The 288358-nt window shown below is 38.6% G+C and overlaps 2 protein-coding genes across 2 annotated transcripts; both read right to left on the reverse strand.

Annotated features, from left to right (window-relative positions):
• Nucleotides 1-2242: 2242 nt before the first annotated feature.
• On the reverse strand, nt 2243-20966 carry LOC124087140 (sulfotransferase 6B1-like). Its single transcript, XM_046435864.2, has 6 exons — nt 20725-20966; nt 17977-18161; nt 14723-14849; nt 8904-8995; nt 8557-8743; nt 2243-3806 (listed from the first exon to the last, which is right to left on the reverse strand). Exons 1-6 carry the CDS (start codon nt 20867-20869, stop codon nt 3688-3690), a joined length of 855 nt encoding a protein of 284 aa, XP_046291820.1. The 5' UTR covers nt 20870-20966; the 3' UTR covers nt 2243-3687.
• Nucleotides 20967-60900: 39934 nt separating this feature from the next.
• Nucleotides 60901-203742, reverse strand: St8sia1 (ST8 alpha-N-acetyl-neuraminide alpha-2,8-sialyltransferase 1). Its single transcript, XM_046436375.2, has 5 exons — nt 202901-203742; nt 146929-147073; nt 117214-117323; nt 111416-111508; nt 60901-67104 (listed from the first exon to the last, which is right to left on the reverse strand). Exons 1-5 carry the CDS (start codon nt 203134-203136, stop codon nt 66618-66620), a joined length of 1071 nt encoding a protein of 356 aa, XP_046292331.1. The 5' UTR covers nt 203137-203742; the 3' UTR covers nt 60901-66617.
• Nucleotides 203743-288358: the final 84616 nt, after the last annotated feature.

Consider the following 288358-nt stretch of genomic DNA (forward strand, 5'->3'; position numbering starts at 1 on the left):
GGGTACTCTTGTACATTGCTGGTGGGACTGCAAACTGGTGCGGCCAATCTGGAAAACAGTATGGAGACTCCTGGGAAAGCTGGGAATGGAACCACCATTTGACCCAGCTATTGCCCTTCTTGGACTTTTCCCTGAAGACCTTAAAAGAGCGTACTACAGGGATACTGCTACATCGATGTTCATAGCAGCACAATTCACAATTGCTAGACTGTGGAACCAACCCAGATGCCCTTCAATAGATGAATGGATAAAAAAAAATGTGGCATTTATACACCATGGAGTATTACGCAGCACTAAAAAATGACAAAATCATAGAATTTGCAGGGAAATGGATGGCACTAGAGCAGATTATGCTTAGTGAAGCTAGCCAATCCCTAAAAAACAAATACCAAATGTCTTCTTTGATATAAGGAGAGCAACTAAGAACAGAGCAGGGAGGAAGAGCAGGAAGAAAAGATTAACATTAAACAGATACATGAGGTGGGATGGAAAGGGAGAGAAAAGGGAAATTGCATGGTAATGGAGGGAGACCCTCATTGTTATACAAAATTACATATAAGAGGTTGTGAGGGGAATGGGAAAATAAACAAGGAGAGATATGAATTACAGTGGATGGGGTAGAGAGAGAAGATGGGAGGGGAGGGAGGGGGGATGGTAGAGGATAGGAAAGGTAGCAGAATACAACAGTTACTAATAGGGCATTATGTAAAAATGTGGATGTGTAACCGATGTGATTCTGCAATCTGTATTTGGGGTAAAATTGGGAGTTCATAACCAACTTGAATCTAATGTATGAAATATGATATGTCAAGAGCTTTATAATGTTTTGAACAACCAATAAAAAAAAATTTAAAAAAAAAAAAAAAAAAAAAAAAAAGAAGAAGAAAATGTAAAGGGAATGGCTAAGGCTAATTTTCATCAGATACAGTTAGGAATAGTAAAATGTTTTAAGAGAAGTAAGCCAAGCAATAATCAGCATCTACATTTTCTGTAGGCTTTGACTTTCAGGATCAGTCCACCTTGATTTATACCTGAAATTATCTCAGCTATTATCAAAGAAGTCAAAGATTCCCAGGTCATTCATTATATAGATGCTCATTTCCATATTGTTAATCTAATTCGACACAACCTCCCATATCTCCCAACATTACTGGGGATTGAATCCAGGAGCTCTCTACCATTGAGTTGTAACCCCAGGGTCTATCTTATTTTGAGACCGTCTCACTAAACTTCCAAGGCTGCCCTTGATCTTGTGATCCTCTTGCCTTAGTCTTTCAAGTCCCTGGGATTAAAGGCCTGCACCATGGCACCATGGCCTGTACCTAGCTCCTCCCTACCTTCTTAAACCTCCCTTAGACCCCAAAGAACAACACAGCAGTCCTCAGAGATAACTTCCTAGTATCTAATAGATATTTCAGTCAGCGTGGTCAAAGTAGAAATCTTTATCCACATACCTCCACTCAAGCTCTCACATCTAAATAAATGCCATTCTCAGATAGTGAATTGATTAGCCAAAAGTCTGGGTTCCTTTTAATATACTCCTTTCTGTCTCTTCCTGTTAATAGCTTCACTAGTTTGATATCCATGTTATATATCCCTAAAATGTCCATTTCCACCATCCCCACTTCTATGACCATAGTCCAAGTCTTCTCTCTCTCACCTACACCATTTGGAATAGCCATTTATCCCTGCCTCTTTGCGTGACCATTTAAATCTAGCAATCAGAATGATTTTTTCAAAATGCTTGTCAGCATGTCTCCCTCATCTATGCAAAGCCACCCACCCATCTAGAGTGAAATCTAAACCCCTATCATGCCTTCAAGTTCAGATAGCACTAGTCTTCATTCACATTGAAGGTTCACACCCCAGCTAAGGCAGCTCTGCACTTACCGTGAAATGACCTTATTTTATTTTTATAGTATATAGTGGGACCTGGCACATCTCATATGCTTGCTTTTCTAAAAATATTAATTATTATTCTATAACTTTCCCCTGTAGCAAGTAAGCATTTTGAAAGCAGAGATTCTTTCCACTCCATCATGTGTCCCTATGGTCCACCATGAACCCTGGCACATAGATGATACTCAGAAATATTTTTAATTGATAAATGAACTAGGAATTAAGATTTGTGGCTACACCTTTAAATACCAATCTTAGGAAATTTCTTATCAAAACTGGATTCTAAATTTACCTTATAGGTCTAAAATACAATCAAATACAGTCTTTCTTCAGTTCTCTTGACTTCAACAATCATTTTCATGAAATGAGAAGGGATATTGTCTCACAGGATTTGGTTCCTCCAACCCTACAGTCATTATTTTCTTGAATTTCCAGCCTCATTAGATCTCTGTGGGTGTCTTATGGCTTTGTCATTCCCTGGCCATCAATATCAGGAGGGATTTCAGCTCCACCATGAAGATGAAGCTAACGAAGAAAGATGACCCCTGATTGCTCCTGTCATTCTCTAACCTCATTCAGTTGAAGAAGGGAAGTATCTCAGTAAATCTCTAGGAATGCTAATTTTGGAGGAAAAAAATTGCATGCATGGAGTAAAAAGAAAATACATTTTATTTGTAACAAATGTGTATATAGAAGGTTTATGAAGATTTAATTTCTTACAAAATAAACTTGACACAAAAGACTCCAACAGATTTGTGACTGATGATTTATGTAGGTTTACAATACACTAAGATACAGAATCAAATGATGGTTAAATTAAGTCAACTCATTCCTTTGAGTTCAAAGCTCAATGTCATACACAATATACACTTTTATTTGCCATTAAGCTGTGAGTTAGATATTTTGACAGATATAAACAACACGATATAATTTATATGTTGTCACGTAGGTGATAAATAATCTTAAAATAAGTTCACTGAAATTCCATTATAATGTCCTCTGGACTAAACCTATAGAATAATACTCGTTATAGGATAGAGAGAATTATACAGATTGAATTAATGTTAAAAATGATTCAGAATGAAAGCATACATATTCAAAATACTACAAAGAATCCTAAACATTCAAGGAAAATTACACTTTTAAAAACTGGAAAATAAGAAATTTTGTAAACTAACTGAATCAAGATAAAGAAAATACTAAAATACTAAGCCAGTATTAATGTGAAAGTGTTATCTCTTCATTCTTTATTTTTCCCAATTTATTGGAATGTGGTCATTTGATTATGCTCAAGTATTAGGAGATTCTACCTTAGTAAGATTATGTTTGTCATGATTATGACATTGGAGAATATTTCTACACAGACACCAGAGAATGTCGAAATAAAAGTGTTGGTCATGATTGTCCAAATAGGCAGAAAATAAATTCTTCTCAGACATCTGTTATTTTAGATAATCCCTAGCCTCTTTTGTTGTACATTACTGCAGCTTGTAGAACACCACAGTAATATGCTCTCTCTGAATAGAAGCAATTCCTTGCCTTACTGAATATCCTGGAAATAGGTATATAATTCAGCCATTCAAAAATGTTATACTTCCTTTTACTAATAATTCCCTGCTATCACCGAATATAATAACAGTCTCTCACACAGGGCACTTTTGACACATTCATGAAGTATATGTTTCTCACTGAAAGAAATATTGGCTTTCTACATTGGTGAAAAATATTTACACATTCCCCAAGCTCAGCACTGCATAAAATGGAAATTGGTTTCATTTCCCATTTGTACTAAGAGTACTCCTTCAAGCATCTTGCCAGTTCACTGTGTTTCATTTTCTCTGTGAATAGTTCATCAAATACTCTCTTCTGCTTTGAAGTAAAGTAGTTTATCCAATCACCCACCACTCCTGCAAAAATTGGAAATGTATCAGACAAGAACCAATTTAAATGTATAGTATTCACAAAAGAAATCTGTTAGCTTTATAATAAAATGTGAAGATTTGGTATTCCTTGGTGATAAGATTATGTGGGATTATTTTTCTTTTGCTTATCTGTTGTTTCTAATTTATTCTTCAAAGGTTGCATTATTGATTTGTACAGTTTAAGAAGTTACTTCTTAAAAAGAAAGAGAGATTGAAAATACTTAAACATCATAAGGTTTTACTCTAGCAGGCAAATAAGTTTCTAATCTAAATGTAATAAAACTAAATCAGACAATGTGGGCATAAGAACATTTAACTTATTTCCCTACCTGGGCACCTAGTAGCAGAAGATGTGTGGGTGGGTGGGTAATTTGTCTCATTATAAGAAAACCTATTTTACAAAGTGAATAATGGATAATTAGAAACATAAACATCGAGTTCCAATATAAGATATCTGGAGATAAGGAATATACCTCACAATGTCCCTGAGCCTCTCCTGATCATACAAATTACCTTCTCAGCTTGGCCACAAGAGGGTCCCCTCAAAACTGCCTTTCTCACCTCTCTTATGCCCCCTGTGACACAACCCAAACCTGAATCTTGCACACAATGGTTTTCTGGCCTCAAGCTTCACCTCTGGGGTCTCCAGGTATTGAAGCCAATGAAATATCATTTTATCCCAACATTTCTAATTGCTTAATACCATTCTCTATTATGTTTTCTTTCCCATTAGCTTAGGTTAGGGACTGTGATGTATCATTTGTGTGTAATCCTATAGTTCCTGATTCAATGCTGAGCAGTTTCTAGTGAGTGGGTGTTCAATAAACAACCTGCAGCTTAATCGAATGCCAAATAATGTCACCTACACCTACAGCAAAGCAACATAAAACAACCTAGGAATTTCTGATGTTATGAATTATTGCCCCAAAAATTGAGTTCAAGAAGAAGCAGAGAGAAATTCTTCTATTGCCAGTAGGGTAAGGATAGGAGATGGAAAGGAGAATAGTACCAGAAGGAAGATCTCAATCAGGAAATGACACTGATGACACTGCCTCTAAGGCACACCAACTTGGACACAAGGCCAGTGTTGGGACCTCTGCTGACCATGGAAGTGCAATCGCTGGGGAAAAAGAAATCCCGTCTTGTGATTCTGGTTTTGTGATTCTCCATGTACATGACAGTAGAGCTTGAGAAATGGCTTCCATATACGTGCCTGAACGGCCCCAAGATATGGCTTCTGCAAACACAAAGAATAACTCCCCAGCAACGGGGCACACATACCTAATGGGGTATTGTTTCTGTAACTGGGGTAATGGAGCTCTGTTTCTGTAACTGGGGTGCCTAGGCTACCCCAACCTGGGGGACTCTCCGATTGGCCCTCTCTGATTGGCCCCTGCCTTTGTCCCCCCCACCTTCTCCTCTCTCTATATAAGTCCTCTCCCTCCACAATAAACTGAGTTGCTGTGCCATCTCGGCTGACTCAACTCCCGACTCGGTGTGATTTTTGCCAGGCAGGGTGGCGGGCCGGGTCGCGACACTCATCCTCTAGCTCAGCCCGGAGACACTCACTAGCTGGTCTAGTGATTCTCCTCAACCTCTGTCGGAGGGCGGTCAGACAGGCCAGCTCCATGAGGTCAGTATGCCTGGCCCATGGAAGAGCAATATTATTGTTACTGAACAATCAATATCCTTTGGTCTTTTTCTGGTTTTCCCTTCCGGCCTCAGTGTCAGCTCCTCTGAATCACTATTTTAATCTTCATTTGATATGACTTTTGTTTGCTTGTCTTGTTTCTAATTTCTGATTTGTTCTTTGGACTTCCTTTACTTCTTTTGTTAAGGAAAAAAATTCTAAAAATAATATAGTAATTATATATGTAGGTTAAGAAAATATGTATGAGCAAAGAAGGTTTAAAAAAATCAAGGAAATACACTCAGCTAACATGGTATATGCTAACCTGCATTCTCCCAGGTGTTTTTCTTTGCAAGCATAGATATTCATGTAAACTGTATTTAAGAATCACGACATGATAACCTGCTTTTAATTCACATGTTATACTTTGATCATCTTCCATGTTAGTATGCATACACACACAGTAAAATTATGGTTGCATAGAACAAGACGATCAATCAAAAACTTAAAGGGAAATTGGAAAATGTTTTGAAACAAAAAAACAAAACCACGGCACCAAAAACTTAGATAATACAGTAGAAACAAAACAAAGAGGGCAATTTATAGTGTCGAACACCTATACTGAAAAAGAATCATCTCAAATAAACAACCTAACTTTACACCTCAACCAACTAGAAAAAGAAGGGAAAAAACCAAGCTCAAAGTTAGAACAAGGGAAAAAATAATAAAGATGAAAGCAGAAATAAATGAAATAGAGAAGACCAAAAAAAAAAATCAACAAAACTAAGAGTTGGTTTTTTGAAAAGATAAGCAAAACTGATGATGGACCTTCAGTTAAGGAAAAGAAACCTCAAATAAATTTGATTGAATTCAAGTCTTGACTTTACTGTCTTTTAGTTCCATGACTTTGAAAAGTTATTCAGGTACTTGATGTCTCTGTACAAGGGTTAATATGAATATAATCCTCAAGTTTATTGTCAAGAAAGATAAACCAAGTAATGTGGTTGGCACATAGTAAGCACTCAATAAATCCTACTTTTGCCTGCATAATTTTCTGTAATTTTCATATGCCATAGTAAATTCCTATATGCATGTAACTAAATTTCTGATTAGTGTCCGTTTCAGTGCTTTCTAGATTTTCATTGTCATGGGCAATACTGCAGCCTGCCTCCTGGCCATACATCTTTCCACACTTCCATAATTCTCCTGGAACTTTGAGTATGTGCAGGTCATTGGACTTGGGACACTGGGATCACTACCTTGTCATTTCCTAGAACATCACTCTAATTTGGGATATCAAAGTAAAGACAACTGCAGGGACAAATTCTCCTCTGTAAAGTGAAGACTTTCTCTGTGTGCCAAGGAGTCTAAGTCAGTGACTTGAGCAGTTTACCTGCAGTGAGCATTTCTGAAGGATAGATCCTCAACTCCCACCTCATCTACCCAGTGGCAGGAGCCAAGTGCACTACTGCTGGGCCCTCCTTGTGTTTAATTCCTTGTGTACAAAGATCTACCAACAGGCCCTCCTGGTGACAGTATCAGTGAGGATGTTCCCACTGTTAACCTTCTGTGCTTAGAGCAACACAAGGAAACACTTTTAACACTGAATTTAAATGCTTTAGAATTAATGTTGTTAGCTACAGTGATGAGTGAACTGATTTCATACAGGATATTTGCTAAGGTTACTAGCATGGCAGGTCAGAGAATAATTCCTTTCCCATTACAGTAATATTTCACATGTTTGTAGGATAAGATGTGAGAATATTGATTACTTTGCTAATCAGAATCTTAAAGGGTAGTAATCAAACACTGTTCACCACTAAATATCAGAACTTCCTCATTTCTCACTTTCCTCTTTACCATGGTCTGTCTCCTTTTTTGTTGTTTGTTGGTTGGTTTCCCTCCTCTTTGCTTATTTTGCCTTCCTTATGTGGATCTTTTTCTAAGTTCTGCTGTTTTTCTTTCACCTCTTCTCTCAACCCTTCCTAATCTTTTACTTGTTCCTGCCTTTCTCTCAAGCCCCACATCCCCTTCCTCCTACCCTCTATTCTCAAACCTCTTGGAAAAGGGGCCCTTAGTTCCCGTACCCACCTTCCACCTCCCATCTCATCAGATATTCACCTGGTTCCCCCTATATCTGGATAAAAATCACACAGACTTCAAAATAGTTCTATATCCAGATGTACCCGTACTTGCTCCTTACTTAAACCCGAAGAACTAGTGGAGAAGATTTATTTTCTTCTCTTTGTGTTTCCAGGCAGAGGACCATCCTTGATTAACAATCCCAGCTTCTCTCCCTACTCCTTCCTTACTTCTGAAGGATGAGTTGCCTGATTGGTATCTGGGGAAGCATACCATCCACATTCATGAACTCTTTTCACTTAAGAGAAGACTGGTGTGTTTGATCACCACTATGCCCCAGCGCCTTGCCTGGGGAATGGAAAGAATGGCCCTTGATGGGCTGTAACTAAGTGCATATGTTTATATAATTCAGGGTAAATTGTCAGCAAATGCACTAGGCTGCAGACCTGAGGCATTTTCTTCAAAGAGCTTTATTATTTCCATCTGTTTAACTCCTATGTCTAGCTTTCAATTGACTCCTGAACAGGCATTGACATCTCAATTCTGGAAATAACACAATTCAACAATCTTATTTAATAAACATTCACCAAAGGGTGACAATGTGCAATGTATTACACAAGAAATGGAAAGGTAAAATGGAAGATTAAAAATGGAACTGCAGTTGTCCCTTGGTTATCCCAGGGGGGATTGGTTCCAGGACATCCCCAAAATACTCAAATCCTCACGAGATATCCCTTATATCAAATGGCATAGTGTTTGCATATAACCTATCTATGCACATCCTTACTTGCACTTTAAATCCTCTCTAGACATACCCAGTACAATGTAAGTGCTCTCTAAATAGTTGTTATACCCAGTTGTTAAGGAAATAATGACAAGTCTACACACATGCAGTATAGTTGCAATTTTTTTCAAATATTTTCATCTGCTATAGGCTCAATTCACTGATGAGGAAGATGCAAATATGGAGGGTCAACTGTACTTCCAAAGACAGATGAGTTACCACATCTCCTTCTGGCTTACCTTTTCTAAATACCAGGTTCCTCTCAGATGTGAGGGCACAGATGGTATGATTTGGATCATGGCTTTCTTTGACTGTATTATTTTTCATTTCACTGAAGGATGTTTTCCAAGCAATGTTATTAATTTCACTGTCATTCACATGCATACCAAGGAAAGTAGTTATTTTCTTTAAACTTTTAAAAAAATCCTGAGCAATAAGCAAAATTTAAAAACAAATTAAGTATAAGTCTTGTCAAAACACAAAATTCATTCCCTAAAACCTAAAAAGCAGAATTCAATTGATTGACTTCTTGTTTTAACTTAATTTGATTTAAATCTTGATTACTGAAACATTAGGGAAGACTTACTTTCTTCATTTCTTCATAGAATATAATTAGAACATTATCATTTTTGTGCTCTTCCCAGCTTAAAACATGATCAAACCAGGATCCATACACAACTGGAAAAAAAGTGAATTGTTGTGTATTATTAAAAATTATGTCTTTGCGTTCATGGGGTTTTCTCTTAGGAAGCAGTCAAAGTGAAGCATGTACTTATCAAACTCTGGAGTAAGACTTTTCCTTAGAAGAACTTGGTTTCACTATTATTTTGACAAATAGAATGCTATGATATGATGCTGGCCACATCTTTTAATAAATCTTTGGTGCTGTTTTTCCTTATTTCTAGAAAACATTTTTTTTTTTTTTTTTTTTTTTACCATCAGGGAAAGAAGGAGCAGAAATACAGATACACATTTTCTCAAGATAGTTTTTTGATCACCATTTTGGTTCTTGGGAGAAATATAGAAACAATGAGAATTTATTCCTACAAAGTGACATGTTTTCATAATTATAGGTTTTTCCAAAAATATTTACAAACTTCTTTTAAAAAAATTCTTATGATTATGTTTTTATGTATCAGTTAAAATTAATTTGAACAAAAAAATAAAATTAACTTTAAAAAAGATTCTATTCACATGTTAGTTCAAGACTGAAAAATCAGCCTTGGAGATTTATCTTTAGTTGATATGATCTCTTTGTTGTTGTTATTAACTAACAGCCTTGGAAAAAAAACTCCAAGGGTTTAAACGCAAAATATTAAGATGCATAATAACCTCTTTGACAATGGTGATTAAAAATAAAATTTATTTATTTCATTTCATGAAGTCAACTAGTTTGAAGCATAATGCATAAATCATAGTAATTTAAAATACTGCATATACATTGTTCCATGTAACCTTACCAATCAATATTCAAATTCTGGCTAATACCATAAGTATAAAAGAGCTGCTCTACTGCTTTCCTGAAGATCTGCTGACTTTTGATTCATTGAATAAACATTTATTAAGCCATTAGTGTCTGCCAGACATTTGCTAGACGTTTTGAACATTAAAGCTTTGAATAAATTGAAGTATAATTAACTCCAAACTAAGTGCAATTTTTCATGGCTTCAGCTTTTGAGGAAACAAAGAGCAGAAAATAACCATGTGTATTTTTAAAACAAGAATTTCCAGGACTACTGTGATGTCATCAAAGAGTCAGCCTGCTACCCCAGGGACCCACAGGGTTTACAGTAAGTTCCTCAGAGAGCTTCCTGGACACACCTTTTAGTTATCAGCAGTCTCTAGCAGTTTCAGTGACTTGCGAAACACCTCTTACTAAATTACTCAAAGTACCACTTCAGTGATAAGGGATACCTCTTCTAAGAAGGGTCATTCTTTTCCCAGAAGCAAACACCAGTAGGAGGAAGACTGATTTTCTCTTATGCAAATTTAGGAAGTTAACTACTGTAGTCACTGGTGCCTTAGACCACATCATGGACACAACCTGCCCTGCCAGTTCCCACACCCACATCCTCCAGGTGACATCATGCCTAGAGTTGTTGATGTCCAGGGACTCCTTTAGACTACAGGACAGGGAAGCTGAGCTCCAGCAGCTAGGAGGCTGGGCAAAGACAGACCCAGAGTTTTACTCACCATTAGGTGTAACTGACTTTGCTCATTATGGTTTTTCATAGGAAATGTATTGCAACATGCCTCAGAATACATTTAAGAGTAGATGTTGCAGCATAGCTTGATCATAATTTGAAAGCCAGTTGTTTCATTGTTGACCAATTAATTCATACCCCACCATGTTCCAAAAGGACTTTAGTCAGATAAAATTGAAAAAAGTTGGCAGCCTGCTCCTTCTTCACCAACACAGGAAAGTATGTTAGTACTATATCTGAAAAACGTTTTTGATAGGCTAAAAAACTTAAAGTTTGGATTAATTTTTTAAATCAGAATCGTTTAATTATCCAGGTCATTAATTGATCTTAGCTCTAAAAAAATTCAGCTTTCAAAACAGAGGTTTGAAATCTTTCTTTTATGGAAAACTCTTTTCTCCATGTCCTGCATTTAATTTCAGAATTATCCTACTACCTCCTGGCTTTAATATTTGCCTGCAGGGCCTGCCCTTTGCTATCTAAAATTCTTTCACCAAATGTCCCTGAGAAGACAAGTTTATTCTAACTCAACCCATGTGTCTTAGGGTCTGGGGAGTGAGCCATTTGGCCTCCTAGAAAATTCCAGAATTCCTCCTTCCTATTGAATCCATGCTTCTTTGAGACTCATTTCAATAAATCATTCCTTCCCTCCTTATCTCAATCATAAATCAACCTGTTCTCTCTCCTAAAGTCACTGAAGGCTCTTCCTAACAGGTCACAGTCTCTGGGTCCTCTCAGTTCTTGCCATCTGCTCGAGTGACTAAATGGACAGCTCCTCCCGTGCCCTACTCTGAATATTCTGTCCCTTTCTGTCTTCACTCTCTTCCTCTGTTTTCTTGCTTATCTCTTCAGTTTCCTTGTTGCCTTATTGCTTATTTAGAACAATTAGGAAAAAAAAAAAACACCCAGAATTGAATCAAAACACTTCAACTTCTTTCTTCTCTCGCATTTTTGCTGAGAGCTGCTGGAGAAATGCATACAAATCAGTATTTGCATCATTGCAAGTTCCTGTTTCCAACCTTAGGGCCCCAAGGCTCCCTAAGCAAGCCACTTGTCCTACATTAACATTCCATTCTTCCCAGCAGCCTTTTGGATCCTGCCACACTTTCTGCAAACCTTGTGCCTCTACTCCAGTTATAATGAATGTCTTAGTTTCTAGTTTCTAGGAAGATCTCAGAAGATGAAGTATTTGTGAAGAAAAACAAAACTCTCTGGGATGAAGTGGCCTAGGAAACAGAGTATCTATATAAGACCGGAGAGAAGGCTGTGAGGAGAAAAAAGAGCTGAATGCTAAGGCATTAATTTTATTGAGATTATTAATCTGCTATGGTTTTACCAGAACACAATTTCTAGTTATTGTTTAACTTGAAAAGCTAAAATTTATTTATATGCTATCTGAAAGGCATATTAGATGATTAGATACATGTCTAATATGTCTCTTTAATATCGCATTATATAACTAAAATCCATGTCTATATTTAGGGATAGATATAGGATATCATAACTCCTCGGTTATAAAATAACCTCTTTAGATAAATTCTTACTCAACAACAGCTCTGCCTTAATGTGAAACTTACTTTCATTCTTTCTTCATCATAATCTTTTTTTTTTTTTTGGTACCAGAGATTGAACCCAGCAGCGCTTAATCAGAGCCCAGAACCACATCCCCAGCCTTTATATTTTTAATTTTGAGACAAGGCCTCACTAAGTTGCTTAAGGTCTCACTAAGTTTCTGAGTCTGGCTTTGAGTTTGTTATCCTCCTGCCTCAGCATCCTGAGCCCCTGGGATTGCAGGTATGTGCCACCAGGCCTGGCAATGTGAAACTCTTTAAACACCTTCTGAAAGAATGCACGAGTAGATTTCTACAGCACATTTCACACATTATTTAAATTTGAACCTCTAAATAATCTTACAAAATGGATCATTTGATTAGCCTTCTTTTATATTAAAGTATAGACCTCAGAAAAGTTATGCTACTAATCCAAAGCCACACAGGAAATATAGTCAGAATTTGATGCCAGGTCTTCTGCCTCTGTCACCTATTCTTCCTACTATACCATGGTAAGAGAAATAATCTTCCCTTCAAAGAGTTTCTAAAGAACATCCCTGAAAAAAAATAGTCTCATACATGTAATACTACCTGCACATGAACACAAACAACCATGACTTACAAATAGTGAAAACAGAAGTTACTTGTACTCAACCCAATAGATTTTTTAAAAAACAACTTCTATGCTTCTGTTGGTGAGAGGGTTTGCCTAGGCTGAATCACCCAGTTGTATAATGTTTACAGATAAAATCCCTTTACAACTAAAAATCTGTTCATTCACTCAAGAAGGTACCAGAGAATCATCTGGAATACTTTTCCAACTATACTCTGTTCCTCCTGGATACTCCAGGGGCTCCACTAGGGCCAGATAGCCTCACTGTACTCTGGCCTGGGCTGGGATGTTTGTGGTTACATGGATAGAAAAATAACTTCTAGAATAGGAATAGTGTTAGACCTGCTCCACCCTGTCCTCACCAGATCACACCTAAAGTACACTTGCTTTCTGGAAACTGCATAATAGTAGAGTGGCCAAATTAGAGCTGATGCAGTGGAAAGGATTGGGAACCCCAGTGTGTGATAATGGCAGACAAAAACAGCATTTTTTGTCTCGAGGAAAAGCAGACTCCAAGTCTGTTCTGGGAAAAAAAAAATCATGTGTTTAAACTCTGCTTATTCCAAAAATGGAATTGAGGTGAAGTTAGGCATGCCAACTATCTTCAAATATTTAGAAGGCTATCATGTACAAGAGGAATTTATGATCAGGGGTAGTTTTTTTCTCTCCTGAACAAATGACACAATGGTTAAGGGTAAAGATTTTGGAGAAAATGCCTGAAATTAACCCGGGCTTTGTTCCTTATTAGTTATGCATCTGTGAACAAATTGCTTGGCTTCTCAAGGTTTGCTTTCTCTTCAGTTTAAAATGAGGATAATAACAGCTACCTCGTAGGGTGTCTGGTGTGGATGAAATGAGAGAATGTTTGCATAGCACTTACCTAAGTGTATCACATGGTAAGCACACAGTAAATGGTAAGAAAAGAAAAAAAAAACCGAAAACATCTGAGAAGTGCCAAGAGGAAATGGCAGAGTGTTAGGGGGTTGATGAACCTGTTGCCAGGGTTAAGATGTTTAAGCTTAACTTATACAATTCTTGTGGATGTCATAAGGGTGATTCAAAATCAGGTGGGTATTTGGACCAGATAAGTACCTGTCATTCCTGCAACATGATTCCATTAAATGTGTGCCATTAGCTAAGCAGGAAAGCAGATCAGAAAGAGGAAATACTGTGAGCAGAACATATTCTTCCATACGGTATGGAGTGAAACAAAGAAAAAAAGTACTATGTGGAGCCAGGGATTAAGGCTACAATTACCTAGCCCTCTCTGAAACTAAAGGCTGAACAATCTGCTAGCGAAATTAGCCATTAAAGAAGACCTACCCTACCTCCAGGAAGAGAGAGGGCTCTAACTCACGTCTCTTAAAGTCTACAGTGCCTTGGTCTATTATTTTGGCTTGACATGTGTTTGGGAATTCAGAATAGTTGTTCGTTTGTTTGTTTTTTAAGTGCTTCAGACACCACTAAGTCCAGGGGAGAGGAATAAATTCAAAGGTCTTGTGATGGCAGAACCAATGTGCACCGTGCAGCTCAATCATGTTTCATGGTGGTGTTTTTCAAGATAAATGGCTGTTAGTTTTCATGAAATCAGTTCTCTCACAATTTGTTTATTGGTTTATTTGGGGAAATTATGAGCATACTTTTTGTTATTTCATGTTTCTTCCCCCCTAGGCAGGTATATATAAGGTATTTCAGGCTTCCTATCTTCATAATTATTTCACCAAAAAAAAAAAAAAAAAAGAAAGACTACTGGTATATGGGGTGGGTTGGGGATGTTGCTTATATAGCATTAATCTGTTTAGAAAACATTCAAATCAGCTCAGTAAATAATCACCAATACATTACTCCCTTAGGAGATAAGAGAGACTTTAGAGAAGTAAAGTAAGTAAGAATTTGTTTAGAAGAAATGAAAGAATTATCTTTTCAGCATAGTTCTGAAAATAGGCAGTTAGGATCCATTTAAACTCTTGGAAAAATGCTTTCATTTTCAGTGAGAAAGTTCACTGTATGTTATGAATATTAAAATCATTGTTATATTTACCATCTCCTCTGAGGAACAGCTCCAAAAATGCAGCCCATGTTTCAATGTAAGGGAGATTGGGGTTATCTCTGTAGTAGTGGAAGAGTGAGACAGCTGTATCTTTTGGATTTCTAATGATGTAGATAACCTGTTTAAAAAACCAATTTATTCTTAAATAACCCAGTACAAACTATTTGCTGAAAGAAAACAGCAGCTAAACTTACCTGTGCAAATCCTGATTATTATTATTTGTTTTTTGGAGGGGGATAGCTTTTGCTAATGATTAAACACTGTCTTAGGCTAATATCTCTCAAAACTTAATGTGCAGAGGAGTCATTAGAGGATCTTGTTAAAATGCAGATTTTGATTGAGGAGGTCAAGGAGGAGGCCTGGTATATTGTACTTTTAACAAGCTCCCAGCTGATGTTGATACTGCCAGTCTACCAACCACACTTTTTACATTTATGTGCTAAATTTGGTCCTATCTTTTGGGGGAAGACATGGGAAAATATAAACTTATTCATTTGTGAGACAAAATTACCTTTTAGTTATCCACATAATATAAAACTGATTTCCTGATCCTAAGATTTCTTACAAATTGTCTGTTATTATTGAAAGAAAAAAATACTGTTTTAGAATTTCTTTTTTCTACCATTTAATCCCCCCACGAGTAGGGAATCTTGAGGGAGCCTCCCAATTTCCATGAACACTGCAAATGCAGTTTAATTCAATTCAATAAATATTTATTTAGTACCTACTGTGTACCAAGTAATGTGAGATTTCCTCAGTCCAAAGAATATAATGAGCCAGGTATGGTGGCATATGCCTGTATAATCCCAGAGGCTTGGGAGGCTAAGGTAGGATTGCAACTTCAAGGTCAGCCTCAGCAATTTAGTAAGACCCTAAGCAACTTATTGAGACTCTGTCTCAAAATAAAAAACAAACAGGGCTGGGGATGTAGCTCAGTGGTAAAGCACCTCTGGGTTAAATCTCCAGAACCAAAAAGAAAAAGAAAAAAAGAAGAAGAAGAAGAAAGAAAGAAATCCAAAGAATATAACAATAAACAAGACAGAAATGGATTCTAGCTCTCTCAAAACTTACAGTCAGGAGCGGGAAGTCTATAATTAAATACACTTGACAATACAATGTTGTAAGAGTTATAGCAGGGTGTGTAGAGTCCATAAGACTATATAAGAGGCCTCAGGACACCAGGATAGGAAGCTGGATTTACTAGGAGCATTTTCAATCATAGTCAATATTGCATGATGAGTTGAGGGTACAAGATGTTCCACTTACTTTTAAAATGACAATCAGGGTAGACACATTTTGCTCAGATTAAAAGAGTTAGCTGAGTCATTATGCATACGTAACTATCCTGTTCAATGTAACTATCCTGTTCATAGTCCAGGTATTGTGGGTCCACATGAACAGTGTCTGTTCTTCTTTAATTGAGGGGATGTATAAAGGTTGCTGTGTACAGGAATGAAGAGTCACCTTTACCCCCACCCCACCCAGTATTCTCTCTACATCCCAAGAAATGCTTTCAGAGTAACCTAACACATTAGGCCTGTCTGACTTCTCCTGAGCAGATTCATAGAACCCTAAGGCTCACAGAACAGTTATAAAAACCCACTGCCTTAACAAAAAAGGGATAAAGTGTCAGAATTTAAGCCCCAGTCATTCAGTTGGACATATTCATTTTAGTAAAAACAAAAGTTTTTAGGGTTTCTGGAGAACGCCCAAAGTTATATGTCTGCATTATCTACTGGGAAAGACAATGCAACCCATTAATTAGTACATATTTTGTCAGAGAATGTAGTCTAGAGACATTAGAATTACTGGAGGAGGTTAGGGGGGATAAAGGGAAGGCAGAATAGTACTCTGGAGGGGAATCAAATATGAAACAAAACAACATAAAATGAGCTAGAAAGCATAACTTTTATGCCAAAGAGTTTAGAAACATAAAAAGGGAAAAATGAGGATTAAGGAGAAAATAGAGAAGGCAACTAGGATTGAGCTCTAGCAGGGGGAATATGTGAGGGAGGAATTTACTGTCCCAGGACCCTGCTGGGGCAAGGAGGCTTCTCCAACTCCAAGCCCTCAGGAGCTGAACCTCAGTTCCCACAGTTGTGGGAAACCTCTCATGAGGTCAGGGAAGAGGAGGCTCAGCTCCCAATAAGGGTCACACTGAAAGGGCTGCACCTCAAGGCTTTAGTGTGGTGGTTAAGAAGCACCCAAAGTTGGGCTGGGGTGCTGGCTCAGCGGGTAGAGTGCTCACCTAGCACAGTCAAGGCCCTGGGTTCGATCCTCAGCACCACATAAAAATACATAAATAAAGATATTGAGTCCAACTATAACTAATGTGTATATATATAGTGCCCAAAGCTATCTGAGCTTCAGTGTCCTTGCTTATGAAGGGTCTGTGACCTTCACTTGTCCTTATTGTGATGTACACAAAACATATAGCTTCCTATCTGGTAGCCATTTGTTACCACATCACCCTGAGTTAAAGTTAGTGAGTTTAATCTGAATCCTTTTCTCTTCGAATCTCTCTGTCTCTCTCCTTTCCCTCCTCTCTGTCTCTATCTTTGCTTTTCTTTCTGTCTCACTCTTTCTATTTTCAGTCTGTTTCATCAGGAGAAAGAAGAATATTTGAAAAGCATTGTCTTTCTCCCTTTCTCTCCCTTTGTCTTAGCAAGAGTCTCTTTGGAAGGTCTGGTTGAGTGAAATGTAATCAAGTTAATTCACTTTCTCCTGCTCTGACAGATTGGGGAGGGAGGGTCAGTCAAGGCAAAGCTTTATGATATTTGCCCCTGGTTGACTGTGCTTCCTTTAATTTGTGCACAGAGGTATTGTGGTCATGGAATTACAGTTGTGGAAGACCTGCTCTAATGCATACACATTTGACTGGTAGGCTGCTTTTGTTTTTATGTTTAGAATATGACTGAAATTGTTTGAAAAGCTTTCGTTTCTGGAAATGTGTTATAGCTGTCACATGTGTCTTGTCTTTGCTTTTCAAACATTCTTCTTTTTTCTGATCAAAATAGACTTTTAAAATGTTCCTTACACATACATCTCTTGAAAAATTTCAATCCTAATGTCATATTACATTAGGCATTTTTCCTTTCCTATATAACACTTTGCAAAAATAATAGATAAAATAATTAAAATATAAGCAATATTGACTGTGCCACTTCTGGGCCATATGACAAAGTAGGAATCCAAACCCAGCTTTGTGAGATTCCCAAGCCTCAGCCACTAACCACAGAACTTACCTTGCATTGCTTTTGTTTAATATCCACCGGCAGCATGTCATAGCTCAAATGGGTAGGAATGACTCTTCTCTTAGAATACGTTTTTAGCTCGTCAAATTTAGAAATGTCTCCCAATTCAATAGGAGATGTTATAGTTATTTTTGCATTGGGAATGTTCTCAATGACTTCTGCAACCCAGTGAGTGCCTTTACACAGAGATAAAATGAAATCCAATTTTAATTAAATATCACTCTTGATAAAATGAATAAAGAAAATTAGGATGTGATAAAAGCAATGAAAGCATTAATTTTATTATAATAGTCACATTACACACCCATAAAACCTGTTGAAACACTGAAGATGCTAATTCATTTCACAAGTAGATTCACATTTTAAAGAGTGAAAGGGTTTGAAGACTGTACTTCTTGCTTCCTTGGCTAAAATGCACTTCTGTTACCAATCACTCCTGAAACTTTCAATTCACAAAGTCATGCACATCTTTCCATACATGATTCCCACTCATCCTGTGAGCTCATGCAGCTTCATCCTCTATAAACTACCCCTGAGTCCCCACTCGCTGGCACAGTTGCTCATCCCTTCCTGGCTCCCACACTGTATTCAGCTCCTACCTCTGTCAGAGCACAACCACAGCATAGTTGCCATTGCTCATGTTCATGTTTACCTCTCCATTTCCTCCTTGCAGGTAGCCACGAACCTTCATTTTATGTACAGATCACACAATATTTGTGTAAACAACAAAGCATTTGAACAATTAATGTATACTGTATTCAAATATCATAGCGATACAAGCTATCATGGAATCCAGAAAGAATACAACATTAGCTGTTTTATTGTTGTTGTTGCTGCTGTTGTTTTATTTTTTCCTGGTGCTGAGAATTGAACCCAGGGCCTTGCATATGCTAGCCAAGTGCTCTCCTACCAAGCTGTCCAGCCCAAGAAAACAACTGGACATTGACATAAAGCAAATGGTGGGTGCACTCTACAGACAACAGTAAATTGGAGCAGAGAAATAGAAATCTGCAGTGGGGTGGGGTTTGCTAACTTGAAAGCAATGTCCATAAAGAGTTTAAGTCGAGCCTCAACTTCATTTATCTCATTTTAATTTCCATGAGATACAGTATTTACAAGGTTACAGTTGAACAGAGTTTAAATAGGACCTTCATTTGCATTGTTTTAATATTGACTATTTCAATTTGTAATAAGTCTTAAATATTTATGATTATAGTATTCATACAAATGTGACTTAAATTGTAAGGATATTTGGATTATTTTAACAAAACATATTGATTTGTTTTGATGAAAAGAGAGGGGATATAAATGACTCTGTGCTACCAGAGGGACCTTCTGGCAGCTGATGCCTTAGATGGCAGGGGATGTCACCATGTAGGCTCCACTATGTCTAGTGGAAGTCAATATATGTTTGCTTATGGTGTAAGTTAGCCACTTACTGTGAGAACATTTAGGACCATCTTGTTTGTTTGGTGAGGTACTGGGGATTGAACCCAATGGTGCTCATCCACTGAGCTATATTCCCAAATCTTTGTTTGTCTGTTTTGGCTTTAGTTTTTTTTGTTTTGTTTTGTTTTGTTTTGTTTTTTGAGGTATTACAAAAATGAACTTGTCCTTTTGCCTCAGCATCCAGTGTCACTGGGATTATAGGTGTGCATGTCCAGTTCCAAGAACACTTAAAATATCATAGGTTACTTTCTAAACTAATATATCAACTTAAGACAATTTGCATATATTCACAGAGCAACCTATTATATTCCAACTTTACTCTGACATATTCTGGAGTCAATCATTTAATTTTTCTTTCCAGCAATGTTTTCCAAAATAAAATGATAACACTGGGAAGATCAGTAAAGTAAAGGGACCAAAGGACGGGAGGCGGGGAGTGAGTGGGGAAATGCTAGAGAATGATACTGTTAAATTATATTGTTATACTGTGTGCATGTATGACTATGTAATAACAAATCCCATCAGTATGTGCAACTATAATGCACCAATTAAAAATGTGGAAAAAGAACAGAATGATCACCCTAGGAGATCTGGTCTTAGGTGAACTCTACATCTTCCCATAAAGAGGACCTCTTGGCCTCAGATGGTGACTCTTCTGCACTCACAACTCAAGGGGAGCTCAGCTTTTAGTTGCTGAACTAGTGCTACCAGGTATATGCCATCTCTATATGGTCACTAGTCTGGAAATAGCAACAGGCAGTGGGATGTTATATACCTTTGCCAGCTGTCAAAGCAAAAATAATATAACTCATTTTTAGAATTTACAGAATGATATTATTCATAATAACCATCCCTTCAGGGATCTACAACTCCATGTGGGAATAAACTTTGAAGTGAAATCTTTTTAATGTTACAAATATTGATGGCTCTTACTAGTTTAGAAGAAAAACAATTATTTATAAAGCAATCATTAAGTGTAAATTGAACAAGTATTATTTAATTATTGCTATGCCTGGGTCAAATTATGATCAGAACTTTATAATGTTATAGATCTTATGCTTACTATAAATTTCAGCATATGTCCTCATGAATAAAATAGAAACAAGCATTTGTAAAGCTTTACTTTTTCCAACTGAATCTTTTGCATAGCACATTTAAAAAATCTCTTATGTCAAATTTTTTTCATTAAAATAAGCAGTGGAAAAATTCCAAAAAATAAATGCTGAGCAAAAATGATTATTTTATTTATTATTGCATTCCTACATTAAAAATGCATTGAAATAAACTCACCAGATTTGGGGTAGGAAACCAGAAACACATCATCTTCTCTTGCATCAAAAGAATCCAAGGAATCAAGAAGTTCTCTTGAAGATGCAGTGGAAAAGAGGATCCCCTTGAATTTATGAAGAACACTCAATTGACCCGGGGATAACATCTTTCATCAAATCTATCAAAAATTATTTACTAAACACTGACTCGACACAAGACACAGAAAAATGTGGTCCGTGATCTTATTCCTAGCTGAGTGGGAATGTAATCTTAGAATTACTAAGTTGACATTCCAAACACACACACACACACACATATATATATATACCTTTTACAATTCTTCTCAAGACTAATTTTTAAACCATAACAGAGTTAAAGTCTGTTGTAAAAATTTTGTTATCTGAATTTTTCTGATAACACATGTTACAAAATGTTTCCTCCTACTTGACTCAGGATAGTTTGCGTACAAAGCTACCAAGCTATCAGAATGCAATCATTCTAGTAAGATACTGTACTCAATCAAATCCTTTGGCCTGAACAGGAAAAGGCTTTTAGTGGCTATAATGGATTATGTCACATACAAATGATTATAAAAAACTAGATTTAGCTTTCTACTTATTAACACAGTAGAGGAAGTAGTTACTATTGTTTTTGTTTTTTTTTTTTTAATTTGAAAATGCTAGGAATTGAACCTAGAGACTTGTACATGGTACACATTCACTCTACCACTGAGACAGGCCCCCAGCTCTCATATGGCATTTTAAGAAAAGAGAAATAAACTGAGAAAAGAGAAATATAAATTTTTATAGGAATTAAAAGATATAGCTGTGACTTTGGACAAAACAGAGTTATAAAGGAGTCAATATTGGAATAAGGCCATCCATGCCAGAAAAGAGATATCTTGAGGTTTTATGAAAACAGGAAGTTATAAGTTGAAGTAAATAAACTCTTGTCTGACTCATTCCTAGTTTTTGTCAGTAATATCGAAATCCACAGTTGGATTTATGCTTGTCTAACCATTGAAAGAAATATACACCAACAACAATAACAAACAAACAAACAAAAAAAACCATGTTAGTTGAGCACCAAAAAATAAAACAAAACAAAATAGGTCTACTGTGGAGAAATAACAAAAGAAGAAAAATATCTATGACAATAACAGAAATGAAATTTAGAAGGATCACATACATAGAAAATCCCAAAGAATCTACAGACGGTAAGAATAAATATATGAATTGAGCATGGCTGCTGGATTGTTAGGTCACCACATGAAAATGGACTGTATTCTGATATTTTAACAAAAAACAATTTAAAATAATACTATTTGCAATAAGGAAAAAATCAATTCTCTTAGAAACAAGTCCAATAATAGATGTGCAAGACACTGAAAACTACAAAATATTACAGAGACTAGTTTAAAAAAACCTAAACAGGTCTGGGGCTGGGGCTCAGCAGTAACTCACTTGCCTGGTATGTGTGAGGCACTGGGTTTGATTCTCAGCACCACATATAAATAAATAAAATAAAGGTCTATCAACAACTAAAAAAATATTTTTCAAAAAGACATAAATAAATGTAGACATATACCACATCTATGGACTAGATGACTTAATTTTATTAAAATATCAAAATTATTCTTATTAATTTATAAAGTCAATAAAGTTTGGTCAAAATCCAAACAGGTATATGTGCCTATGTGTGTATGTGTGTTTATACATTGATAAGCATTTATGTGAAAATGCAAAGACCCTAGAGTAGCCAAAGAAATCTTAAAAGAAAAAAAATCCCTAGGACTTATCAGATTTCAAGGTTTACTATACAGTAATAGTAATTAAAATTATGTGACCTGAGCCTAAGACTACACACATAGACCAATGGAATAGAATGAAGAGCACAGAAAATGACACTCAGATAAAGGGCCACTTGATTCATGACAAAGGGAAAATTCAGGGAAGAAAGAATTTTTTTAATGAATGGTATGTATCCCATTGGATCCCTAGGGAGAGTTCAATGAATCCCATCTTATAAACAGAGAAAATTCAAAATGGATCATATAAAATTAAATTTTAAAAATAAAATATTTCTAGATGTAAACAAGGAGAATATCTTCTGAATCTTTGAGAAAGCAAAGATTTCTTTTAAAGGATTAAAAAAACCCACAAACCATTAAAAAATTATAATTGGACTTCATTAAATTAAGAACTTCCTGATTAAAAGTCATCATTAAGAGTAAAAAGCAAGACACAGAATGTCAGAAAATATTATAGTTTATATATTAAATGCTGTGCTTATTTCTAGACTCTAACGAACTTGTACTTACAATAACAAAAATCAAATAACAAAAAAGCAAAAGATGTGAATATGCCTTTGAAAATATATCCAATGTGATTCTTTGTTAAGAAAATGAAAATTAAATCTAACACTATAAAGCAGTCTACTTTCAGGATGACAAATGAAGAGCTCTGTGGACACAATGATGAAACAATCACAGGGACAAATCTTTTAAAAATTTATGTTAAAAAATAAACGTTTAAAGCCTCTATAAATTGTCCTTAAAAAGTCTTTTTTAAAATTTATATTAAAAAATAAATACTTAAAGACTCTACAAATTGTCCTAAAAGCAAACAGTAATTAAATATTTATTCAAGAAAATCTACTAAATCTTGATGAGAACAGTGGGAGTCTGTCACAGTTGAATCATGATCTGCTCCCTCCCTCTATGATCCCCACCAGCTCAACATGGAAGCTCCACTCCGGGAAAGCATGGTTAAAAAAATGAGGCTCCTCTCTTCCTGGCTTTCAGACAAGGAATAATGTGCTTCCTTGGGAAGAACAGGCCACAAGCATTTCTCATCTCTTCTACCTTTGTTCTGTAGAGGCTGAACTTCAGATGACTGCAGTCAAGAGATTGGAGGCTCTCTTCTTCCATTCAATACATCCTGAAGGAAAAGGTGCTCTACTTTTGGTGCAGCAGAAAGAAAATACATGAGTACCCATGGCCCAGCTCATACACAGACCAGAGGCTTTACAACAGGAGAAGACTAGAGGATACTAACACTTCCAAGAGCCCCATTTATAGAACAGTGTCACGCTGAGAGAAACAGTTCACCATCTATGTGGCTCTAAGATTTTTCCCAGGACAAGCATTAAAAATAATAATAATAATAATAATAGAAAAAGAAAAAAAAAAGTTCTTTTAAAAATCTTCAGCTGTCCCAACAGGGAGACACTGACTTTACTTAAAAGGGCAAGGGAGAGGGTGCTTTGGAGAACAGTGAGAGAAATTAAATAGATTGTAGACGCATGTTGTTTATTAGGTAGTAGGAAAGGAGATGGCTAAGAAGAGGTCTCCTGGGGTCAGAACCAAATGAAAAAAAAAAATGACTTCTGCAAAGTGTTTTACTTTCAATTGAGTCAGACTGTTGAGAAATTTATATTTCAAGGTATTGTTAAAAATACTAGAGCAACCAAGTTATAAGTAGTCAAGTCCAATAGTTAGGTGACTTGTACAAAAAGCAGACAGCTACTCAGAAGATCAGGAAAAGAGAGAGAGCCCTGCTGAAAGCACTGTTATCCAAGGGTCACTGTGCAGTTGCTCAAGGCCACACTCAGAAGTGCCCTCAGAGGCTTCAGGATGTGGGAGGAAATGAACCTTTATAAAGCAGTCAAGCCAAATAACATTTTATAAAAAAAAAAAAAAAAATCAACAAGTCCCATATAAGTAAGGATCAGTGTCCTGGGTTGTTGGAGTATATTTTCTACAATGAAAACATTTCAACAAAAATGTGAGATATGCAAAGAAAATGGAAGGTGTGACTCGCAAACAGTGGGGGGTGGGGGGGCACTGGCAGCATGTCTGTGAAAGGCCTGAATGACACACTTAACAGACACTGACCTCAAAATGGCTATTACACATATATTAATAGAACTAAAGCAAACAATGATTTAGAAAGTAAAGTTTGATGGAAATCATCATACTGCCTCATGTAGAGGGGAAAAAAATGATGAGTAATTTAAAAAAAAAAGAACTAAATTGACATCTGGCACGAAAAAATATAATTACTGACATGAAAAATTCGCTACAAGAGCTAAACCATAGATATGAACTGGCAGAAATAAAAACAACAAACTTGAAGCTAGCTCTTTGGAGAGTATGCAATCTGCAGAAAAAAAAAAGGGGAGGGGGGGACCAGAAAGTATGAGGATGAATGAAGAGAGAGACTCAGAGAAAAGGACTTCAAACACTATATTACACATCAATTAGTGTGTCATCAATAACTGCACCAACTATCACATCAGGAGAGCAACAAAAGAAGAGGGGAGAGAAAACAGAAAAAAAATGAAGAAATAATGGCTGAAAACACTATAAATTTAATGAAAAAAAATTAATTGATAATCCACAAAAAAGCATAAGGAGATCCACACAGTCTCATCACAGAAAAAATCTTCAAAGATAAACACAAAGAGAAAAATCTTAAAAGCAGTAAATGAAAATGACTTTCAAATCCAAAGGAACCTCCAATATGTCTTCGCAGCTGACTTTTTATAGGAAAGAGTGGAGAGCATAAGGCACCAGAATGGCAGATTCAAAGTACTGAAAGAATCTTATTTCCAGCAAAACTGGATTCAAAAATGAAAAAGAAATGAAAGCTGCTTTAGTCAGATTTTCGCTGCTGTGACTAAAATATTTGACTAGAACAATTTTAGGGGAGAAAATTTATTTGAGGGCTCATGGTTTCAGAGGTCTTAGTCCACAAAAGACAGGCTCCATTCCTCTGGGTTTGAGGTGAGGCTGAACATCCTGGCAGAAGAACTTGGCACAGGGAAAGCCGCTCACAAGATGATCAGAGAGCAGAGAGAGAGAGACTCCACTCTAGAGATACAAAATATATACCTCAAAGCCATGCCCCCAGTGAGCCACTTCCTCCAGGCACACCTCACCTGCCTTCAGTTACCCCTCAGTTAATCCCAGCAGGGATTAATTTACTGATTATATTAAGGCTATAACCCAATTAGTTCTCCTCCAAACCTTCTTGCATTGTCCACAAGTGAACTTTTGGGGGACACCTCACATCCACAACCATAACCAAGGCAGTTCCAGATTAACGGTAGCTAAGAGAATTAATTAGTAGTAGATGCACCTCACAAGAAATCTAAATTAAGTTCCTCAGACTTTGATATCTAGATAGAAATTCAAATCCACATAAAAACAAAATCCAAAATAAAAAAAAAACAGAGAGCGTCTTTAAAGATAATTATATAATTATAAAAGATATTATAGGTGCATATTTTACTTCATTTATCTTATATAATTTGCTTAGAAGCAATTATATAAAATAATAAATCATTCAATATGATATACATAATGTAATATATTTTACAGCAACAGACCAAAGGAAGTAGATGAAAGAAAAGAAGAACTGGAATAAGAAAATGACAGCAGATGGTACCTTGAATCTATAAGAATAGATGAAGAGAAAAAAATGGTAAATTACAAGGTTAATGTAAATGTACTCCATAAATACGTAAAAGCTCACCTTTCCTCTCTCAGCTTCTTGAAGGGTATAAGGTTGTGCAAAACATTAATATATTAAAAATATATTGCTGAATTTTTAACATATAGAAGTGTACTATGTTAAAAAGGCACTAGTTAAAAAGGTAGAATAAGTAATAGAGCTATATAGGAATGCTTCTGTATCTCATTGGAATTAACAGCATAAATCTGAAATAGATTCTCAAAAGATGAGTAAGTCATAGAGTACTAATAAGTAAATTAAAATGTAAGGTGAAAAAATAAAGAAATTTAAAAGAAATATTAAATGATAAAATATTAACTTAACACAAAGAAAACAAAAAGGAGCAGAACAGAAAAACAAACACAGGAGACATACAGAGGAATTGAATACAGTAAAACGAATTAATCTGATGTACTAAAAAGTTTTCCACAAATTAAACACCAAGACAAATGAGTTTAGTGGTAAACACTATCAAATGTTTGAAGAATTGCCAGGCATGGTGACACATGCTTGTAATCCTAGTGGCTTGGGAGCCTGAGACAGGAGGATCACAAGTTCAAACCCAGCCTCAGCGATGGCAAGGTGCAAAGCAATTTAGTGAGACCCTGTCTCTAAATAAAATACAAAAAAGGGTTGGGGATGTGGCTCAGTGGTCAACTGCCCCTTAGTTCAATCTCTGGTATCCCCCCACACCTCCCAAAAAATGTTTGAAGAATTAATGCCAATCTTTCCCAAGCTCTTCCAAATAATAGAAGAGCAAGGAGCATCTCCCAACTCATTCTATGAGATCAGATTACCCGATAACAAGAAAGGTCACAAGAAAACTACATATTAATATCCCTTAGCAAAAAAGGTTCAATGGAATACTACTGAACCAAATCCAGCAACACATATAAAGGATTATAACCCATGACTAAACAATACAATTTTAACAAGAATACTAATAAGTAAATTAAAATGTAAAGTGGAAAAATAAAGAATTTTAAAAAGAAAAGTTACATGATAAAATATTTACATAAAGTAAACAAAAAGGAACAGAAAAACAAAAACACAGGAGACATAATAGAGGAAACTGAATATAGTAAAACAAATTAATCGGTTATACTAAAAAATTAATTGATGTTAAACACTACTTAAAAATAATGACAAAAATCACATGACCATCTCAACTGATGCAGAAAACACTGAAAAATCAAACACTCCTTCAAAATAAAAACACTCAACATACTAGGAATAGAAGGAAACTTTCTCAGTCTAACAAATATCACTTCAAATTATCAATAGCCAATAGCACACATAATGGTAAAAGAATGTTTTTCCATAAAGACGAACAAGATCATTTCTATAAATATTGCCAGTGAGTTTCTTGCCACAACAATCAAGCAAGATGAAAAAAAAAAACTATCCACACTAAAAAGGTAAAAGTAAAACTATCTCCATCTATAGATGACATAATCTTTTTTTTTCTAGAAAATGAAGAAACAACTAAGAACTATTAGAATAAACTAGTTTTCAGGTTTGCAGGATAAAGATTAATACATAAAAATAATTCTATGTCTATACACTAGCAAATAAGCCTAAAACAAAGGAAAGTCTAATTACAATCTTACCAAAAGAGCAAAATAGTTAGAACCAAATTTAACAAAACTTAAGTTCTGAAAACTATAATACCTGTTGAAAGAAGCTAAAGAAGATCTAAATAAAATGAAAGACATTCCATATGTTCATGATTTGGAAGACCTAATATTATTAAAATAGCAAAACTCTCCAAAATTGATCTACAGATTAAACACAATTTCTATTAAAATTCCAACTTATTTCTGTAAAAACTGACAGTTTGACTATAATCCATATGAAAGTCAAGAAGCCTAAAATTGCCAAAAGACTCTGAATAGGAAGTTGGAGAACTTGTACTTGCCAACTTCAAAACATACTACAAAACTAGCATCATCAAGGATAGACAAATATAGAATCCAGAATTAAACTATATTTACAATCTCTTGATTTTTAAAAACTAAGGATTCCAAGAAAATTCAAGGACAAAAGAATAGTGTTTTCAACAAATGTTGCTGGGACAACAGGTTATCTACATTAAAGAATGAAGTTGGACCCTTCCTCACACTACATCCAAAAATTAATTAAAAATGCACCACAGGCTTGAATGTAAGAGCTAAAACTATGTAATTCTTTGAAGAAAACATATGAATAAATCTTCAAGATTTTAGGCTAGACCAAACCTTCTTACACATGACACCAAGAGCACTCAAAAAAGAAAACTGGTCTTCATGAAAATCAAAAACTTTTCTGCTTCAAAAGATGCCATTGAAGTGAAAATACGACCCTTAGAATGGGAGTAAATATTTACAAATCACATATATGATAGGGGATTTATTTTAGGAATGAGTAAAGAACACTTAGATAAATAAAAACCCAATTGGGCTGGGGTTGTGGCTCAGCGGCAGAGCACTTGCCTAGCACATGCAAGGCCCTGGGTTCGATCCTCAGCACCACATATAAATAAATAAATAAATAAAATAAAGGTATTGTATCCATTTACAACTAAAAAATAAAAGCACAATTGGAAAATGGTCAAAGTATGTAAGGATTTAGGACCCTCACAGGTGTAGTGACTGAGATAGTAACAGCATTTGAATGGGAGAAAGGGCATCTGTGCGTAGAACAACTAGCAATTAACCACACAGGTATGAATCAATCCCTCCCTCTCCTACCCATAACTCCCTGTGCCAGAAAGGGGCAGACTCTCCACCTTTCATCTCCTTGAGTGGGCTTCCTTATGGAAAACTATGACCTCAAAGCCAGCCTCAAGATGCTAAAAAAATAATAGAGGGAAATATTAAAAAAATTTAAAAATTACTTTCAAAATAATTTGGTTTACGAGGGTCGTATTTTGAGTGTCTTAATGCATGATTCCACTCCCAGTGTCAAAAAGGGAAAAATTACCTTTTATTTATTTTCCTTTTGTAATCTTTCTTTTCCTTGTCTCTACGAGTACTGGGATAAAATTTATGTGCTTAGAAGGACAAAAAAAAAAGATGCCAGACATGGTGGCAAATGCCTATAATCCCACCAACTGGGGTGTACGGGGGGAGCCTAGAGCAGAAAACGCCCCATTAGTGAGGCTGAAGCCCGGTGCTATAGAAGTTGAGAAGAAAGAAGTAACATTTGATAGAAAAATCAGAAATTACTCCTGGGGAAGGTGGCCTTTGACAAGGGAATTGAAGATGGAGGGGTTTTTCACAGGTAAAGTGTGGGCGGGCTTTTATTTAGGAAGACTGGGGAGGCAGGAGAAAGATTTTAGGCCTCAAGGGCAGTGCATGAGAAATTCAGCTATAGTAATTTTGGTTGAAGATTTATGAGGAGCAGCAGAAGTCAAGGTTCAAGAATCAGATTGGGCTTGTGCTGAGAAGAGTATCCCCAGGAGAGTATGAAGAGGTTTGTTCTCCGCCTAGGATCACAAAATCTCATCCCTACAGAGGCTGCATAAATAATTGCGTTAATCAACCTTTGCCAATGTGACCAAAATACTCAATAAGAACAACTTAGAGGAGGAAAAGTTAATTTTGGCTTATAATTTCAGAGATTTAGTCGTTGGTAGGCCAACTCCATTGTTCTGAGACCAACGCAAGGCAGCCAGCAAGGCAGAACATTATGGCGTAAGGGTGTGGTGGAGGTGCACTGCTTCATTCATGGTGGCCAGGAAGCAGAGAGAAAGAGGGCATGCCAGGTCACAGAGAAAAAGAACCCTTCCAAGACACACCACCAGTGACCCACATCCTTGAACCATGCCCCGCCTGTCTAGAGATACCACACGTCCATCACACTAGGATGGACTGATTAGATCCAGATCTAATCAGATCTCACAATGCAATTATCTCACCTTGGAAGATTTCCTGCATTAACACAGGAGCCTTCGAGGAACACCTCATACTCAAAACCACAACAACAATGTAACTAAGCAAAGGGTGCCCTGAGTGAAACACAGACACATTTTTTTTTCTTTTCATATTAAACACATAGAAATTGTCTTCACTTCTGTGTTGTCAGCTTTCTACCACTGTGACAGAGTCCTGAGATTAATAACTTAAAAAGGGAAAGGTTTATTTTGGCTCAGGGTTTCGGAGGTTTCATTCCATGGTTGCTTGGCCCTGTTGCTTTGAACTGTGCTGGTTCAGTACCTCATGGTGACCAGGAAGCAAAGAGAGAGAGGGAGGGACCAGCATGGGGGTGGGGATCCCTTTCAAGGACTCACCCCAGTGACCTGACTTCCTTCCAGTAGTCCCCACCTCCTCAGGACTCCACCCACCGGCTTCTGACAGCACCACAGGCAGATGACCACGCCTTCAATACATGAAACTTTGGGGGATATTTCAAATCCAAACTATGACAACTCCCATCAGCAGGCTTTCAGTTTCTTTGGTTTGAAAAAGACAACAATAAAGAAATTATTTCCCCACTCCAAGAAAAACAGTAGCACACCCATAACAACCAATAAAAGTAATAAATTACACATGGTTCCGACAGGAAGTAGTAAGGAGTGGTGGGGACAATGGAAAATTGGAGATTTTACCTCATCTATAGGGAGCAGTTAATATTCCACGGGTGAGTGCCTCATGGAAGCCTGGGCTTAGTGTTTGCAAATCTTTTAGGTTTTCATGAGAAATCAAAAATTTGGATTTGATATAAAATCCCTTGGTCATCTTACCATGGCTAAAAATTAGTTTTAAATCTGAGAAAGCCAAACAAAATATATATCCCTTCTAAATTAGAATCATAGGCTGCTCATTTGTAGTCCTTTCCCAGATCATTAGTTTTTCTATAAGAATAACACGTTAAGGATTTGCTTTGTGAACACTATCCAGGATAGAATGAAGCAGAAGGGGGAGTTGGAAGCAGGACGACCTGTTAGGGAAAGCAAGTGTTTTTTTTTTTTTTTTTTTTGCTTGAGCTGAATATGCAGCTGAGGAAACAGAATGGTGTTTTCAGGTACAGGACTGTTAAGAAAAATATACCTGGAATTTGGTAGCAGGATGTGGGTAGGGATGGGGGAGCACAACCTGAAGTACAGAGATTGTTTATAGAAATAATAAACTCCAGGAAAGAGATTATTTTCTTTCTCCCATGGTTTTGGAACCAGGGGTAAGTGTTAACCTTGACTTTGAGACCAGGATAAAACAAACCCCAGAACAGAAAATGTGAAGCATTATGAATAATCAACGGTGGAAAGATATTAGATAAGATTTCCAGAAAGTGTTACAGATGACACACACACACACACACACAAACAACAACAACAACAACAACAAAAAACAAGCCATAAGCAGAGATGGAGTGTAATATCAGTGAATGCGGTGCTCCACTATGATGTGAATTTTTTCGTGAATTGTTGTTTCTTTTAGAACTCATTCTGTTGGAGCAACAGTTGTGCTGAGGGGCAGAACTGGAAAATGCTTTCAACATATTTTCTTGAGCATTTAGTATGGGCCAGATATTCTGAGTAAAGAAAATAGAGTCTGAGGAAGCTTTCATGGAGAGAATTCTAGTTCAGGGAGACAGATAGTTTTTAAAAATAGTTAAAAAGAAAATATCAAATAGCACTAAGTACAACCCAGGAATGACACCATGATGATACAGTGTGGAATACCTACAGGAAACTGGAGAGGTCAAGGGAGGTCTCCCAAGGAACAACCGGTCTCCACTTTCTGTGTCCACAGGCTGTTCCTCCTCCAATCTAAATATGTATGTTGTTTGAAGTGAAAAATATCAGCTCAGGCCAAGGAGCACAGATGTTGAGGGTTTTGCTAAGGCGGCTTAGATACTGTGACATTGTGCTGGTGGCTGGGGCAGATTCTCAGCTCAGCAAATACTGCCAGGACTAAAACTCAGTACTGGTGAGGGAAAATTTGTTTACTTTGTGTTTTTTTTTTCTTGTGCTAAGTATTTTCTTGATGTAAGTTGAGGGAGACTCTGGCAAAGGTGGAATAACAGGGGACAGGCTTACTAATGTCCAACTAAAATACAAGGGACAAGATTGATAGAAGAGAGGAGGGGAGGGTAGAAAAAGGGAAGGGAAAGGGGAGGGAGGAATGGGGATTGAAATCAATTTCCTTGCATGCATTGTTTTGTCAAAATGAACCCAAATACTCTGCATAATTATAATGCTCTAAAAATACAAATGAAGAAAGCTAAGAAGCAATGATTTTTAAGGCACTAGACACCAGGCAGTGATAGTTCATCCTGGCAACACTACCTCATATTTCTTAGGTGACTAAAACTAAATCAATAAATTTAATTGGCTACAATTAAGAAGACCAACCCTATGGAGCTTTGATAAGAATGTGGAGGACCTAGAACTCTCCCAGCTGCTAGGTGACAGATAAAATAGTACTATCACTTTGTGAAATAGTTTGGTGTTGTTTTGAAAAGTTAAACATATTCCCATTACCCGATCCAGCTCTTCCACTCTGAGATATTTATTTTAAAAATAAACTTCCATGCCTATGAATGTGCACAGCAGACTTCCATGTAATAGCCAAACACTGGGGGGAAAATACTCACCAACAAGTAAATGAATAGACAATTTATGACTTATGCTGATATGATGGAATCTCATTCGCCAATAAAAAGAAGTAAACAGTGGATACCTTCAAAGCCAGACAACAAAGGACACATATGGAGTGGATTTATTTATATGAAATTCTAAAATTCTCTCTAATGAAAGAATGAAGATCCGTGGTTACCTGAGGGTAGGTAGGTGGTAGAGATGGGCAAAGGGAAAGAATATTAAAGGACAGGAAAAATCTTCTGGGTATGATTGACACTTGTTATGTTGACTATGGTCATGGATTCACAGGTGTGCCAATTGTGTATTTTAAATATGTACAATTTATTTGACACCAACTATTCCTGAATGAGGCTGCTAAAATATTTAAATACATGAACAACACCAATAAAAAGATGACTGCACCATTCTTTGCTACTTAATGTTGCTATTTATTGTATGTGCATCCAACATTAGGTAGGTCTTGAAAATTGTTACTGAAATTATCTGATGAATCTTTTATCTTTACAAATTGTTAGAAGCCTTTTAATTAGAAACTTGACTCATAGTTTTTTAATTAATATAAAACCTAACAGGAATACCATGTAATTATTTTGGTGCCTTTTTCTGGAGTTATTTGGTTTTTGTTTCTCCTTTCAGTGTCTATGCCTTTATTTTTCCACCCTCAGTGACTGCCATTTCCTCTTCTTCTCCCATCGTCATTTCAGTGTGTCATTTCCTTCTATCCATGACAATGCAAAAGGAAAAGTGAAAAAAAAATTCTTATTAACTTAAATATCAGGGCTTTATTTCCCCATTGGCTATGTTTCAGGAATATGTGCTATGCATATGAGGCATAGTTTTGAAAACTGTTTTATACCTGGATTACAGGTGTTTCTCTTTACCTTGGAAGATTAATTGCTTTTCTTCTTTTGAATCTCACACGTTTTGGTTCACAGCTACCAAGGAGCTTAGGCATTGAAAAGATGCATTGTAGGAACTGGTTTGGTAGGAGTTATGAGACTTGCCACTCAAATAGGTCTTGATTTATTACATCAGCTTGGTTTGTACACGGTGCTCACAGGCACCTGTGAATTATCGATTGTTGCTAAAAGCAGCACTAACACAGGGAGGAATCAGCATCAAATGAAGTATCAAAGATGCATTCTTCTCATGAAAATTCACAGAGACATATGAAAAGTGAATACTGAGCCAGGAACAGTGGCCCATGCCCCTAATCCCAGGCTACCGAGGAGGCTGAGGCAGGAAGATTGTAATTTTGAGGCAGGCCTCAGCAATTTAGCAAGTCCCTGGCTCAAAATTAAATAATTTAAAAAGGGCTTGAGACATAAATCAATGGTAGAGTGCCCCCTAAGTTCACTCCCCAGTTCTACAAAAAAAAAAAGAAAAATGAAGATGTGGAGAATTAACCATTTAATAAAATAATTGCTACAATGTACCCCTTGACACATCAAGTCCTCAAGAGAAAAAAAATTAACAAATAAAAGGAATTTATTCTGTGTGTGTCTCTCTCTCCGCATACAATGCCTTATTGTTCAGAATGCATTTATTTGGAAAAAGCACATCTAAACCTTCTCCTCAGAGTTCTTTTTTAATAAAAGAGGGGTTTTATGAGGCTGAAGTGACAAAAGACTTGAGGTTCTCAAAATGGATCATAGACCTAAATGTAATGCTAAACCTATTAATTTAATTAATTTTTGTGTATGTGGGACTGGAGACTGGGGATTAAACTCGGGGATGCTGTGCTATACCCCCTGCCCTTTTTTTATTCTCGATTTTGAGACAGGGTCTCAATAAGTTGCCCAAGTTGGCCTTGAACTTTCCATCCTCCTGCCTCAGCCTCCTGAGTATCTAGGATTATAAGTCTGTGCCACCATGCCCAGCTAAAACTATCTTTCAGAAAAATGTTCAATGTAAACTTTGCATTTTATTAATTTTTACTTTTATTAATATTACATTTTATTAATTTTATACTTATGAGGTACATCATGATGTTTTAAGATACATGTAGCACACACACACAGTGATAAAACTGTAAAAATTCAAAGAGAAAACATGTTTGAAAATCACAATGTCAGGATATATTTCCTTAGATGTCACACAAATGCACAAACCATAAAAGAAACAAAATGTTTGATTTCATCAGAATTGGAACTGCTCTTCAAAAAAATACTGTAAAGAAAATGAAAAGGCAAGGCATAAATGCATAAAATATTTGCAGTCCACATATCTGAGTGAATACTTCTTAAATTTAATAATAAAGGACAAATAATAACTGGGCCAAACATTTGAAAAGAGGCATCACTCCAAATGATATATAAATGGTACATGAACACGTGATCAAAATCATTGGTTAACAAGGACATTCAAAATACAACCACAATAATTTTTTTAAAAAAAATGACTAAAATGAGAAAACTTTACATACCCACTAATTCTAAAATTTTAAACATTGATCATACTAAGTACTGGTGGAGATGTAGAGAAATGGGATCTCTCTATTGCTGGTACGGATGAATAATGATAATAAGAACTTTGGAAACTTCTTATTGGGTTAGAAATATATCTACAATATGACCTGATAACCTGGCTCCTATGTATTTACCTAAAAGAATTAAAAAGACTTGTTCACAAATGTCCACAGAGCTTTATTCATAATAGCCACAAAGTGTAAACAAGACATCAATAAGACCGTGGATCAACAACCTGTGGTATGTTCACACAATGGGATGCTGTTCTCTAATAAAGAAATATAAGAAATAAAAAAATGACTGCTATATGCAGCAACATGAGTGAATCACAAAAAAATTATGCAGAGAAGCAGAAATCAGACACAAATGTGTACATTTCTTATTATTTCATGTGTACAAAATTCTAGGGTACATAAATACATAGTGTCAGAAAGCAGATCCGTCATTCTCAAGGTCCAGAATTTACAGGGGTTGGGGTGGGGTATGTAAAGAAGGAGAACTTTTTAGAGTGATGGACGTATTTCATATCTTATATATGTTGTCAAAATTCATACCACGGCATGCTCAAATGGATTCATTTTATTGCCTTCTAATTCTACTATTATGAAGTTAAAAAAAAAATTGGGTCAGCTGGACGCAGTGGCTCACATCTGTAATCCCAGTGGCTTGGGAGGCTGAGGCTGGAGGATCACAAGTTCAAAGCCAGCCTCAGCAATTCAGTGAGATCCTAAGCAACTCAGTGAGACCCTGTCTCTAAATAAAATATTAAAAAAGGCTGGGGATATAGTGCAGAGTTTAAGCACCCCTGAGATCAATCCCTGGTACAAACATAAACAAGAAACAACTACATCATTTTTCTTTTTTTTTAAGTTTTTTTTTTAATACTTCCTAGTTTTTCGGCGGACACAACATCTTTGTAGGTGGTGCTGAGGATCGAACCCCGGCCACACGCTTGCCAGGCGAGCACGCTGCTGCTTGAGCCACATCCCCAGCCCCAAGCCACATCCCCAGCCCCAAGCCACATCCCCAGCCCCATACATCATTTTTCGCCTGTCACATTGGCAGTAAATTCAAAACCCAGAAAACATATTCTGTTGGTGATGCTTGTAGGGAAATGGGCACTGTTATATTTAGGGAATAAAAAGTGGTTTAATTTTTAAGGAGTAGAAATCTTATGTTTCCTTCTGTGATATTCTCAGAACATGTAACTTTCTGTCAAAAAGGCCTGAACTGAATGTAATTATGTGGAGACATCAGACTAACACAAATTCAGACACTTTCAATAGACCAGAACTCCTAAAAAATGTCAATGCTAATGATGAAAAAAATAGTTACAAACCAAAGAAGGTTAAAAGAGACATAACAATTAAATGCAAAGTGTGACCCTAGATCAGATCCAGAACAGAAAAAAAAAAAGCCTGAAGAACATTAATGAGATAATTGGTAAAGTTTGAATATGAACTGCATATTAGATAATAATGTACGAGTGTTAAATTTCCAACTTTATTACTATACTAAGATTACGTAGGGAAATATCCTTATTAGGATGTCTACATTGAAGTATTTGGGAGTAAAGAATTCTGATATCTGCTTACTTTCTAATGTTTCAGCCACAATAACAACAGTATTTAGCAAAAGAAAGAAAGAAAATATTGCAGACATTAGTTAACTCTGAGTAAATGTGATAAGGGAATTGTATTTTTTCCCCACTTTTCAAGTTTGATAGTTCTTTTAAAGTTTTAAAATAAATAAATAAAATGAATCATTATATGGCTGTTTCTCAATCACCAACCCTAAGAAGGAAAGTCAAAATGAGAAAGTGGGGCATCTTTTGCCACAGTTCCTGGAACATGGACTTATAACTCCGGAAAATGAAATGCTATTAACAAAGGGTGTCGGTAGTGCGTGACTTTAGCCCAGAATGCCACTTAAAGGTTAAGGCTACATGTTTGAGTCACTGGCAGGTCATTATGGTGTGGAATAGCTCAAGAAAGAAGACAAGGGAAGGAAGAAGAACAGAGCTGAGTTGTGTGAGAAGCACTGGACTCCAGCACCACCTCAGCCACCCCTCAAGGACAAGATGCGGCTGCTTCTCTTCTTACCCCTCCCACAAATCTGTCTGGAGGATCCCCTGAGATCCCAGACCTGAATTCCAGGTCACTTCATTGAGAAAACGTTTAATTTTTTTCCCCCAAGGCTAAGAAGTTTGAACCGATGATCTAGGTAAGGACTTGCTGCTCTTTTGAGTTATCAGGATTCTTCCATCTAGTCTTTCACTGTGTGTCAGGACCCCCTTTATTTTCACTTGTCCATATGCTTCATCTCCCTTACCAAATTATAAATCCCACGAAGGCTGAGTAGAAAATACAACCATTTCTGTAGTCCTTACAGAGCTCAGTGTTATGCCTATCAGTTCATGCTCAATGAATATTTATTAAGGAAAAAAAATCTTAAAAATGGGCTATCAATATTTTCATTCGACGTGTTGTGTGTTGGAGCCCCCTAGTGTACAAAGACATCCATCCATCTGAAGGAGCCCAGGTGAAGAACAAATTGCCAAGGGAATGAGCTCTGACTCACTCCTGTCATTCAAGATCCTTTTCTTTTCTCACCACCCTGGTTTATTCTTCTGAGGTAATAGACCATGATCAGGACAATAGGACACATTCATTCTCCTTAACTGCAGCACTTAACTTGTGCTTCAGTCTCCTTCCAAAATGCCTTTTCTACTCCCCAGTCATGGAAGATAAAAGCACCTTATTGATTCTGAGGTACACTCTTTCCATGTTTTAACATTACTGAGATCAAACGGCACCTCACAATGGCAGCTGTCACTACTGTGCTCAGCTGTGCGGTAGTCACAGCATGACTGTCATTCCCTACACATGTGAGTTACAGCACTGTTCAACCTCACATCAGCTGAGCTATGGCCACTTATTTGTGTCACTTTTGTTGAATTTAGCTGCCATTTCAATATTCTTAAAAAGAGATGATACTTTAATAGTATGTAAACACATCACACACGTATAAAGACGGTCATAATTTGTCATTAAAACATAAAGATTGTACTCGCAAAAAAGGAAGGAAAAGCACGCAGTGGGATATAAACAGTATAAAATATATTATTTTTTGAAAGAAGGCACTTCCAAACTATGCTACAAAAATGACAACCAGGTTTTCTATAAGACTCAAGAAGCGAAGACACCCAGAAATACACAGAGCTGGATTATAATCAATTACTGAGATTCATTCAAAAAGATTGCTTAGGGGTTGGGGTTGTGGCTCAGTGGTAGAGTGCTCACCTGGCACGTGTGAGGCCCTGGGTTCAATCCTCAGTACCACACAGATTTAAATAAATGAAATAAAAGTGTCATGGTCCCTCTGCAACTAAAAAAGAAAAAAAATTCAAAAAAAGGTTGCCTAGCCGGGCACAGTGGCACACGCCTGTAAATCCCAGAGGCTCCGGAGGCTGAGCCAGGAGGATCGAAAGTTCAAAGCCAGCCCAGCGGCCTGCTGAGGGGCAGAGCCACCCCCCACCCCCCGCCCCTGCCAGGTGACCACCGACAGAAAAGGCCCAGTGGCCCGCGGTGGGACAGAGCTTCCAATCACTCCTGCAAGGTAGGCGGGCCTGCGACCCACCTGCAGAAGAGGAGCAGCGACCTGCTGAGAGGCAGAGCCGCCCCCTCCCCCTGCGCCGGCAAAGTAGAGGGAACTGTGACCACGCACAGAGCAGGCCCAGCGGCCTGCTGAGGGGCAGAGCCGCCCCCCACCCCCCGCGCCTGCCAGATAGGGGAACTGTGACCACGGACAGAAAAGGCCCAGTGGCCCGCGGCGGGACAGAGCTTCCAATCACTCCTGCAAGGTAGGCGGGCCTGCGACCCACCTGCAGAAGAGGAGCAGCGACCTGCTGAGAGGCAGAGCCGCCCCCTCCCCCTGCGCCGGCAAAGTAGAGGGAACTGTGACCACGCACAGAGCAGGCCCAGAGGCCTGCTGAGGGGCAGAGCCGCCCCCCACCCCCCGCGCCTGCCAGGTAGGGGAACTGTGACCACGGACAGAAAAGGCCCAGCGGCCCTTGGCGGGACAGAGCTTCCAATCACTCCTGCAAGGTAGGCGGACCTGCGACCCACCAGCAGAGGAGGAGCAGCGACCTGCTGAGAGGCAGAGCCGCCCCCTCCCCCTGCACCGGCAAGGTAGAGGGAACCGTGACCATGCACAGAGCAGGCCCAGAGGCCTGCTGAGGGGCAGAGCCGCCCCCCACCCCTCGCGCCTGCCAGGTAGGGGAACTGTGACCACGGACAGAAAAGGCCCAGTGGCCCGCGGCGGGGCAGAGCTTCCAATCACTCCTGCAAGGTAGGCGGGCCTGCGACCCACCTGCAGAATAGGAGCAGCGACCTGCTGAGAGGCAGAGCCGCCCCCTCCCCCTGCACCGGCAAGGTAGAGGGAACTGTGACCACGCACAGAGCAGGCCCAGCGGCCTGCTGAGGGGCAGAGCCACCCCCCACCCCCCGCCCCTGCCAGGTGACCACCGACAGAAAAGGCCCAGTGGCCCGCGGTGGGACAGAGCTTCCAATCACTCCTGCAAGGTAGGCGGGCCTGCGACCCACCGGCAGAAGAGGAGCAGCGACCTGCTGAGAGGCAGAGCCGCCCCCTCCCCCTGCACCGGCAAGGTAGAAGGAACTGTGACCACGCACAGAGCAGGCCCAGCGGCCTGCTGAGGGGCAGAGCCACCCCCCACCCCCCGCCCCTGCCAGGTGACCACCGACAGAAAAGGCCCAGTGGCCCGCGGTGGGACAGAGCTTCCAATCACTCCTGCAAGGTAGGCGGGCCTGCGACCCACCGGCAGAAGAGGAGCAGCGACCTGCTGAGAGGCAGAGCCGCCCCCTCCCCCTGCGCCGGCAAAGTAGAGGGAACTGTGACCACGCACAGAGCAGGCCCAGCGGCCTGCTGAGGGGCAGAGCCGCCCCCCACCCCCCGCGCCTGCCAGATAGGGGAACTGTGACCACGGACAGAAAAGGCCCAGTGGCCCGCGGCGGGACAGAGCTTCCAATCACTCCTGCAAGGTAGGCGGGCCTGCGACCCACCGGCAGAGGAGGAGCAGCGACCTGCTGAGTGGCAGAGTCGCCCCCTCCCCCTGCGCCGGCAAAGTAGAGGGAACTGTGACCACGCACAGAGCAGGCCCAGTGGCCTGCTGAGGGGCAGAGCCGCCCCCCACCCCTCGCGCCTGCCAGGTAGGGGAACTGTGACCATGGACAGAGCAGGCCCAGCGGCCTGCTGAGGGGCAGAGCCACCCCCCACCCCCCGCGCCTGCCAGGTGACCACCGACAGAAAAGGCCCAGTGGCCCGCGGTGGGACAGAGCTTCCAATCACTCCTGCAAGGTAGGCGGGCCTGCGACCCACCGGCAGAAGAGGAGCAGCGACCTGCTGAGAGGCAGAGCCGCCCCCTCCCCCTGCACCTGCAAGGTAGAAGGAACTGTGACCACGCACAGAGCAGGCCCAGCGGCCTGCTGAGGGGCAGAGCCACCCACCACCCCCCGCCCCTGCCAGGTGACCACCGACAGAAAAGGCCCAGTGGCCCGCGGCGGGACAGAGCTTCCAATCACTCCTGCAAGGTAGGCGGGCCTGCGACCCACTGGCAGAAGAGGAGCAGCGGCCTGCTGAGAGGCAGAGCCGCCCCCTCCCCCTGCACCGGCAAGGTAGAGGGAACTGTGACCACGCACAGAGCAGGCCCAGCGGCCTGCTGAGGGGCAGAGCCACCCCCCACCCCACGCGCCTGCCAGGTAGGTGGAACTGTGACCACCGACAGAAAAGGCCGAGTGGCCCGCGGCAGGACAGAGCTTCCAATCACTCCTGCAAGGTAGGCGGGCCTGTGACCCACTGGCAGAAGAGGAGCAGCGGCCTGCTGGGAGGCAGAGCCGCCCCCTCCCCCTGCACCGGCAAGGTAGAGGGAACTGTGACCACGCACAGAGCAGGCCCAGGGGCCTGCTGGGGGGCAGAGCCGCCCCCCACCCCCCGCGCCTGCCAGGTAGGTGGAACTGTGACCACCATCAGAACAGGCCAGACCTGCAACCGAGAGACAGAACAGGCCCAGTGGCCTGAGGAAGGGTAGAGCCGCCCCCCCCCCCGCACCTGCAAGGTAGGCGGACCTGCGACCCACTGGCAGTACAGCCCCAGAGGCCTGCAGAGGGGCAGTGCCGCTGCCTGCACCTGCAAAGTAGACAGAACTGTGACCACCCACAGAACAAGCCTAGCGGCCCACAGAGGGACAGAGCCGCCGCCCGCGCCTGCGAGGGAGACTTTGCAACTATACAAGACCAATATAAATATATAGGGGGAAAATTCAATAACACAACAGTTTCACTAAGTAGAAAGGAACGCAAACAGTATGAAGAGACAAGGAAAGAAAGGACCACAAGTAATGCAGGTCAACTCAACATTAGAAGAGGTAATAGCTGCAGCAGATGGAATGTCAGATAAAGAATTCAGGATATACATGCTTCAGATGATCTGGAGTCTCAAGGAAGACATCAGACAGCAAAATCAGACAATGAAAGATCACTTCAACAATGAATTACATAAACAAATCCAAGAAGCAAAAGATCAACTACACAGGGAAATAGAGGTTATAAAAAACAAACAAACAGAAATCCTAGAAATGCAGGAAGCAATAAGCCAACTTAAAAACTCAATTGAGAATACTACCAGCAGAGTAGAACACTTAGAAGACAGAACATCAGACAATGAAGATAAAGTATTTCAACTTGAAAAGAACATAGACAGCTCAGCAAGACTGTTAAGAAACCATGAGCAGAACATCCAAGAAATATGGGATAACATCAAGAGACCAAATTTAAGAGTCATTGGGATACAGGAAGGGACAGAGTTTCAAACCAAAGGATTGAGCAATCTATTCAATGAAATAATACGAGAAAACTTCCCAGACTTGAAGAATGAGACAGAACCCCAAATCCTAGAAGCCTACAGGACGCCGAATGTGCAAAATCATAAGAGACCCACACCTAGACACATTATAATGAAGATGCCCAACATACAGAATAAGGAGAGAATTTTAAAAGCTACAAGAGAAAGGAAGCAGATCACATTTAGGGGTAAGCCAATCAGGATAACAGCTGATCTTTCAACACAGACTCTGAACGCTAGAAGATCCTGGAATAACATATTTCAAACACTGAAAGAAAATGGGTTCCAACCAAGAATTGTGTTTCCAGCGAAATTAAGCTTCAGGATGGAAGATGAAATTAAAACCTTCCACGATAAACAAAAGTTAAAAGAATTTGCAGCTAGAAAACCATCTCTTCAAAACATCCTTGGCAAAACATTACAGGAAGAGGAAATGGAAAATAACAATGAAAACCAACAGTGGGAGGTAGGACACTAAAGGGGGGAAAATAATCAAAGAGGAAAACAAACCATGTTTAGTAACATAAATAAACAAATATGGCTGGAAGAACAACCCATATCTCAATAATAACCCTAAATGTTAATGGCTTAAACTCACCAATCAAGAGACACAGGCTAGTAGAATGGGTCACAAAACAAGACCCAACAATATGCTGCCTACAGGAGACGCATTTGATAGGAAAAGACATACATAGGCTGAAGGTGAAAGGTTGGGAAAAATCATATCACTCATATGGACTTCGGAAACAAGCAGGAGTATCCATACTCATATCAAATAAAATAGATTTCAAGCCAAAGTTAATCAAAAGGGATAAAGAGGGATACTACATACTGCTCAAGGGAACCATACACCAACAAGACATAACAATCATAAATATATATGCCCCAAACAATGGTGCAGCTATGTTCATCAAACAAACTCTTCTCAAGTTCAAGAGTCTAATAGACCACCATACAATAATCATGGGAGACTTCAACACACCTCTATCACCACTGGACAGATCTTCCAAACAAAAGTTGAATAAGGAAACTATAGAACTCAATAACACAATTAATAACCTAGACTTAATTGACATATATAGAGTATACCACCCAACATCAAGCAGTTACACTTTTTTCTCAGCAGCACATGGATCCTTCTCAAAAATAGATCATATATTATGTCACAGGGAAACTCTTAGACAATATAAAGGAGTAGAGATAATACCATGCATCCTATCTGATCATAATGGAATGGAACTGAAAATCAACGATAAAAGAAGGAAGGGAAAAGAATACATCACTTGGAGAATGAACAATAGGTTACTGAATGATCAATGGGTTATAGAAGACATCAAGGAAGAAATTAAAAAATTCTTAGAGATTAATGAAAACACAGACACAACATATCGGAATCTATGGGACACATTGAAAGCAGTTCTAAGAGGAAAATTCATTGCTTGGAGTTCATTCCTTAAAAAAAGAAAAAACCAACAAATAAATGATCTCATACTTCATCTCAAAATCCTAGAAAAAGAAGAGCAAAACAACAGCAAAAGAAGTAGAAGGCAAGAAATAATTAAAATCAGAGCTGAAATTAATGAAATCGAAACAAAAGAAACAATTGAAAAAATTGACAAAACTAAAAGTTGGTTCTTTGAAAAAATAAACAAAATCGACAGACCCTTAGCCATGCTAGCGAAGAGAAGAAGAGAGAGAACTCAAATTACTAACATACGGGATGATAGAGGCAATATCACAACAGACACTTCAGAAATACAGAAGATAATCAAAAATTATTTTGAATCCTTATACTCCAATAAATTAGAAGATAGTGAAGGCATAGATAAATTTCTTAAGTCATATGATCTGCCCAGATTGAGTCAGGAGGATATAGACAACCTAAACAGACCAATATCAATTGAGGAAATACAAGAAACCATCAAAAGACTACCAACTAAGAAAAGCCCAGGACCAGATGGGTATACAGCAGAGTTTTACAAAACCTTTAAAGAGGAACTAATACCAATACTTTTCAAGCTACTTCGGGAAATAGAAAAAGAGGGAGAACTTCCAAATTCATTCTACGAGGCCAACATCACCCTGATACCTAAACCAGACAAAGACACTTCAAAGAAAGAAAACTACAGACCAATATCTCTAATGAACCTAGATGCAAAAATCCTCAATAAAATTCTGGCCACTCGGATACAAAAACTTATCAAAAAAATTGTGCACCATGATCAAGTAGGATTCATCCCTGGGATGCAAGGCTGGTTCAATATACGGAAATCAATAAATGTTATTCATCACATCAATAGACTTAAAAATAAGAATCATATGATCATCTCGATAGATGCGGAAAAAGCATTTGACAAAGTACAGCATCCCTTTATGTTCAAAACTCTAGAAAAACTAGGGATAACAGGAACATACCTCAATATTGTAAAAGCAATCTATGCTAAGCCTCAGGCTAGCATCATTCTGAATGGAGAAAAATTGAAGGCATTCCCTCTAAAATCTGGAACAAGACAGGGATGCCCTCTCTCTCCACTTCTGTTCAACATAGTTCTCGAAACACTGGCCAGAGCAATTAGACAGACGAAAGAAATTAAAGGCATCAAAATAGGAAAAGAAGAACTTAAATTATCACTATTTGCAGATGACATGATTCTATACCTAGCAGACCCAAAAGGGTCTACAAAGAAACTATTAGAGCTAATAAATGAATTCAGCAAAGTGGCAGGATATAAAATCAACACGCATAAATCAAAGGCATTCCTGTATATCAGCGACAAATCCTCTGAAATGGAAATGAGGACAACCACTCCATTCACAATATCTTCAAAAAAAATAAAATACTTGGGAATCAACCTAACAAAAGAGGTGAAAGACTTATACAATGAAAACTACAGAACCCTAAAGAGAGAAATAGAAGAAGATCTTAGAAGATGGAAAAATATACCCTGTTCATGGATAGGCAGAACTAACATCATCAAAATGGCGATATTACCAAAAGTTCTCTACAGGTTTAATGCAATGCCAATCAAAATCCCAACGGCATTTCTTGTAGAAATAGAGAAAGCAATCATGAAATTCATATGGAAAAACAAAAGACCCAGAATAGCAAAAACAATGCTAAGCAGGAAGGGTGAATCAGGCGGTATAGCGATACCAGACTTCAAACTATACTACAGAGCAATAGTAACAAAAACAGCATGGTACTGGTACCAAAACAGGCGGGTGGACCAATGGTACAGAATAGAGGACACAGAAACCAATCCACAAAACTACAACTACCTTATATTTGATAAAGGGGCTAAAAGCATGCAATGGAGGAAGGATAGCATCTTCAACAAATGGTGCTGGGAAAACTGGAAATCCATATGCAACAAAATGAAACTGAATCCCTTTCTCTCGCCATGCACAAAAGTAAATTCAAAATGGATCAAGGAGCTTGATATCAAATCAGAGACACGCCGTCTGATAGAAGAAAAAGTTGGCTACGATCTACATACTGTGGGGTCGGGCTCCAAATTCCTCAATAGGACACCCATAGCACAAAAGTTAATAACTAGAATCAACAAATGGGACTTACTCAAACTAAAAAGTTTTTTCTCAGCAAAAGAAACAATAAGAGAGGTAAATAGAGAGCCTACATCCTGGGAACAAATCTTTACTCCTCACACTTCAGATAGAGCCCTAATATCCAGAGTATACAAAGAACTCAAAAAATTAGACAATAAGAGAACAAACAACCCAATCAACAAATGGGCCAAGGACCTGAACAGACACTTCTCAGAGGAGGACATACAATCAATCAACAAGTACATGAAAAAATGCTCACCATCTCTAGCTGTCAGAGAAATGCAAATCAAAACCACCCTAAGATACCATCTCACTCCAGTTAGATTGGCAGCCATTATGAAGTCAAACAACAACAAGTGCTGGCGAGGATGTGGGGAAAAGGGTACACTTGTACATTGCTGGTGGGACTGTAAATTGGTGCAGCCAATTTGGAAAGCAGTATGGAGATTTCTTGGAAAGCTGGGAATGGAGCCACCATTTGACCCAGCTATTCCCCTTCTCGGTCTATTCCCTAAAGACCTAAAAAGAGCATGCTACAGGGACACTGCTACATCTATGTTCATAGCAGCACAATTCACAATAGCAAGACTGTGGAACCAACCTAGATGCCCTTCAATGGATGAATGGATAAAAAAAATGTGGCATTTATACACAATGGAGTATTACTCTGCATTAAAAAATGACAAAATCATAGAATTTACAGGGAAATGGATGGCATTAGAGCAGATTATGCTAAGTGAAGCTAGCCAATCCCTAAAAAACAAATGCCAAATGTCTTCTTTGATATAAGGAGAGTAACTAAGAACAGAGTAGGGTCGAGGAGCAGGAGAAGAAGATTAACATTAAACAGGGATGAGAGGTGGGAGGGAAAGGGAGAGAGAAGGGAAAATGCATGGAAATGGAAGGAGACCCTCAGAGTTATACAAAAGTACATACAAGAGGAAGTGAGGGGAAGGGGAAAAATAATATAAGGGGGACAAACGAATGTCAGTAGAGGGAGCAGAGAGAGAAGAGGGGAGGGGAGGGGAGGGGAGGGGAGGGGAGGGGAGGGGAGGGGGGATAGTAGAGGATAGGAAAGGCAGCAGAATACAACAGACACTAGTATGGCAATATGTAAATCAATGGATGTGTAACTGATGTGATTCTGCAATCTGTATATGGGGTAAAAATGGGAGCTCATAACCCACTTGAATCAAATTGTGAAATATGATATATCAAGAACTATGTAATGTTTTGAACAGCCAACAATAAAAAATTAAAAAAAAAAAAAAAAAAAAAAAAAAAAAAAGAAAGTTCAAAGCCAGTCTCAGCAACACCAAAGCACTAAGAAACTCAGAGAGACCCTGTCTCTAAATAAAATACAAAATAAGGCTGGGAATATGATTCAGTGGGTGAGTACACCTAAATTCAATCCCTGGTACCTTCCCGCTCCCCCCGCAAAATACGATTGCTTATCACATGCCAAACCATGCAACTAGAGGCAGGAGCATTTGTAAGGGTCCTTCTGAATAGATTTTTTTTAAAACTTTAAGTAGTGAGTCTCTGATGTGATCTGTTCCTTCATTGTGCAAGATTATTAAGATGTCAATTTGTAAGTGCTTTCCTGATAATTTTGCATAGAACCTTTTATTTTAGTGATACATGATTCATTTGAGGAATAAAATGGAAATGGTAAAATCCAGGTAGAAACAATCCTCAAAGTCATGTTGACAACGTTGAAGCAAAAGTTACAAAAATCAGCATGTCACTGTGATAATATTCAAAATTACTGATGATTGAAAATTGTCTCCCTATATTTAATTTTAAGCTGCAACATAACATCTAAGAATAAGATCTTTTCTGAAAATTATTTGAAACTTTTATCCAAGAACTTTGTATAAGCCACACAAGAGTTTGATTTTCTGTGTATTTCTTATCTATGTATATTAGCATTTAAAGGAAATGCTCCTGGAAAATTCTGGCAAATTGGAGATTCTTGGCAATTCTTGATCCTTTGTTTCCATATAAATATAAATTATGTTACACAACAAACCCTATAGGTCTAGAACAATTTAAGCAACAATAATATCTTTCAGATACTGAATCTCTGTCTCAATTAATTTATATCTTCTTTACTGAATATCAATTAATGTTACACCATAAAGGCTTGTACATTTTTTATGTTTATTATGGACTGATTTTTTTTGCTATAGTAGTTTCAATTTAAATTTCATTTCTTGATGTTTATTACTACTGATATAAAAATGAAATTAGCTTTCACATGTTAATTTTGTATCTGGTAATCTTGCTGAATTTGTACATTAGTATACAATTTTGTCAACTTTGCTAGGTGAATAACAGAAAAGTTTGGGTTTCTTATCTTCAAAAAGAAACATTTTTTTTTATTTTCTCCTTTCAAATCCTTATGTTTTAATTTTTAAAAAATGCTTTAAAATTTTTTTATTGTATCATTTGGGTCCCTGGGTACAATGCTGAATGACACATTCAACGCTATGGTCTGAATGCGTCACCAAAAAGCATGTGTTGAAAACTTAATGTGCAATGCAGCAGTCTCGGAAGGCAGGGCCCAGTGGGAGGGCTCCACCCTCTGAATAAATCAATACCAATTATAACAGGGTTTGGGGTTTTGAGCTAGGACTCTTTTCTCTCTATTCCCTTCCACTATGAGATGATCCAGCAAGAAGGTGATGGCTAGATTCTGGCCTCTTGATCTTGGATTTCCCAGCTTTCAGAACCATGATCCAAGAAATTTCTATTTATTATAAATTACCTAGTCTCTGATGTTCTTTCATAGCAGAACAGGAAGGACTAAGACAGCTTATCCGTTACTTTTAAAGGCAAGCTATAACATTTTACAACTAAGAATGATGTTTGCTATGTAGTTACAGTTATAAAATTATCATTGTAAAGTAAAGGTTATCTTCTATGATTGTATTAGTCAATTTTCTGTTTTTATAACAAAATATCTGAGAAAAGAGGTTCATTGGGCTCATGCCTTTGGAGTTTGAAATTCTAAGATCAGGTGGTGCCATTGGCTCAGTCTCTGACAGGCCTTCCAGCTACATCACACTGCAGGGGTTGGAATCCTGTTGGACTTCCCTGTGTTTCTCCTTTGCTAGCAAAGCAATAGACCTTCTTTTTCCTTTTTCTCAAAACCATTATTGGATTAGCACTGGGGACAAGGACTGAGCTCTTGGCAACAAATTTGGCACCCCAGATGGAACCCGAGAGCAGCCCCTGCTCCAGCTCTCTTGGGCAGACCTGGCTCTCCAAGGAAACCAATTGTATGCTGAGGATTCATGGTGCTGGTGAACTTGTTGGGAGCCAACTGCAGGAAAGATAGGAGATGGCACAGGTTGCTCCATCATGGTCCACTCTGAGAAAAAGGAAACTGAACTCAGGAAAGTCGCAACAATTTTGGCCATTTGCATGATTCCTGTCCTATGTATGCCTTGTCCACTCAACTGCCATCTGCCACTGTGGATCTCTGGACTACTCTGATGCTGAATGTCCTTTACTGTCCACGCCCCACCTGATAGAGAGCAAGGATTGGGGGCTACTTCTGCCACTTCTCCCCTTTTCATCAGGAAGCAGTTTGGAGATGTCATTACCCACATGGCATATATACACAATGGAATTTTATCAGCACTAAAAAAGAACAAAACCATGGCATTTGTAGATAAATGGATGGTGTTGGAGAAGATAATGCTAAGTGAAGTCAGCCAATCCCAAAAAAACAAATGCCGAATGTTTTTTCTGATATAAGGAGGTTGACTCACAGTGGGGCAGGGAGGGAGAGCATGGGAGGGTTAGATGAATTCTAGATAGGGAAGAGGGGTGGGAGGGAAAAAGAGGGGGCAGGGGATTAGCAAGGATGGTGGAATGTGATGGGCATCATTATACAAAGTACATGTATGAAGACTTGAATTATGTGTCAACATACTTTATATACAGAGATACAAAAATTGTGGTATATATGTGTATTAAGAATTGTAATGCGACACACTTCTTTTTTTTTCCCCCTCACATCATCATACATGCATTTTGAATAACGATGAGGGTCTCCTTCCATCTTCCGTGCAATTTCCCTTCTCCCTCCTTTTCCCTCCCACCTCTCTTCCCTATTTAGTGATAATCTTCTTCTCATGCTCTTCCTCTCTACCCCATTTTGAGTCACCTCCCCCCTCTCCTTATATCAGAGAAGACATTCGGCATTTGTTTTTTAGGGATTGGCTGACTTCACTTAGCAGTTTGGAGATGTCATTACATTAGATTGGGTAGAGAGAAGTGAGGGAGGGGAGGGGAGGGGAAGTGGGGAAAGGAAGGACAGCAGAATGAAATAGACATTATTATTGCTGTGTGTATATACGTGACTGCATGACGAATGCGAGTCTGCAACCTGTACACTCAGAAAAATGAGAAATTATACCCCATCTGCTTCAAATGTATGATATGTCAAGATCATTGTACTGTCATGTGTAACTAATTAAAACAAATTTTAAAAAGAATTGTAATGCAAAACAACAACAACAACAAAGTACATGTATAAAGGCAAAAAAAAAAAAAAAGAATAGTGTTACCTTAGATTAGGTAGAGGGAAGTGAAAGGAGGGGAAGGCAGGGGATGTGGGGTAAGAAAGATAGTAGAGTGAAACAGACATTATTACTTTATGTATATATGTGACTGTATGACCAATATGATTCTACAATATGTACACTCAGAAAAATGAGAAATTATATCCCATCTATGTATGATATATCAAAGTATATAATTGCATTCTACTGTCATGTATAACTAATTAAATAAAAATAAATTTAAAAAAAGAGATGTCATTACCCATTTTTCCATAGACATGGAATGTAGAAATTGACAGTGGGGAAACGTAACAGTGGTCCACTTTATGCTTTAAATATAGCCCTTGCTGCTCTGCCACTACAACTTATTTTCAAAATGGACATGTTTCTTTCTCTACCTCTTTCCCTGCTCCTCTCAAATCTCACCCCTTCCCTAATCTCAGGGGAAACAGGAACTCCCCCATTTCAGGTGATTTATCAGTCCTTCAGTACATGCCCACCACAGGAATGAAGTAATCCAGGCTTTGGGGATGGTACCATAAGATCTCAGAAATGACTATCTCCCAAATTAACAAGTGAACGACAACTCAAACCAAGAACACATGAAATGTAGCCTTTGAGTCAACTCTTTAAAAGCCTCCTATTCCTGCTGATGAGCAGAATCACAGCCTTTGTGACAGGAGTCCCCTGGGTTTCTCCTTTGCTAGCAGAGCAATAAAGCTTCTTTTTCTTTTTTCTAGAAGAAGAAGAAGAAGAAGAAGAAGAAGAAGAAGAAGAAGAAGAAGAAGAAGAAGAAGAAGAAGAAGAAGTTGTTTGTAGGCTGTTTTGGAAGGAATAATAATAAATCTTTAGCAAGACTGATCATGAATGAAGTAGAAAGACATAAAATACAAACTCAGAAATAAAACAGAAGTCATTGTGGACCTTAGAGAAATGAAAAGTATAATAATAAAATATTATTAACAATTTATGTCAAGAAATTAGAGAAATCACATAAAACAATACTAATTTATGGAAAATATAAATGGATATATAACCAGGGAAAATATTTCAATTTGTAATTAAAATTATTCCAATAAAGGAAAGCCAAGGCCCAGCTAATTCTATTAATGAATAGATTAATTATAGCAACAATATACTAAAGAATCAATAAAAATTCACACAGACTCTTTCAGAAAGCAGAAGAGGAAACACTTCTCAATCTATTCTATGAAGTTGGTTTTATACTGATACCAAAGTTAAAGATATCACAAGGAGAAATATACAGTGATATATCTCATAAGTATAGGCAAAATGAAATCATGAAAAGCTAGCAAATAAGATCCTGCAAAACACAAAATATCATATACTATGAGAAGAAAGTGGAGTTTCTCGCATGAATGCAAAATTAATTTAATATCTTCCTTCCTATCAACTTATTTAATGACAAATCATTCAAAATAACAATTCTCAACAAACTAGGAAAAAAACCCAAATCCTTCATTCTGATAAAGGGCATCTACAAAACAAAACAAGACTCTACAGCTAGCATTCTGTTCATCTTGAAAGATGTAAAGGTTTCACCGAAGGCCAGAAATAAGGCAAAGATATCCCTTTTCAACATTTTAACATTTCTATTTAATATGGTGCTTGTATTTCTAGCCAGTTCAATAAAGCAAGAACAATAAACTCAAGGCATTCATAATGAAAAGAAAGAAATGTGTCTTTATTTGCAGATGACACCGAAGGCACCATTTTTATGAAAAAAATATAGAATGGACTTAATCAAAATGAAAAACTTTTGATTTCTGGGACCACAACATTCAGGAAATGAAGGAACAATTCATAAACAAGGAAAAATATTGGCAAATATTATATTTGAAGAAGCACTTGCATATAGAATATGTTTTTATAATTTTAGAACCCCCTCCAAATGTGCAGTGTGAAAAGATTTTTGATATATATTTCACCACAGCTGTATAAATGCCTAATAAGCACCAAAACCATGCTCAACATCATTAGTCATAAAGGGAAGGAAAATGAAAACCACAGGAGATAGCATTACATAGTATCCAAGAATGGAATTTGCGGGAAGGGGTTCGGTATCAGTGTTGGGAATTGAGCTGAAGGCCTTGTGCATACTTTAGGCAAGTATTCAACCAGGACATTAAAAAAAATAACAATACCAAGTTTTGTTAAGAATGTGAAGAAACTGAAGCAAACATTCACTGATGTTGAATACTTTACAATTGTATAGATACTGTGTAAAAAGGTTTAGAAATTTCTTAGAATGAAAAGTTTACCAGGTGAACCAGCAATCTGCACACAAATATTTATGGCATCATTATTCAAAACAGTTCGGAGGTAGAAATAATCTAAATGCACACCAGCCGGTGAATGGAAAAACAAAATGTGTAAATGTGTACAAATGGAATGCTACTCAGCAATCAAAAGGAATAAGCCACTGTGCATAGATTAATATAGATGAACCTCAAAAACATGCTAAGTGAAAGAAGCAAGAGACAATTGACTGCATATTTTATTATTCAATTTATATGAAGTTTCCAGAAAAGCCATAACTATAGAGACCAAAAACTGAACTCTGGTTATCTGGGGTTAGCGCTGACCATTGGAATTGACAACAAACTGAAACTACAGTACCTTTTGGCACCGTAGAAGTGTTATCACATCAAACTTTGGTAACGATTGTACAACTATTATCTTTTACTAAAAATTCCAAACTGTACATTTACAATGGATAGATTCTATGGCATATAAACTATCCTTAAAGTCATTAAAGATGTATTAGTAACCCAACTCAGTTTTTTTAAATTAAAGTACAATGTTCCTCTCTCACACAGATCCTGGGTAACTTCTCTGCTTAATTGATAAGCCCATCAGACTAGGCTATTTAGAGCAGAGGATTGCCTGGAGTCTGGACAAATCTGCAGGTGCAGTAACAGCTTCCTTGACCTGACATCTCCCCCACTACTAAACCAACAGCACCTACCATTTTAATGGGAACAAGTTAGTTAAATTAGGCTTAAGAAGCACAAAGAATTGTTTCCAGCCCAGTGTGTGAGAAGGCTGGAAGCTACCCCTCCCTCCTCACTACAGAAAAAGCTGAGCAAAGGGAAAATTTAGATCCATGGTGAGGTCACAGTTTGCTGCCCAAACTGAAGAATCAAAAAGGCATAAACCGAGAATTGCAACTTACCTGGGCAGCAATCTGTCCACACCAGTGGCTATGGGAACTGGTATCTGGGCAGGAAAACCTACATGTTAACTGATGAACTGCTGGAGGCTATAATTCTGAGAGTTAAAAACTGTAGGAGCACCTAGACATAGGGGAGTCCCAAAACTCTTGTGTGTTTTATTTCTCTTCTGGGTCAGGAGGGTGAATATTGGGGGCAGGGATCCCCTCCTATTTAAAGGCGGGGAGCGAGGGATGGAAATTTTGAAATATACCAGGGCATTCTGCTCTTCTTAAGGAAGAAAACAAACAAACCTATAGGGACTTTCTCAAAGTCTAAATGCATAAAATGGGAGAAGGGAAATACCAACTCTAGCCTACTGTAGCCTTCCACGTGGCAGAAAGGAAGTACCTTCTGCCCCTCCCTCTGCTAAAGGCTGACTTACAGAGGTTCCTTTTATCCAGTATATCACAGTCACCTATCAAGGAAAAATTACAAGGTATACTTAAAAAAACAAGAAAGAAAGAAAAAAAATATAGGTTGAAAAGACAAAGCAAGCTTCTGAATCAGACTCAGATTTGGCAGAGATATTGGAATTATTTGACCAGGAATTTAAAACAACTATAATTAATAGGTTAAAGTCAACATGAATAAAAGATAGAGAGGCTAAGGTAGGAAGATCCCTGGAGCCCAAGAAGTCAGAGACAGGGCAACATAGCGAGGCTCTGTCTCTTAAACATACAAAATAAAATAAAAATAAACACACACACAAAATAAATAAACACAACAATGAGTGAGAGTAAGAATAATGGAGAAGACACACTGTGTAAATATTAACCATAAGAAATCTCATAAGTTTCACTAATGTCAAAGAAGAAATAATACCAGAAGAAGAAAATTTTGTTTACTATTTATTTATTTATTTGTTGTAGTTGGACACAACACCTTTGTTTTATTTATTTATTTTTATGTGGTGCTGAGAATCAAACACAGGGCCTCACATGTGCTAGGCGAGCACTCTACCGCTGAGCCCAACCCCAGTCCAAAATTTTGTATACTTATTTTTTTTAAATATTTTTTAGTTGTAGATGGACACAATACCTTTATTTTATTTATTTATGTTTCTGTTAGTGCTGAGGATCGAACCCAGTGCCTCATACATGCTAGGTAAGTGCTCTACCACTGAGCTAAAACTCCAGCCTGTATGCTTGTTTTTATTATATTTATATTATTATAAAAGTTAATAATAGAAGAGTTGACTCATGAAGAAAATATCGTAATCAAGCATTGAGGTCAATTAGGGCAATGAGCCAAACTGAAAGTGACAGTTAAGGACACACTTATTATATGGCAAGACAGGCAGAAGCAGCACCAGTTCCCTGGGGTTTCATTGTTCCCTTGCAATGGTCCCAGGTGAGAGTTAAGGTGCATGCAGAGTAGGTGGGAAAATGCTGCACTGCCAAGGAGCCCCAAAGAAAAGGCTTCTGCATCTTAATGGATCTGTGGGCCACGGGGCAGGACAAGAGGACTAGGAGGAAAAAGGTAATGAGTCTCCATGTGTCAGTAGAGTCCCCTGATAAAGAAGCTTCCCCAAGGAGTACTCGGGTTAAGAATGCAGATATGCCCATGAGGGTGGCTGTCCTGGAGTGCTGCATCCTTGATGCAACCATTCCAGGTAAATAGGATGGATTTGCTGTGCTCCAGGGTTGGTGTGAGGACAACTTCTCCCCAAGGACCTGCCACGCAAAGACATGTGCTTGTCTATGGTCAGACATGAGGGGGTCACACGTAAGACTTTGGCCTGGTGTGAGACTTTCCAGTGTATACAATTTACAACAAAAGTGCATGAAACAAAAATGTATCAAACTAAAGGGAGAAATGGTCATATCATTCTTAGAAATTTTTACGTTTCCTTTTTTTTGTAATTAATAGAACAAATAGAAAAAATATCAGTAAGGATATATATACTAGTCAGTTTTCTGTTACTATAGCAAACACTTGAGATAAGTCAACTTATAAAGAGAAAAGGTTTATTCTGGCTCACAGTTTTGGAGGTTTTAATCCATAGTCAGTTGGCCCCCTTGCCAACTGACTTTGGGCCTGTGGTGAGGCAGCATATCATGGCAGGGAGCGCATGGTAGAGCAGAGTCATTTACCTCAGGCCAGGAAGGTAAAAAACAAAAAGAGAAATGGTCCAGGATCCCACCATCCTGTTCAAGGATATGCACCAATACCTAAAACCTTCCATTAGGCTCCTCTTCTTAAAGTTTCCACTATTTCCTTAGTACAAGCTGAGTCCCAGCCCCTAACATGGGCCTCTGGAGAATGTTCCTGATTCACACTATGCAGTACACTTGATCTAATAAGTGTTTTTAGAACATTACTGCAACAATTGCAAAATGAATGTCCTGTTAAAGACATAAAATCTGGGCTATAAAACAAGTTTAATTAATAAATTTCAGAAAAGAATTAAAATCATGCATAGAAATTCCCCCATACTAAAAAATTTTTAAATATACCTAATAGCACACAGATAAAAGAAGGATCTTAAGGGAATTAAAAAGTAGTTTGAATTAAAGAAGGATAAAATCACAATTGCTGAGAGCCATAGCCGAGTAGGAATGATGCATGGCATTTTTGGTTGAAAGGGCACAAAATCACAAGCCACTCAAGCAGGAACACACTTTATTTCCAAAAACTCCCGCGAAAGCCACCCACGTGGCCTTCTCCCAGGACACACCACACCAACAGGAAATCCCTCCTCCGGAAATCCCTCCTACTGCATTTCCCCAACCAATGGGAACTCTCCGGGAGTCCCCATGAGAGCTCCAAAGTAGCAGGCCGAGGCGGACAGCAGGGGTCTAATCTCCAATTGAATACACATCTTAACATAACCATTATCATCTCAATGGCTTGCTGGGGTCACCTTTCAACCAAAAATGCCATGCGTCATTCCTACTCGGGCTATGGCTCTCAGCATCATATATCACAATTTGTGGAGCTACTTCTACTTCCATCCCTTGGTTCCCAGATCCAAATATTCTAAATATTATACAATTATGAAACTGGTCACTGTTCAAAATATACATCACATCCTGTAAGATGGTAGCCCAGTCTGAAAAGACACTGTCTTTCAGATGGTCCATTGAGTCTCTATTAGCCCACGTCAACATTGTGAAAGACAGCTGCTTCCAGATCAGTGATCCTCAAACTTCTTTTGTTATTCTTTACCCCAACACTCAAGGAAATCTTTAATATATTTTCCCCATATCCTGGTAATATTTAATATTTTGCCCCCAACCCAGGACCAATTTTAGCCTCTTTGGGGGACAATAGCACTCCTGTTGAGAATGTATCTTCTAAATGACATGGTGAAAAGTAATAGTAGCTAATTCCTTTAGCATAAGCTATATTTCTTTTGTTGTAAGATATGTGTCCCTTGGTCAAAGGACAGTGCATGTCTTTTTCAGTTGGACAAACTGCTGCATGTTCCATGATGGAAAGCATCGATAACTACACCATACGGCTCCAGAGATTAACCTATGCAAGTTCCATACAAAACCAACGTGGAGTGGATTTCATGTAGTCCCTTTTCTTAATTAGCTCACTGTTTTCTCCATGAGCTTTCATAAAAATTGGTTTTGGAAGTTTGGGTAGCAAGTATGGAGATGTATGGCACCAATAACAGGGACCAAGGATAGTGCAGTTTCCACCACAGCCAAGTGCCCAACCAACAATACCAAGGTCAGCATTGAAATCCCAGCAGAGAAACATTCTCCAGGGAATTAGTAATCCACTTGGTAGGAGGTTGATTATAATGGTCCCACCCAACCTACAACCATACCCCATTCTTACTTATTTCCCTGTCCCCAGCAGGACTCAGTACAATTTAGAATTTTTGATTTAATGATAGTTGGTGAAAACAAGTTAAATCTGTTTTCCTTGTATAGTTAGGGTAACCCACATTTATACTAAAGCTCTGGACCTTTTTCCACAAACACTGGAATCTTCTTGACCAATATCTACCTACCCTGAGACCAATAAACTCTTGATGGCCTTTTATTCTGAATTTTGATTGCACTGTTTATTATGAGAAAGTTCCCAAACATTTTGAGGATGTTTTTAAATTCATGTCCAGAAATTATGACTCTTATGGAGGAAAAAATGTTTCACTCTATCTACTTAAAAGAAATGACCAAGGGCTTACTTTGCCATATATTCAAAAGCCCTGAAAACTTTAATATGAATTGTAAATGGATTCAATCATCCTACAACTTTAATTCTTTATATCATCAAGAATATCATTGCATGTCCAAAATAATAAGTTTTCAAGCAAAAATATAGTCTATGATTATAATTATGCCCTTTTTTAGGTCTGGGGGAATTCTTGAGTATATGCCTTTAGATCCTTAATATCTGTTTTTGAGTGCTTAAGTCAAAACAAAGTGGAACAGCAGGACTCAGTATAATCTAGAATTTTAGATTTAATGATAGTTGGTGAAAACAAGTTAAATCTGTTTTCCTTGTATAGTTAGGATAACCCATATTTATACTAAAGCTCTGGACTTTTTTTCCACAAAGAAATGATTCAGCTAAACAACATGGAGATTTTCCAGTAGGTAACAGAGTCCTTTCCTGAAATATCTGTAGCCTAAGAGGCTATGATATGAGAGAATGAAGTCAGAGAATTAATAAGATCTGTACAAAGTACCTTGATCAATTGCTGCCAAGAAATATATCATAAAGGAGGGACCAAGGTCACTTTTCCTGATGTCACACCCTCTGAGAAAGCGACTGGGGCAGAACTGGGCCACTAGAGCCCAAGGGAATGGGAATTTGAAGCAATTATCTCAATAATTTGGACAGGAAGGCACACTTGGGCTTCTCAAAGTCACCTATATGGGCAGAAGGGGAATTAAAATGTTTTGCATCTTGTTAGGAATTTATTAAAGTATCTTTAGGATGCACATACTAACTCATCGCACAAAAAGGAAAAATTCTATTGCTTAACAAAGTAAACAAATCAGCATTAATCATATAAATGTTTGATTTTCTTTCTATTTTCCCTGATAGTGCCTTTTTTATGCATCAGAAATACCAACAGTATATTATATTTATAGCAATTGCAAATCTCTGTTTCTAAAAAAAAAATCTTCACTAAGTAACATGACTTTTCATCTATAAGAGGAAACGGGAAAAAAGGTAGTTGGTATGGATATGAAATAAAGCAGAAATAGAAAAGGAAACAGTCTTATCCATATACTTCAGGGAAATGAAAAGATTTCACACAGTATTTTTTTAAAATGAAAAGATTTCACACAGTATTTTTTTAAAAAGTCATTTTATTCACAGGGTACATTTCCAAATTTTCTCCAAGTTAGGGAGGTAGAGAAACTGAGACTCACTGAACCTTCTCACTGCCAGCCATAATTACAATGAACGCACTAAAGAAAAGGAGATGTTTTTACAGCAAACCTTCTCTTTTGACATTACATTTAGTTTCTGTGGAAAGAAACAACTCAGCAGAGCCAACAGAGATAGATACTATTTTTTTTTCAAGTCACACTATAAAAAGTACCAATTAAAATCTTTTTCTTACCTGCTACATTGTATGTGAAACTCTAAAAAAAAAAAAAAAAGAACAACAACACTGGTTTTCCCCACACTTCCTGCCAATGGAGTTTGGTTTTAATAGGAAGATGTTCATTTCAAAGGTGACTTCAATTTTACAGTTTAATCTAAAATGTTTTCCAGAATCATTACATCCATGACTGCATTATATGAAAAAAAGAATATATGAGCTTTTATTTTCTTCTAACTTCTAATCTCTGAAATTTTGGTCTCAAGAAACAGTTTGCACACATGTGCAATACTGGACTTAAGGAGACCAAAGAAAAACTCCACCCTGCCAATATTTTTAGACCAACTATGCTGTCTGGTAACTAGAGTTCTAGAAATATTCCAGACGTTTTAAAGATGAAGCAGGCTTTTCTATGGAGCTACAGTTGCCTATTCTCTTTTTCTCATGTCTCTATGATATACCCTAGCGGCCATCGGTCCTCCTGATTTGTGAATCCTGTATATTATGGGAGGACTTCTATAGTGATCGACCAATGAGAAAGTCCTTGGGATTCGTGCTTGAGACTGAATGAGAGACAGCAACAAATGGATCCCTTGCTTCCTTGAATACTGGAATTCTCTGGAGAAACAAACATTCTTATTCTATGAGCTGACAGCCCCAACTCTGTAGCTATCAATTCTATGAGCTGACAGCCCTAATCCTGTAGCTATCACCTAAGGACCTTCCTACCAGAAGGTTCTATGACTTCAACAAAAGATATTTACATACCATTATCAGACTTCTCCAAGGCCTATATACTATTGTGCATTTCTATAAAATAGTCACATTTGCTACATTTATAAGAGTTCTTGCTGATGATAAAGGTACAACTTAGAAAAGACATGGTTACATTTGTAATGTGGCAACATACATGGAAATACATAAGGAAGTGGGAGCCAAGCCAAGGTTAAGGCACACTCTGCCACTCCCCACCCCAATCCAATCAGTCTTCTCCTTTTTTTCCATGGGCATATTCAATGTGAGGTACGGGGGTGTGTGGGGGAACATGTATGTGTAAACACAAATGTATGTATGTTTTCTTGTACTCTAGAACATAGGAGGAAAATGTATACAAGTCTGCTTATGTAACCATACAAGAGCCTCTCGTGGAAGTGCTTGTGAGAGCAGGAGAGTAAAGAGAACTCTAACCATGCAGGCCACGTGGTGACTGTGTTCCAAAGGGTCAGGTTCAAAGTGTCACTTCTGCCTATCACTGTGTCATCCTGACGGGAGATCTAAATGATAATCCTCCTTTGGGAGTAGGTGCCAAAGTGCAGATGACAGAGGGCTATGAAAATGAGAGTGCTTGCTTCACGTGGCCCAGACACCAAGGAAAGTACCACAGGAGGTGTCAGGCATGGGAGGGTTGCAAGCCTGCCAAGGTCCAGTGGGTGGACAGGAGCTGCTCCTCTGTCCTTGTCCCAGTGCCTTGCAATCTGGCCCATACACTGATTTCCTCTAATATCTTTTCATTCTTACGCCTAATAGCTGGATGACAATATATTTCCTGTAAAATATTTTGAAAAGGTTCTATTCTTGAGACTGCATGCAAGGTCCAGACCTTCTTCCTTGCATCCTTGTGCTCTGTTTAGCTGCCTTCTAAGACCCCACCCAAAGGTACTTTCAAATTAAAACCATGAAATTTCCCTTATGTTTTTCCATTTCAGTTAAATCATTTTGGTTAAATCATTGAAAATTATTAGCATAATTTTTTGTTTCTCTTACTGTTCAGAGAAAAAACAGGCATTATCTAATTCCTGATTTTTTTCTGCCCTGGATTAAATGACATCTCTTTGATGTTTATTGGTATTGTGTGAAATACACATTTTAAAATGACAAATATCTGCAAAAAGTCTAATTACATAGAAGCAGGAAGAGACAGAATCAATATATTTGGATATTATTCTATAAAACTTCCAGACAGCTTTGTATCATTGATTAGATCCCACAGTTTCAACTGAAAGGCAGAATCAGTAAAAATTTTAGCACAATGTAGGGATAAGTAGGAACACAGAGATAGGTACATGAGTGACCATAAAATATAATTCCTCTTTTGTGCTTTAAGAAGTTATAGTCATGGGCTTTGTATATTACTCAATTTCTCACAGATATTATAAATCCATCTTTAACATGTTATTTTATTCCTTAGGTATGAGAGATAAAAGAAATCACAAATGCTGTCACCAGAAAGAAGAAAACCAAAAGAAGGAAAGAGAAGTATTTTTCCTTATTGAAGACAAGCTGGGCTTGTATTGTTTGGAGGTTTCTATTCATGCACATATTTCCATGTCTCATCTCTTGAATGCACATGAAAATGTCAAATGACAAGCCAAGGATGAGGGTAAAGGCAGAGCATATCCATTTTCTTATAATGGGAAGAAAAAAATCTTAAAAGTTCAAGTCTCCTTCCACTTCAAAAATGATGATTTTATAGTGCTTAACCTAAATATTGTGGCCTCATATTTGGAAGTTAATAGCCAGATATTCTGAGCTTCAGAATTCTAGTGAGTTATTTTCTAGGTTTGTCAAAGAGGCTAATAGGAAGAAGTGGAATATTTGATATCTCCCTCGCTTTACAGACTCCAAGTCCATCTAAACAGAAAAAAAAAAGTTCTATTTTTCATAATCATTGGCAGGGCTATAAGTAGGTCAGGGTGTCCAGACTCTGCCACAGGGTACCCAAATTTAGAGAGCACAAGTGAAGCAAAAACAAAGCAAAACGGTTTAAGGCAGTGCAAAATTTTAAGCTTCTCAGCAAATTTCCACACCGCCTCTCTAGTCTCATGCTACTAGCTTAACCCCAGAGTTGAGCCAGCATTTCTGGCAGGAGAGAGACACATGGTACTGGAGAGCCAAGGGCAGCGGGGAGATTTCTCTGACCCCTTGTATGCTGAGAGCTTTGGAGGAAGGTCACCTCTTCCTTTCTACTAGCCTCACCCTTTCCCTAAAACATGATGGAATGAAGTCACCAAACTTACTAGGTCTGTTTACTGCTGACTTTATTAGACACATTGATCTAGGTAGCAGGTACCTTGAAATTGTTAATTCACTTGCATCCCTAATGTATGCACCCCAAAAGTCATGTAATCTGAGAGGCAACATTTGCATTGGGAAGATAAAGAAATAAAAAGCACAGTATTACTTCCAGTCCTTCTTTCCCCACATACTTGTCCTCAAGTACATGCAAAAATCCCTACAGCTCTTGATCTCTGGAATTCTACAAATTAAAAGTTGATATTATCTGGTGCTTGATGGGAAAGTATTTATGCAACACCACAGCACTTCCAGAAGCTCTCAGTGGGTTGGTGACACTTTTCCCCTCCATCAGTTAAAATTTTCACGAAGTCAGTATTTCAAACATAGGAATTAAAATTACAGGGGTGGGGGAAGTGAGTTTTTAAACAAAGAAATGAGGTTATATAAAATAAAGTTATAAAACTGTCATAATTCCTGAAAAGAAGAATGTTACTGATATTGTCTCCATTTTGGATCATCTATACCACTCCTGTAAAGACGTGGACTAATCTAAGAATATTTGTGGCACATTGAAGATTCCCAGGATGTCTTCAGTTATTTTCCATTTAAACCACACGATCCAGACTGCTTTGGGTACAAGTTATATTTAGCCTAATCAAATGTTTAGTTCCCTAAAGTGCATGAGATATCACAAAGCCAAACAAAGGATATTGTCTAAACATCTGCCATTTTGGATCATTTATTTTCTACCTTTGCTAAAATAACTAAATTTATACAGAAACAAAATCTGATGAGCACTTCCCTAACTTCTTGTGTAAGAATTACACAGTTTAGATGCACAATTTTGTATAACCTTGTGATAAAATGATCTCTATGCTGGGCACAGTGGCACACACCTATAATCCCAGCGGCTCTGGAGAGGCTGAGGCAGGAGAATTGCAAGTTCAAAGCCAACCTCAGCCAAAGCGAGGTGCTAAGCAACTCAGTGAGACCCTGTCTCTAAATAAAATACAAAATAGGGCTGAGAATGTGGCTCAGTGGTCGAGAGCCCCTGAGTTCAATCCCTGGTACCAAAAAAAAAAAATGTTCTCTATAAAGCAAAAATGTCCAGAAGTCCTCTTCCACAAACAATCTTTCATATAAAACATTACTACTCTTTCCTATGGAATGACTTAATCTTTCATCTATCTTAATTATACTGAAGTGTGGTTAAAATTAAACAGAGACAACTCTTATTCACGATCTTCAGAATCAATTCTCAAATTGGGGCTAATAAAAATGAGGGTACTCATTTGTCATCTCTCCCTCCTTCCCTTTGCCCCCATGAAGCAATCTAATTTTTGTCAACTTAAATTTTGAAAAAAGAAGTTAAAATATTAATCTAATGGTATAAAGGAATACCCTCTTTTGGCAGATACATTGAATGTGATTAAACTTTCTTTCTGGATGTGTTTAAAATAGCCTAAATGTCTTCTAAGCTGAATCTTAAGTGTCAGAAATATTAAAATTGACCAAATTCGGTAAACTACCAGGCCCAATTTTGAAAAACTTATTATCAGATAAACAAAATTAAATCATGAGACTTTAGAATTCAACTTCTTAGTAGTAATAGAGTATTACTACACAACTCTCCAGGACAATCCTAGAGAAATCCTTACTTAGAAATACATATATTTCAGTAAAGACAGAGATGAATGACTTCATGCTACACACACTTACACATGTTTCTTGTTTAGAAATATTCATCTACACAAGTTAAAAAAAAAACAGGTATATGTGTGGCATACCTATGAACTATCACCTTTACAAAAGAACACTTAACCATAATCTACCCTAAGAAAACATTATCATTAAATTGTAGTCATACTTTAGTATGAGCATGTAAATGAAGAGAACGTAGAACAATCAAATTTTAATTTTGCTCTAATCTAGGGTTTCTCAACCTTGGCACTACTGACATTTTAGACTGGGTAATGACGTGTTGAGAGGCTGACCTATGTACCTTAGGACATTTAGCAGGATTTGTGGCTGCTACACACTACATGTTAGTAGCATCCTTGAGTCATGACAATGAAAAACGTCTCCAGACATTGCCGATGACACCAGAAGGAAGAGGAATCACCACCGTTGAGAAGCATAGGTCTAATCAAACATTGCCAGTCCTGGCCACTTCTGTTTTGCGTTTCAGAAGTTACATATAATAGTTTAAAAAATGTGTAGACTAAAATTATATGGTTATTTTTTGTGCACGAACAAATAAGTAACAATAAATCCTACTATTACATATAATTGCAATGCACCAAAAATTTTAAAAAATTATAGACTAAATATTGTACAAATCTATACATAAATCTATTTCAGGAATCATAACAAAAAGTAAAACTTCTAGATGGCTTTTCAACAGAACTGTGAGGTATGGGCATTATGAACTCATTAATTTCATTTTAACAATTAATGTGCTAATTTGAATGACACATTTAGTTAATTTTTATGTGTGTTCTTCATTGGCCCTTTTATATTTTTAATGAAGTATATTGTTAAAAATGTATTCCTTTTTCAATCAATTATTAAATAATAACAATAGTTCAAAAAGAGGAAATATATTCAGGAGTGCATATCAGTGAATATTGAGCACAGCTCACTCATAGTAACTTCCCATTACGTTCTGCTGCCACACAAGATCAAAAGAGTAAATTAGTTCTGCATAGAATTGACATTCTCAAACACTTAACTTTCTAAGTATCAATTTAATCTGTGTAATGCCAATCATATTTAAAATGTTAATTTCTGTAATAATTTCAATATTCAACCCCAATTAGAAATTTCCTACTCCAATGACGTAGGATTTTTCCAAGGTCTTTGTTAATGTTGGTATCTTGTAAATTAACTCACTAAAAAAAAATGCCACTTGTTTTAGTCTATATGGTATGCCAAGTTTCTACCATTAAAACCGTGGTAGAACTTTTTGGTACAGTTTACCTACATTTTGATGACATTTGAAAGAATAAAGATAATGAGTTCATGTCCCCTTTTAACATAAGACATCTCAAAGCACAAAGGCAGTGAGAGATTTCCTTTTCCTTATATGGAAACATATTTGGCAGCTTACAATAACAGCAGGTTTTTCTTTCTGTATGTCAAAAGCTGCTGTAATCCTCCCTGTTATTAAGGAAATAAGTAGCTACTAATTCATATCAATTTGCTTGTATGAAACATGCCTTGAGGGACCATGCTTAACATAGGGCCCATTCATGAGATTTTGGTGGGAATCAACGAATAAAACAATTCTGCTCTTTCTGGAATAAGTGTTTGGGGGTTACACTTGCCTTTTGTGCTGGTATGACAAGCAGCAACCAATAAACTCGCATGTCTTATATCTGCAAGTTGTGTTACCAAACAGTTTATAGGTGGCTCTCTAAAACTGTTTACAGATTTTTGCCATACCAAGTCATGTGGGTATAGCATTCATAGTTACACAAGAATGAGCTTTAACTCTGTCTAGTGGGTGTGAGGGCGTACATGTCTATATGCATGAATGCATACATATGATGTATCTTGGAGTGAATATATTATGTTAGATAGGGAAGGGATCTGCCTTCTGGTCCATCTTCCACAGATGCTCACCTTATGTCACTGTGCTTTACTTCATCTCTGAACATTACATTATGGAGGCATTTATGCCATTTACAAATGAGTATTCCATATGTACTCTTTTTTGCACTAAAATAATAATAACAATGCAAACAGGTTTACATAATGCAGACCTAAAATCGAATTCACATCCTAAATTCTGAGGCAGGAAAGTGGCTCATGTTATCCAGACTATGAATCAACACAGTCTAAATTCAACAATGCTTCACATTGTCTAAGTGACTTGACAAAAGGGGAAGAAACAAATCTTATTTAAAGTTTTAGAAATGGAGGAGAACTATAGTTAATGTAGACTTGGTTCAACAAATCACAATAATCAGTTACAGCATTTTGTATCCTTATTACTCAATAAGGGATTTTTTAAAATCTACCCCATCACCTACCCACTGCCCTTAAACAGGGCAAAAAAATAAATAATAATTTTTAAAAACCTATAGTCCTAATGCTAGTCTTAATAAGACAGGTCTTTTAAAATTATTATGAGCCAGCAACACTTTTGCCCTGGCATTTCCTTTATTCCTCCTTGATTAGTTCCGTAGCCTCAACAACTAGCATTCATCTTATTTTTGAATTGCATCTTCTAGATATGAACCACGTATATGTGCTTTACCAATGTCATTTCATCGGCATTTTATGAGTTGTAAATTCACCATGTGCTGTAGAACATTTCACAGGATGTTTCATTTCTTCTTTGTCCTCCAAGCTGTCATTAAAAGTAGAGTTTTGCTTGGATTTTTGTTGTTCTTCTCTTCTTTTTCCAAGTGGCCCATGCAAATCCATGAAAAACTTGACCATTCTCCTTTGGAGTCACATAGAAAACCTAACAAAAAGACCCTGGCTCAGTCCTCTCTCTCTCCTTCCACCGTCCCTAGGAAGTGGGCTGGAGCGAGGGCTCCTCACATGGGTCCAGCTGCATTCGCAGTGCACCGATTTTATGAAGATACCAGAGTTGAAGAAATTCCTCAGGCATGGCATGGAAGCCAGAGAAGGGCAAGACGTTGTCATAGTAGTGGTGGCTGATGGGCTGCTCATGCATATTCACAGAGAAGGGCCAGAAGCCATAGATGGCCACCTCTTCACAGAGACCCAGGGCTGCACTCACCAGGAAGAGTCCTGTGGACAGGCGCTTGGCATGGATTCCCCTACTTTTCCAGAACTTTCCAATGCTACGAAGAAAGTTGGGGTTGGCAAAAAGCACTGTTTGATTGGCACCAACATCTGACAGTGTATAATAAACCCGGAGAGATGGCTCTGTTCCCGTCTTCATAGAAAAGGCAGGCATGTAGATGTAACTGTGGTTATAGATTTTCATGTTGTCCACAAATGTCTTTCTGGACCATAGCAGGTTCTGAAACCTATTAGAGAGAAGAGGCTCAATTAAACCTCAAGAAAAAGAAACATTAAAATCCACTCTTCTGTCTTCTGATGGCTCAAATCATCTCAGCAAAACACATGAAAAATACTTCACTTGTATTTAAAATCCCTCCTTGAACTTACCAATTATCTCTTACAAGAAGCCTGGCTTTCTCCCACCCAATGCCTTAAATTCAACTTAACATTCCCCAGTGGAGTTCTTCTGAACTAAAATGCTTTGTACATTTTGCTCTTTTTCAAAATGTATTTACCTGGAATGTAAAAGGATTTAATTCTCATGAATTCCTAAAATTTGTTGGTTGGGGGTCTGATAAAAGCTACATGCATGGTCTAATATCAGAATAGGAGTGGTTTCCTCATCGCAAATCAAAAGAATCTCTTCCAAGACACTTCTTCCCATTCAAACTCCATGATTCTATAAGCATTTAGTTAATCAATGTTATAACTAGGGTCTCACAACTTTGGATATAGTTCACACAAGGGCAGCTGCCCATCTTTAGTGCAGGTTATATAATATTATCCACGTATAATAGTACATGGAAAAAGAAGGACTTCTAAAATGGTGCAGAGTTGCCCATATTGCTTGCTCCAAAGAACTCGACTTTGCTGTGCTCTTTCAGTTTTGATTACATAAAGAGGCCCTCAGTTTCAAATGTATTCAACTAAAATTGAAGGTATACTTCCTATGAGTCAGTGGGGAAATGAAAAATTAATGAACCAATTTTGGGTCTCAGGAAATTCAACTCCCGCTGTGATAACAAAAATATTAATGAACACAATATGATACTCCAAATGTAGTGGTTGATATTTGTATAAAGTAGAACAGAGATGGGAAAAATATTCTGCCTGTAAGACAGAGCTGGGTCCAAGTTAGCTACAGAAAGGGGCAGCGCTGGAAGACACCTCCTCAGGAAAACAATAGAAAGAGTGGCAGCTAATCCAGAAAGGAGGGTGTGGTCATGGGCAGGTATACTGCAACAATGACAGAGGTCACTGTCCCTGGACTTTGGGAGATAGGGATGGTGGGGACAGTGGTTGAAGACATGAAGGTAAGACATGCTGCAAAAACCCTTATATGTCTCTCCAATTTGTCTAGATATCACTCTGTGGCGATGGGGAACCTTCCCAGCAGTGGCTACTTACTACAGTTGTCATACTGCATCAAAAAAAATATATAATGTATAGAAGATGATCTTGGCAAGGAAGAGGTTGGCAGCTTGGAGATGGGGCAAGAAGCTGCCAATGTAGCTCAAGAAGAGAAGGAAAGAAAAAGGAAAAGAAAAAAAGACAATCCAGGAGACTAGGTCTTGCAACTTTGGATTTCTTCACAAATCCAAACTGCTCATCACCAGTTACATGCAGGTGAAGCAACAGCATCTATGACAAGAACTGAGCCACAACTCACAGGGGGAAGTCCCTGACATGCTGAGAGGCTCATTATAAATATGTGAAATTAAAACTCTGAATATACAAATCCATAGGATTTTATGTAGTAATCAGTGTTATTTATTCTGCCTGCCAAGAAACAAAGGTGTGTTTCTCAAGCCCAGAAGGAAGGAAGATCTCTCTGTTTTTTTTTTTTTTTTTTTTTTTCATGTCCTTGATCTAGCAGCTGCCTTTGGTAATTTTCCCTGTGCACAGACAAATAAAGAAGTAGTAACAGGGTCTTTCAGAAGTACCACTTTACCCTAGCAGAACCATGGAAGCACAGTCAACCATGTTCTGTAGCTGAGTCAACCCCGCTAACAAGGCAATGGATTCTTGCTTCCCAACTTTGACATGGGATCTGCTCAGCAATTCTTTTATTTCTTCCATATCCACCCATATCTTCTGCTCTCTTCCTTAAAACATTAATGCTTTCCAACCATGTAGATAACCTCCTACTTCACTGAAGAATGGTTCTCAAGCTCTAGTTAGAATAACCTAGTGAGTTCACTAAAATCAACTTCCTGAGTTCTGATAAGAATGATCCAAGGGTGGAATTTTTATCCAGTAGTCTCCGGTGATTCTGATAGAGATGTCTATGAAATAAACTTATTTAGAAGATCAAAACATTAATGTGAGATGCCTAGCTTTTTGCATCTGTCCCTCAATATCTCTTTCTTTAAATCTTCTAATTTTATCTCTGCTACCATCCTAAGAGGAAGAAACACTCTCTCTTCCCCTTTGTATCTTGGGACAAGTTTTTTTTTTCACACTTCCTAAAGAACTCATGTTCTAAAGTAGGTTCCCCTCTTTGAACATTTAACTGTTCCACCTCTACTAAACCATTTTCCCCTGTCTTCTAAACATGTTTAGAACTCCCCCCTGAGAGCTTTATTGAAATATATTTTACAATTTTAAAATGTGTACATTTAGGGTGTGCAATGTGATGCTTACCACACCATGTTAGAACTTACTAAGAGAAAGCTCTTGATATGCCCACACAGTTCCCTGAGCTACATTTTGATTCTCTCATGTCACCATCAACATTCAAGAACAGTTAGTATACTTCTATTGCCTTTCATTCTTACAATAGTATTCTCCCTCCTTATTACTGTCCAGTTACTCCCATTCCCCAGGGCTTTGCTGGCTGATGGAACTGATAACTTTTATCTCTGCAGTGGACTATACATTAGTAGAGAATTACTGAGGGGATTCAATAAAATCATGACAATTGATTTTGTTTCCTATGGTATAAGCTGACTGGTTATTCTTGAAAGGGATGGTCTTTCGTCTTAGGAAAATGAGCTCCATCTTTAATTTACTATATTCTCAATTTTATGGACATTGTCAAAAAACCAGTTTATTCATTGTATTTCAAAGTGTTTTTATCTGCCCCATTCTTCAACAAATGACTTTAAGGACTCAATTCTATAATTATTTATGGCCTACCCCATGTAATTAATATTTTTCCTGGTCAAGAGTTTAATAGAATTGGTTATGAATTTTACTAAATTATAATAAAATTCCTCTGGAGTGTAAAAGACTGACACTCAGCTGTCTCCATGTCCTTCCCCTGTGACCCAGCTATACCTGTGTGCACACCTGTGCATAGATTCCGTTCTGTTCATTCATTCATTTCCCTGGTGAAGTTCTGCCTATAAATCAACACTCAACTTCATCTTTTCCTTTTTAAGGCATCTTTCTTTCTTATACTTTAAGCATTTGTAAATTCTTTAGAAGAACTAATCATATATATCCTTTAAGACTATGAACTCATTGAGACAAAGGACATGTCTCATTCATCTTTTAATTTTTATATTCTAGCTCAGATGACTTGTGTGCTGAATAAATGGAAAGTAATTGAATAATAATTGAAAAGAATAAAAATGAAATTTAATTGGCTTATGAATTATTAAAATAGAAATTATTAATATATAATGAATATGGGCATGAAGGAAAAACCCATCCAAAGAGTAGAGTGAAAACACAGAAATACAGCATATCTTAAAAATGAATTTAAGATGATATAATGGGGATAAAATCAACGATTTTAAAAATTATTCGATAAAAGGTATTAACACAGCTAGTATCCGTTTGGAATTTTGAGGCGGAATAGATTCAAGCTTCACAAGAAAATCACAAAATAGTTTCAAGATATGTAAGAGAAATATTTTAATCTACAATATAAGAAAACAACTGCAGATTTAGACATTTGCAAAATATCTTTCAACAAAGGAAAATATTGACAAAATTGATATGTTAAGGTGTGAAATTTCATTACCATGAAAAATAAAATAGCTAAAATAAAAATAAGTTAGTCTGAAAAATATTTATAGCAAATTTGATAAACAGAAGGCTTATATTTCAAATACTATAGTCTAAATATATTGATATTGACATATTGATATGAAAAAAAAATTTTTTAAAGGATCTTTTAATTGCAACATATTTCAATTTTACTCTGTGGATAGCATTGGAGGACTCAGACTTCTATTCTGGAGCTACTAATCTGAAACAAGTCATTTCCCATTTCTTTTTTAAAGAGAGAGAGAGGGAGAGAGAGAGAGGGAGAGAGAGAGAGAGAGAGAGAATTTTAATATTTATTTTTTTAGTTATCGGCGGACACAAAATCTTTGTTTGTATGTGGTGCTGAGGATCGAACCCGGGCCGCACACATGCCAGGCGAGCGCGCTACCACTTGAGCCACATCCCCAGCCCTTGATATGAAAATTTAAAAAACAAACAAGCTAAGAGTCTCAATTAGCAAAAATATTAAATCATTTTGGTTATGAATTGCTAATTAGGATGTAAAATTGAACAGAATAGAGAAATGATGAGGGTTCATTTCTCCCTTCCTACAATAAATCTCCGCAACTAAGAGAAAAGATGTTTTTGAAAATATGTACTCATAAAAAAGAAAAGAAAGCAAACCCTCAGTGGATCTCAATCTGGGTTACCTCTGAAAAACAAAGTCTACCTTAAGAAAACAGATCATGAACTAACTAGCCAAGTTCTGCTCTGAAAGGTGGCAGTGCCCAATGCCTGGAGCAGGAGATATCAGGAAAGGTGGGTGTCTTGGAACAACTGGCCAGGGTATTGTTCAGATTATGGGGTAGCTGGGACATCCAGATGGGTAAAACCCTAAAATCTTTCATTGGTCAATTATCACTGTATGTGTGGGAGAGGGTGTCAGTCTTCGGGCAGGGACACTGGGTGCATGCCGAGATATGGATCAGCCAAGGGTTAACTGGGAACTCTCAACTCACACAATATCCACAGACAGGCTGAGACTCCCAAGTGGAAGAATGACACTCCACCAAGAGAAAAGACTTACAGATAACAACATTTAGGAGCCACCCAAAAGAAAGCAACCTTGCCACTTTCTCAACTCAAAGTAAAGTTTACCTTTCAGCAAGTGCAGGGTCTGCATAGAGCTTCTAGATCTAAAGAACCAGGATCAGAAGACAATGAAGGATAGCCTCTGACCCAAGAGTCCGACAACAAATTGGAAAAACAAACGCAAAGAAAACCAAGATCATTCAATAGGCAGAAAAAAAAAAAAACCTCTTAAAAATCTATAATTAGTTTGTTTAGAAATATTAATTGCCATTGCATTCGGACTAGGATGCTATAAAAAGAAAAAGAACATTTAGGTAATAAGAAAGAGCTGCTGTCAATTAAAAAAAAAATAGAGCAACAGATGAATTCCGGTAAAGAAAAGCTTCAGGAAAACAGCTACACAGCAGGCCTAGAAAGCCATCCATCAGATTCTGGTGAGCAAAAAGGACAGCTCCAGGATGGATGTCTCAACAACAACAAAAAGTGCCCCTGACAGACTAATGTGTTTGGCAATCAAAAAGAAGAGCTGCGGCTCCAAAGGGAGACAAACCATGAATTACTGCTGCATGAAGAGGCTTTATTAGATCTGGGGGAAAATTAAAAGTTGAACAGGAATGTAAGATACTTGTAATAAGCTTTCTGTCTCAGATGGGAACTACACCTAAGACACTAAAACCTTACCACTGAGAAACTGATTTGATTGTGATATGACTGGAATGGGAGGCCAGGAAACCACAGTGTGTAGGAGGAGGGGTGCTCTGTGGACATGTTAAGGGAGCTCCGGCTTTATTTTTCCACAAGAAGCCAACAGACATGTTGGAAACATAAAAATTATAATTAAGCATGCTGCTTTCTCATAAAAATGTTTAAAAGGGCCTTTTGACAAGCTGAAAGGAATTGATTTATAGATTGCTGCTTTTCATTTTAAACTTTTTTGTACTATTTGAGTTTTTACAACTATGTACTGTGTTATTTTTATAAAAATACATTTTAGAATCATGAAAAAGATAAACATTCTGTGTTCAATCAAATGCACAAGGCCACCAAGAAAATACAATGGTTGAGAAATTTTCTGTACTTTAAGTTTAAACAAAAATGTATATATGTAGACAGAGCAAAATCTGGTAAATGCAACAGATAGAAAGTCACAAATCCATAATCATAGTGAGTCTTAATTTTAAAATAATGCATATCTTTACAATGAAATAGAAAATTTCTGAAAGTGACTGTACTTCATATTACAAAAGAGAAATCAACATATTAAAACAATCATTACACAGCTACATTGTCATAAAAATGTAATAAAATGAGAAGACAACATAAAGATACACACACTGAAACAACATTTTTAAAAAGCATTTCACCTGTGTAACTATACATATACCAATAAAAACATTAAAAATTTTTCAAATATATTTATAAAGGAAAGTCTGTTAGTAATTACCTATCTAGTGTATACAACAAAACTAACCAAAAAATGATCTGTTGGAGCCAATAGAGAGTTACACAAGATCTTTTTAGCTTTCCTACATAGCAGAATTAATATTTTTGAAAAGTATAATAATACAAAGATTTTATTTATACTAGCAACACAGCCCCAAAAACACATTGAAATAAATTTGTAAATAAATATTTAATATTTATTGAAAGACATCTCCCCATAACATTTGCAGGTTTAATGTAATCTCAACCAAAACTCCAAAAGTTGATAAGATGATAGGATGATTCTAAACTTCACATGGGAGGTATAAATCGGTATGCATACTCAAGACAATATTGGACAAAAGAATAAGAAGGAGGACTTAACTCTTCAATATCAAAATTATACAAGTATCATAATAAAAATGCTAATCAAATTATAGGTAGAGATTCACAAATCCACAATCATAGTGAGTTTTTGTGCGAGAACAGTAAATATACACTAAAATAGGACAAAGAGTTTCTAAATGGATCTTTGCACATCTGAGAATCTCCTACATGATAAGTGATATTTCAAACCAGTTCAGAAGAAACTGAATATTTCAAATTGTACTGGGACCACTAGTTAATTAATAAGAACTAAGATAAATTTATTTCTCATACTGTTCAAAAAGTTCCAGATGGAATAATGATACTTTATAAAAGAAGAATAAACAAATGAGAAATATCTGTAAGATCTTGGGATACAAAAACCATTGCAAAATAATGCATGGGATGCAAAAAAAATGCATAGAGCAAAGGATTTGATAAAAATGACTGCTTTGGAATTAAAGATTTCTATAAGGCAAATGTTATATAGATTAAACTCATTGTGTCCCATTTTCCTATACATAGGACACCTATAGAATTAAACTGAGTAATTGAGTAATGTTATAAGTGTCCTATAAAGTTTTGTAGGTTTTTATAAGTGTCCTATGTATACATAGGACGATGAGACATTAAAATTTAATGTTACTCAGAAGGCTGAGGGAGGAGAAGCTCAAGTTCACCGCCAGCCTGGCCAACTTAATAAGACTCTGTCTCCAAAGAAAAAATAGAAAGGGGCTGGGGATATAGTTCTGTTGTAGTGTATCCCTGGGTTCAATCCCCAATACCAAGAAAGAAAGAAAAAGAGAGAAAGTGGTGGGGTGGGGAGGGGGCGTGAGTGAGCAGACTGGAAGAAAATGTTTACAACATATGCAACAAAAGATTAGTACCCAGAATATAAACAACAAGAATTAATTACAAATATGCCAATAACAAATATAACAAAGAATCAGTATCCAGAATAAAAACAATAAAAATCGATAACATATAAATAGCACAATAGAAAAATGGACAGTGATATAGAACTGTTGAGCTTGAGGTTAGACAGTTCAAAGGAACAATACCCTTATTAAAATATGCATAACCTCGCTAGCATTAAAGTTGAACTTGCTAGCCTTTAATAGTAACTAGTAAAATCATAGCAAAGTAATTTTTTCACACATCTGATTGGTAAAAATTATAATACCTTATAATAAGATGGCTAGGAAGAGTGTGAGAAAAAGTTAGTTTAAGTATCTCATATTTTAAATGCTTGAGACCGGAAGTGTTTCAGATTTTGGAATATCTGCATATACACAATAAGCTATCTTGGGGATTAAACTCAAACCTAAACAAAAAATTCATTTATGTTTCACCTACATCTTATACACATAGCCTGAAGTAATTTTACACAGAATTTTTAGTGTGTCTGCATTTTGACTGTGACCCACCACATGAGGTCAGGTATGGAATTTTCCACATACAGTGTCAGGTTGGTGCTCAAAAAATATTTCAGATTTTGGAGCATTTTAAATTTCTGATTTTCATAGTAGGTATGCTCAACTGTACTTTTATGCTTCAAATGACCATATGAATTGTTACAGTTTGAAAAGATGATTCAGCATTTCTAATATGCACACTTACTTCCACCAGCTCGAGCAGTATTCTGGGCCCTCTTAGACCATAGCTGCAGTGGCCTCTGAGTGCCTAGGCACCTAAGCCTAGTGAAACAAATCCTGGGAAAACAACTTCCTATGCACCCCTGTGTGGATAGTATGTTCCCATTATATCTTAAACAAATTTTCACTTTTACATCCTTAAACCTGCCATGTGTGTGGTCTTGTTGATTTCTGAGATGCCTTCAAGGCATCTTTCATATTGTCTTTGTACAAAGTACAAAGCTTTATTACTCTTTATTACCCTTCTACATCTTCCTTAGCCCCAATATTACCTGTGTTTTTCTGGCCAAACTAAGTTTTTCAAATAGTTCCTCTCTGTTTTCTGCTCCCAATTCTCACAGTAAACCTACCTAAAGTTGGGCCACCCTGAAATTTCCACCATCAGATTAATTAGTCCATCACCTTTGAATTTGGCCTCACAGAAAGTATCAAGATATGGACCAAGAAATTGTAGACAAGTTCTTTGCCAGAATGTAACACAAATGGACTCTAATCCAATTTCCAATAGAGTTCTCATTCCCATCTGAAACCTCATGAGCACATTCTTTACTGTCTGCATTCCTATCAGCATTCTGGTCTTCTGAGCTCCCACCAGAATCATCAACTAAGATCTGCATACAACATTCAAATGATTTTACAGCATGCATCTCCAAACTTTTTCAAATTACTCCTGCAAACCAGTTCTAAAGGCTTATAAACTACATTATCAGATATAATCACAGGAATGACTCCACTCACTGTACCAATTTCTGTATGGCTCAGTATTTTGTGGTTGTAACCAAAATACCTAATAAGGACAACTTACGGGAGGAGAACTATATTTGGCTCACAGTTTCAAAAGTTCAATCAATGGTTGGCTGATTCCATTGCCACAGCTCAAGGTGAGGCAGAAATCATGGTGGAAGGGTGTGAAAGAGGAAAGCTGTCTCAGCTCATGGCAGCCAGGTAGCAGGGGATGAGGGGCAGGGAGGAGCCAGGGACAAGACAGAGTTCCCAAGCGCACACCTGCAGTGACCTATTTTCTCTAGTCATTCCTCACCTGCATACAGTTACTTCCCAGTAGTACATTCAAATGGTTAATCCACTAAATAGATGACTCTACCAATGAGATAACATCTCTCATAGTCTAATCATTTCACCTCTGAATAATTTTTCATTAACACATGAGTTTTGGGGGGACATCAAAGATCCAAATCATAACAGATCCCAATATCCCCTTCAAGGACATGCCTCAAATTATCTTTTTTTCATTTGGTCCCACCTCCTAAAGGTTTTCCCTCTCCCTAAAGCACAGTGGGCTGAGGCCCAAACCTTTAATACATGGGCCTTTGGGGGACACTCCAAATCTGAACTGCAGCAGTATCTATGATGTTTTCTTAAATATACAGAAAATTAGAAACTATCTAAATGTCTATCAATAAGATACCATAAGATCCATGCTATGGATACATGGTAGTTTTTGTTTGTTTTGTACCAGGGATGAATGCAGGGATGCTTAACCACTGAGCTACATCCCCAGCCCTTTAAAAAAAAAAAATATTTGATCTAGAAATAAGGTCTCACTGAGTTTCTTAGATCCTCACTAAATTGCTGAAGCTGACTTTGAACTCACGATTCTCCTCCCTCTGCCTCCGCAGCTGTTGGGATTATGGGTGTGTGCCACCATGTCCAGCCATGGAAGTTCTTTTAATGACACAGCTCTATTTTTATTGAAATGGAATTATTTCCAAAACAAATGTTACCTAGAAAAATGAAGTTGAGAATTATTACTCCATTTTATATAGTTGTTTATCATATATAAATGTATATTATATGAGATAAAGATAGATATTTTCTATGGCTACAAGTATGGATGTAAATGCATGGGAAAATGTTGAAAGGATACATTAAGCTGAAAATAATGGCTAACTCAGGGGAGAGGAGTGGTAGGGCGGGAAGACTGGGGAGGTAAAAAAAAACTCAAGTTTTGTAATACTTTCATTTGTTTGAAGATTAATAAATTTATATGTGTTGTCTGTATTATTAAATATTTCCTTCTAACAGTTTGGGCTCCTTAGTGATCACACAAATGCAATATAAAACAACTGGGTTTCTAGTTTACTTTTTTCTGTGCAATAATAAATTAGGGTTATAGTGTACTTCTAAATTTTTTAGACATTATATAACTTTGATTTTGCAGTTTAAAACAGTTTTTTAAAAGATCAAGTTAAGGGCTGACTCAGAGGTAGAGCGCTCGCCAGCATATGTGAGGCACTGGGTTCTATCTCAGCACCACATTAAAAAATATATATATATTGTGATCACCTATAACTAAAAAATAAGTATTTAAAAAAGAAAGACCAAGTTAATTTATCTCCAGAGTTTATTTCATTTTAAACATCCATTTGTTTTACATAAAATATTTGTCCTAATCTTTTTCACTCTTACCAACTTTAATATGAACATTTTCATTATTATTTACTTCCTGTTGAAACGCTTCAGCTACTTTTCCAGTGAGCTAACTCATTTCCTCACATTATTTGCTTGCTTTTCTGACGTCTTTAGACCATTCGCCATTTTGAGGCTACTCACTGTCATTTTCCTGTCTCTTTGAGCAGCTGCTTGTTTACCCAGCTGTTGCTTCCTTTCTTTCTGTCAATAAGGGTTAATTCTGTGTTGATCCACAATACTTTCCTCCTTTGTACCTTCTCATCCTCTGAGTGTATTTCTTCTACAGGAAAATATTTTATCAGATTGCAAAGAATACTCCTTACCAAGCTGTGCCACTAACAGATAAAGCACAGTAAATATGCCCTAAGAATGCAAACTTTAAAAATATTTGCAGACTATGGGCTGGGTTGTGGCTCAGTGGTAGAGCACCCGTCTTGCAAGTGAGAGGTCCTAGGTTTGATCCACAGCACCACATAAAAAATAAATAAAATAAAAAATACTGTGTCCAACTACAACTAAATAAATATTAAAAATGTTGCTAAGAGGGAAGAAATTTAGGACAGACCTTTCACATATGAATATGTCTGAAATGAATTTGGAGGGATGAGGAGAAGTTAGCTACACCAGCAGACTTGATGGAGAAGAGCATTCTCAGCCAAAGGAGCAGTGCTGGCCAAGGTGAGAGAGGGTGGCATCCAGGGAAATGGAAACAACTGAACATGAGTCTTGGGAGTGGCTAGAGATGAGGCTAGCTTGAAGCATTGGACATGATAAAAGAAGGTTCTGTAGCCTTCTTTTATCAAGGAAGAGATTTTACTTACAAGGAAAAATGGAAACTAATTAATATGTTGTTAGTCCAGAGAAATGGCAAGGGTCTTACCACAGCCGCAAGAGGAGAGGAAGAAGCTGACGTTGGTGACTGTGTGGAGCAGGGCTGATCTTCAACTGGGGAGCAATGGTAAGGTGCCTGGGACCGGCAGGGCCAGGTCTGATTTAGTGCCTCTCCTGTTCAAGTTGTTAAATATTCTCATTCCTAGAAGTGACCGTGGCTGCAGTTTGGAGGATAGGGAAAATTGGATTTGTGGTGACTCCTTTCATAATGTTGTGTAACACAAAGAAGAAGGTGGTTTGAAGAGAAGACTATTATTTAATTTTGAATATGCAGAGTCATGGAACATGAGCCACCCAGAAGAAAAGTGGGTTACAAGACTGAGAAATCACAGCATTGAAACAGTGGGCAACAGAGGTAGAGCATTAGCAAAAGACAGATGAAATGAGAGACCAGAGGGAAGCAGGAGTGCATGTAACAGAAGGAGAAAGGGTTTCAGGAGAGGTTCATTGCTAATGGCTACAGAGAGATCAAGTGAAATAAAGACCGAAAATGCTCTGTACAGATTTAGCAGCATGAACATTATTAACATAGAGCTATTTCAGTAGAAATCAATCTAGATCATTAATTGAACACTCAATGGTCTCTAGGTACCAAACAAGTTAAGAAAATATGTGAAGGGGCCAGACATAAGACAAGAGGGAGCTGATCTAGAAATGGAATGTGCATTTCCTATGTAAAGGATCTCAAATTTAAAAGAAGCAAAAGAATGGAAAATAAATCTGCTAACTGTCTGGGTCTGATCTGTTGGATACAAGTTTGATGTCAACAGTCAAAGTTTATTCAAAATTCCAGGTGACAATTAAGACCACAGAACCACAGGTCCTTTTGAAGGGAGGGAGGGAAACGTAGCAGATATAGTAGACATGGTCTCTCATTTATTCATTACATTATTAGCAATCTGGGATAAAAATGGAAAAACATAAAATTACAGAAATAATCCGCAAACTCTATTATAAGATTTGTGAAGAGCGCATTATCCCTTCTCTTCTGTTGAGAAAACCGAGAAGCAGATGGTTAAGTTCTACAATGAAGTCGCATACCAGGAATGTAGTAGACCTTGGCTCCACTCTGCCCCAGAGTCCATGCTTTCAGCTACGTTGTACAGCTTTTCCCTGAGTGAAAGATGTGTCCCTCCTGTCCTCAATTCGTTCCTTCACCTATAGTCTGGGTTCTCTTCTTTTCACCTTTTCGAGAACCAGCCCACATTATCCTCTTCATTGCCTCTACCCTCGACTACTTCCCTTCATTGGCCCTTGTCCCTCACGGGAACATTACAGGTGGAACATTCTCAGTAACAGGGCAGTCAAAATACTTTTAAGAAAAGAGACTTCTAATGTTAGAGTTTTAAGTTCTTTGTTTGATGGTTTTTCAGTGCTTCCTCTCCCTCACCTCAAAATATCTATACAGTCTACTAGATATACATAATGCCTTTGGGAATGGTATCAGAAGAATTAAGGGCAGGAATCTTTCAAATAAACAAACACCATATAAATGTAAGTTTATGGGAATTCCCAGAATATTGGAGAAAGCGTTGAATATATGGGCAGATATGGTGTAGGAATTCCAAATCTATCTGAAAGAACCTCAAGATTCAGGGTGATCTCTACTCACATCTGAATTGATTCTGATGACTTCCTAATCTCTGCCTCCAGTCTTGCTCCAGAAAGCTCCGAAATCATACATTAAAATAGCTGAAGGCCTAAGACTGTGAATTCCAAAGCACCAACACCTACATGTAAGTCCCATCTCTTATTAACATTGTGAATTTGGTCAGGTTTCTTAAGTTGTATGTACTTCAATTTCTTCATCCATACAATAGGGATATGGTTGTATCTAGCTCATAGAGATTCATTATCATATGAATTGATACCTTTGAAGTCTCTTGAACAGTACTGTCCCATAGTAAGCACTCAATAAATATTAGCACTTATTATTACTACAGCCAATACACCACTGTTGGGACCTTTTACCTCCCTTGGGACCGCGGCCATTACTGGGTGTTGGCTGAGGTGGCCTCATGGGTTCTTCCAGAGCATTTCCGTATACGTGACCTGGCTGGATTGGTGTTCACGGGCTTTTAGCCCGCGCGGGCTTTTGACCTTAGTCCCGCCTAATGGTTTAATCTGAAATCTGCCTAGGCCCCTAAGTGATAGTGGCATAACTGCTCCTTATTTGTTCTTGCTACTGTCTCTTCTTAGTCCCTCCTATCACTATATAACCTTGTCCCTGACACAATAAAGTTGAGATTATTGCACCTTCATGGTTGACTCATCTCCCGAATAGGTGTGATTGTGGGCCAGGTTGGATGGTGGATTGGTCGAGACACTTAAACCTCTCGCTCAGCCCCAGAGACACTAGCTGGTCTAGTGCGCTTCACTACCTCTGTCGGAGGGCAGTTCCGACAGCTGGTGCCTCTACAGGCTGGTCTTCCACGTACCCTTGTCGGGGCGACACACCACTGGTCATTTCCATTTGGATTCATTCATACACAAATTATTTTCTGAGAACACATTAGGTGCTAGGCCCTGCTCTGTGCACTAAGGGATGTAGCAATGGACAATACAGACCAAGTCTTTACCTTCATGGATCATTTATTGGAGTGAGAAAAGACAGCCAACAAACAATATGTGGGGAAGGCAGTGGGGTAAGAGAAGAGACTGAGGGTGTTGTAATTTTATTTAGGATGAAACTTTAGCAGAGGTTTGAATAAAGTAAGGAGGGCAGTCCTGTGGAGATCTGTGGGAAGCATCTCAAATGCAACATTCTCTTTCCAAAACCTAGTGCAATAACCATACTCCTTATGCAAATATTCTGTACAACCATCTCCAGTGACTTGAATAAAGTCTTCCCTTTTCTGCAGATTCTGTGTCCACTTGGGCCACTCTTATGGTTTGGATCTGGAATGTTCCCCAAAAGTTCATGTTTTGAAAGGTTGGTCCCCAATGCACTAAGGTTCAGAGGTTGGGCTTTTAAGCGATGATTGGAATCATGGGGCTCTGACCTCATCAGTGTATCAGTCCACTGAATGCATTGATAGCTCAATGGATTCCTGGAAGGTGGGATCTAACTGGAGGAAATAGGCCACTGGGGGCTTGTCCTGGAAGATTTTATCTTCCCTGTCTGGCCCCGCTTCCCTGCTTCCTGGCTTCCATGAACTTCAGCTTTCCTCCACCACTGCCTTCCACCATGATGTTTCTGCCTTTAAGCTAGCTGACCATGAACTGACACCTCTGAAACCATAAACCCAAAATAAACTTTAACTTCTCTAATTTGTTCTTGTCCAATATTTTGGTCATAAGCAACAAAAAGTGGGCTAACACAGTTACTAATTTCCACTTTTGTGATCTTTTGAGCTTATCTTTCTATCATTCTCCAATTATTACTTAGAGATTACATGATGGGAAATGGCCCTTCTTGAGGTCAAAACATTTGCCTCCTGTTGGTAATAAGAGAATAAAGAGGAGGATCCAGTTAAGGACTCTATGGCCCCAGGGGAACAGAACTAGTGGGTGAAAGAAGTTTGGTTCCACAAATGACAATGTGGAGCAAAACCCTTCCCAATCCCTTTACATCCTCAAATAGCATGTGGGTGAGAAGAATATTTTATTGTATTCAGCCAGAGAGGTGTGGGGTGATTTGCTACAGCAGTTAGTCCACTCTAAGTGATGCATAACCTCAGTGCCACAGTTTCAATTTCAGGTTTCAATCTATTCTCCTTGGTATCATTGCAACAGAATCCAAATGGATCTCTCTTCTCAGTATTCCCCAAGAAAATTTCCTAAGCTCCAATATGACCATGGCACTTCCTGACAAGGGGAAGTTCTAACAGTGGCTTTTCCGCATCTTCAGAGAGAGCCCAAGCAACCTGGATATTCAAAACCCTTGGTCATGTAATCCTGCCCGACTTCTCTAGTCTCCTCTTGCCACTGATCATCATCGTCACTCTATTCTGGTCCCTTCCAGTTACAGTACTTGATGTTCAAATAAATCCTGACACTCATGCCTCTAAGCCATTGTACACACTACTCCTTCTGTCTGAAGTGAATGTCCTCTGTGCACTGCTAATTCCCACTATCTTCCAGGACTTAATCCACAGCATCTACAACAGAAAGTTTTGTATGATTCTGACTTGGATTAGGTATTTAACTATTTTACTTTGTGTTCTCTCTCCTCTCTTTCTCTCTTTCTTACAGATTGAACTTAGGGGTGCTCTACCACTGAGCTACATCCCTAGTCCCTTTTATTTTTATTTGGAGACTGTCTCACTAAATTGCTTAGGCTGGCTTCAAACTTGAATCCCCCTGCCTCAGCCTCTGGAGTCACTGGGATTGCAGGTATGCACCACCATGCTTGGCTACCTTTGTGTTCTCTTAGTACTTGATTTTAATCAAGGTTCTTATCATCTAGTCAGGTAGTTATCTCTAATTTTTATACCACTTACTGAATTCTTTCAGAAAAAGTCAATGTCCTTTACCTTTGTGTCCTCTAAGCTTAATACTATGGCAGACACAGGGGAGGCATCTAATAAGTGGTTGTCAAATGAATAAATACTACAGGATCAAGTTAATTAACTAAATGTTTTTTCACCTTTCTCACAAAATGCATTTAATTGCTTCTTTCCAATATATGCTACAGGAAAATGAAAAAAAATCGCCCCCCAGGAATATTAAGATAATATAAGAGATACTTTTGATTTCTTTCCCATTTGTCAAGCATTATTTTCTATCTCTGACTTTTATGCAAACTACTTCCCTGCCTGAAACTAAAAAGTGGATAATTAGGACCTGAATAGCACTCTTAAATACAATCCCTCATTAGATGCTAGTTCATTTCTTGTAAACAGAATATGGTAATTTCTGGCAAACATCAAACCTTCCAAGAATCGTACAACCATTTTTAATTTCAGGAACTATTTAGAAAAATCTCATTCTTTTTCAGGATGGATAAAATGGTGCTTGCTATTTCTCTGACCATTAAGTAGCCTTGTTTTCTGTTTCCTTTCTTTTGTAGTTCTTTGAATAGCAATTATATTTATTTCTCTAGGTTTTTCCATATGAAAGTCAAGCCATACTAAACTTTCAAAAACAGATATTGACTCATTTCAAGACATATAAAATTATATGAGGCGTATTCTAATCTATGGAGTGTCATTGTTTACGTAAGAAAATTACGGCATTGTTGACATAAAGCAATAGTTTTGTATTTTAAAAGATACATTACATTTTTGGAAGGCCACTGATTTTTCCATATTTGCATCTATGTTTCTAATATAGATGATGATCTCTAATGTGGGTTACAATTACAAAAGAAGATACTTCATTGAGAAGACTGTAGTGTTCAGTGTCTTCTAGAACCAAACTGTAGCATTAAGTCAATTACTTCATCTCTTTATGCCTCACTTTTCTCATCTAAAAAAAATGGAGATCATAACAGCATTTTATGTCTAGGACTACTAGAAGGACTCAACGAATTTCTATGTATGATGTACTTAGAATAGTGCCTGGCATATAAGTCTTGTAATTTCTAGATATCATCATCATCATCATCATCATCATCATCATCATCAATCATGTTTCTTTCTTTGCAAGATCAAGTGATGAAATCTGAATCTTAAGGAACTCCTCTAGACGGTTGGTGTTGTGACTCAGCAGTAAAGTGCTCGCCTAGCATGTGTGAGGCCCTGGTTCAATCCTCAGCACTACATAAAAATAAATAAAATAAAATAGAGGTATTGTGTCCAACTAAAAAGAACTCCTCTAGAGAAATAAATACCTCCTTTGAGGAAGTAAGTTACAACTTAAATGAAAAACCAGGGCACAGCTGGCTCACATGTTTATACAGGCATTACTGGAATGCCAAGATGCACGTAAATAAATTTTCACATCTTGTTTTTCATTATTCTGTGAAACAAAATTAAAACATGTAACCAATATTGCAAATGTCCAGCGAGTGCTTGAAAATGACGAGGAAGAATAAGGGCAGGAGAGATTGGAATTTGGGGATTCAGAGAGGGAAAAATATACTGAGTCTCAAAAGAGAAGCACCCATTAGCCACTAGAATACAGGAAACGCCCACAAACCTTTGAAATATAAGGCAGGCATTCTTGAACAACCCAGTTATGTCCTTAGTCCTAGCCCTTGACACAGGCCATTATCTGAAAAAAAGTAACTCAAGGGCAATGTCTAAGAGCTAGAAAAATAAACATAAAATTGTATTACTCTGGCTCCACCTCAAGTTCAGCCATTGGCAACTCTCCCATGTCTTGAGATGATCCACTTTCTCTCTTGAATCAAGGAATATTCCTTGATTTGCCCCCAAAGCTTCTCACTCTCAAGATGGCCAGCATTCTCCCTTGAACGTGTATTTCTAACCTTACTCCAAAAGACATTCCTTCCTGAGACAGCCTGAATTCTCTCTTGAATGTACATCTTCTTTCCTAAATAAATGTGTCTGGGTCTCTGGCTGGCACAGGCTGAAATTCTTTTCCCTCACATATGACACGGACCCCACTTGTTCTGAGTCAAAGTCCCCCTCCACAGGCACTTCTCTGGTGACACAGGGATCGGTGACAATAGTGAACTGCATATAATTTGTCAGAAATTCATTTAGAGCACAAATATCAAGGCAGCTCTCTTTTCTTTATTAAAAAAGAAAAAAAGAAACTAAATAGAAACAAAGTTTTATAAGAAAATGGATTCTTTCCAAAACATCATAAATGAACCATCTTTATTTTATCACAAAAAAAATACACACTCTACTTTAAGGTAATTAATGGAACTATTTGCATTTGCAATGAAATTTTTTCATATTCTGCACATTATTTGAGTATTGCATTTATTTAATGCATTTCATTATTCGAGTGTTATTTAAGTTTTTACCATCAAAATATCTCAAATCTAAATTATGCAGTGTTTTATTATATTTCTATAATCTTATTACTTTTCAATTGAAATGTTAGAAAATAAATCAAATTTCTCTTTTGTGATATGAACTCAAATTGAAAATCTAAGAAGGGTACAAAGGCAGGGATCCTTTTCCCCTGGGAATTGGAGCAGGAAGGGTGGTATCAGCTACATTTAAGACTGAGATTCAAGTTGAGAGTGAGGGAATTTCATACCACTGTCCAGTTTTCTGACTAAATCTGAAGAAATGAGAGAGAATTTAATGCTGTGCACACCCTGCCTTTGGTTAGGTGGTTTGGCTGGTTGAACACTGGCTATGGAAAGCCATAAAATAACAAATTTGTGGAACCTTCTTGATTAGAATCTTTAAAAATGATTTTATCATGAACTTATCATTTATAAGACTCCTAAGGCCACTGAAGAGCATTTTTGCCACTTGTGGGAAAGCAGATAGAAATATCTCAATGTATGAAGATGTGAGAAAAAAAAAGAATAGCGTTACTCAATCTAGATTAAGTAGAGAGAAGTGATGGGAGGGGCGGAGAGGGGTTGGGGAGATAGGAAGGATAGTAGAATGAAACAGACATTATTGTTACTGTGTGTATATATGTGACTGCATGACCAATGTGATTCTACAACCTGTATACTCAGAAAAATTAGAAATTATATCCCATCTGATTCAAATGTATGATATGTCAAGATTATTGTACTCTCATGTGTAAGAAAGTAAAACAAATTTTAAAAAAAAGAAAAAAAGAAGAAATATCTCACGAGTGTGTCTCACCTACACTGCTAATCCTACTTTGGGACACTTTCACAAGTCCTGTTAGGGTGTGTGTCCTTGACACATTTGTAAAGAATTTCTATTGTATTTGGGGTGATAAAAACTTTTCCCACATTGAAAGAGAAATCAACATTTTAGAAACATAGTCAACTACCAGACTTGACTTTGGCTTTCACATGAACCTTTATAATCTACTCTGGGTCTGATTATTTAAGTACTAGAGTATTGTGCCCCTCTGCAAACTTGCTTTTTACTTCTGAAGATCAAAACAGAATGCTGGTTTGTGTACAGTTATGAACATAGTAAGTCTAAAATTGTGAATGAAAACGTAAAATAATTCATAGGAATTAAGCTCTATTTATAAGCTCTACAAAAGAATTTTTGAAAAGCTTGAAATATATATTTAACTAACCCACAAAGCATATAGCCAAGAACAAAAGAGTCAATTCCAAGACCCAGTTTACAGCTCAGAAGGTGGGACACACATCATCACAATGAGTGAATTGGATAGATTTGTTTTAAAATAACTTTTACTTGTTTCTTCCTTTTACAAAAGTGAAACATAGTAAATAATTGTGGAAAATTAGAAATAAACACAAAGACGTGTGTTTGGAATATAGTAAATGTTTAATAAAAACATGTTGAATGATAGATGGATAGGCAGATGGATATACATAAAGATAGACAGATGGAGGGGAAAATAAAAATAACTACCCAACAAATCCACCATTCAGAGTTGAACTCTATTAACATACTGATTCTATCTTCATACACACATCCTGTGCAGAAATGATTATTTTTACACAATTCACATTCGAAGAAGTCTATCTTTCTTCTCCCCTACAATTGCCTTTAATTTGCTCTGATGTTTCCATTCTCACAATAGTAGGGGGAAAAAAAAGCACCTTAAATTTGACAGTTAAAAGCAATTCAGTGTCTTTCAAAGTAAAATAGTTTTGGGGAATAAATATTTCATCCATTTAAAATGCAAAACTCCTCTCAAAGTTGTTCTCTCCTCCTTTCCCTAGGGGACCCTCAGAGAAAAGATGGATCCTTACACTGTCTCCAGTGTGGTGAGGTTGATCTAGTACTTGTCCTTGTAGCCAGCACTGTCTGCTGGACTGTGACTGCTACCTCTGGCTCTTTTGAGTACTAGGCTGGCAACCATGCTCAAGACTGTGGCCTCTTCTGTTGGCCCACTGATCCTTGGGTCCCTTTTGTTCCAGCAGTATTTGGAGCGTGTCTGTATTTTCCTATTAGAAACGTGCAAATGTCACCACTCCTAAAATATCACACACAGGGTGAAGAACTAGAGGTGTCGTCATCACAAGCCCATCCCTGGGCTTCTCCTTCAGCTTTTAACTCTTCTCCCAGGAGAGACCAGCAGCTCTTCAGACACCCATGGGACTCATCAGTTACTACCCTAACTCTCCAATTTATACCTTCATCTGGAAACAAGGAGATAAAGAGTGAGGACAGATGGAGAAAAAAAGAAAGAGGAAACCAAAGCACAGGAAACAAAATGACAAGAGGAAAAGGAGCTAAATAAAGTATATTTTTAAAACTGGGAAGATACAATTGGGCAACTAAAAACTTGTGTGATGCAGTGTTTGAGACTCTATCTGCTGCATTGAACAAAGATGGAGAAATGTGTTGGTCAGCATTTCATTGTTGTGACAAATACCTGAGAAAACCAACTTGGAGGAGGAAAGATTTATCTTGGCACATGGTTTCAATGGATAGTTGCTGGCTCATTGTTTTGAGCCTCAGGTGAGGCAGAACATTGTGGTGTAAGTGTCTGGGGATTGAAACTTTTTCAGCTCAAAGCAGTCAGGAAGCAGAGAGAGTGAAAGGTGTAAGAACAACATATACCCTTCAAGGACATGCCCCCAGTGACCTACTTCCTACAGTTTGCACCACTTTCTCGTAATGCTATCAAATTATTAATCATCAATAGGTTAATCCACTGATGAGGTCAGAGCCTTAATGATCCAATCACTCCCAAAGTCCCACCTCTAACTATTGCTGTCTATATAAGCCTTTGGGAGATATTCCAGATCCAACCCTTACAATAAGTGGGAAATAAAGTGATGGAAATAACAAAGAAGAGGATGTGAGAAGGTATGTCTCACTGGCTCTCTCCAGCTGCAAGGACTAACTGTACATCCATTTCGTCTCACCTCTGTTTCTTTCAAATCATGTGCTGCAAACAGCCCCAAGCAAACCTCAGTGGATTGCAATACCGTTGACTCAGTGGTAAGGTGAAAGTCCAAGAGTTAATTATATTACAGTTGTTGAAAACGGTACATCTATTTTCATTTCATGTTGTGATTCAAGTGTTAGTGAATGACATCAGCTTTTAAAGTAAACCTTCCCAGCTTACACCCATAATAGATGTAGGGTAAATAGCAACTTCTTCCATTTCTGCCTAGGCTAAGCAGTAATTTGAATAACTAACAGCTATTCTTCTATTCCTCTAAAATATGGTGAATACCAGCATTCTTCATCTACGTTTCAAAAATGGCAGAAAATGTTTTTAAAAAGAAACAGTACAAAGCGTAACACTGCAGTCTCCTTAATAGCATGACCTATAATTGCAATGTGCTAAGACCACAAACATTTAGAATTTGGAAACCATAAGTTTGATACCTTATGTTTATTAGTGAAAATTTTTAGAATATTAGTCTATATCGTGTAATGAGTTGGGACAAATAAATTGTCAATCAGAATTTCTGAGGGAATTCTGTGCCACATCATATGCTAAGTTGGGAAGCTTAGTACAGGCAGATGTTCAACGAGAGAAGCTGCCTCCCAGGGGAAAATCATAAAAAACCTTTTTGCTCTACTTGAGTAGTTTTATTTTGGGAATTGACTTACATTACAAAAATCTCTAATTTTCCATAAAATAAAATTTTCTAAAATTTAAAGTAGAGAGAAAAGTCACTGGAGGACTTGAGATTTTTGTCACAGTTGACAAACAGCAAAAATCCATTCATTCAAAACACGAACTGAATTTTAATTAAATGTAGCACTCGGTGAAAGAAAACTAAGTGATCTTATTACTAGTTAAATAAGAAAAGGCCTTATACATATCATATTTCTGGGTTTTATTTTTCTTTTCAAGCAATCACTATATTTATTGATTTACAAATGGTTGATAAATAAAATTGGTTTCTTTACATATTAGTTTTAAATAAAATTCTATTAGCATATAATTTAACATATATATTATATATATGCACATATACTTATATATTACCTGAGACAAACACATAAATGTATTCCTGCCCCTAAATGCCAACCTAAATGGTTATCCTGTGCTTACACCATCCCATCAGCAGCCACAACTCATGTCTGCTGTGGAAAAGCCAAGTTTAGAGGGAAATAAATGAGCCCTTTTCAAGTATCTTGTCAAACCCTAAAACAGTCAAAGCAATAGCCATGAACATATTCCTCTTCTTTTCTCTTTTTTCATTTTTTTTTTTGTCAGCTTTCATATTGCTGTGACCAAAATACCTAATAAGAACAGTCTAGAGGAGGGAAATTTTATCTGGAGCCTGTGGTTTCAGAGGTCTCAGTCCATAGATGGCCACAGCCCATCATGGGGGAAGGGCCTAGAGGAAGAATCTTCTCAGATCACGGCTGGTCAGGAAGCAGAGAGAGAGTAAGGGGCCACAGAAGAACAACCCTTCCAGCCACGCCCCACCTGCCGACAGTTGCCACCTAGTTAGTCCATTCAATCTAGGATGGAATGATTAGGCTACAGTTCCCAGGATCTAATCGTTTCACCTCTGAATATGCTTGCATTTAACACAGGAGCTTTTTGGGGACACATTATACCCAAACTATAACACTTATCTTCATTAATTCCTATTTTTACTTAACAAACATATGTTTGTTTTGATAGGAAATGAGGCTAACAAAATTAATATATGCTAAGGTAAAAGGTACAGTTAAGAAAAATATTTCATGGTTTCAGGCCAATGTTTAAGACGTTGGTATATGTCTCAAGAGCATTTTGTTCCCTACTAATATTTTACATAGATGAGAACATACATTATGTGTGCTTCTATTTTTGCTTTTTAAAAATTAAGTCAGAATTGTTCCATCATTTACAGACATGGAATACTTTTCTTTTAATTGGGGGTATTTTGCATGTGGTAGATACATGGACTGGATCACACATCAGTCCACCCTCTTTCCGTGTCTTCCTATACTCCAAAGTGAGAAAGCTAAGGGTTGTCCTTTCCTTATTGGGGCTCCCGCTGTGATGCAGGCTCAGCCAACGCTATGCAACTGTGTGAGGCTTGAATTCTGAACTGAATTACAGAAGAGAGAAGGGGACTCATGGCTTCCCTCCTGATGGGTTCATCTATTAACAGCCAGAGAAGATCTGTAGCGTGGCTTGGAGTTACTCTGAAGTCCTTCAGTGAAGACTCTGCTTTTCACTCTCCTAACATGCAAATCCCTTTAAACAGAGCCCTTGTGCTCAGGCTGGTAGGTTACATTCTCCTCAATCACAGATGCTTCCAACTCCACATAATACTTGATTCAGTGATAGCTTCTTTGGCTTTCTGCTCCTTCCCAGATTACTTGAGGATTGACATCCTTAGAAGTGTTTTTATGGATTCAAAGGGCATGAACATTTTAAAAGAATTGTTGATAGTGTCAATTCTTTTGTTGTTCTAGAAGGTCACAGTAATTTATACTCCCATTAGCAGCACATGAGAAAATACAGCAGGCATTGTTATCTTTTCTCTTTATTTTTGCTTCTTGGTAGTTAAAAATAGATGTCTTGCTCCTATTTTAATGTGAACATACTTAAGTATTAATACTTACTAATCTTATGAGCTATCTATATTTATTCCTTTGTGATTTACCACTCTATGCCCAAGTTTCTCCTCATACTGAGATATTTCTCATACCTATTTCCATACCAGGGTTGACCTCAGGGGCACTCAACCACTGAGCCACATCCCCAGCCCCAATTGTATTTTATTTAGAGACAGGGTCTCACTGAGTTGCTTAGCATTTCGCCAGTGCTGAAGCTGGCTTTGAACTTGCGACTCACTTATCTCAGCCTCCATACTATCTTTATACAGGAAAGATATTTACCCCTTTTCTTTTCTTTTTCTTTTTTTTTTTTTTTTTTGGATGTTAGAGATTGAACTCAGAGGAGCTTTACCACTGAGTTGCATTCCCAGATCCTTTTTTTTTTTTGAGACAGGACCTCTCTAACTTGCTTAGGACCTTGCTAAATTACTGAGGCTGACCTTGAACTTGTGATCCTCCTGCCTCAGCCTCCTGAGTCTCAGGAATTACAGGTCTGCACCACCAAGCCTGACTTACCCTTTTTCTTTTTATAACTGATGTAATTTTTTTTCCCTAATGGTTGTTGGTTTTGAAATTTTGTTCATGTTTTTAACAAGAACATATTTAAAAATTTTGGAGTCAAATGTGTAATTCGGTTTTTCTGCAGCAGATGCCAGTTAAAATTTCTCTATACATAAAACAAATAAGCATCCACATTAATGCTTTTAACTTTACTTTTGATTGTATTAACTCTTTGTACTGGATTGAATCCTATACTGGTCCTCTCAGAGTTCATATCCTACTAGAACCTCAAAATGTGACCTTTTAAAGTAATAGAGTCTTTGTAAATGTAATAGTTAAGTTAAAATGAAGCCACAGCAGATTAAGATGGGTCACAATCCAATGTCTGGGGTTCCTATGAGAAAAATAGAGACAAAGACGCAGGAAGAATGCCATGATAACAGTGGAGACAGAGATTGGAGGTTGGAATGCCAAGTCTAGGAGCCAAGGAAAGCTGAGGACTAATCTTTAGCCACCACTAGAGGCTAGGAAAAGTCAAGGAAGTCTCCTCCCCTAGAGCCCTGGAGACTTCAGAGAAAACTTTGCTGAAACCTTGAGTTTAGACTTTTGGCCTTCCAAACTGTGAGAGAATAAATTTATTTTGCTTTAAGCCATTTAGTTTTAATAATCTGTCATAGCAGCCTTAAGATACTAATAAAATTATTACACTGTTAATTTTGGCATATGGTCTGAGTCGGGGATTTAATTTTTTTTTTCCCTCAAAGACCGAACTAATTGGTCCTGCTGAGGGTGGACCCCAAGGCATGTGGGGGCCAACTGCACACATTTCTCCTATTAAAGAAAAGCAAAACAAAGACTGGGCCTGAGGATCCCCTGAGCAGATAACCAGTTAGGCCTCATAAGTCACCTTAAAAGTTGCTCGATTTGCAAACATAAACGAAATTTAACTTGAGTCATTTCTCATAAATGCCTATATTAAGGGAAAATGAAACTTAAGCTTAACCAATTAGAAGCCATCAACTAACTTATAAAACTAGAGACTTTCCAGATGGATAGAAAAAAGAAAGCAACCGTATAACTGAACAAGTCAAATATTTCCTTTCTTTTACTTCAATGTTCATCTTATAACCTGAAATCGCCTTTGGTTTGGTGCTTCCTGATTCAAGAATGGCTGTTTACTTAAATAAACTCTTTAACATGTTTGCTGTGTCTCACCTTACCATTTATCTATCACTCCTCAGCTGCACACTGGCCCCAGGGGCAACACTTACATCATGGAAGGACAAACACTACAAACCAAGGCTTCCCTCCCTGTTCCCACAGCTGGTTTTTAAACATTTATCAGCACACCACCGTTTCAGTCTTCATATTTTAATTGCTTTTGAATTTTGCTACTAGTACCTTATGCTGTAAATTTCTTATTCTTGAGCATTTGGCTCACAGGTTAGTACCTATTCCATATATATAATTTAAATAGTTCAAGGATGGTATTTGAGGAATATACTTTCTGAGTCTTTGTATTTATTATACATATATGACAACCTGGACAGATGAAGCACCACGGCTTGCCTAATCTCTGTACCTCCCATGACATCTGTCCTGAACTTCAGTGATAGGGAGAAGTCTGAGGCCACCTTGATTCCTCCTCCTTGATAGGTAAATCATGTTTTCCTGACTGGATGCATGTAGAATTTTCCACTTTACCTTTTGCAGTGTAAAATCTGTCACAATATTTCTAACTGTGGGTCTTTTCTCATGCATTTGACCTGGATTATTATAAGGACTGTGTACCAGGTCTTATTTCAGTTCTGATAAGGTTCCTAGTTCTTAAAACATTTTTTTTCTCATTGGATGGGATTATTGATTATTTTAAAAAATTCTTCTTGCACTTATTTAACATGTGCAAGGCCCACCTGGGTTCCATTCCCAGCACCACACACATACACACACACACACACACACAAAAACTTTAATCTTCCTTCACCTTATTTCTCATCAAATTTATCTCTTTTTAAAAATTTGTTGTTTTTAGATATACATGATAGTAGAATGTATTTTGACATATTATACATACATGGAGTATAACCCATTCCAGTTAGGATTCCATTTTGTGGTTGTACATAATGTGAAGTTACACTAGTTGTATATTCATTTATGAGCAAAGGAAATTTATGTCTAATTGATTCTACTGTCTTTCCTATTCCCTTCCCCCCTTCCTTCCCTTCATTCCCCTTTATCTAATTCAATGAACTTCTATCTTCCCTTCCCTACCCTCCCTTGTTGTGGTTTAGCATCCACATATCAGAGAGAACATTCAGCCTTCGGTTTTTTGAGGGACTCACTTATTTCACTCAGCATATTTTCCAGTTCCATCCATTTACCAGCAAATGCCATAATTTCATTCTTATTTATGGCTGAGTAATATTCCATTGTGTACATATGCCACACATTTTCTTTATCCATTCATCTGTTGAACAGTGCTTAGGTTGGTTCCACGGCTTGGCTATTGTGAACTAAAGCAACTACAAACATTAATGTGGCTGTGTCACTGTAGTATGCTGATTTTAAGTCTTTGGGTATAAACAGTTGGAGTGGGATAACTGGGTCAAATGGTGATTCACTCCAAGTTCATTCCAAGGAATCTCCATACTGCTTTACATCATGGTTGCACCAGCTGCAGTCCCATCAGCAATGTATGAGTGTGCCTTTCTCCCCACATCCTCACTAACATTTATAGTTACTTGTGTTCTTGATGACTGCCAATCCCAGAGGTTTGGGAGGCTGAGGTAGGAGGATCGTGAGTTCAAGACAGACTCAGCAACTTGGCGAGGACCTAAGGTTTTCAATGAGACCCTGTCTCTAAATAAAATACAAAAAACAAAGGGTTGGGGATGTGGCTCAGTAGTTAAATGCCCTTGAGTTCAATCCCTGGTACCAAAAAAAAAAACAGTGTTTACATTTTTTGTTGTTGTTGTTGTTGTTGTTGATGAAGGACCGGTGCTGATGCTGAGAATCAAACCCAGTGTCTCACACATGCTAGTCAAGCGCTCTACCATTGAGCTACAGCCCCAACTCCCTGTAACTTTATTGCAGCATCCAATAACTTAATTGCTTCCCAGGGAATCCTGCCTAGACTCAGCCTGCTCCCTTTTCATCTCTACTCTTAGCTCATCCTCTGTTCCCCTAAGCCCTCTTTGCACCCAGGGGCTCAATTCTTACTAAATGCATAAAACAGAGGCTTTGAATATTTTCTTCTACTCCTTCTGGAAAAGCATTTTTATTTATGTGTTTTTCCTCTGAGTTTTCAAGTCACTTTGTTCTATACAATGCTTTCTGTTAATCATTTTTTCCCCATTAGTTTTCTTAAGTAGTAGAAAAAGAAAGCAAAGCAAAACAAAACAAAACAAAAACCCACCAAACCAAAAAAATCTTATGCTAGAACCGTATTTGGCTTCCAAATGGTATGGTTATCCTTTTATCTGCAATTAAAAAATAATTCAAGTATATGTATGTTTTCTTTCTTAGATGTTAACTTACAGAGAATGATAAAGTGCCCAGTACTGATTCTGGTGTTTCATGCCCAGCAAATATTCATCTAAAATTCATCTGCTAAACCAAGAGAATATCTGGCAGGTTGTCTCATGGCTAAGAAGTCATGTACAGAATTCAATCCTTCATTCAGTGATAGAGATAAAAAACTGCACCTCCAGCTGCACTACACTATGAGCTCTTCTTCTCTTCCCTCCTTGAATGTTTTCGTAAAGTTTCCACCTATCTCCTGCAAAATGCTCCTGCCTCTCCATCTGGCTCTCTGCCCAGGGTAGTTTATGTTTTGTGAAGTATGGTTTACAAGTTGATGAGGAAAGAGAAGAACCACTGAAGAGCAGGAAGGGAATTCCCATGGCTTTGGGATTTTCTGGTTTTAGCCAGAGCAGAGGGTGGAGTTGAGTCACAGCCTGTCCCATCAATTCCCAGGTTTCTGTGCTAATCTGGCTCAGCCAGCTTTGTTCAGGATAATGACTCTCAACCGGATCCCTTCTTTGCTTCAGTTAGTGGAAATTCCTTGCAGATTCTGGCATTTTGTTTCTCTTATCCTTATTGTTCAGTTGTCTTGTAGATTTTTTTTGTCCACTTATTCATGGTGATTTAGTTTAAATGATGGAATAGAGCATTTCACTGAAAGGGTACCTAGGAACCCAGTGTCAAACACACTGCTGGGAACTGAGACTAATGAGATGAAAAAGACAGACTCGCACCCTTTGAAAAGCCAAGCTTCTTGAAGGACAAGACAGTGAAGAACACTCTAGGCAAAGGGTGTACATGTGCTCAGCAGTTCCAGCTAGGAGTTCCTTGAAGAGGGACAAATGACGCTGGACACTGAGACAAATATGAGAAAGCGGCGTAGGAGGATGAGCTGAGATTCCATTTAGAAGGTAACAGGGAGCCCGAGGAGAATACTAATTTTGGATTTTATCAGAAAAATCTATACTGAAGAAAAAAATGATTGAAGGAAGCTCTTAGGACACTACTTGAGTTTTGACAAGGAATTGTTAGAGCCTGCACATGGGCAATGGCAGCGGAAATAATGAGACAGTGGCAGAGTTCATGGATGATGTGAATGTAATAGTAACAGGGTTTTGTAGCTGGGTAGATATGGATGATGACAGCAAGGAGATATGAGATCCACTTGATGGAAAACCAACCAGTGACTAATAACTCTGACAGGGACTACAGAAGCAGGGAAAGCTTGAAGGAAAGATGACTATTCACGATGGGAACATACTGAGTGGGAGGTGCCAGGGGATGTTAAAAGGAATCAGCCAGCAGACACACTGTCTGAAGCACAGAGGAGAGTGGAGGCGTGGGCTAGATCTGCACCAGTGGCAGTTCTGGCTGAAGGTGAAGGTCACGGATGATCTCCCTAAGGGTAGATAAATGCAGCAAGGAAAAAAGAGAGCTGAGAGACAACCCCACGGAGCACCAACATTAAGGTGGCAGATGAAAGAAAAAATCAGCAAAGGAAACTAATGAGAAACAGGAAAGAGAGGTCAGTATTCTAGGGAAAAAAAGGATTTCTAGGATGCAGAGAGCAACTGTGTAAGTGCGGCAGACGTTGTCTTCTAAGCACTGATAACCACAAGTTTCAATTTTCCAGACCTTTAAACCTCTATTTCCAAATATTTACTTAATAATAACAGTTTGAACAAATAATAACTGGAAGCTCCTACACAATAACACAAATGCTCTCATTGGAAAACTTTTCCATCTAATGAGAATCTGTGTTATGAAACCTCTCCCTTTAGGGATGTCAGTGATGGGCACAGTTATCATCTAGCAATATGTGAGAAATGCAGTCTCTTTGTTTTAAAAGAGTTGTTGGAGTGAGATGTAACCCAAGAAAAAGACAAGCCTGTAAGAACCTCTATTCTTGGAGGACAGTGGCAGACTCAATCCTGCCCTCTATGGGGCTCCTTAAACCAAAGAGTAGTGTCTGTTTCCCATTAGTTCTCTGAAGTCATCGTTAATCTTGAGGTAGCAGGGTCAGCCCTGAGAAAAACTAGCCATAAGAATGGTGTGATATAAAGATCACTAAAGATGCCAATCCTTTGCCCAAAATATCCCGCCCCCCCAATTCCTAGCAGCAGATAGTCAAAGCGTCTGAAATTCCTCCAGATAAAACATTACTCTATTTTGTTAAAACACTTTCCCCAGGTGGCTCCAGTTGTAAAAACACTGAGAGGAGTAAAATATTAACCCATTATCAACCAGATTAATCCTTCCACAGGGCTGGGATTGTAGCTCAGTGGTAGAGTGCTTGCCTAGCATATATGAAGCACTGGGTTTGATAATCAGCACCATATATAAATAATAAATAAGATAAAGTTATTGTGTCCATCAGCAACTAAAAAAAATTAAACAAAAATACTTTCAAAAAGATTTACTGATCAACTGAGTTGCTGTCATCTTAGAAGAGTAGAGTAGGCAGTCAGCTGAGATGCTCTGAATCTCAGACACTGCCTGGGGGAAGACTCCCATAACCAAGGAAGGCCATGTCACTGGGACTGACAGGATGGATACTAAACAGGCATGCAGCCAATGCAGAGCAGAGTTTCTCATTTTTTCTCTTTAACACAAATTCATCTTTACTAAGCATTAAGATCTCTTGGGCCCACTGACTCTCCAGAGTCAAATGCACTTCCCAAGGAAGGTCTGACGACTCCCAAGAATCATGAAACTGCATACCCCCAACAACCGGAAGTATGTTGTTGAGCTTGTATTTCTATAATTTGAGTTATGAAAATAATAGAGAAATTTCTAAAATTTTCAAATATGAGTATTTCCATATATAATTGTGTTATAAAATATTGTACATGTTCTTCCCAAAACCCATGCCTTGCCAGAGACCCTGACTTGATGTTCTAATTTCTCCAATATCACTGCCCTCTCACCTTCATTCCAAAATAGGGAAGAGGCAAAGAATTTTATAAATCCACTTATCAAACCTTTTGTTATTTTCCTGAGATGAGGAGCATCACAGAAAATATAGTCTGAGACAAAAATTTAAATCAGAAAAAACAAAACAGCCATGTTAGAAGAAAATGTCTGGAAAGTTTAAGCAAGTGTAAGAGTTTAAAATGACCAAGTATGGACTAATTCTTCTACTTTGTGCTAAAGGAATAACTTCTACTAATGGAATGCTGGGTTGTTCTGGTTTTACAAAACAAATGCCAAATTATTAAAAGACAAGACTCTTGTCTGCATGTTGACTTGGTTATAAGTATTGGGAAAAAATTGCCAATTGGAATTAGCTACTGCTGTGGAAAGGAACTGTTGCTAATGGGATGCCCACAAGAGCCACCAGGAGACAGGAAACCACAGGATGCCAACAGGAAGGAGGGAGTCCCTTCTCTTGCCATCAGCCTCCACAGCCTCCTTCCAGTGCCCTCAACTGGGAGGCCACACAGGGAACTGGCTGGCAAAAAAAATGGGGCTTGTAGGATTCTGGATCCAGCAACACAAATCAGAGTCTTCGAACAGGGTTTTGTAGCAGGAATACAATCACCTGCCAAACGCACAAGTGGAAAGGATAGAGGCATCAAAGCTTGTTGGAGACCATAATAACTCAGGAGACACATGATCCTGGCTTAGACCAAGGCAGTGACAGCAGAGAAGGTGAAAAATGGTCATAACACTTGAAGGTAGGTTCACCAGAATGGATTTAGTCAATAAGCCAAAGATTTAGTCAATAAACCAAAGAGGACTTTTTTGTTTGTCTGTTTTGTTTTGTTTTAGTTCTGGGCATTGAATCCAGGGGCACTCAACCACTGAGCCACATCCACAGCCTTTTTTTTTTTTTTGTATTTTATTTAGAGATAGGTCTCAATTGCTCAGTTCCGAGGCTGGCTTTGAACTCATGATCCTCTTGCCTCAGCCTCCCAAGCCACTGGGATTATAGAAATGAACCACCACACCTGGCAAGGATTCTAAGGGTTTTCAACTGAATTAAGAAAATGAATTTTTTCATCCTTTGAGATGGGGAAGAATGTGGAATATACAGGTTTGGGGGATGAAGGAGATTAGGAATACTGGTTATTTTAATATTGCTATTCCTACGAGACACCCAGATAGATTGGCCAAGTTGGGAGTTGGGTGTATGAGTCTGGAGGTAAAGGAATAGGTCACAGATGTGGTAACAATTTAGGATTATCAAAGCATATGTAGTATTTAAAGCCATGAGACTGTATAAAATAAATAGGAAATGTCTGCTTTCCAGCACAATGCATGAAAGTAGGCCAGCAACAAAGTGGGCCCTTGTCAAAATTTCAAAATGCAGGGCAGGAGTGGGAGAAGTCCAGGTTGGAATGAAGGGGTGAATAAAAATTCAGGTCATATACAAAAGGCCAGGAATGAGAACGGCATCCATTTCCTCAAAGCAGCACTAAACCTAGACAACACTGGAGGAATGTTTTAAAAAGGCTAAGGGGATTTCCAAACTGGAAATGAAATCCTAGTAAAAACATCATTCAAGAATAATTTCAGACGTGGAAGGCCTCGAAATCTTGACTTCCTCTGTATGTTTTCTCAGAAAGCTGTTTAAGAATGTTCTCTACCAAAATGACACCAAATGACACAGGTTATAGGAATTGGGAGCTTCAACACAGGTAAAAGGTGACAGAAATCCCTAGGGTGGTGGTGAAGGGAGAGTCCAGGATGGCCAGCCTTCATCCGGTGGAGATTAGAACATGTGAGATTTCAGGACTCATTCCTTTAAAATGCCAAAGTCCTGATTGTCAACACTGCTGAATGCCACTGAAATCATTTAAATAACTGGCTGAGATTTGGGAAGCTGAATTAGAATTAGGAAGGGAAGGGGGAAAAGGAGGAAGGAGGGAAGAAAGGAAAGGGAACATGTATCTCTCCAGGAAAGTCGGGCTGGGATACTGGGCTCTTGGTCATTGTAAGTACATGGTCACAAATGTAGATATTTGGTTGATGTGAAGGTGAGAGTACAGATGATTCCTTCATATTTCTATGTTCTCAAAGAAGTACAAAGCAAGATTATTGTTTGGAAGTGGGGCGATGAGAAGAAGGTACGGAAGATTTGAGAGAGGAAAAGATACGATGTAGTCATCTAAAAACTGTTGAGACCAACTCTAACCCCCTAGATGGTATCTCTCCAATCTCTTTCCAAAAAGAGTCCAATGACCTAGGTTCCATCCTTAATTCTTCCACTTCATCTGTCACTGAAGCAAATCACTTGTCTATCACAATGTTTTTACTGAAAAATCAGGTGATGCTAATAACCTGCATCTTTGCCTCCCCACAAGCTGGCTCTATTAACTGGGGGTTAAAACAACTTGAGAAATACTGTGGGGCTGCCTGTTAATTTTTAGTGGCTTATGAAAGAGCTCTCCAACCACTGTCTCTTCAGATTGTTAAACATAGTTAACGGAAGGTAATGGAAGCAATAAAGAACAGAAACTATTCCAATATTCAGGTGGGGGGTGGATTCCAAGCAGAGATTGTGGCTCATAGGCTCTGTGTGGTCGGTAGTAAGGAGAGTAGAGGTCAGCTCCAGAGTGGCTGCCAGGAGTGGTCCAGAGAAGGAGCCCAGTGGAGAGGAGCTGCCACAGAGCACTCTGGGGAAGTGTCTTGAAATAGAAGATGACTTGGCCTCATGTGAAGAAAAGTAATTTCAAGAATTTAAAGAAGGCCTCACAGTTGAAATATCAGAAGATAATTTGGCCGTGAGAATTGACTATTAAAAAAAAAAAAGTGGATAATGAGAGAAGCAGGGGTCTGGTAAGAATAATCACAATTGATCTCGGAGACTAGTAATCATTGTTTGTCCAAATGGAACAAAGTTGAGGTTTAGTTTAAAGCTACCACTACAGGCAATTACGTGGTGTTCCTGTTTGAAACAGGAACACTTGTAAACAGGAGATCTTGTCAATTATACCTTAATAAAGGTTCCTTGTATTCACTTGTTTGGGTTTTTTCCTGTGGGTTCATCTTGTTAAAGTTGTAACCTGTGACTAACTATGGAGGGTTTAGTGTCTGTTGAGCATGTAGCCCTTCACACTTCATATCTTCTGTTACTGTCAGAATACAGAGAATAAAGTCATAGCCTGTCACTAAATCCCACTTTTCCCTTATGAATTGTAAACTCTTCATTGACCTCTTGAGATTGTCTCTTCTACTTTTAAGCTGTTGAGACCAACTCTAAACACCTAGATGGTATCTCTCCAACCTCTTTCCAAAAAGAGTCCAATGACCTCGGTTCCAGCCTCAATTCTTCCACTTCATCTGTCACTGAAGCAAATCATTTAACTTGTCTATCACAATGTTTTTACTGAAAAATCAGGTGATGCTAATAACCTGCATCCTTGCCTCCTCACAAGCTGATGCACCTGATGGTTAGGCAATGTTGGTGTTTGCTTTCATGTGTCACTCTTCCTCCAAAACATTCACTCTCCTATTTCCTACCTAATCATTTTTATTTCAGAGAAACTGGCAGATATTGTTTATTCAAAAGAAATTAGATTTCATCAAATCTAAGATATTATATTATTTAGCAATAATAAAAAAAAACAATAGCACTGCCAATAAAATAATGACTCTGATTTATAATGGTGTTGTGAAGAGTCCTGAACTATCCTCTTGTTGCTTTGATGTTTCTTTCATCCATTCCAAGGAACTGAGCAATTTTTCCTGCTTGCATTTGCACTATTTGGCTATGACATGAAGACATTTTGTACACATCTTGGTAACTGCTTAAAATAAACCTCACCCAGTTGTGGGTATTTTCTTCTTTTTGTTGCTTGCTTTGCAAGAAAATAGGAAATTGCTTTCCTTGTTTCTCTGAAATAATTGCCTTATAAATCAAATTTACACCCCATTGCTCTGTTTCCATCTTTCTTTACAGACAACAGGTATTCAATCTTTTCAGAGATATTTTAAATGCCTATCAAATTCAACATGGGCAGGACTGCCAATGCATATAACTCAATTCAGGTGACAGCACAGCAACAGCTACACCCATGGTGACTGCTATAGTTTGGAAGTGGAAGATCCCCAAAAAGTTTGTGTGTTAAAGCTTGGTCCCCAGAGTGGTGCTATTGGGAGGTGGGAGCACTTTTAACAGATGGGGCCTAGTAGGAAGACATCAGGTCACTGGGGGTATGTCCTTGAAGAGGACTATGGAACCCCAGCCCCTTCCTCGACCTTTCTTTTTTTAATTTTTTTTTTAAATTTTTTTATTGTTGGTTGTTCAAAACATTACAAATTTCTTGATATATCATATTTCACACTTTGATTCGAGTGGGTTATGAACTCCCATTTTTACCCCATATACAGATTGCAGAATCACATCAGTTACACATCCATTGATTTACATATTGCCATACTAGTGTCTGTTGTGTTCTGCTGCCTTTCCTATCCTCTACTATCCCCCCCTCCCCTCCCCTCCCCTCCCCTCTTCTCTCTCTACCCCCTCTACTGTCATTCATTTCTCCCCCTTGTATTATTTTTCCCTTTCCCCTCACTTCCTCTTGTATGTACTTTTGTATAACCCTGAGGATCTCCTTCCATTTCCATGCAATTTCCCTTCTCTCTCCCTTTCCCTCCCACCTCTCATCCCAGTTTAATGTTAATCTTCTTCTCATGCTCTTTGTCCCTAATCTGTTCTTAGTTACTCTCCTTATATCAAAGAAGACATTTGGCATTTGTTTTTTAGGGATTGGCTAGCTTCACTTAGCATAATCTGCTCTAATGCCATCCATTTCCCTTCAAATTCTATGATTTTGTCATTTTTTAATGCAGAGTAATACTCCATTGTGTATAAATGCCACATTTTTTTTTATCCATTCGTCTATTGAAGGGCATCTAGGTTGGTTCCACAGTCTTGCTATTGTGAATTGTGCTGCTATGAACATCGATGTAGCAGTGTCCCTGTAGCATGCTCTTTTTAGGTCTTTAGGGAATAGACCAAGAAGGGGAATAGCTGGGTCAAATGGTGGCTCCATTCCCAGCTTTCCAAGAAATCTCCATACTGCTTTCCAAATTGGCTGCACCAATTTGCAGTCCCACCAGCAATGTACAAGTGTACCCTTTTCCCCACATCCTAGCCAGCACTTATTGTTGTTTGACTTCCTAATGGCTGCCAATCTTACTGGAGTGAGATGGTATCTTAGGGTGGTTTTGATTTGCATTTCTCTGACAGCTAGAGATGGTGAGCATTTTTTCATGTACTTGTTGATTGACTGTATGTCCTCCTCTGAGAAGTGTCTGTTCAGGTCCTTGGCCCATTTGTTGATTGGGTTGTTTGTTATCTTATTGCTGTCCTTTCTTATTGACTCACCATGAGGGGAGTCATTTCACTTTGCCACGTACTCCCACCATGATGTGCCCCCACGGGCCCAAAGCAATGGGCTGAAATGCAATGGGCTAGAACCTCAAATATTAAGTCAAAATAAATCTTTTCTCTTTCAGGTATCCGTTACAAGAAATACAAAGCTGACTAACCCAGTGACCCTTGGTCATGCAAGGTCCACTGTGCCTTAGCTCCCAATTGATCAACAGAGGCTTCATAGATACTAAAAAATGAAAAATTGGGCAGCTCACAATAAATAAAATATGATCATTTTATCTTTTGAGTATCCATTCCTTTCTTCTGCCTTTCATTAGTACTTCCAATAATACTTACCAAATGTATCTATCTCACCTGTTTATATTCTGCCCTTGTCAATAATTCACATTGTGATTCTAATTTTTAAGATGCTTCTCCTTTGTGGTTGTTTGTGTGTGCAGGTGTGTGACATACGGTGATCTAGATATGAGCTAATAGTGAAAATGTAAGTTAAAAATGTACATCACTATTTATACACCAAACACTAGAGCTCTGATTTATTAAAAAAAAAAAACAATAGCATCCTATTAAACAAATCAAAACAATTTAGTAACAGAAATTTGCAGACACGTTCTTATCATAATTCAACTTGGAAAGCAAACCTTATTCTGATAAGAATGTGATTATTTTAACCAGTATATAATCAAGTACAATTAGTAATTTCTACAACTATGTCCTATTTAATCTACATGATTCACATCCTCAAGTAAAATTAATTACAAATAGGAATTTAACAATAGAGTAATTGTGGATACGCTAGAAATATTCACATACATACTAATAAATAATTATTACTGTCTCATCCTTTTCCATGAGGATAATTAGGAAAGCTCATTAATAGCTGAACACTCTGAAATCACTGAATACATAATCAACTCCATATAATGGAACTGTTCACAGATGGACCCCTACCATCTTGTCCAAACAAGCTCTTGGCACATATGGAGTTGGTAAGATAATTGGCCAGTTTCATACTTTACACTTAAGTGTGCCTCCTACAGTTAAGCTGGGGCACAATTGCCTTGGCTGTAACAAAATAGCTTTGTGAGTCAAAGGGTGTCTCTGCCTTCCAAAGGGGACATGTAGTCAGGACAAATGTAGCTGTTCCCAGAATTTCATTCTGAAAATCCCTAGGAGAGTGTCATTTACAAGGCTGTCTCTGCCTCCTCAGCATTATTACAAACCATGGTTTATCCCAGATGAATGAGGCTCGGCATCCGTTCAAACACACACACACACACACACACACACACACACACACAGGCATGTGTACACACACTAATATCAAATGCAAAAATGCATGGATATATTAGAAATCTGATGAGCCAAAAAAACTGAGAAGATTAGGGGAAATAATCATCTCAGGACATGTACTTTCTAAAATAATTTACAGTTGATTTTAAACATTTCTGTTCTTTTCTAGCCAAACCATTTTCAGTTCCCAAAGATTTCACTCCTCTCCTTTCGCTTCTCTCCTTTCCCTGTCTCTCCTTTCTCTAGCCCTTCCTCTTCCTCATTTCCTTCCTTTTTGCGCAGCCTAACAACTCCACACTCATATCATTCAGATCCAACTTTGACACCAACACTGGGCCCTTGAGTCTCTCTCTGACCCCCAGAAGTCAATTAGAGATGTCTCCACATACAGACAACACACTTTCAAAACAGAATTCTGGTGGTGTTAAATTATTTCTTACTATGTTTCATGCAGAGAGTGGCTATGCAACTTATCTAAGATCACACAGCCAATTCTGTCCTACTGGTTTTCAGAAAACTCTCCGCTCATTTCTTTGTCCACTGAAATTGGAACTTCCTAACATTCTACAGACCTGGAACAATATACAACTGAGCAAACATTAAAAAGAGGTCTGAGGAAGGGTACATGGAAGAAAAATGGTACAAATTGGCCCAGTGGTCTCAAATATTGCATGCCAATGTAAACCCTGTTAGATACCCACCTTGGCACCCTTGCTGGGCCATACCCCAGTGTTTTTTCACTGGGATGCTGGCTCCTCTCAGAGGGCCTGCATGGGGGTACCATGAGAACTTAGGCTATTCTAATATTTACCAAGTATGTACTAATTATGCTCTTGGAGTAACATTTGATCTGCTCTGCTAATTAAGGCAGAGGGTCACAGAGGGAAGGAAAGAGGAAGGACACAAGAAGACACTTATGCAGTAACCACTCTGTGCCAAGGTACACGTGCTAGGTCTTCCATTCACTGGGGCTGCTCTCAGGACAAAGCTACAGGAAAAATGCAGAGAATCTTCTGACTGTGTTTCAGTACCAAAAAATGTGAAAAGCTACTCTCACTTAGCTCTGGAAGGGCAGGAACCCACATATGCAAAAGTGGGGCTCCACTCATATTATTTGCCGTTCTTATAGGGCTCCTGTACCCTCAGAATGAATTAATATTAGGAGAAATTCTATATTTGCAAGGTCTTCTTTTATAAAATAATTTTTTTTCCTACTACAAAGGTTTGCATAGATTTTAGAACCTTAAGTTGATGTGGAATAGGTTAGATCTTGCGGGTTTTCAGGAAGGGAATGAGTTTATTTTGAATATGCAAATGGGTGTAAATTGTCATAGCCTAAGGACAGACTATGGCAGGTTGTATTTCCCAAAGATGGTCACACTCCTGTATGTGCTCTTCTCACAGTGTGATTTTGAAACTCCTCCCCAAAGGGGCGGATCTCTTCTAGAACTCCTCCCTCTTGTACCTGGGTCAGACCTTGTGACTTCTTACAAACAATGACATTGGGTGAAAGTGAGAGTGACACTATGCTGCTCCCCACGGGAGGTTATTAAACCATCTACTGTTCTTCATGGATGCTTTGGGGGAAGCCCACTGTCATGTCAACTGCACAACTGTTCCACAGCAGTGGTGCTGCGAGGTAGCCCAAACTAGCCCAATAGGAGAGACTCCACGGAAAGTCCTGAGACTACATGAAGAAAGAGGAAGCCTGCCCCCCTGCCAGTCCCAGCTGCTCCAACCCTTGGCGGTTTCAACTGCAGTGATCAGGAGCCTGATCTGCTCAGCCTGCTGCTTCCTGAATCCCTGAACCACAAGAACAGTAAAAGATACTGCAATAAACCAAACAAAAATTTTAAAAAGAGCTTTAAAACAAAACGTCTCCAACCTCCCTCCCCCATATCATTTGCCAGTATTTTGTCTTTTCTTTTGACCATATTAATATATAAAAATAATGTATAATACTCCTTATTATTTCACATAGATCAAGTTTGTTTGGATTTATGTGTATGCTTAGCACTTTCTTTGTACCCCAGATTTTCATTCTGGAGTAACATTCTTCCTGAGATACATTGTTTAAAATTTCTCTCAGTAAAGGTCTATTGATAATAATCTGTTTTTCAGAAAGATTTCTTTATTGAAACATTTATTGAAATAATCACCGAAAAAATGGCTTGTCAAACACATTTCTAATGTTGAGAGTTTTTACTTCCAGCACTTTGGAGATATTTTCCCACTGCTTTCTGACTTCCATTTTTACTGTTAGAAGTTTGTTTTTAGTAATTTTTTTTTTCTTTTTCAGGCGATGTATTTTATTTCTGACTGCATTGAGAAGTTTCTTTAGTTGGGTTTCACTAAAAACTTTCTAGGTTTGCATCATTTAAAAATTTAATTCATCATTTAATACTCTGTGTAAAGATTACATTATTCATTATTTTTGGAAAATCCTCAACCCTTATCTCTATCGTATAGTTCCACAATTCCACTTTAAGGTAGCCCTTCTCATTTTACTCTGCTTGATTGTGGGGGGTGCTGGGGATCAAACCAAGTCATTTTGTTCTACATGTTTTTGTCTTGCTTTTGTATTTCCTACATCCTCATATCAAGAAAAGTAATTTGCATTATCTTCTAGTTCACCAATTCTTTCTTCTGTTACATCTAATATGGTATCTATCCATTTCAACAATTGTACCTTTCATTTCTAAAATATTTATTTAGTTCTTTTTCAAGTCTATCTAGTTAATTTTTATATTCCCTTATGGGCCTGGCCTGTCATCCTTATTTTTTCCCACAAAGATTTCATATTTAATTATATACTGCATCTGACAATTCAAGTAAGTTCTCAGGCTTTTATATCTTATTTTTTGTTTGGTTTTTTGTCTCTGAGGACTCTGACTATTGATGGTTTATGTACATTTGAGTGTTTGCTTATGAGCTTCTATTTGAACATAAAACATGGGAATTCTGAGACCTTTCTTATAGAAGAAAATCCTTATACTTATTTCTACTGGGAAGCTGGGTATTGCTACTGACCTGGGGCCACACAAATCTCAGGCTTAACATGGGACACAGGTTAACATGGTAAGTACAGGGCTTGGTCTCCAGTTCTAAGTTTTGGTATCTGAACTTTATAATTCACAATGCTTGGTCTGGTTTTAGTTCTTGATTTTCTGTTCTGTTATGGGATTTTTGGGGGTGGGGTATGTAAATACCCTAGGAGTTTTGCCTAAATTTGGCAAGTCCAACAATGCATTCTAGAGTATATTTTATCCAGGAACAATATGAAAGGCAATAGGAGAGTTCTTGAGTAGCAATTCCAGATGCTAACCAGGATGGCTGCTCCTGGATGCCGCTACCTTATTTCCTTTATCTCTGGACAATCCTCATGGTAAATAATTTTATTCCCAGTTGAAAGAAGATAGGGTAAGTAACTAGGGTTACATAACTGGCAAGTAGCAGTCCTCATTGGTACTAGAACTTGAAAACACAACTGTTTAAAGCTAAAATCTATGTTTCTCACTACTATGCAATACTTCCTCTAAGACACAAACTCCAGAGATTCACATCTTTTTAGGGGTGTGTCTTTTTCTTCTCCTACATGCTATCTCTCATGCCCATTTTAGCACCTGCCTTCAAATTCCTTTATATCATTGCAGATGGTGGGCTGAATGGCCATGAATGACTGCCATGCTTGGGTGCAAACATTGATGTGCTGCTCTTAGTTTGGACAGAAAAGAAAAAAGTAGATAGCAGAAGAGATGGAAGTTTTAGGAACATAATCTGAGACATATCATATTGTTTTAAAGAAAAATTTCTATAACCTTTTCAGGCCCAAGTTACTTTCCTTAAAGCTTGTATTATTTTTAAAGGCCCATAAATAAAATAAGAAAATTGCTCTCCCTGTTATTATCTCTACACTCTCAATTTCCTTTAGTAAAATTAGAGGCAATAAATGATGGCTACAATCTCTTCTACTTACACAGGAAGAGATGAATCAGATTATACTTGACACCAGAAACCTCAAGATAAACATCAGGGTCTCATAGCAAGTCTTCCTAGTAAATTTAAAATTATGCACTTAGAAATTTTAAGATGTTGACTACCCCATGATTTTTACTCTACTTATTCTAAAAGCTTTTGTTTTTCTAATTCATATCAATTTAAAAAAAGATAAAAAAGAGCAACTAAAGTTTTCCTAGGTAAGTTTTCCACTAATAGTGTTTTGAAATACTTTTTATTTAAAAAGTTCATCTCTGCAGTTCAAAAACAACTAATACCAAAAACTATTAAACTTCCTTTTTTTGTGGGCGGAGTGTGCCAGGGATTAAATTCAGGAGCACTCAACCATGGAGCCACATCCCCAGCCCTATTTTGTATTTTATTTATAGACAGGGTCTCACTGAGTTGTTTAGCACCTTGCTTTTGCTGAGGCTGGCTTTGAACTCTAGATCCTCCTGCCTCAGCCTCCCAAGCTGTTAGGATTAAGGCAAGTGCCACAGTGCCTGGCTTAAATATCCTTTTAATAGATAAATGAAAAATTCAGTTTGAGGAAGATTTGGAAATATAATTGTTTATGTATCCATCCATTCTATAAACATTTCCCATACATGTCCTTAATGCCAAGCAATGTACTGGGGTCTCAAAATACAGGAAAAAGATTCTTGGCCCCAAGATGCCCATCTCTGTTCTATTGCCTCTATTATGTCTGAGAGGAAATACATCAGACTTGCTGCCTTTTAAAAGTGGGTCCTCATTTACCAAGTTGGTTACCCCCAAAGTTCAAAAATGAATTCTTAATGTCATAGTAAGATAACCAATTAAGTTTCAGTTTTTATTTTTAATAATTTTTTCAAATACTTAGTACCTCTGAAAAATCATGAACTCCTGATTTGAGCAAAATGGCCCACTGAATTTTCAACTCTATCAAAAACTCAGAAATAAAGCTTCAAGAGCTTGAATTGACCCCAGTGAATTTTACCCCTTCTGTGAGTAATGGAGCCCTCAGAAAATATCATGAAAAGTATAGACATGCATGGACATGAAAATATTTTATAAACTTGAGGAAAGGGTCTCTGAAATTTATAAAAGCTTTACCACAGATGCAAATACCATGGTCATGTCTTTTCACTGTGAACAGCTTCATGGCTAGAGTCTCATGTCATTCCCAACCTTGCAGTCCCTGTCCCAGAGTCAACTTCAGAAAACATTTCATGAATGAGTGAATTCTGTTCTTCTGTTCTTAGGAAGTTCCCATTTTAATCTTCCCTCTCCCCATGAATTTCCAGATCCTCAACTTCATTTATACATTTTCTTTTCTTTTTGTACCCAGGATTGAACTCAGGGGCACTTAACCACTGAGCCAAATCCTCAGCCTTTTTGGTATTTTATTTAGAGAAAGGATCTCGATGAGTTGCTTAGGGCCTTGCTAAATAGCTGAGGTTGGCTTTGAACTTACTATCTTCCTAATTCAGCCTCCCAAACTGTTGGGATTATAGGCATGGTCCACCACGCCCAGCCATTTATACATTTTTCTAAAACTTATTTGCTCAAGACAAATCTGACAGGCTAAAGAATCCTCTTTCTCAAACTCTACTTTCAGAATTTTCCTCATTTCACCTCACCAAAGAAAGCTGAACCTCCTAACAAATATTACAATGATGCAGTACAGACTACCAGGCCAAGAAACAAAGAAACATTTCCAAAACAGCTTCTCAGGAAATACCACCCCCCAAAAAAAAGAAAAAAAAAGGAAGACTATCTCTAGATGAAACAGAAAGGGGCTGTGCTTTATTTCATCCAGGGAACAAACTCTGGGAGTTCCCCATACCTTACTTACATGTTGAATAATTAGAGGTCAGAAGTGAGATGATTATATTGGATCTTACTGTAACACTTATTTTAATTCATTCCTTATTGTGAGATACAAGGTCTCAGAACAGTGTCTTTCTCTTTCTTTCTCAGAGATTGACTCATTCTCTATAATGAACAGTCCTTAGAAGGAGCTGCTAACAACTTGCAGGTAGGCTTCACCAACCAGAGACCTATAGCAGCTGCTGAGATCTCTAGAATTGATGCAGAATTTTCCATTTGCTCTCCCAAATATGATATGATATCATATCATATCATCAATAGAGTATAATTGCACATTCTTGTATACTCTGACAATATTGCTATTTTAATGCATGCATATGCACGAGATGGGACATTTATTTTTATTTTGTTGTATTAAATCAGTTCACCGTTGCCAAACAATAAGTTGGAACTGAAGCCAATAAATTAGAAAGTAGTAGCAAAGAGTGTACAGAATATTGTGCTGTTTCTTTAAGCAAAACAATTGATCTTCATGTTATTTCTACTATCTCTAATGGCAAGCAATAGAATCCCAGAGGAAGCATGAAACAGTGTTTGGATTCCCATAATCCTTCCTAGTTTATTTACGATTCTCTCTTTTATCCTTCCTGCCTGCCCAGATGGTTTTACTCTTTGTTTCCCGAACTGAATTATGCTTACTTCCCTTAAGATGCTAAATACTTCAAAAGCTTCCCTCTTTAGTTCCGTACAAACTGAAGTTATAAACTCTTACCTTTGCCGAATTATGCTGGGATTAGCTGTCACTAAATGACTTTTGGATCCAACATCTTTAGTGTATTCACTTGACAAGGGAGGAAGATTGCATCTAGAGACAAAAGAACAAACACATTAGAATGATTTGCATACTTTTAAATCAAGTCAGTTAAAAATGACACAAATAGGAACTTTAATTCTAGCTCAATTCACAAATAACTGTTTTTACCACCTTTCCCTTTGAATAGACATTAGATGACTAATTAACCATCAGCATCTTCAAAATGCTGTCAAAAAACTAGTGCTGTTTTAGAAGAAAGAAAATGTCAGCTACAGAGTTAAATGATCTATGAAGGGGAGAGACAATAAGTAGAATGTATTGGTTCCATTTAAAATATCTTTGGTGTAATAAACTTGAAATTAGGGCTCAGGAGGTAGAGGACACAAGACCTACAGTGTTCTCTGCATACCCCTAAGACCCAAGAGACACAGGAATTATGTGTGCTCATGTTTTTCTTTCTTTTCTCAAAATGTAAATTATAATAGCACATTCAGGGCAATGTACTGTTCACCTAAATCAATGCATGTCTAATTTTTGTGTAGGTGGTCAATGCATAGGTTGATTATTGGTGAAGACATAATGACCTGTCATCCAAGGAAACACAGTGACTCTGCACCATTCTTGTTCAAATAGAAAGAGTACTGGTGCTATTCCTAGTGAGAAAAATAGTCACTCCCTCTCACCCGCAAAACATCACCCCATAGTCACTCCCTCCCACCAGCAAAACACCACCCCAATTTTGATTATTCTTCTTGGTCAAACATCTTAACAATGATCTTCAATGGAAAATATAGCCAATTCAAATGCAAATCTCATGGTTTTCTTCCTGTGGGACATTAGACAAGTAAACTAATTTGCTGGGCCTTAGCTCCCCCATTACATAAAATGAAGACAATGATTTCTTTCTTGTTGGGTTCTTGTAAAGACTAAAAAAAAGAAATGTATAAAAGTCCCTACCTTCATGCCTTATATAGAGTAAGAGTTCAAAAATGTCTCAATTAAGATATGCTATAGAAATATTAGTTATATATTTATGAAAATTCCAAAAGAGCCTATCTTTTCCACTAGTTTTCTTCTATGAATGTGTCCTAATTGCTCATCTCCACCCATATGCCTAAATTGACTCCTGCCACATCACAGCATCTATAACTTTCTATGACTTCAAAAAACCAAAGCTTCATTTATATATACATAAAACTATCTTACAAATATCGAGATCTCTGCCAGCTACTAAAATTTCCCTTAAAATGTGCCCCAGGAGATGGAACCATCCATGCACCCACTCAGCTGATCAGCTCAAGCTCCGTGATTTTTGTTTTTACCCTGTGACTCCTACCACATCACAGAAATACATCAGTGTTGACTTAGAATATTCCTTTCATCTGCTCTTAGATAAGGATATACTAGTTCTTCTGAACTACCCACAGATCAGTTGGTCTGCCAGTTGGTGACCTGTGGCATGCTCACTGAGGTCTAACACAGTGAGCATTGTGTCACAGAGCCCACTTCTGAGGCATCTCCAGTCTAGTGGTCACCCATACCCCATGCAGTTTCCTGAGGATGTTCCCAAGGAGTGAGCTGATGGGCTGACAAGCAGGCTGGGCAGGCATGGAACTGGCTGTGGTCTCGTGACTTAACTGTCCTTTGCAAGGATGAAGATAACTTCTGAGCTAAAACACGGACTAAAATTTGACCACTAGTCTCATAAAGCAGCTTTGATCTTGATTTCCCTCAGTAACATCTGAGAAGAAACCATTTCATACTAAAACTGTCAGCTCTGAATACTGCTGGGGAGGGCTGCTAACCTGTTTTGCCATTATTAAATAATTGGGTTTTTTTTTTGTTTAAACAAAAAACAAATAAAAAAATAAAACAAATTGGTTTTCATGAGTAAACACTTTGTTTTTCTGTGTGTTCCATGGCTCATAGGTCTGAATCCCTCCATCCCTCCTACCACAAAGTAAAAGCTCAAGAAAAACTGGAAGATATTGGTTATATCCTATAATAGAGGGAAATACTTAAAACAATAAAGATAATATTTTATAATTACATTTCTGGAAAATAATGACAATGCATTTTAGTGTAAATATCTGCCTGAAGTTCTTCTGCGCAAATATCTGACAATTTCCTCTATCTCTTTCCTTAGGCACGCACACTATAATTTTAGCTCCTCAATTGCTAAATTGATAATTACATAGATTTACATAAAAGGCACATTTAATATAGTTAAATTGTTTCTAATAAGGCATAATTGTGTAAAAGTGTTTCAAACTTTGCATTATCGTTTTTTGGCACAATTAACAGATATTAACGGCTAAAGTATCTTGGTAACAGTACTCAAATTACTAGAAAAGATCTGATCACAGAACTGGTGGGAAATAAATATTCTTTGAATTGGGGAGTGGAAGTAGGTGAAGAGCAGGCTTGGTGGAGAGGAAAACTTACATAAAAAAGCATAAAATCACTGTGAATTTTTTTATATATTTAAGTGCAAAACACGCATTTGAACATAATTCAAAATTATGTTTCCTTCATTGTCACCCTGAACCACCAGATTCTCCCCAAGATACAATCATTGTGACTTCTGTCTTGCAGATCTTCCAGATAAACTGAATTCACTAATATTCTTTTTTTTTCAAGTGCTGCTTTCAGTTTTAGTGCAAATGTGTACTTTGAATAATGGGAAATTGATTTTTAGCATTTTAGAAGATGTGTTTGAAAATATCTAAGCACAGAAAATCATACAAGAGTCATACCCTAGTCCTAAGGAATCTGGGCTGTAATCTGGTATAGCGAAGCTACAGGAAGGGTTTCTGGATTATTTGCTCACTTTATCTATCCGTGAACCCAATAGTGTAGGATCTGACAGACTACAAGCTTTCTAATCCACATTTACTCACTAAATGTTCAAATTTGAATACATGCTATTAATAATTTTCTAAATGTGCCCCTAAAATGTGCATTAAGCAAACATTTATTACAGTCAAGTAATAATTTATCAACATTTATCACTCCCATACTGTAAACCATAAATAAGACTTAAAATTTCAAATGTGTTATGAAAACAGCATGATTCTTGAAATTAAAAAAAAAAGCACGTTATGCAGAGCTTCAGTTAGATGCCACCTTTTCTGGATCCTATTCAAGCCTCACCTCCCTCATCATTCTGTGAACATGATGCTTAACGCTGTGCCAGATGCACTAATCACAGGTACTCATTAATCCTGAACTTGACTATATCGACAGAGCTTTGCATACAAGGCTAACCTAATGTGGTTTATTTGGGATAAATAGGGCACCACTAGATTATCCCCTGGTCTTCTACACCTTAAGTTGAAAATACTAATCTTCCTAAGGATAGTCACACACGCACATAGGCACGCACGTGTACACATACACACGCACACACACAAGGAGAGTAAGGAATAATAAATACATTTCTTGTTCTGCCTCTTTCTCCACTGTATTAAGACCACTTGAAGTCACTTAACTTCTCTTGAACCTGTGAGTTTAATACTATCTATTCCTCGTTTCTTACAACAGTGTTTGGAAAGAGCAAATAAGCTTATACGTGAGAGCAATTTGAAAAGTTAAACTAAACTCTATAAACTCTGTTGCAATGATATGGTGTTCATATACCCATAGATAAAATCAGAGTTGCTGCACAACTGGAAGCCTGGAGGAACTGCCACTCAGACCCCCACCCCCCGCCCCCAGATTGCAAAACTGAGCCCCAGCATAGGTAAATGACAGGTGGTAGGCCACCGACCTCGTCAAAGGAAGGACCTGTCCTCCAACCCTTTGTGTTCTTTGCTGACTCTGTGGCCTCACCTAATACCAAAGTATTGGAATGAGTACCTGCAAATATTCAGGCCTCTGTCCTTGTCCTCTCTCCATGCTCTCTAGGTGATTTTTCCACTCCTTTGGTTTAAATACCTCTCAGCCCCATCTATAACACAGTCCCTGCTTCTCGGGGCACTGCAGAAGCACTTGTTCTGCCCACAGTGGAATGAAGAGGATTCAGCCCAGAGCCACTCTTCCTCAGAGTCTCCCACTGCCCCCACTATGTGTCTGAATTCCTCTTATTACAGCAAGTACGCCTTCAGGATACAAGTCCCTGACAGAATTGATGAACATATTTCCAGATCTAGCTTGAGTTCCAATATGCAGTATGTGCTCAATGAACAGATTTTGCACTTAGTTAAGGGAACTACTTCTTTATTTTTTTTCATTTTCCTATTGTTTATATTGCAAAAAGAAAAATCACAATGAAGAGGAAAACACAATCCTACACTGGAAAAAATATGCTAGGGCACCCCATGAAGGAAAGGTAGGTGTAGAAAGACCTCCCCACTCCAGCACAGGCTTCACCAAGCGAGAGGAAACGTCTTCCAAGGAGCCCAACGCTAATTCTCTGAGGGGAAACTTGGCCGCCCCTGAGTAAATCAACCTCTTAAAATTTAATTGTCTTTACTTTGCCCTACCTCACTTAGCTCGAGCTTAGAAGCAGGTTAGGGTTCTCTTTGCTGTCTTTTGCTGCTCCTAGACAGTTACTTATTTGTCTTTGAAAACAAATACAAACAAAAAATCTCCATCCTCCCTCGCTCAGCTTCCTGGCCTCTGTGTTGTTGGTGGTCCTCAGCCTTCCTGGCCATTGGGTACTTGGTGCCTAGTCAATCTCATTTCAGTAAGACTTTAGGGTCCACCTGAAAGACTCCCCTGTGCAGTCTTAGGGTACTTTCTCTTTCTTAGTAACAAACTGTCTTTTCCTACAATGTATCAAGTCAACCCCAGATAACCTCAACTCTGAAATCTTATACCCCAGGGACCCTTCTTTGACTTCACCTCCCACTCGCTCCTGGCTCTCAATGGCCCTGGCATTTGGCCTGTTTCCCTTCTCTTCCACATCTCAGAGCCCACTCCCTATCCTGCCAGGGCTTCAGGGTGTGCTGCTTCACAGGCTCTCCAGCCAGAGCCCTCCATGTTGCCACACCCTGCCCTTCCTCCCTCTCACCAGATCATCTCAAACCTGCACCACTACATTCATTCTCCCTCTTGTCTTCACTTCTACCCCAGCTGCCAAGCATGTCTGCTCAAACTCGCACCATGGTGCAGGTTGCTGGTGCACAACAGCCTGAAGGTCTGGCTGGATGTGTCTTAGCAATTCCTTACCACATCCCTGCCTCCTGTTTTTCCACTGGAACTGATGTGCATGTCGCCACTCTGCTCAGTCCCTTTAACAAGCCCTCTCCTTGTTTGAAAGCTCCTCCCCTCCTCCTTTCTGACTTTCCTAGTCACGCACAGATCCAATCCTTCTTCAATCCCACTTGCTCCTTTCAAATGCTTTTTGTGAAAAACTAAGAAGAAAGGGTATAGAAGAAAGTGAATAAATTAAAATGTCTATTCATTCAGAGCTAGCTTTAGTGGAAGAGCAATTTTAAAAGTTTTAATTAGCCAAGTGCATAATCTAAAAGAAGATCTGAGTGTCTCTACTTGTCCCCACTGCCCTTATGAGCCACAGAGTGGGTACCTCTGCCACCTGTGAGCCTTCTTGCTTTGGATTTCCTCAGGGCAGGTTCCCTCCATCCCCTCAGCGCTCTTCTAAACTCACTTGTATATGAGCTCGAGGGGACACTAAAGAGCGTGCAACAGCTGATTAATCACAAGTGACTAGTTTTGAAAGGCCCCAGGGCTTATGGGAGGGATGGGGGGAAAGGAGAGAAGGCAGAGGCCGCGCTGTGGGTGCTCTCTCTTACCGCATGACAAAATTTGCTTCATCTATTTGACGGCCACAGCCACTCTTCTTCAGAATCCCACCATTTCCCACCACCGCACATTTCTTCAATGGCAGCTGGAATGGGGTTGCCTAGCAACAGAAAACAAGGCGGGTTTTCACTGCAAAGAACACACAACTGCTCATAAAATCATTGTTTACAGCAGACCCTTGGGAGGAATTTGTATGAAGACTGAGTGGGGCAAAAAGAACATGTGGAAAGAAAGATGCCAAGAAGTTTGTAAGGAGCAAACTAGCTGGTTCCTTTGAAATTAAGAAAGCAAAACAGAAAAACCTCCCCAAAGTGTATTTAAATATAACAACATTTTTTTTTCTTTCACATATTGGCCAAACACATAGTAGAGGGTGTTAGCTATGGAAAATACAAAAATCTAAACTAAACACAGGATTATTTTGAAAGGCATTTTAAGCTGTGAATAAACTCAAATGAATTCTATTCCATTTGACTGCAATTTCATTCATTTATACTATCAGCCATTCTCTCAACAAATGTTTCTGAGCATTTCCTATTTTAACTTTTGGGGACAGATACAAGGTACAGAAGTCTCTGTCCTCAGGCTTCTGAACAGAGGACAGGAGGTGAGGAAGAGGTGAGGAGAGTGTGAACTTTAAGTAGCAAACACCGTTGTGAGCTGGGCTATTGCAGAAGAAAAAGCACACCAACTGCCAGGGGAGGGGCCTGGAGGAGCAAGGTGGCCCTTCTGCTCAGCAGACTTGATTGGGGGAAAGCTTCTCACTTGAGAAGAATCTAAAGAATAAATTGGATTTTGCCAAGTAGAGGAAGCAGCATAAACAAAGGCATAAAAGTATTTTCTGGGAGCAAATGTTGTGTTTATAAGCCAATGAACACTGCACGGTTCTATCTAGAACTCAGGAGGCACTAAGGGGCAAGTGACTTGCATTGAGCCAGATAGCATGTGACTTTCTTTCTGCAAACATTGCACTGGACTGCAAAGAAAATTTTCAGTGTACCCAGTGTTCCCTGGGGTGCTATTTATAGTACTAGAGAATATGGAAACCCAGCTATAGCTCTGAAAACAGAATGCATCATTTGGCCTCTTCTAGCTGGGTCAGCAAGAACTGCTGGGTACAGAATTTCCTGCTTGCTGAAACAAGGCACAGCAGGTGGAGTTCTTCGGGGGAAGACCTGACATATATATGTAACTGGTACAGAAAATAACTATATTGATAGTAAGCAGGCCACTGTGGATGAATAATATGGACTATACCAAAAGAACAAGTGGAATTAATACATGAAAATACATTAAAATGGTCTTGCATAGGCATGAAGTAATTAAACCATGAAGGAAAAACAAACAAACAGGAGTCTCTGTGTCACTGATAGCTGAAGTGGGCACTTACTATAGCATAAGATTTTATTCCCCTGATTTCTGTATGTAAGAGGAACAGCATGAACTATGGAAATATTGTTGATAAAGATGCTGTTATTGTTTAGATGTGAGGTATCCCCCAAAAGCTCATGTGTGAGACAATGCAAGAAAGTTTAGAGGTGAAATGACTGGGTTATGAGAGCCTTGGCCTAATCAGTGTATTGATCTACTGATAAAGATTAACTATGTAGTAACCATTGGCAGGCAGGGTGTGGCTGAAGGAGGCGGGTCCCTGGGGCATCCCTTGGTGGTATATAGTTTGTGGTTGTTGAGTACAGCTCTCTCTCTCTCTCTCTCTCTCTCTCTCTCTCTCTCTCTCTCTCTCTCTGCTTCCTGGTGCAATGTCTTAAGCCACTTTTCTCCACCACACTTTTCTGCCATGATGTTTGGTCTCACTTTAGGCCCATAGCAATGGGGTCAACCATCTTCAGACTGAGACCTCCGAAACCATGAGCACTGAAATAAACTTCTCCACTAAACTTGCTCTTGTCAGGTCCTTTGGTCACAGCAACAATACTAACTAAAATAGATGCAGTACTTAAAGTATAATGCCTAGCATTTGCCAGCAGACAGTTAGGAACTCCCTGCATTACTATAGCAGAGATCAGTCCAGAGAGGAGGGACAGGCAAGGAACAGCATCCTATCACATCCAAAATGATACATGACATTTTTCTCAGTTACTCTTGAGAGGAGGGTTTGGAATCAACATTAGAAAAACATTTATTTAGATCTATAGTTGTTAATTGAAGATTTACATATTTATTCTCAAGTTAGCTTGTTTGTCCCACAAAATAAGTATCTACTGTGTATCAACCACTGGTGAGTGACAGGGACACAAGTGGAAATCTATGTTCCCCAGAAGCTTGTATTCTAGTGGGAAAAACAGATAAGAAATAAAGAAACATAAGTCAAATGAATAATGTGTCAGATGGTGACAAGGGCTTTGCAGAGAAATAAGCACTGGCATAAGAGGCTCAGGAGATGCGAGACAGGAAATGCAATTTGAATAGGGTGATGAGGGGAAGGTTCCCAGGAGGCCTGCAAGCGAATCCCTGCCAATGAGGAAACGCACCCAAATATGTGCAGGAAGCACTGGCACAAAGACCTTGAAGGAGGGAACATTTCTGGGATGGGACAGGGAGAACAAGAAGCCTGCTGTGTCTGGAGAGGAGTCAGCTAGGGAGCCAAGTAGGAGAGGAGGTTAGAAGGCTAACTGGTAGGCAGCTGGGGGACAGATTCTGTAGCACTTTGTAGACTCTTGTAAAAGCGTGGGTTTTTATTCTAAGATGAGAATCAAGTCTCTACAATAAGAAGTCAACGTGGGGAGGGCAACATTACAGCATATGTTGGAGCAATCGTTGTGTGTGCTGCTGTGTGAACAGGCTGTAGGTTGTCGTGGGCAGAAGGAAAGACCAGTTAGGAATTCCTTGTAATTCAAGCTTGAGACATTGGTGACCAGGATCAGGGTGACAGTAGTGGTGGTGTGAGAAGTAATCAAATTCTGGAAATACCCTGGAGAAAGAGCCAACTAGATTTGCTGAGCTGGTAGGAACAGTGTTAAGAAAAAAAGAAAGGAACCGAGGATGATGCCAAAGGTTTTGGCTTGATCCACGGTAAGGATGGACTTGTCATTTCCTGAGATTCGAAAGATCAAGGAGAAGCATTACTGAGGGAGCAATTGGAGCTCGGTCAAATACCTCAAGTGTGCAATGACATCTGAGTGTCACTGTCAAGTAAGCAATGGAGCATGTGGCCAGGGAACTGGTCTTTCCTGGAGACAGGAGGTTGACGGTGATCAGCACAGGTATTTAAAGTCAGGAGACTTAAAAGAGCGTACTACAGGGATACTGCTACATCGATGTTCATAGCAGCACAATTCACAATTGCTAGACTGTGGAACCAACCCAGATGCCCTTCAATAGATGAATGGATAAAAAAAATGTGGCATTTATACACCATGGAGTATTACGCAGCACTAAAAAATGACAAAATCATAGAATTTGCAGGGAAATGGATGGCACTAGAGCAGATTATGCTTAGTGAAGCTAGCCAATCCCTAAAAAACAAATACCAAATGTCTTCTTTGATATAATGAGAGCAACTAAGAACAGAGCAGGGAGGAAGAGCAGGAAGAAAAGATTAACATTAAACAGATACATGAGGTGGGATGGAAAGGGAGAGAAAAGGGAAATTGCATGGTAATGGAGGGAGACCCTCATTGTTATACAAAATTACATATAAGAGGTTGTGAGGGGAATGGGAAAATAAACAAGGAGAGATATGAATTACAGTGGATGGGGTAGAGAGAGAAGATGGGAGGGGAGGGAGGGGGGATGGTAGAGGATAGGAAAGGTAGCAGAATACAACAGTTACTAATAGGGCATTATGTAAAAATGTGGATGTGTAACCGATGTGATTCTGCAATCTGTATTTGGGGTAAAATTGGGAGTTCATAACCAACTTGAATCTAATGTATGAAATATGATATGTCAAGAGCTTTATAATGTTTTGAACAACCAATAAAAATAAAAAAAAAATAAAGTCAGGAGACTAGCCAATGAATGCAGACAGAAAAGAGAAGAGGTCTAAGAGAGGCTCAGACTTTTAAACTAAAAAAAAAGAAACAAACAAACAAACAAACAAAGTATCTCAAAAAGGGTTAGGGAAAAATGCCTCAAATGCTGTTGGTAGATTAAGTATGATAACAGCTAAAAACTGTCACTGGACTTAGCAACACAGAAGTCACTAGTGACCTTGACAAGGACCTTGGTTCAACAGTAAGGACAAAAGTGTGATGTGAGTTCAGTGAGTTATACATGGGTTTTTTTGCATAAATATTTAGATATAGTTTATTTGAAAAATGTGAGTTCATCTCATCCTCAACTAGTATTTAGATATATTTACATTATTAAAATCCCCTTAAACTGTTGTTAAAGAGAGGTAATCCTTAGATCTGGGTTTTCAGGCAAGAATCTGAGCCCAGATCAAGAAGAGTAGCAACACACACCTGGAGAAAAATATTGTCTCCTAACCTCCAAATGGCAGGATGATGGGATCATGGGGCAGGTTCAAGCTCCTCCACCATCTGCTGCCTATCTCTGAAAGGAGGATAATACTGCGCAGGATTTTATGAGATTATGTGAGATAAGCCATGAAGCCGCTCCTGAGTCACTGGCACAGTGGGCCACTTATCTTCCTTCCCTCTTCTCATTCCTTCCCTCCTTCTAAAGCATGGACTTGTTCATGCTAAGAAATGCCTAGATTTCACGGGCTTTGATGTAATGAAGGGAAACAGTGATTTCTCTGTCTTAACAATTAGAAATAATTTTATTAGCAAAAAATTTAACTATTATACCTGTTCACTATTAACAACACCTTCACCCCCAAAAGCCCTCCAACAAAAGTCCAGAGGTAACAAAAAAAAAAAAGGCCATTTCTTCTTTCTGATAATATTTTCTTGCTCCTTCTTTATTTCATCAATCTCTAGCCCTTGAACAAATAATTTCATTTTATTTCATTTAAGCAAATATTCTGGACACTCTTGGACATTGATAATACACCAGTGAACCATAATAGCACACCACAGCTTCCAGAGAGGAAACATTTAATTGGAAAAATGCTATGAATTTTTATCCAGCTAACTGATGTAATACTATTATGCTCTATTTTAGACATAGAATACTCAACTTGGCAATGGTCCACACTCTCCAAAATGGTACCCTTTTTGGAGATCATATTACATAGAAAAAAATTTTGGTCATCCATTGCCACATGAATATTGTGACTTTGACAATGTTTTTATTATAACATTGCATGCTTCCTCTTGAATTTATTTCCTTGTATCTATGTGATAAAATATCTACCAGATCAGAGAAGATAGTATGCCATAACATTCCTGTGAAACTTGAAACTGCTACTCTAAATGAAAGGATTGATTAGGATAGACTACATTAAGTAACTACAGTGATGAGCCAAACTTTTTTTCCAATTCTTACTCAGCCATTAACTCATCCTATGTATCTCTGTCCAAATTTTAGCACTTTTAAATGTTCTGTTAATGACCATATTATATTAATATGGTCTTCATATTATATTAATATTAGCTTCTTAATGACCATATTATATTAATCACAGGATTCAGATTCTAATTTAACAGGCCACTCAACCTCTCAGTGCTTCACTGGAAATCAGGTATGATAATAACCATCCCATTTATCTCCCAGTGTGATTATGAGAATTAAAATAGGGTAAAGACATTAAATGTCACAAGGTTGTGAAGTTGTATATAAATGAAGTTGTATATAAATATGTATTATTACTACATTATTATATGCTAATAAAATTACATTCTCTTGCAAGGAAAGTCATCTCATACTGCTTGACCACTATAATATGCAGCCTATGTGTGAAATATTCTCAATTTCAAAGATTTATATAGATTTTGAACCAAATAATATTTTTGATCACTGGCCCTTTTGTAGATTTATCTACTCCTCCTATAAACCTATGAAATAAAAAATGCATATTTTTGTAAGAATAATTATAGGTATCACATCTTTTTATTAAACACTCTATATTTAAACTAAGTACAGATCAAATGACCAACAATTTGCTCAAAAAAATAAATAATTTAATTTAATCAATGATTTTCCATCAAGTATCTGGCCTATTTTCAGCAGTTCCCAGACCTAAACTGGCATTTCTTTCTGTTGCAATAGATACATAAATTAATCTCCATAGCAGAAGAACAATCACAGGCCCCATCACTCCTAAAATATGAGCTGATTAACAAATTTCAAAGTCTTGCTTCTGAGTTGTCCCTTTTTCTAATTATCTTCCACAGTCTGTACCATATGTGCTTCTTCTTAAATAGTCCTGATACTCAAACTCCCTTCTCATTCAGTAACTATTTGTTGAGCATCTACTATAAGCCCACCATGGAAGCTGAAATGTGATGGTGAAAAACATGGACAAGCACCTTACTCATGGAGCTCACATTCTAAGAGAAAAGAGTCTTACAAATGTGACAGTAAAGTACAGAGTGCTGTACGTGACATTTAAGCTAAGATTTGAAATTTTGAGGCATGAGGAAAAAAGGCTGAGATTTCTTTATTAGACAATCTTAGGAAGGTTAAAAAAAAGCAAACAAAAATTTAAGACTTTCATGTTTTATAGCATGAATGAGAGTGAAAAGACTTGTTACAGGCTAGAAAACATTTTCAGAAACAAGCTGCAAACGCCAACTGTGAAAATATTCCTGGCTGAGGCTATGACTTCTGAGAGTATGTCTTTAAAATCTGAAGCATTTAAACCCTATTTTTTATGCCTGATATAAACAGGACCAGAGCATCCCAGAATGGTTTTATAATTAAGTGAATGAAGCACTATTTACCAGAGTCACTGGCAAAGCCATGGGCTTCACCTCCCTCCACACCCAAGCCACAGGCAACAAGAAACAAGAAACCCAGGATCTGGACCCTATCTCACCCCAAACTGGGAACTCAATTGCTAGCCCTCACTGGAACTCAATTGCTAGCACAGAGACCTTGTACCTACTTATCTTCCTCCCACAGACATAACTAGATGACCGGACTGATAATCACACTACCTTTATAAGATCCCAAGTTACCATCTTACATCAATTGCTTTAGAGTTTGAGCAGATCTTAGAGGGAGGGGGGAAGCAGTAAATGCATGGAGGAAAAGAAAAATGTCAGCCACTTATTAGAGTATTGGATGATAACTGTTTTCACAAAAACACCAAACATTTTATTAAGAGCACCTGTGATTATGAATTAAGTCATACCAGTCTTTGAGAGAGCTCACCTCTAAGGCATGCCTACAATTTAAATTTCAAAACTCAGCCTCATGCATGGATGTAAAGTCAGAATCTAAGAATTAAAAAAAAAAAATACATATTCCACAGAAGCACTTCAGAGAGAAGGGGGCAGCCATGTCCCTACATCCAAGTTATAAAAAATAACTAACCTCAAATCTAGATTTCTTGGGAACATTAGGAATCCACAAAGTTTGGAATCCTGGAAGCAACCCACAAGGATCCTGAAAATAGTGGTGCTCTGTTGTAACGGACCTACACCCTGAAGAGACGCAAGGAGGCTCTGAGGCTCCTGGAGTTTATGAGAGTTGAGTTGTAGTTGAGTCAATTAAACATTATTAATGGATGAAGAGAAGCCAAGTCAATGTCTTGAATTATTATGCAAAGTACATGTATGAGGACACGAATTGGTGTGAGTATACTATGTATACAAAACCAGAGATATGAAAAATTGAGCTCTATTTATGTAATAAGAGTTGTAATGCATTCCACTGTTATATATAAATATAAAAAATCAAAAAATCAAAAAATTACCTTAGCAGCAAATGTGTATTTTAAATGTTCTCTTGCTTTTGAAGATGGCAACAAAACCATAAACCAATTCATTCCGCTGTTTCAATTTCAAAATAAAAGGAAACTGATATTAGAAAAAAAAAAAAGATGGCAACAAAAGACCTCTTATTTTCAATGTAACACAGGATACACTGGATTATTGTGACACTCTTTTAGCCAGCAGAGTCTATGCTTATTTTCACACTTGACAATGCAAAGGAAAATGGCTGGGTTTGGTGAGGTGGTTTTTGTTGTTTTTTGGTGGGGGAGGGAGGGTGGGTTGTTTGTCTCCCTACTACTCTCCTACAGACGCTTTGCTCTTTGACAGGAAGGGGAAGCAAGTTGTCCTTATATAATTGTGTCTCTTAGCTAGAAAAATTTCCTACTCATTCAGTCATTAGAACACCATCAAGTGAGACTATCAGGAAGAATCAATGTTAGTATTAGATAAGAGCCTCAAATCACATCAGAAAAGCAGAGGTTTTTCCTTTGAAAGCCTCTAGAAAGACCCAAAAGGCTGTCACTACCATCTACCTAGCTATTAGTCACTGTGTCAAAATATATGCTTGCCCTTCTTGATGAAAAATCCCAAGTTCCTGTCTATAGGAACATCCGCACACACCTAATTGCACTCCAAACCCATTCTTTCTGTGTACCCTCACCTATGGATCCATCCACGTGGACTCCCACACATAATTATGCTTCACCCACACACATAATTTAATTTCTTGCCCATATGTTAATTATATCCTCAACTTAGGCATCTAAATACACTCCCCTGCCTCACATCTAATTATAGCCCCCCTCTTATGAACGTAATTACACCATTCAGCCACCCATCTAATTATGCCCTCCCTGACATATATAATTGCACTGCCCTGCTCAAGGACCTAATTACATTCTAACCAGCACATCAATTAAGCCCCCAACTCTCCAATAATATTCCTCAGATGCTCATCTCCTTATCTCTGTACCCACTTTATTACTTCAACTAAGGATTGGCAACTTCCCACAAGTGATCTCCTAAGAAGCGTGGCACCCAGCTAACCAGGAAAATAATAATGACAAGATACAGCTGAACCCAAAGCAGTTTTGGTTCTTTCCCATAAATCACATGTATTTGCTTTTTCAGTCATTTAACCAGCCCCTCGGAAGTCCAAATTAAATTTCAGCTGTTTTCTTACTTTGCATGCATAAGCATTTTTATGATGAAAATATCTAGTAATTAGCTCGTTTATTTCAGAGAAAAAAAAAGTTTCTCATTACAGATATTTAGTTATTGAACCCTTACAAAAACATTACCCCAAACTTTCCCTGGGGATATATATTTATAAGCACTAGTTTTAGAATATTTGCAGGACATTTAACTGTTCTTCAATTATATGAAAACAATTTCCCACAAAGTTTCTGCTACGACTTATATTCCCTACTCTACAAATAAAATTGTGATTTTAAAAAGATAAACTAGTAGTATCATGCTTTCTACCCAGGATGTATCTCTGGAAAATGAATGATGGTGAATATTTATATACTGGGTACTCTTTGTCTATTAAAATTTCTTGTTTGATCCATTATAAAAGATTACTTACACATTCCAGAGAGTGTTTTGTGTATTTCATTTACAATTTGTTAATTCTGGATACAGCACCATAGAACATCATCTTATGCAGCTATTCAGCAGATTTATTAAACACTTCATAATTGATTCTCAGTTACCTGAAATTTGTTCCTGATGCCCTCTCTGACTCATGAATGCCAAAGCAGCGACACAGGCTATGCCTACACTGTAACAGAGGTTGGCCACATTTCAAACCCCTCAAAACTGTTGGGGTTTTTTTCCATGGTAAGCAGGTAAGGAAGTATGACGGGCATGTGTATCATTCCAAAGGTAACAGCCAATCATTCTTTTTTTCTTTTTTTTCTAATTCATTCTCAATACTGCAGCGGAAAACGGAAACAGCAGCAGGAAAGAGCAGAGTCTCTTGCTGTTGCTAGACCCTGTATGTGCACCTCCCTCACTGGAATTACCACGGAAAAATTCTTTTTCCTCTAAATATAGAAAGGGCATCTTCCTGTTGATGAGCATCAGACTGGAGCCTCCCTGCCTGCATCCAAATCCTGGATTTCGTGTTTCCTCTATGACCATCAGCAAGTTACTTAACCTCAGTGTCTCAGGCTTCTTGTCTGTTTTAATGGTACCCACTTCATACAGTTGTTTTGCATAATAAAGAGTTAAGTCTGGCACCAAGTAAGTGTTCGATAATTTTTATTTTGACTTTGAATGAACCAGCGTTTTCTCAGCAACACAAGCTAGAAATCATGGAGTCATCTATGCTCAGGTCTCGAGACATCCCAACATCTACCTCTCCAGAGGCTCTTTGTATTCTTCCCTTCTTTCTACCTCCAGTGTACATCCAAAAAGAAAAACGACTTGTTACTTCCAGTTATTTATTACTTCTAGTTGGCTTCTGATTCTTACCAATCACCAATCTCTCACTCATATCCTAATTCTTCTAATAGAAAGAATCAGTCATACAAATCACTCTCCTAGTAAAAATTGTACCATGGGTCCCCCTGCTCACAGACAAAATGTTTGGAGTCTTCATTGAGTGAGTCTGGACCCACCAACACCCTGAACTTCCTGTTCATTCTTTTTTGCCCCCACTTTATCTATGCATACACTCAATATTCCCGCTTTTCCCCCCTATGCTTTTTTTTATTTACCTGTGTTTTCTTGAACACATCCTCAATTACTTGCCTCTCTATCTTTTATGAAGCTACTGCAAGGCCACCTCTCCCTATTTGCACTACTCCATCATCTATCTACCGAATTCTTTTTCACTCTTAAGATCTGCAAAATGTTGCAGGTACTGTGCCTGATAAGATCTCTTACAAGTTCATGAAATACTCGACAACTGAAGCAGATAAGAAACACATTAGAATTCATTTATGCTCAATGAGTCATGAGAATTATGTACAAAAACTGTACACAGTAGCTTGGAGATATATGTGGATTTGAATCAAATCACTTCTTCAATACTTCAGAGATTTTCAAATTTATGGTTGCTACTGTTGTTATTTTATTTTGAAATGGAAGCCTCTCTTGATATTTCTCAAATGTCAAGAAAAGCCCCATTAGAAAACAAAACATAGAAAACAAGACAAAGAATCCAGTATGTGGTAGAGATGGGTGTCCCTCCCTGACGCTTGGTCTTTTCCTTATTTCTGGAAGTAATAAATGCCCCAAGGAATTCAATGGTACAAAAGCTCTCTAATCTATTGAGACTCTTCCCACTCCCACCCCCTGAAATCAAGAACTAAACATATCAAGCAAATTTTCAATTAAGGGCATTTGGCAAGTATTTATTGAGTGTCAACCAATCACATACCAGTTACTCTATGAAGTGTCGGGTCAAAAATCCTGACTTTCACTTCAGTGTTTTCTCCATTAAAAGGCAAGTGTGAATGAAGACTATTTCAACTGTAAATAGTGTGCAATCACTCAGTGATGCAGTGGCTGCCTAAACTGTTAATGCAATTTAACTGATTGGGCACCAAAACTAGAAGGACTGGGATTGATTGCCTGCTAATTAACTGTTTGCCTTAAAAAAAAAAGAATACAAGCCCAAATAGATGGTCTCAAGTATAAATTTATTTTATTCCATTAAATGATGAAGCAATCAAGGAGAGAACAGTTCTTTTGGGGAAAAAATGTTACTGCTGCTGCTTCCATCTTTATTTCCCCAACCGTATGAAAATATCTGTCATCTATTTTTGCTGAAAAACAGGGAAAAGTTGATTTCAGAGCATCCCTTTATTCCAAGCATGGCTCCCTTAATTATCCCCGAGGGCTCCTGTAAGTGTCCAGTCAGCTGACATTTGAAGCCTCTGAACTAGGGTAGCCTCACTCTACCTGTCTGATCATCTTCTCCTCTGTTTCATAGTGTGGACCACATGTACTGGACTAAGAATATAGATTAATGATGTCCTACATACGCATGTGCGTAATTCTTATTCCCACTTCTAGCCAATCTCATCTTCTGGAATTGGAATTCACATCCTGGCTACCCCATAGAAATACCTACAGCATTACATATCAGTCACACTAACTGGTGATTCAAGACACTTAGCATCTTGTACCACTTTACTTCCTATAGGTTTGTATACCTGCTATGGTTTGGATATGGTTTAAGTGTATACCTCATACGTTCATGTGTTTGAAGTTTGGTCCTTGGTGATGATGGGAGGTGGGACCTTTAAGAGATGGAGTTTACTGGGAAGTTACTAAATTAATTGGAGACATTGACTTGGAAGAGATCATATTACCCCAGAATCTCTCTGGCATTCTCACATATGAACTCCTACCCCGATGTGCTTAGGCCAAGAGAGCCCTCAGCAGAGCTGGGCCAACAGCACCATGCCCTCAAAAATTGTGAGCTAGCCAGGCATGGTAGGACACACCTGTAACCCCAGCTACTCAGGAGGCTGAGGCAGGAGGATCACAAGTTGAGGAAGGCTTGAGCAACTTCACGCAATATAAAAAGTAAAAAAGGGATAGTGATATAGTTCTGTAGTAGAGTGCCCCTGGATTTAATTCTCAGTACTGCAATTTGTGACTAAATATACCTCTGGTTTATAAAGTTATCCTGCCTAAGGTATTTCATTATAGTAACAAAAAATAGACTAATAGAACACTCATCCTATACAAATGAAAATCCAAGCCTCTTCAGGGTTTGAACCACTGCTTATAACTCTTACTACAGTAGACACATATATGTTTTTATTGATTGATTAATTCATTGATTGATTCAACCCATCCCCAATTCACCTAGAGAAGTGCCAGTAACCTACCTAAGCAAATGGAGAATTGTTCATGCTTTTAGACAACTGGCATAAAAGTTTAAAAACTTGCTGAATGATAGCTGAGTGAACTTTTTTTTTGAGACTCTAGCACACAGGAGTTGAAAAATTAAATGCTACAGAATTCAGGAAAGTAAGAATGCGATAGGGAATGCTAGAGAATGTGGTAAATGGAGGAAATGTGATCAAACTAAAAGGATCAGGAGTTACTCAGACCTTGTTGACAGGCATGGGATCTCAGGCTGCTAGTTACTCTTACTTCTTTTGCCAAGTAATACTAAAAATTCAAATATTAATATTAATTTTCTAGTTTTAAAATGTTGGCATATATTTCAAATTATTTTTAACAACAACAAAAAAAAGCCAAACAAAATCCATTTGAAGGGCTTATATAGGCAGTTTGCACAGTCTGCTGTAGACCCAGGTGGGCCCTGGCAGACTTAGATTTATTCAAAGAGTAGGTGGTCAGAGATGAGTGTAAATCTTAAATTATTCAGAAAGTATAGGAAAATACGTATTTCAGGGACTTTTAGCCAAAGATTGGGAAATACTTTGCTCTCCTTGCCAAGCTCAAATGAATTAATAGTTTCTTCTAAAGTAACGAGTCAAAAAAAATTCAGGATTCAAAGTGACAGGAAAAAAATCAAAAGGTCTCCCTAATATCTGTTTAGAACAACATTAATATTTAGATATTATCCACAGTGATTTCTCAGACCTCTCTCCTTTGCTGAGGCCTCTCGTGTTTGTTTTGTAACCAAACTTCCCCATACTATTGCAATGTGTGTATTTGTTTCACAAGATATTGTGGATTATCTTTCCATCATAACTTTAATATAAACACAGTATGCAACTGTACAGGTGACTCACAATTTAACCAATTCCTTAATGTTAAATGTCTTAGGTTGTCCTCAAATTTTTGCTGTAATAAACAACACTGTAGTAAACATCTTTGAGTTGTGACGGGTCCAGGAAGGCAGGTATTGATGGTAGAGAGGGAAGTCACACTGTATTGTCTCCTTTGATGTGGACCACAAAGTTTGCTTAATTTTATGTAAAGAACCCGACAAAAATGTCTTCAACACCCCCTTTCAAAAGAGCTTATAATCACTAACTTATTCCAGATAGGATTTCTCTTGCTGCTACTTATCCAAAGCATCACCTTGAGCACTGATCCAATTGTTTCCTTGATATAAATCCACAGACATGGAATTAACTGGTCTGGTGATAATCACATATTTGAGGCTTTTAATTCACTCGGCTGAATTACACCAGAAAGACAGTACCAGGTGCCCTGCACCAGTGTGCCAGCAAACACCTCTGCCTCAACTTCCTAACCTGGTTTCCTTGAAAAAGCATGGGTCACAACAGTAAAAATCAGCATCTGAGTAAGTATCCATTCGCTTCCATAAGAGAAACACAATGGGAACCTGTTTACATGCGATTTCCACTATTTGGGACCATTCCAGCACAGAGATTTCATTATGGTGGAATGGTTTTTGTGGTATATTAACCTGGTTAAATTCTCAGACTTTGGATTTAACAGGTCTGAGTTCAAATTCTGGATTGGGATCACAGTGTGGAACCAGTTCATTTAAGATCTCTATGGGGGCAGGGGTTTTGGCTCAGCGGTAGAGCACTCACTTAGCACGTGCGAGGCCTTGGGTTCGATCCTCAGCAACACATAAAAATAAGGAGGCTGACTCTTAGTGGGGAAGGGAGGAGGGAACATGGGAGGAATAGATGAATTCTAGATAGGAAAGAGGGGTGGGGGGAAAGGAAGCGGGCAGGGGATTAGCAAGGATGGTGGAATGTGATGGACATCATTATCCACAGTACATGCATGAAGACATGAATTGGGTGTCAAAATACTTTATACACAAACAGAGATATGAAAAGTTGTGGTATATATGAGTAATAAGAATTGAATGCATTCCACTGACATTTATTTTTTTAAAAAATCAATAAAAATAAAATAAAATAAAGGTATTATGTCAAACTATAACTAAAAAATAAATATTTTTAAAAAAACATCTCTCAGCCTCGATCTCTCAGCCTCAGTTTTTACATGTAAAATGGAGAAAATAATTCCATTTATATGGTTTCATAATATGTAGGGATTATGAGGCAATGTGCAAAACATTTAGCAAAGAGCCTAGCACATAGTAAATTCTCAAAAAACTACAACTGTAGAGTGTATCCACAAAAGCTAACCAATTTACAAAAATATAATTAATCCACTCTTAGATGTTCTCTAATGTATTTCATTTTCATTGATATTTTCTAGACATTTTACCTAAAATGTTCCACTTTAAGAAATTGAGTTTATTTACATGAACTTATTTATTATTTCTAATTTAAAACAAAAACACTGAATTTAAATGAAAAATACACTTCACGTAGTTTCTCCTCTAAATAGATATACCAATATATTTCAATTAAGAAACTTTTGTATGAGCTGTAAGCAGTTTACATTAATTGCTTTCTTTGTATATATGCTGTCTACAGAGTCGTAATTAGTAAATGCAACATTAGAAACGTCATTAAAACATGTCTTTTCTCCTATTGATTCAGTCCCATCCACTTGATATCACTTCCCACTGCCACTTTTTTGTCATCAGTGGCGTTCAGAGACCCTTTGGCTCACCTATCCCTTCACCAACTCTATGAAGAAAAAAAAATCTGCAGAGACAGGATGATTTTTGAGGCTGGAATGATTTTCTTTCAAGCGTACTAAACAGGATGCCAAGTCCACAAAAAAAAAACAGGCAATAGCAAATTCAGGGTTGGCCAGTGTACTCCTCGGTGCTTCTCAAGCACATTTTAACTGGAGAAAACACTACAGACAGGTGGAGTATTAACCCATGTCAACTCTATATGTACCCACGTCACCTATCTAAATCATTCCTCAGGCACCTAAGTATGCAAGTCGTGGAAATGACCCCCACGTCATGGAATAGAATGGTTACCGGCACAAATTGCCTCACCAGAGGCTTCCTTCACGTGACCTTGTGATGGTTACTGAACCTCTCTCAGCCTCAGCTTCCTCATCTATAAAAAGGAAGGAATAAAAGAAAAACCCTACTCCCATAGAGTTATTAAAAGAATTAAATAAGATGATAATGATAAAAAAGTGCCAAGTCTGGCACCTGAAAATCACTCAGTAGATATTAGCTATTAATGTCTTTATGGTATGAACGTTCCCACCACCACAGTGTGCTGGTCACTTACTTGTTTACAGTGTTTTCAGATCCCCTTTCCCGCCCCCTACACTCTGCCCCTTCCATCCTCCTTACATCTTGTCTCCACCATCTGAAAAAGTAAAGGGAAGTTTCTATACATCAAAATTCTCATGGGGGCGCTGGGGTTGTGGTTCATCGGTAGAGTGCTTGCCTAGCTCATGCAATGCCCTGGGTTGGATCCTCAGCAACACATAAAAATAAATAAATAAAACAAAGATATTGTGTCCAACTACAACTAAGAAATAAAAATATTTTTAAAAAAGATCCTCACGGGGTAATATAACCCAAAGCATGAAACTGATGTTTCCTTCAGATACTCTCATTTTAAAGACATGACATAATTTACAACATTTTACTACCACTATCTTTAATATGAAAACTATTTACCTTTTCTCTCCAAGGTTTCCTAGACTTTACTTCATCTACCTCATGTCTTGTAAATCTTTACCACTAAATGTTTGTTTCCCTAGGCCCAAGTCCTCATCTTCTAAATCCTTCCTTGCTTCTATTTGTTCAAGATGCAAAAGGTCAGCAATAAAATTATAATACGCCCTAAGAAGCTAATGACTATAATTTACTAAATTCTGCCCTGCTATGGTATGACTTTTGAATACTGCAGACCTTCTTACAGGGTCATTTTCCTGAAATGTGATTACAGTCGGAGAAAGTAGTCTCAGGGGATTAATTTCTGTTCTTTACTAATTTCAGAAAAGTCACAAACTTTTCCATCAAAGGACGATTGTTCTAACTGCTCATACTGCACACTCAGTCTAAGCCTAGAATCTGGCTGAAACCGTTTTCCTCTTTAGAGTTCCAAGGGGTTAAAAAAAAATTATTGCTGCCTCTGGCAAGAGGTTGTTTGGGAGCTTTATCAACTGGCTTGTTTCCTAAACATATTGGTTCTATAGTGCTACAAAGACACCAAAGTGTTTTATTCTACCAGCTGAGGCAAGATAACTAGAAAACAAGCAGGAAGACAGTATGTTAATTTAAAAATACAAATCATTCACATTTGTTTCGTGGGAAAATTGGTGCAGGAATATCTGATGGTAAGAAAACTAAGCACCCAGGCCCCAACACGGGGGCTCACAGTCTGGGAAGCCAGGGCAAGGCAGGGAGGAGACCTGGGAGTCGCTCCTTCTTCTGTTCCTTCACGGCACACTGCCAGTGCCATCTGACTGGAGGGAGGGCAGACACTGGCCAAGCTGACTGTGATTCTAAATCTTCAGAAAGAGCAGCAATCTCTCCCTTGCAGAGTTTCATACCATTGATTTCTTTACAACACCTGAGACCCTGTATTGATATAAAACCACACAAGGGTGACAAACGGCCACTGTTCCATAAGGGGCTCATTAACCAGGCACAGTGGGGCACACCTGTAATCTCAGTGACTCTGTGGGCTAAGACAGGAAAATTGCAAGTGTGAGGCCAGCCTGGCAACCTAACGAGACGACTGGGAATGTAGTTCAGTGGTTAAGTACCCCTGGGTTCAATCCCTAGTACCAAAAAAAAAAAAAAAAAAAAAAAAAATGGCAAGCAAGCAAGCTTGCCCAGGACAGCCTCAACACAAGGGGCTCACTGTAACCCATTCCGATCATCTCCAGAGTCCCCCTAAAGGCTTCAGCGTAGGACTTTACCAAGCTGGTTGCTTCCAGTATAAGGATTTCTCCTTCCATTCTCTAATAATGCCCTCCAAGTCTCTTTATACCAAAACACAGGCTGTGCGTCTGCCAGGGTACAGGTGGTGATGCATACAGCAAAACCAAGCAGCCCAACTCAGTTATTCCTTCATTCATTCCACTAAAATGTATTAAATCTCTATTACATCCCAGGCACTATGCTAAGAACTGAGGTACTAAGTTCCCAACCTCCCCCATAGGCCCCAAATTAAACACTGCCTGGGGCCCTTCCCGAGTAAGGAGAGAAAGAAGCTTGAATCAACTACATTTGAATATGAAGTTGCAAATGAGAGGTAACTGGAACTGTGAGGAAGGCCCCCCAAGGAAAGGATAAATGTAAATTCACTAGGTAAGAGGATGTAAGACTCTTCCAGGAAAAGGGGTACTGTGTTAAAAATCTCTGTAGAAGGAGAGAGCTCCTTCTACATGAGAGGCTGACCCAAGGCCTGAGAGGCAAAGTGTGACAGGGGACAGAGGACACTGTGTAAATTGATGTGGGAGCCCCGGGAATAGCCCCGGCCTTAAGGAGTCTGGTCTATATCCTAAAATCAATGGGACGATAATCAAGAATGTTAGGCGAATGACAGCATGATCTTACCTGCATTTTACAAAGCTCATATTACTCAGGCTACATGGTGGGAAATGGATCCAAGAGGAGGCCAGATTAGACACAACATGCCCAATCAGAGATTTTTGGAGAATTGTAGGCAAGGGGCCACTGTCATTTTGAATAGGTTGGTAAAGACAACGGTGGAAAATTTTTAAATGGATAGAGAAAGAGATGGAAACTATCTTCACAAACTTGAAATTTTCCTTTACTTCTGCTGAGGTTTGAATGTCTCCTCCAAAACTAATGTTCAGTGTGGTTGCCATTGCAACAGTATCAGGAGGTGGGGCATGGAAGAGGTGATTAGGCTATGAGACTCCTCTCTCATGAATGGATTAATGATGTTATGAATGGAGTGGGTTTGTTATTACAGGAGCAGTTAGTGACCAAAAGGATGAATTTGGCCCTATTTTCCTTCTCTGTCTCACCTGCCATTTGTCACACTCTTAGACTTCCTAACCTTGAAAACCATAAGCTAAACAAACTTTGTTTATAAACTACCCAGTCTGTGGCATTCTGTTATAACAGCAGAAAATGGACTCAAAACAAGCTCTGTCAAATGACAATTTCTTAAGAAGAAAGTGTGTCTAAATGTGAATAAGAGCCAAGCATGGTAGAATACACCTGTAATCCAAGCGGCTTGGAAGACTGAGGCAGGAGGGTCACAAGTTCAAAACAAGCCTCAGCAAATTAGAGAGGCCCTAAGCAACTTTTGAGACCCAGTCTCAAAATTTAAAAAAAAAAAAAAAGACGGGGGATGTAGCTCAGTGGTGAAGTGCCCTTGGGTTCAATCCCCCAAATACTTAAAAATAAAAATGAACAAGATCTATAAAATAAAAACAAAATAATAACTGCATATCTAGTACCACTGTGATGGCTTGACTTTAAAATTGTATTATACAATCTTTTCATCTCAAGATTAGGATGAAATTCTGATCACCAAGAGGTTACTTCAACATACCATCCCAACTCCATGCATTATCATTTCCCACACCTTTCCTCCTCCATTGCTGCTGCTTACATGGGGCGCAATGCAAGTCCTTCTAGCACATGCAGCAGCTCCTTTCAAAGGAATCAGACTGATGCCAAGAGGAACAAAGGCTGTGAAAGAAGAGCCATCCATTCTATGCTCTTTCAGCACAATTTCACTTAACACCTGCCAGGCCATGACCAGGTGTTGCCTTCAAGATGCACAAAAAAAAATGTGAATAAATAATTCAACAGTACAATAAGAGAGAGATGCACAAATCTGGGAGAAGGAAAAAGAACTTTTTAATCAACATGCGGGGCAGTGAAGATTTGGAAGAGGGCTCTGGGAAGGTTTTTAAAAGATGAAGATACTTTAGCTAGATCTCATAATTCATCAGATAGGCAAGGAAAAGAAGGATTTCTGGGCTGGGGGAAGACCATGTGCAAAAGTGAAGAGAAAATGAAAAAATACAACTTGTTCTGGAAAATTCAAGTCCCTTGGGGAGAAGAAGGTGGATAGGAGTTGATAAGGTTATAGTTACATGTTCAGATCTTAAAGACTTCATGTGCTATCGTAAGAAGTGTGAGCTTTATACTATAGGGGGCAAACAGGAAGGATTAACTGGCCCAACTCTGAGCCCCTGCAAACAGGAAAAGGAAGTGGCCTTCTGTAACATTCCAAAGAAATCAGCTATGGAGGGCTGGGAATATAGCTCAGCTGGAAGAGTGCTTGCCTCAAATGCATAAGGCCCTGGGTTCAATCCCCAGCACCACAAAAACAAAAGAAAGAAATCAGCTGTGGCCCAGTCCTGGTCAGTAGAAAGACAAATCCCAGTATTCCCACGGTACTGGGGAAGGTGTTAGCTCTTGCCCAACTGTGAGCAGGTATTCTGAAACTTTTTCTAGCTAGTTATGTCATTGAACTATATCTGCAAGGCTTGTATCCCAGCTGCTAATCATGGCTACAGGGACCTTCCATCACCTCCAAATGTGGAGTTGATAAAATGAACTGAAGCCAAGTCCTGCCATTTCTCAGTACTATTATATCACAGTCTGTGAATCATACCATGGGGGGGTGTCCCAGCTGTTTCAGGGTCTTCTTCCTGCATAGGATGTCAAAGCTTTTAAAACAAAAAGGCAACAGAGTATCTGCTAGCTGCTACTTGTCCCTCTCCATGAGGCTTCTCCAATGACACTGGTCCAGCAGATTTGGTGGGTGTGAAGTCTGACAATTTGCTCAATGTTTACAAGGCAGGTGGTGAGGACTTAAGAGAAGTTCCATAAACAGTTTCACACTTCATAAAGACAATGTTGGCAGTAATGGAGCAGATGCTATAGGGAGGCAAGTTCATAATGATGAAACTTTTCCAGAAGCTCTTGAATGAGTCCAGATAACAGGTGATAAACCTTGAACTAACTCAGTGGTAGTGAGGTTTAAAGAGGGGGGCCAGGTGGAGTCAAGAGATATTTATAATAAAATTGGGTTTGGAGAGTAAAATTCAAACACAAGATGCAGGTATGCAACTCAAGTGGCAGAGTAGATGGTAGTGTCATTACCTAAGAGAGAAACAGAGGGAAAGAAGCTGGGGAGGGGTAAGATTTAAACTGGAACAGGTGGTAACCTATGGGACATCCAGGACTGTATATAGTGGGAGCAGGGACTGGGTCTACTTTTCCTCACCATTATGTTCCCAGGAACTACTATGGTGTCTAGCACACAGTAGCATTTGCTCAATAGTGACTTGGTGTATTGTTAACATTGATTTTACATAGAAGCATCAAACTCCTGGGGCAGCAGAGTTATGCTGTAATGGGGTATATTCGTTTAGTTGACACGTCCTACAAATGCAAAAGGCAGTTCGTGATGCCTCAAATCCTTATTTTAAATTTAAATTCAACTCTGATTTTCGTTTGTAGATTCTCAATTTATACCAAGTTTTATGGCTTATATACAAGTATTTTATTTTTTTCCTAAATGCATAAATATCATCTGTCTTTAAATTTTAAAAAGTCTTCCAACCATCCCCATGTCAGACATCTGGACACATCTGCGACCCATAGCTATTCAGTTCTTACTTGCCGTGGGTATTATAGTCAAAGTCAATGAAAAAAATCAGGAAGTTTATAAATTATAGCTTCAGAATTAACAGTATTTTGTGAATATGCTATCCTTCGAATAGTAGATTGTGTGATAAGATGTATGTGATAAGACTAAAGCTTAGAAATGGAAAAATTTCAAGCAAAATAATCCAATAATACATATTTTATAAGGGATTGTTAGTGCTCTAATAATAGCAGAGCAGCACCATAAAGATTGTCAAATTAATATAATTTGCAACTTCCTTTCTATAAGCACCTATTTTTTTTTCCTTACAAAAGAGTTAAAACTATAAACTCTGAGTCTGGGCACATGAGAAGACTGAAATTTAGCAAGAAAAGTAATATGCATAAGAATTTTCAATTTATAAAATGATTTGCCTGAAAAACACTTCTATTTCCTTCATAGCCAGCAGATGTTGACCCATAAACCATCTATCCTAAAATTTCTTCACCACACTTATTCATTCACCTACTTTTCTAAAAAGCTGACAATATTTCTTTTTCTTTCTTTCTCCACCCCCCCCCCCACCAATGCAAGGGTACTTCACTACTAAGCTACATTTCCAGCCCTTTTGATTTTTTTGTTTTAAAACTGGGTCTCACTAAGTTACCAAGACTGGCCTTGAACTTGAGATCCTCCCGCATCAGCCTCTGAAGTTGCTTGGATTATAGGCATGGATCACCATCACCACACCCAGTCCAGTATAATTTCTTAATTAACAATTTACTCAAATTCTCTTTCACTTTAGCTTCCTATGTACATTCAGCATCCATGGAGCTAGAAATAGCAGAGGGTAAGAACCTCATGTTTTTGTCTGAAAATTTCTACTGCTTTCTCAAACCTCATTCTTCAACCTCTATGTACAGTCTGAACCCATATCTGGCACAAATGCAGATTCAGGCTGAATCTTGGGAAGTATGGGTCAGTCAATCTTGGTCTTTAGGGAAATAATTTGGGAATGCTCACTCAGAGGTGTGGGAATCACCCTCAAGTTATCTTAGCATTCTGGCCCTGGCATTAAAGTATGGTTCTAATAATTTAGTTTATAGCCCCAGGATGTCCTTCCAGATTTCCACCTCCAGCACATACCAAGTTCCTATAACTGTGCTTCAGTCATGATTCAAAATCAGTCCCTAGATTTGACCCCAGTACTAGGGACCCTCATCTTGTTCACTTGAGTCTCTGCCTTGATACATAGTAAGTTCCCAAACCTTCTACCAGCACCTCTGGAAGCTGCCAGTTGCCAAAATTTCCAGCTTAGAGACTGAGAACTTGAAGTCAACTGCTGTAACTAGATCTCTGGGTGTAGCTCCATCTACCCCCAGGTTTGGTCTATACTCTCCGCATACAATAGGCACACCATGTTACTCCTCATTATCTTCTGGGTATTGCTAGTTTCCTATTTTGAGACTCTAAATACCCCTTTCTGGCTATGGGCTGGACTTCCCTTTAGCCCGCTTGCCTACTTCTCTATTCCTACACCCACCTCATTCCCCTCACTCCATTGGAAAAAACAAGCTTGGAATGAATCCCTCCAATCTGTACAGAAATTCAGAGCATCAGAGATAAGGGAGTATAACCAGTCAGGCCAGGAGTGAAGAGGAAACTACTGTGCTATCTCGAATGTTGTCTACAAATAATTGCCCAAGGTGCAGAAGGAAGATTATGAATCAGAACAGATACAAACACTGAGAAAATATCCTCTGGGCCTATCTGTGCCTATTTATCCTTCAACCAAATCAATTAAGCCAGAGAAAATGTAGAATCGCTATAATACCTCTCTGTGAGTTAATCAAATGTATCTCTATGCATTTAAGAAACTCCTAATAGCTAAGAATTACAAATGAGTATTTAATAGCAGAAGTGAAACAGAGGCTTCCTGGTATCCAAACAAATGCTCAAAACCAGATTTAAAAAAAAAAAAAAGGATGGAAATTCCTTTCTACACCTGGACTTTTGCCAGTAAGTAAAACTGAGATGAAGAAACTAAGCAAAGAAGATTTAAAAACAAAACAACAAAACAAAAAACACACAAAGATGCACCAGCTTTTGCTGCAGGAAAACACCCTGTCACTGAACCTACAAAGAGGATGTTATATGGACTAGAAACTCCTCCGGAGAAAAGTTATCACTCCTGTCAGACAAACCAGATGAGATCTGACTCGGTGGTAATTGATGTCATGCATCCTTTTCAATTGTTTCCAGGAAGCTGGAAGCCTGAGCCATAATCAGTCTCTGAACTAAATTTTACACACTGTCAAATACTTTATAAAGGTCTCTACCATGGCAAGACAGACTATTCCTTAAATTTATTTTTCATTTTGTTCTCAGCCATATGCAACCTACGCATTTTCATTAGAGAAAGAGCTAAACTTTTAATCATTTCTCAATTTAAAAAGCAAAGCATCTTCCGTTTTCCTTCAGTTCCTTTGCTGGGCAGCTCCACTGCATGACCTCACCTATAATCAGTCATTACCTTTCCTGATGAGGATAAGAGATACTTGGAAGTCCTGGGATGATTCTTTCTCTTCCTCGGTTACAGAGCAGTTTGAAGAATAGTGCATACTAATCCACTGTTTGCAAATGTGAACTTACTCTGCTGAAATTTAATAATTTATTTCACATTATACTTTTAGTTTATCCTAATTATTATCCAAATATAATGACACAACTTTATAATTGGCAGAGTCTGTAGCCTTCTCCATTACCACTTGGCATTTCCCTAAATCCCAGACTCAACATATTTATTTCTTTTCACTCTCCTGGAGAATTGATTTCACCCCTTCCCTAGTGGTGTTTTTATTTTCCTCCATCAGTTCCTGGCATTACCAAAATGTCAAGGAAATGCTAAAGTCCATAAATTCCTAGGCAGACAATAAGAGTAATAATATTATCATGTGCTTGTTCAGAGCATACATTACAAAGCACTATTATACTCATAATCTCATTTTAATTTTATTTCTCAAAAGAATAATGAAATATAAAGACCTGGTATTATTCATCCCAGTTTACAAATTATAAAATTTAGGAGGTAATGGTTGCATAACTAGGATCACAAACATCAGGAAAGACAAGCACAGAACTCAGATCTTTAGACTCCATTTTCTGCATACTTCTCTAATGTTGGTATTCGGCCAAAATCAACAGGGTAGATTGTCTGAATTATTCAGTGGTAATAGAATCATGTTCTGGATTCCTACAATAAAAAAAAATGTGCAAAAGACAATTTTGCTTCCCTCCAAGAAGCTGGATTTTTCCTTTAAAAAAATCAAAATAATATAGCTGCTCTTATTTCTCCTTTCAATGTGGGCTACTGGGGAGCTCACCGTCAAAGGGAGACCACAGTATTGCAAGGGATTCTATAACCTGAATATCTATAATCTGTATTCCCCTCCAAATAAATGCAAAATAAAGTAATTCATTTCTTCTAAGGTTATTCTTATAAGGGAAGTAAAATACCCACAAAATGGTTTCAAGTGACTGAGTGATAAGAATGAACAACTAAGCCCATAGAACGCACATCACTTAAAGAAATAAGTAAGACAATAATCAAAAGAACCACTGAAATCAGGTCAGGTTTCACATCCCAGCTCTTCCAGCCACCTGCTCTAGAACCTGAAATTAGGTACCTCACTCCTCTCCATCTTCATTTCATCCATGAGGAAACAATAACAATAACCTCAGAGTTGCTCTAAGACAGAGTGAGATATGACGTGAAGAAACTGAGGCAGATAGTGTAGGTTGGCAAATGCAATGCATTTCCCTAGAGTTGAAATGCTAAACTTCCTAGCCTCTCCTGCAGCTAGGAGTGCCCCTGTGACTGTCCCAACCAATGACACACAAAAAGCATTCTGTCAGGATTTGCTCTTCAGCCTTTTCCTCCTTCTTCCTGAGGAATCCTGGATCCATAGTGAACATTTCCTTGGTCACCAGCTAAGGATGGATGAGCAAAAGACAAGGGTTTAGGAGCTGATGGCACTGTGTAACCAGATCCCACCTTGAATAACCACCTGCTAATTCCTTACATCGCTTGAGATAAATAAGCACTTGTGTGGTTAAATCCCTGCGCCAGCCTCAGCCTTCTGTTAAAAGCAGCAAAAACAAGCCTAACGACATCGCTTGACACAAGCCTGACAAAGATCTCTGCCGCCCAACATTAGTCCCTTAGTTTCCTTCCAGTTGAAAAGGCATGTGTTTGGGAAAATGATTACAATAACAGTGTTATTATATAGTATGATACGAATTTCACTAGGAGAAAAAAAATTGCTGGGAGACTCAGAAATATCCAGGAGCTCAGAAAGTTCTACTAAGCACATTTGTGAAAAGAGGGAAATGTATGTTTTCATTTTAACAAGGCCACTTTGAGAAACTACTTCAAAATGTCCTGCTGGATTTCCTGTGGGCCAAGGAAGCGGCAGAGCCAGGCCAAGGGGAACATGACAGGGACCCTGTGGCCGACCTGCGTAGCTGGCAATGAGTGACTGAGGTGTGCATTAGTGGCTGTTCTGATATTCTTTATATTTGGCCCTTGGGTGAGGATTCTGAGAAGACATAACTGGTGCAGTCTATGATAGCCATCACATGACTAGGCAGCACAGTGCTGGAGAATGGTGAGCCAGCCATCTTTTTACTACACCTAAAGGAATATTTTTTTCAGATTATATCAGCACAGATGTGGTTTCTAACATTCCTTGCTCATTTCCAAGGAAACTCATGCACTTCCTGAGCAATGTATTTTAGGCCAAAATAGACTTGATTCAATAATTCCTGCAAACCCTGGACCATGTGGACTTAAAAGGGACATTCTTTGGCCACACAGGAAAAAAACTAACCCTAATCCAGGGGATGTGGTACTCTCAAAGTGAAAGCACCTCATCACAATGTCCTCTCCAAATACACACTTGCATGCACACACACACACACACACACAAAGCACATCTTTTTAAAGTTCTATGTGAAAGTTAAAAATGGCCCTTCATACTTAATAATATCCAACGAATATTTCACTGAAATATATTGGTAGAGATTTTTTGATACAGCTGCATTCAAAAACTCCAGCTTAGTCTCCTATACTCATGCAAATACACTGCAGTGTTCCAACCCAAATGGGACCTAGACAGGGAACCCTTGGCAAAGATGAGTGGATGGAAATGAATACTGCTATTAAGTGGGCAGCACTGCACTGGCCCCAAAATGAAAAACCTGTTCCTCAAAGGCTCACAAGGTGGTACTGGGATCAGCAGAGAAAGACTTCCAAAAAAAATGTAATACATACAAAAATTTAATAATGAAGCTATAGGAAGCTGCAGAGGGTCCAAACAAGAAGCAATTAACTACTTGTAATAACAGCACTTCAGTGTGACACCTCAAAGTACCCTGGAGCCTCCTGAGGATATACAGCCCTGAGCAGGACCTGTTTACATTCCACCATGTACAGAGCACCTTTCTTCTTCTATTTCATCCTGGCAATAACAACAACGACAATAATGATGGGTGAAAGTATGCTAAAGAATAACAACAATAACAATGGCTGACATGTGTTGGACACTTAATGGGGAAGCCCAAGGCACTGGTTCATAATCTCAGTTGTAGAATGAAGGACCTGGAATTATTTTGCTGAAATTTAGGAAAGGGGAGGACGCTTTGTTCACACCCACAACACTACACCTCACCCATTCACCTGATTTCTGTGGAATCTGCACACTCTCTTTTCTTCCCACAGGGAATATGAATGAAATATATCAATCAGCTGGAAACTTGGTTTATTTTTAACAAACTTAAAAGCATTCCACTAACAAATAATAATGAATGAGGGCACAGAGAAATACTTCATCATTTTTGTGATGCAATTGCTTTTCCAGAATTTCTAAAAATTGATCATTTCAAGATCTCAGCAGAAAAATACACACGTAACTTAAAAAAAAATCTATGCATTGAATTGGTTTAGCCTCTTGTAATGACTGTGCACATGCAGAATGATGTAATGACTCCTGGTTCCTAAGGATAAAAAGCATTTTCCTTTATTATTCAGGGATGGTTCTTTGGTCTTGCAACAGGCAAAGAGAGACACAGAATTCATTTGCACACACTTTGAAAAGGAAATGTTTCCTACCGTGCTGCTGCTGCTGCTGCTGCTGCAACTGACAGATAAGATTGGAGGCTACTTTCTATGTCTTTAATCATTTCTTTTCGTCAAGCCTATTTTCTAGTGTAAAGTTAAAAGTCAGTTGATATAACTGAAAGCCCTCATTTATAGAGAGCCTCTTTTGAAATTCTTTTTAACATTTTTCTCCTTGTTAAAGAAGATCGTTTTCTTATCTCTGCTTCATTCCATGGCTGGTTGCTATCCGTTTCTGTAGATGGAAGATACTGTGGATTGGCTTGCTCAGATTCTATTACATCCTCTTTCCAGCTTCCTGCTGAAGCTTGGTAGTCAAAAACTGCCTCTTTAGGACTCTATGCATCTAGTATTTTGGATGTAAATTAATCTTTACCTATTAGATGCGCTTAAAGGAGATTTGGAAGGAGGAGGAGAAGTGAAGCCCTCTGTTTTCCTTAGAGGCAGTTGTGGCCATAGTAATGGAAATGGCAGGTTAGAGCATCCTAATTCCTAGACCACAGTTATTGCAGCAAATTTTGTCTTTTTTTAAGGGGGGTCACCGGGGATTGAACTCAGGGGCACTTGGCCACTGAGCCACACCCCCAGCCATATTTTGTATTTTATTTAGAGACAGGGTCTCACTGAGTTGCTTAGTGTCTCAAAGTTGCTGAGGCTGCCTTTGAACTCACAATCTTCCTGCCTCAGCCTCCCAAGCTGCTGGGAATACAGGAGCAAATTTTTGAACTCAATTATTCTAGGAGTCACTTCTTGACTCCTACTTTTCCATTTTCTTTTTTTTTACTTTTCTCTCTCTCTCTCTCTTTTTTTTTTTACTTCTCCATTCTTCCAGTGATTTTTTTTTTTTGAGTAGCCTCATCCCTCATGTGAAATATCTTTCTGTCAAAAATACCTAGGGAGATTTCCAAACCTTGCCTAAACCCTGACAAAAATAAGCCTACTCTTCATTCCTCAGGCTCAGGATGTACCTTATGAACCAGCACAGCATCAATACCAACATTTATATAATGCTTTGTAGTTTACAAAAGTACATTGACAAGCATTATCTGAACTGGTCCCCACCACCACTCTATGAATAGACAGAATAGGTGCTGCTCTGTCTATCTTAGAGATGAAGAGAGCTGACTCTCAGAAGAGTTAGGTGATTTATCCAAGGTATTTAATTAGTAAGTGGTGCAGGCAAGATTCAATTCCACATTTTATGACTCTTAGTCATTTCCTTTGACATTAGGAAGTCTCCCAAGACTTCCTCAAGTGAGTAATGGAGAGAGAGAAAGTACACAAATACTAGCAATTAATCAAACCTTCTAATTCCTAGTTTTAAAAAGGTATCACTACACACACCCTAAAACCATTCCATTAGACTAACACACCTAAGGATGAGCTAGGAAGTTTGGGCTTTTTTATAGACTGTGACTGTTTTGTAGGAATTGTGACAAGTAGAACCTGTGCCTGAATTTACATGATTCCTCCTTCCATGACTCGTTGGCTATTTATTTATAAAGAGCCATGAAAGGTCAGTCCCATTTTCCAACCCTGACTGTTAATCCTTTTGGTGGGATCTGACCAAACCAAGAGTTACTAGAGGACTAGGGAAGGCCAAGATTGGATTCCCAATTTCTCCCTAGTGGTAATTTTCACCCTAATATCCTCTCTCCCTGAAACTACGGTTTCCTAAAATGCAGATTTACTTCCCACGGCTCCCCCCACCCACTTGCTGCCTAGACATATTCTAGTAAAGCATTTTATTTCAATGCTCAGGAAACCAAGAAGAAAAACATTAAGTAAGCAAAGCTTGATTTAAACCACTTCAAAAGTGGTCAAATTGAATTCTTTTTCTCTATACCCACCACTCCTCCACTTCATAGCAGTAATCTAACCACAGGGTTAATGTTTGAGAGTTCTGAGGAACAAACATCTCACCATATGGTCCCCATTCCCAGCAACATCAGTCCTAAGAAAACATTCCAGTATCACAAATCCTCACGACCATTCCAGGGCCAACCTCAGAACACTAGAATTCCACAATTCCCTGACCAATCTCTGCTTACTGCCTTTGGTTTCGTCTGACTCAAATCTAAAGAGCTAGGAACACTGCAACTCTACTGCTCTATGCTACCTTCCTACCATCCTTGCGTCAAAACAAGAGGTCTTGACATACACACACGAAAACAACAAACAGAAAGGAAAGCATTTAAAATTAAAATGAGGACAGAGAAGATGAAAAGAATATCCATTGGGTTAGGCAAAATTTCCTATGATATCAAGAATTTTGAGAAACCGTCAAAATGAAGGAAAAAAAAAAAAGCCCACCTCTATACTAACCTGGGGAAAGAGAGAATACGTTGAGTTGTCAATGGTGAATGAGTATAAAAATTCCCCATCGTACCACATGCTCTTCCCCATGGGGGAATTCATTTTAGTCATAGCAAAGAGATGGGCGGGGTCACAGCAGTCTTCCATTTGTTTCCTAGGAGAGAAAACAGAGAGGAAAAAGAACAGCAGGTTAAGTGAGCAGCAGATTCATTCACTTGTCACTCCCACAGAGACGTGCAGCCTCGCCTCAGTGCCAACTCACAGAGGCATCAGCGTCTCCACGGTGATTAGACTACTATTAATTCACTCTGCCAGCCATTGAAAGGCATGACTGGAATATTTCACCATTAAAAAAGGTTTTAAAAAGTTGAAGAAAAAAACATCCACTCTCAGGTGCAGCTGAAATATGCCTCAAGGCATAAATAATCATACAGTTGTATTGATTGATTCCAACAGCCAGGTTCAGAAGACTTGGAGAGCCAACTTTGTTGAACGTTGAGCTATTCAGCTGCAGCAGGAGCTCGCCTGTATCTTGCTTTAATGGTCTGGTGGTCAAATTCAGTGAGGGGGTTTTTCAGGACTTGCTCAGGCCACAAGGGCAGAAGAGCTGCCTGCTCAGAACCTCTCCCTGTCTTCACTCTGAAGGAATGCTCTGTAAGGAATCAATGGCTACATACCTGTCATGCACCAGGTGCCTTCACAAATATTTTTCACTTAATTTTCATGGTAACCCTGGACCTGGACCACGTGAATGTTGTTTTTTCAATAATTTATCTTGGGTCATATAACCAGTAAAGAGGTAGGACATAGCTTCATTCCCAGGTCTTTTTACTTCAACCAGGCTATAGCTCTCATTTCCAGACCAAGCTAAACTTGCCATTTAGCACAAAGTGCTACAGGAGATTCAGAAGAAAATTTCTGTCACAGACATATAATAACATCTAACTTTGTATAGTACCTGACAGCTTACAAGTCACTTGCACATTTGTTTGTTTCTTCTTTGCATCCTCAAAAAACAAAACAAACAAACAAAAAAACTACGAATACAGGGATAAGAGACTGGCTCAAGTTCATTAGATTAATAAATCTTTTCTTAATTATTGATCAAATGTGTACTAGATGATGTGGTCTCAAGTTCACATTTCTTCTTCCATTATCACCATGCTCAGGGCAATCATTCCTTTAGTGGGTGAAACTAAATACTCAATAAAAAATGGAAAGTATCACATGCATAAACATATTTTTTAATCCAAAAGTTACAGCAGATTCATAATACAGGTTTTTCTATTATAAATTTCCCAATTCTTTCTCACCCAGAATGCCTCCCCATCTCTGTCATGCTCATCTCTGGAGGGTAGCCGAAATGGACCACAATGTGAAAATCTGCATGCTTGTTCCTCATGCCTGAAAGGTGCCCAATCTAGCTCAGCAGCCACACTGGCAGTAGCAGCAGCATCAAAATCCACACTAGTGCTAGTACTACCAGCAGCCATCACAGTCATAGTGTAAGAAGGAAGAATGACTTTTAGGTTTTGCCTAACACTGTGCTAGGTTCTGGGGATATTAAAAAAAAAATCAGACCTGCCTTCAGAGAACATGATTACCAAGTGGGCAACCAAGGTTAGGCTACAAAAGCAAAAATAAACAAATGGGACTACATCAAACCCAAAAGCTTCTGCATAGCAAAGGAAATAATCAACAACATTAAAAGCAATCTACAGAATGAGGAAAATATCTGTAAAGCACATATCTAACACAGGATTAAAATTTCAAATTGAATATTATTCAGCCATGAAGAAGAATGGAATTATGTCATTTGCTGGTAAATGGATGGAACTGGAGGCTATCATGCTGAGTGAAAAAAGCCAATCCCAAAAACCCAAAGGCTGAATGTTCCCTCTGATATGCAGATGCTAACATACAATAAGGGATGGGAGGAAAGAATAAAAGTTTATTGGATTAAACAAAGGGAATGAAAGGAAAGGAGGGGAAATGGGAGTAGAAAAGATTGTAGAATGAAATGGCATAACTTTCCTATGTTCGTATATGAATACACAACTAGTGTAACTCCACATCAAAATACACTCTACTGTCATGCATAACTAAAAAGAACAAATTAAAAATTACCAAAAAAATTATAAAGAACTCTTAAAATTGAGGAAAATCCATAACCCAATTTAAAAATGGGCAAAGGACTGAATAGATATTTCTCCAAAGAAGACATAAAATGGCTAATATATCTCATGAAGGTGCTTAATATGATTTAGCATCAGGAAAATGCAAAATAAAACCACTGAGATATTTCAAGGATAGTTATCACCAAAAAGCAAGAAATAGCATATGTTAGAGAAAGTATAGAGAAAAGGGAATTCTTGTACACTGTCAGGGGAAATGTGGACCACCATAACCATTAATGAAACCAGTATGGAGGTTTCTTAAGTAATTAAAAATAGACCTACAAACAACACAGCAATCCCTCTTCTGGGTATACACTCAAAGGAGATGAAATCACCACCTCACCTAGATATCCTACATTTGCTGCAGCATTGTTCCCAATAGCTGAGATACAGAAACAACCCAAATACCTGTCAATGGATGAATGAATAAAGAAATTGGAATATAATTTAGCCTTAAAAAAAGAAAGAGAACTTGCAATGTGCCACATGGGTGGACCTTGAAGATATCATGTTAAGTAAAATAAGCCAAACACAGACAAATATTGCATGACCTCATGTATATGTGGAGTCTGGGTGGAAGGAATGAATCAGTGATTATCATGGAGAGATAATTGGTGAGTTTCATGAGTTGGAGAGAAAGGGAAAAACTGGGGAAATGTAGCTCAAAGAATAAAAAATAGCAGATGTGGCCAGGTGCGGTAGCGCACACCTGTAATCCCAGCGGCTCAGGAAGCTGAGTTAGGAGGATCTCGATTTCAAAGCCAGCCTCAGCAACAATGAAGTCCTAAGCAACTCAGTGAGACCCTGTCTCTAAATAAAATACAAAATAGGGCTGGGGATGTGGTTCAGTGGCCAAGTGCCCCCAGATTCAATCCCTGGTACCTACCCACACCCCCCCCCAAAAAAAAAAATAGCAGATGAACAAGTTTAGAGATCTAACATACAATATGAGGACTACAGTATCAAAATTATAATGTGTTAGTATTTTTCTTATGTAGATTTTAACTATTCCTGCTACAAATAAAAGTAACTATGGAATGACAGATACACTAACTCGCTTCATTATGGTAACTGCTTTACTTTATCTATCCCATAATATCATGTGGTAAACCTCAAACATATGCAATAACATTTATTTATTAAAAAAGAGGAAAAGTGACCAACAGGCAAGGTATGACTCATGTGTTCAAGAAGGCTCAGTGGAGATGAGGGCTGTATTTGTGGTTGCTTGGAAAGAGGACGTTAAGCCAAAGTTCAAGGAAGTTTCCTCTGAGATTTGCAATCTGGGAGGAACTGGCAGGATGATGGAGGAGGAAAGTTATTTCAGACAGGAAAGCTGCTACAGAGGCATGAGAAAATAAGATGCAATCCCAATAAAATCATCAGAGAAAGCATCAGAGAAATCATCTAAGAAATTGTTGAGTTGAATAATACACATCACCCACCATCCAACTTTTTGGAGGAAAAAATATACCAGCTTTGAGAAATTTGGGGGCAAATTTGGTTCCCACTCTCTTTCTCATGTTTTGTGCTGATGGTACATAATACCTACTTCTATTTTGTGGCAGACAAAAACCACGGGATCAAAAAAGCAAAAGGAATTCTATTCAAGTTTCAACTTTTAATTAATGATTGTGAAGTTGGAAAATGAATCGAGTAGGGGAATTAGAACCTAAGTGCCTTTTATTACATGAATTCCAGATTCTTCAGTGGTCAAGTCTACTTAAGCTTTGTTGTACCAGGAGGATGAATACTTCTGAAGCCTGAGAGCCACTTGCCAAAATCCCACTAAGTCTCATTCCTCCTAATGGAAGCCATGCAGTTCAATTAAGCCATGAGGCCCTCATCTGCTTATTGGGCACATAGACCAGTAAGACCCAAGATTTTGGAGAAACTCAATAGGTAAATAAGGGTAAGACTGCAACCCTTTGGTTTGTATTGCCTAGTATCAGAGTGGGCCTTGCTGAGACTCTTGCTGATGCCACATTCAGCATTTGGTCTCCAGACAGGAAGAAGGTTGGCAGGCTACAATTCCAATGACTGACATTTTGGGGCTTCTTCCAAGGATTGATTGAGTTTGAGATAGCAGGGGAGAATCAGAGTTCTACCTTGTTCTCAGTATTTGACTGGAATCTGCTGCTACACTTCAGTTTTATACTGTTTTTGGAAGGCTGAATAGTCAAGTAGACAAACATCCAAACCCATACCACTTATGGCATTCGTGAATGTGCATGCAACAGATGATCATGTGAGCACTTGCACTGCTGTCTCATCTAAACATGGTATGGATGTGAGCAGCCCAAACAGGGAGCATCATTAGAATCTACTGTTTGTGATGGAATATGCAATTTAAAATCCCAATAAGCAGTCTAGAAGGAAACAGACTGAAAATTTCTTCATGTGTTTTACATATTGAAATTCTATCAGTCAAGTGATGTAGAAATGCATATGTAACACTGCAAGAAGAAAGTGCTATGGTAACTTTATTAGGAAAGCTGTTCATTTTATGTACAAAAAATTATTGACTACATAGGACTATAGATATCTGGGGGGAAAAAAGAAATACTAAGAGTGTATTTGGAAGGTAACCTCAAGAAAAATACTACATCATCATTCTGCCACCAAATATCTACAAAATTGTAAATGGTAACATGAAAAACAGTTGAGATTACAAGAAAATTTAAACCTTTGTAGAATCATTTTATATACCAGCATTCAAATCATTAAACTTTAAGAGCCATATTTAATTTTCAGTTAATTTAACTTTAATTAGAAAAGAGTGAGTGAGGGAGAAAGTCCTAGGTGGGAATTCTTCATATCTTTTTATGAAGACTTACAGTTAAATGTCAAATTTGCTCCTCAAATGTCATTCAAGAAATAAAAACTTGAAAAGCAATATCCACCTTTTTAAAAATATTTTTATATGTTGATGGAGCTTTATTTTTTTTATTTTATATATTTATATGTGGTGCTGAGAATTGAACCTAGTGCCTCACACTTGCTAGGCATATGCTCTACCACTGAGCCAAAACCCCAGCCCGAATATCCACCTTTGAATATTGAACTTTGATTTTGATGGATAATCATCTGTTATTGGTCATAATAGAGAATGTCTCATATTTCTCTCCCCTGATTTATTCTTGTCTCTGGTACTGTTCGGTTTGGATGTGAGGTGTCCCCCAAAAGCTCATGTGTGAGACAATGCAAGAAGGTTCAGAGGAGAAATGATTGCGTTATAAGAGTCTTAACCAAATCAGTGAATGAATCCCCAGATAGGGATTAACTGAATGGTAATTAAAGCAGTAGGGTGTGGCCGGAGGAAGTGGGATCTGGGGTGTGGCTTTGGGGTATATATTTGTATCTGGCAAGTGGAGACCTCTCTGCTTTCTGATATTATGTGAGCTGCTTTTTCCCTCTGCCACACTTTTCCGCCATGATGTTCTGCCCTCCCTTGAGCCCCAAAGAATGAAGCTGGTCTTCTATGGACTGAGACCTCTGAAACTGTGAGCCCTCAAATACACTTTTCCTCCTCTACAATTGTGCTGGTCAGATCATTTAGTCACAGTAGGAAAAAAAAAAAAAAGCTGACTAAAACAGGTACCAAGCTCTACTTCAACACTATTTAATTTATAGTCTTGTTATCGTTTGTCGTCTTGGTTTAGTCAACTTTTTTCAGTGCTGTGACCACAAAACCTGACAAGAACAATATAGAAGAGAATAAGTTTATTTAGGGCTCACAGTTTCAGAGGTCTCAGTTCATAGACAGTCAACTCCATTGTTCTGTGCCAGAGATGAGACAGAACATTATGGCAGAAGGGTGTGGTTGAGGAATATGGTAAACAAGCAGAGAAAGAGTTCCACTTGCAGGAAAAATATAGAAACCCCAAAGGCAAGCCCCCCCCACCCCCCCACCCACCGTGATCAACCTCCTCCAGCTATACCCTACCTGCCTATAGTTACCACCCAGTTAATCCATATCAGTGGATTAGTTAAGGCTCTCATAACCCAATCATTTCACCACTGAACATTTTTGCATTGTCTCTCACAAGAGCTTTTGGGGGACACCTTATATCTAAAGCAGGACACTCCCCAAGTTCCTGACCACAAACTCCATGAGGGAAAGGATCTTTATCTTCTGTTCACTGTCTCCCCATCTCTTGTGAAACAATGCATCCACTGAAAAGGGGCTGAATAAGTACTGACTGGATAGAAGTAGCTAACAAATGGGGACAAAAAAGACAATATTGGCAAAACAAGATGACTCAGTGCACAATTTGGTCTTGCCAATCAAAATTCAAGTTTAAGTAAATTCCTTATCATTTTTGTCTATGGAAACTAAAACCTAACAGTGGCAAAATAATTACTATAGACTGACAAACACTTTCAGTAGTAGAAGAGCCAGGACTTTTGAGATTTATTGAGTAGTGGACTGGGGGTTATACGGTGCACTAAACATCAGACCAGTTAAAACACATATGCCTCTAGGATTGCAGAGAGGTAGCTGGGACCACAGGAACAATCCACCAGCTGATAAGATTATTTTTCCTTCTCTAGGATGTCAGACTGCAAATCTGACTTTTAAAATGTTTGATAAGGTTTCAAATTTAATCCTCTCTTCTTAAGTTTTTTTTTTCTATTCTAGTGATATTTGACTTTAGTCAATTATTCATTTTAATGTTTGGTTTTGGGCCAAAACATGTATAAGTGCATTTCTTCAGATAGCTAAAGCAATAGTCCTTATTATAAACTGTCCTGAGCTGAGTTTCTAAAATTGCTTTTAAAACTATTATATGTTAACCCCTTGGGTTAATGTCCCAGAGCCTCAATTCATTCCCGAAAGTGCACAAAGTCTCTCCATCAGAGGAAAGCTTTGTAGTCAGGATAAAATGTAGAGAGTACTCAGCATATTATACAGTCTCACTTAAGTATTTCATTTTGTTCTCCTTCTTAATTTTTGGAGACTACCCATCCAACTCTTCTTGTCTCACACAATTCTAGTTTGTAACTCTTTTCTGGGCATTGATAGTTCTCCCTCTGTTCCCAAACATGCCCCTATTTAAATGATAAATTATATATTCACCCTATTAAGAGGAGAAGCTGAAGAGGTGACACCCAATAAAAGAAGTCTTTAAGTGGAGAATATGGGGAACTACAGGGAAATCGGAAAAGTTTATTCTAAAGAGCTACATGAATGATTTCAGAGAGATTATGGAAAATAGTGTTGAGGTGGTCATAAAGCTATCTTCCCCTGATTCAATGAAATCTTTGTCTAAAAATCATCAATTTTGAAGCAAGTTTAATAGTCAAGACTCAGGGTTGGGGGTGCAGCTCAGTGGCAGAGCACTTGCCCAGCATGATGCCCTGGCTTCAGTCCCCAGTACTACAAAAATGAAAATAAATATAAGTCAAGAGTCACTGTTGAATTCCAAGATGGCAGGGCAGAGGGAGGCAGTATCCTGTGTCATTCTGTGACCCAGATCTCACCTACTCGGAATGCTGCATCTCAGAGAGTGTTAGGAGGACCCCTATACAGCTGATTTCCACAGAAGTCACCAGCACTGTGACCCCCGTGCAGGGCTCAGAACCTTAGCGTTCAAACAGGACTCTGGACCCCTGGCTCCTAAAACCCAAAGCCTGCACAGCTCTCAAGTGGCTTAGCAGAACCACCTATCAGCACCTCTGCAGAACTGCGCTCCACTCCCATGCAGGTCACTCGGCTACTACCTACCCACAGTACAACGCCATGGCCCAGCTTCTCCCACCTCACCAGACACCCTGGCGCTGGAAGCAGACAGACTCCATCTTGAATAACCTTTCTTGCCATATTTGGTGGGGGCAGCTCTCAGATCAGATCTCCATCTGGCCAGGTATCAGGTATCCAACTCCCCACTCCCAGCGGTGATAACTCAGCACAGCGACCACTCAACACAAAAACAGCTCCCAGTTGGACAAGTGTGCAGTGCAGCCAGGGTGCCGCCCACCTGGTGTGAGCCTGGGTGTGAGAGGCCCCACAGGTGGGAACTGCTAAGTGGGAGGGGATAGGACCAAAGTTTGGAGCCTAACAGAGAGACCAGGAGCTGGGAAATCTCCAGGCAAGAGAGGGAAAAAATACCAGGCGCTCAAGTCAGACAAGTGGTCCCAAAAAGAGACCCATGAGATGCAGTCTCCCTGCAGGGACAGGTGGGTGGCATTCCCCACTTCCAGATGCTCTACAACAGGACCAGTCTTCCCACCCTGGTTACCTACACCATCGTGAGGGCAGAGACACCAGCTTAAAACAGACAACCCCACCTGTTGGATGAGAAGAGAAACAGAAAAGATACGGATCTCTAAAACTAGCAACAACCCTGGTTTCTTCTTTTGAGTATTTTTTTCTCTCTCTCTTCTATCCCTGTATCCTCCTGCTCTCACATCCCCAACATACGTGAAACCAAGAACTTTGCATGAAATAGGATTTTGAGGACTGAGTTACCTGAATAATATAATATAGAGGTGTTGTATATGCCCTTTCTTTTTCTCTTTTTTCTTCTTTCTTTTTCTTTCCCCCTCCAAAGTTTACTATTTTAATATCCTGTATTTTTCTAAATACATGTGTGTTTGTTTTATGTACTCTACTGTCTTCCCACATACATGTCTACCCTAAATTACTTCCTGACTATTCTCTTGCTACTAACCCTCTTCATTAGATTTTTCTTTCACAATTCCTAAGATATGTTAACTTTGTACCCTCACATCTTTCTCCCTTAACGTATTGTCCTACCCCCCAGCATGATGCCCTGGTTCATTGTCCACCATCAGAAACTGTAAACCTTTATATGAAACTATATTTTAGATAATAATTGAATACAACATTTCTGTACATTGAGACTAAACTGTAAATTTCTTAATAAATTGTTCATGGGTGATATATTGTTGATTTGGGGATCTGTTAATATTGTCCTTCCCCACAAAGGAGGAAAATTAGAGCCCTACAAGAGCACCATAAACCTATAGGGTAAAAACAATAATACCCAAGACCCACATAACTGGAAAGAAACACAAACAACATGAAAAGACCAGGGAAGAAAGTACCACAAACAAATCAAGACACCACATCATTAGAATCACTGGCAGCCACTGCAGAAAAAAAATGACAGAGAAAGAGTTAAGGATATACATGGTTAAAATGTTCTGTGAACTCAAGGAAGATATAAGAGAGCAAATACAAGCAGTGAAAGATCACTTTGACAAGGAGCTACATAAAAAATCCAAGACGCAAAAGATCATCTCAACAGAGAGATAAAGAGGTTCTAAAAAAATACCAAACAGAAATCCTTGAAATGAAAGCAACAATAAATCAAATTAAAAGCTCAAATGAAAGCATCACCAACAGAGTAGACCACTTGGAAGACAGGACATCAGACAACGAAGATAAAATATATAATCTTGAAAAGAACATAAGACTACATAATGATAATGGTAAGAAACTATGAGCAGACCTTCAAGAAATATGGGATAGCATAAAAAGACCAAATTTAAGAGTTATTGGGATAGAGAAAGGCATAGAGGTCCAAACCAAAGGAATGAACAATCTATTCAATGAAATAATATCAAAAAAAACTTTCCAAACATGAAGAATGAATTGGAAATCCAGATTCAAGAAGCCTACAGGATGCCAAATGTGCAAAATCACAACAGATCCACATCAAGGCACATTATAATGAAAATGCCCAACATAAAGAATAAGGAGAAAATTTTAAAAGCCATGAGAGAAAGGAATCAGATTACATATAGGGGAAAACCAATTAGGATAACAGCTCATTTTTCAACACAGACCCTGAAAGCTAGAAGATCATAAAACAACATACATCAAGCTCTGAAAGAAAATGGGTGCCAACCAAGAATATTGAATCCAGAAAAATTAAGCTTTAGATTTGAAGATGAAATAAAAACTTTCCATGATAAACAAAAGTTAAAATAATTTATAGTTAGAAAACCGGCACTACAAAACATCCTTGGCAAAATATTCCATGAAGAGGAAATGAAAAACAACAATGAAAATCAGCAGAGGGAGGTAGTGCCCTAAAGGAAAAACTAATCAAAGAAGAAAATCAAGTCAAGTTAATTAACAAAAATAAGCAAATATGGCTGGAAATACAAACCATGTCTCAATAGTAACCCTGAATGTTAATGGCTTAAACTCACCAATCAAAAGACATAGGCTAGCAGACTGGATTAAAAGAAAAAAAAGGCCCAACATATGATGCCTACAGGAGACTCATTTGATAGGAAAAGACATACTCAGACTAAAGATGAAAGGTTGGGAAAATCATACCACTCACATGGACTGTAGAAGCAAGCAGGGGTTTCCATCCTCGTATCAGATAAAGTAGACTTCAAGCCAAAGTTAATCAAAAGGAATAAAGATAGACATTACACACTGCTCAAGGGAACAATACACCAACAAGTCATAAAAACCATAAATATATATGCCCCAAACAATGGTGCAGCTATGTTCATCAAACAAATTCTTCTCAAGTTCAAGAGTCAAATTGACCACAACACAATAATCTTGGGTGACTATAACACACCTCTCTCACCACTGAATAGATCTTCCAAACAAAAGCTGAATAAAAAACTATAGAACTCAATAATACAATCAATAACTTAAAATTAACTGACATATATAGAATATTTCAACCTGCATCAAGCAGATACACTTTCTTCTCAGCAGCACATGAATCCTTCTCTAAAATAGACCATATACTATGCTACAAAGCAACTCTTAGCAAATACAAGAAAAGTAGAGATACTACCATGCATTTTATCATATCATAATAGAATGAAATTGGAAATCAACAAAATAAAAAATAAAAATTTCTCCATCACCTGGAGACTAAACAATATGCTACTGAATCAACAATGGGTTACAGAAGACATCAAGGAGATACTAAAAAATTCTTAGAGGTAAATGAGAACACAGAAACAATATATCGAAATCTCTGGGACACTATGAAAGCAGTACTAAGAGGAAAAATCATTGCATGGATTTCATTCCTTAAAAGAAGAAAAAGTCAACAAACATCCCAAAGCCCTAGAAAAAAAGAAGAACAAATCAGCAGCAAAAGCAGTAGAAGGCAAGAAATAATTAAAATTAGAGCTGAAATCAATGAAATCGAAACAAAACAAATAACTGAAAAAATTTACAAAACTAAAAGCTAGTTCTTTGAAAAAATAAATAAAAATTGACAGACCCTTAACCTGAAGAGAAGGAGAGAGAGAACTCTCTCTCCTTCTACCAGCATATGTGATGAAAAAGACACTACAGAAATACAGAGGATAATTAGAATTATTTTGAAAACTTATACTTTAATAAAATAGAAAAGAGTGAAGGCATTGACAAATTTCTTAAGTCATATTATTTGCCCAGATTGAGTCAGGAAGATACACACAGTTTAAACAGACCAATATCAAGTGATGAAATAGAAGACGCCATCAGAAGCTTACCAACCAAGAAAACCCCAGGAACAGATGGATAAACAGCTGAGTTCTACAAGACCTTTAAAGAAGAACTAATACCAATACTCTACAATTTATTTCAGGAAATAGAAAAAAAGGCAGCACTTCCAAACTCATTCTATGAGGCCAATATCACCCTGATCCCAAAACCAGGCAAAGATACATCAAAGAAAGAAAACTTCAGACCTATATTTCTAATAAACATATGCAAAAATTCTCAATAAAATTCTGGCAAATCAAATACAAAAATATCAAAAAGATTGTGCACCATGATCAAGTGGGATTCATCCCAGGGATGCAAGGTTGGTTCAACATACGGAAATCAATAAATATAATTCATCACATCAATAGACTCAGAGATAAGAATCATAGGATCATCTCAATAGATGCAGAAAAAGCATTTGGAAAAAATAGCACCTTTATATGTTTAAAACACTAGAAATAACAGGAGCATATCTCAACATTGTAAAGGCTATCTATGCTAAGCCTCGGGCCAACATCATTCTAAATGGAGAAAACTTGAAGGCATTCCCTCTAAAAACTGGAACAAGACAGGGATGCCCTCTTTCATCACTTCTATTCAACATAGTTCTTGAAATACTGGCCAGAGCAATTAGACAATCAAGAGAAATTAAAGGGATATGTATAGGAAAAGAAGAACTTAAATTATCACTATTTGCCGATATGTGTCTATACCTAGAAGACCCAAAAAGCTCCACCAGAAAACTTCTAGAACTAGTAAATGAATTCAGCAACGTAGTAGGATATAAAATCAACACCCATAAATCAAAGGCATTTCTGTATATCAGTGACAAATCCTCTGAGAAGGTAATGAGGGAAACTGCCCCATTTACAATAACCTCAAAAATATATATATATATATATACTTGGGAATCAACAAAAGAGGTGAAATATCTATACAATGAAAACTTCAGAACCCTAAAGAGAGAAATCAAAGAAGACCTTAGAAGATGGGAAGATCTACCTTTGATAGGCAGAATTAATATTATCAAAATGACCATACTACCAAAAGCACTGTACAGGTTAAATGCAATTCTGATCAAAATCCCAATGGCATTCCTCATAGAAATAGAAAAAGCAATCATAAAATTCATCTGGAAAAATAAGATACCCAGAGTAGCTAAAGCAATCCTTAGCAGGAAGAGTGAAGCAGGTGGTATCACTATACCCGATCTTAAACTATATTACAGAGCAACAGTAACAAAAACGGCATGGTATTGGCACCTAAACAGGCTGGTAAACCAATTGTACAGAATAGAGGATGCAGAGACTAACCCAAAAAATTTACAGTTATTGTATATTAGACAAAAGTGCCAAAAACATGCATTGGAGAAAAGATAGCATCTTCAACAAATGGTGCTGGGAAAACTAGAAATCCATATGCAACAAAATGAAATTGAACCCCTATCTCTCATCATGCACAAAACTCAACTCAAAGTGGATCAAGAACCTAGAAATTAAACCAGAGACTCTGAGTCTAATAGAAGAAAAAGTAGGCCCTAATCTTCATCATGTGGTATTAGGCCCCAACTTCCTTAATAAGACTCCTATAGCACAAGAATTAAAACCAAGAATCAATAAATGGGATGGGTTCAAACTAAAAAGTTTCTTCTCAGCAAAAGAAACAATCTGTGAGGTGAATAGGTAGCCTAAATGCTGGGGGCAAATTTTTACCCCCTACGCATTAGATAGAGCACTAATATCTAGGGTATATAAAGAACTCAAAAAGCTAAGCACCAAAAAACAAATAACCCAATCAACAAATGGGCCAAGGACCTGAACAGACAATTCTCAGAAGGTGATGTACATCAATCAACAAATATATGAAAAAAAAATGCTCATCATCTTTAGCAATCAGAGAAATGCAAATCAAAACTACTCTAAGATATCATCTCACTCCAGTCAGAATGGCAGCTATTATGGAGACAAACAATAATAAGTGTTGGCAAGGATGTGGAGGGAAAGGTACACTCATACATTGCTGGTGGGACTGCAAATTGGTGCAGCCAATATGGAAAACAGTATGGAGATTCCTTGGAAATCTGAGAATGGAACCACCATTTGACCCAGCTATCCCTCTCCTCATTCTATACCCAAAAGACTTAAAAACAGCATACTACAGGGACACAACCACATCAATGTTTATAGCAGCACAATTCACAAAAGCTAAACTATGGAGCCAACCCCAATGCCCTTCAGTGGATGAATGGATAAAAAAAAATGTGGCAAATATAGACAATGGAATATTACTCAGCAATAAAAGAGAATAAAATCATGGCATTTGCTGGTAAATTGATGGCATTGGAGAAAATAATGCTAAGTGAAGTTAGCCAATCCCAAAAAATAAATGCCAAATGTTTTCTCTGATATAAGGAGGCTGACTCATAGTGGGGTAGGGAGGGGGGAGTATGGGAGGAATAGATGAATTCTACGTAGGGCAGAGGGGTGGGAGGGAAAGAGAGGGGCAGGGGATTAGCAAGGATGGTGGAATGTGATAGACATAATTATCCAAAGTACATGTATGAAGACACGAATTGGTGTCAACATACTTTATATACGACCAGAGATATGAAAAATGTGCTGTATATGTGTAATAAGAATTGTAATGCATTCTTCTGACATTTATTTTTTAAAAAATCAATTAAAAAAAAAAAAGATCCACTGTTGACTAAGTGCCCAGACCCTATGGGATCTAGAGTAAGGATTGGCAGAAGTTGTGCTGAAGAATTTCAATGAACATTATATTCAGTCTCCCTCCTTATGCTCCCTGGTCTGTGTGGCTAGGAAGATTCTAATGTTAGCCTTAAGAATCCAGCACAGAGCAGTGTCCATGGCAGGAGAATGGAAGCAAGTGATAAAAGCACGTCTCTCAACAAAGACAAAACCTGCTGCCCACAATATGGCCCCCACTATGGCTTGCACTTAACCCAAGATTCAAAGTACATACTCAATAAAGTGTATGTATTTGTATTCATCTGATTTTTCTATAGAAAACAATCTCTTGAATTGTGTGGAAGAGGAATACTTTCACTGGATTATTGCTTAAAATAACTTTTTCTACAGATACAACAAAAAGCATTTTCAATGATTAATCATCTGGATAATTTGACAGAACTACAAACAACAGAGGGAAAAAAATAGCTCTTATCTACTACTTAAGACAGCAAGTAATCTTGTATCATTGAGAAGCATTTCACTCTTCACATTGAAATGACTACACAATGAAGCGTTACAAAGAAAGTAAATTAGGGACATGTGTAATTTACAATTCCCTGTAACAGGCAGAGCAAATTGAAAGGAAAAACTTTTGGAACACAAAATATCTCAAGGATGATCTTTTCCCTAACACGTATTTATTTTGCAACTTGCTTAATGAGCATACATGATTATTTGAATTAAATGACATAAATTTTTCTAAGAAGGATTTCAATGCATACTTATTTTCAGTCTTTCTAGTTATGCTTACCAATTTGAATACTTAGGAAGATTCCACTATTACCCTCTGAGAATCACCTACCTGCTCTTTTGGTGGCTGGAGATGAGTGGGCTCCTTTGCACAGCATTCATTTATTCATTTATTAAATCAACAAATATTTATTGAGCATCTTCTATGTGCCTAGTGTTGTTCTAGGCACAATGGACAGAATGCTGAATAAACCAGTGGGGAGGGGCACCCCATGCCCTCTTAAATTCTAATGAAGGTGTCAAACAAATGAGATGAATAAGTTACATGGGTGAGTTGGGAAGGGTGCACTTTTCAAAAATATGGGCTAATTAACTCCTTACTAGACAAGTGACATTTGAGTGAAGATCAGAAGAAGACAAGGAAGTAAACCATGTGAATATCAGAGAGGAGACTGTATAGGAGTCCAAACTCCACCTCTTCCTTCTTAGGGATTGTCTGGGTCTGAGTTTAAATCATAAGATAGATTAACAGGAGAAAAGTATACAGATTTACATAATGTAAGTTTTATGTCACATGGGCTCTCTCATGAGGAAATGAAGACCCAAAGAGGTGGCAAAACCTACATGCTTTTGTATTAGGTTGAACAAAATCAGGCTATTTGCAAAAGTAACTTAATTATGCATGGAGTCTATGGGAGACATAAGAATTATTTTAACAAGATCTGTTTGTACAGAACTCTCTCAGCTATGGGTCCCCATCTGAGAAGGCTTTTTGTCTCCTCACTAGGGAAGGCATCTTTCACATGGGCATTTTTTTTTTTATCTCCTGTTTTCAGGAAGAAAAGGGGAAGATGAGAATGTTCCCATCTTGCATCTGCTGTTTTTCAAGTGCCTTTGGCTGGAAGTAATTCTCATGTCAAAGTGGCATCGTTTGGGGTACATATTCTAGGCTCCCTTTGAGAGCCTGCCAGGCAGAGCAATGGTAAGTGCAGAAGCTGTGAGGAGCGTGTCTGATGTGATCAAAGGCCACCAAGGAACCAGTGAAACGCAAGCCGAGCGAGGACAGAAAGGCTGTATGGGGAGGCTCATGCCTGGCTGTGCACGCAGTTCTGGGTCCGTGTGAGAGGAGAATCTGCGGTCACCACCAACCTTTCATAGCATCATCCACAGACCCTCAAGAGTTGGTCCAACTCCATAATCATAGAAAGACGTGTACATTTTACTGAGGTTATAATGGATAAGGTGGGGTCACCAATGCTGCAGAAACTTCCCAAAGCCCCCCAGTGAATATCTGTCTCTCCCCTGTACACAGTTCCACCACCTCCTCTAACCAGCCCCCAATCCCATCCTCTCTCTTTCGTATCTCTCTCTGATCCAGAGCAACTTTCCTCTGTTAGACTCTTCATTCTTAGTCCCTTCATAATCATTTAACAACATACTTAGGTATGAAAAACTCCACCATACAAACTTCTTTTTTTATTATTATTATTTTTCCCCCTCCTTTGGAAAATGAAAGCATTTGAAAGACCAAGAAAATTTTCCTGCTGTATATATTTAATCTGTACAAATAAAATTATTTTTGTTAATCTATTAATGACATCATGACACAACAGCTGAATGAATATAAACCAAATCTGGAGTATGTTTTCAGTGATCTGAATCTTCATGCTTGGGTTTGGAGGGATGGGGGACATAGGGACAGGGCAGGTGTATTCACCCAGAGAGAGAGAGTTCAGCAGTCATTGTGAGAACAGCTGATAATAAGGCCCAGATGACACCATCAGCCCACAAGTAAACCCCCGCACTCCACTGGGTTTTGGACGCTTGCCCCAGGGGCTGAAGATCCAAACTGTAGACACTGATTTCCAACTGAACTGCTTCTCAAATGTACAAATTTACACAGCAGGGTGGGATGCAGGAGGGGTGAATTATCTAATCATGGTCCATAATGCTCACGTACTACACTGGGGAAGCGAGACATTATGTACAGTCATCCCCAGGTATCCACTAGAAATTAGTTCCAGGACCCCCTGTGGATAACAAAATTGGCAGATGCTCAAGTCCCATATATTAAATAGCATAACATTTGCATATAACCTATGCATATTCTCCTAAATTCTTTAAATCACCTCAGATTACTTATAATATATAATACAATATAAATGCTATGTAAATAGTTATTGCTATATTGTTCAGGAAATAATGACAAGAAAAAGATCTGTACATGTTTAGCACAGGCTCCATTTTTTCCTGAATATTTATGCTCCATGGTTCGGTGTATCTGTGGATAAAGAATCCATGGCTCCTTAAATATAGAACTCCACTCAGACACACTTTTTGTTTATGGTTCTAATGATGCCTGGGTCTGAGATAATTTTTGTGAAAGATGGGAGGAAGTTGGTTAAAGGCAAAGGAGAAAAGAAGAATGAAGAGAAAAATACCATATGGGTCTTCCAAGTTATACAGACTTTTCTAAGCTGGGAATCTGGAACAGCAAGCACTCAGGTGACCAGGGAGATGGGGTATTTTATTGGGTGGCTCAGCCCAGCTCTATTGCCTCCTAGATACAGAACCTGACAGTAGCATTTGTCCTGAAATATTTCCAGAGCATAATTATCTCCTTCATGATTCATGGCACACACTTGTGGTATTTCCATGAGTAAGATTCAAAATTATTTTCTGAGAAAAAAAAATTGGCTTTGCGCTATGACCCATTTTCACAGAAAAGAATTCTGTATAAACACAAGTCAGGGATTCTCAATTTTCTTTACAGAATATTAACTGTGCCACCTGCTTGTCTAAAACACATGGGTCTCTCTTTACTCAGCACAGAATAGCAGCATTTCAGCTTGTCACAAACCTTTAAAGACTGTCATCCAACTCCCATTAACTCTGTAGTTAAAGGACCAGGTATTTAGGAGAAAAAAAAAATGGATGTGTTAGCTGAAATTCTCCCAGAATTTCTTTATATTCTTTCTCTAGATCAGATCAAATCACAAGCAAGTCATCTATTCACACCACATAAAAGTAATTATTTTCAAACTTCCACCATAAACTCATCGATGTGAATAAAGCTATTCTTCAGTCAGGTATGTCCACTCAACTCACCGCCAACCTATTGTGAAAACAACCAGGCAGGCATTTTCATCTCACCCATCCATCATCCCTCATGGTGTTGCTATGTTCACTACATCTGTACTTAATTTTGAATTGTTTTGTGAATATTGCTGACCCCCTCCTGATAGAAGAGTGCAGAGGTATTGAGAGAGTTGACAGCAGCAGTTCAGGAGAAGCGTAGGCTTAGCAATACAAACAAAAGCAGAAAGGATTTTTTTTTTTTTTTACAGAAAGCATCAAGAAAATAAAAGATATTTTAAGTGTAGATGGAATGAATCATTTGACAATGAGTGAATAAAGAAACAATCCACAAGAGCAAAGGAAAATGATGGATGAAATGAATTTTTTTTTTAGTTTGTCAATGAGATAAGCAGAGGCTGAAAACTAGAGCCCAGATAAAGTTACTGTGGTTTACTCAGTGCTTAGACATTGACACTGCACGTATCAGAGAAAACATTCACATTTACTGCTAAAAACAAACAGCTCTCTATGAACCCAAATGATAATTTAGGGTAATGGTAGGGCATCACTAACCCTAACCCTAAAATCCCAACGTCATTCCTTATAGAAATAGAAAAAGCAATCATGAAATTCATTTGGAAAAATACGAGACCCAGAATAGCCAAAGCAAACCTTAGCGAGAAGAGTGAAGCAGGAGGCATCACAATACCAGACCTTAAAGTATACTACAAAGCTATAGTAATAAAAACTACATGGTATTGGCACCAAAATAGACATGTAGACCAATGGTACAGAATAGAAGACACAGAGGCAAACCCACATAAGTACATAAGTACAGTTATCTCCTACTAGACAAAGGCACCAAAAACATACAATGGAGAAAAGATAGCCTCTTCAACAAATGGTGCCTGGAGAACTGGAAATCCATATGCAGCAAAATGAAAATAAACCCCTATCTCTCACCATGCACAAAACTCAACTCAAAGTGAATCAAGGACCTAGGAATTAGTCCAAAGACCCTGTGCCTAATAGAGTAAAAAGTAAGCCTAAATCTTCCTCATGTCAGATTAGACCCCGACTTCCTTAACAATACTCCTAAAGCACAAGAAATAAAATTAAGAATTAATAAATGGAATGTACTTAAACTAAAAAGCTTCTTCTCAGCAAAAGAAACCATCAATGAGGTGAACAGAGAGCCTACATCTGGGAAGCAAATTTCTGCCACACACGTCAGATAAAACACGAATCTCCAGGATATATAAAGAATTCAAAAAAAACTTTACACCAAAATAACAAACAATCCAATCAATAAATGGGCTAAGGAGCCAAGCAGACACTTCTCAGATATACATTCAATCAACAAATACCTGAAAAAATGTTCAACATCTCTAGTAATTAGAGAAATGAAAATCAAAACTAAGATTTCATCTCACACCATTCAGAATGCAGTTATCAAGAATACAGACAACAATAAATGTTGGCGAGAATGTGCGGGGGAGGGAGGTATACTCACACATTGCTGATGGGACTGTAAATTGGTGCAACCAATTGGAAAGCAGTATGGAGCTTTCTTAGAAAACTTGGAATGGAATCACCATTTGACCCATCTATCCCACTCCTCAGTCTAAACCCAAAGGACTTAAAATCAGCATACTACAGTAACACAGTCACACCAGTGTTCATGGCAGCTCAATTCACAATAGCTAACTAAACGGTAGAACCAACCTAGATGACCTTCAATAGATGAGTGGATAAAGAAACTGTGGTATATATACACAATGGAATATCATTCAGTATTAAAAGAAAATAAAATTATGGCATTTGCAGGTGAATGAATGGAGTTGAAGAATATCATGCTAAGTGAAGTAAGCCAATCCCAAAAAACCAAAGGCCAAATGTTCTCTCTGATAAGTGGATACTGATCCATAATGAGGCGGGGGGAGGCATGGTAACTGGAGGAACTTTGACTGGGCAAAGGGTACCCAGGGTAGGAAGATTGCAAGGGGGCAGGAAAGATAGTGGAATGAGATGGACATCATTACCTAGGTACATGTATGACTACACATATGGTGTGATGTTACACTGTGTACAGGCAGAGAAATGTAAAGTTGGGCTGCACTTATGTACAATGAATCAAAATGCATTCTGCTGTCATATATACCTAAATAAATAATTTTTAAAAAAATTCTAGGAAAAAATACATCCTGTCAAGCAGAAAAATAATTTTGGGATAAAACTATAAAATATAGATATCAAGTAAAAAATTTTGTTTTATTATTTATCTATCTATTTATTTATTTTGCAGGACCAGGGTTCAAATCCAGGGCCTTACTGAGTTACATCTCACCCAACCCACTGCATTACTAAAAAACTTAAGAAGTACGAGCACTGCTGATAACAGGGTGTCCCTTAGGTTCAAGGCCACTGTGAATCTGCACTTTGGAGGTTCAGGACAGTAGCACCTGATAAGGTGGACCCTTGCCACCAGGAAACAGATCCTTCAGCTCTGGAAACGATCTTTTTTAATTTCTTCAATAACTTCTGTCCTCCCTTTCTTTAATATGTTTTTTTCTGGAATTCTTATTATCCAAACATCTCTTGTGTTTTTTTTTCCTCATTTTTCACTTTTTAAATTTTTCCTTCCTACTTTTGGGGGAGTGATTTTCTAACATTGTTTTTAAAATTGATCCATTCATATTCTTAATCCCACTATCACATTTTTAATAACAGCTCCTTCTTTAGCTTTGAAAGGCTCTGGTTTCCCATAGCTTCCTAACCTCTGGGAATGCAGTCTACTTTCTTTAAAGGGACCATAACTGTATCATTTGTTACGTATCCTCCTGCTTCCTGCACTGCCTATTTTCTGTCTTTTCTTCTATTGGTTTGGTCCGTGCGCTTCATACGAGAGGCCTTCTGCAACTGACTGTCCACATTTAAGAATGAGGCTAAACAGCTGACTGTGGGCTCTTAAAACCTGAGTGGTGATGACAAACGGCTGCACTTCACCAAGGATGACCACCTCACCATTGTTGGGAGTTGCCCCGGCTCCAAAGACTAACTTCCTCATTCCCCAAGAAGAGCCGTCCAATGGTGAGCCCTGCTGGTTCACATGATCCTGCCATCCAGTGGTGAGCCCTTCTGGCTCACACGATCCTTACCCACCAATCAGAAAGCACCCCAGCCAACTGTTAAACTGTTCAACCATTAAACTGTCATAACTGTCAAACCGCCCCCAGCTCTATAAATATGCAGAGCTGTTCCTCAATAAACGGGCATTTTCTCCGACGGCAAGCCTTGATCGTTCTTTCAACCATCTCACCATCTTAAGTGTCAGGGACCCTCAAAGGTCAGAGCCCCATCTTGTCACTTAGACTAGTCATTTCCCCCAGAAAGGAACACACCCGAGTCCTGATAAAGTCACGCCCAGCCCCTCACATTCTAGAAGCTGAGTGAAAAGGCAGGGGTGAGATCTCCCTCTTCAATACAGGACCTCTCACTTGAGTCCTGTTCCTGGGGGATGTCTCAGGTGGTGAGTCTCTACTGCATCTCCAGGAGTTCCACAGAAGGGAAGCACAACTCCTCGCCCCTGCGTGGAAGGGGAATCCTGCCCACTCCCAATAGGTCTTCTAATTTAAGTGCCATTAGCACTTGGACCTCTTCCGTCCGAGTCTTGAGAATTCTGCAGTGTGAGCTGACTTCCTCCTGGCTGGTTTCCCTGCTGCCAGTACTCAGGCTGTAGACATCTGTACTTTCCTGGTCAGATATCACTGGGCCATCCGCTTTTTATCTACTATTATCTCCTCTTCTGTTATCTTCATTCTTACAAGTTGATGCCTACTTATATTCTTCTCTTCTCATTTTATCAGTCAGTCCTTCAAGAGAGATCAGAAAACCAGAAGCCAATTCTTTCCATATCATTTTTCAATGTTTTCTGATTTCAAAACATATAGGTATAAAAAAATTGCTGAAGCAACCATGAAAATTTTTAATGATGATTGCTTTAAAGAAATAGAAATAATACATCAGGGATGTGGGAAGTTTTAACTTTTACCTTATATGTTTCTATACCATTTTTATGCCATAAACTTTTATTACTTCATTTTAATCTGATTAATTATTACAAGTTATTTTAAAATGAAATAGCGGTAGGCACAGTAGCCCATGCCCATAATCCCAGTAACTCTAGAGGACAAGGCAGGAGGATCACCAAGTTCAAGGCCAGCCTGGGCAACTTAGCGAGGCCCTTATCGACTTAGCAAGGCCTTTTCTCAGTAAAAATTATAAGGACTTCAGATGTAGCTCAGTGTTAGAGCACCCCTTGACTCAAGCCCCAATACTGGAAGGAAGACAGGAAGGAAGGAAGGAAGGAAGGAAGGAAGGAAGGAAGGGAGGGAGGGAGGGAGGGAGGGAGGGAGGGAGGGGCACATCATAGAAAATATAAAAGAGAAATTAATAGTTAAAAAATACAACCATATAAAAAACACTATTAAGGTTTTTTCCCCCTATAATCTTGTTACATTCTCAGGCTTTTTCAAATGTCACATATACTCACCAATCAATTATTCCAGCTCTATGGAATCTTCAAAATCTCCTTTTTAATTAGATCCTAACTTCTGCCCATAAAAAAAAAAACACCTTTTTTTTCCTAATTAAAGAAAATTCCCTCAAATAGGCCACCTTCTTAAGATATTAAAAAATCTGAGGATTTTTGCCGAGTAAATGTTTAAAAACACTCACTGCCAGTTTGCACACCATCCTGTTTACTTGCCTCTGTTCTGGCTATACTGAAAACGCCCTCTCCAAGGTCTTCACAGACATCCTAACCTTCAAACCCAATCATGTGATCTTCCTCACTTCCCGCTCATCCTGACTACTCTCACATCTGATGTTGCTGCCCAAGCCATTCCTTCCTACAGGCTTCCAGCCCTGGATGTCCAGACAGAGCCTTGTCCTACCTATCCTCCTCCCACTGTTCTCTCTCTTCCCTAACAAAGCAGCCCTTCTTCCCCCTATCACCTCAATGTGGTCTGTCCCAAGCTACCAACCTCCCTTCTCAGCGTTACTTACTCTAATCATAACAAGGACTGAGTCACAGCCACATTCCTCAGAGCTGTGTTGAAGAAGGCCCCTAAGATCTCCAAAAGAGATGCAAGAGAGAGTGAACTAGGATGCACAATCAAGACGTGTCTAAAGTTGGAGGATGGGATTGGGTAAGCAGAGAAAGAAGAACCCAAAGGGAAAAGGAGAAATTAAGAAAAAGTCTCAGTTTTACTAGACACGAGAAACTACACCAGGTCCTTTAACATGCATTCATCCTTTATCGTTCTCACAACAATCCTGTGAGTTATGTATTCTATTTCTTTCCAAGAGTTCAGCAGCAGCACCAAGCCACATAGCTGTGGTCCAGGTTACAGATGAGGAAGCCAGCAGAGTGCAGTGGAAAGAACAGATGCTTCCTGTTTTGGGCTTCCACTTACTTTAGGGCCTTAGCCATGTCACTCATTTTCACTCAGCTTTCTGATTTCCAGTTTTCTCATTTATAAATTGGGGACAAAAATTAGCTGGATTATGAATAAAAAGGATCATAAATAAGCTGTACAAAGATCCTTCAGGCATAGAAAGTGGTAATAAATACTTGTGGTTTTTGCTATTCTAACTCTATAAATGTGTTATTTTCATAACAAAAGAGAACCCTCTGCAAGTCAAAGGAAGGGATAATTTCAAGAAGAGGAGCTAATAAGGCATTATTAGGTGGATGGATGCCCAGGCCTTCAGTGGCTGCCCAACCTCAGGGCAGAGGTCTCACCAATTCCCTTATCCACAGGTGGAGTGTCTGTGAGGAAAGCAGAGGCCATCCCTCTATGACCAAGCAAGTGAGTGACATAACTAGCCCAGGCATCTTGTGAGCTGGGAAGGTGCCCCACCCAGTGACTCCTATTGTCTAGAGCCTGTAGGCCCAAAACAAGACAGCTGTCTTCTACTACCAAATCTCAGGAGAAGCTGAGCCTATGCTTTCTGATAAATTTTTTTTAAAGCAAAAAAAGTATATTTTTAAAAGGAACAATAACAACCAAAAGGCAAAGCATCATAAGTGCCTATGGATTTAGAAAGGTCACACTACAGAAACTGCTGAATCTCTTCCAGACTCACTTCAGAGCATGTCTCACATTTCTCTTCCCATAAAAATGTGATAATCAACACGGTGACCCAAAATGAACAGACTAGAGAAAAACAGGAGCTGACCAGAAGAGCTGACGGAGGCATTACAGCCATGGAGGCATTTCAGACAGCAGCTGCAGACTGTTCCCAGACACTCTGATAATGGAGGACATAATTAGTTTTCCTCAGCAAAGAAAAATAGAAGAACTGATGAGGTCAAAACCCATAAATTAATTCAATTCAGTGAGTATTTGTGTTTGCTTGAACAAATCCTTTGGGCTTGAAGCTAGGGGTCATAGAAGATGCAGGGACACAGACAGAGGACACGAAAGGGGACCCAGGAAATCATTCACTCATTTGTTCACCCATCTACTAAATATTTATTAGGCACCGTGGGTGGGCCAAAGAGTGTGTGCTAAGCTTTGGGAATGAAGGTAGATAAGATGCAGACTCTGTTTTCAAAACTCTTCTGGTCCTGTGGCAAAGCAGAGAAGCTATTCTACAACCCCAGCCTCTTTGTCAGCACTTGAGGGTGCACGGATTGCCACCTGCAAAGGCAACTGGAGGGGTGGATGGGGAGCAAGAAAAACTGTGGAGGAAAGAGAATAACTTCCCAGGTCAAGCTTCAAACAGAATTGAAGGACAAAGAAGACTTATTCAGGAAGGCAAAAGGCTAGGAGTATGAGAAAAGTAGAGAATTTCTGATGGAGGAAGCACTGTGTGCAGGGCCACAGAGTCTCCAACACCACAGGCCAGTGGCAGTCTGCAAATATATTTTCAAGAGTCTCTTGCAAAATGAGGGAAATGTAGGCAATGAGTGAAGTTTTTACATTTTATTTTAATCTATTTATTCCAAGATTATGTTTTTTTTGTTGTTGTTGTTGCTGCTGAGGATTGAACCCCAGGGCCTCACACACACTAAGCACATGCTATACCACTAAACTACACCTCCAATTCCTCCTTTCTACCTTTTGATAGATTGGGTTTTTTTTTACTTTTTAATGCTTTAATATATAAAATGTTAACAACATTAATATGTAAAGTCATTAAATAGTGGTATCTTATCATTTATTTATGTCCAAAATATAAAATTATCGACATTTATTTGGAAATTTTCTCATCGATTAAATTCCTAAATTTCAGAAAGTCTGAGTGTGAGGCATTAACAGCCACCAGTGTTTTGTGTGATTGGAAGGCAGAATACACGTGGTTAATAAATACGCAATTGTTTACATAAGAGATTAAATTCAGGATGTAGGCAGGGACCCAGTTATGAAGGGCTTTATTTATATGACTGGCTAAGAAATTTACATTTTATACCATAGACAAAAAAAGAAGAGGGTGACCTTCAAAAGGGTGAGGAATTTGCAAGTATAATACAGGGCAAGTCAATTACTCTTATTTCTCTGATGCTCCTTTGTAAAATGCTGAAATTGGCAATCACCCCACCTACCAAGCTATGTAGGTATAAATCAAAATTGAGATGAGTGCATGAAAATCTCCATGAACTGTAGTGTCTTATTTCAAAGGTCAATGGTTAATATGAACAGGATTTTCCTTCTCCTCTAAATAGGTATAAAAACAAACCAGCTTTTAAAATCTCCTCTCCTGACTCCTCTTCCTGGGTCACTTTTGGTCAGGATACTGGGCCAAGAGGTTCCTAGTAATACGACATAAGGCAATGAAAACAAAACAAAACAGAAAAACACCTCCTGGGTAGGTGAACAGCACATCACTCCATAGACTATGATTTGTGATGGGACCACCTACTAATAATCTGCTATGTGAATTTTGAAAATGTAGTAGTCAAATACTAGAATTACCCCATTTTTAATTCACCAAGGATTCTCATTCACATTCTACAAAAAAGCCTGGCTTCCACGCAACTGTTGGCAGTATAACAATGCTTCCTTTGTGCAGGAACAAATGCATGGTTTTGAAATCCCCACAGTTGTCATAAAAGATATGTTTTATCAGTGCATCATCAATGTGGTGGAGAACTGGCTATGATTTTCAATTGCTACTGTTGTCATTGGTAAATATAAATTACTTTGTCATTGTTCAATTAACTAAAGTGGCAAATTATATTTGCATTTGGTGTGCCAACCAAGTAAGGGCATTACAGAAATGAAAAGAAAACAACAAATCTATAAAAGTATTTCCATATTGAAATTCCTAAAAAGCCCCAGAGTAGTTATTACGAGCAAATTCAAAGCTTGACTCAACTAAATATACAATATTCTTTTCAATGCACAAGTCATTGAAAATTTTACTCAGATTTTTTTATTAACTTAGCAAAAAAAAAAAAAAAAAAACAACTTAGTACTTGTGAGTTACTGGCCTAAACCTTTGGTATAGAAATGAGTATATATTGATAATATTTATGCTCTAATTTTTGAACAACTTTAACTTGAGACTTATCTGTATTTGGAGTCAAATATGAACATTCATAAATCTGCTGATACAGTAATAGCTCAAGGTTAGCAAGCTCTGGAGGCAAGCTACCCCAAATTTGGATTCTAACTTTACCTCTCACTATACATAATAAAGAACTAGGAGATGTTTCATAACCTCTCTAAGACTCTGTTTTCTCAACTTGAAACTGAAATAAAATAATAACTAGTTAATATACTATTAAGACCATATATATAAATCTCTTTGCATGGAACTTGTAACATTTTTCAATCAAAGTTGGTCATTATTATTATTATTGCTATTGCTTATTCTTTGAACATATAGTAAAAATAGGTATGATAAAAGGATAAGAAAAGTCTGTGCTAAAGCTACCAAGTGAAGACACTTGAGTTATGCCAGTAAAGAAAACTGGAAAAGCACAGAACAAATGTCAGAGGAGTTATTTCCACACAGAAACCATGAGGGATAGAAAACAGGATAATATCCAAGGGAGCTGAGAATGAGAAGTGAGAGGATTCTAGCCTGTGCCAAGGGGCCTGGGTAACCACTTGTCCACAAATGTCATCCTATTTCAGTAAAACTAGACAACTAAGCTAGATTACTTCAATCTTCAACAACAACAACAAATATTATTGAAATATACACTTAATTGCACTACCATTGATGAGTTTATGCATAAGCTCCAATTATCAATTTTTATAGTAAGTACTTCAACTTCTCACATGGGTGTGGTTAATATCTGAAATATGCTAAGAATGTCTTATAGAGCCAAGGGCATATTTTGCCGGCAGGAAGGTACCCTAGGGTACCTGACTAATCGGGTGTCAGATACCTGGCAGCAGCAGATATGCTCTACTTATGCCTTGGTATTTGCAAATTTTGAGACCTCCATTTTTTGAAAATGCCTGCCTCTTGAAAGAATACTTTGGTTGTATTTGCTTTATGTATGTGTGTGGATAGGTTTGAGTGTGTTGCAAGGCAAGGGGTGCAACTGGAATAAATGCTTTGTAGTTCTTAATGAATTGAGTCCATTTATCTGAGAGCAGTGATAAAGGAAGGGAACAGGATGTCAGAAGGCTGTCTCTCCCATTCATCCAGACCCCTGCAAGCTCAGCCCCATCAGGTGCTCAAGCATCTATGCACAATGGGTCCGAACAGAGGGAACACTACAGCCTTGGGCCCTTTCCTCCTCCTTGCTCACTAACAGCATCTACTGTAGATCGTTAACCATCAAAGAGCCCTCAGACACAGCTGCACTACATCATCAGAGTGTCAACCAAAACAAGATGAGGAGGCCAGACAGTACGTCTCCTAGCACAGGTGTTTAACCAGCTCCTTGATACGCACCATCATGGAGACAGCTGAAACGTCCCTCACCGTAGCCTCTGCAGGGAGCATCATCTAAACACCATTCAACCCAGAGCTGCAAAAGAGCTACCAGGACACAACGAGAATCCCACCAAACAACTGGAAGAAAAATTTAGAGATGGAAATGAAATGATAACTGCTTTGACTGACAGAAGAAAACTCAACCGCGGCCCACATTCCGTAACACAAAGATGAGAACCTACATCCAGTAGAATGTGCCTGTCCACCCAATTTTGAACAAAAGCACTTGAGTCTCGAACCTCACTGGCTGGGTTTCTTCCTCCTCCTTCATTAACTTTACAAAATCATTTCCTTATTCTGGAGGGTTTTCTGCTGAGTCTCTTTGATCTGTCCACTCTGTGCTCCCCTTATTGCTGTATAGGGTGGGCCCGTGGTAGGAGTGTCTCTTTATTTTTTATTAATTGTTACTTTAATCACACAAATTTATGGGTTACAGTGTGACAATTCAGCATACACATACAGTATTTTATGATCAAATGGGGTATTTGATGTTTCCATCCCCTTAAACACTTTTAAAATTTTTGATTAACATGTACTATTGTACATATTTATGAAGTGCCCTGTGTTAGTTCGATACATGCATACAATGTGTACTGATCAGATCAAGTTAACATTTCCATCTCCTTATGATTACTTTGTGTTTGAAGCTTTCAAGCTTCTCCCTTCTGGTTATCCATAAAATATATAACAGATTATTGTGAACTATAGTCATCCCACTGTGCTACAGAATACCAGAATTTATTATTTCTGTGTTTTGGTACTGATTATCCAACCGCACCCTCTTTACCCTCTCCTCATACCCTTCACAACCTCCAAGATACTACTTTATGTTCAGATGAACTTTCTTATTTATTTGCTTAATTAATTAATTAATTTTGGTATTGGAGATTGAATCCAGGAACACTCTATCACTGAACTTCATCCCCATTCTTTCTTTTTTTTTTATTAGTTGTTCAAAACATTACAAAGCTCTTGACATATCATATTTCATACATTTGATTCAAGCAGATTATGAACTCCCATTTTTACCCCGTATACAGATTGCAGAATCACATCGCTTACATATCCACTTTTTTACATACTGCCATACTAGTGTCTGTTGTATTCTGCTGCCCTTCCTATCCTCTACTATCCCCCCTCCCCTCCCCTCCCCTCCCCTCCCATCTTCTCTCCCTACCCCATCTACTGTAATTCATTTCTCTCTCTTGTTTTTTTCCCTTTCCCTCACTTCCTCTTATATGTAATTTTGTAAAGGAAGGGTCTCCTTCCTTTACCATGCAATTTCCCTTCTCTCTCTCTTTCCCTCCCCGCTCTCGTCCCTGTTTAATGGTGATCTTCTTCTCATGCTCTTCCTCCCTGCTCTGTTCTTAGTTGCTCTCCTTATATCAAAGATGACATCCCCATTCTTTTCTAATTTTTATTTTGAGACGGGGATCTCACCAAATTGCCGAGGCTGGCCTCAAACTTGTGACCCTCCTGCTTCAGCCTTCAAGTCACTGGATTTATAGCTGGGTACATCACTGCACCCAGCTGGATTTTTAAAAATATATCCACATATAAGAGAAACATGTAGCATTTGTCTTTCTGTGTCGTGATTTACTTCACTCAATATGTCCTCTAGTTCCATCCATTTTGCCATAAATGATAGGATATCAGTTTTTTATGGCTGAATGATATTTTGTAATATGTATGTACCACATTGTCTTTATCAATTCATCTGCTGGCAGGCATCTAGGTTGGTTGCATACCTTACTATTGTGATATGTGTAGCACTAAACATGAGCATGCAGGTATCTTTTTGGTACTCTGATTTCATCTCTTCTGTTTACATACCCAGAAGTGGGACAGCTATATCATATGGCAGACCTATTTTTAGGTTTTTGAGGAACCTCCATACTGTTCTCCATAATGGCTGCACTAATTTGCATTCCCACCAACGGTGTATGTGAATTCCCTTTTCTCCATGTCCTCATTAGCATTTCTTAATTTTTTGTCTTTTTTATAATAGCCATTCTAACAGGGTTGAAATATCTCATTGTGCTTTTGATTTGCATTTCTCTGACAGCCAACAAGTGTAAGCACTTTTTCATAAATTTGTTGATCATCTGAATTTCTTCACCTTCCACCAATCTGCCCAACACCACAGCTAGATCATGCCACTAATCACAGTTATCGTGTTCCACCCATGCCCAAGAGCATATATTTCTTGAGCTCCTACTGAGCATCATCCCAATGGCCCAATATTTTCATTTTCCCCACATAACTGTGTTCAAATTAACCATTCATCCCTGACTCTCAACCAGAAACCATTTCCCATGCTTTCTCCCCAGGCCATTACTATTTTTCTGTCAATTCAAATCCACTGTCCCTCAGGAGTACGTTCAGGCCTCTCGTCCACTCCCAAGTACCATTCCTTAATTGTCCGATCATTGACTATGAGGCCAGGGACCAGGTCTGACACTGTCTTTGAATTCTCCATTGAAGCTATTATCATAGTAGAGCCCAATGATAATTGAATCAAAGAAAATGTGCTGGAAAGAATTATGGATGATATCACTTACAAGTAAGAAGTTTTTGTTTTTGTCATTTATTTTCCTGCTCCTTACTCCTTTCCATTCTCACCACCCACCACAGACCCATATCTCACTAACAAAGGACTTGGTTTAGGGCAGCCCATCTTTCTCTGAAGTAAGATTCAGGAGCCTTCCCACTGCTAGACAAAATACAGCAAAATCACACATGCCAATTTTTAAAACCTTCAGAAGTTTCCTCTCTCCTGAACACAGCATTGACTTCGCCCCTTGCTTTCCATTCCCCCACAAAAATCTAAACTATTTTCCTTCCTTCCCTCCTGTGCTCCCTCCTAAAATAATGACATTTCCAGAAACTAGATTCATTTGATTTAAGCAACTCACAGTGAGCTGTGTTTCCTGTCAAACTGAGGACCTTATGGTCATAAAGGGCAAGCAGAGAATGCACAGCAGTAGACCATGAAGCAGTGAGCGGAGCATGGACTTGAACAATACCGAAAAGATGAGAGTAGTGAGGGCAAATGAAACAAACACACACACGCAGAGGCAAGGCTGCATGGTGAAATCTGCTATTCTTTTTTTTTTAAGAGAGAGAGAATTTTAATATTATTTTTTAGTTTTCAGCGGACACAACATCCTTGCTTGTATGTGGTGCTGAGGATCGAACCCGGGCCGCACGCATGCCAGGCAAGCGTGCTACCGCTTGAGCCACATCCCCAGCCCCAAAATCTGCTCTTCTTAAAGTCAAGTCCACTGTACCTTGTTTCCATTCACCATATGGGTGTATCTGGGTACTTATTATACCAACTGCAGATTTCCACCACAGCTATGGAAACAGGATGCATCGTGGGAGGAAGTTAGGTGACTAGATTCATAGTATCCAGAAACAATATGCAGAGGGGAGGGAAGACTAGAAGCAAGTAATCATCCAAAATCTCTTGGTATGGGCCACATGAGATAGTGCTTAGAAAGTGAACCCTGGGGTCAGAGAATCCTGAATTTGAGCCTGGCTCTGCCACTCACGGTCTCTCTAAGCTTCACTATCCTTCCCGTCTTCCCATATCAGTAACTTGCCCAAGGTCACAGAGCTAGAAACTGAAAAAGGGTAAGATTCAACAGAAGAGAGAGAGAAAAAACAGAGGAGAGAAAAATCCAGCATTTAAATTATTAAAGAAATTCTAAACGCATGCCCATTAAAGAATACAAAAGCATAAGAAGTAAATACTAGGAAAAAAAAAAACTCATTATGACATTCACAAAACTATATAAATATACAAGTTCATATCTGAACAACTCAAGAGGACAAGCTTAAAATCGATACACTAAGAAAAGATACACTAAGGTGGCTGGCAGTAAGTAAAAATGACTTTCCTCTATCTAAATAATAATCACTTGGAAATAATGATGAAAACAAGATACTAGTGGGAAAAACAATGGAAGCATAAAAACAGATGAAATATGTAAGAATAATCTCAATAGTAATGTGTAGGACCTATGGGGCAGGGGAACCTAAATACTTTGCTTAGGGAAATAAAATAAGGATTGCATATTCAAGTAAATGTATCTTATTCATGGACACCGGCTGGGGAAATAGCTGAGTTGGTAGAATGCTTGCCTCACATGCACAAGGCTCTGGGTTCAATCCACAGCATCTCACACACAAAAAAATAATAATAATAAATAAATAAACTAGTGCAATTCAAATTTTAAAATCTCAACAGGAATCATATGAACTTAAAAAAACTACCTCAATTATACCTGAATGAAAAATATGGCAAAACAGCAAAGAAAATTCTTACAAAGAAACAGTGACTGGCCCTATCACATATTATAAAGCTACAGTAGCTGAAACAGTGGGGCTTTGGAATAAGATTAGTGAGAAGAACCTATGGAAGAAAAGCAGGCCTTCCAAAATAGACCCACACGCATAGGCTTATCTAGTGTGGACACCTTGGCATTTCAAATGGAGTGGGGTTGTTTTTGTTTTTGTAATGAAGAAATGGCAGAAAGCACCAGGTCTCCAATTCACCATATTTCTTTAAAAATTACAGAAAGTTACCAAAAAGTTAAATCATAAAAATACTAGATGAAAATATCTTGGGCTGCAGGCATCAGGACACAAATGTTCAAAAGTTGTGAAAAAAAAAACACATGATATCTATTTATCTGATGATTTCCAAACTGTATGTAGAAAAAAATTTAAAACATGAACATAAGCGAAGTCAAAAGGCAAAACACTGGAAAAATATTTTCAATAGACATGACAGATAAGCTCTGCATTACATGTTACATAAGGTATCTACTGACAGGTATGACCTGAGTGAGGAAGGAAACAGTATTGTTAAAAACAATTTGCGCTAGGAGGAGGGAAGATGGCGGCGAGGGGAGTGCATTACCCCCGTGTGCTGCTTCACTGTGTGGGAGTATGACAAGTCAGGACGGCTAAAGGATATCTTGTTAGGAATTTCCAGCAATAGTGGGGTGCGCCGGAACCTGGAGGAAGGATTTCCATCGCATGAGGATCGGCTACGGGGACTCAAACGCGAGAGGTTTGTCGCACGGAGGGTAACACTGCTTATTCAGCAAATCGCCCCGCGGCTAGAGTCTGCAAGGCGCGCTGGGATAGAGACGCAGGGTTACAGCGCTGCAGTTTCTGCCAGACGCGCAAGCACCGCACTCAGGGCTGAATTCTGGGTTCGAGACGGGGAAGGAAGCGGTCCATCTCGGTTCTCCACACCGGTCAGACCACAGAGGAGGCCAGCAGCCACCATGTTGGTAAACTGACGTCACCACACCTGTTTTTGACTGACCGCAGCTCATTCAGCCATAGAACAGGTAATTTCAGGCTGCAATTCGCCTGCGGCTTGCAGACAGATTGCTAGGGTTCAGCGCCTGGGGGCTTCTTAAAATCTGATCTTATCGGAGTGAACACGGAGCGCGGGGCGGCCGAGTCCCGGCTCCCGGAACCGTCCCGGAACCGCCCTGGCTCCGGGCTGCGGAGCCTGCGGAGGCTGCTTCTTGGACCCTGCTAATATCAGAGCAAACACGAAACACCAAGAAGCCGAATTCCAGCTCCCGGAACTGAGCCCGCGGGGACTGCTTCTTGGAGCTTACACTTATAGGAGCTTACACCGAGCACAGAGCGGCCGAGTTCCGGCTCCCGGAACCGTCCCGGAACCGCCCTGGCTCAGGGCTGCGGAGCCCGCGGAGGCTGCTTCTTGGACCCTGCTACTATCAGAGCATACACCAAACACTAAGCGGCCGAATTCCGGCTCCCGGAACTGAGCCCGCGGGGGCTGCTTCTTGGAGCCTACACTTATAGGAGCTTACACCGAGCACGGAGCGGCCGAGTTCCGGCTCCCGGAACTTCCCTGGACCGGGGCTAGGAGCCCGCGGAAACGGTGTCTCGGTCCGGGTCCTGCTGAGGGCAGGTCAGGACTCACCCATTGCTTGGGTTGCCTGGCAAGGGGAACGAAATGCTGCCATTCGCATAGGATACCAACATGGCAGAGATCTGATGTCAGCAGAAAGCGGTGGAGGAGAGATCTTCATCAATACCAGCGGTGACATAAGCAGTTGGTCTCCTGGTAAGGGGGGTGAGGCTCAGTCACCCGAGTCTCCTCAATTTGTCCTCGAGCCAGAGGGAAGGAGCCGGGCCGCCGCCAGCCCCCGGAGCAGGCCCAGCGGCTCGCCAGCGTGGTGACCGCGTGACCCCAATTGGAGAGGGGGCGGAGCGGAGCCGCCACCCACACCCGCCAGGTGGGCAGACCCACGACCCAGTAGTACATGGGCGTGGTAGGAGGGGCAGGGCAGAGCCGCCCTTCGCGCTTGCAAGGTAAACAGACCTGTGACAGCCTGGCGGGTCAGGCCCAGTGGCCTGCCAGTGTGGTACACACGTCACCCCAACTCGAGTAGGGGCAGAGCAGATCCTTATCCCACGCCCGGATCAGGCCCTGCCGGTGTGGTGGTCACGTGACCCCAATTGGAGTGGGGGTGGAGCGGAACCGCCACCCGTGCCCGCAGGGTGAGCAGACCAGTGATCAACCTGCAGATCAGGCCCAGGGGTCCGCAGGCGTGGTAGGAGGGGCAGGGCAGATCCGCCGCCCGCGCCTTCAAGGTAGGCAGACCTACAACAGACCGGCGGATCAGGCCCAGGAGCCTGCCGGCGGGGTACAAACACCACCCTAATTGGAGTAGTGACAGAGCAGAGTCGCCTCCCTTGCCAGGAACAGACCCAGCATCCTGCAGGCGGGGTAGTCACGACACCCCAATTGGAGTAGGGGCAAAGCAGAGCCTCCACTCGTGCCCGAAAGGTGGGCAGATCTGCGACCGACCAGCAGGACAGGCCCAGTGGCCTGCTGGTACGACAGACACGTCACCCCAATTGGAGTAGGGGCAGAACAGAGCCGCCACCAGCTCCCAGAACAGGCCCAGTGACCTGCCGGCGTGGTAGCCACGACACCCCAATTGGAATAAGGAGAGAGCAGAGCCGCCGCCCGCACCTGCAGGAAAGATACGCAAGCAGTATGAAAAGACAAGGAAAGAAAGGACCACAAGCAATGCAGGTCAACGCAACTTTAGAAGAGGTAACAGCTGCAGCAGATGGAATGTCAGATAAAGAATTCAGGATATACATGCTTCAGATGATCTGGAGTATCAAGGAAGACATTAAACAGCAAAATCAGACAATGAAAGATCACTTCGACAACGAATTACGCAAACAAATCCAGGAAGCAAAGGATCAACTATACAGGGAGATAGAGGTTATAAAAAACAAGCAATCAGAAATCCTAGAAATGCAGGAAGCAATAAACCAACTTAAAAACTCAATGGAGAATACTACCAACAGAGTAGAACACTTAGAAGATAGAACATCAGACAATGAAGACAAAGTATTTCAACTGGAAAAGAACATAGACAGCTCAGCAAGACTGTTAAGAAACCATGAGCAGAACATCCAAGAAATATGGGATAACATTAAGAGACCAAACTTAAGAGTCATTGGGATACAGGAAGGTACAGAGCTCCAAACCAAAGGAATGAGCAGTCTATTCCATGAAATAATACAAGAAAACTTCCCAGACTTGAAGAATGAGACAGAATTCCAAATCCTAGAAGCCTACAGGACGCCGAATGTGCAAAATCATAAGAGATCCACACCTAGACACATTATAATGAAGATGCCCAACATACAGAATAAGGAGAGAATTTTAAAAGCTACAAGAGAAAGGAAGCAGATTACATTTAGGGGCAAGCCAATCAGGATAACAGCTGATCTTTCAACACAGACTCTGAAAGCTAGAAGATCCTGGAATAACATATTTCAAACACTGAAAGATAATGGGTTCCAACCAAGAATTGTGTATCCAGCGAAATTAAGCTTCAGGATGGAGAATGAAATTAAAAACTTCCACGATAAACAAAAGTTTAAAGAATTCGCAGCTAGAAAACCATCTCTTCAAAACATCCTAGCCAAAGTATTACAGGAAGAGGAAATGGAAAATAACAATGAAAACCAACAGTGGGAGGTAGGACAGTAAAGGGGGGGGGGAAACAATCAAAGAGGAAAACAAACAATGTTTAGTAACAGAAATAAACAAATATGGCTGGAAGAACAACCCATATCTCAATAATAACCCTAAATGTTAATGGCTTAAACTCACCAATTAAGAGACACAGGCTAGTAGAATGGATCACAAAACAAGACCCAACAATATGCTGCCTACAGGAGACGCATTTGATAGGAAAAGACATACATAGGCTGAAGGTGAAAGGTTGGGAAAAATCATATCACTCATATGGACTTCGGAAACAAGCAGGCGTGTCCATACTCATATCAAATAAAATAGATTTCAAGCCAAAGTTAATCAAAAGAGATAAAGAGGGACACTACATACTGCTTAAGGGAACCATACACCAACAAGACATAACAATCATAAATATTTATGCCCCAAACAATGGTGCAGCTATGTTCGTCAAACAAACTCTTCTCAAGTTCAAGAGTCTAATAGACCACCACACCATAATCATGGGAGACTTCAACACACCTCTCTCGCCACTGGACAGATCTTCCAAACAAAAGTTGAATAAGGAAACTATAGAACTCAATAACACTATTAATAACCTAGACCTAATTGACATATATAGAGTATACCACCCAACATCAAGCAGTTACACTTTTTTCTCAGCAGCACATGGATCCTTCTCAAAAATAGATCATATATTATGTCACAGGGCAACTCTTAGACAATATAAAGGAGTAGAGATATTACCATGCATCTTACCTGATCATAATGGAATGAAACTGAAAATCAACGATAAAAGAAGGAAGGAAAAAGCATACATCAATTGGAGAATGAACAATAGGTTACTGAATGATCAATGGGTTATAGAAGACATCAAGGAGGAAATTAAAAAATTCTTAGAGATAAATGAAAACACAGACACAACATATCGGAATCTATGGGACACATTGAAAGCAGTTCTAAGAGGAAAATTCATTGCTTGGAGTTCATTCCTTAAAAAAAGAAAAAACCAACAAATAAATGATCTCATACTTCATCTCAAAATCCTTGAAAAAGAAGAGCAAAACAACAGCAAAAGAAGTAGAAGGCAAGAAATAATTAAAATCAGAGCTGAAATTAATGAAATCGAAACAAAAGAAACAATTGAAAAAATTGACAAAACTAAAAGTTGGTTCTTTGAAAAAATAAACAAAATCGACAGACCCTTAGCGATGCTAGTGAAGAGAAGAAGAGAGAGAACTCAAATTACTAGCATACGGGATGAAAAAGGCAATATCACAACAGACACTTCAGAAATACAGAAGATAATCAAAAACTATTTTGAATCCTTATACTCCAATAAATTAGAAGATAGTGAAGGCATAGATAAATTTCTTAAGTCATATGATCTGCCCAGATTGAGTCAGGAGGATATAGAAAACCTAAACAGACCAATATCAATTGAGGAGATAGAAGAAACCATCAAAAGACTACCAACTAAGAAAAGCCCAGGTCCCGATGGGTATACAGCAGAATTTTACAAAACCTTTAAAGAAGAACTAATACCAATACTTTTCAAGCTACTTCAGGAAATAGAAAAGGAGGGAGAACTTCCAAATTCATTCTATGAGGCCAACATCACCCTGATACCTAAACCAGACAAAGACACTTCAAAGAAAGAAAACTACAGACCAATATCTCTAATGAACCTAGATGCAAAAATCCTCAATAAAATTCTGGCGAATCGGATACAAAAACATATAAAAAAAATTGTACACCATGATCAAGTAGGATTCATCCCTGGGATGCAAGGCTGGTTCAATATACGGAAATCAATAAATGTTATTCACCACATCAATAGACTTAAAAATAAGAACCATATGATCATCTCGATAGATGCGGAAAAAGCATTCGACAAAGTACAGCATCCCTTTATGTTCAAAACTCTAGAAAAACTAGGGATAACAGGAACATACCTCAATATTGTAAAAGCAATCTATGCTAAGCCTCAGGCTAGCATCATTCTGAATGGAGAAAAACTGAAGGCATTCCCTCTAAAATCTGGAACAAGACAGGGATGCCCTCTCTCTCCACTTCTCTTCAACATAGTTCTCGAAACACTGGCCAGAGCAATTAGACAGACGAAAGAAATTAAAGGCATAAAAATAGGAAAAGAAGAAATTAAATTATCACTATTTGCAGATGATATGATTCTATATCTAGCAGACCCAAAAGGCTCTACAAAGAAACTATTAGAGCTAATAAATGAATTCAGCAAAGTGGCAGGATTTAAAATCAACACGCATAAATCAAAGGCATTCCTGTATATCAGCGACAAATCCTCTGAAATGGAAATGAGGACAACCACTCCATTCAAAATATCTTCAAAAAAAATAAAATACTTGGGAATCAACCTAACAAAAGAGGTGAAAGACTTATACAATGAAAACTACAGAACCCTAAAGAGAGAAATAGAAGAAGATCTTAGAAGATGGAAAAATATACCCTGTTCATGGATAGGCAGAACTAACATCATCAAAATGGCGATATTACCAAAAGTTCTCTACAGGTTTAATGCAATGCCAATCAAAATCCCAATGGCATTTCTTGTAGAAATAGAGAAAGCAATCATGAAATTCATATGGAAAAATAAAAGACCCAGAATAGCAAAAACAATGCTAAGCAAGAAGTGTGAATCAGGCGGTATAGCGATACCAGACTTCAAACTATACTACAGAGCAATAGTAACAAAAACAGCATGGTACTGGTACCAAAACAGGCGTGTGGACCAATGGTACAGAATAGAGGACACAGAAACCAATCCACAAAACTACAACTATCTTATATTTGATAAAGGGGCTAAAAGCATGCAATGGAGGAAGGATAGCATCTTCAACAAATGGTGCTGGGAAAACTGGAAATCCATATGCAACAAAATGAAACTGAATCCCTTTCTCTCGCCATGCACAAAAGTGAATTCAAAATGGATCAAGGAACTTGATATCAAATCAGAGACGCGCCGTCTGATAGAAGAAAAAGTTGGCTACGATCTACAGTCGGTGGGGTCGGGCTCCAAATTCCTCAATAGGACACCCATAGCACAAAAGTTAATAACTAGAATCAACAAATGGGACTTACTCAAACTAAGAAGTTTTTTCTCAGCAAAAGAAACAATAAGAGAGGTAAATAGGGAGCCTACATCCTGGGAACAAATCTTTACTCCTCACACTTCAGATAGAGCCCTAATATCCAGAGTATACAAAGAACTCAAAAAATTAGACAATAAGAGAACAAACAACCCAATCAACAAATGGGCCAAGGACCTGAACAGACACTTCACAGAGGAGGACATACAGTCAATCAACAAGTACATGAAAAAATGCTCAACATCTCTAGCTGTCAGAGGAATGCAAATCAAAACCACCCTAAGATACCATCTCACTCCAGTAAGATTGGCAGCCATTAGGAAGTCAAACAACAACAAGTGCTGGCGAGGATGTGGGGAAAAGGGTACACTTGTACATTGCTGGTGGGACTGCAGATTGGTGCAGCCAATTTGGAAAGCAGTATGGAGATTTCTTGGAAAGCTGGGAATGGAGCCACCATTTGACCCAGCTATTCCCCTTCTTGGTCTATTCCCTAAAGACCTAAAAAGAGCATGCTACAGGGACACTGCTACATCGATGTTCATAGCAGCACAGTTCACAATAGCAAGACTGTGGAACCAACCTAGATGCCCTTCAATAGACGAATGGATAAAAAAAATGTGGCATTTATACACAATGGAGTATTACTCTGCATTAAAAAATGACAAAATCATAGAATTTACAGGGAAATGGATGGCATTAGAGCAGATTATGCTAAGTGAAGCTAGCCAATCCCTAAAAAACAAATGCCAAATGTCTTCTTTGATATAAGGAAAGTAACTAAGAACAGAGTAGGGACGAAGAACAGGAGAAGAAGATTAACATTTAACAGGGATGAGAGGTGGGAGGGAAAGGGAGAGAGAAGGTAAATTGCACGGTAATGGAAGGAGACCCTCAGGGTTATACAGTGGAGGGGGTAGAGAGAGAGGAGGGGAGGGGAGGGGAGAGGTGGGGAGGGGGGAGGGTGGATGATGGGAAAGGCAGCGGAGCACAACAGACACTAGTATGGCAATTTGTAAATCAATGGATGTGTAACTGATGTGAATCTGCAATCTGTGTATGGGGTGAAGGTGGGAGTTCATAACCCACTAGAATCAAAGTGTGGAATATGATATGTCAAGAAATTTGTAATGTTTTGAACAACCCACAATAAAAAATTAAAAAAAAAAAAAAAAACAATTTGCTACACGATGCTATTTTTATTTAATAAATATGGTTTAGTTTTTACTAGCATAAAACAATAGTAATCATTTAGTAATTGCTATCTGGGGTATCTAACAAATTTACCCAAATTCAGCACTTAAAACAACCAACACTTAAGTTCTCTTGATTTCAGTGGGTCAAGAGCATTTCAGCTGAATGGGTCCAGCTCAAGTCCTCTCATGGCCCTGCAGTCCGGATGTCAGCTGGGGCTTCAGTCCTCGAAAGCTGGAAGACACTCTTCCCAGGTCATTGACATGGTTGGCGAGCTCAGTTCCTCACTGGTTGTTGACCACAACCTCAGTTCCACCTGGGCCTTTCCACAGGCTGGCTGAGTGTCCTTTCAGCATAACAGAGTGAAAGAGAGAACCCAGCATGAAGCCACAGTCTTGTCAAAACCTAATCTCAGAAGAATTGACATGCCATCACTTCGGCAGTATTCTATTCTCCTATTCTGGAAGTGAGTCACTGCACTCAAAGGGAGAGGATGAAACAAGGGTAACACCAAGAGGTAAGAATCATTAGGGGCCATCTCGAGGCTGTGCATCACTGTGCATAATGCACACACGTGCACACACACACACACTAATGATCTACATCCTTATACGTACAGAAGCTCAAATACAGTAGGACGGCTAAACATTCAGCCCTTGTTTATGCCTGCCTGCTGTCCTGGCATAATTATAGTATTTAACCTCAAGAACCCCAGTTTGAATAATAAGCTATCCTCTGAAAAGGAAAACATCTGGAAGGATACACATCAAAACATCAGCATTGTTTATCTCTAGGAAATAACACGGAGGAGCCTTTTGTGTTGGTTAATATCCTTGCATACAGCTTTAACTTTTACAATAAGAGCGCATTGTTTTATTTTTAAAATGCACACTGTATCTCTAGGTTATCTTTCTGAATAACTGAAAAGATTATCACATAGGCTCCATTTCAGAAACAGTGTCTAAAGCCAAGAGAAAAATCCCTGGGGATTTCAGCAATGGAGAGAAATAAAAGAACTTCCTTTTTGGGTAGCACAGAAAAAAAAAATCTGTACATGGTTAGTTGTTCCACTCCAGGTTCTCACAGTGGTGCAGGTTTTAGTTCCTCTGACCATAGCATGGTTGATGTCTTTTCTTGGCATCTGTCTCACAGATATAAAGAACAGGTAAGCACATGGGCCAGGATAGCCAGGGAGTTAGGAGAGCAAATGGATCCTAAAGAAAGCCACTGGGATGAATCAGAGATGTGAGGCAGACACAGAAAGGAAAGAGACACCCTCCCCCGCCAAGTGGACTCACTGCTTTCTTTGTAGGACCCTTGAGGAGTGGTTGCTAGAAACAGCCCTGACATTAACAACAGTGAAATAGAAGGAAGTGCTAACTCCCCTTCATAGTCTGAAACTTTATCATTTGAGATTCATTCCTTTGTGTTAAGATGTTGCACTGGAGCTGGGAGCAATAGTGCATGCCTATAATCCCAGCAGGAGACTGAGGCAGGAGGCTCACAAGTTCAAGGCCAGCCTCAGCAACTTATTGAGGTCCTAAGCAACTCAGCACAACCTGTCTCAAAATCAAAAAGGGCTGCGGATATAGTTCAATAGTAAAGCATCCTGGGTTCAAGCCCAGTCCTCTCAACCAACACACACACAAAGACTTTGAACACCTAAATGCGAATACTTGGTCTAGGATGGAAAGGTAGTTTGTGCACTCTAAAGCCAGACAGACCGTTTACTAACAAAGTAACCCTCAGCAAGGTCCTGAAGTTTTTGTGCTTCTGTTTCCCCCACCAATGAAAGGATCATCTTATAGGGCTGCTATGATGATGTTAGCACCAATAAAGGTACTTAGAAGATGAGCTAAACACCTAGTAAGCATGCATTAGATGCTAGCTCCTAGCATCACTGACCATCTAAATGGCCATAGGCAAATAATTATAGCCTGTTTCTTTGTAAAATAAGGACAATAACATCCTTTCCATTTTTTTATGTTTGCTAAATGATAACACCACATAGAGTTCTTAAAACAGTACATGGCATATGGCAGACACAAAGTAATAACAACTATATCACTAAAAATATCACAGTGTTAAAAAATGAGCTGATCTTAAAGTGTAGGGTTAGACTGACTGATAACTGTGCATGAAAACATCTAGCATGGTGCTTGCACATAATTGGTGCTCAGTAAATGTTAATTAAATCTGAACTTAATTTACCGTGTCAAATCTCCATTTTAAAAGTTAAAAGAGAATTTTTGGATCATAAGTTTTCAATCTTCAAACCTGATACACTAGGAGCAATCTTTTGGCTTCTTTATTGTTTCTATCCTTGTGTAACAGGATTTTCAGTGGGATTTTATGCTGGAATTATGACTTCAGTCCAAAGCTGAAGATGTGCTGCTAGGGACCCCCATAGGAGTTAAAAGAGCTGCTAACTATGTGGCCAGCCCCTCGGCAGGGCTTGTGAAGGGAACTCATGAGCAGCCCAGTCCCACCGCCTCCACTACCCTCAGCCCTGAGCAACAGGAAGGAATGACCGCAAGCAAGAGGAACTGTCTGAGGAGTGGAGAGGACCCCAGAGAATCAACATTGGGGGGGGGGGGTGACTACAGGGGCATCATGCCCCAGCTGGCTAGGAGATGTGTGGTCTGCTCCCAAGCTTCCTGAGTAAGAAGAAAAGGAAACAGGAAGGAATTAGCAGTAAGAGACAGACTATAAATGGTGAGAAAACAGTACAAGACATTCATGGTAAGCCCCCTAAACAGGGGGTCAGGGCTCAGACATCTTGTTTGTAATGGGAAACCTTGTCCTCCTACTTGAGATGAAACTGAACTTGAGCATTTCCTATTCCTGGAGCCTACAGGGATCTTTAAGAAACAGTGCACAATGACTGAGCTTTGAGAGGGAACAGAACTTTATCCAGGGGGTAACTGTAATAAATCTTTCCCCTTTTATATGGAGTTACTGAAAGCACATGAAAGAGAATACAAAAAGAAAAAGGGAAATGGAGGGAGACCTCATGGGCCAGCAATGCTCTATTCAGCACTGGAGGGGCACATCTTCGATGGCAAAATGGCAGCAGGCTACCACAAGCATCTAGCTTTTATATGGCCTTAGAGCCAGGTCATGGAGGTGCTAGTTACTTTCAGAGGGCCCTCTTGGCAGGCAGGACCAGGTAATGGAAGTTCAGGGTGCTGCGGGAGCACAGGTGGGAATCCTTCAATTACAATCAAGGATCCATTATGAGGTCCATATATACAAGTATCCTATCTCTTGAAGTTCAGAAAACCACCCAATTTCAGGGCTGGTCACCTCTTTACTAGTTTTCTAAGAGGTGCCAAACCAGAGAACCAATCCCCCATTCTCAAACCGAAGCACTGCAAGGAAAGACTGGGAGAAAAGATCAGCCATGGAATGCCATGTTTTTATGGTGAGGCTCTGGCCTTTCCACGCCCATGGAAAGGGAGGCAAGGGCTTTCCTTCCCCAAGAAGACCACCAGCCAAGTGAAGGGGGCAGTGGGTCAGAGTTGACCTGAAAGCTGCAATCCCCAGCCATGAATATGCACCTCCTCCTTGTGCAGTCTGAAGCCACAGCTCCCAGAAGGGGACAGAATGTGGCTCCACAGCAGAGAACACCCTTCCTACCTTCACTGCAAACCCTGAAAAGACTCCAGGGAGCCTGAGCAGGAACAGGTGGAAGACACAAGAGGCTCCACTGAGCTTTCAAACAACACAACTGAGCCAAGTGACAGAATGGAGCTGTCCCAATAATCAAGATGGATAAAATTAATAAAATCTGGCCAGGTTGTTGAGAGATCCGTTAGGACCAGCTAGTGGGGAATGGGGGCCAGGAGGTAGATCTGAGGTGGCATAGTTAGAGCAGTTATAAGGAAGAAATAAAATGACCTGCTCTTTTTATCCCCAACTAACACTCATTTCAGAACTTTCACAGTCTCAGCCAGCCCTCCCCTTCCTTTCCTTTATTACTGCCAGGGTGGCTGGTCAGATTGAGAAGAGTTGCTTACAAAGTGTGCAATCCTATCCAAGCCAGTCTGCCACTAAGGCGCTTTGATTCTACCAGTAATTGAGCTTTGCTTTCCCCCATGGGCTCATGTATCTTCCAGCAATGTTTTAAAGTGCTTTCTCTCTCTAACATTTCACATGTTGTGTAGGTTAGCAAGAGTCAGAAGACATTAGACCACTAACTGGGATACTTAATCCAGACCTCCTGCCTCACAATCTTGATTCAGGCTTAACATCGAATGGGCCAGAGGAGACACTTGGGCCCTTTCTGGACTGTACCAAATACACACATAAATGGCTAAATTCCAAAAGTGAACATAATCCTGTGTTTGTTTTTTCTTCCGTGAAAAAAGGTGAGAACCAGGCACAGTGGCACAGTCTATCATCGTCCAATGACAATGGGAGTTTGAGGCAGGAGGATCGCAAGTTCAAGGCCAGTCTTAGTGTCTTGTTTTATTAAAAACTTATTTGTTAAAAAAAATAAAAAGGGGCTAGGGATATAGCTCAGTTGGTAGAATGCTTGCCTCACATGCACAAGGCCCTGGGTTCAATTCCCAGCACCACAAAAAAATAAAAAGGATTGAGGATGGAGCCCTGTGATAGAGTGACCCTGGGTCCAATCCCCAGTACCACAAAAACAAACAACAACAACAAAAATATCTGAGAGACTGGAGAACATTGCTGCTCCTCTGTAACATGCGCTGGGTACTTGCATGTTCCATGGGGACAAGGCCCCTCCTGGTTGAACACTATACTCTCAGCAAGTAGCACAGTATTCTGCACATAGAAAGCACTGAATACATATTTGCTGAACAAAAGATTGAAGGAAGGGGTGAATCTGTAAATTGGCAGTGAGTTTTACATAGCCTTAACATTAGGCAATAAACAAACAAGACAATCCCTAGAAGTATTAAGCTGTCTGCTGGGCTTTTGGACAATCTCATTTTCATTCATGCAACAAATATTTATTAGACACTTAGTAAGACTCCTGTATTCAGTTAACTTATCACTATGACAAACACCCATGAAAAACAACCTAGGGACCGAACAATAGTCCGTACTAGAGGGAGAAAGACTGATTTGGGCTCATGGTTTCAGTCTACGGTTGACTGGTTGAATGGCTTTGGACTTGCAGAAGGCAGAATATGACGGCAGAAGAGGGTGCAGAGGAGATGCTCAGCTCATGGCAGTCAGGAAAGTGGGGAGGACAGAAAATACCGTCTTCCTGGCCTTGCCCCAGTAACCTCAACTAGGTTCCGCCTCCTGCAGTGTCTTCTATCTCCCAACAATCCATTCCAATTAATTTTTTTTAGTTGTTGGTGGATGTTTATTGAATTTATTTACTTTTTATGTGGTGCTGAGAATCAAACCCAGTGCCTCATACATGCTAGGCAAGTGCTCTACCACTGAGCTACAACCCAGCCCCCCATTCCAATTACTAATCCATCAAATGGATTAATCCACTGATGAGGTCAGAGTCTTCATGATCCTGTCAACATTACCTAAAAGCCCCACCTCTGAATACTGCTGCCTTGGAGACTGACCGCTCACTTCAGCACATGAGAATTTGAGGAACACTTCACATCCAAACCATAACAACTGTGATCAGAAACATATATGAGACTCAATTTCTGGTCCCCAAACACCAGAGACACAAAGTAGACAGTCATTTCATACAGGTGCAGAAGAGCAGGGCACAGGATAGTGATGGTGGAGGCCAATGGCATCACAATCACCAATACACGACCTCCAAATGCTGACCCAATTAGACATCATCATGAGATTTTTGTCCTTTTATCCCACCTGCATCCTCCGCCAGGTAGACAGGATCTGTTCCCGATTCATGCTTAAGACCTCTAATCAATAGGAGAATGACAACAAAAATCACAGAGTCACCAAACACAATGCTTCTGCTTCAAGACATTTTTCTCTTCCTTGAAATCTCAACCTTATGATAAAGTAAAAGTTCATTTTCCTCTTCAAATAGTTTTATTTAATTGCTTAAACCCTATAAAAATGATGGAAGTGGTATTTTTAAGGCATTGCTTTTTAAATGTTGATGGAACCATGCTAACCATCAGCAGCACCGTAATAAAGAGGACAACCATGAAGGGTGCAGAGACGCGAGCTGCTGCCCTACCTGAGTTCCTATGGCATGTCTCCACAAAGTTCTGCAAAGGGACTCTGCCACAGAGCTCCTCCAGTCATGGGAACCTTTCTCAGCTGCCTTGACCTCTTGAAAATTCATCCAGGGGGAATTTCATCATTTAATGTTAGTAATCATTGTGTATTTGCATTTATGCAATCACTATCCATTCCTTTGAAAGGGGAAAAATCCCAAATCCAGCCTTAGCCAAACTCTGGGATTTTCTAAGAACAACAAAAGCCAGTTATAAGAATTGATGGTTCAATGAAAACAAAACTGTCAAGAAACTAGTTATAAAAATTAATACTAAGAAAATAAACAGGTGAGTGTTCAAGATACACACAAAGGAATGTTCATCACATCATTATTTATAAAAGTGAGAAACTATGATAATCTAAATATCCAAAAACAGTGATTAAAATTTCATCAATCCTCACAATAGATAATCTTACAGCCATTAAAACGGGATGCTATAATGAATATGTAACAACAAATCCCACCATTATGTTCAACGATAATGGACCGATAAGAAATATGCTGGGGGTGGGGGGTGATTATGTAGATCTACAGATACTATTACTAAAAAAAAGTAGTGTACTATCAAATTCATAATAGTTTTATTTTATTTACACACACAGAGGGTATTGAATGTCTGCAAAATCATACTAAAATATTAGTGACATTTGTTAAGTATCAATTACCTTTAAAAAAAAAAGTGTTGCTTTTACCCCTGAAATGCCTGTTATGAGATGCCCATTATGAAAAAGCAGACCTCTTTAAAGGGTCTTTTTATTTTTCTACACTCAGCTATTCACCAGTTACATGGAGGTATCTTTAAGGGAAAAAAAATAATATGCAAATTTGTCAGTAGCATGAATAATCTTTTTAAGAAAGTAATTTGTTCCATATGGTATCATGTTGCAAAAAAACCTCACAATAATTATTTTACAAAATAAAAATCAGAAAGCTATTTTATCACAATTAAAAATTACATGAGAAAATGCTAGCAAGGTAATTTTGAGTGAATAAAATAGAATAAAGTTATATGTCCAAAAGACACAAAACGTAGTAACATACACACATGCAAACTAATACACACAAGGGACAGTGTTTACAACGAGCACTTCTGTTGGGATTATGGGAGTTCCCTCTCCTTTTTTTTACTGCATTTTAAAATTTTCCATTGTAAATAGGTATTATCCCCCAACCAGACAAGTCATGCTATAAAATTTTTAAATGAACATTGGGGCATAAAATCATGTATATATTTATTATGTCAATAATTGAAATGAGCGCTTTTATTTAAAGGACCCTATTAGGAGCACCTGGAATCTCTAGCAGTGTGTTCTGTTACTAAAACCCTGAAAAATGGGCGATGGGTGGCTCTGAATCATTTCAGCTTCCTCCTGGCACCTAATTAAAAGAGTGACAGCCCTTATGGTCCTCTCATGCAATGCCACAGCTAGAAGACAGTTCAACAGAAAGGGAAAACAATCCATTGCTCCAAAACTAGTTAATTATCCAAAACAGACAAACTCTAACCCTCGAAACCCCATATTACTCAGTTTCTGATTGATTTAACTCATGTCGCTGGAATAGACTGGATTTTATAAAGTCGGGGACCCTGTCTCATATCTATCACTGTGTCTCCAGCACCTGCTGGAGAGTGAGCGTTCAGGAAACGTGGCTGAATGAGTGCATGGCCAGGTGGTCCCCAGGCTCGGTTCTCTTCCTTAAAATCCTGCAGGACACATTCCAGCACCCTTGGTACTGATGCTGTGGAAGAGGAGGGCATGTCATGAGGTCATGTTTCATTTTCAGAGATGCTTTTAATGACAGTACAATTATAGCACAGAATGTTTCCCAAGACATGGCTTTTCTCCTCATTATGGATTAATAATTAGCAATTAGTCAGACCTAATCCTCCCAAAGTAACTATTGATACTCACAACTAAGGCTCAGAAAGGCCAAAATATTGTTCAAGGTCACCAAGTTTATATATGACAGAAGTAGGATCAGAACCTGATTCTCAGGGGCCCCCAAATCCAGTGCCTTTCCAGGTAGAAATAAGCTCCCTGTCATCTCACCCAGCCAGATGAGGATGGCTCTAGCTTTGATGTTATTGTAATCACAAACCCATGAAGTGAGTTAGCATATACCTTTACTTTGTCATTTTTCAGGTGACAAAGCAAAGGTACAGAGAGGTTAAGCAACTTGCCCATTGTCACACAGCTCCCAATAGAGTCAACTTATAATGAAAATCTACAAATTATTGTATTTTACCAAAAACCTATCAACTCGATTATAAGAGACAATGTTAATGATATATAGTCAGCATTACTTCCATGATGATTCACAACCTTGTCAAAAGATAAACAGGCCACATACTCTAAACTAACATAAATAATTATTCAATTGATCTAACCATTTTCCTAAAACACTCCTCTCTTAAATGAAGACTAATAGGCTCTCAAGTTCAAAAAAAAAAAAAGCCCACTGCAATATTTCACTGGAATATTGATTGTATGGTACAAACCAAAGGTATTTTAACAAACCCCATGTACAAGTCAAAAGACAAAGTAAAAGTGAATCTAAATATTTAGGAATTATAATCAAAGCAGAAACAGACAAAATATGTTTCTATCCTCCTCTCTGGACAAATATAACTGCATGATAATCTGAAATGCCAGGTTCAAATTTAGACCTCTCAAACTTGGCAAATCTGGTTCTGGAACCTGGGGGACACAGAAGAGCCCTATCTTCACATGTGGACCCCACACCCTATATCCAGATTCCCTGCACAGCCTCTCCTCCTTTGGAGAACATCCCTTGGCCATTCCTTGGATGGAAGATTGCACTCCAGAGGGGCAAGCCACCCTCAGAGGGAAGGACAGGAAATGCCCCCACAGAGGCAGGCAGGTTGTAGAAGTGGGCTTAAGTCATTTAAGAAGGTAATTCCAGTGTCCAGAAAGGCCTCATTGATACCACTGAAAAGTGCTGAGACTCAGGAAGAGCTAAGAGAGCCCCCAAAAGTATAAGGCACAGAGCTTGAAGTATGTTTGCCAAGGCTTAAGGACAGGACCCTGACAGAAACACCTGTCACATAAACTTTCAATGGAGGCAGCTGTTCAAAGCTAATATCCTAAAATTCATCCCTTCATGACCCTTCCCTAACCAAGACCTTATACCGGGCACAGTTCATTCACTGCTCTTCTGGGAGGGGGCAATTCCTACACAGACACCTTCTATCTCTGGTCAAAGCACTTACAGTGCGTAGTTTTCAAACGCAGCTATGAACTGCATGTATTGTCAGGGTTTTTAAGTCCTGTCAACTGGATGGGTTTTGTTACTCTAGATCAGTGACTCTAGACCAGGGGCAGTTCTGACCCCCGAGGGAAATTACACTAGGTCTGAAGACCTATCAGGAAAGCTCATTTAGTGGACAGAAGCCAGGGATTCTATAACGCACAAGAACATTCTCTACATACAGGACAGCTTTCCACAACCAAGACTCTCCAGCTCAGAAGGACAGAAGCATTGGGATGAGGAAACTGCTGAAGAGGAATGGCTCTTTTCCTCCTCTGGTGTCTCATACTGCCACGCACAGTGCTGGATACACAGCAGGGTCTCCTTACATATCTGCTCACTGACCATCTGGTTCCATGCCTTTCTAGAACTTTCATTCATGTGATAGCTAAACTAAGTGTGCCAGGAACCATGAGAGGCTACAGAGGTGCACAAATGAATGAGCTGCAGTCCCTGTGGTAGCAGAAGCTGGCATACGATTTAGCAGGAAGAGACAAATAAACCAATACTTTAAACCCAGCATGAAATAAAGCACCTGCCACTACTAGAGATTTGGATATTTTTCTGTTTGTTGTCTGACTCTTCTCATTATCCTATAAATTCCAACCACGCAAGAATTTTGTTACGTTCACTACCACAGTCCCAGAATCCTCTCCAGTAATAGCGGTAGACACACCGTTGTTGTAATTCTGCATAAAAGCAAGAAATGCAATAATATGTACATGGCATAAATAAACTGAAGAGGAGCTTCTAGGTAGGGAGGAGAGTTCGCATGGATAGAGTACTAATCGTATGCTGGAAACAGCTCTAAGCATTCTTGAACATGTTACCTATCTTATTCTTGTAGCAATCCTACAAGAAGCCACCCTTCTTGAGGAAATGGACGCTGAAAGCCAACTTGCTCAAGAGCCCAACAAGTGGTAGAATAAAGATCTGAGGACACCTAACCTTGGGCCTTTGCTCTTATCCACCATGATGCGCTGTCAAGAGATGAGCAGAAACTGGCCAGGGGAAGGGCAGGAAAAAGTGGCCTCGGAGTAAAGGAATTCCAGGAAGAGGAAATGAGCAAAATCAAGACAGTCTGGCCTATTTCAGGAACTATAATGAGTCTGATATTACTAAAGTATAAAAAGGAAAAGTGATGAAAGATGATGTTGGAGGAAAAGAAATGAGGGCCAGATCATATATGATACGTGCAACAATGTGTCACCTACCCAAGATTATCAGGGAGCAAACATGAGGTTTAAATTGAATAGCTCCAGGCTGGAAACCCAACTCCATCATTTGGTTTATGGATCTCTGAACTTCCACATCCTCATTTATAACAAGGAACGTACCATAAACCTACATCAGAGAACTGCTCTGGGGACAGAAGAAAACATATTTAAGTGATAGAAGTGGGCCTGACACACTTTATGTCCTATAAATGTCATGGATAGATTTGTGCTATTATGATCATTGGTAAAGTTTTTTTCCACATTTGTAAATATGCCACATAATCATAGCTAATTTTCTTAAACATCAAAACTTCTTAAATTGTTGTTTTCCTAATCTATTGTTTCAAAGTAAACTCCACAAATATCTAACTTAGAAACACCAAATTTACAGCTCACATACACGAAAGCTGCACCTACCTCGCACCTACCTCTCACCCCATCTGCCCCTAATGCCCTTCTGTTGCCACCAGGGCAGCTGTGACAACATCTGAAGCTTTTAACATCCATGGATTGAAAAGTAGGGAAAGAAAAGAAGCCATGTGAAGACGGAACAGCTTATAGCAATATTTTGTTGAGAATTTGGACACAGTTACCACCCATTGAGTTAACAAAATTTTTTTAAAAAATCACTTTCCTGAATTATCCCTAATTCCCTGTCCCCAGATCTACTGGTAACAGTAATGTGCTGTTCCTGCTGACAGCTGACAGTCAGTACCCGCTGAATAGTTGAATGTTAGTCCATTTCTCATCAGCCATCACTTAAATACATTCAGAGACTGGGACCTGGACCTGGCTTCTTCTTACCTCCCAACCTTTCTACCAAGGTTTCCATGGGTGACCTGATAACTTTCCACTCAGGTAATGTGCCAGCATTTCCAAACCTCTCTGCCTTCACCCTTGCTGTTCTCTCTGCCTGGAACACCCTTTCACCCTCACCTCTTAACACTATCCTTATAAGGCTTAGGATAAACACCACCTCCTCTCTGAACTCTCATTTCCCTTCCCTGGAGAATTAAATGGCATGTTCTACGAACTTGCCCAGCACTTGGCTCACATTTCTATGGCTACAGTGGCCCTGTATCACACAGAGATGGGACAAGTACCACTCTAGGTGCTTTCTGTATGCTTTCAAGTGGCTTTATTACAAACCCCACTTTGTAAATGGAAAATCCACACTCTGAGAGTTGAACTCACCAATGATCATATAACTAGAAAGGGACACGACCAGAAATCCAACCATGATCTAACAGTTCTCTAAGTATTTCACTCTGCCATGCTGCCTTTCTTTGATGGCCTATTTCCACTTGATTAAATATATAACCAATATATAATCCCAATATGGGATTATAGTAAATCTCATCGGACTATTGTAAATCCTTTGGTGGCAGAGACTAGGGCATGTCTATCTTTATAAATGTGGATAATACCCGTTTATGCAAAGTTCTTGTGGAGATTAAATGTGACAATACATATAAGCACTTACAGTGCCAGACAGATAGTAAGTCCTAAACAATTTGTGGCTTTCACTGTTGCCATTGTTGTTGCCATGTCTGATGCCAAAAATAAAGCCTTGCAAATATACTCAAGCTGAGGTTCCTCTCTGAGGAGGAGAAATGGGTAAGGGTTTAATGGGATAAGCAAACGGTGCTTTGATTTGGCATTTCCCACACTACTTGACTACTCGATCTGAAGCAACAAGAGATATGAAAGCTTTGCTTTAGAGTTAACTGATGCCTTAATCTTTCTATCACTATGTGAATACTAGGCAAACTTCCTATCTAGTTCCAAACCCTTGCAGCTTTGTGACTTTCTTACTGCCATTTCTTATGCAGTCTGCTAGGTTCTCATCTGAAAAGTCAATACATAGGTTCTGGGCTAGAAGAAGAAGAAAATCACAGATTTAAATGGAAGTACAAATGGCAAAATGAAATCTGAAGGGGATAGGGTGTAGTTCAAGGGCAGAGCACTTGTCTAGCATGTATGAGACCCTGGGACTGATCCCCAGCATTGCAAAAAAAATTATAAATTTAAATCTGAAATCCTGGCAAAAACACTCTTTTGTCTTCATAACATTAAGAAATACTTCAACTCCCCATGCGTTTTTGTTTGTTTTTGTCGATCAGCCCCTAGTTAGACGGAAGCTCACTTAGTGGGGGCAGTCTTCCATCCATACACTCCTATCCTCCCTGCCTAACACATATGTAGCATGATCTGATCACTTAAACTGATCGATAACTGAAGTATTTCTGTGTGTGTGTGTTTGCATCCACACACCTATATATGTGTACATACACATGACATCATTGCACAATTTATAAATAAATGTTCATCTATCTCCACACATACACATTGTATAATTGTTTACATATATTTCTATTTGTGCAGATATTTCAAACTAGAGAAAGATATTCATTTGCCAAAGTTATACCTTAATATAATAAATGCTTCTGGCTGACCTGTGTGATACTTAATAGACATATACTACAACCCATATGCTAGTAATTCAGCTGTTTAAAAGAATGAATCTCAATAAGTATTCAAAGTAAAACAATATGAAACTTATCTCTCAAAACTCCTATCTCTGTTAATTAAGTGATGTGACTAGGTAGGGTAGGTATGGACAGATATTGTTTCTCTATAAATTCGACAGGCAAAATATTCCAAATTCTTATGAAAAGGCCAGATGTCCTTATTTAGGTTGTACCATACACTGGAAATTTTAATGATTATTAAGACAAACATTTTCTGGGTACAATGTACTGGACACTTGGCATCAACTGTTTTTTTTAAACCTTATGACAACCCTGCAAGGCAGATGTCATTATCCCTATTTTATAGACAACAAAGCTAAGACTCAAAGAGAGGGTAACTTGCCAAAGATATTCTGCATTTTATCATGTCCTGGCACAGGCAATGTACAAATTCAGGATTCTAACCTGAAGCTCAGATTCTTTCCAATAGGCAATAGTGTCTCTTTCATAGTTTTACAGACACTAATTTTGAGATATGTGTTTTTAGGTAGTTTTTATAGTGTTGAATTTTAATAAGTAATTCTCCGCATCTAGAAACCAGACTAAATGACGAACACTGAAGATTACTCCAGGCTAAAGACAGCAAGGATCAAATGTGTCTCAGCAACCATCAGTCTGTATTTATCAGAATAGAAAGCCTTTTCCACTTAATTGTGTCCTCTAAAAAGAGTCTATTCTCGAACAGAGTTTCATTATTTCTCCTTCTATATATAAAGAAAATGGGCCCTTTCATTGCAAACCAATGGGAAGTTCTTAACTCATTTCTGTATATTACTTGGAATAAAGTGCTTCCTGTCTTCAGAGAAAAGAATTGCTAGGTGCTATGCCTTTTGCCTGCTTCTCAGTCCAACAATCAATATTGTGAAGGCGAGAGAAAATTAACCCTGATGTACTTTTAAGGAGAGTGGGGTTATTTTTTAAAACTGAATGATGGTAAAGTTACAAAGGGAAAGGAGTCTTCCTTCCCATTTAAGGAAAACTCAGCTGCCTTCCTCTGGAAGAAATGGCTATATCATCTCTCTGACCTTTCCAGGAACAGGCCTGAGACAGAGAGAAACCATATATTGTAAAAGTTTTTTTTTAAAATGTATAGACGCTTCTGGACATTTGTCAGTAATGCAGTGAAAAATGTTTACATTGGCTCTCACCTGGCTAGAACCATCCTCTGAAGAGCAGAGGAAAGCCCTCCTCACTCAGACCCGCACAATCATAAGAGCCAACTTCAGCATCTTCAGCCCTAGGGACTGAAGGGGAAAGGGACCCCTCCCAGTGATTGAAGCAGTTTGTTCCCTCTGCTGGGGAAGACAGAAGCAGGCAGCTCTGTCTTTTCTTTCATCTAGCTAGCTACATTATTCCTGCTGCCAGGAACTTATTTTCAGAGCCTTACACTAAAATTCCCCCAAAGGAGGGGAAACTACTAGGCACACAGAGTGCTGATTTCCAATCTGGTTTGGTCTTTTGTTTTCTGATTTCAAGTCCCTATCTAAAGTACATCTCCCATCTTCCAGAAGTATCCACATGTCTAAGCCAAGAAAAGGAGCTGGGAGCTTTGAAGCTTTAAAGTGCTGAAAATTTCAGCACTCACTCTTCAAAGATAATGACCTTGGGTAACTCATCCTTCCAAAGAATCAGTTTGTGGTCTCCATAAGAGGTGAAAATATCCGTTATTTAGAAAGTTGTTGAGATTTCAACATAACAATTGCACAGTTCTGGCTCTTAGTAGGAGGTCAGCAAGTGCTCTGTATTTGCCCTGGGTACACTGCGCAAAGAAAGGGGAACCTAGTGGGTGTCCATGTTTTCACTGTCCAAGGTTTGCCCATCACTCTGCATTGATTTATGCCACGAATTGTTCACCTAACCTTGGGAAGACACTTCTTACCTGCTTCTAGTTCGCTTTAGCTTCAAATATCTTCAGAGCCCAAGAAATAAATTCTTATTAAGTACAAAGGACTAAGTTATCCTAGGTCGTCCTTCCCACCAGTTATGGGCAATTGTTACAACTCAGTCTTGGGAAGAAATGAGTATAGTCTTTACATAGGCAAAGCAGGTGTCTGTACCTCTCTTGGGGTAAGGGGTGGGAAATAGACCCTACCTAGTCTCCAAGTCGGGAACAGCACAAAGGGGATTGGAACAAGAAAGCCTGGATGAAAGGGAAGCCTCTGCCAGACGGTCCTTGTCGGGGACCCTGTCCTCAGCGCACCGGGAGGAAAGGACGCTAGAGGGGAGGAGCCCCAAGGGCAGGAGTACCTGAAGACTCTGGCTGCTGTCTGGTTCCTCCTCCACGCTGTGCCCTGTTGCAGCACCCCCTGCACGATCTCCTTTTCGTTGGGCAGCCGGTAGACTGGGAAGATGTAGAGCCAACAGAGGACCACAACGCAGAGGGCACTGGCTCCCACCGGCAGCCGGGTACGCGGGAACTTCCACGCCAGTATGGCCATGGCCCCTCTGGATGTGTGTCGCCGGGCCTGCCCGCAGGGGTTCATCGCAGCCCCGGCGTCCCAAGGATGGGGGCCGGAGCCTCAGTATAACGTTAGGCACAGTGGCAGCGGAGGGTGCCCCCACCGCCGGCCCCCCATGCACACACACCTTTTGCTTTCTTGCTTGCACAGGCACGCACACTGCTTCGGCCCCCACGGCCCCAAAGGTCAGCACAAGGATTTCTGATAATGCAACTTTTTCCAGTATTTCTTTCTACGGGAAGTGGCCGGCAGACAAGTCACGAGCTACAGTCATGGTCGTTCCCCGCAGAAGGCGGGCGCTGGGGGTCTCCAAGAACCGAGAGAGCGGCGGCAGCGAGTCGCTCCTACCAGTTCTATAGCATCACAGTAGCCCTACGCGAGGGTCCGAGAAAAGGCGCGGCTGGCTCTCAGACATTTGGCTCGCAGCTGCGTCCCCTTCTGAGAGATGCTCCTTCGCCCTTCGCCGCCTCTCCCCGCCTCCTGCGCTGCTGCGCCGCCAGGCACCCCCCCAGACGCGCTCTCCTCGCCGCGCCAAGTCCTTGGAAATTTCCACCTCGGCCCGGGACCGCTATCCTGCCCCTGGCTTCTCGGCCTCACCCGCCAGGACCCTCGCTCCCCACCCCTCCAGGAGAAGAAAAGAACTCGGTCTCATCAGTTAATTCAGCCGCGCGCCGCAGCCTTCCGCTGCGCCCCGGACTTCGCAGACAAACGCCCCGGGATTGGTGGAAATCAAGGTCTCCCCCGCCCTCCCCCACCCGCAAAATTGCCTCCTTCGACCAGTTCAGATCCGCGAAGCTCGCCCAGCGCGCGCACCCTTCTCTCTTGCCCTTGTTCTCTGGAGATAGAGGCAGACAATAAAAACAGCAGCTCCCTTAAAAATACATATATATTCCCCGAGTGTGGCAGAAACTGGCTGACATTCCCAGCCCTTCGATGCGCGGCTAGTGGGTCGGGGCTGCTGCTGTCACCCTTCTGTAAGTGGTTGGTTATTGACCCGCAGCGAGTCGCGCGGAAGCCAGAGGAGATTTATTCCTTCCTGGGCCCCTAACCCCATTAACCGGTCCGGTAGCCGCAGATCTAGCAGACATCCCAATTTGCGTGCGCGCTTGCGCGCGGGGACACACACACACACACACACACGAAGACACACTCCCCACTCCCGATGCTCACGGGCGCGAGCGAGCGCGCGCATATGGAGGTGCGTGCACACCCGGTGCTCGCCTCGGCCCTGTAGGGAAAGACAGATAAGCAGGCGGCTGGTGCCCTCGCACGCAGACCTCGGACGTGAAATGCCTCGGAGGAGGGTTCCCTTCCTCGGTCTTGTAGATTAAAGGACTGTTTATTCTTAGCAGTGCTTCTCGCTCCCCGAATAAGCTTCACGGCTCCCTAGACCTTGGAAGAGTGCCTCTCGCCTGGACCTGCCTAGCCCAGAGAGCCAGTATTGGCCATTTCTGCTCTTCGGAACCGCAAACACATATCTCGGGTACCTCCTAGCGGTTGCCTATTCTATTTGCTTAAGCATCTTGTCAAGCATAAAATGTGCAAGGACAAAGAAGAAACTCTGCAGCCAGCGCACCCGGTCAGCTTAGTCATCGCGAAACCAAAATGCAAGGCCGTATTCCATTTGCTGAGCTGATGAAGCTCCAGTGCCTGGGACAGCCTACACTGACTGCTAGGCGGCCTGGGCTCTTTTTCTAGCATCTTTCTCAACCAAGAGGTGGAACTTGAGAACTTGGTGCAAAGTTATTTACCAAACACGAAGTAGGATACCAAATGACTGTCGTGTCATTCCCTCAACACTACTGTGCTCTCTTAAGACAATGACCCACTGCCCTCCATTGGCAAGCATGTCCCAGAAATCTCTCTCCTACGTAGGTCAATCCATAGTCACAAGAGAAATCTTGAAATCCCAAAGCTACATCTTACCACAGTGGAGCTTAAGAGATTCTTTCAAATGAAGATCACCTCAAGTCCTACAAAGTAACCAGCCAGCCCTCTTTAGTTCTAGAGAGGAAGAAGGGGGAATAAGGGAAACTTCTTCAGTTGCCAGAACTTGGATAAATCACTCACCACTTTTCCCCCTATATTTTATATAAAACACAAGCCATCCCAATTTCTCTTTTCTTCCCAAGTCCAAAGGATACTTGTGAAGTAAATAAAACAAGCCAACAAACGAAAATAAGATATATTACATTTATGAAGGTTATAATAATAATTGTGTTGAATGGGGAAATATTTATGTGGCAATTAAATGCAATGTGCTGTTTTCCTTTCTTGTTGACTCTTGCCCTTCTTTGCAGTTCAAATATATTCCCTGATTTTCCTTAGCATGTGGCATGGATTGGCTGTGAAGTGTCCCCCCAAAGCTACTGTGTTAATGCAAGAATGTTCAGAGATGAAAGGATTAGATTATGAGAGCTGTGATCTAATCAGCTGATTAATTCATTTGATGGAAGTAAGTATGGCCCTTGGAGATTACATCTTGTCCCCTGGATTCCGCCCCCCCCCTCACCTGCTTCTGCTTTCTGGCTATCCTGACTGAACAACTTTCCTCCCCCATCTTCTTCCACCACCATGATGTTTTGCCTCATCTTGGACCCAGAGCGATGGAACTGAACCTGTGAAACTGAGTTCAAGGTAAATTTTTTTCTTCAAAAAGTTATTCTGGTTAGGTATTTTGGTTACAGCCATGGAAAGTTGACTAACACTGTATGAATGCCAAATTTAATCAGGCCATTCCCTTCACCCTTCTAAGTGCCAGAGGGATCACTTCTGTCACTATTGTAATCCATATGCCTGGAATGTATTTTTTCTCTCTCTCCATACAAATCCAATGCAACATTCAAGGCCAGGCCAGTTAGCCATGAATTTCTCATTCAGTGATGTGTTTCCAGACCACCTAAACTACAGTTTCATGGGGTAGGAACTCAACAAACATGTGTAGTTTCTCCTCCTGTTTTCTTTGACCTCCTACTCTAAATGCATATAGAATTTGCTGACTCTGATAATTGATTAGACACTTCGATGAGTTGTGTTGTGTTGCAAGCATTTTTCATATGTAACTTTGCCTCAGCCACTGAGTAATAAGAGTATTTGATCTCAAATATCAAGTGACAAGCCTGTGTTTTTAATATAAATTAGGACACAACATGTCATATCTACATGTTTTGGGGAAGAACAAGAAGAATATTTTATTTTAGTTATGTTCCTCCAAGTACCAACTCAGACCTGACAACATAACATACTCAAAAATAATTGTTACTTGAGTGTATAAAATTTACAAGCTCAAATTTGCTTAGACCATTGATAATGCAGCACTGTTTAAGGCAAAGTGTTAAATACCCAAGTGTTAATATTTTAAATTAAATCTATTTACCTGACTTATATGACTTTTAGTAAATGGCTTTGGTATTCTTTTATACTTCTGCTGTAAATGCAGTTAGAGGACACAAACAGGTTTTGCCCAGGGACTGAAAAGCACTTAAAACTATATATAAGTGAGGGACTGGGGCTGTGGCTCAGCAGTAGTGCACTTACCTGGCATGTGTGAGGCACTATGTTCGATTCTCAACATCACATACAAATAAATAAAATAAATAAAGGTCAACAACTAAAAAATATTTTTTAAACAATAAATAAATAAATAAATAAAGTTCTATCAACAACTAAAAAAGTATTTAAAAAAAAACTGTGTAAGTGTTTATTAGAAAAATATAGGGGCTGGGGATGTGGCTCAAGCGGTAGCACGCTTGCCTGGCATGCGTGGGGCCCGGGTTGGATCCTCAGTATCACATACAAACAAAGATGTTGTGTCCGCTGAAAACTAAAGAAAATAAATATTAAAAAAATTCTCTCTCTGTCCCTCTCTCTCTCTAAAAAAAAAAAAAAAATAGAGGCAGGAGTCCCACAAAATGAGCCCAAGCTTTAGGATCAGACTAGACTGGCTCAAATTTCATTTCTGTCACTTACTAGCTCTGGGTTTTGAGCTATTAGAGAAACTCTGAGCTTTCTTTTCCCCACATTTGTAATAATAATAATATTCACTTTGTTCTTGTGAAATACACACCTAAATGATAATCAGCAGAAGTAATTCATGACTACTATCTTACTAATGTCCCCAAACTTCTTTTAGAACAATGTAAGAGTGGAAGGAAGAATATTCTAATGTATTTAGTCCTAACAAATACAATAATGTTGATATAAATGCTCCCTTGATAATATTGTATTATCACTATCTTGTCTACCACAAACATTCAGCAGCTCATAAAAGGTCCTACAAGCACTAAAGACTTTTCTCTCTTTGAAAAACTATTACTTGCCTTTGTAAGTAACCTATTGAACCAGTAAAAACGTGCTACTTTATTCTTTAGGTAAACTTGATGCGAGCTTTTGCAATATTAGAGTTGAGGCATCAGCCAGCATAAGAGGCAGAACCACTACAGAATTGTAACAGAGAGAAAGAAGCACTCATTGAGGTGAACAGAGAGACTGAAATGGAGAAAGCTGATCAGAGTGAATGTGACACAGTCATTTACAAGCTAGTTTGAGTACAAACATACGTGAAGACAAATATTAATAGTCACACAGAAAGAAGTCTCTCATTAAAAAAATAAGTAAAGCTGGATATGGTGGTATACACCTGTAATCTCAGTGGTTCAAGAGCCTGAGGCAGGATGATCACAAATTCAAAGCTAGCTTCAGCAATTTAGTGAGGTCCTAAGCAACTCAAAATAAAAAATAAAAAGGGCTGGGGATGTGCCTCAGTGGTTAAGCACCCCTGGGTTCAATCCCTAGCACACACACACACAAAAAAAAATTTTAAATTAAATTATCAATAACTTGAGATTAAAATTTTCTTGCCAAAATGAATTTTGGAATGGAGACACAAAATCATGAAGTCATGACTTCCCAAATTAGTTAAAGCACCAGGGCAGAGAAAGTTGTAGATGGAGAAAGATTGAATATAGTTTACCTGAATAAATGTATTTGTTTATCTCCATCCACTATTAGGACCCTGCTAAAGACAGTAAAGGAGAAAAGAAGAATAAACTCACAAGAGCAAGAGACAAGGAAGGGATACAAAGGCAGACAACTGATATCAAAAAGTTCACAAACAGGAAAATGATTGAATGAGTGACGACTGCTTTATAGGAATGGAGAAAGCTCTGGGCCTTCTGGTGATGCTGTGCTTGTGTGCACACATGTGCATGCGGGTGCATATGTGTATTTGCATGGGAGGGGGTGCCGGTGGGCCTATGAGCAAGTCAACAAGAGCCAAGCAAAATTGTACTACACAGCCTAGAAAGGCTTAGAAATTAGAGGCACTAGGGACTCTGCAGGTGGCAACAATGAATGAAACACGGTAAAAGTTTTGTTTGAAAGTCTTTAAAAAGAACCGAAAAGCTTCTAGATCTCATCCACCAATCTAGTTTGAAATAGGAAGTTAACTCTCTAGAGAGATGTACCAGCACAAAAGAAAAGACCTACAGATTCATCCCTGTTGTATCCCTGCCTGACACCAAGCCTGCCCTTCCGCACACGTGCTCTACCCACACAAACAGAGGCTTAGCCTGTTTTCAAGCCTCATACTTAAATGTGAGGAAAGGAGTCAAAGATCCCTAGAAAATTGAAAAGAATCTCCAATACAAAAGTAGGGGGGGCTGGAGTTGTGTGGCTCACTGGTAGAGCACTCGGCTAGCATGTGTGAGGCCCTGGGCTCAATTCTCAGCACCACATAAAGATAAATGAATAAAATAAAGTTATCGCGTCCATCTACAACTAAAAATTTTAAAAAAAATTTAAAAGAAAGTAGGGACAGCAAAGAAAGGCATACACACACACACACACACACACAATCAAACACCACCTTGGGTGTGCTATATAATTCAGAAAAGATAAGAAATCTCATTAAAAACTATTATTGATTGATATTGTCAGCAGAACAAGAGACAGTCCAGGAAGTAAGAACAAGAGGAATATTCAGACGAGCAAAACAAAAGTTCTTTAAATTTAAAACATGGTAACAAAAAAAATACAATTCATAAAAAGGTTGAAATACAAAGCTGAGGAAAGAGCCAATAAAATAAATTAAAAAAAACACAATTAAAATGATGATAAATTATGGACTCAAGCATAAAAATGAACATCTGAATCTCAGAAAAAGAAAAAAACAGAAAATTTGCAAAGTCATACTAAAAAAAATTCTAAAATTAGAGATTTCTTTAAGGAGTTAGCATGATGAATTTAAAAGACCCACATAAAGGTTAAAAAAAAGTAAAATTTTAGAAAACAAGGAAGAGAAAAACATGAAGGATTAAAAAAGAAAACACATACATGAAGGATCTGAAGTCACAACAGCAATAGACTTACTAGAAGGAACATTGGAAACTGGAAGAATGGGGATAGAATATCAAAACTCTTAGCAAAGTTATCTCTGACCTGAAATTCTATGCCCAGACAAAATATGACTCAAACATGAAGGTAGAATAAAAACATTTTCAAATGCAAAGTCTAAAAACTTTACTCCCATGCATTCTTTCCTAAAAAGATATTAGAGATACTCCACTAAAATAAGAGACCTACCAAGAAGAAAGAAACTAGGAATCCCAAAAATCTAGAACTCCTATGCAAATGAGAGCAAACTTCTAGGGGAAAACTGCCCCATATCAAAAGAGCTACTCATGACTTCTGGAAAAAAACAAAGTTTTCTTGAACCCATCAGGGAAATTCCCACCCCTGATACAGAAAAGCAGGCAAATCCAGAGCCAGAGCTTAGATCTGTTTATCTAAAGTAATAGACGTTGGAGCCATAAATGGATAGCAATACTTAAATAATAATTAAAAATCATTAAAACGAATTGCTGGAGGCTGAGTGTGGTCTAGAGTGCGTGTGAGAAGCTCCTGACTTCTCCACTGTCTTATGGGTCTGGACGCTTTCATTAGTTTTACCTCCAATAATACCACCAAGTTCTCACGGGAAAAACCCGGATGAGATCATCTTGAGGCCCTGGTAGAGGAAGAAGGAGAGTAGCCATTAAGAAACATGCCCAGAGGATGCTTCATAACAGAATCCTCTTCTCCAGGAAAAAGGACTTTGCTTAGCCTTATCTAATATGGAAGAAAAGCATTTACCCCTCCAACTCCCTCTAGACCTCCTATCTCACCTACACTGGGAAAATAAAGCTAAGAAACACTCATAGAATTCACAGCCCAGGGACACAGGACCCCTAAACCACAGAAATTTAACTGTAAGATTATAAAACACTTCCCTTCACCTTACCATCATCCTAGTACAGTATCACTAGGTTATAGCTGAAAGAGATATAAGAGACAGTATCTCTGAAGAGAAGCTCTTAATTCCAAGGTCAAAAGGAGAATAAAAGGAAAAAAGGGCATTGGAAGAATTCAAAGTCCTCCAACACTTTCAGCTAGAATAGATATCAAACTAAGTCCAACTCCTAACCAAGTTAGAATAAAACTTCACACTGAAGACCTATTTACCTGTGTTCTTATTGCCCTGTACGTTATGTTTGGCTTTCAACAAAAAGTTACAAGGCATACCACAAAAGATTGTGAAGAGGTAAAACAAGCAACAGAATCAGATGCAGCATATAATATATGACACAGGAGTAAGAATTTCAGACAGATTTTAAAATCACTATCATTGAGATGTTAAAGCCTTTAATGAAAAAAGGATTAACACACAAGAACAGAGGGCTGATGGAAACAGAGAGATGGAAACTCTAAGAAGAATCAAACAGAAATTCTAGACAACAAAAACACTAAAATGGAAATGAAGAACATCTTGATGTTTTCATCAGTGACCAGACATGGCTGGGGAGATCAGTAAGCCCAAAGACAGGTGAACAGGACACAAAGCAGGACTGTGGGACAATTTCAAAAGGTAAATGTGAGGGTGAATGTAATACCAGAAGGAAAAGAGAAAGGAATAGAGGAAATGTTTGAAGGGAAAATAAATGAGAATTTTCCCAAAATAGTAACAGGCAACACACTGGAAGAAAGCTCAGAGAATACCAAGGAAGATAAGTAGCCAAAAATTACACAAAAATCTAGGTCCCGTGACACAGGCATGTAATCCCAGGAACTCAGGAGGCTGAGGCAGGAGGATTACAAGTTCAAGGCCAGACTTGGCAATTTAGTGAGACTCTCAGCAACTTAGTGAGACCCTGTCTCAAAATAAAAATAAAAAGGCAATGTAGTTCAGTAGTTAAATGCCCCTAGGTTCAATCTCTAGCACCAAAAACAAACTTACAAAAATTACACAAAAATATACCATATTCAAACTGCCAAAAAAACCCAAAGATAAAAATAAAATATTAAAAGAAGCCAGAGATGAGGAGAAGCAACTTAACCACAGAGAAAAAGATTAAGAATTATATTTGACTTGTCATTAGAAACCTTGCAAGCAAGAAGATAATGGAGTGAAATATTAAAAATACTGAGAGAAAAAAGTCACCAACCTAGGATTCTGTGAAAGTATGCTTCAATAGCAAAGGATGAAGACTTTCTCAAACAGAAACTGAGATAATTCCTTACCAATAATTTGAATCTGAAAAAAAAAAATGTTAGTAGTTCTTCCAAAAGAAAAAAATAGTATGGTGGAAACTTGAAGCTACATAAAGAAAGTAAGAGCATCAGGGAAGGAATAAATTAAAGTAAAATAAAATATTTTATTTTTCTTAAGTAATCTAAAAGACAGTTGTTTAAATAGTAACAATATATAGAATGATTCTAACATACAGATAAATGAAATGAATGACAGCAGTATGATAAAGGTCAGGAAGGAAGAATCGAAATACTTTGATGCACAGTACCTGCACTACACATGAAGCAATATAGTGTTATTAGACTAGTTTAAAATGTGTATTGCAATTTCTTGGAATCTCATATCATATAACTGATAGTTAGTAGAGGAAATAAAATGGAGTCTTATAAAAATACTCACTAAAATAAGAGAGGGATAAAAATGGTGGGGAAGGAAAAAGGAGCAACCAGTGTATATTAGAGCAGGAAGACAGAGAGGACCTGAGAAAGGAAGTCTCCCAGAAGAAAATGAAATCGAAGGTCACCAGATATGCTTGAGCATCTCAGAGTGTGGATACTTGTGTTCACTAGTTTGGGGCTGAAATTGCAATAGGTTTATAGCAAGTTAAGCTAATGTAAAAAGGAAGCAATCATTAGTTCCAGGTAAGACAAAAAGTTGTGCAAGAAAAGAAACATTCCAAACCATTCAATCTATAATCTTAAAAACAAAAATACTAAATATTAATTTAACAAAAAAGTGACACAATAATATTGGGTTAGCTTTATTCTTTCTACATGAGAAAGAATAAAATAACTTTTCTAAAAAAAATCAAAAAAAGGCAAATATAAGTGCATTATTTAGAATTATGGTGTAACTTCCTAGTAAGACCTGAAAGCGATTGCCTTCTTGGAGTAGAGACTTAGAGATGCAACAGTCATTTTTATTTATTCATTTGTTTGTACATTTATCCACTGACTAGTCTAAGTGTAGTAGTACTGGTAGTTAAAGTATGTGTTTTTATTCATTTTATTAAAAAAAGAAAAGAACAAGCAGGAAAAGATACAAAAGGTATTGAGAGAGCTCATTAAGAGTCTGAGACGTTTGCAATAGAAATGAAGGAACTAGAGAAACCATTTGGGGGATAAAAATGATGTGAGTTAAAGATGAATTTAAAAACAAACATGTGGGTGGGGAGCGCAACTTATAGGCTTCTGGCTAAATAAAGGGTGCCATTTTTATAGTCAGCAAACATGAGAAGAGAAGCACATTGAATCTGATAGCCTGAGTTTGGTTTTGAACTTGGGGATTGGAGGTACCTTTGAGACATCCAAGTAGAACTATCATCTAGATAGGGAGAGCTTTGTATCTGAATCTCAGAGATATTTAGCTTGATCTAAATATGGATCATGGATCTGTAGTCAGTGACATTGATGAAATTGTTTAGTGGAGGAAAATGTAGTAGGGTGGAGGAATGGCTAAGATTCAACTATGGCTCCCAACATTCAAGTGGAAGGGCAGAAGAGAATAAGCATATGAAAGAGAAAGTAGTTGGTTCAAGAGGTAGAATGAAAACCCAGAGAGTCTGGTGTCAAAGAAGGCAAGGGAATAAAGTACTAAACAGAGAAAGGCACGACCAATGATGTATAAAAACTGAATAGATTTCCCTTCATCTGACCTATCATTTTTTAGGTTATTCAAGGTCACATCCTTGTTGCAATATCTAAAGATTATTTTATATATTGATATTTAATCATCTCAAAACTATAGCAAAGAGTAGTTTGCGGAGGAAATAGCCATTTCTCTGTATAGTAACAGGTCTGAGAGTGTTAAAAAGGCTATTTCTGATGAATTAAAAATGAAAAGGAAGCCAGGTGCAATGGTGCAAGCTTCTAATACCAGTGTCTGGGGAGGTTGAGGCAAGAGTATTGCAAGTTCAAAGCCAGCCTCAGCAACTTAGCAAGATTTTATCTCAAAAATAAAAAATAAAGAGGCAGAGAGGCTGGGGAAATGGCTCAGTGATTGAGCTCTGCTGGTTTTTAATGTCTGATACCAAGAAACAAAAGAAGAAACAAAAAAGGACAGCACTTGCCTTACACACTCAAGGCCAAAGAAAGAAAGAAAAACTAGGAGGAGGAAGGCTCAGCGGAAGGGAGCTAACGCCATTGAAACACTAGGTTTGAACTAAACACACATTCCCTCCTTTAATCCTCACATCCATATTTTTCAAAGAAGCAATCTGAGACATGTGGAGGTTAACTTACAACTACCTTAGTATTCTTTTCAAGGACTGCCTAGAAAAATATCCTGGGAAATTTTTTTCTTTTGAATGGATAGTTTCCTGTGGAATGTCCTTAAAGCAACAAAACTGAAGGGGCTTAGAGTATGACTCTTTCCAAATATAATCAGAGAATACTTAATTCATTTTTTACCCTCAAAATAATGTATTATCAAATAACTTTATGTTTAACTTAACTTTAAGAAAATCCTAGACCTCTAGGTCATGGACAGAAAAAAATGAAGCTTTTGTTTTTTGGGAATTTTTTTTAACACAATATCTTTATTTTGTTTATTTATTTTTATGTGGTGCTAAGGATGGAACCCAGTGCTTCACACGTGTGAGGCAAGCGTTCTACCACCGAGCCACAACCCCAGTCCCCAGAATGAAACTTTTTTTTTTGTTTTTTGGTAGAACTCACTCATCTAATCAGAATCTGCCAACTCATTGTTGTGTCTTTAGAATGCAGTCTTCCCTTATTAGCTTACTTGCTTTTGTTCCAATTCTGCTTCTTATTTTATCTCCCAACATTCTCTTTGCCTGAAATTCTTTAACTGACATGTGTATCTACTGAAATCACTGTCTTTTTTTTGCAGTGCTGGGGGTCAAACCCAGGACCTCCTGGGTGCTAAGCAAGTTCTCCACCAATGAGCTCTGTTCCCAGCCTGCTAAGACACTTCCCATCTCATCATCCTGCACTAAACAAGCCGTTCCCAGTTGCCTACACCTGCATGTCCAGGACCCATAGGCTAGCACCACGATGATCCCCCTCCTCAGCAGCCCTCATTCTTGCCTTACACGCCCCCTACAATCAGTTATTTCCAACAAAGTCCTTGCATATTGTGTCCCCAGCTTGTGCTTGCTTCATTCACATGAGCCCCTTCACTTAAAATGCTGTTCCACTTTCTCTGCCTATCCAGATCTCACCCATTTTTAAAATCTCATCTTTTCAGGAATGTTTATGAGCGCCCCCCCCCCCCATGACATTCCAAGTCCAGGACTCTACTTATTATATGCCATTATGTATAAACATCTTTTAACAGTGCACCAAATGGTCTTGCACCGTGGTTTGAATTTTCCTTTTGCTTTTTTATCAGCATATTAGACTTAATAGGATTTGACTTCTTATGTTTTAAAAGACCTGAGAGCAGATACCAATAAAATACATATAGAAGACTACCTTTTAGAAACAAGCCATAATAGTATGTGTAAGAATGCAGCTCTGGACAAAATGGGCACACATCATACAGATCATACAGTGTTTAGAGCCTCCATCCTTTTGGGCCCAACCAGCTTTTTGTATCTAAATAGAAATCGAACTATCTTCAGTGAACATGCCGATCCATATTTCCTGCTAGCAGAAAAGAAACTTTTATCTTATACAAAGTCCCCATAGAACATGAAAAAAATTTTTAACAAGGTAAGTCTATCTTCCCAAGTTCAAGTCTAAAGCAAAGAAATTCCCTCCTCCATACACCATAAATGTCTTTTCTCCTGTCAGTAAAAATATCCAGAAGTAAACGTGTATTGAATTCTGTTTCAACAAATTCGAGTGGTTTTATCATGTATCTGTGTCCAAATAATTTTTTTTTCTGTCACTTTATTTTTTTTTATTGGTTGTTCAAAACATTATAAAGCTCTTGACATATCATATTTCATACATTAGATTCAAGTTGGTTATGAACTCCCAATTTTACCCCAAATACAGATTGCAGAATCACATCGGTTACACATCCACATTTTTACATAATGCCCTATTAGTAACTGTTGTATTCTGCTACCTTTCCTATCCTCTACTATCCCCCCTCCCTCCCCTCCCATCTTCTCTCTCTACCCCATCCACTGTAATTCATTTCTCTCCTTGTTTATTTTCCCATTCCCCTCACAACCTCTTATATGTAATTTTGTATAACAATGAGGGACTCCCTCCATTACCATGCAATTTCCCTTTTCTCTCCCTTTCCATCCCACCTCATGTATCTGTTTAATGTTAATCTTTTCTTCCTGCTCTTCCTCCCTGCTCTGTTCTTAGTTGCTCTCATTATATCAAAGAAGACATTTGGTATTTGTTTTTTAGGGATTGGCTAGCTTCACTAAGCATAATCTGCTCTAGTGCCATCCATTTCCCTGCAAATTCTATGATTTTGTCATTTTTTAGTGCTGCGTAATACTCCATGGTGTATAAATGCCACATTTTTTTTATCCATTCATCTATTGAAGGGCATCTGGGTTGGTTCCACAGTCTAGCAATTGTGAATTGTGCTGCTATGAACATCGATGTAGCAGTATCCCTGTAGTACGCTCTTTTAAGGTCTTCAGGGAATAGTCTGAGAAGGGCAATAGCTGGGTCAAATGGTGGTTCCATTCCCAGCTTTCCCAGGAATCTCCATACTGCTTTCCAGATTGGCCGCACCAGTTTGCAGTCCCACCAGCAATGTACAAGAGTACCCTTTTCCCCACATCCTCTCCAGCACTTGTTGTTGTTTGACTTCATAATGGCTGCCAATATTACTGGAGTGAGATGGTATCTTAGGGTGGTTTTGATTTTCATTTCTCTGACTGCTAGAGATGGTGAGCATTTTTTCATGTACTTGTTGATTGATTGTATGTCCTCCTCTGAGAAGTGTCTGTTCAGGTCTTTGGCCCATTTGTTGATTGGGTTATTTGTTTTCTTATTGTTTAATTTTTTGAGTTCTTTGTATACTCTGGATATTAGGGCTCTATCTGAAGTGTGAGGAGTAAAAATTTGTTCCCATGATGTAGGCTCCCTATTTACCTCTTTTATTGTTTCTCTTGCTGAGAGAAAACTTTTCAGTTTAAGTAAGTCCCATTTGTTGATTCTTGTTATCAACTTTTGTGCTATGGGTGTCCTATTAAGGAATTTGGAGCCCGACCCTACAATATGTAGATCGGCTCCAACTTTTTCTTCTGTCAGACGCAGAGTCTCTGATTTGATATCTAGCTCCTTGATCCACTTTGAGTTAACTTTTGTGCATGGCGAGAGGAGGGGATTCAGTTTCATTTTGTTGCATATGGATTTCCAGTTTTCCCAGCACCATTTGTTGAAGATGCTATCCTCCCTCCATTGCATGCTTTTAGCTCCTTTATCAAATATAAGATAGTTGTAGCTTTGTGGATTAGTCTCTGTGTCCTCTATTCTGTACCATTGGTCCACCCTCCTGTTTTGGTACCAGTACCATGCTGTTTTTGTTACTATTGCTCTGTAATATAGTTTTAAGTCTGGTATCGCTATACCGCCTGATTCGCACTTCCTGCTTAGAATTGCTTTTGCTATTCTGGGTCTTTTATTTTTCCATATGAATTTCATGATTGCTGTATCCATTGCTACAAGAAATGCCGTTGGGATTTTGATTGGCATTGCATTAAACCTATAGAGAACTTTTGGTAATATCGCCATTTTGATGATGTTAGTTCTTCCTATCCATGAACAGGGTATATTTTTCCATCTTCTAAGATCTTCTTCTACTTCTCTTTTTAGGGTTTTGTAGTTTTCATTGTATAAATCTTTCGCCTCTTTTGTTAGGTTGATTCCCAAGTATTTTATTTTTTTTGAGGATATTGCGAATGGAGTGTTTTTCCTCATTTCCGTTTCAGAAGTTTTGTCGCTGATATACAGAAATGCCTTTGATTTATGCGTGTTGATTTTATATCCTGCCACTTTGCTGAATTCATTTATTAGTTCTAGTAGTTTTTTTGTAGACCCTTTTGGGTCTTCTAGGTATAGAATCATGTCATCTGCAAATAGTGATAATTTAAGTTCTTCCTTTCCTATTTTTATGCCTTTAATTTCTTTCGTCTGTCTAATTGCTCTGGCCAGTGTTTCGAGAACTATATTGAATAGAAGTGGTGATAGAGGGCATCCCTGTCTTGTTCCAGATTTTAGGGGGAATGCCTTCAATTTTTCTCCATTGAGAATGATGCTAGCCTGAGGGTTAGCATAGATAGCTTTTACAATGTCCAGGTAAGTTCCTGTTATCCCTAGTTTTTCTAATGTTTTGAACATAAAGGGATGCTGTACTTTGTCGAATGCTTTTTCTGTGTCTATCGAGATGATCATATGGTTCTTATTTTTAAGTCTATTGATGTGGTGAATAACATTTATTGATTTCCTTATATTGAACCATCCTTGCATCCCAGGGATGAATCCTACTTGATCATGGTGCACAATTTTTTTGATGTGCCTTTGTATCCAATTCGCCAGAATTTTATTGAGGATTTTTGCATCTAGGTTCATCAGAGATATTGGTCTGTAGTTTTCTTTCTTTGAGGTGTCTTTGTCTGGTTTCGGAATCAGGGTGATGTTGGCCTCATAGAATGAATTTGGCAGAGCTCCTTCTTTTTCTATTTCCTGAAATAACTTGAAAAGTATTGGTATTAATTCTTCCTTAAAGGTTTTGTAAAACTCCGCTGTATACCCATCAGGTCCTGGGCTTTTCTTGGTTGGAAGTCTTTTTTTTTTTTTTTTTTTTTTTTTTTTTTTTTTTTTTTTAATTTTTTATTGTGGGTTGTTCAAAACATTACAAATTTCTTGACATATCATATTCCACACTTTGATTCTAGTGGGTTATGAACTCCCACCTTCACCCCATACACAGATTGCAGATTCACATCAGTTACACATCCATTGATTTACAAATTGCCATACTAGTGTCTGTTGTGCTCCGCTGCCTTTCCCATCATCCACCCTCCCCCCTCCCCACCTCTCCCCTCCCCTCCCCTCCTCTCTCTCTACCCCCTCCACTGTATAACCCTGAGGGTCTCCTTCCATTACCGTGCAATTTACCTTCTCTCTCCCTTTCCCTCCCACCTCTCATCCCTGTTAAATGTTAATCTTCTTCTCCTGTTCTTCGTCCCTACTCTGTTCTTAGTTACTTTCCTTATATCAAAGAAGACATTTGGCATTTGTTTTTTAGGGATTGGCTAGCTTCACTTAGCATAATCTGCTCTAATGCCATCCATTTCCCTGTAAATTCTATGATTTTGTCATTTTTTAATGCAGAGTAATACTCCATTGTGTATAAATGCCACATTTTTTTTATCCATTCGTCTATTGAAGGGCATCTAGGTTGGTTCCACAGTCTTGCTATTGTGAACTGTGCTGCTATGAACATCGATGTAGCAGTGTCCCTGTAGCATGCTCTTTTTAGGTCTTTAGGGAATAGACCAAGAAGGGGAATAGCTGGGTCAAATGGTGGCTCCATTCCCAGCTTTCCAAGAAATCTCCATACTGCTTTCCAAATTGGCTGCACCAATCTGCAGTCCCACCAGCAATGTACAAGTGTACCCTTTTCCCCACATCCTCGCCAGCACTTGTTGTTGTTTGACTTCCTAATGGCTGCCAATCTTACTGGAGTGAGATGGTATCTTAGGGTGGTTTTGATTTGCATTTCTCTGACAGCTAGAGATGTTGAGCATTTTTTCATGTACTTGTTGATTGACTGTATGTCCTCCTCTGTGAAGTGTCTGTTCAGGTCCTTGGCCCATTTGTTGATTGGGTTGTTTTTTCTCTTATTGTCTAATTTTTTGAGTTCTTTGTATACTCTGGATATTAGGGCTCTATCTGAAGTGTGAGGAGTAAAGATTTGTTCCCAGGATGTAGGCTCCCTATTTACCTCTCTTATTGTTTCTTTTGCTGAGAAAAAACTTCTTAGTTTGAGTAAGTCCCATTTGTTGATTCTAGTTATTAACTTTTGTGCTATGGGTGTCCTATTGATGAATTTGGAGCCCGACCCCACCGACTGTAGATCGTAGCCAACTTTTTCTTCTATCAGACGGCGCGTCTCTGATTTGATATCAAGTTCCTTGATCCATTTTGAATTCACTTTTGTGCATGGCGAGAGAAAGGGATTCAGTTTCATTTTGTTGCATATGGATTTCCAGTTTTCCCAGCACCATTTGTTGAAGATGCTATCCTTCCTCCATTGCATGCTTTTAGCCCCTTTATCAAATATAAGATAGTTGTAGTTTTATGGATTGGTTTCTGTGTCCTCTATTCTGTACCATTGGTCCACACGCCTGTTTTGGTACCAGTACCATGCTGTTTTTGTTACTATTGCTCTGTAGTATAGTTTGAAGTCTGGTATCGCTATACCGCCTGATTCACACTTCTTGCTTAGCATTGTTTTTGCTATTCTGGGTCTTTTATTTTTCCATATGAATTTCATGATTGCTTTCTCTATTTCTACAAGAAATGCCATTGGGATTTTGATTGGCATTGCATTAAACCTATAGAGAACTTTTGGTAATATCGCCATTTTGATGATGTTAGTTCTGCCTATCCATGAACAGGGTATATTTTTCCATCTTCTAAGATCTTCTTCTATTTCTCTCTTTAGGGTTCTGTAGTTTTCATTGTATAAGTCTTTCACCTCTTTTGTTAGGTTGATTCCCAAGTATTTTATTTTTTTTGAAGATATTTTGAATGGAGTGGTTGTCCTCATTTCCATTTCAGAGGATTTGTCGCTGATATACAGGAATGCCTTTGATTTATGCGTGTTGATTTTAAATCCTGCCACTTTGCTGAATTCATTTATTAGCTCTAATAGATTCTTTGTAGAGCCTTTTGGGTCTGCTAGATATAGAATCATATCATCTGCAAATAGTGATAATTTAATTTCTTCTTTTCCTATTTTTATGCCTTTAATTTCTTTCGTCTGTCTAATTGCTCTGGCCAGTGTTTCGAGAACTATGTTGAAGAGAAGTGGAGAGAGAGGGCATCCCTGTCTTGTTCCAGATTTTAGAGGGAATGCCTTCAGTTTTTCTCCATTCAGAATAATGCTAGCCTGAGGCTTAGCATAGATTGCTTTTACAATATTGAGGTATGTTCCTGTTATCCCTAGTTTTTCTAGAGTTTTGAACATAAAGGGATGCTGTACTTTGTCAAATGCTTTTTCCGCATCTATCGAGATGATCATATGGTTCTTATTTTTAAGTCTATTGATGTGGTGAATAACATTTATTGATTTCCGTATATTGAACCAGCCTTGCATCCCAGGGATGAATCCTACTTGATCATGGTGTACAATTTTTTTGATATGTTTTTGTATCCGATTCGCCAGAATTTTATTGAGGATTTTTGCATCTAGGTTCATTAGAGATATTGGTCTGTAGTTTTCTTTCTTTGAAGTGTCTTTGTCTGGTTTAGGTATCAGGGTGATGTTGGCCTCATAGAATGAATTTGGAAGTTCTCCCTCCTTTTCTATTTCCTGAAGTAGCTTGAAAAGTATTGGTATTAGTTCTTCTTTAAAGGTTTTGTAAAATTCTGCTGTATACCCATCGGGACCTGGGCTTTTCTTAGTTGGTAGTCTTTTGATGGTTTCTTCTATCTCCTCAATTGATATTGGTCTGTTTAGGTTTTCTATATCCTCCTGACTCAATCTGGGCAGATCATATGACTTAAGAAATTTATCTATGCCTTCACTATCTTCTAATTTATTGGAGTATAAGGATTCAAAATAGTTTTTGATTATCTTCTGTATTTCTGAAGTGTCTGTTGTGATATTGCCTTTTTCATCCCGTATGCTAGTAATTTGAGTTCTCTCTCTTCTTCTCTTCACTAGCATCGCTAAGGGTCTGTCGATTTTGTTTATTTTTTCAAAGAACCAACTTTTAGTTTTGTCAATTTTTTCAATTGTTTCTTTTGTTTCGATTTCGTTAATTTCAGCTCTGATTTTAATTATTTCTTGCCTTCTACTTCTTTTGCTGTTGTTTTGCTCTTCTTTTTCAAGGATTTTGAGATGAAGTATGAGATCATTTATTTGTTGGTTTTTTCTTTTTTTAAGGAATGAACTCCAAGCAATGAATTTTCCTCTTAGAACTGCTTTCAATGTGTCCCATAGATTCCGATATGTTGTGTCTGTGTTTTCATTTATCTCTAAGAATTTTTTAATTTCCTCCTTGATGTCTTCTATAACCCATTGATCATTCAGTAACCTATTGTTCATTCTCCAATTGATGTATGCTTTTTCCTTCCTTCTTTTATCGTTGATTTTCAGTTTCATTCCATTATGATCAGATAAGATGCATGGTAATATCTCTACTCCTTTATATTGTCTAAGAGTTGCCCTGTGACATAATATATGATCTATTTTTGAGAAGGATCCATGTGCTGCTGAGAAAAAAGTGTAACTGCTTGATGTTGGGTGGTATACTCTATATATGTCAATTAGGTCTAGGTTATTAATAGTGTTATTGAGTTCTATAGTTTCCTTATTCAACTTTTGTTTGGAAGATCTGTCCAGTGGCGAGAGAGGTGTGTTGAAGTCTCCCATGATTATGGTGTGGTGGTCTATTAGACTCTTGAACTTGAGAAGAGTTTGTTTGACGAACATAGCTGCACCATTGTTTGGGGCATAAATATTTATGATTGTTATGTCTTGTTGGTGTATGGTTCCCTTAAGCAGTATGTAGTGTCCCTCTTTATCTCTTTTGATTAACTTTGGCTTGAAATCTATTTTATTTGATATGAGTATGGACACGCCTGCTTGTTTCCGAAGTCCATATGAGTGATATGATTTTTCCCAACCTTTCACCTTCAGCCTATGTATGTCTTTTCCTATCAAATGCGTCTCCTGTAGGCAGCATATTGTTGGGTCTTGTTTTGTGATCCATTCTACTAGCCTGTGTCTCTTAATTGGTGAGTTTAAGCCATTAACATTTAGGGTTATTATTGAGATATGGGTTGTTCTTCCAGCCATATTTGTTTATTTCTGTTACTAAACATTGTTTGTTTTCCTCTTTGATTGTTTCCCCCCCCCCCTTTACTGTCCTACCTCCCACTGTTGGTTTTCATTGTTATTTTCCATTTCCTCTTCCTGTAATACTTTGGCTAGGATGTTTTGAAGAGATGGTTTTCTAGCTGCGAATTCTTTAAACTTTTGTTTATCGTGGAAGGTTTTAATTTCATTCTCCATCCTGAAGCTTAATTTCGCTGGATACACAATTCTTGGTTGGAACCCATTATCTTTCAGTGTTTGAAATATGTTATTCCAGGATCTTCTAGCTTTCAGAGTCTGTGTTGAAAGATCAGCTGTTATCCTGATTGGCTTGCCCCTAAATGTAATCTGCTTCCTTTCTCTTGTAGCTTTTAAAATTCTCTCCTTATTCTGTATGTTGGGCATCTTCATTATAATGTGTCTAGGTGTGGATCTCTTATGATTTTGCACATTCGGCGTCCTGTAGGCTTCTAGGATTTGGGATTCTGTCTCATTCTTCAAGTCTGGGAAGTTTTCTTGTATTATTTCATTGAATAGACTGCTCATTCCTTTGGTTTGGAGCTCTGTACCTTCCTGTATCCCAATGACTCTTAAGTTTGGTCTCTTGATGTTATCCCATATTTCTTGGATGTTCTGCTCATGGTTTCTTAACAGTCTTGCTGAGCTGTCTATGTTCTTTTCCAGTTGAAATACTTTGTCTTCATTGTCTGATGTTCTATCTTCTAAGTGTTCTACTCTGTTGGTAGTATTCTCCATTGAGTTTTTAAGTTGGTTTATTGCTTCCTGCATTTCTAGGATTTCTGATTGCTTGTTTTTTATAACCTCTATCTCCCTGTATAGTTGATCCTTTGCTTCCTGGATTTGTTTGCGTAATTCGTTGTCGAAGTGATCTTTCATTGTCTGATTTTGCTGTTTAATGTCTTCCTTGATACTCCAGATCATCTGAAGCATGTATATCCTGAATTCTTTATCTGACATTCCATCTGCTGCAGCTGTTACCTCTTCTAAAGTTGCGTTGACCTGCATTGCTTGTGGTCCTTTCTTTCCTTGTCTTTTCATACTGCTTGCGTATCTTTCCTGCAGGTGCGGGCGGCGGCTCTGCTCTCTCCTTATTCCAATTGGGGTGTCGTGGCTACCACGCCGGCAGGTCACTGGGCCTGTTCTGGGAGCTGGTGGCGGCTCTGTTCTGCCCCTACTCCAATTGGGGTGATGTGTCTGTCGTACCAGCAGGCCACTGGGCCTGTCCTGCTGGTCGGTCGCAGATCTGCCCACCTTTCGGGCACGAGTGGAGGCTCTGCTTTGCCCCTACTCCAATTGGGGTGTCGTGACTACCCCGCCTGCAGGATGCTGGGTCTGTTCCTGGCAAGGGAGGCGACTCTGCTCTGTCACTACTCCAATTAGGGTGGTGTTTGTACCCCGCCGGCAGGCTCCTGGGCCTGATCCGCCGGTCTGTTGTAGGTCTGCCTACCTTGAAGGCGCGGGCGGCGGATCTGCCCTGCCCCTCCTACCACGCCTGCGGACCCCTGGGCCTGATCTGCAGGTTGATCACTGGTCTGCTCACCCTGCGGGCACGGGTGGCGGTTCCGCTCCACCCCCACTCCAATTGGGGTCACGTGACCACCACACCGGCAGGGCCTGATCCGGGCGTGGGAGAAGGATCTGCTCTGCCCCTACTCGAGTTGGGGTGACGTGTGTACCACACTGGCAGGCCACTGGGCCTGACCCGCCAGGCTGTCACAGGTCTGTTTACCTTGCAAGCGCGAAGGGCGGCTCTGCCCTGCCCCTCCTACCACGCCCATGTACTACTGGGTCGTGGGTCTGCCTACCTGGCGGGTGTGGGTGGCGGCTCCGCTCCGCCCCCTCTCCAATTGGGGTCACGCGGTCACCACGCTGGCGAGCCGCTGGGCCTGCTCCGGGGGCTGGCGGCGGCCCGGCTCCTTCCCTCTGGCTCGAGGACAAATTGAGGAGACTCGGGTGACTGAGCCTCACCCCCCTTACCAGGAGACCAACTGCTTATGTCACCGCTGGTATTGATGAAGATCTCTCCTCCGCCGCTTTCTGATGACATCAGATCTCTGCCATGTTGGTATCCTATGCGAATGGCAGCATTTCGTTCCCCTTGCCAGGCAACCCAAGCAATGGGTGAGTCCTGACCTGCCCTCAGCAGGACCCGGACCGAGACACAGTTTCCGCGGGCTCCTAGCCCCGGTCCAGGGAAGTTCCGGGAGCCGGAACTCGGCCGCTCCGTGCTCGGTGTAAGCTCCTATAAGTGTAGGCTCCAAGAAGCAGCCCCCGCGGGCTCAGTTCCGGGAGCTGGAATTCGGCCGCTTAGTGTTTGGTGTATGCTCTGATAGTAGCAGGGTCCAAGAAGCAGCCTCCGCGGGCTCCGCAGCCCTGAGCCAGGGCGGTTCCGGAACGGTTCCGGGAGCCGGAACTCGGCCGCTCTGTGCTCGGTGTAAGCTCCTATAAGTGTAAGCTCCAAGAAGCAGTCCCCGCGGGCTCAGTTCCGGGAGCTGGAATTCGGCTTCTTGGTGTTTCGTGTTTGCTCTGATATTAGCAGGGTCCAAGAAGCAGCCTCCGCAGGCTCCGCAGCCCGGAGCCAGGGCGGTTCCGGGACGGTTCCGGGAGCCGGGACTCGGCCGCCCCGCGCTCCGTGTTCACTCCGATAAGATCAGATTTTAAGAAGCCCCCAGGCGCTGAACCCTAGCAATCTGTCTGCAAGCCGCAGGCGAATTGCAGCCTGAAATTACCTGTTCTATGGCTGAATGAGCTGCGGTCAGTCAAAAACAGGTGTGGTGACGTCAGTTTACCAACATGGTGGCTGCTGGCCTCCTCTGTGGTCTGACCGGTGTGGAGAACCGAGATGGACCGCTTCCTTCCCCGTCTCGAACCCAGAATTCAGCCCTAAGTGCGGTGCTTGCGCGTCTGGCAGAAACTGCAGCGCTGTAACCCTGCGTCTCTATCCCAGCGCGCCTTGCAGACTCTAGCCGCGGGGCGATTTGCTGAATAAGCAGTTTTACCCTCCGTGCGACAAACCTCTCGCGTTTGAGTCCCCGTAGCCGATCCTCATGCGATGGAAATCCTTCCTCCAGGTTCCGGCGCACCCCACTATTGCTGGAAATTCCTAACAAGATATCCTTTAGCCGTCCTGACTTGTCATACTCCCACACAGTGAAGCAGCACACGGGGGTAATGCACTCCCCTCGCCGCCATCTTCCCTCCTCCGGAAGTCTTTTGATTGCTTCTTCTATTTCATCTATTGTTATTGGTCTGTTTAAGTTGTGAGTATCCTCCTGACTCAGTCTGGGCAAATCATATGACTTAAGGAATTTATCGATGTCTTCACTATCTTCTATTTTATTGGAATATAGGTTTTCAAAATAATTTCTAATTGTCTTCTGTATTTCTGTAGCGTCTGTTGTGATATTGCCTTTTTCATCCCGTATGCTGGTAATTTGAGTTCTCTCTCTTCTTCTCTTCGTTAGTACGGCTAAGGGTCTGTCGATCTTATTTATTTTTTCAAAGAACCAACTTTTAGTTTTGTTAATTTTTTCAATGGTTTCTTTTTTTTCAATTTCGTTGATTTCCGCTCTGATTTTAATTATTTCTTGCCTTCTGCTACATTTGCTGTTGTTTTGCTCTTCCTTTTCTAGGGCTTTGAGATGAAGTGTGAGCTCATTTATTTGTTGGTTTTTCCTTTTTTTGAGGAATGACCTCCAAGCGATGAATTTCCCTCTTAAAACTGCTTTCATTGTGTCCCATAGATTCCGATATGTTGTGTCTGTATTTTCATTTATCTCTAAGAATTTTTTGATTTCCTCCTTTATGTCTTCTGTAACCCATTGATCATTCAGTAACATATTGTTCATTTTCCATGTGATGTAGGATTTTTCCTTCCTTCTTTTATCATTGATTTCCAGTTTCATTCCATTATGATCAGATAAAATGCATGGTATTATCTCCACCCCTTTATATTTACTGAGGGTTGCCCTATGGCATAATATATGGTCTATTTTTGAGAAGGATCCATGTGCTGCTGAGAAAAAAGTATATCCACTTGATGATGATTGATATATTCTATATATGTCAGTTAAGTCTAGGTTGTTGATTGTGATATTGAGTTCTATAGTTTCTTTATTCAGCTTTTGTTTGGAGGATCTGTCCAATTGTGAGAGAGGTGTGTTGAAGTCACCCATAATTATTGTGTTGTGGTCTATTTGATTCTTGAACTTGAGGAGAATTTGTTTTATGAACGTCGCAGCACCATTATTTGGTGCATAAATATTGATAATTGTTATGTCTTGTTGGTGAATGGTTCCTTTTAACAGTATATAATATCCTTCCTTATCCCTTTTGATTAATTTAGTCTTGAAGTCAATTTTATTCGATATGAGGATGGCCACCCCTGCTTGCTTATGAGGACCGTGTGCGTGGTATATTTTTTCCCAACCTTTCACCTTCAGGCTGTGTATGTCTTTTCCAATCAGATGTGTCTCCTGGAGGCAGCATATTGTTGGATTTGTTTTTTTAATCCACGTTACCAGCCTATGTCGCTTTATTGGTGAGTTTAAGCCATTAACGTTTAGAGTTACTATTGTTATATGGTTTGTACTTCCAGCCATGTTTGATTATTTATCTTCTTCTTTTTTTTTTAATTTAGTTTGTTTCTCCATGGTTAGCTTTCCCCCCGCCCTCTGTCTTTATAGAGGCACTTCCCACTGATGGTTTTGGTTATTGTTTTTCATTTCTTCCTCGTGTAGTGTTTTGCTCAAGATGCTTTGCAATGCTGGTTTTCTGGCTGCAAATTCTTTTAGCTTTTGTTTATCATGAAAGATTTTTATTTCATTGTTGTACCTGAAGCTTAATTTTGCTGGATACAGAATTCTTGGTTGGCATCCATTGTCTTTCAGTGTTTGAAATACGTTGTTCCAGGATCTTCTCGCTTTCAGCGTCTGTGATGAAAAATCCGTTGTTAACCTTATTGGTTTACCCCTGAATGTAATCTGCCTCCTTTCTCTTGTAGCTTTTAATATTTTCTCTTTGTTCTGTATATTGGATATCTTCATAACAATGTGTCTTGGTGTTGGTCTACTGTGATTTTGTGTGCTCGGTGTCCTGTAAGCATCTACAATTTGTATATCCGTTTCCTTTTTTATTTCTGGAAAATTTTCTGTAATTATTTCATTCAGCAGGCTACTCATTCCCTTGGTTTGAATCTCTGTACCTTCTTCTATCCCGATGACTCGTAGGTTTGGTTTTTTTTATGTTATCCCATATCTCTTGGATGTTTTTCTCGTGGTTTTTAACCAGCCTTTCTGAGTTGGCTAGGCTCTTTTCAAGATGATATATTTTGTCTTCATTATCTGATGTTCTGGCTTCTACTTGCTCCACTCTGTTGGTGATACTCTCAATTGAGTTTTTAATTTGGTTTATCGTTTCTTTCATTTCTAGAATTATTGTTTGGTTTTTTTTTATAATCTCTATCTCCTGATAAAGATGCTTAACTTCTTCTTTTATCTGTTTATGTAATTCATTTTCAAAGTGTTCTTTCACTGTTTGAATTTGCTGTCTCGTATCTTCTTTAAGGTTCCATTCCATTTGTCTAAGGTATTCCTTGAGTTCTTTATATGACCATTTTTCTGCTGACTCTAGGTCCTCCTGAATATTTAGGCTGTCCTTCATTGTTTGTACTCCTTTTCTTCCTTGCTTTTTTATGCTGCTCATGTTACTTCTTGTTCTGTTTGACTGCTGAGTTTCTGTTTACTCTTATAGATTTATTTGATGCTTGGGAGGAAAGATATTAGAAGGGAAGGGAAGAAGTCACTAAAGAGAATGAGAGTAGGCAGGTAGAATTCAAGGAAGGGGGAATAAGAAAATTGAAAAGAAATGAAAAGACAAAAGAAACAAAAATAACAAAGATTAGATAATAAAGAAAGAAAGAAAAGATGAAAAAAAATTTTTAACAAAAATAATAATGATAATAAAAAAATGAAAATTAAAATTTAAAATAATAATAATAATAATAAAATTAAAAAATTAACAAAAAATTAGAAACATTGAAAAAAAGTTAAAGGACAACAACAAATAAAAATTGAAAATGAAAGAAAAAAAAAGAAAAAGAAAAAAAATGATAATAATAATAATAATAATAAATGCAGTCCTAGAGTTCTATTAACTTCTCTTCCAGTAGGTGGAGCTGTGCCCACTGGGCCAAGCTTCTCCTCTCAATAGGTGGGAACCATTCACTGTGCAGCAGCTCTTTCTCCTAGACTGGGCGGGTCTCCAATCCTGAGTGTCTAGGGCCTTCTCTTGTGTTTCCTCAAGCCAGGCCCCGCTCACCTGTGACGCTTACCACAATACTGGTTACACGCCAGGTCTGCTGCTCCTGGGAGCCCTGTTTTCATGAACTCCTGGGCTCACTCTCCCTGTTTGCCTCCCTCAGACCCTAAGTTTGTAGAGCTTGGGGCTGAGATCCCCCAGCGAATTTGCTTGCCCTCCTGTAGCCACGCCCCCGGTAGCTGGTGCAAGAGACCTCAGTTGTCAGCACTGGTGGGAGCGGTAGCCGGGAGTTCCGCGCCGCGAGTCCCGCGCCACTCCTGATTCCCTCGGTCTGGTTATTGCGTTCACAGGAGAGCTGGGAGTGGCCCTTAAGGTTTCCCCGCTGTGTGGAGAGAGATGACTAGGGGATTACACACCTGTCGCGCTGGTTTCAATGCAGTTATCTCCTCCGCCCGTGACGCAATTTCTCTGCCATGGTGGTTTCCCATGCAAATGGTGACCGTTTGTTCCCTTTGCCGGGTGACCAATGCAACGGGTGGGTCCTGACTGTCTCTCCCAATCCCCGTTTCAGTCCTGTGGCCACTGCCTATGAAGGCTCGGTTGGCTTTTAACTCTGTAAGTTCCTAGGGGCCGACCAATTATTTCAGTGGGATCGTTAGTGCTGAGTCACACGAAGCAGGTGAACCGAAGCTTAATTGCCTCTGATTCGGGCTCTGTGTGTGTGTTCTGAGGGGCCCAGCCTGTACACCCCAGATCCACGTCAGCTCAGCATTGCCTAGTGATCCTGAGCAAACAGCATTTAGACAGTTTACGGCTCCCTATGCCCGCGCAGTTGAAGATGTCGGAGACTTGATCTCTCTGCGCCTGCCACCATGTTAGATCTCCTCAATGATTTTCATGTTGCCCTTACAGCTTCCTGGCATAAGCAAGTTCTTGGGATTATACAAACTGCTGCTTCTGTTTCCAGTCCAGATTTCTAGAAATGAAACCCTGCCGCCATCGCCTCCGTCTCTGGGCCGCGCTGACGGGCGCTGCGCTCGTCTGTGACCGTAGCAGAGCTGCCCTGGCCTCCGCGCTCTTCAGCCCGGTGCCTGGCCCCTGGGGCCCAGGCGGCTGCCGCCGCGGCTCTCCATCCCCCTCCTCCAGAGCACGGGTCCCCTGGCAGGGGGGTGCAGAACGACCCCAGAGCAGGCTCTGCCCGAAGGTGCAGCGGCGAACAGGCCACCGAGGTGCTCGAGGCTGCAGTCCAGCCTTCGGAGGACAGGGTTCGGCACGCAGCCCAGCTCCAACCTCTAGGTGCGGCTGCCAGACAATGTATACAGAGCCATCATGACAGCTAGCAGAAAGCAAATGGCGGCTCCCGCGGAGTGGATTTTCGGCACAGAAACCACAGCTCCGCCAACAATCCCAATCCCCAAACTCTCCCTGTATAAAAAAATATTCAAAAAAAAGAAAAAAAGGCGGGGCGCACTGAGCTTTCTTTGCCTCGGGTACTTACAATCCACTGCTGATTACACATTCAGCTTCTCCGCCCGGAGCGAAGTGAAAGAGGAAGCAGATGGGAGCAAAGCGCCCACGGCTCTGAGCAGCCAAGCGTCCGGGAGCCAAGCGTCTCTTGTTCGATCTCTTTGTTCTTCCTGCTGCTTGGCAAAGTGGTCCACTACAGATTAACGGTGAAAGGAGCTCTAACAGACTGTGCGAAATCTCTATTAAAGCCGCTGTTCTGAGCACCACGCTCAGCACTTCAGCAACCCCCGTACGCAGCGGCCATCTTCCCCCAAATAATTTTTTTAGAGTCTATTTTATGAGAACCACTGGAGACTAAATACTCCCTCTGACATAACATAGTCATTTGTTCCTAAATGTCAACATATATGCTATACAAAAATCTACTCATAGTGGGTCACAAAGTCACCTTATCTTTCTGGACCATACAGTTATTTGATAATGTTGAAGTATATTTGTGTTATGGGTTGAACTGAGGTGTCCTCCAAAAGCTCATACATGAAACAATTCAAGAATGTTTAGAGGAGAAATGATTGATTTATGAGAGCTTCAGCCCAATCAGCAAATTAATCCCCTGCTAGGACTAACTGAGGGGAAACTGAAGGTGGGTAGGATGTGCCTTTGGGGTATATATTTTGTAACAGGCAAATAGATTCTCTCTTTGCTCCCTGATCATCATGTAAATTGCTTCCCTCTGCCACATTCTTCTGCCATGATGTTCTGCCTCACCTTAAGCCCCAAGGAATGGAGCTGCCTGTCTATGGATTGAGACCTCTGAAACCATGAGCCCCCCCAAAAAACTTTTCCTCCTCTGCAATTGTTCTGGTCGGGTCTTTTAGTCGCAGCAATGAAAAAGCTGACTAAAGCAATTTGATAACTTTGAAGTTCCCTTCAGGTACAGAATCCTATGATTATACTTACACATATTAGAGGGATCTGAGTGGTAAATCTAGAACTAGAATCTGAGTGGTAAATGTAATAAGGATGAGAAACGTAGAAAAACATATTCAGTCATAGAATGAAAAGAGGGTGGAGAGGGTGTGACCCAAAAGGCCAGGGTGGGGAGTCAGCTGAACTCCCATCTTACTTACCAGAACTGCTACTCAGATGCCCACAGTAGACCTTTTCAGGGGCAAATGGAGCAGCAAAAACTTACCTGATTGTTCTAGATAAATACTTGGCTTTGGGGGGGAGGGGAATAAAACTCTTTTATGTAATATAATTTATTTGAAAATATCAAAACTGGAAAAAGCCCCTAATACTTCCTTTAGCTCTACTGACAGAAAATGTAGTCAGTCCTGCATCATGAGTGGGATAGTCAAGCCTATTCCAGTGTTTCTAAAATTTTGGGTACATATGACTCACCTGGGGATCTTGTTAAAACGTAGATTCCAGGTCAGAAGATTTAGAATAAAAATCTGCTGTTCTGAAACAGCAATAATCCTTAATTTCTCAAAACTCAACTAATTTGTACCATGGAAAATATAAATACCATTTTAATTTGTGGAACTGTGGGTAGGATAGAACCTACGTAAAGAACACAGTTACATCATGCCATAATTTAGGCTGGCCATAGCTAATGAATCCTTGTAGCCTAACTCTCCATTATGCCTGGGCACTGCCCTTAAAGTCTAATAGATCCTATTGTAAGGAGCATACCAAGGTTCTTGCCTTCATCCAGAGATGTCAACAAGTTTTGTCCTCCATCAGTTGAGTAATAGGCACATATTGCTTCATTAACTTTCCAGACCAACTGCCAAGCCTGTGGCAATCCCTCTAGTTGTCCTTATCTAGCTTAACAGATCATTCCTATCACAATGGCAAGGTCCAAAGGAATCATCTCCACTTCTTTCTATATACCAAGTCCAACTGCTCCAAAGGAACCATGTCTACTTATCAATTTCAACTGCCAAGACTCACAAGCTTCCCGTTCTACAGAGAGGCAAAACAAATGTTGTCACTGTAGAGTTGTTGATTGGGTAAAATTCATGAGTTGTGTTAGCTGAGGCTGCACAACTCTTAGGTAGAGTGCAGTTCATTTTGAATAAGCCATGAAACTTCTCAAAATTATTCTTTTTGAAGTTCCAAGGATGAATGATCAGTGATGTATGAGAGACAGATCAAACCAATATTCATCCTCTTGGGCACTATCCTGATTCCATCATGATATGCTTGTATAGCGCTCTGTGTACACATCTGGTATTGTCAAATGGGCAAAGTCATCACTGACATACAAGGCCAGTAGTAATACGGCATGTCATCTCCCTTAACAGGCTGTCACCTTTGTTCACAGCAATGCATAATATCCACTACAGATGCCAAATCTTCCAGTTCCAAGATGCATTTCCCCTAATAATTCCAAAAGAATCAATACAATAAATAAAACCAACATAATGCAACCCAAATGGCAATTACAAACTACTGATATTCAAGCAAGTCATCAAGGGATGCCAATTAATCTTTTCTTTATATTTCCCAAGTAAATTCTTTGGGTGAAGACTGCAGTGTGGATTCAGTTTAGTTCTCCTTCTCAGGAGAAAACAAATCTGTGGGCTTTGCCTAGCCTTGTTGGCCATAACTCAAAACCTTATTCTCTTGCTCTGAGAGATTCTCTCAAGAAATGAGTAATGATGCCCTTCCTAGCATCCTCACCAGTTATACTCCCTTCCCTCTTCCACTATTTTTACTTGTTTCCATTTATTATTTGGTTTCCATCTCCCTGGGTAGGAATCTGTTTCCAGCCTTAGGACAGGTAGCTAGGATAGCCTGACAGAGTTTCCCCTTTTGGAAGGTCAGTCCCAGACTCAAGACATTTGGATTCTGGGAAAACAAAGACAAATTTTGCAACAAGAAGAATACAAATTTATTTTGAGTGTATCAAACCTCATTCCTTTCTTTCCAACATTCCAGAAACTTTTCCAAAAAGTATCTTCCCTTTACTATTCATATATTTGGAGGGAACATGTATTCATGCAATCACTCAAGTGAATTAACCATCTTTTCTTGCCTTATCATCTCTCAGATTTATTAATAGTTTTTTTTAAAGAATGCAATTCTTTTTAAAATTTCTTTTCTTCATTGTTTGCCTTCAATATGTTGCTGAGTCCACCTCAGGGGCAGATTTTCTTTTAATGTGTTTCTGGGAATTAGAACCCAGGGCCTTGTGTATGCAAGGCAAACACTCTACCAACTGAGCTGTATCCCCAGCCCAATAGTTTTTTTAATTGCTCAACAAGTTTTCAAACTATTATTCTGAGTATGTTCAGGGACATCAGTCTCTTATTAATCCAATTGTTCACATTGCTAGCAGGTAAATGCATACCTTGGTCCAGAAATATATGATTTGGGAAATAAATTAATGCACAATTTAGTGTTCCATTGTTTGGGTGGCTGGGTAATCACAGAACAAACTAGAGTACATGTCAACACAGGTAGGATCCATCTAAAGCTAGTTGGGACTACCAGTGAATGTCCTATGCATCCCTTTTCCCCATAAACACCAACTCTTAAACTTAAGAGAATCTTGCCAAAGATTCAATTGCCCAATTATCCAAGCATCTTTGGATAATTCTTTTCTCCTTGGCATTTTGTATGGTCTTCTACTTCATTAGCAGCTTCAACAGGAAGTGAAAGAATATGTCATTTTTTCCACACAGCATTTCATATTTCGAACTTCTACATAGCTCAATTTATTTATCTAGGAATATTCCCATAGGAGGAACTAGGGCAGCTTCTACATCCCAGTGCCTTTCCAAGCCACCTACTGGGATTTTCTAATTGATATCTACATTGCCCACATCGGTTTATTCTGGAAATTCCTATGGGGACTTTCATACAGGCACTTCCATAATTGCATTCACCACTAAAAGAAGGCAGGGGATGTGGGGAGATAGGGAAGAGGGAATAAGAGGAATGAAAAGAAAAAAATGTTTGCTGAATATATAGCACAGCCTTGGTGAAGCCAAATGTCTTGCTGTTCTGTGTATATTCTGCCCTTGGTTTTGACCATTTTGCAGATTGACTCTTGCTTCTTCAGCCAAGGGTTTATGAACCATTGACTGACTAAGGGAAAACTTGTAGACTGCACTGCATCCTGTGTTTGGTTTTCTTTTAGTAAACCAGGAAACTCACTTTGCTTTAACAAACAGAAAAACCTTCAAACCACTCAATACTAAGAGCTGATAGTTTGGAGGGTTCCTATAGCTGTTCCTAAGGACAAGGCAGCAATATGTTTATGAATACAACATAAAACCCCAGGGCAAGTGGGGTATTCTTACTTATGTAACATTTCTATTTTCACAATGAACTCTGCTGAGCCACTCCTTCCTTCTGAATGAATCTAACATTAATCATGACATTAGGTATTTGAGAACTGAATTATTCCAAATCCCTGAGTGGTGGGAACAATCTCCACTAAAGCCTAGTAAAAGGCTAGTAATTGTCTCTCAAAGGAGCCATATCTCATCTTGGCATCAGATAACTTCAAATCTTCTTCCAGCTATCCCTGCTCAGATGGAGAGAATAGTGTTAGAAGACTTCTGTAGAACTGGTACAGTAGCTTGTGCCTGTAAACCCAGCTAGTTAGGGGTTTGAAGCAGGAGAATTACAAGTTCAAGGTCAGCCTCAGCAACTTAGCAAGGACCTAAGGAACTTAGTGAGACCCTATCTCAAAATAAAATAAAAAAGATTTGGGTAGGTATGATTCAGTGGTTAAGCACCCTGGGTTCAATCCTCAGTACAAACAAACAAACAAACAAAAAACAGGAATACAGGAAGAAAAATGTAAGTAGGTATTTATCTGGGTACATTTTAAAAATATTATTTGTCTCTTCTTAAATTCTTTAAATTTGTATAAACAGCACAAGCAAAAACAAAAACATTTTATGATGTGGGCTTTCAATTTATTTAGGTATAAAACACTTGACAACCATAATATAGAAGGAAGATGTAAAAGGAAAAGTTCCTGTGCTTTGCTTAAGGTGGTTAAATTTTAACTCTAAGAAGGCTATAAAAGGTTAGGTAGGTATATTATAATCCCTAGAGCACACATGCAGGCAGGCCAGAGCAGCACGGGCCCTTTATGCTGCTCCGGTCTCTGTAGGCTGCAGGCTCTGGGCGCAACCAAGCACTGCAGCACCAGTAGCCACAGGACAGCCTAGTCCTTGACTTCCAACCTCCCCAGGCAGGACAATATGAAGAGAGATATTGTCCATTTGAGAGAAAAAGACGGGGGTAAATGCAAGTTGTTGCTTAGGCGTCTTGGACCAATCCCTCCATGATGAGGTCATGTGCTAAGCAGAATCTTATGGAGACTGACCACAAGCCATTGACTATGGATTGCCACAGGCCAGCTGGGCAAAATAACCGAGAGGTGACAAGCAACTTGAAGGTTGAAGCTGGAACTGCTTTATTGCAGAACAGCTGAGGTATATATATCTAACTGATTTACATAAAGCATGACTCAATCAACATCATCCAATCATAGCATTTCTCCCCTACAAATATAGCAATCAGCCAATAAGGAGTCCCCACCATCTTGATGGCTTGGTGGTGTTGCCTCACAAGCCACTCCTCCTGGCAAACTGCCAGGTGCCATCTTGACTTGGTGGCGGCCTCCAACATCTCCCCCTTTTTGTTTTATTAAACAACAAGTATGTGGTTTAGGGACCCTGCCTGTCTTGGGTTGTCCAATACTACCCGTCATTGGATGGTCTGACCTCAAATCGACAGCCTCCTGGCTTAGGTTGGTACTATTGTAATTGGATCTTACCTGTCTTTGACTACCGGCCCAACATATTTAGCCATACTTGTGGATCTTGCCCCGTTTCTAGGGCCATCATGGCCTGTTTAACAACCATAGTGGTTTCTTTTTGTTGTCTGTGTAATTTACACAAACATCATAAACAACCTGCCACAAGCAGAAGGAGGAGGATACAAAATGCCACAATACCAAGCCATAGATGGCTCCAAGTGAGAAGCCCTTGGAAAAATTGTACCACCGATGACACCATTGGCAAAGACACCCTGGTACTATTAAGAGTTACAATTTGTTGTCTCAATAGATTAGTTAAATTTTGAAACTTTACATTCCATGTGCCTTTAAGCATGGCTCCTAGTTGTCTGGAGAGATCTGCTGCTCGAGAAATATTATCATAATGCATAGAAGTGATACACAGTCCAGGTAAGTTCTGTAAGCAGCTTAAAGCAGAGGAATCCATTAATATGTCTATTCCTTCTTGAAGTAAATCGACTCTTTGGTTGAGCATCAGAATTCCGTTTCTAAGATGATCATTAATAATGTTTTGTGTTTGTAAAGCTTGTGCTACTTGCTGAGTTACATTATTCATTGATGCAGCAGTTTGTACAGTTCATGTGATAGCTATAGCAGAAGCTGTAGCAGCAGCAGCAGAAACAGCAACAGCTGTGATGATGGCAGCTGTAATTCCAAAGTCTCGTTTGGTTCTCAGTAATACTGGAAATTCTTCTATCTTTGTCTTCACTGGCACTGGGGTGAAGGTAGGAATTCTGGCAATGATGGCTAAAGAAAATTGTATAGCATTCCAGCAGGCACTAAGAAAACAATTTTCTGAACGATTTAGTACATTATCCTGAACAGAATTATTAGATATAATGAAAAGGAAAGGTGAAAGTAAACAAACAGGAGTAGGTTTGAAATCTATATATTTAGTCTTATTTATCTGTACATTGGTCTCAAACGTAGTACTAGTATTAATTGTAAGAACCATTAAACATCAACTCTCCTTTTATAAATCCTACAGGTGAAATATCCATACAAGCCCTTTGTCCACAAAGTGACCAAATATTAAATGGATTTGGTGTAATGGCTTGACTAGGATTTTGATAAGTAAAATTGTTTCCTTTAAATGTTTCATTTGAAAAGGTGTTAAATCTAGAAGTAAATGTAAATCCAGGAGTTAAGTAACGGGCAGAACCTCGTTCCAAGCAACCTGACCATATCGGTGGCCAGGTGTATGCATTTAAATCTTTATGTTTCCAAGGTCGAATAGCCTCCCTACACCATCTATTGGCTTGTTCATAAGCTAGCTGTTTTATTAATGGCATCGCTTGTTCTACATACCCAAAGACTCTGCTTGCTGTTTCCATAAGCCTATCCACAAACTCAGCATAAGGCTCATTGGCTCCTTGTATCACCTTAGATAGCTGACCCTGTAAATCCCCTTGTCCTTGTAGGGTTTTCCATGCCTTAACTGCGGCTGAAGCAGTCTATAAATATATAGCAGGATCATATCCAGCTTGTTGTTGTTGACCTGCATAAGGTCCTTCTCCTAGTAACATGTCTAAATTTCTCTGTGGATACCCGGCTGCTGCATTTCACTTGGCAGTTTCCACACATAATTCCTGATTAGTAACTTTCCATAATAGATATTGTCCTCCGTTTAGCACAGTCTGCTGGTGTCAAGTTTAAACTTGCAATGGATTCAACCATGCTTACTGTAAAAGGGGCTTGAGGACCATAGGCTGCTACAGCTTCTTTTAACTGCTTTACAGTTTTAAAATCCAAAGCCTGGTGATATTGCTGCCCTCCCACATCCTCAAGTAGCAGGGCATGTTAATCTTCGAGGTCCTGTCTCAGGATCCCATCTATCAACTTGGGCGGTGGGGGCCACCCAGCTTATGTTGTCTGTCCCCATATACATAGGTGGAGCTGTTGGTTGAATACTTACGCCCTCTGGTGATAGAAAGGGGTTAGTAGCAGCCTCCCCTGATAGCCCTTCCTCCTCTGAACTTTCTTCCCCTTTCTGACTAGCTTGAAGACTTCCTCTTTTACTTGATCTAAGATGTCTTCTCCTTCCTCTACCATAGTCTGAACTGAAGGCTTTGGACTAAGCAAATAAGATTGTATCAATGTCCATAATGGTAATATGCCTACTGGCAGAGTTCCTGGGCTTTTCTTTTCTATCTTTTTTAAATCTGCACCATGATGGTCCCATTGTGGTATATTTAACAACCCCTCCTGTAAGAACCATGGGCTACATTTTTGTATCGTATCAATGTATGCCCTAACTGTTCTTGGTTTTACTGGGGTGCCTCCTTCCTCTAGTTTGATTTTTACTAACTTCTGATCCCATATTTCCGTAACAAAGACAACACAACACACTAAGATAAAACGAAACAAAAACAAAACAAAATGAAACAAAAACGAAACAAAAACACATTGTATTAATTTTTCTATTTTCTTGAAATGGCCATCCATCCTCTCGCCCTATCTGATCCTCAGGGGTGAGGAGCTTTCCTCCCATCCTATCTATTTCTAGGGACAGGCAGCTTACCTTGTCACTTACCTCCGAGCGTCCCGGAGTTCCCCGTATGGGCCACCACTTGCCGCAGTCCAGCTGGGCAAAATAACCGAGAGGTGACAAGCAACTTGAAGGTTGAAGCTGGAACTGCTTTATTGCAGAACAGCTGAGGTATATATATCTAAGTGATTTACATAAAGCATGACTCAATCAGCATCATCCAATCATAGCATTGCTCCCCTACAGATACAGCAATCAGCCAATAAGGAGTCCTCACCATCTTGATGGCTTGGTGGTGTTGCCTCACAAGCCACTCCTTCTGGCAAACTGCCAGGCACCATCTTCACTTGGTTACAGCCTCCAACAATGGATGAGGCATCTAGATCCATCCTGGTCCCCAGCGAAGGCTATAGGGATGGACTGTCCATTTTAGGCACTTCTTCATGACCTCTGCCCCCCAGGCAAGTGCCCATGGATGAAGCCTCTGGATCTGTGAACAATACACCAACATCCTACTGTCAATAATGGACAGATCTCCAGACAGGAAATCAACAAGCAGCAGTGGACCTAACAGAGAGTTAGTACAGAGCAGATGCAGAATCTATGCTGCTCTCAACAGTACATGGGACATTCTCTAGGATAGATCATATTAGGGGACACAAAGAGGAATTTTAAAAAAATTAAAATCAGATTGAGAACCTTTTCCAACCACAGTACAATAAACCACAAATGAATAGCAAGAAAAAACCTTGGAAATTACATAAATACATGGAAATTAAACAACATATTACTGAACAACCAAGTGAAGAATATAGAAATTTAAAAGATTCTTAAAGCACATGAAAATGGAAACATAGTAAACCAATACCTAATACAGAAAAAGTAGAACTTAAAGGGAAGTTGCTAGGAATGAACACCTACATCAAAAAAGAGAAAAATCTAAAATAAACAAGCTATCATTGTACCTCAGGGAATTATAGAAATAAGAACAACTTAAATTCAGTAGAGGAAAGAAGCTATAAAGATCAGGGTAGAAATAAATGGAATAGAGACTTAAATAACATACAAAAAATCAATAGAATGAAGAGTTGTTTTGCTTTGAAAACAGAAACAAAATTGATAAATCCTTAACTAAACTAAGAAAAAAAGACTCAAAGAAAATGAAAAAGGACACATTACAACTGACATGATAGAAATACAAAGGATTACTAGAGAATATCATGAAAAACGACACATCAACAACTTTGATAATCTAGAAGAAACAGAAAAATCCTAGACTTATGCACATTACCAAGAATGAATCATAAAGAAAAAGAAACCCCAGACAGATCAATAATAAGTAATGAGATTGAATCAATAATTTTTTTAAAATTCCCCATCAAAGAAAAGCCCAATATTAGATAGCTTCACTGTTGAATTCTATCAGACCTTTAAGAAACTAATACCAGTTCTTCCCAAATTACTCCAAGATGTTGAAGAGGAGGGAATTCTTCAAACTCATTCTATCAGATCAACATTCCCTTAATACCAAAACCAAACAAGGACACAAAAAAAGGAAGTTTCAGGCCAGTATTCCTGATGAATATAGATGCAAAAATCCTCAACAAAATAACTAGCAAACCAAATCCAACAGCACATTAAAAGGATTATTCACCACGATCAAGTGGGATTAATCCTAAGTATTCAAGGATGATTCAATATATGAAAATTATTAAACATATAATTAAAACATATCAACAGAATGAAAGATAAAAACTAAACAATCATCTCAATAGACACAGAAAAAGTTTTGTTTTGTTTTGTTTTTCTTTTGGTACCAAGGGTTGAACCAAGGAATGCTTTACCACTGAGCTATATCCTCAGCCCCTTTTATTTCTTTATTTTGACTCAAGATCTTGCTAAGTTGCTAACACTGGCCTGAAATGTACAATGCTCCTGCCTCAATCTCCCTAGTCACAGGATTACAGAGGTGTACCTCTGAGCCCCGTTGGAAAAAATTATTCCTTAAAATTCAACATCCCTTCATGATAAAAACTCTGAACAAGTTAATATGGAAAGAACATAGCTCAGTGTATTAAAAGCCATACAGAACTAGCCCACCATCAAATTATACTAAATAAGGAAAAGCTGAATGCTTTCTAAGATTGGGGGAAAAACACTAGGATTCCCACCTTCACTGCTTTTGTGCAACATAGTACTCAAAGTCCTGTCAAAGCAATTAGGCAAGAGAAAGAAACAAGGAAATCCATTTGAAAAGAAATCAAATTGTCACTATATACAGGTGACATGATCTTATATATAGAAAACCCCAAGACTAAATATGTAGTTCAGTGGCAGAGTATTGCCTCGCACGCATGAGGCCCTAGATTCAGTCCAGATTAAAAAAACAAAAACCAACCAAACCAAAAAAAAAAAAAAAAAAAAAAACCCCACCAAAACACTATTTGAACTAATAAACAAATTCAACAAAATTGCAGGATATAAAATCAACATACATACACAAATCTGTAGTATTTCTATACACCAATATTGAATTATCTACCCTGTTTAAAATAGAAACAACAAAAAAAAACCTATGAATAAATTTAACCAAAGAAGTGAAGGATCTCTACAATGAAAACTGTCAAAATATCGAAATGTTGATAAAAATAATTGAAGAGAGCATTGAGAATATAAAGATGTCCAATGTCATTGCTTGGAAGAATAAATACTGTTAAAACGTCCATAGCGAGTTGGGGGTGGGGGAGCTTGAAGATGATGGATAGTGTGAGGCAGCATTTCTCTAAGCTTGGCTACCCAGAACTCAAACCATGGGAATACCAAGTCTCCCCCAGTCTTAGAGTGAAAAATCCTGAGACTGAAGGGACAGTCTTCCCTAGCCAAACCACAGATTCTGATCATTAATCGGATACAAACAAAACAAACCCTCTCCACCAGAGTTTATCAATCCTCTGTGATCCAGGAGCTATGGGGATTGCAGCCTGGCGGAGCCTACAGAAACTGAAACCCAAATCCTTGAGTTTGCAGCTATGTCTGTGTGGGCCTGTCTGAGCCTAGCAATCCAGTGGAAAATCAAAAACTGGGAGCACATTTTGAGCAGGGGAATACAAGTTAGAGAGGCTGGAGAGAGCTGGGATCTCCCTGGCTCTGAGAGTCCTGAAGCACATAAGGACTGACCGAGCTGGCTATGGTGGATCAGAAGGTTGAAAGAGGGTGTGGGGGACATCTTGCTGTCATCTTGCCCAGCCAGCCTATCCAGCACCCACCAGATTCCTGGGCCCTACTCAGGCTGGCACTCACTGGTCCCTGCACCAACCTGGTCCCTGACTCCCATCCTAGTCTGGCATCCACAGGTCCCCCTATCCCACCAGGTCCAGCATCAATCTGGCATCCAACAGGGCCTTATGGCGCCCCAGTCCTCACTCTCTCAACCCTTACCTAGTCCATCACTTGCAACTACGTGCCCAGCTTGCAGGTCTCAGCGCCTGGTCTTGATCCACTCAACACAGAACAGCTGGGCACCAACACGTCTGGGCCCCACCACCTCCTAACTGCCAGAACCACCAGGTCTAGCACACAGCTCCTCAACCAGTGCACAGGTCCCAGTACCCAACACTCAGGACCAGCTGGGAGAGAAGCGCCTGACCCGGAATTTGAGAGGGTAGGGTAGGAGAGTCTGGATACTAATTCAGAGATCAGGAATTGTAGGGTCCACAGGTGACATAAGGGGCTAAGAACAGGCTCTTACACCATAGGAATGGAACCCAAAGGGGATTCCTGGAGTGTGGTCTTCAAATGTGAAACGGCAATTGCTGGGCCCTTAGAGGTGCACTGACTTAAAATCTCATGACCTTCCTCGGTAAATGTATGACTTCACATATGGTGTGATGCAATTTTTCATCAAGATCCCACTTTTTTTTTCCCTCTCACATTTCTGCCATTTTTGAAACCAAGTATTTTTCGTGCAGCAGTTTATTGAGGACTGGGATGTATGAATAGTATATCATAATAGTCTGTGTATTATTTTAAATTTTTTTACAAATAAACTTTTATATTTATTCTAATTAGTTATGCATGACAGTAGAATGCACTTTGACACATCATACATAAATGAAGTATAACTTCTCATTCTTCTGGTTGAACATGATGTAGAATCACACTGTCGTGTAGTCATATATGCACACAGGATAACATGTCTAATTCATAATACTCTCCCCATACCCTCTCCCCTCCCTTCTGCCTAATCCAAAGTAACTCTATTCTTCCCTTCCCCCTGCCTCATGGTGAATAAGCATCCGTATATCAGGGAAAACATTCAGCCTTTGTTTTGTTTTTCTTTTTAGTTTTTACTTTATACATATTTTTCCTCTTACTTATCTGTTTCCCTGGATTCTCTTTCTTTCTTTTCTCCTGCTAACAGTCTACTTCTATTAATTCCTCTTTTACTCTTCCTATTTTTTTTACTTCTATCTTCTCTTCTTCCTCATAAGCATCACATCCTACACAACTTCTGTTCTCTCATTGTCCACCATTTGAAATTGTAAGCCCTTTTGCAAACTTACTGTTTATATTGTAGACAGTAATTGAACACATCATTTCTGTGTATTGTGACAAAACTGTAGATATCTTAATAGGAGCTATTTGGTTTAAAGCTGTATACTGTTAGCACAGAGTGCTGTTAATATTGGTCTCCCCCTTAAAGTGGTGAGGTACTGAAAACCTTCAGAGTTTCTACAGGGTAGAAACTATACTGCCTTATATCCACACTACTAGATAGGAAGATACACAAACAATAAGAAAAACCGAGGGAACAAATGACCCCAAACAAACCAAGATACTCAGATTTCATCAACATCCCAGTGTAAGAAATGTCAGAGAAAGAGTTTAGAATTTACATAGTTAAACTGATCTGTGACACAAAGGACAATGTAAGGAGTGAAATCCGATAATTTCAGGAGGTGAAAATCACTTCAATAAAGAGATAGAGAATCTGAAAAGAAATGAAGGAAAAATCCTTGAAATAAAGGAATCAATAAACCAAATTAAAAATTCAATGGAAAACATCACCAATAGACTAGACCACTTGGAAGATAGAACCTCAGGCAAAAAAGCAAAACATATAATCTTGAAAATAAAATTAAACATGCAGAGAAGATGTTAAGAAACCATGGACAGAACACCCAAGAATTATGAGATAAAATGAGAAGACCAAATTTAAGATTTATTGGGATAGATGAAGACACTGAGATAAAAACCAAAATAATGCACAATCTTTTCAAAGAAATAATATCAGAAAATTTCCCAAACCTTAAGAATTACATGGAAAATCAAATATAAGATGCTTACAGGACCTCAAATATACAAAATTACAACAGACCCACACAAAAGCACATTACAATGACAATGCCTAGCATACAGAATAAGGATAGAATTTTAAAGGCTGTGAAAGAAAAAAATCAGATTACATATAGGGGAAAACCAATTCAGATCGCAGCTGATTTCTCAACCTAGACCCTCAAAGCTAGGAGGCCCTGGAATAATATATACCAAGCTAAAAGAAAATGAATGCCAACCAAGAATTCTATACCCAGCAAAATTAAAATTCAGATTTGAAAATGAATTAAAAACCTTATGATAAACATAAATTGAAAGAATTCACAACTAGAAAGCCTGAACTACAGAACAGTCTCAACAAAATATTCCATGAGGATGAAATGAAAAAATAAAGTGAAAACCAAAAAAAAAAGGGGGGGGCAGAACTACACTAAAGGAATAATCAATCAAAGAAGAGACTAATTCAAATTAAAAACCAGAAATAAACCAAAATAACCAGTAATATAAATCCTACCTGTCTTAGTCCGCTTTTTCATTGCTGTGATGAAAATACCCAACAAGAACAATTGTAGAGGAGAAAAGGTTTATTTAGGGGCTCACAGTTTCAGATGTCTCAATCCATAGACAACAGACTCCATTCCTTGTTGCTTGAGATGAGGCAGGACAATATGGTGGAAAAGTTTAGCAGAGGGAAGTGGCTCATGGATGATCAGAAAGCAGAAAGAGAGACTCCATTCTCCAGATACAAATTATACACCCCATAGCCATGTCCTCAGTGGACCACTTCCTTCAGCTACACCCCACCTGCCTCCAGTTACCACTGGAATTGGTTAATCCCATCAGGAATTAATTCAATGATTGATTTAAGGCTATGGCTCAATCATTTCTCCACCAAACATTCTTGCATTGTCTTACATGTGAGCTTTTGGGGGACACCACATTTAAACCATAAAAATATGTCAATAACCTTGAATGCTAAGAGCCTAAACTCATCAATCAAAAGACATAGGGGCTGAGGATGTGGCTCAAGTGGTAGCTCGCTCGCCTAGCATGCATGAGGCACTGGGTTTGATTCTCAGCACCACATAAAAACAAAATAAAGATATTTTTTAAAAAAGACATAGACTGTCACATTGGATTTTAAAAAAGACACAAAACAAAATGCTGTCTCCAAGAGACTCACCTCATAGGCAAATACATCCACAGACTGGAGGTGAAAGTATGGGAAACACCATATCACTCACGAGAATCTCATAAATAAGAAGGGGTTTCTATCTTCATATCAGATAAAGTGGACTTCGAGCCAAAGTTAATTAGAAGGGACAAAGAAGGACATTTCATATTGCTTAAGGGAATTATACATCAACAAGACATAACAATTGTAAATATTTTTGCCCCAAACAATGGAGCACCAGAGTATATCAAACAAACTCTTCTCAATTTCAAGGATCAAATAGACCACAGCACACTAATACTGAGTAATAATACTCACTACTGGATAGATCCTCCAAACAAAAACTAAACAAAGAAACTATAGAACTAAATAATATAATCAACAATTTAGACTTAACAGACATCTATAGAATATTTCATCCATCAACAAGTGAATATACTTTCTTCTCAGCAGCACATGAATCCTTCTCTAAAATAGACCATATCTTATGCCACAAAGCAACTATTAGCAATACAAAATAATAGATATGATACCCTGCATTCTATCTGATCATAATGGAGTGAAACTATAAATCAACAATAATTTTTTTTTACAAAAAGCTACTCTAACTCCTGGAGACTAAATAATATGCTATTGAATGATGAATGGATAGAAGAAGAAATCAGGGATGAAATAAAAAAAATACTTACATGTGAATGAGAATAACAATACAATGTATCAAAATCTCTGGGACTCTATGAAAGCAGTGTTAAGAGGAAAGTTTATTGCATTGAGCTTATTCATTTAAAAAAATGGAAAGTTGAGGGGAGATAGTACAGGATAGGAAAGGTAGCAGAATACAACAGTTACTAATAGGGCATTATGTAAAAATGTGGATGTGTAACCGATGTGATTCTGCAATCTGTATTTGGGGTAAAATTGGGAGTTCAAAACACACTTGAATCAAATGTATGAAATATGATATGTCAAGAGCTTTGTAATGTTTTGAACAACCAATAAAAAAATTAAAAAAAATAAATAAAAATAAATTTAAAAAAATAAAAAAATGGAAAGTCAATGAACAAATGACCTAACATTACATCTCAAAGCCCTAGAAAAAGAAGAATAAATCAACACTAAAAGCACTAGAAGATAGGAAATAATTAAAATTAGAGCTGAAATCAATGAAATTGAAACAAAAGAAACAAATGAAAAAACACACAAAACAAAAAGTTGGTTCTTTGAAAATATATATAAAATTGACAAACCCTTAGCCATGTTAATGATGAGAAGAAGAGAGAAAACTCAAATTGCTAACATATGTGATGAAAAAGGAAATATCAAAACAGACACTACACAAATACAGAAGATAATTAGAAATTATTTTGAAAACTTGTACTACAATAAAATAGAAAATATTGATGACATCAACAAATTTTTAGAGTCATATGATTTTCTGTAATTGAATCAGGATGATATACACAATTTAAACAGATCAATTTCAAGCAATGAAACAAAAGATGCCATCAGAAGCCTACCATCCAAGAAAAGCCCAGGACCAGATGGATACACAGCTGAGTTCTACAAGACCTTTAAAGAAGAACTAATCCCAATACTCTTCAAATTATTTTATGAAATAGAAAAAGAGGCAGCATTTCCAAACTCATTCTATGAGGCCAATATCACCCTGATTCCAAAACCAGGCAAAGACACATCAAAGAAAGAACACTTCAGACCAATATCTCTAATAAATATAGATGCAAAAATTCTCAATAAAATTCTGGCAAATCAAATACAAAAACAAATCAAAAAGTTAGTGCACCACGATCAAGTGGGGTTCATCCCAGAGATGCAAGTTTAGTTCAACATATGGAAATCAATAAATGTAATTCATCACATCAGTAGACTTAAAGATAAGAATCATAGGATCATCTCAATAACGCAGAAAAAGCATTTTACAAAATACAGCACCCCTTCATGTTCAAAACACTAGAAAAACTAGGGGATAACAAGAACCTATCTCAACATCATAAAAGTTTTCTATGCTAAGCTCCAAGCCAACATTATTCTAACTGAAGAAAAATTGAAAGCGTTTCCTCTAAAAATTGGAACAAGACAGGGATGCCCTCTTTCATCCCTTCTATTTAACAAAGTTCTTGAAACACTAGCCAGAGCAATTAGACAGACAAAAGGAATTAAAAGGATACAGATAGAAAAAAAAAACTCAAATTAGTACTATTTGCCAATGATATGTGTCTATACCTAGAAGACCCCAAAAATTCCACCAGAAAACTTCTAGAATTTAATTCAGCAAAGTAGCAGGATATAAAATCAACACCCATGAATCAAAGGCATTTCTGTATATCAGTGACAAATCCTCTGAAAGGAAAATGAGGAAAACTACCCCATTTACAATAGCCTCAAAAAAAAAAATACTTGGGAATCAACTTAATGAAAGAGGTGAAAGACCTCTACAATGAAAACTACAGAACACTAAAGAAAGACATTAAAGAAGATCTTAGAAGATAGAAAGATCTCCCTTGTTCTTGTATAGGCAGAATTAATATTATCAAAATGACCATACTGCTAAAAGCACTATACAGATTTATGCAATTCCAATCAAAATCCCAATAACATTCCTTCTACAAATAGAAGGAGCAGTCATGACATTCATCTGGAAAAATAAGAGACCCAGAATAGCTAAAGCAATCCTTAGCAAGAAGAGTGAAACAGGTGGCATCACTATACCAGATCTTAAACTATACTACAGAGCAATAGTAACAAAAGCAGCATGGCATTGGCACAAAATAGACTTGTAGACCAATGGGACAGAATAGAGGACACAAAGATTAACCCACATAATTACAGTTATCTTATATTATACAAAGGGACCAAAAACATATATTGGAGAAAAAATAGCCTCTTCAACAAATGGTGCTGGGAAAACTGGAAATTCATAATGCAACAAAATGAAATTAAAACCCTATCTTTCACTATGCACAAAACTTAACTCAAAGTGGATCAAGGACCTAGGAATTAAACCAGAAACCCTGTGCCTAATAGAAGAAAAAGTAGGCCCTAATCTCCATCATGTCAGATTAGGCCCAATTTCCTTAAAACAACTTCTATAGCACAAGAAATAAAATTAAGAATCAATAAATGGGATGTATTCAAACTAAAAATCTCAGCAAAAGAAACAATCAGTGAGGTGCATAGACATCACACAGAATGGGAGCAAATTTTTACCACAAGCACATCAAATAGGGCACTAATCTCTAGGATATATAAAGAACTCAAAAAGCCTAACACCAAAAAAACAAATAGCCCAATCAATAAGTGGGCCAAAGAACTCAACAGACACTTCTCAGAAGACGATATACAATCAGTCAACAAATATATGAAAAATGTTCAACATCTCTAGCAATTAGAGAAATACAAATCAAAACTACTCTAAGATTTTATCTCACTCCAGTCAGAATGGCAGATATTAAGAATACAAACAATAAGTGTTGGCAAGGATGTGGGGGAAAAGGCACACTCATACATTATTAGTGGGACTTCAAATTTGTGCAGCCAATATGGAAAGCCATATGGAGATTCCTTGGAAAACTTGGAATGGAACCACAATTGACCCAGCTATCCCACTCCTCATTTTATACCCAAAGGACTTAAAAACATAATACTATAGAGTCATAGCCACTTCGATGTTTATAGCAACACAATTCACAATAGCAAAATTGTGGAACCAACCTAGATGCCCTTCAGTAGATGAATGGATAAAGAAAATGTGGTATATACACACAATGGGCTATTACTCAGCCTTAAAAAGGAATGAAATTATGGCATTTTTCAGTAAATGGATGTAGCTAGAGAATATCATGCTAAGCAAAATAAGCCAATTCCAAAAAACCAAAGGTCAAATGTTTTCTCTGATGTGTGGATTCAATTCACAATAAAGCAGGGGGGCTAAGGAAGAATAGAGTTACACAGAGGGAAATGAAGTGAGGGGAGGGTGTATGGGGATAGGAAGGATAGTAGAATGAATCAGACTTTATTACCCTATGTGCACATATGATTACACGACCTGTGTAACTCTACATCATGTACAACCAGAAGAATGATAAATTATACTCCATTAATATACGATGGGTCAAAGTGCTTTCTATTGTCAGGTACAAGTAACTAGAACAAATTCTTATAAAATGTCTGTACTAACCAAAGCAATCTATAGATTCTATGCAGTACCTCTATCAGAATAAATTGACATTCTTCATAGAACTAGAAAAAAATTCTAAAATTCATATGGTACCACACAAGAAACCCCAAATAGCCAAAGCAATCTTGAGGGGAAAAAAAGGAGGCATCACACAACCTGACTTCAAAATATACTATAAAATTATAGTATTCAAAACAGCCTAAGTGTAAGCCTGTACATATACTTATCACCAACTGACCATCAATAAAGGTGCTAAGAACACATATTGAAGAAAGGATAGTTTCTTCAAAAAATAGTGTGGGGAAAATTATATATCCACATGCAGAAAAACTAAACCAGATCCCTACCAATTATAAAAATCAACTCTAAATGGATTAAAGACTTAAATGTAAGACATGAAACTATCAGAAAAAAACTGGGGAAACGCTTCAGGACTTTGTTCATTGGAATGAACAAAGAGTTTTTGGATAACACCCCAAAAGCGCAGGAAACAAAAACAAAAATAGATGAATGGGACTGACTCAAACTAAAGGAAATCATTAACACCATGAATAAACAATCTATAGACAGAGGGCAATATCTCCAAGCTGTATATCTGGAAAGGGTTTAATACATAGAATATACAAGAACTTGAACAACTCAATAGCAAATCATCATTGTTGTCATCATCATCATCACAATCTCCACCATCTAATTTTAAAATGGCCAATGGACTCAAATAGACCTTTTTCAAAAGAAGATATGTGAATGCCCAACAGGCATATTAAAAGATGCTCCATATCACTAATCACCAAGAAAATGCAAATGAAACCATAATGAGCTATCACTGCACACATGTTTGACTACAATCAAACAGACAAAAGACAGCAAGTGCTGGAGAAGATGTGGAGAAAAGGGAACCTTTGTACACAGTTGTTGGGAATATAAATTATATAAATTAGTAAAACTACTATGGAGAACACTCTGGAGTTTCTCTAAAAACTTAAAAATAGAACTACCATATGATTCAGTAATCCCACTACTGGGTGTGTATCCAAAAGAAATGAAATCAGTATGTTAAAGAGACATCTGTACTTCCATGATTATTGAAGTGCTATTCACAATAGCCAAGAAATATAAATAAACTAAATGTCCATACATTGATGAATGGATAAAGAAAATGTGGTGCATGTATATACTAGCATGGTACTTAGTCATAAAAAAAAAGCATTAAGTTAGGCACAGAAAGACAAGCACCACATATTCTTATTCACATGTAGAATCTAAAATGTTGATCTCAAAGAAGTTGAGTGTAATCACCAGAGACTGGGGAGAGTGGGAGAAAAGAGAAAGCTAGCCAACAGGTACTGTCACACTTATATGTAGTTCTGATTTTCTACTGCCCAATAGAGTAACTACTGATAATTATGATATACCATATATTCCCAATAAAAGCTAGAAGAATTTTGACCACAAAGAAATGATAAATTATTTGAGGATATTCATTTGCTTGCCTGATTGGAACTTTAGATAATATATACATGAATTGAAATACCACCTGGTACTCCCAAAATATGTAAAAGTTCTGTATCAGTTAAAAAAAAAATAAAGAGAGACTGGGGATGTACCACAGTAGATTTCTTACCTAGCCTAAAAGAAGCTCTGGGTTCAATCCCAGCACTGCCAAAAATAAAATAAATAAATGTAAAAAGCAAAAGAATAAATAAAATAGCACTAAAATACATATACATGAAATACATATAAATACAACACGATATATACAGGATATATGTGCTGGAAAATGTTAAATGCTGATGAAAAAAGTTTAAAAAAGCTGAACAAATGGATATATCTATATTTTGTCAATAGCTTGCATTAATCAATATTGTTGAGTAGCTAATTCTTTAAAAATTAATCTCTAGATTTAATGCAATCTCAAACAAAACCATAACTTTATTTTGTATAGATATTGGTAAACTTTTTCTAAAATTTATATAAAAAGGCAAAAGAACTAGAATAGCCAAAATAATTTTTTAAAATGTGGCATAGTTGGATGGTTCACATAACATATTTCAAAAATTAACAGAAAACTATTGTTCAACCCAGGACTACAAATACCCCAGTGCACTGTTATCTAATTCCAAAGAAAGCACTCGGAGGACTCAGCAGACAGCTCTTGGACATGTTGTTACTTTAGAGCAATGGTGGGCCCGGATGCGATAGAAGGCCCCCACGGTACCTACAGGCTGGGAAATATACAGGACAGGTTGCATGCCCACTGCACAGATGGGTTTCTTCAGATGTTTTGAGTAGATTTCTTTACAAACAAGTTCACTCAGTTTAGATCCTCTCCTGAAGATTAGTGATATGGAAAGTAACCAGCTTTCCCTCTCCATTCCTGTTGATAGCATATTTTTTTAGAGTGCTTATCTCACGCAGGTTTTCCTAGGCATTGACCAGTACTTAACCCAATGACCATGGTAATGAAAACTTTCAGAACTTTGGTCTCTGAAAGACACTGTTAAGAGAATTACACTGGGGAAAATATTTATAAATTGCATTAGCAACAAAGAACTTGTATTTTAAAAAAAAAGAAGTCTCAAAACTTGGTATTAGGAAAATCAACAGCTCATTTAAAAATATGCAAAAGACAAAAACGTGCATTGGAGAAAAGATAGCCTCTTCAACAAATGGTGCTGGGAAAACTGGAAATCCATATGCAACAAAATGAAATTGAACCCGTATCTCTCATCATGCACAAAACTCAACTCAAAGTGGATCACGAACCTAGGAATTAAACCAGAGACTCTGCGTCTAATAGAGAAAAAAGTAGGCCCTAATCTTCATCATGTGGGATTAGGCCCCAACTGCCTTAATAAGACTCCTATAGCGCAAGAATTAAAACCAAGAATCAATAAATGGGATGGAATCAAACTAAAAAGTTTCTTCTCGGCAAAAGAAACAATCTGTGAGGTGAATAGAGAGCCTACATCTTGGGAGCAAATTTTTACCCCTCACACATCAGATAGAGCACTAATATCTAGGGTATATAAAGAACTCAAAAAGCTAAACACACAAAAAAACAAATAACCCAATCAATAAATGGGCCAAGGGCATGAACAGACATTTCTCAGAAGAGGATATTCAATCAATCAACAAATATATGAAAAAATGTTCATCATCTCTAGCAATTAGAGAAATACAATTCAAAACTACACTAAGATACCATCTCACTCCAGTCAGAATGGTAGCTATTATGAAGACAAACAATAATAAATTTTGGCCAGGATGTGGGGAAAAAAGGCACACTCATACATTGCTGGTGGGACTGTGAATCGGTGCAGCCAATATGGGAAGCAGTATGGAGATTCCTTGGAAAACTGAGAATGGAACCACCATTTGATCCAGCTATCCCTCTCCTCAGTCTATACCCAAAGGACTTAAAAACAGCATACTACAGGGACACAGCCACATCAATGTTTATAGCAGCACAATTCACAAGAGCTAAACTGTGGAACCAACCTAGATGTCCTTCAGTAGATGAATGGATTAAAAAAATGTGGCATATATACACAATGGAATTTTACTCAGCAAAAAAAGAGAATAAAATCATGGCATTTGCAGGTAAATGGATGAAGTTGGAGAAGATAATGCTAAGTGAAGTTAGCCAATCCCCCCCAAAAAAAACAAATGGCCAATATTTTTTCTGATATAAGGTGACTGACTCATAGTGGGATAGGGAGAAGGAGGATGGGAGGAATAGACAAACTCTAGATAGGGCAGAGGGGTGGGAGGGAAAGAGAGGGAGCAGGGGGTTAGCAATGATGGTGGAATGTGATGGACATCATTATCCAAAGTACATGTATGAAGACATGAATTGGTGTGAATATACTTTATATACAAACAGATATGAAAAATTGTGTTCTATATGTATAATAAGAATTGTGATGCATTCCACTGTCATGTATTTAAAAAATAAAAGCAATTTTTAAAAAATAGGCAAAAGACTCCAACAAACACTTTAACAAAGTAAAGATACAAATGGAAAATAGGAATGTGAAGATGCACATCATCATAATTCATTATGAATAATTATTCAAAGCTATAGTGAGATATCACTAAACATCTATTAGAACAGCTTAATTAATTAAGTAATTAATTTAATTAAAAGTCATTAATAATACCAAATGCTTGTGAGCATACAAAGCAATTAAAATTCTCACCTATGACTGATGTGAATACAAAATGGTGCAACTGTAAAAGACCAGTTTGGCGGTTTCTTATATAGTTAAGTATTGTTCACTGTATGACTCAGCAATCCCATTCTGAGTTATTTATCTAAAAGAAATGAAAATATATATTTATAAAAAACCTGTTTATAGCAGTTTACTTTATATTTACCAAAAATTGGAACTAACCCAAATATCCTTCAACTGTGAATGATATACAAACCCTGGTTCATCCATGTAAAGGAATATGATTCAGAAATTTAAAACTCACACAGACACTCACACTGAACTATTGATACCAAACAAGAATTAATCTCAAATGCATGGTGCTAAGTGAAATAAGCCTTTATTGACAGGCTACATGTTGAGTAATTCCAAATATATGACTCTGGGGAAAGGCAGGAGCTCTGGAGCATCAGGTGGATCAATGGTTGCCCAAGGCTGGGCCTGGAAAGGGATTAGTGACAGAGGTGATAAAGCAGATGTGTATCTTGATTGTGGTGGCAGTGGTTATATGACTATGCATATTTCACAACTCAAGACTGTACACAGAAAGTACAAATTTTACTAGGTGTAAAATTGAAGGCCATAAACTTTAAAATAAATTTAAATCTAATCTTATGAGATCCTCTCTCCATGTAGTTTACATCACCCCAGTGTGTTTTTTGCCTTATGCCCAGCCACAATGCTATTACTCTAATTGGAGAACAGACAATCAGTAGTGTCACCATAGGAAGTTTAATTCTGAATGGGATTATGCTGTAGTAAGAACTCTTTCCACATAGGTCCATAAAGAGAAATGACAAATGATTAAAAATGTACAGGTAGCAGAATAAAAAATCATAGTAATTCTCTCTTTTATATAAAAACTTAGTAAAACCATTGCAGGCTGTTTGTTTGATAAACTATTAAGAAATAAGAAAATCAATCTCAAATGAACAGACAGAAAAAGAAAGCACAAGGAAAGTTACAAAGAGGAAAATAAAGTACAAGGGGGAAAACAGGTAGATCTGGAAATGGAAGACAGGGTGAAAAGGGAATAGAATATGAAATAAGAAAAGAGGGAATATGTAAGATTCTTACATCTTTCTTATGCAGAATACATTTCTCATGGCTATAGCTATAAAGCAAAAACAAAGTTCAATTGAATGCCAAGTACTCTTTTTGGTAAATTGAATTATCTTTCTCACACAATGAAACAAATTACTGAAAGTTTTCCTCATTGCAAAAATACTGTCAATTATTTTCCCATAGTGCTGGCATGTAAAATATTACTGTCTACCTCAGAAAATGAAATTGTCTAAATGTTCTTTTATGAGTATCACTGATGCCACTTCTTGTATTCTTTAAATGTAGGAAAACTGCTTTCTCCATAGATGTTAAGACGAAAACAACATTGAAATCAACTTATAAGCCAGTTAAAGATTACCATGAAGTTACCAACAAACTAGGCAATACTTTAGCACTTATAATAGTACAGTACAGCTTGAGGATCTTCATGCCTCAGGAAATAGCCTGTTTCACTAAAGTAAAACACCAAACCCTTCTAATCAAATTGCATTTATTAAAATACCAGTGAAAATACATATACTGGAAGGAGTACTATAAATTAAAGCTAAGAGGAGAAAATATGCCAGATTCTGAGGATTTCCAATAAGTACTTGTCTACCGGGATGAATTAAGAAAATTAGTCTGGAACTATACACTCTGTTTTTCAATCTATAGACCCGGAACATAGCAGAATATCTATGGGAATCATGGATCCCTACAAGTACACTCTCCTCACAGTACCAATGTGAATATTTAACATTAAAATGTATATATGCAGTTCTTTGGAACCTCTCACTAAAAGTCAGCAATCCCTGTTCATCTCAAGCAACCAGAGGACACCAAATCTGGAAATCTGAGTACAGCCCATTCTCTCCTACTGTTGGTACCATTCTAGCCAATCCAATGGCCTTCAGCTTTGTGTTGAAAAGCCGGCCTTTCTAGCCCACATCTTCAGCTAGGAAAGAGGAGCTTTTTAAAAATTTTCTATTTGTATCTAATTCTCCAAACAGCAGCACACATTTGAATTATCAATTGATAAACATACGTTTATCAATGGTTTTCAACCAAGGAGATTTTGTTCTCCCAGTTCTGCAACATCCAGAATCATTTGGGGCTGTGATAACAGGGGAATGGATGCTATTGGCATCTAATGGGTATGGGCCAGAGTGACTACTAAATTTTCTGCAATACACAGAACAACCTTTCACAGCAATGAATTATCCGTAGTGCCAACGTTAGGAAATCTTGATCTAGATCTACTTCAACATCTGTATCCTTATCTGTATTTATTTTAAAATCAAGCACTTGCTAAGGGTTTCTGGTAGTTTTTGTAGTTTACAAGGATGTTCAAATTTTTCTGATAAGCATGCTTGGTTCTGGTTAAGAGATCACAAGATCCATTATCAAATTGGAGGTATTGAATGATGTCTTCAGTAATATTGACCATTTGGAGTCAGTTTCTGATTCAAGCTGCACAACCCTGGTTTATATAGCTGTACAAACTTTAAAGAGGAACAGATCATCTAACTGGGAGTGGAAACTTCCATAGTTCTAATGATTGCACTCCTTGCTGCCAAAGGGAATAATAATCTTCCTGTGACACTTAGCAAAGGCGAGTGTGGGGGAGGGGTAGCTTTAAGCATGAAATTCCAGCATAATTAGACTTTCAAAAACTTGGATAATTGGTACTTCTTTACCTGTCTAATGTTAGTAAATTGAACTTATTTTTCCATGACCCTTTAGACTTAGGTGATATTGCTCATCTCTGAGAGATACTGAAAATTAAGAATTTAAGTCTATCCTTGTAAGTGGATAGATAATTTACAATATAAAATAAAACAGAGAAAATTTTTTATTCTTTAAAACTGAGAGAGTATAAATGCTGAAAACTCTACTTAAACAAGAGATTAAATGAGTAGGAAGTAAATATGGTTTAGTGAAACTAAACGTTTCTCTAGTTTTCATGTGCCAAATTTTCTTTGTACATAAAAACGAAAAGCTAAATTATAATCCATCATATTAATACTTTAAAATTTTGGCATAAATGAGATTAAAAAATGTAATAATTGTGTCACTTTGTGTTCATTTTTAAAAGACTTCCCAGCATTTAAGAGAATCTTGCTGTATTAAACTTACAAAAACATTAATATTTACATATTTGGAAATTTTCATTATCTACATTAAAATTTTTGATTTATGAGTTTGTGAATATTTGGAAAAACCTGGATTAAGGATCAAATAGACATTAATTGACAAATAAAAAGAAGGATTCCTCTACACACATAAAACATTCTCCATAAAACAGTACATTTGACAAAATGTACTATGGTGTCTGTCCCTGATTTAGATCTCTCTGATTATAAGGCCATAGGAAAAGAGAAAACAAAAACCTTCAGAGAGAAAACACTGGTCAAATAAAATTAAATTACACTATTATAAAATCCTTCTCTCTCCACATCAAAGATTAAGAGTTCATGTTTGAGAATCAGATTTCCTGAGTTCAATATCTGTGGTGCCACCATTAACTGTATTATCTCCTTGGAAAATTATTTTATTTATCTAGCCACTCTCTGACTCATTTTATTCATGTATAAATGGAAGTACCAATAGAACCTGTCCTAACCATTTCCTATGAGGATTGAATGAGCTAACCTTGTTAAGGATTTGGCATAGTGGCTGAAAGATGTGTATCACTATTATATTGCTCTATACACTGATGTATTTCTTCCTATCCCCCAAGGATAGAATTGCTATTTTTTTAAGCAATGTTAGAGATCCAGTCCTGAGAACCAAAAGTCAAAAACTTTCAAAATTTATCTTTTATATATATATGTAAAAAACTTTATTCTATTTTTAAGCGGTGCTAAGGATCGGACCCAGTGCTTTACACGTGTTAGGCAAGCACTCAACCACTAAGCCACAACCCAACCCCTCAAAATTTATCTTTACTTCAGCAAACTGTAAAGTAAGTATAATATTACTTTTAATAAATGTTCTATTATTTCACTAACATAAAATTTTACCAGATTTAAAATAAAATATAACATGTATTGTTGAGTTCCCTTTAATAATCAAACAGATCAAAGTGAGAGAAACTTAGATGGAAGGAGATATATGAACTTTCACTATGGAGTGACAAAGATGTGGGGATGGTTGACATTTGTTGGGGTGCTTATTGTTTACCACAGTCTCCTACCACCACCCCTGCAAATACCGAAATCCAAGACACTCAAATCTGTGACATTAAATGGTGTAGTATTTGCATGTAACCTACACACATTCTGCTATATGCTTTAAATCATCTCTAAATTACTTATGATATCTAATACAAAGTAAATGCTATGTAAGTATTTTTTATTCTATATTCTTTGGGGAATACTGACAAGAGAAATGTCTGTATGTGTTCAGCACACATGCAACTTTTAAACAAATATTTTCAGCCCATGGTTGGTTGAATCCACAGATATAAAAATGGTGAATGCAGAAGGCCAGCTATATACGCCAACAAATCAGATAAACTTGATGAAATTAATAAATTCTTAGACACAAACTCTTAAAAAGACCCAAGAAAAGAAGAAAATTTAAGTAAGTATATCATATGTATAAAAATTTAAATCACCCCTATTTGCCCCTCCATACGCAAACACAAGTCAAGTACCAAACACATTCAGAGGTGATTCTACCAAGCATCAAAAGAAGAGTCAACACTGATCCCTTCACAAGCCCTTCCAGGAAGACAGAAAAGTAGAGAACACTTCTCAACTCATTCTACGAGGCTTGATTATTTTAATAACAAAACCAGATAAATACATCACAAGAAAATTATAAGCCAGGGCTGGGGCCATGGCTCAGTGGTAGAGTGCTTGCCTAGCATGTGTGAGACCCTGGGTTGGATTTTCAGCACTACATATAAATAAATAAAATAAAGGTCCATTGACAACTAAAAATAATAATAATAAAATAATATAAACTCTAAGCCAATATATCATTATTAATATGGGTGCAAAAATCCTCAACAAAATATGACAAAATTCAGTAACATAAATCTAGTAGCATATAGAAAAGATTATATAAAATGAGAATTAAAAACTATAATGAGATGTCACTTCATACCTGTTAGGATGGTTACTATTTAAAAATAAAAATTAGATGTTTTGATAAGGTTGTAGGGAAATTGAAAACCATATACACTGTTGGTTGGGATATAAACTGGTGCAGCAGCTATGGAAAATAATATGAAAGGACTGAGGATAAAACTCAGTTGGTAGAGTGCTTGCCTCACATGCCCAAGGTTCTGGTTTTGATCCCCAGCACCACAAAAAAAAAGAAAGAAAGAAAACAATATGAAAATTCCTCAGTAATTAAAATTAGAACTACCATATGATCCAGCAATTCTATTCTGGGTACATAGTCAGAAAAATTGAAATCAGGACCTCAAAACAAAGTTTACATATTCACAATAAAAATAGATTTTTAACACATCTTCCTCAGTACTAATAAAATGAAGAACAAAAAAAATTTAAAGACTATAAGATAATTAAAGAGTACACCCTACAAACCACACACAATAATTGAATAATGCATGCAGGAAGCCACTGCAAGGACATTTTCAGCACTGAAGCCAGTGAGGGGGAAGATCTGGTATTTGGAAATTTACAGTGACAATCCCACTGTCAAGATGGCCTGATACACATGAACTCCCTCTCAGTTCTGCCCAAAAAGGTCCTGCACAGACCAGAGATGGGCACAACCCATTAGGAACCAAGCAGCCCACCTGCCTCCAACTCTATCTTGTTTTGAGAAGAACTTTTTATGGAATCCCTTTGATCTATTCCAGTATAAATAAAGCACGCACAGGCTCCTTTCTTTGTTAGAAGCAACACCCCTCTTCTTGGGCCATCTTGGGTCAGCTGAGCCCATCACTACCCCCACTCTGAAACTATATTTCTGTGTCCTGTGGTTATTTATTTCGTAGTACTGCTTTCTTAGCTTTTATTTCTCAGCCAGCCCATCCCTCTGGAGGGAAACCCTTTCCCTTGCCATGCGGCACATGAGCAAGAAATGCACCCTACAAACTGCAAACCATGATCTTTCAAATACATATGAACCATTTACAAAAAAAAAAATTGATTGTGACTTGGTTTCAAAACAGCTCTCAGATAATTCCAAACAATAAATTATGACCATTACATAGAATTCAGCAACAAAAATAAAACTGATAAAAATTCCATATTTGAAATAAAGGAATGGTTTCTAACTGAACTATCTTCCAATTAATATATCATAATAGAAATAGACTACAAGAAAGTAAAACTCTTCTGAAAATGGAGAGAACTATATAATGATATAATAATGGATGAAGAACAGAACTAAAAGGTCACTTGAAATATAAAAAGGAGTTATGAAAAGAAGATCCTAGGTGGGGAAGATTGGGAATATCTTTAGAAAAAATAGAAGCAAAAATAAAGCACAATAACTTATAAGTTTTAGAAAGCAAAACAGTGGATAAAATTTGTCTTCCAATCTTGACTTTTTAAAAACTCAGTAAAGTAGTTTTATATGGGCATTCTCTGAATAAAGACACCACACAGTAATTTCAGATCACCAGAATGAGTCACTACCAGAACAGAAACAGCAGAACAATAAAGCAAAATCACAGAAAATAGGTTTAGACTGAGAGAAGAGAGATTTTGTTAGGAAGAAGGCAATCATAAAGATATGAAAGGGAGAACAAGATTTTAAGGATCAGAACAGGATACATAAAATGGAAAAAGAGAATGTCCAGATTTTGGAAAAGATAGAGATGTGCAAGTTGCACAGTGGAAAGGATGATTGAAGATTGCTAAGTCTAGAAAGGCAACAAGGTAAGGCTTCAGACAACCACCTAGGATAACCCACCCCTGACCTGCAAGGGTCCAAGGCTAAGCAGTCTTCTTCATGAAAGGAGGATCAATTAGAGGAAATATCCTTGAAGATCAGAAAAGATATGCCAAGTCACTAAGTAAAATCTGCACAGACTTGAGAGGAGAAAACCAAGAACAGAGTAAAATATTCAAAGAATTATTGAATGAATATTGAAATTTAATTGTAAGTGGGCAATGAGAACATTAACCACACCCGGTGGGGGGGGGGGGGGCATGCCAAAAATGTATGGAATCAGGACTCTGCCAGAAGACAGTTAAGATAGTGCAAAATAAAAGGGAGCCAGGCTGGACAATGTTAGATCAAGTGGGCCTGTGTTAGATTTGCTTTGGATGGAAAATACCTCCTGAGTTGAATTAGCATATTTTAAAAGTGAAGATGGATGAGGTTTGCTTCAACAGTTGATATTTTTAGTGACTCCACAATTTACAAACTCTTCTCTCTTATGATGAGAGAGGCCACAAAACAAGTTCTAGAAGACTACATGTGAAAACAAACACGAATCAGGATAAAAGAGGAATAATAATTCAGATTTTTCTAAAGTAAAGGGTATGATTTTAAAGCAGTTCATATTTTAGGAATTCAGCAGAACCTTTCTAAAAGGAATAGGGGGAGAGCAGAGGGGAAGGAAAAAGGAGTAAGAAAGTTTGAAGTGTTCAAAGGCTGAGAGAGACATTTTGAGAAGCATGGGGGGTGGGGGAGGATTCAAATTGTATGCCCCTTTCCCCAGGCACCTGCTTCAGGAATCTGCTAAAGCCTATTCTCCAGGGGGAACAAAAATGAAGACTAAGTGGAAATATTCCAGTAGAAGTAGGAATTAGGTTTCACAGGCACTTCCTTAGCAAGAGGAAGTCACGGTGACCTTCATGGCACTGGCTGAACTCCTTGGCTCAAAAGAGAGTGAAAAGGGCTGCCAGGTAAGGCCCAGATCCAAAACATAAATGGAGGCCAGGCACAGTGGAACACACCTGTAATCCCAGCTGCTCAGGAGGATCATGAGTTCAAACCCAGATTCAGCAATTTAGCAAGGCCCTAAGCAATTCAGCGAGACCTTGTCTCTAAATAAAATACAAGAAAGGGCTGAGGAAGTGGCTCAGTGATTGCATGCCCCTGGGTTAAATTCCAGGTACCAAAAAAGAAAGAAGTTTTGAATATACTCATTTAGGCAAAAATAGAGACCCACAAAAGCATTATACCTGGTAAGGAGATACCTCCATTAAAAAGTGTAAATTCCTGAGAAATATTTTACTATACTCAGGTGATTTTTTTCCCCCTCATGGGGAAATAAAGAGTACCACATTACCTCTGATGAACTGACATTCACAAATCATGCAATCCAAATAGCTAACTTGGAGGGACTGGACTCCTGAAGTCTGAAATGCAGGTTTTCTCTTCTCTGCCTCCTTCACTCTGTATCACAAATTCCTATTCTTGGAATTTACCAAGAACCAGATTCTGGGAGCATCAGTTTGCTTAAGGTACATCATTTCTAGAAGCTCAGGATTTTGTTGTTAATTTTGTGGTGGACTAGAGGTAGGGGGGGAAACTGAGTATCTATGCATCCTGTCATTTAAGGACAAGAAAACAAAAAGACTGTTAATAATGTTTAATTTTGTAGTGTAACATCAAAAACTCTTGCTTTATAATACTTCTCTAATGTGTGAATGTTTTTATCATTATTATATATTACTTGAAAAAAAGAGTTAGGAAAGGAGAAACTGGTTATTTATCAGGTCAGGGGAGAGGTAAAAGGGAAGACAGCTTACTGAGTAAAGGGAAGAGCTGTCAACAAAAAGCAAGGAAATAAGGCCAGGGCATGATGACGCACACCAGTAATCCCAGCAGCTTGGGAGGCTGAGGCAGGATTTTGAATTCAAGGCCAGCTCAGCAACTTAACAAGACCCTCAGCAATTTGGGGAGAATCTGTCTCAAAATAAAAAATAAAAAGGACTGCAGGTGTAGCTTAGTGATAAAATGCCCTTGATTCAATGCCTAGTACCCAAAAATAGGAAGCAGATAGTCAGACATCAACACTGGGAAGATGACTCAGATTTGGAAGAGACTCACACTGACACTAACTGAATCAGTTTCAGTTATAGCCAAATCCTAGCAGTTGCCCGATGTCTCAGGACAATGAGTGAGTGGCAAAGGAGAATGGTCCAGCCAGTAAGAACTCTCAATTAACTGAGGAAGTCTTTGTATTGAAAATCATGGCTTAGGGCTAGGATTGTGGCTCAGCGGTAGAGCACTTGCCTAGCACAGGCGGGACTCAGGTTTGATTCTCAGCACCATATAAAAATAAAGGCATTGTGTTGTGTCCATCTACACCTAAAAAATAAATATTAAAAAAAAATCATGGCTCATCTCATGTGATGTCTGTCTGCATTGTTTGCCATGAGATGGATATGGTGCCACTGGAGGCAAGTTTTATGGTCATTAATTATACCAGATGGTGGTGGAAGATTTAATAGAGAATATAAATCTCTAGGAAAACAAACATCAGGAAATAGTAACGGTCCATTTACCATTACAGACAGTCACCACAGCAGGTATCAGTCAGCAAAGTTGCTTGAAGAGTCATAAATTAAGTCACCCAGAAATCCAAATGGGAAATTTATATTCTTCTAGAACATAGAGTCCCATAACGATGGATTCTAGGAGAAAAAAAATAAACCTCTCTATTTAAACAGAAATATAGCTCACTGTAATTCTGTCAGTGGAACCCCATGAAAGAAGAACATTGATTATAAGATAGTGCCAGGAACCCAGAATCTGTGGCAGAGCTGTTCTTTGAGTAGAAAATGGTGCTAATATACCTGTAATGAGGTCACATTTGTGTGTCCAGATCCCCTAGTGGGCCAATTTTCTTTGTTTTTAGGTTATATTGTACAATTTGCCATTAAACAAGGCCATAGAAAGAGCCAGTGGGTATTATGATCTATCTGGATTACTGAAGAACTACTCAAAAGGTTTCTCCTGCAGGTTCAGGTCAGAAAAGTCATCCTGAAAATGAAAAGACAATCAGTCATTGCGAGCACTGACGGTGCTTGCCACTTACTAGTGGTAGGAAATGCTAAATATCTTTTCAATCAAGGTAGCCTATTGTTTTACATTTGATATAAGATCAGGTAGTTTTGTACCATGTGAACCTCATAACAATTTAACTCACACTACTTTTCACAAAAATTTGTGTCTTTTCTAATTTTCCCAGGTCAACAATTAAACATTGAAAGAACCCACCAGAGCAGCTTATGAAAGAGAAACATATTCTAATGATCTTGTTAGCTTGCCCTTTTTATTTCAGAACACCACACTGTTAGTTCTTTCCATACACTGGTTATAATAAGATTTTTAGCAATTGACATTTTCCCTGTGAGTAAAATATAAGTACTGTATTAGTATTTATTTGTTACGTTTATCGATGGATGGTTCATCAATTGGTACACCTTGAAAATCTTTACTAATGTGTCAGGATTGCTACTTAATCAATCCTTCCAAACATAAGTGTTTAAAAACTAACACTGAATCTTATAAAATGGAAATTTTGGTGCTTGAATTATAGTCTAAAGTTTTGAGAGAAAGTTACCTTGGGAAAAAATTGATACTCTTTGATATAAAAGTCCTATAGTCTCATCAGCTATAGTACAATGAGGAAAACTTCAGAGGAAAATAAAACCTAAGGAAGAAGGCAGAAGGAGGAATTTCAACTAAATTTCTGAGATAAGCAAGAAAGGTTCTTCAGGGGTGAGTCCATGTATTAGGTAAGATGGGGTAACTGCTGTAGCAGATTAAGATCTCAATGGCTTAACCTCTGTTGGACAGAGGCTTATTTCCTTCCCAGTCCCTTATGGGCCCTAAGCATCACTACGACTTTTAAATAGTTATGTCGAGGCCTCAGTCATTCTTACCAGGGCCATACACAGGTTATAAAGGCTGTCAGCAACTCTGAAAGATGAGACAATGTCTTTCCCCAAGGGCAAACCACAGGTTTGCTTCTGCTTACTATAAAAGCAGCAGCAAATTCTCCAAACTCAGTGATTTGGCCTGTGATACAATCCACTGCATATATTGACATCTCTCTTGTGTGGTGTTGCCTTAATGGAACTTGGGAGATGAGGGGAACAGACACAAACCAATATGAAATTCAGGCTACTGCTCCTGTCATGAATAATAAAGTGCTTTGTCTCTGACCTACGAGTCTTGTGTCCTCTTGCACGATCCATGAAATAGTAATCACCTAACTTATTAGCTTATGAGTGGTGTACAATCTCAGATACAATTCTTTTTTTCTTATTAGAGCATTATATTTGTACATAATAGTTGGTTTCGTTTTAACAAAATCAAACATGTACAGAATCCCTTCCACTTCCCTACCTCTCCTCCTTCTTCCTATTCTCCTTTCTCTACTAATCTTCCTTTTGCTTGTTTATTTATTTGTTTTTGGTGGGATGCTTCTAACATACACATGAAAGTGGAATTCACTGTGGTATATTTATATATACACATAGCATGATTTTGTTATATTCATTCTACACTTCTTCCCCTTTCTCATTCCTCTTCCCTCCCTCTGGATCTTCTTCATCTACTCCACCAATCTTTATAATACCTGATTGTCCACCACCACCACTTTTTTCCTTATTTTACTCTAACTTCCACATATGAGAGAAAACATTCAACCCTTACTTTTCTGGGTCTGGCTTATTTCACTTAGCATGATGTTCATTTCCATCCATTTACCTGAAAATATCATAATTTCATTTTTATGGCTGAATAAACTCTGTTGTGTGTGTGTGTGTGTGTGTGTGTGTGTGTGTGTATATATATATATATATATATATATATATATATATATATATCATATTTTCTTAAGCAATTTATCTTTTGATAGGCATCTGGACTGGTTCCATAATTTGGCTATTGTGAATTGTGCTGCTATAAACATTGATGTGACTGTATCACTATAGTATGCTTTTGAATGTATACTGAGGAGTGGGATATATTGGTCATAAGGTGGTTCTGTTTACAGTTTTTTAAGGAATTGCCATACTGTTTTTCAGAGTGGTTGTATTAATTTGTAGTCCTCCTACCAACAATGTATCAGTGTACATTTTTCCTCACATCCTCATCAGCATTTATTTTTATTTGTATTCTTCTTAATTGCCATTCTGACAGGAGTGACATAAAATCTTAGTGTAGTTTTGATTTGCATTTGCATGATTGGTAGAGATGCTGAACATTTTTTTTTCATATATTTGTTGGCCAATCGTGTTTCTTTTTTGGAAAAATGTCTGTTTAGTTCTTTTGCCCATTTATTAATTGGGTTATTCATTGTTGTTTTGTTGTTGTTAAATTTTTTGAGTTTTTATTCTGAATATTAATCCCCTGTTGAAGGAATAGCTAGCTGGCAAAGATTTTTCTCCCATTTGCTAGTAGGCTCTCTCTTCACACTCTTTTAATTATTTCCTTTGCTGTGGAGAAGCTTTTTAATTTGATGATATCCCACTTACCAATTCTTGGTTTTATTTCTTGTGCTTTAAAAGATCTTGTTAGGGAAGTCAGTGCTGGCACCAAATGATGGACTGTTGACCCTGTTTTCTTCTAGCGGTTGTAAGGTTTCTGGTCTTATTTGCAAGTCTTTGATCCACTTTGAGTTGACTTTCAGGCAGTTCAAGAGATAGGAGTTAAATTTATTCTAGTACATATAGATTTCCAGCTTTCTCTCGTGTTGTCTTTGCCAACATGTATTTTTGGCACCTTTGTCAAGTATCACATGACTCTAAGTATGTGCATTTGTCTCTGTGTCTTCTGTTGTATTTCATTGGTCTGCCTGTCTATTTTGAAGCCAATACAAAGCTGTTTTGTTACTACAGCTCTGTAGTATAATTTGAGATCATGTATTATGATGCCTCCTGCATGGCTGTTCTTGCTAAGGATTTCTTTGGCAAGTCTTGGTCTCTTATTCTTCCAGATGAATTTTAGGACTTTTCCCCCCTATTTCTGTGAATAATGTCATTGATATTTTGATGGGGATTGCACTGAATCTATATATTGCATTTGTATGACCATTTTGACAATATGAATTATGCCTATCCATGAACATGGGATGTCTTTCCATCTTCTAAGGCCAGACAAAATTCTTAATTGGTGAAGGTTGGGGCTCTGCTTCAATCATTCTGGAATTTCAGGAATATTTCATCTAGTGGCTCTTTCTGCTAAAAAGTCCTCCTTGGGTGTTCAGAATCTAACTGGGAGGTAAGGGAGTGACTGACATGGACTGAGTAGAAGTTCTAGGGCCCCACCTGGAAGTGGCATAGATCACTTCCATGCACATTTCATTGGCTAGAATGTGGTCGTGTGACCTACCTAAATGCTGAGGAGGCTGAGAAATATAATTTAACCATGTGCCAAGAGGGGAAAAATAAACATATAAACATGAACTTTTTTTAATTTGTTTTTTTTTTTTGTAGATGGGCACAATATCTTTATTTTTATTTATTTATTTTTATGTGGTGCTGAGGATCAAACCCAGGGCCTCATGTATACAAGGCAAGTGCTCTACCACTGAGCTACAACCCCAGCCCAAAAATAAACATATAGCTTTGGGAGAACATAGCAGTGCTATTGCCGCAGTCCATGATGCTGAAAGTTTCAAAATTAATTTTGGAACTCGAATTTCCTTATCAAGAAGCTGCATCAAGAACTTTTACCTTTCCACTTAAAGGAAGTAACTTTGGCATATCTGAATTGCCAGTGTCAATACTCTTGTACTCTACAGCTATTATTAAGTAAAATAAGAGTTACTTGAACACAAGCACTATATTGCAACTGAGTCTAATAACTAAAACAAACAGACCAATAATGTATACAATGTGGACATGCTGGACAGAGACAATTCATGTCCCAGGCAGGATAGAGTAAGGATTTCATGGTGCTCTTCATGTACAATGTATAATTTAAAACTTAAAAGTTATTTATTTCTGAAGTTTTCCACTTAACAATTTTGGATTGTGGTTAACAGTAGTTAGCAGACCATAGAAAGTGAAATCACAGCTAAAGGGGACTATCCTATATGATTTGGAAACATTCTTTTCCATTCCAGAAATTGTCTTTCACTCTGCTGATTATATCATTTGCATATCTGATTGTTTTTAACACTTCACACACCCCCACACCCCAGGCTTGGCTTGAAAGGGGAAGGAAAGAAGTTGCAGATCAGATCACATCCCCTTTTTTCTTTTCTCTACTAATTTCTCAGAGAACTCTTATTCATCACTAGCAAACAGCAGCCTCCCTAAGTCATATGCTGTGTTCTCATTCTTCCTACAGACTCTAGAAAAACTTGAAGTTTAGATCTTCTGTCTTTTAGGGTTTTAGAAATGTAGAAATTGTTTCTCTCTCAGCAAACGGCACCTCTCAAAACTCACTTTGACCAGAGCCCTCAATGCATTTGTGCAGTAGATGCTGGTTCTGCCCTTCCTTTGAAGAACTGAACCCCATGAGTTGACTAGGCAAAAAGTCCCCAGACATCATGATTAAAGGAAGGAATGAACATGCCTTTACTATTTCCAATGCAAATCTGTTACTCACCATCTAAAGAGAAACTGCTAAAAATATTGATGTTTCTAAATTCTCATACATCTTCTTCAAATACCACGTGTAACAAATGTTACCTTGTAGCTTCAGGGGATATCTGAACTTTCCACTCTAGGCCAATACCAACACCTTGGAGGACATTCAAATCCAATATTACTTCCAGTAATTATTTCTTTGGCCCTGTTTCCCAGATAAATATTTATTAGTATCTGTTGTCTTAGAACCTTACTGAGAGCTTCAATGTGGTTATTGTGTATATGTGTGTTTTTGTGTTAAATAAAGCCTTTGTCTTATTAGAATTTAATCTGCTTGGGTCAGTATTACAATTAAAAGGGCAAGTTTTCTTGCTTAAAGTTAGGATTTTTCAACAGCATTCCTGAAACTAACCTGCTTTTGGTGTTAAAATTTTGGCTGTGATGATCAGAAAATGTAAAAGCAGTCTCAAATACAAAATTAGGAACTATGATCATATACACCAGCTATCCTAAACATTCTACATGTGGAATTTCTCTATGCCAGAGCTGGGTAGTATACTCTCACTGTGTATATACCTCATGAAATCATGCCCCTAAGACTTGGGTTCCAGTGGTAGGTGGGAAGGGAGGAGGAGAGGCAGCAGGTCTTAAAAGGAGATGAGGAGTCTTTTAAACAGGTATTTGATTATCAGCTTAAAGATTTAACTACATCTCTGTCAGATGAAAAAACCAAGAGAACTATTTTGTACTTATATGTGTGATATGAGATATTTCTCAGAAATTACCTAGTATTTGTCTTCCCATATTAAAGTTGTATTTTTAAAAACAGAATATGCTACCTTGTAAGCTCTAAGTTTCTTGTCATAGGAAGTAGTCAGAAGCTACTGAGGCTTACTGAACTATGAAAATAGATTCCTTGTTAATGTACATTTTATAAGATCTACAGTCCTGTGGCATCTCAATGCAAAAAAAAAAAAAGACAAAAGATAACCTTTGGAATTTGAGAAGAAGAATCATGTCATTTAAAAAAAAAAGTTTGCTTCTAAGAATAGAAATATATTCAAAATTCAGGAAATTTTCTTGTTGTTTCATTTATACAATTTTTTCCTTTCTATATTTTATAACTTTACTAACACATATGTCAAAACACTGCAGGTTCCACAAGGAGAATCAGCCAGACATTACTTTGTATTTAGATAATAAAAGGCAGACAAAAGATTTATTCCCACATCTGTTGAGCATTCACAGTAACTTTTATTTTAGCAGCTTCTAATAATCCAAAGCAGAATAGAAGCCAATGCGTACCTTTCTTTTGAAAGAATTACAAATTTCCAAATTGTCATTGACTTGGGAATTTCAGGTGCCCTCGAATCCCTCTAACTCTTTGGCACAACCCTCCCCCAGCTCCTAGGCCAGCCACTTCCCTTTCATATCCCTGGAAGAGCATAATTAATATCTTGATCTCACTGTCTTTGGGTTTAGTCAAAAAATAAAATCAGATCAATTTAGGAAAAAAATTAATGCAGATTGTCATGCAATAAGATAAAATATAGATCATCAACCAAGAAATTTCAAATTGAAAATGATGTGAAGATCCCTCTACCCCCAACAATTACAGTGTAGTTTATAAAACATAGATGAGGAAATATTTTGACCTTTTTGTGTTAAACTGTTATAAATTTACATTCTTCATGCAAGCAGATCTATCTAGGCTGCATTGTTTGTAACCAATTGGATTAATGTAATTGAATCATACTAACATGGATGAAAGCGTGTGTTTTGTGTTTCATTTGTGATTAGAGCTAGCATTTCAGATTCATCAAAAGGATTTTCAGACTCTACATGTTTTTTTCCATAAATATCTGTAGGTTACCAACCAGATTCTCAACAGGTTTTTAGTTTGGGGTTCTTTGGTTTTGTTTTGGTGTGTGTGTGTGTGTGTGTGTGTGCACGCGCACGCGCATCTGTGCTTATTGCTGGGTCTCAAGAGTCTCAAGCACACAAGGCAGGCACCTTACCACTGAGCTACTTTCCCAGCATTCAATGATACTTGTTCTTCTAGACTTTGTCATTCAGTTCTCAAGGAGATCATCTGTTCAGTTAGTGGCTACTGATGAACATTTAAACTATTTAATGTTTTTATTAGTATAGTTTAGTTATACATAATATTGGGATTCATTGAGAATACAACACAGAAGGAGTATTTGAATATGATAAATGAGAAGATGATATGAAGCATTTAAAAATACTACAAAAATTAGGTTCCCAAGAACCAAAATCTAACCAATCAAAATCAGTTGATTGTGCTTCCCCAGTCTGGTGGACTACTTGGATCTGACCTTTTAGATCTCCAAGAGTTGTGTCTACAATTGCTGACTTACTGACATAGAAACACATTTTTTCCCCCAATACAGCAATTTCTGTCTAATAGATTTTCCTGATTGGCAACTTGAAGGTCTCTGTGACGTCTTGGGTATTCTGGTGAACTTCCTGCACAGCCCACATAGCAACAGACACAAAGGTGGTTCATTTTTGAGCTGTTGTGATGATTTCTCTGAAGTTTCTGTCAAGTCATCCAGCTTCAGTGAATAGGCTTTGTGTTTTGTGTTTCATTTGTGTTCAGAGCTACCATTGCACGTTTATCAGAAGGACTTGAGTTAGGGATGGCTGCTTGCAGTAGAACAACTAGAGTTCAGCAGTCTGATCTTATGGTTGTCAGAAACTAGTATGTCAGTCATTTCCATTAATATCTTGCAGTTATCCACCATAACTACTTGCAAAAACTTTCAGAGAGAATAAAACAACAGGTTACAATGACCATGGTTAAAGATCGGATGACAGTTTGTCTAAATGAAATTGAAATTTGTTTATTCTGTGACATGATATTTTAAAGTAATAATGAATTATAACTGATTATACAGAGTAAGAAAGTTGATAACTTTCTAGGAACTTTTGGAACCTTAAAGGTTTGTTTTCAATTCTTATTTGCCAATGCTTCTGTTATGGTTTAGATATTTAGGTGTCTCCCAACAGTTCATGTGTGAGACAATTCTGGAGGTGAAATGATTGGGGTATGAGAACCTTAATCTGGTCAGTCCTCTGATAGGGATTAACTGAGTGGTAACTTTAGGCAGGTGAGGTGTGGCTAGAGGAGGTGAGTCCCCTGAGGGAGTGCCTTTGGGGTATGTATTTTGTCTCTGGAAAGCAGAACTAATTCTTTCTCTCTCTCCCCTTTCTCTCTGCTTCCTGGTGTGATGCCTTGAGCCACTTTCCTCTGTCACATTCTTCTGCCATGATGTTCTGTCTCACTTTGGGTCTACAGCAATGGAATCAGCAATCTCTGGACTGAGACATCTGAAACCATGAGCCCCAAAATAAGCTTCTCCTCCTTTAATAGTTCTTGTCAGATCTTTTGGTCACAGCAGTGAAAAGCTGACTAAAACAGCTTCCCAGGTAATATATACACCAAATAAACCTTTTTATTTTAAAATCTCTTTTTTATGAGTAGTGAGAGAAATCCTTTCAAGGCTATTCAAGGGGACCTCTGGGAAATCTCAGTTAGTTGAAGGTCAAAAAAATTAATTTAAGATTTAGTTTTGGGAAGGCAAATTTGTCAAAAATGTCAAAAGATTTTAAACATTTGATAAAATTGAAACCCAGGTCACCCTAAAACAATATTTATGTAACCAAAATGATAAAGGCTTCAAAGGCAAATTCAGAAAGTTACAGAGTTGAAAAAGGCTAAGCTCTTTTTAACAGAGAAGTTTCAGTTTTAAGTAATCAAAGGCATGATAAAAACAACATGAATCACACACACACACACACAAAAAAAACTGTTTTTAGTCAAATCACTTACTTAAAATACATAGAGAATACTTTTGTAATTTCTTCTTAAGAGCAAGTCAATAGCCAGACATGGTGGCTCACTCCTGAAATCCCAGCAGTTCAGGAGGCTGAGGAAGAGGATTGCAAATTCAAAGCCAGCCTCAGCTACTTAGTGAGGCCCCAAGCAACTCAATGTCCTTAAATTAAAAAAAATATATAAAAAGGATAAGGGATATACATTACATGTATTAATTTTTAACTCTTAGTAACCTTAATTTCCAGAAAAAAAAGGAAGTACATTTTGCAACTTCAACCATACTAAAGAAGCATAGTACAATTTTTTAATGTGACACACCAATCATGTCTACTAATAGACTCAAATATTTTTAGTCTTTCTTCCATAAAAAAAATCCATAGGGTAGGCAAATTTTTCTGTGTTCTTGAAGTTTTCAGCTGGGCCTAAAAATTAAATTATTGTTTGTGCAAATTTCCCTTTGCCTCAACTTCCTACCTGTGACAATAAGAATGTTACTTTCCTTTTGGTATAGGGACAAGGTCTTTTGTGTGGAATTTTTATCTCCTGTTTTTAAGAAAAAGAAAGAAGATCAGAGTGTTTGGTTTTTTGGTCTTGCATTTGCTGTTTTTCAAAATACCCTAACTCAAAGTAGTCAATATGTCAGTTGGCATATTTAAGGGTGAAGTGTTCTGCGATCTTTCAAAGCACAAAGTGGATAAACTTATGTTCAGCAATTAGTGTTTTGAGATTTTTGTCTTATTTGAAAATAACATAGATAGTCAATTAATATTCATCATTTTATTTAACTTAGTATAACATTAAGGTTGTAAGTTACCAAAGAGATATGGGGAACTATTTCAGAGTAGATAAATTATAAAACATAATTACTATGGAAAAGCATTTTTGAACCTTTGCCTTACTTACATCTGCTCACTTCATTTGTCTTTAGCCATTATGCTTGGGGTGCTCATGAAATTTCACGAGATATTAGACATCTAGCCATCATTTTAAGCTCTTTTATTACAGATAAAATACTATAACATAGAAATATTCTGAGCTTATTTTACTAGTATACCTATGTAGAAAAGGTTGTGTGTCTGTTGCATTGTTTGCTGACAACTCTGAAGCTACATCTAGTATTGTTTTTTGCTTTATTTTTTGTTTTTGTTTTGTCAGTGGGGTGATGCCCCTTGAATCTCCACTAACTTTACTGAATTCTGCAGGGGTGTGAATGAAGAATTCATTTTCAATTTGTCCCACAGAGAGAAAATGATTTTCTCTGCCAAGAGATAGACTATAAACTTTCACCTCATTCTTTCCTTCTAAGGAGACAGTAGCTGCCTGAAAAAACAAACATAAGACAATTAGTTCAAGGACTAAGCTACAGCATTACCATCCTGTGGCCAAAGCTACTCCCTTGGAAAGTAAGAAGCCTAGATTAATAAGTGCAACTCAGGGTAAAGCAAATTCTCCCCAGAGAAATAATGGATAGAACTTAGTATTTACATTTGTACTTTAAAATAAGTACATTAGTACAGATCACATCTTGGTACGGGAGCTTTGATTCAAGAGGTGGCTGTCCCCATATACCATGGGACATTGGAAAGGAAGCCTCAAAGTAGGAAGAAGAAAATAGAACAGAATCAGTTTCCCTGCTTGTTGATTAAGGGGTTGCCAGCAGCTGCTTAACAAGGACTTGCACTCTTTGCATTCTCTGTGGTTGATTGTCTGTTTGGCAATACAGCTTCAGCTGCTCTCAACAAGTCTTGTTTGTTTGTTTGTTTTAATTGTTATAAAAATTCAACTTAGGGGCTGGGGCTATATCTCAGTGGTAGAGTGCTTGCCTAGCACGCATGAGGCACTGGGTTTGATCTTCAGCACCACATAAAAATGAATAAATAAAATAAAGGTATTATGTCCATCTACAACTAAAAAAAAAAATTAAATCCAACTTAAGGGGCTGGGTTGTGGATTAGCGGTAGAGCACTCGCCTAGCGTGTTCGAGGTCCTAGGTTCGATCCTCAGCACCACATAAAAAATAAATAAATAAAGATATTAAAAATATTTTTTAAAAAATTTCAACTTAAAAAAAGTGTCATGACTTTTTAGAAGCCAGGATTTAATGAATTATATGAAGTAGTCTGTCAAGATCCTTATAGTTAAACATAAATAGCATTCTTTACAGAAATAGTTTTCATAAGGTATAATTGTCTATGACTAGTGCAAGTTTTTCTGATACCATGTACTCATACAAAAAAAATTTTCAATAATCACTATACTTTTTAAGCATTTGCTATATGGCAGGCACCTCTGGGAGCACTTTATACATACAGAGTGTTACTAGAATTATCCCCATTTTACAGATGAGGAAACTTAGTCACCAATTACTGTGTGATGGTTAGTTTTATGTGTGGACTTAGCTAGGTGACAGTATCCAATTATTCAAACACTAGTCTAGGTATTGCTGTGAAGGTATTTTGCAGATGTGCTTAACATCTGTGATCAGTTAAGGATTATTCTCCATACGTGAGTAGGTCTTATCCAATCACTGGAGGTTCTTGTGAGGAGGAAGAAGTTCTGCCTGGAGTTCACAGTGTCAGCCTTGCCAGCCTGCCTAGAGATTTCTCACTTGCCCAGCCTGACTGCACAATCACATATACTAATTCCTTGAAACAATATATTAATGTTTGTGGGCATGCATACGTACACACACACACACAAACACACACACACACACACACACACATCTTCCTGCCTCTATCTCTTGTAAAACCACTGAAAGACATTAAATAGCTTGTAAATAGCTGATTGACGGGCTGACTACTAATATGTGTTTGGGCCAATACACTAACCTGGGCCATTGGGCCTTGAACAAGTCCCTTGTCCTACCACCTCATGTTGCCCCTCCAGTAAATTCCAATTATGAGCAGTCTGGTTGAAAATTTAAGACTTGGCCCTTGGGGAAAAGCAGAGGAAAAAGAAAAACAAAACACCCACAAGTGAAAATAGGTACAGTATCAAAGAGTTCTTTGTGTGTACACATATGCAGAGAACACAGAGAAGTCCCCAGAGAAGAAATTTTGAGTTATATTAGGGAATAAAAATGAAGAATGTGTATTTGCTTAGAAGAGGAGGAGGAGCGCATTCCAAGTGGAGTGTGTGACACATGCAAAAGCCCAAAGCAAGTCATGTGAAGTCGGCCACGGGCAGGCTGCCAGACTGGAAGGTAAGGAGCAAAGGCAGGAGATCTGTGGTAGTTAATCCTTGCATAATAAATGCAGGGCTGGATCCAACTGAACACTCTCCCCCATATGGCAGGGATATTGGCTGCTGCTCCCTCCAAGACCTTGGTCTGATGGTGGAGAGAAACTGTCTGTATTGCCTTTGGTGATCTAGCATCAGAAGTTAGGCAACAATTCTCTATTATTTTTCTCGGTAGGGAAAGGCAAGGTTCTAGAATATCATGTGGGGCTGGCAGTATTGGAATCTACAGCCTGGAGGATTAGTCCTGTGTGAACTGGATCAAGATCTCTTTTAATTACTTTTTGATACAAACTTGGTGGGGTGGGGGTGGGTACACAACCTCCCTGCTGGTCCATTCACTGACATTCTTCAAATGGTGATCTGGGCTTTTAACTAAAACCACTTAATTTCACACCTTAAACTCAGAGATTAAAAAAAAAAATACACATAGGTGTTTTCTATTTTGATTTGTTTTGTTTTGGTACCAGGAATTGACCACTTAACCACTGGACCATATCCCAAGCCCTTTTTATTTTTTATTTATTCTGAAACAGGATCTTACTGAGTTGCTTAGGGCCACACTGAGAAGCTTTGAACTTACGATCTACCTGCTTCGATCTACCTGCTTCGGCCTCCCAAGTCCTTGGGATTACAGGGGGGCACCACTGCACCCAGCCACACAGGCGCTTTCTGTTGATGATTTGTCACTCACAAATGGGGAAAGGAAGCTCAGTGCTGAGCAAGTGACCATAGCCAGAGTGGCCAATCCCTGGCTCACAATGTATGCAGGAATTAGAGGTACGATAAACTGTGGTAGGTTGTTTTTATTTGACTCAGAAAATGACTTCATTCACAGCAGAAGCAAAACAGAATCTCAGTGCACGTGCTCCTTGCTCTTCCTGTGGAGTGTACATTAGCTCAGAGTTTCCATATTCATTGAGGGAACCATCGCAGCATGTGCTATGACCACTTTCATACAAGTGAGACTTAAAGAGACCACATCCTTTACAATATAAGGACCCCGACTCCTTGCTCTGCTTGGGGATGTTGCCTATGATTCATACTCTTTACCCTACAGGCATCTTCTATACCATACACTAACTGATCTCTACCAGCTGACCTCCACATTTTGCATTTGTGTACTTTACCTTGCTCCCAGAATTACAGCAAAAACTCACTTGTGATCCAACTTCTCTGCTTGGAGACACTGACTGTTTCTGATTATTTTCTGAGAGTGTTAAACACATTTTCCCCGCCCCCTTCATCATCCATTGTTGTACTGTCTTATTTGTTCAATGTCAGTACAAAGCCACACAGAGCAACTTATTTATTGGTTATTTCTGTCAACAGCAAGTGTCCTAGTAATCTAATACCAAGAATATGAGGGTTTCAGGAAACTAGGAAATAAGAGAGATCTAAGGGGAAAAAGCGTAAAGGCTCTTTGAAAACCATAAAACACCACAATTAAAATGAATACATACAGCTGGGCACAGTGGTGCACACCTGTAATCCCAGTGATGCACACCTGTAATCCCTAATCCCTACCTCCCTCCTGAGGTAGGAGGATGGTACCTACCATCCTCAGCAAAAGCAAGACCCTGTCTCTAAATAAAATACAAAATAGGGCTGGGGTTGTGGCTCAGTGGCCAAGTGCCCCTGAGTTCAAATACTGGTACCAAAAAAAAAAAAAAAAAAACACCTACTGGGAGTGATACCATGATGGGCAAGAGACACATTGTCTCTGCTTTCCTATAGGTGAAACAAAGGAAGCCAGGGACACTGGGAACGATGTTCTTAATGTCAGGAAGGGAGGCAGGGGCAATTCAAACAGAAACTTGCAAGATTTTATTTCATTCTAAATGCTGAGAAAGCCCTTGTAGGATGGAGGGGTTAATGGAGGGGTCTTGATCTGGGGAGCTCTATGATCCAAGGGTTTCTAGATAATTGTATCTTCTTTGTTAATTTTTAAAATATTTGTTTTGAATTTGATAATATCTTAAAGATTTCCCAAAATCTTTGAATTTAGAGCTCAGACTACTTTTGGAATAGCCTTCCCTAAAAATTACAACTGAGGACAAATTTAACAGACAAAAGACTGCTCTGGGTCACTTCCTAAAAGCAACCTTTGGACATAACCATCCCATATGTTGCTCTTCAGGAAGCTTCTATATGTGGGCAGAAGGCCACCCCACAAAAGCATTCCATCTAATCCTCTCAAAATGTTCTCTGCTACTGATAAGTGGTGTTTTTCAAATCCTAAATCTGGAGATACCTTTTATCATCTTCATTTTAGACCTGCTAGCTATACAGAATCATAAGCAATAAGGACTTGCATTTTAACAGTTGATGCTGTAAATAATTTTCTGCTTACAGTAAGTAAGTTTCTATCATCCATTATACTTGTTTGTTGATCATCAAATAATGAATGGTGACAAATTCTTTGCTAGTCAAATTTCCTTAATTTGTTATTTTTCTTATTTATTAAGCTTCATCAAAAAAAAAAAAAAAAAAAAGGTTTGGTGCAGGGGGGCGGGGTGAGGGTACCAGGGATTAATCTCAGGGGCACTCCACCACTGAGCCACATCCCCAGCCCTGTTTTGTATTTTATTTAGAGACAGTGTCTCACTGAGTTGCTTAGCTCCTCACCTTTGCTGAGGCTGGCTTTTAATTCATGATCCTCAGCTGCTAGGATTACAGACATGTGCCATGTCGCCCAGCAGTTTGGTGCCTTTATTATTATTATGTTTTTAAACCCAGACCGGAGGTTGTAGCTAAATGACAGAGCATGTGCTCATCACACAGCCCTGGATTCAACCCCGGCATCACAGAAAGAAAGAAAGAAAGAGAGAGAGAGAGAGAGAGAGAGAGAGAGAGAGAGAGAGAGAGAGAGAGCAGAGGAAGGAGGAGAAAGGAAGGAAGGAAGAAAGAAAGGAATCAAAAACAGTTGACCAGGACAAAAGAGTGTTTGAAATTCTCATTATATGAATTAGCATACATGTAGTTTTTCAAATGGCAGGTAATTAGTTCCCCGTGTCTAGGTTTCTGGAAAGCTAGTTTACAATGAATAATGTGTCTAGAAGAGAGTGGCTATTAGTCAGAACCTCTGGGGCTTTGCAGTTTCAAAGGAGAAAATACATTTTGTGTATAATTGCCTGGTATTTTCCGTGGCTGCAGAAATACCAATAACTAAGTGTCTTTGATTATAATATTTTAAAAAATTGGCAGGGTACCTTGAAATCTTTAGTAGATATAATATATTCAGAACTGGTGTAGGATGAGTATCCCTGAAGTGGTCTTTAAAATTAAAATCAACTCCTTTCGAATCCATCTCCAATTCTGACCTAGAAGTAGAAATTCAAACTAGACTGAGAAGAGAAGTTTCCAACACCAGTGTGATTTTTTGCACCATGCCTAGTATGTGCAGGATGTAAGGGAGGATTAAGACAGCCTCTCTCTATGTCATGTAACCAAAATGGAACATTTCCTGAAGCAGCAAACTCCAATAAATTATCCATTCTGGGTTGGTTCAAACACAAACAAATAAAAAACAAGGACTAAACTGGTTAATAATGTACTCCATTGTTCTTCCTCAGTTCTCTGTGGAGGGTCTTACAATCCAGGGCAATAAACAAGTGGGAAGCAATTAGTTACAATAGAATCAGACACTGGAAGTAACAAAAACATAGAAGAAAAAAAGTAGAATAATTTTCCTTATTCTATTTTCATTCCTTTTAGCAGAAAATCACTGTATCCAAAAATAGAGCTTCCTGAAACAGTTGATATATAGCAACTTTAAGGCCATAGAGGCTACTTGATGTAGTAGTAGAATCAGGCAGGGCCTACTGAGAGTCTTAGCTAAATGGTATGTATGTATGTGCATTCTCTGCTGGGTCATGGCATTGTTCATGGGTTTTAGGCATTGACTTGGGAATATAAAGGAAAAATCCTGTACTTAGTGCAGGGGCAGCTACACCTATAGATGTATGACTTCAGTAGCTGAGTACAGACAGATCATAGTTGGCAACTAAGATTTTTCAGCTTCTGCCTATCAGACCTGGTATTGGGCCAGCTATTCCCATGTTGGCTAGAGAATCCACCAAAGCTGCAACCAGGAAATTGGTCTCTCCTTGGAGACTCTAAATGTTTTCTCACCTTGGCAAAGAGTTCAGAAGTCATCTTTTCCCCACATCCTGGGGAACAGGCTAAGAATACACTTTTCCTAAAATTTTAAAATCCTTTTATTGGTTAGTTTTTCACTTTCTGATGACAGTGTTCTCAAAGGTTATATACTGGTTAACCACAACCAGGAAGAAAGAAAAGGACCAGCCCAGCATGGCCAGAATCCCTACACTTCACATCACATATTTTCTTAGATGAGTTCTTGCACTTCTTAAACTTATTTGAAAAAACAGGTGGTTGCAATTAATTTAACCTGGATACTTGAATCCTAAAAGACCAGTTGGACAGTATTTTTTAATAGATCACTAAAATTATATCTCCTTACGTTTATACAACTCCAGCCATTTACAAAATCTTCTTTTTTCTTTTGAGAGCTTCTAGTCCAACATATTCCATTCTCTAAATGAGAAAAATAAGGATCAAAGAATGAATTGGCTTGCCCAAGGTCACATAGAATGAACAACATTCATTTATTCAGCTATTATTCACTTATTGAGTACCAATGGTCCCATATTTGCAGTTTTAAGATTTACAGTTCTCCATACTTTAACAGCTCTGAAATGAAAATTAATTTTATGGTTGCTATCTGCCGGCACTGTCTGTTCATGAGCATCAAATCTTAAAGAATGAACAGGAAAAAACTTTCAAAGACAATAAACTTCACCAACATTGTTTTTGTTTTGATTTGTTTTGTTTTACAGTTCTGGGAATGGAACCCAGGGCCTTACTAGGCCAAGCAAGCACAGTATCACTGAGCTACACCCCAGGCCTTTTTATTTTTTATTTTTCGATAATCTCCCTAAATTGCCCAGGCTGACCTTGAATTGTGATCCTCCTGCCTCAGCCTCCTGTGCAGCTGGAATTACAGGCTTGTGCTTCTGTGCCCAGCATGCCAACACTCTGGATGGCACAGACAATAATATTATTGCTTGGAAAAGAACATATATTGGAAAATTTTCATTGAAAATTAATACTGAGGAGTTGGATTCTGTTGAGAACTTGTTTCAGGAATAGCTTAACCAATTTATTAATGCTTGTATTTTCATATTTAGGAGTGTAGAATAAGATATACAATAAATCTATGGTCTCTCTGAATAGACTTAAAAGAGGGCTCTTCAATAAATTAAAATAAAATGTCTAAGGTCACAAGAAAGCATTGCCTCATGGTTTCATTGGTAGCATTTTTAAAATTTGTTGCTTGCTGAAAATGACAGTGCATCTTAAGATCAATATCATCTTAGATTCATTGAGGTATGGTGTATTTCTGGTTCTCTTCTAAATTCTGGATACTCAGCAGTGAAAAATGATGAATAAAGTTCCTTGACGTTTCAGTCTAGGAGAATAATCAAGAAAAATAAACATGAAGAATGTCAAGTAGTGAACAGTAAGTGCTACATAAAGAATAAAAATTAGTTGACATGAAAGAGAGTGACTTCTCTGGATTATTATGATTATTATTGTTTCTCACCACGTGGAGAAGGTGCCCTTAAGGTGGAAAAGTAGCCATATTAGATGAGTGGAAGGACCAGAACTACAAGAGTCTCCTCAATCCCGGCATTCTTGCCAGCCATCCTCAGCAGGCTAATGGTCTATATATCATGCCAAAGCCTATTTGTGGTTTCTTATTTCACTCGTGGTATAATTCTCATTCCAGGAAACTACCCTTTGTCTCCTCATGCTACATGGAAACATAACTACCTCAGATGGGTGGTATTTTATGCTGCAAATCACATCCAACATCTGATGCAGTAAGTGACAAGGAGAATGAATCACAGAAATTCCTGTAATGTAAGAAAGAAAAAGGAAAACAGAAATAATACCTAACATCAACTTTCTTGCTTTTCCATATTTTTGCCAAAGCTTTAAATAATTAGACAAAACCAATATTCAAATTGAGAAGTACATTAACTTGGGGTTTGGACCAAAGAATAATTAACTTTCCTGACATTTTATTCTTTTCCTGATTGATTGCTGTTTAAATAGCAGTTATGAAAAACCAGGATGTTTACAAAAGGATGAACTAAAAGGTTCTTGGCTAGTGACCTTAGTTTTAAAATATCAATTGAGGTTATAAAAACAAGCCTAGAAAAGAAAGGAAAAAAAATTTTAAATCTTAAAACATGAAATGTTAAAACACACATACAAGGATAGATTAGGATATATAGGATAGATTAAAATTCTAGGATAGATTAAAACTCAAATAGCATGATTTTAAAATGATAGCAAGTTATTGAATATACATAAACGTTAAAAGAATTAACTGGCTAGGCATGGTGGCACATGCCTGTAATCCCAGTAACTTCAGAGGCTGAGACAGGAGAATCACAAGTTTAAGGCCAGCCTCAGCAACTTAGCAAGGCCCTCAGCGAGTGAGCAAGACCCTGTGTCAAAATACAAAATAAAACAGAAAAAGTACTGGGGATGTAGCTCGATAGTGAAGCAAGTATTCAACCTCCCCCTCAAAAGAAAGAATTTACTAGTTTTTTCATTAAGAGAATTAGCAGCTATATGCTTAATTAAAAGCCTTTCTTGGATGATAAATAACAGCATTTTAATTAAAAGAAGATAAGGAAAAACTTTCATTCATTTTATGTGTAATAAATATTGACTTGCACCCATATTATGTAACAATTTCTCAGCTGGTAGGAGTAGAACTGGTTTAATACACAGAGATCAGCTGAATCAATACAGAAAAGCAACTGTAAAGAGATTATTAATACTTTAATACCTAACATTTGAAGGATAAATTTGTGCCTGTGTCCATTCCATTAGTTATCAAAGAAAAGTGGACTCTAGCTGGGACCTATTAATTGGAGAACCCTTGGATTCATGCCTCTGGAATGTGACAAGAATAAATGTGAAGGTCCCTCTGGAAAATGCCTATGGGGACAAATAGCAATCGATTCACTGGGCCCAGTTGCTCCTTGACTCCTTCTACCCATTATAAACTGATGCTTCAGCTTTTATTTCCATCATTATAACCACTTCAGTAAATGAGGTGTTTGTGCCAGTGTGTAGAGGAAAACCTTATGTACCAATAAGTATTTCTAATACCTATTCTGGCAGTCAACCATGGCTGAGCACTCTATTTAAAAGTGGAGGATTAGGACACTGACCAGTTTAAACTCTGAGGAGGTCCATCAAATGTGAGTGAATATGGCCAGGCAAAAATAGAAATAATTTTTCCTCAATTTTAGACAGTGAGAAAGATAGGAATGACATCTGTAAATAGACTGGTTTCTATAAATAAGCCTAGCAGATGCCACACAAGGCAAATAAGAATAACCTAAATAGGTTACTCTTCTATTAAAACATACATGTGTTTTAGGATCTTGTGGGGTATAGTTACCTTCATTCTTATGCCAAAAGAATTCATCCTGTTCCCTCCACCTGACCCACTAGCAGACTCTGAAAAATTGTATCCAAGAGGATAAAATATTGCATAGGACTGACTGTAATACAAAATAAGGAGAAAAAACCATTTTAAACCATGGTAGATGCTGTGTCATTATTCATTTTAAGCTTCATCTGTCATCATCTCTAGGGATCTAATCAATCCTCCTAAACGATCTCAAGTAAATAATTTCCTGTCAAAAAAGCATTACTGCTAAGAATATCAAGTTTTCCAATTAACCATTTATATTTGAATCTACTTCAAAAACCATAACAATGAAAGCACTATCAACACACTTGAGGAGAATCTTCAAATATTTGCTATTTCTGTTGTTGTGGCAGTAGACTTTCTACTCATTAATATAATTAAATTACATGAATAAGAGTTAGTCTGTTAAACAGAATAAGATGATTCTATTGTTTAACAAAGAGAAATAAATGAAGCTTATAAAATATTCTGAATTATTTGACAGACACACAAATTCAATAAATGGGTATAGACTTAAATCAATATTTTGGAAATATTGTCAATGGATATTATTCTACAATACTTAATTGCCCAGAAATTGTATAATTGTATTAGGAACAATGCATTTTCAAAATATTATATGTAGGGCTGGGGATATAGCTCAGTTGGTAGAGTGCTTGCCTTGAACGCACAAGACCCTGGGTTTAATCCCCAGCACCACCAAAAAAAAAAAAAAATTATATGCATTCTTTTTATTTTGGAACTCATAAGGACAATGTGATTTGAGACACAGATTATTTTTCTCATTTTTCAAATGAGAAAATGGTATTTAAATGGATTTTGCCAAAGACAAATTATAATATATAGATTTACATTTCGGGCCAGTTTTTCTGAGTCCTAGCCCAACATTATTTTTGCTACTCTCACCCCTAATACTTGTAAATTCTATTCTTTTATTCACAGGTGTCTGGTGTTCTGCTAGGAACTATGTGGCATAGTTCTGAGGAAAAAGTATTGTGAGCCCAGATGTATATAATTAACTCAACTACATCAAGAAGGAAGGTAAAATAATGAGATTTTTCTATTTAAAAATGTGAGATATATACAGAACCAAAGTAACTAAATTTTAGTAAATATACTTGAGATTCAAGAGGGAATATGAACTCTGAAGAAAGAAATGGTAAGTAAAAAGCAATAAGCAGCCAACAGAAAAGTACATTGCTAATCTAAGTGTATTTACAATGTGAAAACAATCACAACTTGTGTTTGTTTTAAAAAGTTAGAATTAAAAATCACAGACAATATTAAAACACTTGCTTACTTGAGAGAAGGATAGAGACAATGAAAGCTTGGAATTGTTAGAAAAATAAAATAAAATATTAAATGAATTAGACAAAAAAATAAAATTTGCTCTTGTGTAGGATTAATAAGGCTAGAGAACTAATGTATGAGGACTATAGTTAATAATATTGTGTTGTCTGCCACTAATTTGCCAAAACTGTGGATTTAGATAGTCTTAACATAAGTACTAGTATAATATAAGAGGGTAACTATACAAGATAACGAGTATGTTAATTTGATTAATCTAGTAATCACTTCATTATTCGCAGGCATACTTTGCTGTGCTTAGTAGGTATTGTGTTTGCTACAAAGTAAAGATTTATGACAATCCTACAAGAAGCAAATCAATTGGCACTATGTTTTCCATTAACGCTTGCTCGTTTAACATCCCTGTGCCATGTTTTAGTGATTCTTACAACATTTCAAACTTTTTCATTATCATTATATCTGTTACGGGGATCTATGTTTGGTGATCTTTGGTGTTACTATTGTAACTGTTTGGGGGTGCCACAAATCTTACCCATAAAAGATGGCAAACATAATCAATAAATGTTGCATGTGGTCTGACTGCTCCAATAACATGCTGTTCTATCTCTCCCTCTCCTGGGGCTTTCCTACTCCCCGAGGCACAACAATGTAGAAATTAGTAATCAATTAATAATCAGTTGATAACCCTATAATAATCTCTAAGTGTTACATGAAAGGAAGAGTTGTATCTCTCTCACTTTAAATTAAAAGCTAGAGATGATCAAGCTTAGTGAGGAAGGCATGTCAAAGGCCAAGATAAGCTGCAAGTGAAGCCCCTTGCACCAAATAGTTAGCTAAGTTATAAATGCCAAGGAAAATTTCTTAGAGAAAAGTAAAAGCACTGCTTCAGCGAACACACAAATGATAACAAAGCAAAACAATCTACTGCTGACACAGAGAAAGTCTTTCTGGTCTGGATGGAAGATAAATCAGCCACTACACTCCCAAGCCAAAGCCTGATCCAAAGCAAGACCCTAACTCTCTTCAATTCTATGAAGGCTGAGAGAGTTGAGGGAGTTGCAAAGGAAAAATTTGAAGCTAGCAGAGGTAGGTTCATGAGTTTAAGAAATAATCCATATCCATAACATTAAAGTACAAGATGTAAGGCTTCTGAAAATGGAAGACTAGAGGAACCAACCATAGATTAATGTTCTCCAAAACTGAATAAAAATGACATTTCTGCAGTGGTGTAATAAGACCCAGTGGCCACTTATGCTTTAATTTTTACTGGATTGGTGGGTCCCAAGTCATGTGTCAAGAAATCAGACCATAAAATAAATTTATGGGAAACTCTGGGCAGCAATAGGAACCTGTAGTTGCCAGTCTGCAGTTTCACAGGTGGTCTAAGATCATAGGGGAATTTCATTTGAAATTGGTGGTCTTAACTCTGTGATAAGGAGCAAGGTTGACAGGGATTAGAAGTGGATTGAGTCAGGGTTGGCTGGGAAGATGCTACCTTTCCTATGCCCAGAAGTATCTAGAGGATCTACTGACATGATCTTGGGACTTCCCATGCACCTCCCCACAGCACACAGACTAAGACTCTTAGAACAAGTTGTACAGTACCATCCAGGTCAGTCCACAGGATTCCTGGGTGAGAAGGCTGGCCAGCATCTCAAGCCAAAATTACACCATCCCTGGATACAAAAACCAGAGTTATATTGAGGGCAAATTCTGCTCTGAAATGGACAATGCTCCCCCAGTACAGGATGGTAGGCAAGGAGGGGACAGAGCTCAACATACAGACTGCACTAACAAGTTTGGACAGTTTGGGTCAGAACTGAAAATGAACAAATAGCACAATAATGGTTTCCCACAAACATCCTCATAGATGGGAGATTCTAAAATTCAAACCCCGAAGAGAAGTGTCTCCATTTTAGAAACCATCAGCAAAGAGAATACTGAATCCTTTTAGAGTTGTTGTTATATTAGCTGTTTTATGTAAAGTGTTTTGTGGGTATTCCCTTATTATTTGTATTTTGCATGGTTCTATCTAATTTTACGTATGTTTTCAATTAACTAAACTCTTTCTCCATACTTTTTTCTTTTTCATCTCCATTCCTTCCCCTTCTCCTTCACCCTGTATCCACTCATTTTAACTTCAATCACCCTTCCTCTCCCCACCCTTTTTCTTTCTCTTTATTATTATTTTCCCCCTTATTCCAATACAATTTAGTATTAAGGATACTATCATTAATACTTATCTTTTAAGTCCATTCTATATTATTTTTGGCTGAATTTTCTCATTGATTAATAGAATTATAGAGATCACTAGTAACAAGTGTTTAAAGATAGATTGGTATATGATTTGTTATTAAGTTACCACCATTACTGACAGTTACCTTCTCCTCTTAAAGTGATTCTCAAAATTAAATTTAGAACAACAGACCGGCGGATCAGGCCCAGGAGCCTGCCAATGTGGTACAAACACCACCCTAATTGGAGTAGTGACAGAGCAGAGTCGCCTCCCGTGCCAGGAACAGGCCCAGCGTCCTGCAGGCGGGGTAGTCACGACACCCCAATTGGAGTAGGGGCAGAGCAGAGCCTCCACCCGTGCCCGAAAGGTGGGCAGATCTGCGACCGACCAGCGGGACAGGCCCAGTGGCCTGCCGGTACGACAGACACGTCACCCCATTTGGAGTAGGGGCAGAGTAGAGCTGCCGCCCGCACCTGCAGGGTAGGCAAACCTGCAACTGACCGGCGGATCAGGCCCGGTGGCCTGCCGGCGTGGTACACTCGTCACCCCAATTGGAGTAGGGGCAGAACAGAGCCACCGCCAGCTCCCAGAACAGGCCCAGTGACCTGCCGGCGTGGTAGCCACGACACCCCAATTGGAATAAGGAGAGAGCAGAGCTGCCGCCCGCACCTGCAGGAAAGATACGCAAGCAGTATGAAAAGACAAGGAAAGAAAGGACCACAAGCAATGCAGGTCAACGCAACTTTAGAAGAGGTAACAGTTGCAGCAGATGGAATGTCAGATAAAGAATTCAGGATATACATGCTTCAGATGATCTGGAGTATCAAGGAAGACATTAGACAGCAAAATCAGACAATGAAAGATCACTTCGACAACGAATTACGCAAACAAATCCAGGAAGCAAAGGATCAACTATACAGGGAGATAGAGGTTATAAAAAACAAGCAATCAGAAATCCTAGAAATGCAGGAAGCAATAAACCAACTTAAAAACTCAATGGAGAATACTACCAACAGAGTAGAACACTTAGAAGATAGAACATCAGACAATGAAGACAAAGTATTTCAACTGGAAAAGAACATAGACAGCTCAGCAAGACTGTTAAGAAACCATGAGCAGAACATCCAAGAAATATGGGATAACATTAAGAGACCAAACTTAAGAGTCCTTGGGATACAGGAAGGTACAGAGCTCCAAACCAAAGGAATGAGCAGTCTATTCAATGAAATAATATGAGAAAACTTCCCAGACTTGAAGAATGAGACAGAATCCCAAATCCTAGAAGCCTACAGGACGCCGAATGTGCAAAATCATAAGAGATCCACACCTAGACACATTATAATGAAGATGCCCAACATACAGAATAAGGAGAGAATTTTAAAAGCTACAAGAGAAAGGAAGCAGATTACATTTAGGGGTAAGCCAATCAGGATAACAGCTGATCTTTCAACACAGACTCTGAAAGCTAGAAGATCCTGGAATAACATATTTCAAACACTGAAAGAAAATGGGTTCCAACCAAGAATTGTGTATCCAGCGAAATTAAGCTTCAGGATGGAAGATGAAATTAAAACCTTCCACGATAAACAAAAGTTTAAAGAATTCGCAGCTAGAAAACCATCTCTTCAAAACATCCTCACCAAAGTATTACAGGAAGAGGAAATGGAAAATAACAATGAAAACCAACAGTGGGAGGTAGGACAGTAAAGGGGGGGGGGGAATAATCAAAGAGGAAAACAAACCATGTTTAGTAACAGAAATAAACAAATATGGCTGGAAGAACAACCCATATCTCAATAATAACCCTAAATGTTAATGGCTTAAACTCACCAATTAAGAGACACAGGCTAGTAGAATGGATCACAAAACAAGACCCAACAATATGCTGCCTACAGGAGACACATTTGATAGGAAAAGACATACATAGGCTGAAGGTGAAAGGTTGGGAAAAATCATATCACTCATATGGACTTCGGAAACAAGCAGG

This window comes from Marmota monax, unplaced genomic scaffold (assembly GCF_021218885.2).
Source record: "Marmota monax isolate L192 unplaced genomic scaffold, Marmota_monax_Labrador192_F-V1.1 WCK01_AAM20220418_F8-fsc00012, whole genome shotgun sequence".
In the NCBI taxonomy this organism is placed as follows: domain Eukaryota; kingdom Metazoa; phylum Chordata; class Mammalia; order Rodentia; family Sciuridae; genus Marmota; species Marmota monax.

Excerpts from the sequence above, each read along its gene's own strand:
- St8sia1 (XM_046436375.2), bottom strand. The coding sequence starts at position 203,136 with ATGAACCCCTGCGGGCAGGCCCGGCGACACACATCCAGAGGGGCCATG. Across the intron at positions 147,074-202,900 it reads ACAGCAGCCAGAGTCTTCAG|GAAACAAATGGAAGACTGCT; the intron begins GTACTCCTGCCC and ends TTTCTCTCCTAG. Across the intron at positions 117,324-146,928 it reads CGTATTCTCTCTTTCCCCAG|GCAACCCCATTCCAGCTGCC; the intron begins GTTAGTATAGAG and ends TTCTGTTGCTAG.
- LOC124087140 (XM_046435864.2), bottom strand. The coding sequence starts at position 20,869 with ATGTTATCCCCGGGTCAATTGAGTGTTCTTCATAAATTCAAGGGGATC. Across the intron at positions 14,850-17,976 it reads TTAAACAAAAGCAATGCAAG|GTTATCTACATCATTAGAAA; the intron begins GTAAGTTCTGTG and ends TTTTTTAAACAG. Across the intron at positions 3,807-8,556 it reads GAACCTGGTATTTAGAAAAG|GAGTGGTGGGTGATTGGATA; the intron begins GTAAGCCAGAAG and ends CAATTTTTGCAG.